This window comes from Amblyomma americanum, chromosome 8 (genome assembly GCF_052857255.1).
Source record: "Amblyomma americanum isolate KBUSLIRL-KWMA chromosome 8, ASM5285725v1, whole genome shotgun sequence".
Classification (NCBI taxonomy): Eukaryota; Metazoa; Arthropoda; class Arachnida; order Ixodida; family Ixodidae; genus Amblyomma; species Amblyomma americanum.
Window position 1 is genome coordinate 127399244 of NC_135504.1, and position 288358 is coordinate 127687601.

The 288358-nt window shown below is 48.3% G+C and overlaps 2 protein-coding genes and 1 long non-coding RNA gene across 11 annotated transcripts; 2 read left to right on the top strand and 1 right to left on the bottom strand.

Annotated features, from left to right (window-relative positions):
* Positions 1-16990: 16990 nt before the first annotated feature.
* On the top strand, positions 16991-18292 carry LOC144100694 (uncharacterized). Its single transcript, XR_013307805.1, has 4 exons — positions 16991-17063; positions 17135-17305; positions 17389-17579; positions 18206-18292. It is a non-coding gene; the product is annotated as an uncharacterized LOC144100694 (long non-coding RNA).
* Positions 18293-47951: 29659 nt separating this feature from the next.
* On the top strand, positions 47952-128553 carry defl (Integrator complex subunit 7). Of its 3 annotated transcripts, none has more exons than XM_077635353.1 (18): positions 47952-48163; positions 48375-48504; positions 48571-48901; positions 51713-51916; positions 54410-54755; positions 58125-58231; positions 63256-63352; positions 70677-70813; positions 71425-71601; positions 83811-83948; positions 93806-94000; positions 107420-107523; positions 108579-108647; positions 111533-111683; positions 113464-113559; positions 118952-119146; positions 120433-120612; positions 127808-128553. In XM_077635353.1, the coding sequence occupies exons 1-18, from the start codon at positions 48067-48069 to the stop codon at positions 127955-127957; spliced, it is 2904 nt and encodes a 967-aa protein (XP_077491479.1). In that variant the 5' UTR covers positions 47952-48066; the 3' UTR covers positions 127958-128553. The 3 variants fall into 3 exon arrangements, with proteins under 3 accessions (XP_077491479.1, XP_077491480.1, XP_077491478.1); XM_077635352.1 differs by having other exon boundaries at positions 47954-48163; positions 113461-113559; XM_077635354.1 differs by lacking the exons at positions 58125-58231; positions 63256-63352 and having other exon boundaries at positions 47953-48163; positions 113461-113559.
* A 20819-nt stretch (positions 128554-149372) lies between these two features.
* Positions 149373-240774, bottom strand: LOC144102076 (uncharacterized). Of its 7 annotated transcripts, none has more exons than XM_077635358.1 (11): positions 240379-240709; positions 240196-240255; positions 239716-240106; positions 238003-239637; positions 232528-233663; positions 213945-214091; positions 202923-203083; positions 192531-192782; positions 174291-174384; positions 170701-170840; positions 149373-150562 (listed from the first exon to the last, which is right to left on the bottom strand). In XM_077635358.1, the coding sequence occupies exons 1-11, from the start codon at positions 240439-240441 to the stop codon at positions 150358-150360; spliced, it is 4284 nt and encodes a 1427-aa protein (XP_077491484.1). In that variant the 5' UTR covers positions 240442-240709; the 3' UTR covers positions 149373-150357. The 7 variants fall into 7 exon arrangements, 6 of the variants coding, with proteins under 6 accessions (XP_077491484.1, XP_077491482.1, XP_077491481.1 ...); XR_013308167.1 differs by adding an exon at positions 154559-154704 and having other exon boundaries at positions 150428-150562; positions 238003-240106; positions 240379-240710; XM_077635356.1 differs by having other exon boundaries at positions 238003-240106; positions 240383-240774.
* Positions 240775-288358: the final 47584 nt, after the last annotated feature.

A 288358-nucleotide genomic window follows, 5' to 3' on the forward strand; every position in this document is an offset into this window, starting at 1 on the left:
GTGCCTACTCCATTACCAACTGGAGTGCGTTCAGGCGGGCGGTCGACGAGGCGGCGGCCACTGGCGCAGATTTCTTTTCAAGTCTAGTCCGAAGCGCTCTCACTGCCACCCAACGAGCAGAGGTAAGGGCAGGGCAGCCCACACCTGATATGATGCTGCTCAATCTGCGCGAGAAGAGAGATCGCGCAGAGCGACGGGCGCGACGGACTGACAGAGCCGCCGACTGGACTGTCTACAACCGCTGGGACGCAGCAGCGCGCCGCCACGCCAACAAGCTATAACGCCGGCAGTGGGCTTCACTATGCCAAAAGATGGAGGAAGATGTCAGCTCGCGGAGGCTGTTTGACTCCCTGCGGCGCATCACCGAACCACAGGCAAACCGTCAACCGCTGGCCGCCCTCGCAATCTCCAGCGGGCTCAGCTTTGTAGAATTGGCAGAGCGGTTTGCCGATCGATTCGCGCCGCCCAGCCCCGCAAACGCCGCTAACATAGCTGATCCTGAGAGCACCAGAAGCGACGCCAGTCACTCGCCCGTCGCCTCGGAAGGTCCATGTGATGCGCCGTTCACCGCGGCGGAATTGAACAATGCGCTGCAACGCTGCCGCCGCCGCTCGGCGCCCGGACCGGACGGGGTGACATACCAGATGCTGCGAAACCTGGATGCGCAGCAACGACAGATCCTCCTGCAGCAGATCAACCTGGTGTGGGAACGCGGGGAGCTACCGGAGGATTGGCGAACCGCTGTCGTTTGTCCCATCCGAAAGGCAGGGCGCCCACCTACGGATCTGAGCGGATACCGGCCAGTGGCATTAACATCGGCGGCAGGTAAGCTCATGGAGCATATGGCGTTGCAGCGTCTGAACGAGCGGGCTGCAGAGGCTGATTTGTTTGACGAGCGGCAGACGGGTTTCCGTGGGATGCGGTGCATGGCTGATTCTATATCGGACGTTGTTACAGCGCTGGAGCATGCCAGGGCGGCAGGCCAGGTTGCGCTACTGCTGCTACTCGACGTCTCGGGCGCTTTCGACAACGTTCATCGCGCACCAATTCTCGCGGTGCATGAGAGGGCCGGTGGGAGTGAGCGCCTTTTGCGATACGTTCACGGCTTCCTGAGCGGGCGCACCATGCGCGTACGAGTAGGGGGTAAGCTCTCCAAGCCTCGCCCGGTGGACATGGTTGTGCCGCAGGGCTCTGTCCTATCACCATTTCTGTTTAATGTGGCCATGTCGGTGGTGTCAGCCTCCCTCCCCACGAGCGGCCGACACCATGAGTACATGTCCATATATGCAGACGACATAGCCCTGTGGTGCCGGGGACCACCGGACGAGGTGCTCCTCGTGCGGGGTGCCTTGAGGGAGCCCTGACCGCAATCGATGCCAGCTTGCGCGGCCTTGGTTTGTCGCTGAGCGCGGACAAATCGGTGGCCATGGCCTGCGTTTCGCGCTCGCGCGCGCACCTTGCGCCACTGTTACTGGACGGCACTCTGATTCCTTGTCGTAAATCGGTGCGGTACCTTGGCCTGGACATCGACTGGCGCCTTCCCTTCCGCCCCGCGGCGACCAAGGCTTGTCTGCAGATGAAGAGGATCACCGCCGCCGTGCATAAGCTCACCGCTCGAGGCCAGGGCATCTCCCAGCAAGCCGCGCTACGGCTATACAATGCCGCAGCTTTTGGGGTGGTGCTCTATGTGCTGCCGCTCGTCACGGTGCGCAAGCCATGCTGGAAGAAACTCGAGCTCCAGCACCGCAAGTCCCTGCGCGTGTGCCTAGGCCTGCCCGGAAACTCGCAGTGCGCCGCAACGTTGGCCGAGGCAGGAGCGTGGCCCCTTGAGCTCCAAGCAGCGCGCAGGGCATTGAATCACATCGACCGGCTTCACCGCGCACCGGAAGGTGGCTCGCTGCTGCAGCGTATGCGCTCCCACCCGCGCTCACGAATGGGCGCGGCGCTGCTCGAGTATGAGCAATTGACCCAAGGCCCACCCCCCTACGGCTCCTGCGCTCCCTGGCCTGCTGCCTCGGAGGTACAGCGAGAGATCGTCGGTATTGCGGGAAAGCGGAGCACACCCCTCTGTGCTGTGCAGCAGCTGGCCAGAGCCGTCATACACGAGGAGCTCCAGGACCATCTCCTCGTGTACACCGCGGCTCAGTGGCCCGCGACAGCTGCTCTCTTGCTGCGACGGCCACCATCCCCGCCCTGCGACTGCACAGCCAGCAACACGCAGCCTTCCTGGGCTCCTCCACCACGGCGGAGTTGATGGGGATCCGGCTCGGGCTGGACCTGCTGCTCACCCTCGGCCCTCCGCCGCCCAGGAGTGCTCTGCGGTGCGACTCCCGCGCCGCCCTCAGCCGCCTACAATCTAACGGCCGCGGTACCCCACTAGTGCGGGAAATTCGCCCGCGCATCGGGCGCCTCGCGCAGAGAGGTTGTGCCGTGCGTGCACAGTGGGTGCCCGGTCACTGCGGCATCGCCGGCAACGAAGAAGCTGACGACCTCGCGACCGCTGCACACCAACTACCTGCCAGCGATCTGCCCCTTGCGCTGGAGGACGTGCGTGCGGCCATCCACGACCATCTCCGAAAGCAGCACCCCGACCCACGCATCGCGGGAGGTGAGCGCATCGACAGTGTCACCGGCTGTCGCGCACTTACACGGTCACAACGTGCAATGATCCTCCGCGCGCGCATTGGCTGCGTGTGGCCCGGGGAACGACGGGTGCGTCACGGAGTCGCGACGAGTGATGTGTGTGACGGATGCGGTGCAGTGGAAACACTAGAACACCTGCTCCTTCGCTGTTCAGCGTTCGCCGATGCTCGTCGCGATATGCTCGCGGCCTATAGGGCGCAGGGCATACCACCAGACTCCATCAAGACGCTATTGTGGCCGCAGGGCAGTGCGCGCACTCGTGAGCGAATTTTGGTAAGCCTCTGTGCATTCCTCGAACACACGGGCTTGACGTCCCGTCTGTTCTCCGTCAGGTAGTTACACGCAGTGACCGAACGCACCGCGAGTTCTACTTTGAACGATTAATAACTGGACGCCCCACTCCAGTTGTAACTAACACAGGGCTGTGCGCGTGTGTGATTTAATTCCTCTAAATGAACTAATTACGCGCACAACCTGGACACATTTCTTATTGTTTAAATAGTTTGTACATATTACTTCTCCCCCTATCCTCTATTCCTGTCCCCTCACCTCTTTCATTTCATTTCTCCATTCTGCCTGCTGTCCTTTATTTCCACTGCCCCAGCTCAGGTGCTTCAGTATCGATGGCAGATGCCGGGGCTAGCAAAAATCTTTTCCTTCCTTTTTAATATTATTTTAAATAAAACCACTACCACCACCACGTGTGCTGTGCGGTGTCAGTGCACGTTAAAGATCCCCAGGTGGTCCAAATTATTCCGGAGCCCTCCACTACGGCACCTCTTTCTTCTTGCACTCCCTTCTTTATCCCTTCCCTTACGGCGCGGTTCGGGTGTCCAACGATATATGAGACAGATACTGCGTCATTTCCTTTCCCCAAAAAACCAATTATTAATTATTAAACCAAAACGCCACGATTCATGAAATCCCTACGGACCAAGGAACCATTTTATTTTTCGAAGATGCTCAAATATTACATCACTACGCATTATAGAAACTCCCGCCAAATCTACCCACTCCTCACCCTTCTCTGACCCAAACCGAGAAGGTGGTTTGGGGTCGACTACAAAATGACACCGTTCTATCGCCTTTCCTCCTCTTCCTCATATATTCAGGGGAGAAATCTCCAACTTGTTACTGCGGATTCTAAACACACCTATCAAATTTGCCAAACAAACCGAAACCACCCTTCCAAGGGATGGAATCAAAGGAGCGATAGGAGGCTGCTCTGCGCAGTTCACAGGCTTCGCATCGTGGGCTGGGCTTTGAAGGCCGCCGCGGCCCAACAGTGCCGGACCATCTAGAGTGGCCCTAGGGCCCGTTGCCACTTGCTCAACACCCCTCCCACTTCCCATACTCACCTTATCCACTGAAGTGGGCCTAAATAAAGTTATTACTATCCAACCACATGAGGCTTGAAATCCAGAAAAAAATGGCTAGCGGTTTAGTATTGGTTAGCATGACATGAAAAAAAATTAATGTGGATTAGCTCAGCTAATCCAGGATATACAAAGCGAATGATGTCGGCGTTCACTGTGGTCGTTGATGTTGCCAACGTTCTAGACGGCGATGGTTTTGAGCAAATGAAGGGCGCATAACTGGCTGTCTGGATATGCGGACGCCTTATTCGTGCCTTGATGCATGTGGCGGCGGTGAGAGAGATGTGACCTGAATGCATTAGCGCTGACAGCGTTGTGGCTGACATGTGGCACTGCAGCAGTAGCTAGGTCGCGCCGTTTGTTTGGTGGTCAATCTCTCGCGATCAACCATTAACTGCACGCCATCTCCCAGGGTGGCAGGGAGGGCGCGCTGCCTATCCAGTGTGAGGAACGCAATCAAACCAGGCTTTTGCAGTTGGACACAAACGCCACGGCACGTACATGAAAGCGAGATTGAGGTCTCCACTGACCCACGGATACAGTTGAGCGCCTTTCCTTTGTGAAAATGAACGACCTTTGCAAAGTTGCCAACGCCAATGAACTCTATGAACGCCGTCGGCTCAATTTTGTTTGGTTTTTGACGAAAGGAAATGGCACAGTAACCATCTCACATATCTCGTTGGACACCCGAACCACGCCGTAAAGGAAGGAATAAAGTAAGGAGGAAAAGTAGAAAGAGGAAACTGAAAATTTAAAGTTGTGTTTTGAGGAAAGGCGCGGCGCTGCGCTGCGGCGGAACAGCTGTGGCTCGGTGCCACTAGTGGCGCATGCGCAGTAGTGACTAGGGAGCGAGCGAGAGAGAAATATCCGCAGCGAGGCCCGCGTTCTGAAGTCATGTGCCTCCTCGGAGCACCGCCACGGCGACCAGTTCGCGGCCAGTAAAGCTTTCGCTATAAAAGCACACACCTGATAGCGGGGTTAAGCTGTCCACTGTCCCAGGGAGCCTGTTAGGCGCGTTTCCTTTCCTCAAAATCAACACCCGTGTTCTGTGGGATATCAGTGCACGTTAAAGATCCCCAAGTGGTGAAATTATTCTGGCGACCTCTACTACGGAATCTCTTTCTTCTTCTCCCAGTCCCTGCTTTATTCCTTCCCTTACGGTGCGGTTCAGGTGTCCGCGGAGATGTGAGACAGGTACTGCGCCATTTCCTTTCCTCGACAACCAATTTAAATTCCACTACAACATCTTTTTCCTCCTTTCTTATTTCACTCCCTCCCTTATCTCTTCCCTTACGATGCAGTTCAGGTGCCCGTCATGTGCGCTCCATCCTCCTGCCGCAGATAGTGTATAGCGCCCAATTTCATCGCCTCACTCGTTGACAGTGGGACTCCCTTGATGCAATCAATCGGGAGGCTATGCGCGCCATAACTTATCTCCCTCGTATTGCACCCATATCCATTCTGCAAGACCAAGTCACACCAGCGCGACCGCCTCGCCCACCTCCTGCACACCACCACACAACAACAAGGAAAAGACGCCGTTATCAAGAGCCTGGAAGCCAAGTATCTGCCGGACACGCCAACGGAAATCCACCCGCCGTACGGGGGGCTGCCCAACGCGTGGCTCGACCGAGACATTACCGTGTCAGAGGTACGAGTAGCGCTGCACGAGCTCAACACCCGCTCAGCAGCCGGCCCCGATCTCGTTACCAACAAGATGCTACGAAACCTCGACAATGCATCGATCGAGGCACTAACCCGTTACTTCAACGAATGCTGGCGTTCGGGCAAGCTCCCCGGACAGTGGAAAACGGCAAGAACAATCCTGATCCCCAAACCGGGCAAACCACCGGACATCGGCAACCTGCGCCCCATCTCGCTTACATCCTGCGTGGGCAAGGTGCTGGAGCACGTGGTGGCCAACCGGTGGCAGGAATACCTGGAGAAGGAAGGCCTCTATCCGGACACGATGATCGGCTTCCGACACAGACTCAGCACACAAGACGCCATGCTACAACTAAAACAAGAAATCATCGACAACAAGGCACAAGACAGCAAAGTAATTCTGGGGCTCGATCTACAAAGCGCATTCGACAAAGTCAAACACTCAGCCATATTAGCACAAGTATCACGACTCAACATGGGGGTAACGAGCTACAATTACATCCAAGACTTCTTGACCAACCGCACGGTGGAACTGCACGCCGGAGACCTCAGACTCCCCGAACGCAAGCTCGGTAGCACGGGTACCCCGCAGGGTTCGGTCATCTCGCCGTTGCTCTTCAACCTCGTTATGATCTGGGTAGCGAGGGCAGTAGCGGGGACCGGCGTCCGGCATACGATCTACGCCGACGACATTACCCTGTGGGCGGCCGGCGGCACCGACGCCAGCATCGAGCAACAGCTACAAGCCGCGGTTACCGCCATCGAGCAGCACCTTGAAGGCACCGGCCTAGTGTGCTCGCCCGCCAAATCCGAGCTGTTCGTCCTCACACCATTACGACCGGGACGGAAACGCGCTCCCCCTCGGGAGTGCGATCACATCAAGATCATGACCGCATCGGGGCAACGCATCCCCGAAGTTCCCAAGATCAGAGTCCTGGGCCTGCTGCTAAACAAGAGCGGCCGCAACGACGAGACCATCAACAAACTTACCACCAAGGCAATGGACGCCATCCGGCTCATACACCGAGTCTCGACACGACGGGCGGGCATGCGTGAAGACAGTCTCGTGCGCCTCGTCCAGTCGTTCGTGATCAGTCACATCGCCTACGTTGCGGCCTACCTCAACTGGCAGGTCACTGACAGGAACAAGATCAACACGCTGATCAGACGGGCTTACAAGACGGCGCTGGGATTAACGGAGACCACGAGTACGGCTCGGCTCCTGCAGCTCGGCGTCCATAACACCCTAGAAGAAATAGCCGAGGCGCAGCTCACCGCGCAAATGGAGCGCCTCTCTACCACCAAGACGGGGCGCAGTATACTGACATCCCTGGGTTACAACCCCCGAACCCCCAGCCGGCAACCATGCGAGATCAGCGAGGAGGCGCGGGCTCACATCCATGTGGACCCCATCCCGAAGAACGTGCACCCCGAATACAACCAAGAACGGCGGCAGGCACGGGCCCAGGCCCTCATCGAGAAACACGCCCAAGACCCGCACGCCCGGTACGTGGACGCAGCGGAATACAAACGAGAAGGCTTCGCGGCAGTGGTCGTTGCGGCGGCTACCGGCACCACGACAACGGCAGCGAGCGTGCGGTGCACGGACGCCACAGACGCCGAGGAGGTTGCCATCGCTCTGGCGATCTCCGAGGCCGAGTGTCACACCGTGCTCAGTGACTCGAGGAACGCCGGGCGCAACTTTGCCAAGGGGCGAGTGAGCGCGCCGGCGGCCGCCATCATCGGCAAGCTCCAGCCCCAAGACCGCCGCAGCACCATCCGTATCAAGTGGTTCCCGGCGCACGCGGACGAGTGTGCATCCTCGCCGAACCACAACGAGACGGCCCATTCGGCGGCGTGAGCGCTTACCCTCCGCGCCCCCGAGAGTGACCGTTCCGTGTGGTGGTTCGAAACCAAGGACCGCGTAACCAGTTATGGCGAAGTTACCATGTGTTACCGCCTAGCTCGACGGACAATGCCGCCTCCCCACCCGGCACTCAGTCGGGAGGAGGCCGTCATCCTAAGACAGATACAGACCGGGTCACTCCTCGCCCCGGCAGTGCTGCACGTACTTCACCCAGAACTCTATCCGAGCGATGTGTGCAATGTTTGTGCAGCTGGTCCGGCGGACCAATGGCACATCATGTGGGACTGTGCCAGGTTCCCGACCGAGGCTACCTCCAGGATATACCCGCCCGAACTTCAAAGTGCAGTGCAGTCTGCAGACAAGGACATTAAACTATGGGCCGTCCAGCAGGCCCGGGGTGCGCTCGAAAAGCACAAGCCTCACGACCCACCACAAACGGGCCGAACGGGGGTAGTGCAGAGGAGGGCATAACCCCGGGTCGACGCTTGGCCAACGTCACGACGCGCCAAACCGTCGGTTGCCGGCATTTTCAATAAAGTTTTTCCTACCTATGCTCAACGTAATGCATTCAGTGAACTCATCGACCAGCATGAGGCAAGCAGAGCACGCAAGATGTCGCTTCCACTTCATCGTTTGCAGACTCTTCCTCCATCGTCATACTGTCAACTCACAGACAATCGCTCCTCTGCTCCGCAGCCGATATCATCCGCGCGTCTACCTCAAGGGTGCATAATATACACGGATGCATCACACACAGCACAGCAGGGAGTTGCCGCAGTTTACAGTCCTCCCATCCTCAACTCCCGCTCTACATATCGCGCGGGTACTTGAACCCCCCTTGCCTTGTATCTTCAAGCGATACACAATTCAGTGGCTTCCTTTCAACTCGTACCCACTTTCAATATTGTTAATATTTACACTGACTCCCTTGCCGCCCTTAAGCAGCTTAAGGGTGTTCAACGCACATTCCAAATCACACAATTGATTCACCAACTCTGCACAAAATATCCCTGTCCTGTGCGTATACACTGGATTCGCGGCCATGCTCACTAACCTCATAATATTCATGTCGATGCAATGGCACACCTTGACACATCAGACATCCCACCACCTTCCCCTCTTCCGCCCTTCCCCTACCCCTTTCCGAGAGGCATGGGAGGCTGCCCTCATCAACTGCTCCTCGCTTCAGCCCCAAGCGCCCAGGAGAAATGGACGCGAGACGGGGCCTCGTCATGAGGTGTCCCGGACTAGGGAGGCAGACCATTTAGCGGGGCCGCTCAGGAGCACATTTGGTGGAGCGAGTGGCGACGGCGGCGCCATTTGATGGAGCACGGCTGCGGCGTTGCTAGGCCGCGGCGGCTCAAGGTCGTTCGTCGGCCACAGCACGCGGCATACGGCCTACGGCTGAAGTGCGCGACGAGCCGAAATGGCTCGCCGGCTGGCGTACTTTAAAAAAACCCTTTTGCGCTGTGCATTATTACACATCGTCATCTTCCTCAACTTCCATCTGCGGCGCAAACAGGTCAGAGCATATCCTGAGCCGAATATTGTCACCGGACGTGTAGAGAACCGAGCAAAGCAAAACCATGAGCAAACCAGGCTAAACACTTGGTTTCGCACGTCTGATGGGTTTAACTACGTTGAAACCCTACCTCTTTTTTGTTATTCTGGTTAGCTTCCCTTACATTTGCTTTGAATACGGCACTCTTATGAAAAAAAAGCTCTTAATACAAATCCTGGACCACTACTGAAAACGTCCCCAACCAAGATCCTCAAGACATCCTGAGCATGCGCTTCGGACGGAAAAAGAGATCCCTGTTGGACTGCTTGTGGGCCAATTAGGGAGAACCCGGTGACATCCGAACATCCTGACATGAAAATCCTGCGGCCATACTCAGGAGACGTCTTTGCGTCTTCTGGGTCGTGAAGGAAAGCTGAATCAAAGAAAAGCGGCTGATGTGGAATGCTCCCCGAAACTCGAGTACGAACATCAGTATATATGTTACGCCTTACATGCAGTGCATTTCATTCTTACCTCTACTCTCGAGGAACAGATAGCCTGATGATGATGAAATAACTTTATTTCGCACCCGTCAGAGAATCAAAGGGTGATGAAGACTTCAGTCTTGACCGCCGTCATCTTTTCCCCTTTCAGCAGGCTGCTGGGATTCCTTGGGATTCAGCGCTGTCCAGGGCCAGATGGATGACTTTCTTTATATTCCTGTTTGTTTATACCTATGACATGTCCACACCATGTGGATCATGTCTGCAATTTCGTTTAAGCGAAACGGGCCTTGATTCGCGTTTGTGATGTTAGAAAGTGTGCCTCGTCTTTTTGTCTTTTTTTCATCTGCCTCCTCCCGTCATCACCAACCCCCATCGTGACACTATTTTGTCTCCTCTACTTGTTCCCCACTGCAGAGTAGCAGGCCATATATTCATTTTTCCGGCCAACCTGTCTGCCTTTCCCGTCAATAAGCCATCCGTCTCTTCCGTTAGTGTTTAGACCTCGGGTCATGGATCACCAGACGCTATCTGCTTAGTGATAGTGGGTTGGGAAAAACCCCCGCCTGTAACTTTCTCCATATGACCTCTTCCTTTTTGCTGAGGCCCGTTGCATGCATGCTCCAGATAGTGTCGGTCTTCCTAACCTGCAATAACTAAGAATATCTTTGTACATGTTCAGCTCCTCGTCCGTCTGAAAGGGCTTTATGTTTTAGGAGGAGGCGAATTTTTTTTTTAAACGCGGTACATAAAGCAGGTGGTGGTGTTGAATGCATAAGGAGTCAGATATTTAGACAACAGACTTCCATAGAACGCCATAAAAAGTCCTGCTTGTAATTCAATGTGAACTTGTGCAATGCAATTCGTTGCGAACAAATAAATAGCAATGGCTAATCATTACCCAAAACAATTAAAACTTCGCAAAAGGCTGCTTGTATGCACAGCGCTGCTTACTGTGGGCTTCATGCTCTGATAACAGAGCTGACAATGACGCTTAGCTCCACCTGCTGGTCATACGGGCCTAAAGAAAAAGAATGCGACATCGAACAGCAGAGAGCGTACTTATAAATCCACATGCTAATCGCTTGGGTGCTAACTGTAATATCTGCAATGTTACCAATCGTATCAACAGACACTACATCGCACTTGAGTTGCATTTGTGTATTGCGCATCATCTTACGCGTAAGCAGCAGTGAATAAAGACAGGAAATCAATTGACGAGCCTGAAGTGTCTTTTCCAGGCAGCAGGCCTAACTCGGGCGGAGGCAGTATTACATGATTCATGTACAACTTCTTTACATCATACGGTAGAAGGATATAAAAAGACAAGAGGTTGCTTCTGATCTAACTTATTGGTGCCCGGCAACTTCGGCCCTGTCAAGGGAAAGAGTTTTTTCTGACGAGCTCTATCCTGGAAAAGTGCACACCTCCAGTGCAACATAATCGCCTCTAGACTTCCTGACGGAGTTCCCCTTTTGCTCAAAAATATCTGCTACCAGACACACAAAATGATACGTCGGCTTCGGGGAGACGTGGGAGGAACGGACCCGTTGTCTACTGTATAGCACTGCGCATCACTCCGTGATCGTGCGATCGTCTTGCACGCACGGGCACAACATTATCAAGACAGCAGCGCGCGGAGTACCGGGAATGGATCCCCGCACTCTCCAACAGGGTCGTCGAAGTCACCGTCCGAGTAGATGGCGCACATGGGGTCCGCCTGCAGGTCCAGGCCCAGCCATATCGTGGTGTAGTTGTGCACGTTCTGCGCCACCTTCTCCAGAGCTCGATACCGGAAGACTAGTCCGCCGCCGCTGCCCTGGTTCTGAGGGAGCGGTAGCTCGCCCACACGGCACTCCTGGAAGTTGCCGCTGGACTCGAGCTGGCAGAACGGGCGTCGTTGCGCCAGGCCCACAAAGCTGCGAGAACGGAAAGTACTGCCATGTTTGTCGAATACTGTGAGAGAACTGCATATGGACAGTGGAGACGCGCTATTGCTTACAAGGAAAGACAAAATGATCTGTCATGCGTGCCCAGCTACTCCCTACATGGGGAAAGGATGGCACAACTGAGCAGTATTTATCGCACGTGATACGCCATACATTAAAGATTTGGAGTGGGTTGTGTTGGGCTTTATGGCATATAGGCAACTAAGATCACCATGCGCCAGTACAGGATTGAAATTCACGCCAGGTTAAGCTAGTACAAAGCCAAGCATATTGCTCCGCCGCTGCTTGCAAGGTTGACTCATTGGAAGCCCAGGATATTACTCTAACACCAAAGGACAAAAGAAACGGTGAAGTAGCAGAAACAGGGAATGATGTTATCTTACAGCCAGCGCTGGTTTCAGCAGGTCGCGTTATTCGCACTGTGTAATTTCATCATAGAACGAAAGCGAACTTATTGCCAGCGGCTTGTCCAGCATTGAAAATCTTAACGACCTCTTAGAAAGATTTGCTGGAGCTGTGGTTATGAAAGCTCTCTAGGAGTTATTAAAGCGAAAGCTTTACTAGGCTATGTCGGCGGTTTCGGTTCATCAGAGCGTGTCCGCATCCATTGTGGCGAACTAGAAAGAGAGAACGTCTAAAAAGTGGTTATACTCGAAGTAGGATGATGTGACGATGCGGCGCAAAAGATTTCGTGACGATCGGATGAACAGTTAATTAATTAGAGCCAGAAATGTGCAAAAAGTGGCCGTGGCCAGGGCGCAAAATTTAAAACGCCGTAAATGCTCTGAAAGTCGTTTCCACTCTAGCCCAGCAGCAAGTTGCTGTTAAGCATTACCTCAGTCGGGTCCCCTTGGCTGCGACGACCCTGGCGAACGTCTCGACGGCGGCCGACACGGGATGCAAATGGAGAACCTGACGGATGCGTCTGACTCGCGAAGCCTGCGGAAGAGCGCGTCGAAGCCCGTGTCCTCGAGGCGTCCGCAGTGGTCGCCCTCGAGCAGATAGAAGTCTACCAGGTCCGCCGGCTGCGGCGGGGTTGCGGACAAGCCGACCACCAAGGGGACGTGGTTGAGTGCGGCCAGGTCGCGAAGGTGCCGCACAATCGTTCCCAGTGCGGCGTCATTTAGGGTCGGCTGCACAGGTGGGAGTCGAACCCTCGCCAGTCCCGGTGGACGCCTGAGAAGCCGTGCTCCAGCGCCCACTCCAGCAGGTTTGCCGCGAAGTACCTGGACCACGCAAGTCCAGCACAGCACGTGCCGCATAGTCCACTTCTACAAGGTGAATAAGTATGCTCTATGTTTCGGACTTGCGAACTAACCAGAGGAATGTTTCCGCGCTTTTTTTTTTGCGCACAAGGTGCTCATCACTCGCGTGTGATATTCTGCAGGGCTGTGGTTTGACTTTTATCGCTCCCTACTATGCTCACGTAGTCCTTGGGAAGTAATATACGTAAAGTGCAAATTCCTCGCTTTACCGTCTATTTTGATTGTGCGTTCGGTAACGTACCCAATATTGTACATCTCTTTCGTGTTAAGGAACTCACAAATGGGGCAAGCTTATCCTGAGGGGCGCACATAGGTCGAATACACGCAAAACAAGAAAATGAATAGTTATTTAAACAAACACATGATTGGAATTTTAGGTGTATACTGGGGGTGCCTTGGCCACGCAAGGTAATATGTGCAAAGTTGGATTCTATCCGTGCGAGTATTTTCCATCTGTTAGTGGCACTTAAATACCCGCGGTATCCACGGCAGTGTGGTGCGAAATTTCGCTTCACGCTGTTGCTGACGGCATCATCATTAGAGACATTAAACGACAGGTCTACACACCAGTTTTACCGCATCAAGAATGTCTGGTGAAAGCATCGTAACTTCGTAGAGTCCGTGTGCGCAACGCAAGAGGCTTGTAAACGAACTGAGGGAGCTCAATGTGTAGGTTCTGTCCATACCCAGAAATTCTGGACAATTGTCCATAATTAACTTCCCGTTGAAAAAAACGCACTTAAGCACCTTTCTCCAACGCGAAGTTGTTTATGAACGCTACTTTTTCGCATATTGCAAGATGACACCATAACTAAAAGTCATATGCGCAGATCCCTCCTCGGGATGCTTGTAGTTTTTTCGTATTTAGTGTCAAAAATGTACCCCATTCGTTTCCTATGGTGATCTTAGCGAGCAAGATACTGTCATGCATCGGAATGCGAGACCGTTCCCATAAAAATGTTCATAACAGTATTTTACAATATACCACAGTTGCCTCAAGTAAAACAGACTTCAAAGAGAGCTGGCCTTGATGTGTCACGAATACTGCACAGTAACTCGAGAATCAGAGGGGTGGAAACAGCATACCGTTATTTATTGTGCATATGTTCCTTGCCTGTGATGTCCATCGGATGTGGTGGCAGCGTACAGGACAATAATGAAAGCATTGCATATTTTAGCAATAAAGAAACCACGATGCACCATAGTTTCCGCCTTCACAAAAGTTGAAATTTCTGAAAATTCTCAATGATTATTTTGTGCGTGATTAAAATGAAAGCGTCACGTGACTCGCGGCCCATCACCTGACGTTCCCCGCCGATCGGCGGAGGTCCGTGAACTCGCCGCGGCCTCTGACGGAGACCAGAAGGGACGACGACGCGTTCTTGCCACCGGAACCGGATGTGACGGCCGACCTGAGTTGTTCGATCAGGATGACGTCGCGAGCCGTGGTCTTTATACTGGCGGTCCAGCCGTCCAGCCTCATCGGTCCGTAGATGACGTAGCGGCAGAAGGAGAACGGCACAGACGCTACGCCGAACCTGAAGCACACGAGTGCGCCAACGGCAATTCGTTAGCCGCTTCACTCGCCTAGAAAAATAATTGGTTTTTGGTGGAAAGGAAATGGCGCAGTATCTGTCTCATATATCGTTGGACACCTGAACCGCGCCGTAAGGGAAGGGATAAAGGAGGGAGTGAAAGAAGAGAGGAACAAATAGGTCCGTAGTGGAGGGCTCCAGAATAATTTCGACCACCTGGGGATCTTTAACGTGCACTGACATCGCACAGCACACGGGCGCCTTAGCGTTTTTCCTCCATAAAAACGCAGCCGCCGCGGTCGGGTTCGAACGGAACTTAGCCACCCGCAACGGTGGCTCAGTGGTTAGGGCGCTCGGCTACTGATCAGGAGTTCCCGGGTTCGAACCCGACCGCGGCGGCTGCGTTTTTATGGGGGAAAAACGCTAAGGCGCCCCTGAGCTGTGCGATGTCAGTGCACGTTAAAGATCCCCAGGTGGTCGAAATTATTCCGGAGCCCTCCACTACGGCACCTTTTCCTTCCTTTCTTCTTTCACTCCCTACTTTCTCCCTTCCCTTACGGCGGGGTTCAGGTGTCCAACGATGTATGAGACAGATACTGCGCCATTTCCTTTCCCCCAAAACAAATTATTATAAAGGAAAATTGCCCAGTAACTGCCTTACTTCTAGATGGACACCTCAACCGCGCCGTTAGAGTGAATACAGCGGGACGCTGAACATGAAAACGCTAGATGATTCATGTGACATCGAAGCTACCGAAGCCAGGAGCTTGGTTTCAACTGAAACTACCCTTTGGATGTAATACATAGCAGTAGTAATAGTGTTACTCGTTGTTGAGCACCTACCAGTAAAACCAGCAAATGATGATAATCGCACAGCAGGTAACAATTATTAATTTTCGTGGAACAAAAGAGGCGGAATTTCCCTTTGTTACAGAACACACGCCATTGACTCGCTCACGACGGTCGGTGTGATGGCCGTACATCAGCTAAAGCAGAGGTCAGCTACCCAGTTGCCTATAGACTGTTCTTTTGTCTATATAGAGAGTCTATAATCTTCATAGACAGAAGACTATGGACAGTCTATAGACTGTGCAAAGAAATTTTTGCAAGGGTTTTTCGCCATGTGTAGCATTCCACCAGCGTAAAAGATGATACGTGAAGAACAGGGAAAATGCTGGTCTATTGCCGCTTTACGCCGCTTCATACAATGGTGCAACGGTACAATGGTGCAATGTTCTATAAGCTGAGCCGACTACCGTTCAGTTCGCTTCAAGATACAGCTTCCCACCGTGCACTTACCACGAATGGCCTCCCTGTAGCCAGGTGGCGCGACTCTTGTTATAGTAACAGAACACTTGCAGAGCCTTTTTCGAGCCCTTCACCGCAGGTGCGGCTTCTAGGCCAGCGAGTTTAGGGGCGTACTGCTTGGCAAGGTTGAAGGTCAGGTTAGTGGGCTCCTCGGGTAGCAGGCAGCGCGGCGGAGCCCGAACCGCAGTCCGCTCGGGGGCCACGTATTGGTCGCGGAAAGGCAGAGCCGCGACCATGGCGCCCCCTGAGCGCGGGCCCACGTCGGCGCGAAGACTGCGCATTAGGAGCAGGCCTCCCGGAACGACCAGAATGGCGAACGTCGCAGAGCACACGGACCAGCAAACGAAGAACTCGTTGTGCACGGGAGGCGCGACTCGGCGGACATCGTCACTGAGTAGGTCCGAATGCGAGTCGGCCATCTTCTTCTTCCTCTTGTATACGCATATGGCCAGTCCCCCCTCGTGAGTATGCGGCGTGTATTTCCATTCCGTCAACGATACGGCTTTTATCCATTCCCTTACGGCGTGGTTCAGGTGTCCAACGATATATGAAACAGATACTGCCCCAGTTACTTTCCCCAAAGAACCAATTATTATTATAACGGTACGGCCCGCCAGATCCTGGTCTTCTCTCCTGGCTGGCCTGAAATCTTTTTGAGCGGCGATTTTTGTTCCAATCCCATCATAATAGAACATGTATACAAGGTAACCCACACCGCGACGGAAAATGGCAAATTATTTGCGGGGCGCGGTAATTACGTCTTCTAATGAAGGAAAGGGCCAGCAAAACTGCTTTGAACTGAGTGGCTTTAAGAGCTATTTACGCTCGCATCTCAGAGTCCGAACTAAAAGGCAACACACACGCCGAAGGTAAAATGACAAATGATTTGTGTGGTGTGAGTACTGAAAAGAAGAAAGAAATCATTAAAAATATTAGAGTAAAAATGGGATACGAACTCTAATCCATTGCGCCACAGAAGCAACGATGATGTGCGGTGTTAACTGTTCACTTACCCGTTCACATAAATCTTCTATACTCCGCTAGGTGGCGCAGCTAAGTTGGTGCGCTAGGTGCGCTTTCCGGAGAAGCGTTTGCGGGTCGGTGGGCTGGAAACGCCGATTGGTCGGTGGGATGCGTGTCTGCGTGACGTTTTTTCGCTTCGCCCTCGTTCTCATCCGGATGTGGGGTCGCCGCGCATCTCTCGGCCTGTCCCTAGAGTGCCTAGGGAATCGCTACGGCCGGCCGCCGGGCGTGGGTGGTCTGCGGGCATTCTCTTCGTGAGGGTAGGCGGCCGCGCGCGCGTTTCGGAAGCTGTCCAGGTATGCTTTTTTTTTTTGCGTGGTGCGCTCGTCGGCGCAGCCAGCTGAAATTTCTGTACAGTTCTTGCTTCCACAACATTGCGACGACCCCCAAAAGGCGCTGACCCGCGAGAAATCGCCAGCGACATAAAGGTACGCATTTTATCTCAAATTTCGCTTCATGAAGTGCTGTACCGCTTACCTACATGCCTTGCGCATTCCAGGACCTCGTTTTCCTGCTGCAGGAGCACGTCGTGCTGGTGTTCAAAATTTTGCAACTCCATTACGACGACCCACATAAGGTGCGGTTTGAGGACCGCCGGCGTCGCCATCTGAACCGCCGTTTGACAGCCACGATGAAGCGCTTGTCGGGCGTGCACGTTCTCAATCACGAGGTAAGGGTTGAACAACGTTTTCGCAAGTTTTCTCGTGCAGAACTCGCCAAATTGCGGCGCTTGTAACGTAACTTTTTTTGCAGCATCGTTTCCTGGATGCTTCTGGCGAGCCGATGCTGTCCTTATTTGCCGCGGACCGATACCACGTGGCGAGACGCCAGGGCATCGACCCCAGTGCGCCTTTGTTCCTTTGCAGTGGCAAGTCCAGGGTAAAAGTGGCCACGATAATTCTGCCACTACAATCTGCCCTTTAGGATCGCTATCAGCTGTAACGGTAAGTCCAGAAGTTCCGACTCGCGCATTGTGGAAATCGCGCCTGGCCTAAGTGTCCAGCATTCACCCAGTGCAGTGCAGCTTTGTTTAATTCCTTAGAGACTTCTCGCGCTTTGTCGAAATCGACGGCAGCCGTGAAAATTTACATATTAGACCCCGCTACAGCATTATCCCAGCGCAGCGCGCCTTTGTTTCTTTGCGTCGGCAAGCGTTAGCAGCGCGCGCCGTCTCGCGCTTTGTCCAAGTCGGCTCTAAAACTCGCGCTAGGCCTCGTTGCCTGGTTGACAAAGTGCACGGCTTTGTTCCTTTCAATGGCAAGCCTCTGTCACTACAGTCGGCGGCCTTAATTTTTATGATCGCTGTCAGCTTCAACAGCAAGTCCAAGAAAAGTTATGACGATCGCGCGGTGTGGAAATCGGCGGTAGAGACAAAAATCTCGTGCTTGTAGCTGCAGACTTACCCAGCTCCAGTGCGCCTTTGTTTATTTCCGTAGCGACTACCCGCGCTTTGTAGAAATCGACGCCAGCCGTGAAATTTTACATATTAGACCTCGCTACAGCATTAGCGCAGGGCGCCTTCGTTTCTTAGCGTTCTAACTTGTTTGCTCGTTACTTTTGTTCTTTTCAGTCGTTTCCTGAATCTGTCCAAAGAGCCGGGGTAGGTGGATGATTGTTCGCCGTCAGTGGAACCACATGGCGATTGCACTGCATACAGGACGACTTTGGTCCATGTGTTTTTTAAATAAAAACATCAGATGTCGAATGTCGTGCCCGAGGATTGCTTCGACAGCTGGGGCAAAACCATGGGGACCGCACACGCTGTGTCGTCGCTGCCAAGTGAAGAGGCACAAAACGGCTGTCAACCTTAATAAAGGCCCTTCTCCGGCCGCCCCAGTGTTTCCTGGCAGATCACACGCTTTCCACCCTGTGCACGTGTTCTCATTTCCAATTAAATAGGTCCTTCAAACCCTGCAGAAGGCTTGAATTAGAAACTGCTAATATCAAGATGGTACTTGAGAAACAATAGCGGCTACGATAACAAAGATGAAGCGGGGCTGGAGTTACACGCAAATAAAAAAGGTTGGAGGTACCCAGATAAGCTGAAATGGTTTTGGGCGGGAGTCCTAGTTATTCTATATAGGACTCACATAGTGCATATTCAGCGTTTATCAAGGTTTTTGTAGAAATATACAAAGAACATTAAGCAGTCTAAACGAATAAGAGAACCATGGATCACGCCAGAGCTCAGAAGAATGATAAAGAGCAAAAACAAGTACCATGCCTTTTTAAATAATCGCTCTCTTGAAACTCTTATTAAAAAAAAAACAAGAAATAATCTAAATGCTGAGCTTAAGCGTGCTAAGACTGTGTATCATCAAAAACTGTTCTCTGATGTTAGAATGAAAAATTCAGACACTGTGTGGAAAGTTGTAGATAACTTGTTGCGTCGCAATACGAAAAATGCGCCAGCTCAACGAATAATCTATAGAGGCTCTGAATTATCCGGTCAGGCTCTTGCTGGCCATTTAAACAGCAATTTTTAACCACCCATTTACCTATGATGCATCTACCTGAAGTTCCTTCATCTTGTAGCCCTTTCGAAAGCCTTTTCCTTGAGCCCACCAATGAGACCTTTATGAATTTGAATAATAGCAAAGCCTTAGATGTTGACAATATTCAGATAAAACCAGTCAAATATGTACTATCATATATTGCACCTGTGCTTGCATACATCTTCAATTTGTTAATTGAAACGGGAGTTTACCCGGAATAAATGAAGACAGCAAGAGTGACAGTTGTGCTTAAAGGGGGAGACAAAGATGTAGTGTCCAATTATAGACCAATATCTGTGATTCCAGTCTTTTCAAAGGGCTTGGAAAAAGTAATCTTTTCCCGTGTAGTGAACTTTTTTAATGCAGAACAAATCCTGTCTGATGCTCAATTTGGCTTCCGAAGGGGAAAGTCGACGGAAACGGCTTTGTTATAACTTAAGGAATGTATCCTGCAAAACACTGAAGCAGGTATTCTCACTGTCGGACTCTTCATTGATTTTAGTAAGGCTTTCCATTCCCTAAACCATCAAATTTTAACTCAAACTTTCTCAAAACGGAGTTCGTGGAACACCTTTAGACCTCATGAAATCATACCTGCAAAATCGAAAACAATCTGTCTATATCCACGACCATCAGTCTTTTTTTCTGGCGGTACGAAATGGTGTGCCTCAAGGCAGCATTCTGGGCCCGATGCTTTTTAACATCTATATAAATGACATTGTGCATATTTATGACAAAGCGAAATTTATTATATACGCCGATGATAGCAGTTTACTAATCCCTGGTCACGACACAAACAAGTTAATTGAAGAGTGCAACGTAATCCTTAAGAAACTAGAGAACTGGTCCTCTTCTAATTGCCTACAAATAAACCCTACAAAGACTAAGGTAATGATTTTCCGTGCAAGGAACAAGCCAGTCGAACTACAACGCGCTCCTAAATACGCAGGTCAAGAAATTCAAATTGTAGACCGCCACAAAATCCTTGAAGTTACTTTCTCGTCGCATCTCAGGTGGGATCGACATGTGGAAAATATTTGCAAAAAGCTCTCTTCAGTAGCAGGTGTTCTAACACGATGTCGATGGCTCCTTCCCACTCACGTGAAAATTCAAATTTATCATGCTATTTTCGGTTCCGTAACTCTGTTTGGGCAACACCACAAAAACAAATGTGATAAAAATACAGGTTCTGCAGAAGAAAATGATCCGCTACATTGCAAACCTTCCTTATCTGTCTCTCCAACGCAAGCTGCTTTTAGAAATTATAACATCATTCCTTTTGAACATATATATATTTTTCGCATTTTGAGGTTCTTTTACCATTCTTCTCCTGCTTATAGAGATTTCTTAATACGTACTACACATTTAAGGACCGCTTCGAATCGACTCTACACTTGAAATACCGATCTCTGGTATAATCCATATTTTCGAATTAATTATAAACTACCAACGCTTGAACACAATTTACCGACCACTCTTAATAAGTACAAAGATTTGGATAGTGTTAAACCAAGCGAGTTAAAAATGTATTTTGTTAATATATAGCCAGGTTGCATTTAATGTTTGTTGTCTGCCGGTGCCATGTATGCCTATTGAGTGTTTCTTTTTTCTTTATTTTTCTCGGGTCTTCTCTTTGTTTTCATGCGTCTGTAAACTATTGTTAGTGAACATACATGCTCATTGTTTTCATTGCAGTTCAAAAAATTGAACAAAAGAGTAAAAAAAATAAAGATAGGGGTGTGGGGAGCAGACAGGGACAAGATTGGGGGAGGAAGCAAAAAATAGAAAGAAAAGACGAAAAAAAGGGGGGGGGGACTATTCTAGTAAGGAAGGACGGGGTAAAAAAAGGAGATGGCGAAACGAGAGGAAGGGAGAGGAAGACGGTGCCCGCGATATGGGCAGCGCGGCAACGACAGGCGTACGAAAGCAAAACGTGCAAACAAGACACAAACAAAATTCACAAACACAAAGATTGGCGCCGCTGCAGATGCGTGACCAAAGAGGGGCCGCTGCGCAAATGACACTGGCAGCGACGAACAGGCCAAACCAGGCGCCTTTTGGGGGGTCTCACTAATTTCCGGTGAGCCGAAGGCTAGAACGTTAAGGAAGGAGTGGGCTACGTTAACGAGCACATGTGTAAGAACTTACTCAGGGTGTCTGGGTTTCACTGAACGGTGCACCCCTCTCCCTGGGCGGGTCGTTGAACCGACTTCGTCGGGAATACTTGGTTGTAGTGGAGGAGGGCTGGGCTAGCTGTGTACAAAGATTTCTAAATTGTCGGAAAAAAGTAAGGAAAGAACGTCAAAGCTTATTAATACTGCACGAGGCAGGATAGTGTAAGTAAGGAGGGGTATGATTGCCTGGGATATACACTAGGAGTTATAAAGGGTATATCTGAGTTAGCCTATTAACGAGAGGTGCAGTATTATTTTGTTTGGAGGTCGTGAATAAAAGAAAGGATACCAGGCTTTTCGTTAAGACATTCTTGAATAGTATTAAACTTGTGGATAAAATAGGATTCACGTTGTTCACGTTCTCGCCTGTTTTTGAAGCCCCCTTGAATAATTGTTACTTTTAGTTGGTCAAATGGGTGTCCTGAGTTTACATGCTTGGATAGGGGAAGATTGGGGAGAGACTTGGTGTGTGCTCGGTGGTTGTTAAATCGAATGCGGAATGCAGTGTTTGTCTCTCCTATGTATTGCTGGTTACACACAGTGCATTCAAGAAGGTAAATAATGTTTGATGAGTCGCAGTCAAACTTGCCGTTGATTGAATGCTGGAAAACTGACCTCGTACTAGTTGCGGAACACGTAGTCTTCATGTGCTTGCAAACTTTGCAGCGATCTTTACTACAGGGCTGGCATCCATATTTGGGGTATTGTGTTCCTTGGAGTGGACTAGATAGTTCTGAATGTTTTTGGCACGCCTGTAAATCACGCGGGGTGCGCATGTAAATATTTTCGATAGTCGTTGACTTTGCTGGGGAATATTAAAGTGCTTATTAAGAATTCTGTTTATGTTAGGTGCGTTACTGTTAAATGTGAGAATAAGGTTTGTAGTGTAATCATTTCGGTTATCTCTTCGGTGCCCCTGGAGTATTAGACTACGGTTCAGATTTGAAGCTCTGCTTATGGCGTCATCAACAAAAGAACGTGGATAGCGCTGCGTTAAGAGCACGTAAACATTTTTTAATGCTTTTTATACGTATATGTAAACATCTTTTTTTGCTTGAAGTGCGTTTGTCGTGTACTGCCATTTCAGAGGCGCTTGGGCCCAGTGAAGCTGCTTTTTAGCAGCTTTTAGCCCTTGCATCTCTGTAGTATGTAACTTGCATTTTGTAAAAATGAAATGAAATTGCATTTGGAAGAGAAAGACAAGGTTTCATTTTGCAGTGTAAGCTTGCGTCTCTAGAATGAACAGACAACGTTGCCTCACACTGCTTGGGCCTGTCGTTTGACCCCTCGTTCACCGCAGGGAAAAAAAGGACCTCTCTAGGAAACTATTTGCGGGATCTTTCCTCTGCTTCAGGAGGGGAGGGGGAGGGGTTGATGGCCTCCCCTTTGTCGGGTTTGCCGCGACACGCGACTCACGACGGACAAGACGACGAAAGGAAGCGGGGAAAGCTGCCTTTCCGAAATTAACCGTGACTTGCAGGTGCCTATAGCTGTGTTTGGATTCCAGGGAAGTAGCAGCCGACCTCTGAATCCTCCTCGCCCATTCCCACGGGGCTCCGCGTGCCATGTCGCCATGTGCGGTGAAAAGAGCAGTGTGCAGAGTTTAAATTAAACAAGTATGAAGCTATACAATGAAGCCAATTACAGACAGCTAGAGGAATTTCAAGAGCATGCTGTGTGATGCTAGTTATCTCAGTGAAAACTAATGCAGCCAACTATTATTTCGTTTTTTTTTTACCCAACAGACATGAAAGGTCTGAAGATGAATTAGTACCAAACACATCGGTACATCAGTTGTAATGCCTGAAAAAAGTTGTACCAACATATAGATGCCCATGTCGTGATAATCAGGAATACTGAAGAATTAAGGAAAATTAAAACATTTATTTTTGTTCGGGCTCACACACCTGCTACGAACATCTTTATACGTAGCAATTTAAATGACTCTGTGGGAAGCTTTTTGGGTAAAATGTGCAGTATGGCAGAAAGGAGTCTTTAGGAAATGCACTGTGTAGAAATAGCCATACCAATTCCATCTCATCGTTCGATAAATATAACAAATACCGTGCAAAGAAGCTTGCTGCATAGTATAGTTGCAGGTTACTGGTTGCAGACCGCTCTGCAGTCACTGAACTGTGATTGTGTATGTACTGCATGACAGTGCGTGAATAGCAAAGCAGTTAACCAACAAAGAGATGCTTGTTCATATCGTTTACCACACATATAAACAACATCAATGAAACAGGATGCTATGTGTAACTTTTTGACATGTTCCTTTTTGGCAGCCTCTAAAAATGTTTCCGCATAAATGAGCTGGCTTGTTTTGCAACAATATAACCACGGGACTGCTGTAAATTGCCACATTTTCAAATTGTATGAAAATCATTGCATGTGACTGGTCACAACCCTATCCCGTTTCTTGAAGGTCCCGTTGCTTTGTTGGCAATGCTTGGACAACCATGGCCAGCTTTCCGCATTCATGTGCACAGGGTATGTCCATTACGTGCATGCCTTTCCACCTAGTAATGGCTTACATTGCAAACTGACAAAAAAAAAGCACATAGAGCACAAGTACAGATAGTATTTGTAGTCCACACTCTTCTTCTTCACCTCAGTAAATATGGCACATACCCACGCGGGGGGATTGGCCAAGGTACAGTGGAGATTTGCCAATGAAGTATTTGCACGGGAAAAAAGATGTGAGGCGGTGGCGTAGAAGACTGAATCAAGATAAAGATAGGAAAATTCAATTAAAATTAAGAAATATGAATTACCAGGAATAGAACCAAGCATTTCGGACATGAGACAGAATTTTGTATACAGCTAACAAGGTAACCGATCAGTTGCACTTATGTAATCATGAAGGTAGCCACAAACACTGCTTAACGGGAATTCCTTGGCGCTCGCACCGAACGAGAGAAGAACTGGAAGAGACTGGATGAAGGACCTCCATACTGATTTCCTTGAACAACCGCCGGCAAGAGAGAAGAAAATGGTCTAATGTTTCAACTTGCCCACATGAGACACAATGGTTTGTCGCAGGGAACCCGTATCTGCGTAAGTACAAATTTAAGTGAGGGATTCTGCATCGCAGAAGCGTCATTGACACCTCAAAACGCCTTGATTTACACCACCGGACATCCCATGGGTACTTTAAGTGGTGAAAATCCACGGTATTGAGCAACGGATCACTCAAGCTGGCTGAAATATGTTGGAACCACTGGAAACGTGAAGTTTCCAACAGAATGAGGTGAGGGACGGAATAGATTAAGATTACAGGAGCGCTGAGAGCTGACCTTGCCAATAAATCAGCCACCTCGTTAAAATAGACACCCGAATGCCTGCAGGTACCCGGACAAAGCGGATCTCACGCACTGTGCACGGAACAAAAAACCTAAGCGGCCGATTCAATAAAGATTTTCCGGAGTTTTGGAGAGAGCCTAAAACTGAAAGGCAGTCTGCAAGAACCCGTGCTACATGTCTGGGAATTTTGAGAAGAACCAAACCAATAGCCAAAAACTCTACGAGGAATTTAGAAGTATAATCAGGGATACGAACGGAATAGCTCCAAGCCAGATCCTGCGAATATATCCCAATCGCCGCCTTCTGACAGCTGCCGGAGGCATCAGTGGAGAGAACAGTATGATGAGGAAAATTGTGTAGGTGTTCAGAAAGAAGACCACTTAGGATAATTGCGGGCATATGTTTCGCATGGAACGGGTAAATATGGTCGTAATAGAAGACGGGGTCAGCCTGCGTATCAGCAACTCGTTGCAAGGAGATCAGATCAACGTGAAGCGGAGCTTGCGTGAACCTAACTTGCGGAAGCTGATAGCCTGGCCAATGTTGCTGTTGTTGTTAGCCTATCAAAAGATCGCACATACCCACACTGGGCGATCGGCGAAGAATCCGGTGGCTATTCATCTGTACTCAATTAACAAAAAAGAAAACCACGCGGGAAGGCTACACTGGCGGATGTGCAGAATTTCAGGAACAAACCATGCAACAAGTAACAAAATATTCCTAAATCAGATTTTAAATTGCATAATGAACCATGACTGTACCAAAGCAATGAGACATAAGTGAAGCATTTCATTCCTTTCGTGACGTAAATGAGTTATGAGGTTTGTTGAACAATTAAAAAAGTGATTTTTCATGGCAGCTAGCATGGGTCATTTCAAGTTATGGCTCAAGATTACAATCACATCTGATATAGATGACACGCATGCTGTGATGAACCAGTTTCTTAAAATGGCCCTGGGTCCACACTGGGCATGAGGAGATTGATGCACAGACTCCAAAATGATTTTGAAGTGATTTAATTAAAGCATCTGGGTCGATGCCGCTTACGGGACAGAAGCTGGGCTCGTCGTCGCCGGGGCTGAGTCAGCGTGGTGTGGCACGGGCTCGATGAATGGCTGGTTGTCTGCAGCGGCCGGGCTGGGAGTTCCTCGTGGCTGTGCTGCCCTCGTTCTCGGCTGGTCGTTGGATGAGCTGCCAGGCGTGGAGGCGCGTTGGCGAAGGTCGAACGTTAGCGACGGCTAGACCCCGGGCTCAGGTCAATGCGCAGCCCCAGTCTTCTGCCTCGGTCCGTCTCCGGCCCTCTCGTCCACTCGCCCCGATCGCTCTCCCCCTTCCCCCGTCGGCTTCCGCTTTTAAAGCCTTTGCTTCTTTCTTCAGCCGTGGCCGCGCCTTTGTCCACTCCCCCGTGGCTCTCGAGGGGTGCATAATGACGGGGACACTCAAGCGTCGTTCGACAGGGCCGTCGACGGTTACCATATATGGTCATGTTTCTCCGCCACAACCAAATATGGTCATGTCTCCGCTGCACCGGTGCATGTGCACGAATCGTCACATCCGCTCCTTCTTAAAAGGAATGTTCATTGAACATTAGGACTTCGTCATACACACACACGCGCACACACACACGCCGCGCTGTTCGGGCCAGTATCCCGCACAAGTCGCTCCTTTCTTCCCCACGAGCACCGAGCCAGAGCGGAGTTTCAGAACAATTCTTCACCGTAGATACCACTCGAGTGCACAATATAAGACCATAATTAACAGTATGTACAACATCTCAAACAAGAGAACGAACAAAAAATGAAACTAAACGAAGCGCACTTGTAATGTACAAAACAAGGAAAAGTAGTCTTAGCGAGGTACCTCCCTGCCCACTACTCGGTTACGGAGGTAGTACCTAGCGGCTGGAATACGTCTGCCAGATTGGAATGCCTCCTCCTCGAGAAGGGCGCCTCCGAGCTGCGACTGCATGAAGTGTTCCAGTTCATCACATGGACTGAAATTTTTGTGCCGGCCGCTCTGACCGCTTTTCTGCAATGCAGGGTTATTTACAATGGCGGGCTCCGTGCGAAGGTTATCCTCCCCCTCCTGTTCCCTTGAGGCAGCCGTTTCAGAAAGAGGCGAACATGTTGGTGCTTGCTTTAACCGGTTAGCATGGACCACAGCGGTTGAGGCCCCTGCGATCTCCCGAATCCGAAAATTAACCGGCGATAGCCAGTGTTCACTTTTAATGTTTTTATGCAGTGTATATCTATTTTATGTAGTGTACTATTTACCTCCCCCCATGTCTTTCTTCTGTCCCCTCACCTCTTTTATTTCATTTCTCCCACCTGCCTGCTATCCTTCTTTCCGCTGCCCCAGCTCAGGTGCCGCCGCACGTGATGGCAGATGCCGGGGCTAGCAAAATCTTTTACCTTCCTTTTATGGTATTTAAATAAACCACTACCACCACCACCACCGGCGATAGCTGCTCTACTATGCGGTAAGGTCCTTTCCATTTGGGCGTTAACTTACGGGCAAGCCCTGCCTTGACCTGCACACACTCAAGGTATACGCGGTCACCCACCCTGAAAGGAACCGCCCTAGCCCTAGTGTCGAACCGCCTTTTTCTTTTGTCGGCTGCTTCCCGTAATGCTTCGGCTGTTGCGTCATGGGCCACTTGCAATCGAGACGTCAGTTCGGCTCGATAATCATCTAGTGACCCGTATGGCACCCGTCTCTGTCCATCAACCACCGCATTCGGTGTGTCTGGGTCGCGACCGTACAAGAGGTAGAAAGGGGAGTCACCGGAGCTCTCGTGCACCGCCGTGTTGTAAGAAAAAACAGCAAACGGTATCCAGAGGTCCCAATCCTGTTCGTCTCGCGAAACATAATGGGATAACAGTGTGCTTGCTGTTTGATTAAGCCTCTCCACAGCACCGTTACAAGCCGGGTGGTAAGGGGTGGTCTGTCTTTTGTCAATTCCCAGAAGGTTATACACATCTTTCATCAACCTCGACACAAAGTTTGACCCTTGATCCGTTAACAACTGCCGCGGAACGCCGTGCCGCAGAACCACTGTTTCTACAAAGGCACGTGCCACAGTTTCTGCTTTTTGGTCGGGCAGTGCTGTTATCTCAGCATACTTCGTTAGGTGGTCAACGCACACCAGTACATATTTGTTTCCTGTTGTCGTAGTCGGAAGTGGGCCTAGGATATCCATGCCAACCCTCTCAAAAGGCGTCGAGACTTCCTCGAATTCCTGAAGGGGGGCCGGCCTGCGGTTTTTCGGAGTTTTTCTTTCCAGGCAAGAACGGCAGTTAGCGCAGTACTCTTTAACATCTGAACGCATGCCCTGCCAATAGTAGTAGCGCTCCAACCTCCTTTGCGTCTTCATTACTCCAAAATGGCCCGCGTATGGGGCATCGTGAAAAACCCTCAAGACGTGCGGCACCATTGACTTTGGTACCACCACTCTTTCCCACACCTGGCTAGCCTTCCTTCCTGACCGCCTAGGCCGGGTGCGCTTTCGTAGGGTTCCTTCGTTGTCAACAAAGTAACAATTGTCGGGATCCCGGGCGATCCCCCCAGAAATGGCATGAAATGTTTTCTCTAGCCCTTTGTCCTTTCGCTGCTCGGTGCGGAGATCGTTTGTATCTATGGCCGGACAAAACTCATTCACGGTGCGTACCAGGTTAGCTCGACTTAATGCGTCCGCGTTAGTGTGCACCTTGCCTGGCTTGTGTTCTATCTCGAAATCGTATTCCTGAAGTTGCAGATTCCAGCGCGCGAGGCGCGAGCTCAGATCCTTCACGTTTAGAAGCCACTTAAGGGGTTGGCAGTCGGTCACTAGCCTGAATCTGTGGCCATAGAGGTAGCACCGAAAGTGCCGCACGGCCCAAACCACTGCAAGACACTCCCGCTCAGTGGCACTGTACCTCTGCTCGACTGGACTGAATTGCCGGCTCGCGAACGCGATAGGGTGCTCCTTGCCGTCAAAATTATGAGACAGCACTGCACCCGCTGCAAACTTGAGGCGTCAGTCACTACAATAAAAGGCTGGCTGAAGTTTGGATATCCTAGCAAGGGAGCGGTTATTAATTTTTCCTTTAGTTCTTCGAACGCCACCTCTGCCTCCTCCGACCATACGAACTCTGTTTTTTGCTGTTAGTGCAGTCAGTGGCTTTGCGATTCGGGCGAAATCTCGCACATGCCTTCGGTAGTATCCGACTAAGCCAAGAAACTCGCGAACGCCTCGAACTCCAGTTGGTCTAGGGAAGTCGCGGACGCTACTTAACTTTCCCGCTTCAGGTTCTACGCCGTCTGCGGAAACGATATGTCCAAGGTATTTGACCTGCCGCTGTAGAAGTTGGCACTTTGAAGGTTTCAATTTTAAGCCAGCAGCTCGCAATCTGACCAGCACTTCCTCAATGGCCTCCAAGTGTTCGGCAAAGGTGCTGCTGTAAATTATTATATCGTCCATGTAGACGAAGCACCTCTTTCCCAGCAAACCGGCCAAGATTACGTCCGCAGTTCTCTGCCAGACTGCAGGGCTGTTAACAAGTCCCATCGGCATGCGTCTCCACTGAAAGTGGCCAGACGGGGTGTTAAATGCGGTTTTGTCGACATCGTTTGGATCCATTTCGATCTGCCAGAACCCCGATGCGAGGTCTACAACTGTAAAATACTTGGCTGACCCAAGCTGCGCGAGGGTTTCCTGCACCTGTGGCAGCGGGTAGGGATCTATCCTTGTAATGGAATTCAATCGCCGGTAGTCTATTACCAGTCGAAATGAACCATCGGGTTTCTCAACTAGAAGTGCCGGTGCCCCCCACGGCGACTTGGAATGCTCAACAATGCCTTTGTCGATTAGCTCTTGGACCTGCCTATCCATTTCCTCTCTTTGTGAGTAGGGAATTCTATAGGCCCGTTGGTACACTGGTGGCGAGTCGCCAGTCGTAATGCGGTGTTTAATCACTCCGCACTTTCCCAGGTCTAGCTTCGATGCAGCGAACACATCCGAGTAGCGCTGTAGGAGACCCTCAACTCTTCCTCGCTCTTTGCAGTCGATGTGAGAGAGGTCAAACTGCAGGTTCCCTTCTTTTCCTTTCCTTTCATTGACGAGGCCCGTAGTGCAAATCGGGGTACCCTGCTCATCTACCTCAGCCGTGGAGAATGTAGCTATGTTTTTGTTTTTCGGCAGGTGAAGCTCTTGTTGCGAGTAGTTACATAAGCGGACGGGAACCCTTTTCTTTGAGTCAACCGTGACCAAACAGCCCGCCACACTCAGTCCTATTGCGAGCCCCTCTATAGGTTCAACGACTCCTATGTGTCCCTCATCAATCTGAGCCGACATCGCTCCCACACAGATTATCTCTGACCGAGGCGGCACCACTGTTTCTCTCGTTGTCCTAACACTAACGCCCGCGTGTGTTAGCGAGCCCTGTTTCGCGCTCTGTTCCCCATAGTCAACTCGTGCAACGTACTCGGCCTCTCGATTTGCTAATGGGACCAAAGCCCCGCGACAGGAAAGGCAGTTCTGGCTTAATATGAGATCGATGCCATGCTGCCGTAACAGGTCCTGACCTACGAGGCCCGATATACCATCCGGCAACGACACAGCATCGGAACAAATGTAGCTGGGATGGTCAAAACTTTCGTTCCCGATTGTGAAGCGCAAAAGGTACAGTCCTCCCGAGCCGAGGTCAGCTCCTGTGATGCCCACGAATCTTACTTTCGGAGATTCTCGGGCCTCATGCACCTGCCTGTCTCCCTTCCTTGTCAGCAGATCAAAAAACTTTTGCTTAGGAGCGTTATCCGGGAGCCAGTGTCAACCAACAGATCGCAAGTGACCCCGTTTACCACGAATTTGGCAATCGGGCAGGATTCTCCAAAAACGCTTACAATAGCACAGCTATTACTGCTCTCCCCCCCAACCGGCTCGGCTGCGGGGGACTCTACGCGTTTTTTGGCACAATATATCTTTGTTCCATCCCCGTGTTGGTCGGCGCGCGCTGCTGCCCATTTGGCGTACCAGATTTGCGGTTTAGCTCGGGACAGTATCTGACAGTATCCGTACCCTCTGCAAGCATAACAGCGAACCTGCCTCCTTTCACGGTTCCGGAAATTGCCCCTGTTATTTAACTGTAGGCCTTCCGCGAGGAGCGCCTCCAGCCGGTCTAGCCTATCGGTCAACTGAGTAACATTCGCGTCGGCGCTTGCACTTTTTGGCTCTGTTACAAGCCGCACCTTCTCCTCACTGGAGACAAGCAACTCATTACGCTCCTCGTCTACAGCTGCCTCTACCGCTCCTTCAAAAGTGGACGGCGCCTTAGAACAAACCTGCGCATCGGATCCCTCAAGCCAGTGATGAACAGGGACGTCATCTGCTCTAGAAGCAGCTCTCTGGCGTGCTTTTGCTTCGAACTATCAGGCCCCGGTTCTCGCGCTAGGGTTTCGTTCCCAAGGAAGCGAAGGCGGGAGGCAAACGCGCGTGCGTCTTCCCCCGGCTTCTGCCGAGCGTCGAGGAACCGCCTGAGCTTTACGCTAGAAGTTTCCCTGTCAAAATATTTAAACGCTAGCTTTTTAAATTCAGCCAACGTGCCCGCCTTCCTGACTCCCTCATCTCTCCAGGCAAAATCATGTGCTGCCCCTGACATGCGACATTTCGCCATTCCCAGCTGTTGTGCATCCGTTAACCCGCCCATTTTGCACACCTGCTCCAACATGTCAAAAAATTCAACAATAGACGGCCCCTGACCGTCGCCAGTGAATCTCTCTACCATGTTTGCTAATGCAAGTACGCTTGCCCCAAAGGGCTGTGCACTCGAGTGGGCTTCTTCCATATTAGACCAAATATAGTCAGTGCCTCAAGCTCCTCTCGCCGGGGGTGCAGTCCAGCTTTTGCCCAATGATTTAAGTGTGGACCCCACTTCTGACACCAATGTGATGAACCAGTTTCTTAAAATGGCCCTGGGTCCACACTGGGCATGAGGAGATTGATGCACAGACTCCAAAATGATTTTGAAGTGATTTAATTAAAGCATCTGGCTCGATGCCGCTTACGGGACAGAAGCTGGGCTCGTCGTCGCCGGGGCTGAGTCAGCGCGGTGTGGCACGGGCTCGATGAATGGCTGGTTGTCTGCAGCGGCCGGGCTGGGAGTTCCTCGTGGCTGTGCTGCCCTCGTTCTCGGCTGGTCGTTGGATGAACTACCAGGCGTGGAGGCGCGTTGGCGAAGGTCGAACGTTAGCGACGGCTAGACCCCGGGCTCAGGTCAATGCGCAGCCCCAGTCTTCTGCCTCGCTCCGTCTCCGGCCCTCTCGTCCACTCGCCCCGATCGCTCTCCCCTTCCTCCCGTCGGCTTCCCCTTTTAAAGCCTTTGCTTCTTTCTTCAGCCGTGGCCGCGCCTTTGTCCACTCCCCCGTGGCTCTCGAGGGGTGCATAATGACGGGGACACTCAAGCGTCGTTCGACAGCGCCGTCGACGGTTACCATATATGGTCATGTTTCTCCGCCACAACCAAATATGGTCATGTCTCTCCGCTGCGACCCGACGCCAGGACGGCGCGGCCAACCGTCTCCAGGAAAAGTCACTGACCGGCTCGCCGTGGCACCGGTGCATGTGCACGAATCGTCACAATGCTATGAAAGCAAGATAATTTTTTTTCCTTTTTTATGAGAAATGCACAGGCAGTTTCAAGGCTTGCTTCACAATTTAATTTCTGGCGTATACACAAATGCATGTCTATAAATTATTCGTGCGTTACACCAGAACCAACACTACTTAAGTTGGTAAATCATGTTCATTACCTGGGTGTCATTAATAGCAAACATATGCTACTGCTGCTAATGTTATAGACGAACAAACAGTGGTTTTATGAAGACGTTAAGCAATACGTGATACTGTTGTGTCCATCAGGTAATGAACTGTGCGGCAGTTTCAGTTTCTCTTCTCTTATTTTCAAATTCAATTCTCTTACTTTCAGTTTCTCTTCTTCAGAGTTTCAGTTTCAGTCACATGCATGTTGCTTGACACCGCGTATACGTGACGCAGGAAAAGTAGAGGGGGGGGGGGGGGTCGGAGGAAACTTGGCGTCAGCATGACATCGCTCGCTCCGGTGTGTCGTTCGACCTTGCATCTACAATACAACAACGTGCCGACGAGGTAAATCTTTACTATGAGTTTCACGGGATCCTACGCCCCCTCGTACATTCCTGAAAACCCCGGATCAGCCACCAATACCATGGAACCAGTGGAAGCAACTGTTTTCTACCTACTTAGAGGCGTATGGCGCCTGAGTTTCCTGCATCCCGGCGCAAAGCTATAGATGCTTCTGCAATCGCGCGGCGTCGGAGGTCAGCGTCGTTCCAGAACGCCTCCCACCACGAGCGCAATTTTAAAACGAAGGAGACCTCATTTAAGTGAGGTTACGAAACGCGAAGATGCATCGAAGGAGCCTCCGCCCGCCTTCCGTCGCGGAGACAAAAAGAGGGCTCCTTCCTAAAAACTGAGAGAGAGGGGAGAGTAACAGAAAGAAAATGGGGGACGAAGGCGCGAAATCGCCCAAGTGTGCGTTATTGCAATGGGTTACTGCCCTATATGGAGCATCACGCTCTATTATCTGCAAAGCAGGAAAAAAGAAATAAATAAAAAATATAAAAAATATAAAAAGTTGAGGGAGGGAATAGGCAATATGCTTTGCTCTCATAACTGTTTTCTCTGGTCATGAGCAAGAAAGACTGGCAGGGGGAGGAGAAGGGCGGTATGTGGAAGCAAGCACGCAAATTGGCATGACCTCAGGCGATGCAGTCCGGGTGCTGTGAATTTCAGTAGGGCTAGGACTATGATCTCTGAAGTGTGGAGAGAGTACCAGGGTTTTCATTCATACCGGCCTGCACAGTATTAAACTGATATATAAAGTATGACTCTCGTTGCTCACGCTCACGGGCATTTTGGAAGCCGCTCTGTAGCAGCGTAACTTTTAGTTTGTGAAACTCGTGACCTTCCTGGGAAAGATGTTTCGACAGGGGGAGGAGAGAAAGAGATCTGGTGTGCGCGCGGTGGTTGTTGAATCTAATTCGGAAGGGATTCTCTGTTTGCCCAATGTATTGCATCTGACAATCGCCACACTCGAGCATGCATACTACGTTACTACTGTCACAGTTCAAGTTTTCACGGATGGAGTGTTTGAAGTTAGAGTGTGTGCTTTGAGCTTGTTGTCCGCATGTGCTGGCAAACTTGACAGCGATTCTTCCTGCATGTTTTTTTGGTAGTCTGTAGGTAACCTGTAGAACTGTTTGAAAAATTTTTGACAGTCGATCGTTTTGTTCGATTATGTTGAAATGTTTTTTTTAGAGTTTTGTTGACATTAGGGAGGTTGTTTGCGAAGGTTAAGACGAGATTAGAGCGGTGTTCATTTGCGGTTGCTAATGGGGGATCCCCAAACATTTCATTACGATCTGTTGCTTCCGCTTTCGTAACGGCATCAACAATAATGGAGGCCGGATAGCATTGGTCCCTCAGAACCTCCCGCATACGGCTAGAATTTTTTTCGAAGACTTCTGGTCGCGAGCAGATCCGTTTGAATCTGATGGCTTGAGAATATGGAATTGAAGTTTTGCAGTAGGTGGCAGCTCTTCTAATGAAGGTACTGTTGCCCATCCGTGGGCTTTCTATAGACACTGGTGATTAAGGTACCCTTCACCATTCGAATTGAGACGTCCAAGAAATTAATTTGACTGGTGGAGTAAGGGTGTGTGAAACAGATGTTTGGATATACGTTGTTAAATGCTGAAATAAACTGGATGAATTGGTCCTCTGTTTTCGTCCATACCATGAATATGTTGTCTAGGAAGCGTTTGTAAAAAGCCGTTTTTGTTGGGTATGAGCGGATAAACTCCGATTCAATGCTACGCATATATATGTTGGCATAGTTTGGGGCCATTTTCGTTCCCATAGCGGTATCATTCGTTTGTAGGTAAAAGGAGTTGTTGAATTCAAAAGAGTGGAGCTTGAAGACCAGATCATTAAGTGCAGCGATGGTACTTAATTTGGCTAGGAGCATCATCGTTTTTGTGTTTTCCATAGGATGCGACCAGAATCGGATGCCATCATCATGCGGTATGTTTGTGTACAGAGACACTACATCAAGGGTAACTATATATATATATATATATATATATATATATATATATATATATATATATATATATATATATATATATATGCAAAGTTGAGAGACGCTTCATTTAGACAGATTTATTTTGAGTCGACGTTTCGGACAGAGCCTGTCCTTTCTCAAGACTGAAGTTACAGCGATCTTCCTCCCGTTCTTGAGGAGTTGTAATTGGCACACATGTCCGCCACATGAAAACAGCAACAAGCAATCGGGTGCTGGAAAGAAGATGGACCGAAAAGAAAAATACTAGAAAAGGGAGAAAGAGTAATAAATAGAAAAAGAATACGCGCTGTCGCACCCTGTCCACCGAAAAGCCGCTGGGAGCAACACCCTCTCAATGCTAAGGCCTCTCCACCGGCCGCGTGACGTCACGCCAAGGGACCGTGCAGGCCCCGCGCTCCGCGATTTCAGCGCGCCGCGCCCGTCTGCACTATTCGGGTACTGCCGTACGTAGCTGCCTTATAAGTGATTCCTTCATTTTCATTTTTGTCGTTGCTGCAGAAAAGAAATTCGCTAGTTTGTGCGCGCCTTAGGCTATCATTTTATCTGCTTTATATATTTTTTTTATTGCAGAACACCTTATTGTCAAGAAAGTTCGAGCTGCTAATACAGTTTTTTATAATAAACAATTTAGCATACGGCCGCCAATTTCGCATTATTGGTCATTATAATAAAAAATTGATTAGTTAATTTCAATTAATCATCTAATTATTAGGTTCTATCACGTACATGATGTCTGCCGTGCGGTAAAATCCATCCGCACAGACCGCACATGCGTATATCTAGTTGTTAAAGTAGAAGTTCGTGAACATTGAAAAAAAAAACACCGTCTACTGCGCATTGTGTTAGTTTTATTCTGTATTGTGTTTTGCTTAAAGCTTTCACACACAGCAATAATGACACTCACAATAATGTTGCGCTGTTGAGTATTTGTACAGCTAATCTGACCCTTACAATAAAAAACGACGAGACACCAGCAATGAAGTGTGCGCAAAGCATTTTTATTGCTTGGGAATAAAACTTACTTCTTCTTAAGCGTTGCTGCTTTCCGGGCTGCGGCCTTCTGCTGCGCATTGTCTTGTATGGCATCATTTCTTAGTTTGCAAAAGTTGTTTAGAACAACGTTGGTTGCAACGCGTACTACCAAGCGCAGGAGAGTTTGTGCAGTGTGGCCATTTTCACATGTCTCAATGTCGTGTTCGTCCAGGAGGGAAATCGTCTGTGAAATCACGACACCACGTTGATTTCTACAGGAGAGAAAATCTTCCGCGGTTGCTCCAAAAGACAACTTCTCTGCAACTAGTTTAGTCATCAGTACCATGTGAACTGTGCATGGCTGGGGAAACTTCAGCCCTCCTCTCGACAGGTTAGCTATCATGGCAGTATTTTCCGCTTCGATCTCTCGATTTTCAATCACCAATGTGCTGAAGCAAGCAGAACATGAAAGCTTCTTTAAAGCAGCATGAGCAGCGTATCCTGCAATGTAGACAATAGCATCCATGTCAGAGTGGGCGTGTGTAATATCGTCGTCGCTGACAGCCACAGAAAAGTTGCATGGGACAAGATCCTCACTTACGTCTTCAAACTCTGTTTCCTCGCGTGGAAATGTCAAAAGTTTTTGAAGACGAAGCTTCTTCTCACATTCGTAGAGCTGACGCACGGAAATGTGGTACTGTGATCCTGCCAGCTGGCGGTAACGGCCGAACCGGTCTTCTAGCGCATCCGTCTGAAATTTGCCCAGCAGTACGTACTTGAAGTGAAGTTCTTCTAAGCAGTAGCGCGAGAGTTCTACCAGAGAATAGCATGTCAGTCGCAAAGCACTGTGAGTCTCTTTCGTCAGCGAGCCACTGGTGATGTTTATTCTTGCCCAAGCGTCCAACCAGTCCACAACGCCGCTCAGGAAAGCTAACTGTGTGTCATCAACAGACCTTACAGGGTCTTGCATGCTGTCCCTTAGCCTCTGGCCTTTGCAAGGGGTCTTAACATTGACTATTTGCCACCATGTGAGGATAACGTCAATGAAAAGAGCAGTCGACTCAGCTTGAGGAATCTTGAACGCGGAACCATGTGTCCTGAGGGCATTTGAAACAAACTGATTAATGACGTCGAGAGCGAGCTTTACATTTTGCCGCTCCATTGAGGTTGGATTCACGGCTTTTGCGTTCAGTCTGTAAGCAGCCTTCACAAGCGACGTCTTCTCTGAAGAATAAAGCTGCCGCACAGCTGCGAAAGAAGCAGCTTTCATACGAGGAGGCCCTTCGGGCATTGCTCCACTCAAGTCCATTTCAGGGAAATAGAGGCATGTTCCAGGGTTTTTCTGGTTAATCCAATTGTTCCTAATGCACTTCAAGAGATGCACAGGATCGACCACGTAGAAAAGAGGGCGAGCGTTATCGGCTGGATGGGGATAGACAATGCTCACCTGAGGACTTGTAGCAAATAACGACATCATCTTGCGGTTCAGAGCATTGTTGTCCGTTATCACAGCGATAATTTTGAGCCCCATTTTCTCAACATTAATGATTATGTTCTTAGCATGCTCGTGCAAAATTTCTGCGCTCAGTTTGCTCACAGGTAATATGTGAATGACGTCCTTGTTTGCAGAAAGGAGTGATTGTACCATGAACACATGGGCTGTTGTTGCTGGTTCCGTTGAATGAACCGACGATCCTACTATTGTGCCCCCTTTGTAGTCGAAGTATGGTTTTATGTGGATCTCATCGATCATCAGGGTCACTGTCTTCTCGTGGTCTTTCATTGATTTGACTCGTTCTCGGATGTAGGAGAGACAGTGCGGTTGATTTTGCTCCACAAGAGGGTCAGCTTTGTAATTTGAGCAAACACGGCGCAGTGTGGAAGGATGGGGCAGAATGATTCTTGATGCAGCTCTTGTGAAGTGATATGCGTGAGGAGAAATTGAATTCAAAATACTGGCGAATACCAGCAGCTCTGCGCTATACACATGCTGTTTCGCGAGGAGAAGCTCTATCTGCTCAACCAGAAATTTCAGCAAAGAAGACTGTTCTTTCGTCGTATCACTGTCCTCAATGAGGTCTGCAAGCAGTGAACCGACAAACTGCAATACTTTAGTATGTTTCGACTCTTTCGTCACCTCAGGTATATTATGCAAGCCTATCTCGAGTTCTTCTAGCAGCAAGGACAGGCTGGAGGTGTCGCATACTTGAGCTGGCAGAATCCTGCCTGAAGGAAGCGACAGAAGCTTCACTCCATTCAAGAAAACAGAAAGTGACAGATCAGGGAGAACTACCAAGGCGCATTTCACATTAGGTGAAGGATCATTCTCGATGAGAAGGAACCTAACGCACTGCTCATCGACAGAAACGGTCCAGAATTTCGTGTTGCAGATTCCAGGCAACTTAGATTTGAACTCCTCGTAAGATGAAACTTTGTTTCTTTTCTGTTCAAGCTCATTAGACTGAAGTGACTTCCTCATAGCCTCCTGCAAAGCAGCGTTTTCCCTTCTTGCTTTTTTCGTCTCTGGCGATTCACTCCGTCCAGGCGTTGAGGACAAGTATTTTGGGCAGTTTGGAAAAACAGAAGGCGCAGCATCAATCTTCAACTGTAGCCTGTCACGCTTCACCTCTATTATTTTCCCTGTCAGTTCATCTTGGTGTGACAACGTCGTAATGAAGTCGCCTGCGTGGAAGTGCAGTTCACACACCTGCACGAGAAAATGAAGCAAGGCCATTCGCCATGACTCTCCATTGCCTAAAACACTAAGTAAAAAGAGTCTGAATAGTGAACAGCTTTTACATATTTACACAGCTTTTACACAAGCCTTATGCACATCCACAGAACTAAATGCTTCCTGGACAATTCATACATAAGTGTAAGAAGTGATATCATTGCCTACAAAGACAGCATGCCTTTCCGGGAGCGACAGCTCACAACTAAGATAATTACCAGCGCCTATTAAGCAATATTTCAGAGTCTTACCCTCGAATGCTCTGTAGGTGTGAAATCCTTCCGTGGAATGGCTCGCAACCAGGCTTTTCTTCGTACTTCGTCTCTTGGGAAGCAATAAACACGTACTTTGGGACCATTCTGGTAGTTCCCGCGGCACCCGGGAACACAGCACCGGCCCATGTTTCACGAAGTTGCACTCGCTACACGGCAGGCAATCAGTTTCCCATTCGTGCGCTAGCACAGGTACGCACGCCACACAAGAAACGGCCACACGAAACAGACACAGCCGTGCGAGGAGCGAACGGAAATGCACCCAACGCCAGGCTGAAAGACTCAAGCAGCAGCTAGACGCTCACTGCAAGACTGCGTTCGTGTCTGTGCTTGCCCGGGCAAGCGCGAGCACATCGAGGGAGACAACCGAGCGGAGCGGAGCCGCGCTTGGTGAGCAGCCTGACCGGACACTTGGCGTGACGTAGCGCGTGTGGAAAGGAGGGCCTGGAGAGGCCTGAAGAAAGTATTTAGAGGGTGTTGCTGGGAGCGTGCAGAAAAAAAGAGAAAGAATTAAAGGAAAACGAGGAGCGGGAGGAGAGAATGGTCGCCCCTCAAGGCAGAGCGGCGGCGAGTACAGAAGAAGACGGTGGCGGATTCGCGGAGATGCGTGTACTCTCGTGCGCAGACATGGCAGGACACTTCCCTGGAGCCTCTTCGGCAGGAATAGTCAATGTGGAATCAGCGGCGCAGTTTGCTTAAGTAGAGACATGTGCACTGTGCATGCAAACACAAAAAATAAAAATAAACAAGGCGACAAAACATCCGAGTTCGGGAAAGTGTCGTGGGGGGGGGGGGGGGGGGGGGGAGGCGGGGGGTAAACGTGAATGGCGGGAGCATTTAGGCAAGGGTTCTTCAACTGCACCCCGCTCGGCAAAGTGGTCGAACTGGGTGGGGTGGAGGTAAAGATGCGCTTCTTTATCCCGCGCACGCTGTCACAAACGTGGGGAATTCTGAGAAAACTCTAGGGAAAATGTGTCTGTCACCAACCGGACATGACGTCATTAAAAATTACGTGACCATGACGTTAGAGGCGTGACGTCACTTTTTTTGGGCCAATCAGCGTTTCCAGCCTACCGACCCGCAATCGCTTGTCATAATTCGACTATGTCGTGACACACCACAAGCAGGCATTCGGGTGTCTATTTTAACGAGGTGGCTGATTTATTGGCAAGGTCAGCTCTCAGCGCTCCTGTAATCTTAATCTATTCCGTCCCTCACCTCATTCTGTTGGAAACTTCACGTTTCCAGTGGTTCCAACATATTTCAGCCATCTTGAGTGATCCGTTGCTCAGTACCGTGGATTTTCACCACTTAAAGTACCCATGGGATGTCCGGTGGTGTAAATCAAGGCGTTTTGAGGTGTCAATGACGCTTCTGCGATGCAGAATCCCTCACTTAAATTTGTACTTACGCAGATACGGGTTCCCTGCGACAAACCATTGTGTCTCATGTGGGCAAGTTGAAACATTAGACCATTTTCTCCTCTCTTGCCGGCGGTTGTTCAAGGAAATCAGTATTTGGAGGTCCCTCATCCAGTCTCTTCCAGTTCTTCTCTCGTTCGGTGCGAGCGCCAAGGAATTCCCGTTAAGCAGTGTTTGTGGCTACCTTCATGATTACATAAGTGCAACTGATTGGTTACCTTGTTAGCTGTATACAAAATTGTGTCTCCTGTCCGAAATGCTTGGTTCTATTCCTGGTAATTCATATTTCTTAAATTTAATTGAATTTTCCTGTCTTTATCTTGATTCAGTCTTCTACGCCGCCGCCTCACGTCTTTTTTTCCGTGCAAATACTTCATTGGCAAATCTCCACTGTACCTTGGCCAATCCCCCCGCGTGGGTATGTGCCATATTTACTGAGGTGAAGAAGAAGAGTGTGGACTACAAATACTATCTGTACTTGTGCTCTATGTGTTTTTTTGTCTGTTTGCAATGTAAGCCATTACTACGTGGAAAGGCATGCACGTAATGGGCATACCCTGTGCACATGAATGCGGAAAGCTGGCCATGGTTGTCCAAGCATTGCCAACAAAGCAACGGGACCTTCAAGAAACGGGATAGGGTTGTGACCAGTCACATGTAATTATTTTCATACAATTTGAAAATGTGGCAATTTACAGCAGTCCCGTGGTTATATTGTTGCAAAACAAGCCAGCTCATTTAGCGGGAACATTTTTAGAGGCTGCCAAAAAGGAACATGTCAAAAAGTTACACATAGCATCCTGTTTCATTGATGTTGTTTATATGTGTGGTAAACGATTTGAACAAGCATCTCTTTGTTGGTTAACTGCATGCTTTGCTATCCACGCACTGTCATGCAGTACATACACAATCACAGTCCAGTGACTGCGGAGCGGTCTGCAACCAGTAACTTGCAACTATACTATGCAGCAAGCTTCTTTGCACGGTATTTGTTACATTTACCGAACGATGAGATGGAATTGGTATAGCTATTTCTACACAGTGCATTTCCTAAAGACTCCCTTCTGCCATACTGTACTTTTTATCCAAAAAGCTTCCTACAGAGTCATTTAAATTGCTACGTATAAAGATGTTTGTAGCAGGTGTGTGAGCCCGAACAAAAAAATGTTTTAATTTTCCTTAATTCTTCAGTATTCCTGATTATCACGACATGGGCATCTATATGTTGGTACAACTTTTTTCAGGCATTACAACTGATGTACCGATGTGTTTGGTACTAATTCATCTTCAGACCTTTTTTGTCTGTTGGGTAAAAAAAAATACGAAATAATAGTTGGCTGCATTAGTTTTCACTGAGATAACTAGCATCACACAGCATGCTCTTGAAATTCCTCTAGCTGTCTGTAATTGGCTTCATTGTATATCTTCATACTTGTTTAATTTAAACTCTGCACACTGCTCTTTTCACCGCACATGGCGACATGGCACGCGGAGCCCCGTGGGAATGGGCGAGAAGGATTCAGAGGTCGGCTGCTACTTCCCTGGAATCCAAACACAGCTATAGGCACCTGCAAGTCACGGTTAATTTCGGAAAGACAGCTTTCCCCGCTTCCTTTCGTCGTCTTGTCCGTCGTGCGTCGCGTGTCGCGGCAAACCCGACAAAGGGGAGGCCATCAACCCCCTTCCCCTCCCCCTCCCCTCCTGAAGCAGAGGAAAGATCCCGCAAATAGTTTCCTAGAGAGGTCCTTTTTTTTCCCCTGCGGTGAACGAGGGGTCAAACGACAGGCCCAAGCAGTGTGAGGCAACGTTCTCTGTTCATTCTAGAGACACAAGCTTACACTGCAAAATGAAACCTTGTCTTTCTCTTCCAAATGCAATTTCATTTCATTTTTACAAAATGCAAGTTACATACTACAGAGATGCAAGGGCTAAAAGCTGCTAAAAAGCAGCTTGACTGGGCCCAAGCGCCTCTGAAATGGCAGTACACGACAAACGCACTTCAAGCAAAAAAAAATGTTTACATATACGTATAAAAAGCATTAAAAAATGTTTACGTGCTCTTAACGCAGCGCTATCCACGTTCTTTTATTGATGACGCCATAAGCAGAGCTTCAAATCTGAACCGTAGTCTAATACTCCAGGGGCACCGAAGAGATAACCGAAATGATTACACTACAAACCTTATTCTCACATTTAACAGTAACGCACCGAACATAAACAGAATTCTTAATAAGCACTTTAATATTCTCCAGCAAAGTCAACGACTATCGAAAATATTTACATGCGCACCCCGCGTGATTTACAGGCGTGCCAAAAACATTCAGAACCATCTAGTCCACTCCAAGGAACACAAAACCCCAAAATATGGATGCCAGCCCTGTAGTAAAGGTCGCTGCAAAGTTTGCAAGCACATGCAGACCACGTGTTCCGCAACTAGTACGAGGTCAGTTTTCCAGCATTCAATCAACGGCAAGTTTGACTGCGACTCATCAAACATTATTTACCTACTTGAATGCACTGTGTGTAACCAGCAATACATAGGAGAGACAAACACTGCATTCCGCATTCGATTTAACAACCACCGAGCACACACCAAGTCTCTCCCCAATCTTCCCCTATCCAAGCATGTAAACTCAGGACAGCCATTTGACCAACTAAAAGTAACAATTATTCAAGGGGGCTTCAAGAACAGGCGAGAACGTGAACAACGTGAATTCTATTTTAACCTCAAGTTTAATACTATTCAAGAATGTCTTAACGAAAAGCCTGGTATCCTTTCTTTTATTCACGACCTCCAAACAAAATAATACTGCACCTCTCGTTAATTGGCGAACTCAGATGTACCCTTTATAACTCCTAGTGTATATCCCAGGCAATCATACCCCTCCTTACTTACACTATCCTGCCTCGTGCAGTATTAATAAGCTTTGACGTTCTTTCCTTACTTTTTTCCGACAATTTGAAATCTTTGTACACAGCTAGCCCAGCCCTCCTCCACTACAACCAAGTATTCCCGACGAAGTCGGTTCAACGACCCGCCCAGGGAGAGGGGTGCACCGTTCAGTGACACCCAGACACCCTGAGTAAGTTCTTACACATGTGCTCGTTAACGTAGCCCACTCCTTCCTTAACGTTCTAGCCCTCTGCTCACCGGAAATTAGTGAGACCCCCCAAAAGGCGCCTGGTTTGGCCTGTTCGTCGCTGCCAGTGTCATTTGCGCAGCGGCCCCTCTTTGGTCACGCATCTGCAGCGGCGCCAATCTTTGTGTTTGTGAATTTTGTTTGTGTCTTGTTTGCACGTTTTGCTTTCGTACGCCTGTCGTTGCCCCGCTGCCCATGTCCCCCGCACCGTCTTCCTCTCCCTTTCTCTCGTTTCGCCATCTCCTTTTTTTACCCCGTCCTTCCTGACTATAATAGTCCCCCCCCCCTTTTTTTCGTCTTTTCTTTCTATTTTTTGCTTCCTCCCCCAATCTTGTCCCTGTCTGCTCCCCACACCCCTACCTTTATTTTTTTTTACTTTTTTTGTTCAATTTTTTGAACTGCAATGAAAACAATGAGCATGTATGTTCACTAACAATAGTTTACAGACGCATGAAAACAAAGAGAGGACCCGAGAAAAATAAAGAAAAAAGAAGCACTCAATAGGCATACATGGCACCGGCAGACAACAAAGGAACATTAATTGCAACCTGGCTATATATTAACAAAATACATTTTTAACTCGCTTGGTTTAACACTATCCAAATCTTTGTGCTTATTAAGAGTGGTCGGTAAATTGTGTTCAAGCGTTTGTAGTTTATAATTAATTCGAAAATATGGATTATACCAGAGATCGGTATTTCAGGTGTAGAGTCGATTCGAAGCGGTCCTTAAATGTGTAGTACGTATTAAGAAATCTCTATAAGCAGGAGAAGAATGGTAAAAGAACCTCAAAATGCGAAAAATATATATATGTTCAAAACGAATGATGTTATAATTTCTAAAAGCAGCTTGCGTTGGAGAGACAGATAAGGAAGGTTTGCAATGTAGCGGATCATTTTCTTCTGCAGAACCTGTATTTTTATCACATTTGTTTTTGTGGTGTTGCCCAAACAGAGTTACGGAACCGAAAATAGCATGATAAATTTGAATTTTCACGTGAGTGGGAAGGAGCCATCGACATCGTGTTAGAACACCTGCTACTGAAGAGAGCTTTTTGCAAATATTTTCCACATGTCGATCCCACATGAGATGCGACGAGAAAGTAACTTCAAAGGATTTTGTGGCTGTCTACAATTTGAATTTCTTGACCTGCGTATTTAGGAGCGCGTTGTAGTTCGACTGGCTTGTTCCTTGCACGGAAAATCATTACCTTAGTCTTTGTAGGGTTTATTTGTAGGCAATTAGAAGAGGACCAGTTCTCTAGTTTCTTAAGGATTACGTTGCACTCTTCAATTAACTTGTTTGTGTCGTGACCAGGGATTAGTAAACTGCTATCATCGGCGTATATAATAAATTTCGCTTTGTCATAAATATGCACAATGTCATTAATATAGATGTTAAAAAGCATCGGGCCCAGAATGCTGGTTTGAGGCACACCATTTCGTACCGCCAGAAAAAAAAGACTGATGGTCGTGGATATAGACAGATTGTTTTCGATTTTGCAGGTATGATTTCATGAGGTCTAAAGGTGTTCCACGAACTCCGTTTTGAGAAAGTTTGAGTTAAAATTTGATGGTTTAGGGAATGGAAAGCCTTACTAAAATCAATGAAGAGTCCGACAGTGAGAATACCTGCTTCAGTGTTTTGCAGGATACATTCCTTAAGTTATAACAAAGCCGTTTCCGTCGACTTTCCCCTTCGGAAGCCAAATTCAGCATCAGACAGGATTTGTTCTGCATTAAAAAAGTTCACTACACGGGAAAAGATTACTTTTTCCAAGCCCTTTGAAAAGACTGGAATCACAGATATTGGTCTATAATTGGACACTACATCTTTGTCTCCCCCTTTAAACACAACTGTCACTCTTGCTGTCTTCATTTATTCCGGGTAAACTCCCGTTTCAATTAACAAATTGAAGATGTATGCAAGCACAGGTGCAATATATGATAGTACATATTTGACTGGTTTTATCTGAATATTGTCAACATCTAAGGCTTTGCTATTATTCAAATTCATAAAGGTCTCATTGGTGGGCTCAAGGAAAAGGCTTTCGAAAGGGCTACAAGATGAAGGAACTTCAGGTAGATGCATCATAGGTAAATGGGTGGTTAAAAAATTGCTGTTTAAATGGCCAGCAAGAGCCTGACCGGATAATTCAGAGCCCCTATAGATTATTCGTTGAGCTGGCGCATTTTTCGTATTGCGACGCAACAAGTTATCTACAACTTTCCACACAGTGTCTGAATTTTTCATTCTAACATCAGAGAACAGTTTTTGATGATACACAGTCTTAGCACGCTTAAGCTCAGCATTTAGATTATTTCTTGTTTTTTTTTTAATAAGAGTTTCAAGAGAGCGATTATTTAAAAAGGCATGGTACTTGTTTTTGCTCTTTATCATTCTTCTGAGCTCTGGCGTGACCCATGGTTCTCTTATTCGTTTAGACTGCTTAATGTTCTTTGTATATTTCTACAAAAACCTTGATAAACGCTGAATATGCACTATGTGAGTCCTATATAGAATAACTAGGACTCCCGCCCAAAACCATTTCAGCTTATCTGGGTACCTCCAACCTTTTTTATTTGCGTGTAACTCCAGCCCCTCTTCATCTTTGTTATCGAAGCCGCTATTGTCTCTCAAGTACCATTTTGATATTAGCAGTTCCTAATTCAAGCCTTCTGCAGGGTTTGAAGGACCTATTTAATTGGAAATGAGAACACGTGCACAGGGTGGAAAGCGTGTGATCTGCCAGGAAACACTGAGGCGGCCCCGAGAAGGGCCTTTATTAAGGTTGACAGCCGTTTTGTGCCTCTTCACTTGGCAGCGACGACACAGCGTGTGCGGTCCCCATGGTTTTGCCCCAGCTGTCGAAGCAATCCTCGGGCACGACCTTCGACATCTGATGTTTTTATTTAAAAAACACATGGACCAAAGTCATGCTGTATGCAGTGCGATCGCTATGTGGTTCCACTGACGGCGAACAATCATCCACCTACCCCGGCTCTTTGGACAGATTCAGGAAACGACTGAAAAGAACAAAAGTAACTAGCAAACAAGTTAGAATGCTAAGAAACGAAGGCGCCCTGCGCTAATGCTGTAGCGAGGTCTAATATGTAAAATTTCACGGCTGGCGTTGATTTCTACAAAGCGCGGGTAGTCGCTACGGAAATAAACAAAGGCGCACTGGAGCTGGGTAAGTCTGCAGCTACAAGCACGAGATTTTTGTCTCTACCGCCGATTTCCACACCGCGCGATCGTCATAACTTTTCTTGGACTTGCTGTTGAAGCTGACAGCGATCATAAAAATTAAGGCCGCCGACTGTAGTGACAGAGGCTTGCCATTGAAAGGAACAAAGCCGTGCACTTTGTCAACCAGGCAACGAGGCCTAGCGCGAGTTTTAGAGCCGACTTGGACAAAGCGCGAGACGGCGCGCGCTGCTAACGCTTGCCGACGCAAAGAAACAAAGGCGCGCTGCGCTGGGATAATGCTGTAGCGAGGTCTAATATGTAAATTTTCACGGCTGCCGTCGATTTCGACAAAGCGCGAGAAGTCTAAGGAATTAAACAAAGCTGCACTGCACTGGGTGAATGCTGGACACTTAGGCCAGGCGCGATTTCCACAATGCGCGAGTCGGAGCTTCTGGACTTACCGTTACAGCTGATAGCGATCCTAAAGGGCAGATTGTAGTGGCAGAATTATCGTGGCCACTTTTACCCTGGACTTGCCACTGCAAAGGAACAAAGGCGCACTGGGGTCGATGCCCTGGCGTCTCGCCACGTGGTATCATTCCGCGGCAAATAAGGACAGCATCGGCTCGCCAGAAGCATGCAGGAAACGTTGCTGCAAAAAAAGTTACGTTACAAGCGCCGCAATTTGGCGAGTTCTGCACGAGAAAACTTGCGAAAACGTTTTTCAACCCTTACCTCGTGATTGAGAACGTGCACGCCCGACAAGCGCTTCATCGTGGCTGTCAGACGGCGGTTCAGATGGCGACGCCGGCGGTCCTCAAACCGCACCTTATGTGGGTCGTCGTAATGGAGTTGCAAAATTTTGAACACCAGCACGACGTGCTCCTGCAGCAGGAAAACGAGGTCCTGGAATGCGCAAGGCATGTAGGTAAGCGGTACAGCACTTCATGAAGCGAAATTTGAGATAAAATGCGTACCTTTATGTCGCTGGCGATTTCTCGCGGGTCAGCGCCTTTTGGGGGTCGTCGCAATGTTGTGGAAGCAAGAACTGTACAGAAATTTCAGCTGGCTGCGCCGACGAGCGCACCACGCAAAAAAAAAAAAAAAAGCATACCTGTACAGCTTTCGAAACGCGCGCGCGGCCGCCTACCCTCACGAAGAGAATGCCCGCAGACCACCCACGCCCGGCGGCCGGCCGTAGCGATTCCCTAGGCACTCTAGGGACAGGCCGAGAGATGCGCGGCGACCCCACATCCGGTTGAGAACGAGGGCGAAGCGAAAAAACGTCACGCAGACACGCATCCCACCGACCAATCGGCGTTTCCAGCCCACCGACCCGCAAACGCTTCTCTTTGGAAACACGCTCCGTAGCTCGGTGGTGGCACGCGATACCAAAATAACCAAAAATCGGTCTGCCGGCGTGCGTGTCACCGGTTCTGCCTTAAATGTTTGGTTTTTTTTGTCTTGGTAGTTGCCGTAATATTTAACGTACTAAAATTCACTTTCACACATCTACTAAGCTATATAGGCCATGTGTGCACAGTTGCTTGGGCAACGCTGGTAACCCGCCCGGCGTCATGGCGTCGGTCGGTCAGCGTTTGCTGGGCTTTGGCGACGCTTCTTTTTCGGAAACGGATCAGGATGCGAATTCGGCGTTGACGGAGCTGGACAAAGGTTGGCACATTGTCACACATAGTACGGAGCAGCTGTGCGCCAAGTGCCACTGCTTTTGTGGTGCGAGGTGCTCGCCTGTAGTGCACTGCGCACCGCGGTTTCTCAATCGGGTTGTGTGCGGGGCCGAATAGCTTCGGTGTTTTTGATTGCTCTGGCATGGAAAATTCAGGTGTAGGGACGGAGTGCACCGACTGAACCCCCGTGTGTGCAGGCCTGCGTTCGGGCCGGCTCGGGGAGCAATGCGAGACGATCGTGCGGTTTCCGCGCCTCTTCGAGAAGTACCCGTTCCCGATTCTCATCAACTCGGCGTGCCTGAAGCTGGCCGAGGTGTTCCGGGTCGGGTGAGTAGTGGACGCCGCGGCCTCTGCACGGCGCCTGCTATAGTTTCTTCTTTTGTGGGGGCGCAGGAGCAACTTCCTTCGGATGCTGGTGCTGAAGGTGGTGCAGCAGAGTGAGCGGCACCTGGACAAGGTGCTCAACATCGACGAGTTCGTGCGCCGCATCTTCTCCGTCATGTACAGCAACGACCCGGTGGCCCGGGCGCTCACTCTCCGGACGCTGGGCAGCATCGCCGCCATCGTGGCCGAGCGCAAGGATCTGCACCATAGCATCCGCAGCAGCCTCGAGTCGCACGACGCCGTCGAGCAGGAGGCGGCCATCTTTGCGGCGGCCCGCTTCGCCGCACAGTCCAAGGCCTTTGCGGCCAACATGTGCGCCCGCATCGGGCAGATGATCCAGGTGAGGCGCTGCCCGCTTGCCGGTGCCTTCCTTGTCCAGAGGGCGTACAGAGAAAAGTGGCAAATACCCGTCGGTAATACTTGGGTTTCATTATTGTGCTTCATTTCTACTGTGCAGGGAAGGAGAAGCATATCGCACGAACAAGTGCAGAACTACGCTAGTCTTATCTGGTGCTATGACATGCTCATTAGATTGTTAGTGTACTGACGAGAACACTGACCCTGTTTTCCTTCATGGAATGAAGTTGAAAGTACTGCACTTGTACAGCCGCCCACAAACTTAACACCAATGGCGGAATGTGTGGCCGCCACCAAGGGGTAGTCATTGGTGCGAGATAATACTCTCGGTATGTTTACAGTGGCTGATGATAGCTTGTGCACAGCATGCTTTGAGTGCAATTTGTGATTCCTACGATAAGAAAACTGCAAAGAGCGTTGCCGGGGCCATGGAGGCCGCATCGGCGAGCAAAAAATGCAGAAACGCCCCCGTGACGAGCGCAGTGTCCATGCGGCGATCAGGCACAAGTGAAAAAGCAGTCAAAGCTAGCTGCGCACCAGCTATCGCCAGCCACCATGAACTTGCCGAGAGCATAATCTCACACCCGATGACTATCACTTCGTGGCACTGACGGCAGTCATTCGTGTTAAAGGGGCTGCGAAACCCTGCTTGAACGGATGCCAGCTATACCGCAGATGAATTCTTTGTCACACAGATGCTGACTCAAAAAGAATTACAGGAATCCATACATAGGAACGTGAGTTATTCAGTGAAGAAATTTCAAAATGCAAGCAAACAAAATGCTGCCCTCAACGCGATTTTCGCGCAAATCCCCATTCCTATTTCACTCTCCCAACGACGACATGGGGCGGGACCAATCAAAACAGCCTATCTGAGCACGTGACGGAAGTTTGCACACCATGGTTGCCTAATCACTGTAACTCGTTCTTGCCAAGGCTGGTAGCATCGTTTTCATGGTTACAACAACCACGTGAATGCCCAGCTGACCCAGCAATGCATCTTCGTCATGTCAACGGCACAGAAGGGAATACTGATCAGTGATGTTCCCTGACTTATGGATTCGAACGTGATCCAAATTGGATTTTACACTCGAGTGCGAGATACTGTAACGGATTGACGGCCTGCGCAAGATGGTAAATACATTTAGCACGCCGCAACAGCTACTGATGGCCCGCACCTGTGTACTTGCGCCAGTAGTTCTCTCATATTTCTGTATGTCCTTTTCACATTTGCTGTTTTCACATTCGTGCCACGGGTTGGGGTGGTCTTAGTTGTTTTTTTTCAGTTTTTATTTCTTCTTAGTTTTAGTGATTTTATGTGAATTATCTGTTTTACCCTGGCCTGCCTATATACAGATCAGTTTTAGCCTTTATGTTGCCTTTTGCAAGTTTCATTCACTATCACCGTTGCGTTTTCATTGTTTGTGCCCACCTTTTAGATATTTCTTCGGGTTTACATCATATATACATCATTCTTGAATCTTCACTACTGCACCCCAGCCTTGTCGCTTTAATAACGCTATGCCTTGTTGTAACATGTGGCTTTTTTAAGTGTTTCATTATCACACTTTGATGCGACTGCAACTGTAGGCGGCACCAGCGGCGCAAGTCAATGAGAATGGAAGATAAAATCTTGTATAAATACGTCCTTTCTGAAGTAAAATTCAGTTGCAAGTCTAGCGTTTGTCCTCTCTAGATTCTTTTTGTGTACGTCTACCTTGTGCGCTAGCCACTACGTTAATTACCTTTTGGGTGTCGGCGGGTTGTCATGACGATGAGCCATCTAATGCTTTCGCATTAATTACAAAAGTAAAGGAACGTTATTTAACGGAAATCTGTGTTGCCAGGGGGATTGTGGAGCATACTTCGTTCATTTTCTTTGTGGAAAATAAGTGTACTCTGCCTGCTGCAAGAAAATCTGTGCTTGTAACTATGCAATTCTTGCCATTGTCAACCCAAATTGTGAAGTAGTATCGGGAAAGGCCCACTTTCTGAGTTGAGGATATAGTGCCCAATTTTTATTCGTGCATAAATTTATAAAGAACCCCCCCCCCCCCCCCCCCCCCCCCGCCGCCTCAAAGGAATAAAGAGCACTGATTACTGTGTGGGATAATTTTGCTGGGACCTGAACTGATGGCATGGCTTTGCTTACCATGTCAGAGAGCCTCCAGTGTGTTACAGAGCAGTGCATTTCAAGCAAACACCTGCTTTAGTCTGGTGTGCCTTGTGGAGGTTTTCTCTTATTGAGGTTTGATTTGAGCCTGAATGTCTTCGGCAATTTGTTGTGAATGTATTGGCATTTTATTTATTCAATTATGAATACTGAAATTTTGATATAAGATCATAGCAGGTGGGAATGTACTTCTGCCAAAGTACAAAAATACAGGCGCATAAAAAACAAAACAGATGCATATGTACAGGCTCAGCGAAGAGAATGCCGTAGCAACCTAATTAACTATAGTCAGTTTAAATGCTTTTCAAATAAATAAAATGACTTCTGCATCGCCACTTCATCAGTGAGACTGTTCTAGTTAGTGATGGTCCTTGGAAAATTAGGGCACTTAAAGCAATTAACCCACGAGTATAATGGTGTCGTTGGAAGAGAGTGGCGATTTCTAGTATGATGCCCCGTGGAATAAGGAAAGATAATGGAGGTGTGCACATTATAATGACGATAGTTAGCTGAAAGAAAAATTTCAACTGACGTCTGATTTGTATTGGAGACAGACGGTCAGTGATGTGTTGCATTGTTTCTGGAAGTGAGAGAGAGAGCATGGTGCCCTCCGTGATGCAGGGCTTGGCCACCCCGGTGGACACCAAGCTGCGGCTGCTGGGTGTGCTGGAGGGACTGCACCAGGACGCCCCCACGGCCGCCCTGGTGCGGGACGAGTGCCTGCACCGGCTGCTGCCCCGCTACCCGTCCCAGCGGCTGGTGCAGGCCACCCTGCGGGTGCTCACCCGACTGGCCGCCGCCACTGTCACCCACATCCCCAGTCAGGTGAGCAGGCCTCCTGGGGGTTGCTCCTGCATTCCATTTTTTTTAAATTTTGTGTTTACAGTACCACACTGCATGGTTACAGGGTAGCTTTGCAGCAGGGGGCCCAAAAATTGAAGCTCCTGTTAGGTCACTCTGTGACCAAATAAATGGCGTGTACGTCCTATCATATGTTCGAAAGATTTACCGTATTTCTTCGATTCTAAACATCCCCTGTTTTCATGATCGTGATGCACAAAGTGAGGGGGGGTGCTTAGGTTCGAACAATCTAAAATGACTCCCCTCCCCCTCCTTCTTTTCGCAGCGATATCTCAATGAGACGGGCACGAGAAATAACATTTTATTTGGCAAACATTCAAAACAAAAATAGGTGCATACAGTGAATTCACTGCTTTTGTCTGATACTCAGTCACTCTTACTGCCACTCGAGTCCGTTGCAAGGCTGGAGCCACTGGTCTTAGTATCCCATAGCAGGTCGTCTTCTGTTCCATCGAAGTGGTTTGTAATCAAACACTTCTTAAACGACTTGGCCACAACGTTGACTTGGACCCGCTTCAATGTGTGAGAAATCCCTCTTGCAATGATTGGTGGGGAGGGACTCTTTCTGCAGTTTTCCCGTAGGGGCTCCACACCCACTCTTCATACTCCTGTTGAAGATCAGCTTTATAAGGTTTGTTGACTGAAATGTCGAGGCATTGCAGCGCTAGCATCATGCCACCTGGAATCACAACCAAGTCACAATTGCTGTTCTGAGGCTTGGTCTTTACCTTCAGAGTAAGACGGCCACAAAGCATGTCCAGCAGAAGCATCGACAGTGTGCCTGCAGGTCCGCCGAGCAATGCTCCCAGCCGCTGCTGCCACACAACTTGAAACCAGTGGGACATCAGCTCTGCTGTCATCCACCCTCTTTTCTGGACTCTTATGATGACATCTTTACGGAAACATTCATTTTTTGGCTTTTTTTTTCCTTCTGAGGATGATGTATGGTGGAAGCTTTTGGACATAAGCTGTTATACAGGACATCACTGGGGCACGCTGCTTCTCGTGCTCGGTCGTCTTCACCTTCAGTTCTCGGGCTCCTACTTCATTAACTGTGCGTGCGCTCGGCATGTCATAATGCACTGACGTTTTAGGCAGCATTTCCAATCTGGCCAAACTCGAACCTGTGTTCCGTGTGGAGCTTTATCACATACCGCTGGAAGTGATGAGTTTTTCTTCGTAATTGGCTGGCAGCTTCTGGCATGTTGTTGTTGAACCGCCTGTTCAATTTCATTGAAACTTGTGGGGCAAGTTTACATCGTTGCTGGAACCATCTCTGCCAAATTTTATTATTCCAGAATAAGTACTGTAAAACCTTGTTAATTCAAAGTCGTTCGGACTGCAAAAATTATTCGAATTAACCGGGTTATTGAATTAACCGACCAGAGCAAAAAAATGGACCCAGCCAAAAAATTGAATTGCGTAAACGCGCTTACTGTTACTGGACGGGCTTTGCAATTACTGCCGCCGCATTTTATTTTGGAGTTTTCTGCAGGACGGCATTGCAGTGTGCGTGCAACTCAAAGCAACAAACGTGTAATCACAAGGACAGCAGTCTGAAGCCAATGAAAATAAAAAGCGAAAAAGCGGCATTCCACCCTGCCTCCACATGCATGCTGCCCAATTGCAAGCAGCAAACTGAACTGCAAACGGGCCTGTAGTTTCGGTTTTTGGCGCGATGCACAACCTGGATATTATCAGAATAAAAAGTTAGCCCTCTCACTACCTCCCACTTGTCTGAGGAAGTGACCGCCAGCACGAATGAGCTGGGTAAACGGTGAGCAATTCGAATTTTTTTCTGCGGAACCGATTAGCATACGAATGGATGACATTTTTTGACACAATTGGAGCCCCATGCGTCCTGCCGGGTACAGGCACGGGGCGGGTAGTACTACCTAGCGCTAGTCGAAAGCTGCCTTAGGTCGCAAATAGGTCAGTGCTGCTGTGTTAGGTCAACCGAACCCTCTTGTCACTCAACACTACTCAAAGATCGGTTTTTGTGCTGAGAGTACTGGGGCTGGGGTGCTTCACATATCGAGCATTGACTGGCATTGCTCTGCAGCGCCGCCTCGTGGCTCTTTTTTTTTTTTTCAGGAAAGGAAATGGTGCAGTAACTGTCTCACATATCTCGGCAGTCACCTGAACTGGGCTGTAAGGAAAGGGAGGAAGGAGGGTGTGAAAGAAGAAAGGATGAAAGAGGTGCTGTAGTGGAAGTCTCTGGGATAATTTCGACCACCTGGTGATCTTTAACGTGCACTGACATGGAACAGGGGTGCCTTTTTTGTGTTTCGCCTCGTGCGTCCATGGTCAAGGATGGGTTTGAAGCCAGGTACACCCGCCAGGGGTGAAGCTGGTGAATGTAACTTTCAGTGTGTCACAGAATGAAATCAAGCGTGAAATACAGCCTCCTTGTTAAGCATGTGGCCAATGTTGTGCCTCCTTCCTTGACCCTCCCAGATTGGGACCCTGGTGGAGTACCTGCGGGACGACCCCCGGGAGGGAGTGAAGGCCCAGGCCCTGGACGACCTCTGCCTGCTGGCCACCGAGCAGCCCCACCTGTGGGACACAGACAGTGTGCATGCGCTGGTCCAGTACGCGCTCAGCACGCCCTACCTCAACCTCAAGTGTGGCGCCCTGTCCGTGCTGGTGCTGCTGGCCCAGTCGGTGGCCGTGGACAAGTTTGACCTGCTGCCCGAGGGGCCCGTGCTGCAGCTGTGCCGCGAGGGAATCTTCCACCATCAGGTGCGGTTGGCCTCGGCCTCCATCCGGCTGCTCACCCACCTGGCCATCCACGCTGCCCGCGGTGAGTGTTGGGTCCTGCCTAATGCAGCACTGTCGCATTTAGGTCGTCGTCTCACAAAAGATTTCTTTGTCACAAGATATCGTGATTTGTGTAGAGGGTCGTGGCGTCATTGACATGGCGTGACCACCTATAGACCATTCATAGGGTGCTGCAATATTTAAAAATCTGAGGACCCCCAAAATTTGAAAGTTCGCCCACCCCCAAAAATTGGTTAAGGTGGATTAATGGCTCTGGTTAGTAAATCCCTATATGATAATCCAATGGATGGTACTCAAACATTCCAGATGATGATTATTCATGCATACCTTGTAAGGGCAACGGAACCAGTTCCTACGTTAGTTTTGGCGGCAAAATCGCAAGAAGAACATTAGACATTGTGCACACTGTAGCAGGCAACCTAAAGGCAAATTTTTTAACCCTTTCCCTCCTGCTGACAGGCATAGTCGTCACAAGATTTTGTACCGTTGTAACCAGTGACGACTACAGCTGTCATGAGCAAATATTTCTGACACTAGATGGCCACACTTGTCCATGTCGTGCCATCTGTGTCTCGCCTTTTGTTATATCCCTTCCTCTGACATCCGCCTGGGACACATGGCTGCCTTCTGCCGCATGAGGATGAAAGTGTGTGCAAAAGAAAGTATCTTGACGACTTCTCTTCAGACGACAGCTTTGTAGGGTTTTGCACAGAAGCAGAAAGTAACGCTGCTGCGGGGTTACAGTGCGTTGTCGACCAGTGGATTCCCTCACTTCGCAAACAACCACAGCATGCCATCACGTGGCACAGCTGAAAATTTTGCCTTGCTGCAGCAGTCCACACCTGTTCCAAGGCATTGAACTTGCAGTCCGGCTTGCAGCTGTTTCTTTCTTTGGCGTAATGCATGACAGACATCTTGAATGTAGCTGTGAACGAGTGCCGGATGCTTACCGGACCCAGAGCACAAATGACAATTGACGAAGCACTGCATTAAAAAATTGGCGGTGGTTTAGCTTTGGTTAAACCTGGAGTGACGCGATAGCTACAGCTGGCCGAGTGGAACTTGCTCAGTCGAGTTGCAAAGTCAGTGTTTTGCCGCTCCGTTTTGCTGGCCGTTCCTTCTTCATCTTCGTCTCACTTGACCTGCCGCATGCGCACAGCTGTGGCAGCTCGGTTTCGCCGGCGCGCCGCGCCGCCGGCAGCTGCTCTGCACCACGTGTCCAACCACGTGACAGCGTGGCGGCGCCGTGGCAGCAGGCTCGATATGCTACCGCAATGTAGCTATTGCTACAAAACTAGTAAAACATGCTTGGCAGTTGTCAAATGCGTCAAACAGAGCCAAATAGCAAGCTATGTATAAGCGATGTTGGCTCTTCTATTGGCTACTGACACTCCCTGGAAGCGCTGCCATTCCAAGTGGCAAAGCTGTCACGATAGAAACAGCTTCGATTCCATCAACTGTCGACACTCCCTGAGTGCCAAGTGCGCAGTTGAAAGTAAAAAAGAAAAATTCTTCCAAAAAAGCATGCAGAATGGCTGAATACTGCTAAGCAGAACTATAGAGCAAGCAGAACTGCAACCATGCTGTAGTATCCCCGATATCTCATTTGTTTTGCCTTTATTGTGGTGCTACGCTTTAGTTTTGATTGTAAGTTGACCCCCTACTTCGGATTTTCAAATTAAAAAAATAGGTTGACTTACAGTCGTGTAAATATCGTACGCGCCCTTAAAATGAGCCAGATTCTCGCTGAAATTTTTTTTCCTTAGTGAATCCAAGTCTGGTTGTATTTGCAACATCATTCTTTGCCCGTGTGGGCAAAGGCTCAGTGCCGCCAGACTAGGAAACGGCTGTGGCCATGACATTGATGGAGCTGTTTTTCAACCTGGGCAGTGGACAACTACTGCAACTATCTAGAGTTAGCAGATTCACTGATCAAGCGGAAAACAGATGTTTACGGCACAGCCCGGCCCATGCAGAAGGGTATATCTCCATTCAAGAAACAAAAGCTCCTAAAGAGTGAAATCGTTGCTTACCAGCGTGGTAAGTGTCTTGCAATGCAACGGTAAGACAAGAAGGCAGTGACATTTCTGAGTAACTGTTCATGCTGTGACAATGGAGCAAGTTGTCAACAGAAGCAGTGAAGTTATGTCGAAACCTACAATTGCTTTGTCAGCGGCATGGGTGGTGTGGACAAATGCGATCAGAATTTTTTATATTACCCTTGACACGAGTTGGGATTACAAGAAAATTTTTCGACACCTCATGGATATGGATATTTTCAGTGCCTTTTTTCTGTACCAGAAGTCTGAAGGCAAAGACACTAATCTATTTATGTGTGAAACTTGTGGAAGAATTGTTCCTGTAAAATGGAGGTGAAGAGAAGATGCCAAAGCGAGAAAAACGCTCACGAAGCAACTTGCTGAGATTCCAAGGAAAGCGTTTCCCCAGAAGAATCCCCACCGCCACATGGAAGGAAGCTACAGCCATGGAGAGGCGCATAGGTGCTACGAGTCTGGCAGCAAAGAAGCTTCACAGAAGAAAAATAGTCTTTTTAATGCGCTTGCTTTTAATGCGTCATAATGTCCATTATGGCCAAAGGTGTCCGGCGTTGGTGTGTGAAGTCTCTGTTGGCAGATTGGAGAGAGGGCATCCACTTTTAGGGGAGAGGAGGAAGAGAAGAGAGGGTGGGAAAGAGCGGAGAGGGTACTCACTGCGACTGCTGGACTGGATCCGGAGGGATACGGCTTGTTGCATGGTGGTTGAAGGGGTGGATCACACCACTTGTCTGCTCGCCATATCTGACCAAACCACTTGTTCCTCCACCTGGCAATCAGTAAGGCAGCTGCGAGTCTGCCACAGAGTTGTATCTGGAGACAGATGCATTTCGCTGCTTTTAATGTGATATCATATAGGTTGTCGTCTCACAAGAACCTTCCGGCTTCTTTGCCACGAAATTTTCTGATTGGTCGAGAGAGTTACGGCGTCATCAACACCATGTGACCACAAGCCAACCAACCATAGGGCGGCGCCAAATTTGAAAATCTGAGGACCCCCGAAATTTGCAAGTTGGACCACCCCAGAAGATGGATTAAGGTGGATTATATTGGGTCGGGATGATATAATCCCATACGATAATCCAATGGAAGGTGCTCGAACATTGTTGTAGAAGGTAATGACTCATGCATGCCATATAAAGGCGATGGAACCAGTTCCTACCAGAGTATTGGCATGCAAATGGCATGAACAACTTTAGACACTAATTTAGGCACCACAGTAGGCAACCTAAAGGCTGTTGCATTTTCTTCTTTAGGAATGTGGTTGAGTGAAAAGGCTTGCGCCCCTCCTCCTGCTTAGTGATCACCCGAGGCTGACTGTTTGGGCCTGTGCGCAGAGGACATGCTGGACCTGATGCCAGAGGTGTCGAGTGCCATCGAGACCCTGCTCCTGATCCTGTGCACCCAGGAGGGGGACAGTGATGATGCTAGCCACGCACTCAGGGTGAGCATGACTGGGGGAGACGGAAGTGTGTGCAGCTGCAGACATTGCTCGTCCCTCCTCGGCCACAAACCTATCTGGTATTTACTGCTGGACATGGCAGAGTGGGTGAGGGAACAAACGAGAATTAATGAAATCAGGAAGGAGAAACGTGCATGGTCCAATGGAGGTGATCCTGCGCGAAGGCAGGCACACCAAGTCAGGGGGGTGGATGAGCCGAATCGATCGAGCGAGCGATGAGTGCCTCATTTTTGGTCAGAAAAATGAGCAAGCAAGGGCAGGAAGGCACCAATGCTGTGAGCGCGCAGTTGTGGCCAAACTTCCCTGCAAGTTACCAGCGGACTGCAGCCGGTAACCACGTACAGGGCCTTCCTTTCAGGCAGGGCAGATTACAAGCAGTACCTCTTAATCCTTGGAGCAGTATTACATCAATCTTGTGGAGGACTTTTTTTGCTAGCAACTTATGTTTCTGCTTATGTTTCTACACTGGCAAAAAAAATTTGAGCCATGCAACACTGTCTACACCAGTTTAAGCAGTGTAGGTAAAAAAAAATGGCCCTAATACAATAATAAATTATTTACTGCGCATATATGAATCGTGGAGCACGTATCATGCATCCTGGGGCGTTTTACAACGTTTGAAACAAAGAATATGCCAGCGAAAAATTTGGTGTCTCCACCCCTTTAAACGCAGATGACACAGTTCAAAAACTGCCGACCCCACCCCAAGATTGCGTACGCTACCGAGCGCACGCTGACCACAGTGGGCCTTGCTCTGAGAGAGCGAAGGAATGACACTCTGGATGACACAAACAAGGCATTTATTGCTGCAACAAAAGACGCTAAGGAATCGAGGTCGTCTGACTCACCAGCAACGTTACGAGAGAATGGGCTGGGAAGGGAGTAGCTTTGTGGCTGGACGGTACAAGTTCAAGGGCAAAATGTCCCCTGCCCCCACGAGGCCTTGCCCTGCTGGCGGAGAGCGGAGCACTAGAACATCAATGCGCTTCGAGTTCCCGAGCTGGAGAGAGAGCTGTCTCTCGTGCAATAATTATGCCATCTGTGGCGTTCGTGTCGCTGCGACACCGGTGCCTTCCCTTGTTACTTAAAGTAACTAGAAAGGACACCGTGGGGAAACAAACCCTAAAGGGAACAAAGTGGGCTAGTCCCCACCTCACCTTGTCCATCGACTATTTTTGTAGAGTGCATGCTGGCGCAACACTTCTCGCTTGTTTCCTTGCATGCACTGTGTTATTTTTCAGGGGTTGTGTTCTTTTGCTTGCAATCTCTTTCTGTACCTGTTTCCATTGATTGTCTTGATTTTGAACGTATGTTGCTTTGTTACCCTGTTTTTCAGTCCCTTTCCTCTTCACTGATCTATGAGCTTAGAGGTTATAAGTGTCTTGTGTGAAGTGTGAATATATTTGAGATACATTTGGCACATAGGAAAGGTGAATAATGTAACAGGCATTTTCAAAATAATCTATTTCTTTTAGCACAGAAGGCCATTATATGAAAAAAAAGAGACTGCATGGAAGCTTTGTCGCACTCATAGAAGCTGCATCAACCTTTTGCAAAAAACTGCCATCGGTGACTCATGGCCGCCTGTGAGGTGTACACACCTGCGTGCCCAGTGCCACCTCGCGTCGGGCGTCGGAAAGGGGCAGCCATCTCCATGTGCCTCGTGCTCACGCTGTCGTGCTTGGCAGCTGTGGTCAGCTCAAACTCTTCCTGCGGAAGTCGAGGCAGCCGCGCATCCTCCGATTTGTGTGCACCGCCGTGCCAGTTCCGATGTGTGCCATCACATGGCAGGTACAGATCTGGGAAGCGCAGTCGCACCTGCTTTTATCATCTCCCGCGCACATGTGTAGACTGGCTGCGGAATACATGTGGGGGCTTGGGGCACATGCTTAGGAAGTACAGTCAAACCTGGATATAGCAAACACGGATATTACGAATTATTGGCTATATTGCGCTCTTTGTGAATGTTTTTAACAAATGCATGCAATTTCTACTTTATATATCGTTCGCGGTTGGCTGTGAACCGGATATATCAAACTCCCCAGCGCCAAACTGTGCCCGTTCGGATGGCAGGTGGCAGGCTTCGCCGCATCACACAAGTGACTGATAGTGATACGGCAAGCGTTCGCGCCAAGGTTTGCACTTTTATCTCACACTCCCCAGCTGCGGCATGTAGGGTTGCAGTCCGGCAGTAAGCACACATTCATGCCTCTGGAATTCGTTGACAGCGCCCTGTAAGCAGCAGCGCAGGTGGTTATAAACTTGCAGTAATAATCCTGCGCTCATGTAGGCTGTCGCAGAGGTGGTGAAAACAGCGATAGCTTTCGCTGCGACGTATCGCTTTCCTCCACCCGACAGGACTGTGATGCCGGGAAGAACCTTTCACCAGTGCTCAACCTGCGCTTGTGCTGTGCTGGGAAGCCAACCTAACTGGCGCTCGTTTTTTTTTTTTTTAGGCTTTCGCAATAGCCGCGAGCATCTTCGAAATGCCGTCAAAACCACGGAAAACGTCTCTCCGTTTCTCTAGTAAGGATTACCAGAATTGCTGTCCCTTCAATGACTAAATTATGCCGCTGTTGTGCGTGTTTCTGACAAAATTTTGTTACAAATTTTGGCTATAGCGAACTACAGTAATCCCTCCTCATAACGAAGTCAGCGGGACGGCGAAAAAATTCGTTATAAGCGGTAATTCGATATAAGCGACAACCCGAGAAAAGCTAAAGCAGTCTAGCACCGCACCTGCGAGGAAGTCAAAATACAATGTATTCAGTGAAGCAAAACTTTATTCGGGTGCAAAAAAGGCAATGAGCTTTGGCAGTTTCAAGCTCTTGCCTGACGCGTGCAACCCCTGCTCTAACCTGATCAAGCATTGCACGAGGCCGTGGTCGCTGCCCATGCATTCAACCTTCGGGGTATTTTGAATCGCAAAAGCAGTGGCCGCTTTTATGAAGGGGGGGTGTCACAGAAGACTACTAGAGAATCGCGCTGGAAAGCACCGCAAATGCCGTGGCTCGAGTCTGAGGTTGTGTTTGTTGTGCTTCAAAAAACGATTAGCCGCTCATTGTGGGTATGCAGCGCGATCGTGAAAACTGAACGGTTTTGCAGTAGGTGCTTTGCTTGGCTACTGGGAAATTTTTTCCCGAGGTATGCATCAGTGAAGTTTGCAAAAGAGTTTTTTGGCGCATCATAATCGATGACCCTGTGCTAATGCTACAGTTCGAGTGTCGGTGTTCGCACAGTGTCACATTCGCGCCATTGACAAATGTCTAGGAACAAAATTCAGCAATCGTACCACGCATTTAGACCATTTGTCTAGTCGGATGGCGCGAATCGAGTGTGACCGGCTCGACAAAATCGCCGGGGAAACACCATGGTTGCGTTGACCTGCCATGTTGACAGCCTTACTCGCCGCTGGCGACGCTCAGATTTTTCGTGTTTTCGGCAAGTAATCAGTCGATTTGCACCGTCAAAAGTGCAATGAAGCTAGGGGCAGTGTTTTATTGCGATGCAGGCCGATTATGGCGAGCGGCAAGCAAATTTCTAGACTGGATTCCCCAAAGTTGTCTTCCCAGTTTGTTAGCGTAGCTCATCGCATCGAACATGGCAAAGGGCATGCGACCAGCAGTCGCTTGCGACCAGGCAGCAGCTCGACAACACCGTTGTTCATACTTGTAAGTGTGACCTGTGGGTCGCCTTCTCGTTTGAAGTAAAAACTATCGGGAATTATGTTGTTCGCGCACTTTCGAGAGTTTCATCTGCTTTGAGCGATGTGAAACAGTTAGGCTTAGTGACGACTATGGCAGCCAGGGGGCAGCTCAAATCATTGGCCGGCGTGTCCGTGGTTGGCATCGTTGCCGAAAGCTCAGCTCGCTCGCTGGTTGGCTCTTCATTTTGCGACTCGCAGTCGCAATTCTGGAAAAGCGATCAGCGAGTGACTGGCCTGCGGCTGTCGCTTTTCGACCAATGAGACCGTTTGTGACTGTCGCTTTTTGACCAAAACAGTCGCACAATTTCTGCGACTCACAAGTGTGAATGGGCCCATAATCAGAGGGACACTTGTTTTGTGCTTTTTGGCAGCCAGAAGTGCTCTTTAGAGCGGTAAAACTTTGTTCATCGAGCGCACCTCATGGAATGCTACAGCACAAGTCTGCCCACGATCTTTTGGCCACTTTTCGACATTCAAGAGACCACGGTTTCCTGCCATCGCAAAGCGTCAGGTATTTTCATGTAGATTTTATCATGGGGGACACCAGCGATGCGAATGCGACCGAGATTAACTGTACGGGTGCGCTGCACCATGGAATTTGACAGCTTCCGTTCGCTCTGCTGTAAACAGCTGGGGGCACTCGGCACTCGCTTGGTTACTAGGCAGGTCATCGGTCGTAGGTTTGGTACTTTTGTGGCCTGTTCTGTGCCTTCATGAGACTAAGTCGTCGGCGGTATTAATTTGACACTGCATGCGCAAAAGGGTCGCCAGCACACGGTTGCAGCGATCTGCTTGCCACTGCAGCGATCTGCTTGCAGGTCAAGCTTTTCGTGCGCTTCGAGTAATGCAGCTTAAAGTGCATGCGTTTGGGTCAGGAGCGGAAGAAATTTCGAATAAAGCTGTATTTCGAGTAAAGCAATTTCGTTACAATGGGGGATTACTGTATTTTACGATTTTTTAGTTGTTCGCTATAATGCGGTTTCACTGTAAACATGGAGCCAGGGCTTGGGCTGCATGTGCACCACAATGCCATCCTGCTGGAGGTATGTTGAACTGAAACCACACATAGCTAGTACTCCAGAAATGTTATTCGCTCGAGGCGAATGTTTCGAGATTTCGGATACTAATTGGTTGGCTGGATATTTGAAAATATTGAATGTTCCCACAAATGCAGTTAAAAGTGAACACTACAAATCAAATGAGTGAGTGGAGGTCAGACTGGTGGCTACATGGAGAGATGATGATGTCGTGTATTGCAAGGAGTGTTTGCCTATTCCCCCCCCCTTTTTGATGTGTGCAGGGCTGCCTGCGATGCATTGTGCTGCTGTGTGACGCAGACCCAGACCTGTGCAGTCAGTTTGTAGACGTGCTGGGCTCATTCCTCTCTTACTGGTCAGGTGGGTTGAAACACTGTGCAGCACACTCCATCTATTGGGGGTGGAAATGGTTGTGCATCCCTTCTCTGTGAAGACCATGGCCTTCCCTTGGAAAAGATCCTTCCCTTTGCTGGACAGGGTGTCAGCTGGCTTCCGCCTGTTGTCCTGTGCAGTGCATCAGCTAGACACTGGACTCAGCATAGCATGGTCTGTTGCAGAAGCTAGTGTGCAGCATAAAACTGAAATTGCATGAGGCTCTCATGGAAAGGCATCTGTGTGGTATGTCTCCTGGACTCATTGTACAGTGGCATGTATGCATTGCCTGAATTCTCAACAGGATGCATCTCTCTGGGCCGTTCCAAACTCAACTTTTCAGTGCAATCAAGTCTCAAAAGTGTGGCAGTGGGGGGAGTCATGTATTCAAATGCCTTCTCTGCCACCCATTGCCACGTCCTCCTGAGGGTCTTCCCTTTTCCCAGAAATAAAATGATTTGCAGGGTAGCAAGATAATGAAGCAAGCCCCAAGCTGATTTTTTTTCGGTGGCTAGAGCCTAAGGCCAGACAGGTACTTTTTGACTGAAGAGGTGTGTTGTCACTCGCAGATTTTGTCTGCTGAATTTTCGTCATAAGCTGCACTGGAATATCTGACTGCCATTGAAGATTGGTGTGATTGCACAACACTTGATATTGGTGCCTTGAAGTGAGACTCGGCATATCTGTGTTGCTAGCTCAGCAGTGGTAATGTCTGCGTGAATATTTGAAAGTTTCGAATATCAAGTCAGAAATCCTCCCATTTGATTGACTGAATGAATAGACGATATGCGAAACTGCTTGGCAACACCGCGCCCACAGCTTCCGGTTTCCATCTTGGTTCAGTCGAGCTCGTCGAGCTGGTGCGTCATTTACTATGCGTACTTTCTGATACTTGTGTAGCTGTCATGAATCTCATGAGTGGAATTTCCAAAGCCAATGCTTCAGTAGCTGTGCTGCTTGCTCTGGCGACCTTTTACCAAGTGTAGGTCATTTTACTCAGTGCCAGCACACTCCTACCGCGTCCTCATCTTCGCTTGAAATTTGGCGCTGATGAGGGCAAGAATCGGCACGGGAAAGTGGTTTTGAAATTCGAACGCTGTGCCATTGTCGCTTTAATACGCGCATTTAAGCACCGGTTCAAGTGTTGTGCATTATCATCGCTATTTTATTTTCAAGTGGAAGCAAATTCATCCGGTGGGGTAGCGAGTGGTTATTTTGCAAGCGACCGCAGCGGTGGCCAAGTGGTTGAGCATCCGCCTCGCATGCGGGAGGTGCGGGGTTCGATCCCCAGTGCCGCCGGGTACCCACCGGTGATACAATGGGTACAAGCTTTCCCCTCGTCTGGTGCTCGGCTTATTTAGGGTGAAATGCTTGGAAAACGGGTCTTTGACCCCACCTTGTGTCATGGCGCTCTTTGGCCTTAGATGCCTTTGCGCCATAAAAATCCATAATCATCATCATATTTTGCAAGCGCAACTGTGTTGACCAACTTCTGTGGCACTGAACTATCGTGAGCGCTGACGCTAGCAGCTGTGTGCACTGCAATACAATCACACAAAACCGTCGGCCAGCTGCGTACTGCCATTCCCTTAACTGCAATGTGCAATGCATATCCGAGATTTTCAACGTCAGCATTTCAAAGCCGTTGCTAGTGTTCATTCAATCAGGCGTACGCCTCGCTGAAACTGCATCATGGAGTTAATATTGCGCTTTTAGCAGTCCATATTAGCAAGTGTATATCCTGAAAAAATAACACATTCACACCTCAGTTTTTATACATAGTGGGTATCACAGCACATAGGCGCATTAATGCGCATAACGTGCCGGGGCGATCGCACGACATTAAAGGAAAACAGTGCTTGCGACCTTGCAACTGCTCCACGGCTGAGAGAGCTTTCTAGCCCTTCTAAAAGCAACTGAACTCGAGAAAACTCAAGCGAATACTTCTAAGACTAAACAGTATTGGCGTATGGTTCTTTGAATGCACTAAGTTCGCCACGGCACGAGCGATCAAGGTTCGTAGATGGAGCGCAATCAGTGCCCATGGCCACGATTTGCTGGCAAATTAATGAACGCGCTTCTTCACAACTGGACTACATGATTGAGCAACATAGGCCTCGGCCAGCTGATAAAATTTGTCTCCTCCATTACATTGTTGACATATGTGTCGATATGTTCACGTCCGACTGACTATGCGCTGTTGGAGAGTTAGTAAATGCATAAGGTCGACTACTAATTTTGATCAGAGAGAACAGACTCTGATCCATAACCTAATCGGAACGCAAATCATCTGTAAAGCTTTGTGAAAAATCAGCGCAGAAAGCGAAAGATGTGTACTGGTCAGCGTGCTGACACATAATACCTCTCATTACATTTAGTGTTATTAAAACCTTGCCACAGAGTTAAAAAAAATTTTAAAGCGAGATGCTGAAACTTACTTGGTTCCCGCACGCGTCATTCTATCCTCGCAGAGTGCACAACGTAGTGCAACAGTGCATCGACATTTGACGTTTCAAACGAAGCGCAGCCGTTTTAACCCAACGCTGTAGGCAGTGGTTTCGTTTTCTCTACCGAACCAACATGGCAGACCTAGTTCTCGGAGCGCTGCACATTTTGCTTATCGTCTATTGAATAGCACTCATTGAACAGCAGGCCTCTGTGAAGGATGGAGGGGAGATTGTGCTAGAAAAACTAGCCACCCTGTATACGCAATGCCTTATGAGCTAGACTATACCAGAAGCTTGGAAGAACGCTAATATTATTTTAAGCCATAAGAAAGGAGACACCAAGGACTTGAAAAATTACAGACTGATCAGCTCACTGTCCGTTGCCTACAAGTTATTTACAAAGGTAATCCCTAATAGAGTCAGGACAATAGATTTCAATCAGCCAAATGATCAGGCAGGCTTTCTTAAAGGATACTCGACAATAGACCATATTGCAGAATAGTGCATAGTGCAGAATATAACAAACCCCTATACAGTGGAACCCCGTTCATACGTTTTTCACCGGACTGCGAAAAAAAAAACGTAACAGCCGGGAAAACGCAACAGTGAGGAAAGGTCCGAAAATTAATGAAAACTGCAGCTTTGCCTTGAAACAATTTATTTCGACATCAAGTGAGCTTAGGTCTTAAAAAAATCGAGAATGGTCGATTGCCGTTTTTTCCGCTCGCTGGAAAACACCATGCGTTTCTAGATGGCCTGGAAAGCCGCATTGCTCTCAGCGTCGCTTTGAGGTGCGACGTACCTGCGGAGGAGGTCCAGAGCCGCGACGGCTTCTCCAAAGCTCGGGTCCGCCAACTCCCCGGAATCATGCGGCTCGTGCTCCTCGTCGTCATCACAGTCTGAGGCTTCACTCGCGACCAAGTCTGCAACGATCTCGGCGATACTCTGACATTCGGACGTCACGACAGCAGCATCCACGGTGACGTAGTCGTCATACGTGACTCCCGTGGCACCCAGCGCATTCAAAGCTTCACTCAGCTCTTGATCATGAGAGGCTGCTTCCGTCTCTTCAGCTTCCGTGGCAGTTTCCTCTCCGCCGCCCATGCGAAAGCCACACCGCGCGAAGCAGTGCTGTGCAGTTGACGCGCTCACTGCAGTCCACGCTGGCTGCCTGTCGACTGCGTTGAGAACATCCAGCTTTTCCTCGAGGGAAAGCGCCTTGCCATCAAAGGACGACAAATCGCTCGCGGTGTTAGTGAGGCCCGACGAGGCGTAGGCAGCGTAGGTGTTGACGGGAGGACTCGGATGGGTTGAACCGCACAAACAAGAAAGACTGGATTAGCGAGGCCTGACGAGGCGTAGGCAGCGTAGCTGTTGACGGAAGGGCACGGACGACTCGGATGGGTCGAACCGCACCAACGCCTCCTCTATTTACAGTGCCCGGCAATTCACGCTCTCAGCGCCGTCGCGTCTCCGTTCACGTAGCGCGCTTGGCAGCCGCGAGGAGGCGCCACGTAAACAGGGTTTGTTTATCACCCGATGGCTCGCGTGATTTGGCCATTTGGGATTTGGCGACGTGCTTTGCTGCGTTGAAACATGTGCTTTTGCGACACGTCTCGCTTCGTCTGACATGGCGTACTGTTGCGTGCCTTTGTGCAAGTCGGATGAAAAAAAGAAGACTCCGGGGCTATCGTTTCATGAATTTCCATCAGACTTGGCATTGAGGGAGAAGTGGATTGCTGCAGTTCGATGCGATGGTTGGAAACTGAACGCAGGTCGTGCTACACAAAGGTTTGCAGCCGGCACTTCAAGAAGGAAGATTTCATTGAAGGCAAAAGACGTCGACTGAAGAAAGGTAGTGTACCTTCCGTTTTTGATGACTTCCCTCATCATTTGCAATCGAAGGCAACACGAGACAGGAGCACAGCAAGCATAGAGAAACGAGCCCAGTTTACGTTTTCGCTGTCGACGAACGCTTCGGCCGCCACCGCATCAACCTCTGCCTTGCTACCGTCCGTAACTTCGGCCGAACCACCTACTGAGGAAGGTGCTCTAATGGACACAACACCTGTCAGTGAACCCGCGGACCACTCTTATGTGAAGAGTAATATGAGCAATCGAGGCGTCCAGGTCGACTGCAGAGCACCAACAAGTCTACTGACAACAGAAAGAGCGAAGAGCGATGTATTTCATTAAACTTGAAGCACTTCTGATTGGATTTATTCTGCAGATTTGAATAAGTGTCGCACTTTTCATTGTTTTTCAGGTATGCCACTGACGAAGTCGGAAAAGCTCTTTCTTAACACACTATATGTTGCATGGTGGACTTTTTCATATTGACTTGATTCTAGAAGGTCCTTGCATGGCGTTCGGATTCTGTAAACTTGACACTTCACTGAATAGAGTCTGTTGAGGTGATTTAAAGCATGGTGTGTGCATTCTTCCAACCCAACATCGCTTATTGAATTGAGTATTCTTAGTTTGTTCTGCTGCTGTGCGCGTTGCGCTATCCTAAGGTGCTAGAAATGCAGTAAAGCTAAATTCTCAATGGATTCAACTGGCGCCAGAAAAAGACAAGTGAATTTCACATCCATTCACATTCTGTAATATCTGCTTCGGATGTCTTTCGGTTGTTTTTCTTTGATATCTTTGCTCAGTGCTCCTCGTGGGGCAAGATATGTTGAAATCGTCACATATCCAGACCTGTGGAAAACAAAGCGGGAGAACACGTCTTGCTGTGTTTTTATCCGCTGCGTTGCCACTTGCCACCACGCGCACCACCTCTGATCTCCGCTGCCCTGGTAGACCAGCGTAGGGGAACCCTGTTTAGGTGGAGGCACCTGGCGGCAATGCGTTGTACTATCGCCGACGGCGGCGGGCTATTGTCCTGCGCTCTTTCGCCGGGCACTGAAAGTATAGAGGAGGCGCTGACCGCACAAACAAAAAAGACTGGATTGCTGCGGGCCCGCGGGTTTTACTCGCTTTGGCTGACGAGGCAGTGGCCATCTAGTGGCAATCTCTCCAACTCGCGTGCGGCTTTTTATGGCCTCCGAGATTGCCCACGCGCGTGCAAGGGGGTGATCTCTGAGGCCATGGCCTTGTAACCAATTCCGTAGCCAAGCCTGGCCAAGACTCGTCAAAATGGCGGTTGGCGCGCGTTGCCCGGTCGGGTTTGGTGTGCCAGGTTGCGATGTATCATGCGGGAACGTTTTCACAGCTACAACGTAACAGCGGGGTACCCAATACATTGGATCCCATGCGAGCTATGCCAGGACCGGACGAAAACGACGTAGCAGTCGGGAAAACGCAGCAGTGAGGAACGTAACAGCGGGGTCCTACTGTATATAGCCTTCATTGACTACAACAAAGCATTTGACTCAGTGGAAGCCTCAGCAGCCATGCATTGCGCAGTCATGGTGTAGAAGAGTCTTATGTCAAAATACTGGAAGATATCTATAACAACTGCACAGCTACTGTGGTCCTTCATAAAGTCAGCAATAAAATTCCAATAAGGAGGGGCGTCAGGTAGGGAGACACGATCTAACCAATGCTTTTCACCGCTTGTTTACAGGAGGTGTTCTGAGGGCTGGATTGGGAGCAGTTGGGGATAAGAGTTAATGGAGAATATCTAAGTAATCTGCTATTCGCTGATGACATTGCCTCGCTGAGTCACTCAGGAGATGAACTGCAAAGCATTATCAATGAGTTAGCCAGAGCAGAACAGGATTCAAATTGATCAATATCTCAGATAAATTGTGACTACAAGGTTGCAGTGTGACTCAAACGCCATTATGACATTTAAGAAGGTAGAGCAAGTTAAATGCTTTGAAAAGAAAATTGGGGTGAGTTGGGAATCGAACCCTCATAGCGGAACCCTTAACGCTGCCGCGTCATACCATTAAAGTGGAGTATAAATATCCCCCCAATTTTTGTCTCCCACAGTTAAGGGAATTTTGAATTTTTCGCTGCAGAAACTTTGGGGCCTTATTTATAAGCAATGTACACTCACTTTGCCGGAATTGCAACATCTCTCGCAAAATACTGAGCGCTCTTTTCTTATGCTTGATTCACCTGTTTCGCTGTTTCGATTTTGCTAGCATTGGATTTGTTAGCAAAGCTGCTGCAAACAAGGTTTTGTTTGGAACAAACATTATTCGGACATCCTTGGTCGTGACAGAGAAGCAGGACGTGTCCTATCTGGTGTGCTGCTGATATGCTGGCTGCCACAGGTAACAGCAGTGGCCCCTCTGTCCTGGCAGGCAGTTTGGTAAGCTGCACTATTGTAAACTGCAGTGGCAGTGAGGGAGGGATGCCGGGTCTCACGTGGGCTCCAGGTTAAGCTTCTTAGGGGACCTGTCGGCTCACTCAGAGTTCCTTTCAGAGAAGCTCTTTGCCTGCCAGGTAAAGAGTAAGGAAGTTCGATGTTCAACACTGCATGAGTTTGCTGTTCATTGACCGCTCACCTCCTGAGGACCCCGGGTGCACGTGCATTGGCATTTCCTGTAGCTGTTTGCCAAGGTGGCACACTGTGAGGTGATGGATGCTCTAGGTGCCCTTGGGATGCTGTATGGAGGTTGGTGGACATTGGGAGCGAGCATGTAGGCAAGCCTTGTGCCATGCCCACGGTCTGACATGCCATGGCATAATGTGTAGGTGCTGCAGAACAGAGCCGTCATTTGAGGCACTGCATATTCAGACTAGGACAAAAAGAGCAACCAGGCACTGGTGCTGTTTGCTGGTTCCTTCGCTGTGTTTGCATCTTCAGTACCTCAAGAGATAAAAGCCTGCTGGGGAATGGGAGGACGGGCTTACGCTGTGCAGTGTTTGTCTCTCTGCTGCTCTGACATTGTGGGGTTGTGTTGCAGGGGCAGCCATGCTGTCTGTGTGTGAGGGCCTATGTGCCCTGGGAAGCCGACGGTGTGGGGTGCTGAGCCGCATTGAGCCTCGTGTCCGACAGTTGCTGAGCGGCCCTGGCCACACCGCCATCCCTCCCAGGGCCCTGGTGAGAGAACACACCTGTGATATCTGTACCCGGGGCAGAGGCCTTTGTCCAAAGACATTTCGGCAACCTTGAGCATTTACAAGCGTCTCAAACCTCACTACAACGAACATTGCTACTGCAAAGTCTTTCTAATTCTCTGTCAGCAGGCCATGTAAAGTAGTGCAATTGTTCTCCCCCACATCAAACTTTTTCAGAGTGGCATTCCGCTCCAACAAAGTTTTTACTAAGGTAAAGTAAACATGAAAATGTTTTTTTAGCGCTAGAAACCTAAAAGCCCTCTGATGTGCATTTCAAATGGCGCCGCCAAAATTCCCCATGGCTCGGCACACGGCATGCGCGCATTGATCGTAGCATTGCTTGCGGTGGGAATTGTGCCACTTTCTTTGCTCAGAGGTGCGAATGGCGCAAGTTCCAGTTCGTGCCATTGTGCGTGCCATGGATCCATGATGCGGCTTTTGTCACAGAGCCACACTGTCTGCCTTCTTTCTTTCCTCTTCGCACTTCGTGTTACGCCACAGGACAGGGAAATGTGTTCCTCACTGCTGTCACAGTCAAATGCTCGATTTCTTTTTGTGAAGCTGCCCGTTGTCTTCCCTTCCCATGTGGTGCAGGTGCTGCTGTGGACGCTGGTGCTGCAGGCAGGCGTAGAGCGCGCTTCGCTCCCCGTGTCCCTGGACGACGGGCTGGCAGCCATGGATGCGTGGAGCGTGTACCGGGTGGCCCGCCAGGCCACCCGCTATGGACACTTTGCATCCGCCGCACCCCTCTTTGCCAGCCTGGCCAACAAGGTGGGGCGTCGTGAGAAATTCTTGCAAATACTACCATATAGTGCTGTATATAATTAAAAAGAAAAAACAATGCAGAAACATGGGATGAGAAAGAACGTGATGGCACAGCGCGTTGACTAGCAACTCGTTTTTATTCCACCAGTTGCGAAAAAGTGTAAAGAAGACTTGCCACAGTCGCAATGGCACAGCAGAGAAGACTGCACTCTGACAAGATGGCTGACTCACCTACAGGCACACTTTGCCCTTGCTGTCTTCTCTCCCATGAGCACGCGGCAATATATATATGGCTGGAAAAACATGTTAACAACAAAAACACAAAACATTATAGACAACCTCAATACAGACTATGCAATCATTGCAGGTGCTTTGCACAAGTCAAAAGAAGAGATACCATATTTACATGACTTTAAGTCGACTCGAATGTTAGTCGAATCCCCCATATCACATTGCAGAAAAAAAAAACCTGGAGGTCGTTTAAGCTTGGCCTTTAATAATAGAATGTTATCCTGCAGCCGCCGGTTATCGCCAGCCGCTATCGGCTGCCGCACGCAGGCATGCCGTAGGCACATTCCGAAATGACAATGTATTAGTCGCTGGACTACTCATCCACACTAGCGCTGCCGTCCTGATTGCGCGCAGCGAAATCCCGGCCTTTGCAAACAGCAACATGACGACATTGCATGGAACAGCTGAAAATTTTGCCTCGCTGCAGCTGCTACACCTGTATCACCCATTGCAAATGTCGAACTTGTGGCCTGGCACGCAGCTGTTCATTTCTTCGGCGTAAAGAATGACAGCCATCTTGAATGTAGCCGTGAACGAGTGCCGGTCGCTTACCTGACCCAGAGCACAAATGATGACTGATGAAGCAGTACATTAAAAAGTTGTGAAAGGCGGCTGGCAGTAGTCAAATGCGTCAGAGCCAAAGAGAACCACGCGTGAGCGCCGTTGGCTCTTCCGATGGCTGCCGGCTCTCCCCTGCACTGCTGCCGTTCCAAGTGGCGGTGCCACCGCGATTGGAACAGCGACTCTTCCATCAACTATCGACGTTCCTCTGGGCGCCGAGTGCGCAGTTGAAAGTAAAAAAATGAAAAAGAAACTTGGAGGATGCCTATTAAAAGTACAGTGGACTCTCGTTAAACGGAACCTCAAGGGACCGGGAAAATATGTTCCGTTTACAGGAGTTTCGTTTAGAGAGAGAAGGTTCAGGATTTCGCAATCCATTCCGCGCTTCTTGGTCCCGACGAGGCAGGCATGCGTGCAGTTGTCAGTCTTTGCGGAAGCGGATCTCAAATGCAAAATCTAGATAATAAAGAGAACGGTACACTATGGGCACAAACTTTATTGCACTAAAGCAGTGAACTTTTTTTTTTCAAAGCACTACTGAAATTTTAAAAAAATGTCAATAGTCGACTTATTCCGCGGAAATCAGTGGGAACTGTGATTTATTGGCTTGTGAAAAAGGACTTTATGTTTGCTTGTTTTAGCTCTCGCAACCATTTTCTTTGGATGGCGACACCCATACTAGACAGGCTGCTCAAAAACAGCTCAGAACCTTCTTCTGATTGGAAGAAACTCTTCAGCATTTGGACTGTCGATTCTGCCTGCGCTGGTGTCACCACAGGATCAGAGTCGGCAGTCTCATTTTTGGCTTCTTCCTCCTCGTCTTTGCTTTCATCGGGGGGCCAGACATCGGCTATAATGCTCTCCACGGTGTTTTCCAGGCATGTTGCCACGTCACTGTCGATTTGAACATACTCATCAAATTGTACGCCCATCGCAGCATAATTCGCCAGTAGCAGCTCTTCTTTGGCTGCATCTTGGACATCAAGCTCATCCTGTGTGCAGTGTTTTTTTGTAGCTGAGGCAAACCCTGCATGTCTGAAGCAGCTGGCAATGGTCGTTGCACTCACCTGCTGCCAAGCATCATCAAGGAGGTAAACGGCGCGCAGTACATAGACCCTGTAGTCCTTCCCCTTGCCCATGCATAACAGCATCCTCCAGAGAAGCTTTTTGTGGAAGCGCAACTTGAGCGCTTGGATCACACCCTGATCCATAGGCTGCAGCAGAGCTATGGTGTTTGCTGGCAGAAATTCCAACTGTATGGACTTCAGACCTGGCACAGTTCCATGTCCAGGGCAGTTATCGACAAGGAACAAAACTTTCCTGTTCTCTCGTGAGAAGCGTGCGTCCTCGCGATAAGTCCATTCCTTGAAAATGGACTGCGTCATCCACGCCTTGCCGTTAGCCTGATAAGAAACAGGGAAGGTTGCGACATTTTTAAAGCAGCGAGGGTGCTTCGATTTCCCGGTCACTAGCGGTTTCAATTTGTCACTTCCCGTCATGTTGGCCCCGATCAGGAGAGTCAACCTGTCCTTACTCAGCTTCTCCCCGGTGCATTTCTCTCCTTTGAATGACAAAGGATTTTGAGGGTAGTAATTTGATGAACAGTGCTGTCTCATCTACATTGTAGATGTTCTCTTAGTCGTACTCCTGCAGAATTTTTGGGAGCCGTCTTGCTCGCCAGTCCCCACATGCCGTCGTGTCTGCAGCAGCAGCCTCCCCTGTAACGGCACGACACACTATGCCATTCCAATCTTTAAACCTCGTCAACCGCCCTTCGCTGCTCGAGAAACCTGCGATGTCGAGCTGCAGAACAAATTCTTCTGCTTTCGCGCGAAATAGTGGCCCGCTGATCAAAATGTTTTCACTGCGGGCTCTTCGCAGCCAAACCACTAGGCACTTCTCCAGATCTTCGTGGTTGGACACCCGCATTCGTTTTCTTTGAGGGCCAAAGCGTGACGTCTCGAAAGCCTGCCGCAGCTTATCCTCGTCCTGAAGTATCCTCGTGAGGCCGCTCTTGGGGACAGCGTACTTCGTCGCAAGTGCTGTTTTTGTGAAGCGACCACTCTCGAAGTCGTTGATTATCTCCATCTACCTTTACAACGTAAGGGCATTGTGAGGCCGCTTCTGCGCTGCCATCAGATGCTGACCTCGCGACGAAATGTCGCAGACGACGCTCAACAGCGGATGTAAGGTGTAAGCCTAGCTAAACACAACTGCAAGCACACCTTGACAGAAAGCAAGCGATGCAGTTGCAGTGCGCGAGAAAACTGGAAACGTCCAAAGATGCAAACCGGGAGGAAAGGGGGCGGGACAGTGATGTGTACTGTGATGGGGCTGTGCGTGCATGTCAAGTTTCGATTTCGAGTCTATTTTCGGTTCCATTTATACGTTGGTCGGAAAATTTGAGTTCCGATTAACGAGATTTTTTTTACATTGCCTTAATACAAAACCAACCAACTACGAGGCATTTGTTCCAATTAAGTGTAGATTCCGTTTAACCGATTTCCGTTTATCGAGATTCTGCTGTATAATGCATCGGGCCACTGCTGCATCAGCAGCTGCAATTTGATCCGTTGGGGAGTGGGGGGGGTTTACTACTTATCAACAGCCGCCATCGGATGCCGTGCGCAGGGAGGGGATGCCGGTTCTGCGCATTGACGTAGCAGCTGCTCAAGGCCAACACCAAGAGCGATGCAACAGAGCCGTGCAGAAAAAATGCAACCGCGCTGTAGCATGCCTGATATCTCGTTTATCTCACCTTTATTTATGGTGCCGTGCTTTGGTTTCGGTTGTAAGTCGAACCCCCCACTTCGGATTTTCAAATTTTGAAAAATGAGTCGAATTACAATCGTGTAAATACGGTAACTTATGTCTTTGTCAAGCAGTCTAACGAATGGCTTGCTGGCGCAGCTCTGGCCTCTCCGTTGAATGATTACAGTCGAGCTCACTTATAAAGGTGTATCCAGACGGCGGACCAGTCACGTGGGGTCGACCGCAAGTGGCCCAGCCGGGCCTGGCCGGCTACAGCATCCACTCGACAGACCAAAAGAACAGGCGACAAGGCGGGCCAAAGCTCTGTGATCCACTTGCAGCAATGCTCTTCTCTCGCTTTGGCATTCAGCAGTGAGAGCAAGAAGAGTCCGCCTAAATACTCTGCGGAAAGCTCGATCGATCCGGAACAGATTTCTGTCATGGCGAGGCGGAAGTTGCATTCCCACAGTGACATGCTTCCCACGGTGGCATGCTTCGAAGCAGGGCCAATCACTGCGGACTCAATTCGTTGTTGTTACTGCCTTTTTTGTTGCGTTCACTGGCCATAAATGAGGCACCCACCTTTCGCTTGGTCTCACCTCGCCTATAAGAAGAACATATGAGTGCAAGATTTGCTTTATTTTTATTTAGAGTGAAGATTCTGCCCTTTCTAGGTTTAAGGGGAGTGTAGGTTTGTTGACCGAAATAGCTCCCGTCCTAACAACCAGAAGCGCAACTAAGGTGAGCTTATCGTCGCGTCTGTATTTGCATACGCTGAGCTAAATGTAAGAAATATGAGAAATACTGTAAAGTCCCCCCCAAAAAAGAACGTCTAGTGTGCATAACCGTGCATACGCTTATGCACACTAAAATGTGCATACGTTCTCGCCGCCAAATGCCTAAGTGTGAATGAGCCGTATAGCTGTACTATGGCTAAAAAGTAAAACGTAGCGTCATCCGACCGCGTTGACATGTTAACAGTGGACGCAAAGCTACTTTCGCTGGTGTCGCCTTGACTGCCGGGAGCACTGTAGCCGGAAAGACCAGTGTGTTGCAGTTGCCAGGCTGGATGTGTGCAAATAGGCTAGAAAGTCCGTGACCCCCCGCCAGAAAAAAATGTTCTTGCATTTCTCACCCGATTCGGTCCATGGACCTCGTAGACCGGAAGTGAAACCTCACGTGACCGCTAGTTCGCAGACCAAAACAGGTCCATGGGCCATCGTCTGGATACACCATAATGAACCACACAGTCAAGGGAATTGCATTCGTTGTATCCGAAGTTTGTAGCTATGGGACTTGTCCTACTCAGGCAAAAGTGGCATTGAATTCGTTAAAAAGTCTGTTGTGCACATCTTTTTCTTTAAACCAGACGCTATCAAGAAGTTCTAAGTTCTCCATCGCAGTCATACTCTCCTGTCTCAGACCCTCAATGCTTACGAGCGGCTTTCGGGGCGCAATAATACTGATAGCGATTGAGGCTTTCAGGCACCTGGTGATAGGTCGGCATACTTGCCTTAGATCCTCGACAAAGTTGTAAGAATGCAGTGACGGAGCTACTGCTGCGCATGTGTGAGCAGAACGTACTGTTTGCACCCCCTTATGCAAATCGCTCGAGCAGAACATTCGATTTGAAATCACCTTGCAGCAGCTGGTCGCTTTTTGAAGCAACCTTTACATGGAAGTAGAGGTGTACCGTATAAACGCGTATATGGGCTGCACCCTGTTTTCCTGAAGGAAATATTTTTAGAAAATAATATCCGTAAAAGGACTGCACCCAGACTTTCCACGACCCACTTGGGAATAGCCCTCAGAATGCATGCACCATGGCCTCCGCAATCAGATCCGGCTACGCACGAGCAACGGTTCGTGGAGGCAACGCTTGCGCCGGAGCCTCCGCGATAGAGTGCGAAAGGTGCGCCGCCGGAGCCGATCGCATAGGCCACGCATGTGCACATGAGATTCTAGGTGCCGCCCACGGATGGCGCCCGAGGCCACGGCTCATCATCATAAACTTTTCCTCCGCTGCAAGCTCCCGCTATCTGTATCGGCATCAGTATCACCAGCTCCAGCCTTTTGTGGCTGTCAAAGGTACAGGAGTTGTGGTAGCGGGTTAGTTCACCATAGTTGTGGCTTTCGCGTGCTGCTGCCGAGCGTTGCTGTTTTAGCACAATGGGCAAGCACCTTAATAGCTACACCGCTGGGAGTTTGCTGTCGAAGATGGCAAGCGTGCGGCGGGCACGAAATTCGACGCGGCCGAGAAGTGCGTCCGACGATGGTGCAACCAAAAGGATGCTTTGAGGAACACAAGCTGCAAAAAGCGGGATTTCCGAGGCAAGCCGTGCAAGTTTCTCGAACTAAAAGAAGCACTGCTCTGCTAAGCGGTGGGAGTGTGGAACAACGGCTACGCGTTGACAGCGGACATGCTGCATCACTTGTTGTGGGATGAGTGTGCACCAGAGCAGAGCACCAGCTCGGAGTCGAAATACTCCACGACTGACGATTGAACGCAGAATAAATGCCGCTCATTCCCTGGGGCCATATTCCGAGTTTTTGTCATAGTAAAAAGCATCATAATCTGCTGCAGCGGCTGCACCTGATGGGTCAAAACGCCGGAAGCAGATGTCGGCTCGGTTAAGACTGTGAGCGGATGTTACTGCGTTGCGGTTGCCGCAGGGAAACGTCCAGCGTCGCTTTTGCTCTTTGCTGACAAATGAAACGCGACCAACGCTAGAGAAGGAATATTCAGCCACAAGTTTGATTACGCCTCGAATTCCACTGTAAAGGAGTAATAGCAAAGCTGCTTTATTTACCCAATGGACTTTAACAAATAGAAACTGTTGTTCAGATATTCTTTTCTGTACCGTAAAGGCCGGAGGCATACTTAAAGAAGAAAATACTGTATGCAATATGCATGGCTTTTCACTGACTGAAGGCGGCCGCTACAGCCGTTGATCACCTATACAGTGAAAGCTCGTTAATTCACCACTCGTTAATTCGAAATTTTGGATAATTCGAAATAGTCATCGTGGTCCGGTCCGCAGTGCATAGAAGTCTATGCGCGTAACAGCTCGTTAATTCACTCAAAAATTGGCGCCGCCACCCATAATTCGAACTGCGCGCCGCCAAGCGCCGCTGTTGAAAACCATCGTTGGAAGCTTTCACGGCAGAACGATAGATGGCACAACCATTGGGGCGCCGCTAGGGTGCTGGAACAAGTAGTACTAACCAGTCTTTCCTGCTGCGACTGCTTTGAGGAACGACGTTTTAGTGTTTTAGCCCTCGTTTTGCACGCCGCTTGCTGTGAGCTTGTGTCTGCGAGATGTGTTCGCGTGGGAAATACTGCGCCAAGACAGTGATGGAGAAAGTGGCGATTTTACGCAAGGTAGACGAATGGAAGGCCAGCAAAGTGGAAATCGCGAAAAAGCACGGGATTCCGCCAAGCACGTTGTCGACCTACGTCCGAAATAGGAAGGCCATCGAGGATGCCTACGAAGCCGAAGATTTCGCCAGCAACAGAAAAAGGCTCCGATTAGCCAAGTATCTGGAAATTGAGACCGCTGTGATCACGTGGGTGAAGGAAATGAGAAGCGCAGACATTCCACTGAGCGGCCCAATTATGATGGCGAAGGCGCCGATTTCGCCCTGCGCATGAATGTGGAAGATTTTGTCACCTCCGAAGGATAGTTTCGCCACTTTCGAGACAGACATAATCTTGTCTTCCGGGTGTTGTCCGGAGAAGCCAAAGAAGTGGACGCAGAAACTTGTGCCACATGGCGAAGCGGTGCTCTGCAGCAGTACTTAGCTACTCGGCACTAGATATATTCAATGCTGATCAGACGGCTTTGTTTTATAAGCTCCAGCCCGACAGAACAGTAACATTTAAAGGGGACAGCTGCGCTGGCGGCAAGCGAAGCAAAGAGCAGATTACTGTTCTGGTCGCCGCTAATATGACCGGGACGGAGAAGGTCCCTCTTTTTGTTGTCGGAAAGGCACAGAAGCCTCGGTGTTTCAAGAACATCAGGACACTGCCGACAGATTACGCCGCCAACAGCAAGGCGGGGATGACGGGCGAATTGTTTAAAAAATGGCTCCTGAAATTCGATCGGAGGATGGAGCTAGGGAAGCGTCAAGTTCTCCTCATTGTGGATAACTGCTCGGCACACAAAGTCGACGCCGAGCTGAAAGCCACAAGGCTAGTATTTTTGCCCGCCAACACGACTGCAGTCTTGCAGCCAATGGATCAGGGGGTGATAAGAAACATTAAATGTTTCTATAGGCGCCACATGATCGAGCGCAAGATTTTGTGCACTGGAAACCAGAAGACCAGCACCATCACATTGCTCACAGCAATGCACATGTTGGTGCGTGCATGGGAGCAGGTCACGCCGTCCACAATTGCAAACTGCTTCCACCACTGTGGCTTTGCTGCCGGAAGTATGGAAGAAAGTGGCGACGATGGGAGTCCAGAGCTTCTGCCTGCGGCTGTGCGTGCTGTGCTGCAGGACGTTTGTTTTGATGATTACGTTGAAGTAGACAGCGATGCAGCAGTGTGCAGTGCCCGAAGTGATGAGAACATTGTCGCTGAAATTGTTGGAGAGCAATCTGTCCCAGAAGAGGCAGAAGACGAGGACAACGACGAGGAGCAAGAGCCCGTGCGTCCGTCCGTGGCAGAAGTTCTGGGAGCGCTGAATGTCGCGCACCTTTTCTTCAGCTTTGAAGAACGGGACGAAGACTCCCTGCGTCGCATTCGTGCGCTAGAAGACCGAGTGACTACGGTAGCCCTCAGAGAGAAGAAGCAGAAGATGATAACAGATTGTTTTGCTACATAAATGTTTTTCGTGTCCTCCGGGCATCAAACGCGTCCATTTTGGCTCACTTTCATTAGTTCGAATTTTGGTTAATTCGAACTGGCCTGGCGGCCCCGTGGAATTCGAATTCACGAGCTTTTACTGTAGTAAATAAAAGACCACTAGCTTGTTCGCATAACACGGCATTTTACATTTATCTTGAGGGTAAAAGGGAACAGAGAGGAAAATTTATAGCATGACTCACGTGCCGCATAATGCGTGCTCCGTGCCGTGCTGAACCAAGACGCCTTCACGAATTGCCGACTTCAACATCGTTGAACATAAGTTGGCACTGTTATCGGACGCTTGTGCATACAGTAATTTGCGTTTTTAATTCCTTTTATATGGGCACTGCAACAGCCGCGAAATTCCACTGATAGGTTTTGAATTTTTCTGCCACCAGTAAATATTGTTACGTGGTGGCAAGCCAAGGAAAGCACGACATGATGACAGAATGAAGATATGATTTAATGGCTCAAGGGCCTAGCGCGAGCACTCCGTCCCGCGCCACTGCACTCTTCTTCGTCTTCATAACAATATAATGGAGGAGCTAAAGAAATCTTCTTGCTGTTTTTCTCTTCATAGATGTGTTGGGAGACTTCGCAGATTTAAGTTTTCACAAGTTTGCCATGGTACGAAGCGAAGGCATGCCCACACTTACGCCTGAAAACTAACTTGCAAGCTAACTCGCGAGCTCAGTGATGCAGAGCCACACCACCGTGGTTATCGAGAACCGTAAGGGGTGCCGAAAAGCTCCATATGGCATGTCAAATGCATCGGTGTAGCGTCGCTGCTTTTCACGCTGGCAGACATTACACACGATCATGATGCAGGATGCTTCAACAGCTAATAGATAGTTATAATAATAGTTATATTAGTTATAATAATAATAATTGGTTTTTGGGGAAGGGAAACTATTATAACTATCTCTCTGGTATCAATTGTTTTATAATCAAGTACGTGGTTTACGTACGATTTTCATTGCAAAATAAAGTTAGATGGGATAATGAAATTTTCACACTGCATAGTCAGTGCTATAAAAATCACAATATTTTATTTATCTCGAAGCTTCATTTCTATCAAGAATTTAGTTGAATTTCCCCCTTCAGGTGGTGATGAGAGGAAACACCTTGTTGATGATGAAATCGGGGTTTCTTGATGACCCGGTGGTTCTAACTCGCAAACATTCACGTTACTCGAAGAAAGGAGAAGGTTAACTACTTATTTACCACATAAATAAAACAAGAAGAAACAAAGCAAAGAGAAAACTATTTACATGACTAAAACGTTGATCACTATTTACATGACTAAACCGTTGATCAGACGAATTCAGCCCTTGTTCAACCCATCGCGCTTGTTTTTAAACCCTCTGTCTCCGCCCTTAGCGGGGACAGCCACCAATAAGATTACAAGCGACACACCTCCCCAATCAGTGGTCAGGGAAAGGAAAATAAGGTTTCCGCCAACTAATCACAGATTGGGGAAAGAGTGCTCATTAAACATTTGGGAAAGGAGAGGTTGCAATCAAATACACAAACAGCACAAACGCGACCACCCTCCCCCACGGTATACCCACGGCACAGCCGTTACCACTTTCCTCTCTCTGTCGCACACGCGACAAAAATATGTCGACTAAACGATCCCTAAGTGTTTACAGAACACACCGCACGAGACGAACACAGTCGTTACGGGAATAGTGGGTTTCCAGTCACTCGGCTAATACTCAGCCGTATCTCGTGCGCCCCCGAAACCTCGTCAACCCCTTAACAACCACATGTCGACAGCTGTACATGGTTAGCGTTTTTCCTGGCGGGTCATCCCCGTGACGGCGCGGCGTAAACGAGGACGTCCGCTGCACGAAGGGGAGGCAGGGACGGGACGGGCTCCTTTGTTGGGGACTTCCGACCCCACTGGAGCGGCCTTCCTTGCGGACACAAGATCAACGAGTTCGCGGAAAGGTCAGCGAACTCCGCAAATTTTATCTTTTTTTTTTCGGTGTGAGTTGATGATGACTTACTGTGCTTTCTGATACCAAACCAGTTTGCGCTTGTATGATAGGACATCTTAACCCTCTCGTTTGCAAGGCTGTCACGGGTCAACTACATTGAACATTCCTAACTACTGAGTTTCTGCACACGAGGCTGAGTGGAACAAAAATTTTGGCAAGGCATTTTGGTTCCATTACGGAACAAGGGGAAAAAAAACTAGGCCAAACAATGAAGGAGATGCCACCAGGACTGACTTTCACCTGAGGTTTCATTAAAGGCATGCATATTTATCCCTATTTTTGCCAGAGAACTGAAAAGAAGCATCAACGTACCTACCACCACTTTTTTTTTTTTTTATATCACACTCCTTGAAGTACGCATATTCATGGCTGTCGAGAATTACCCTTACCTGTGGTAATAGGCTTCAGCCAGCTTCCTTACTGTCTCTTGTATGCAGTAAGGGAGTACTTGCACATGATAAGCATCCATTACAAAAAGGAAAGCTATCAGCTTCCACAGAAATCTCGTTGCTGAAGAACAATTCCTCCCTGTCTGAGGTCCAAGCCTGGAACCTCCACCTGTCCAAGGCAGTCGCTGTACCAACGGAGCTAATCGGGATACCTAGCAGGTGCTAGGGAAAGGGCAAATTGAAGCAGAATTGACATCTGAGCTAGTTGGTTTTTCATTTCAAAAATTATATAGTAGTAGTAGAAAGTTAGTAGTGTTTGTGCGAAGGTTGCTGCGCGCTCTAGCAGCGGTGTATGTGATAAACGAAGGCGGTGCTGCACTGTGAATCACAAGAACCGCTATGTCAGATGTTCAAAAGGAGTGGTGTATCACATTCCCCTTTCTTGTGGCCGGACCTATATCGGTCAAACGGGCCGCTGCCTTAATGTGCGCTTGCAAGAGCATTTTTTGTCCCATGTGCTGTGCGATGTCAGTGCACGTTAAAGATCCCCAGGAGGTCGAAATTATGCCGGAGCCCTCCACTACGGCACCTATTCTTCCTTTCTTCTTTCACTCCCTCCTTTATCCCATCCCTTACAGCGCGGTTCAGGTGTCCAAAGATATATGAGACAGATACTGCGCCATTTCCTTTCCCCAAAAAACCAATTATATTGAATAAGTCGCCTTCATCTAATCTCGCTAAGCGCTGTTCAAAATGCAGCGGCTGCAAGCCTTTGCTTGACCAAACTAAAATCTTGTTCCGACACCCTAATCAGCTAACCAGAGAGATTTCAGAGGCCTATCACATCCGTAAGAATCAGCACACGTGTGTTGCCGACCCTATGGTGGTTTTGCATGAAAGAGAGTTTTGTTATCTTGACGCACCTGTATGAGCACTTTTCCTGTCACGCCTGCGCGATGGCTTTTGTTTTGTTTGTGATTGTTCTTCCTTTTGTGTGTTTCTCGAATAAACGCGCAGTTGCGAGAAAAGCGCTTGTGTTGTTTGGTCTCCCTTGTCTGTTGTCCTAAGTGCGCTTTATATAATTATTGAAAAGGGCAAATTGATCAGCAAATTGAAGTTACAAATCTACTCCACTTTGGGGGATCCCCGTAAACATTGCATTAAGTTTGTTTATAATATGTGTGTTATAACAAAACTGGCATGTTTCTAGTAAAACCTGAGCTGAAAGTCAGTGCTAGTAGTGTCCGCCGTATGGTTCTTTCGTGCCATTTTGTGATGAGAGTGAGCAGCTCAGCGCATGGTTCAGCACCCCACTGCCAGTAAGTACTGCCAGTGGTGCTGTGATCGGAACTGCCGTTGTGTTTGCAGGTGAGCTCGGAACAGCTGCACTTCTGGCTGGTGAGCCTGGCTGAGCTATGCCGTGCCGAGGAGAGCCTGCTGACATCCCGGACAAGCCAGCTTACCACTGCCCTCACCCACTACGTGCGCGCCATCTCCGCACTCAAGGTGAGTTGAGACTTGGGGTGGGGGATTGAGGTGCTACAAACAAGCTCAGCTGTTGAACAGGAGAGGTCTTATTTGAAGGCACAGCATATTGTCACGGTTTGCTTGACGTAGAGGCCAGCGGCGAGCACAGCTGGTGATAGCCGGAGCACAGGAACACACGAACCAGAACACAGGTCCGCAAGCAGCAGCGTCGTCTTCAGCACGCGCCAATCGCACTTCCACTTTCTCTTCGCTACATTATTACAGTAAAACTTCGTTAATTCGAACTCGAGGGGGACCGGAAAATTGTTCGAATTAAGCGGAGTTTGAATTAACGAGCGGGCACTAAAAAAAGCGGCCATCACGGCGTGGCAGCACGGGCCGAAGCTAAAACAGGCATATCTGAGATCGTTATCTCTTACTACGCGCTACTACACATTTGCGGCGGGCGATTGCGCGAATTAAAATCATAGAGCCCGAATGTCGAAGGAAATAAAGTTAATTTGTTTATGCGGTTGGAGCTAACATCAAAATGCATTCGCGTAAGCAGCAAGCTTAATGATTAAATATGACACTGTGCTTCAAAAACATGTTTATTAACAGCAGATTGGCAAAGCATATCAAAGAGAAAAATAATCGGTGATGCGCATTTGTTTTCGTTTTCTTTGCCGTGACTCGACAAGCATCGTCTGCAACTTGCCCAACAGCTCCAACGCAGCGTCCGAATTATCATCGGCGGAGAAGTAGCGCGCAGCCAAATCGAGTGCTGACGCTGTTTCACATGCACTCGGGGGTGGCAATGGATCGTTGCCTCCGTCGGACTCGTCGTCGCTGTCAGCTGTGCTCGCCGCGCCCGAGTTGTGCGGCATCTGGTCACCGCAGGCCGCTTCAATAATCTCGGCATCGCTTAACGGCCCCGATGTCTCCACGCCACTGTCAATGTCTACGAAGCTCTGGAAGTCAACACCCTCCGATAAAGCAGCGTAGGCAGGGTGCAGCGCGACGGAGTCATCACACTGAGCATCCAGCTCTGCCGTGCTGCAGGCTTCTGGGCCTTCAATGAAGCCGCACTTTCGGTAACAGTTCGCGACTGTGTCCGCCTTGACAGCATTCCACGATGTTGCCAGCATGTGGCAGGCTCCGAGGAGATTGACGTCGTACGATTTTCCGCTGTCCATACACACAAGAATCCGCTCTAGGAGGTGGCGCCTGTACAGTGTTTTGAGGTTTTTAATAACCCCAAGGTCCATAGGCTGCAGCACAGCCGTAGTGTTTTTCGGCAGAAATGCCAGACGGATCGCCTTCAGTCCGCTGATGTCGCAATGGGCTGAACAGTTGTCGACGAACAACAGAACATTCCTGTTCTGTGCCGCGAACTTCCTGTCGAGTGTGCACAGCCAATCCGTGAAAATTGCTCGCGTCATCCACGGCTTTCTGTTGAAAGTATAATCAACAGGGAGAGTTTTTAGCCCTTTAAAGCAGCGAGGCTTCGCTGCTTTGCCTATAACTAGCAAGCGGCACCGTTCCGTGCCAGTCGCGTTTGCGCACACCAACACCGTCACTCTTTCCTTGCTTCTCTTCCCGCCTGAACACGTGTCGCCTTTGTCACTGACAGTCTTGTTCGGCAGCAACTTAAAATAAAGCGCGGTTTCATCTGCATTGAACACATCGCTGAGCGAGTAATCGGCAAGGTAGTCCTTTAGTTGACCTGAGATCCAATTTTGACACGTTTCTTCATCGACTGTGGCTGCCTCTCCACAAACGCTTTTAAACGTAAGTCCGTGACGGGCCTTGAAACGCGACAACCAGCCTTCCGACGCGCTGAAGTCACTTATGCCCATCTGGCTGGCGAAGTCCACTGCCTTTGCGGCAATTATTGGTCCACTTAGCGGAATGTTCCTGCTGCAAACGTCCTTAATCCATGCCATTACAGCATCCTCCATCTCTGGATGAGCCGATGTTCTCAGTCGTTTCCGCGAGGGCTCCATCTCCTTTTGATACGCATTGAAGATCGAGTCCTTGTTCTTGAGGTATGTGGACAGCGTGCTTTTCTTGACTGCAAACTTCTCTGCGATCGCTGTCTTTGTTAGGAGACCACGTTCGACCTCCTGTAATATCTCCACCTTCGTCTTCAAATCCTTTGCGGAGTACTTTCCTCGGTTTGCCATGATTGCCACAGTCGATGAGACGTCACCAGCGAGATACCAAACAAACGAGGAATATCACGCAACACAAACTTCGCTAGACACCGCGGCAACAAAGACTAGGCGCAAGAGGGGCCGGGTGCTGCGTGCAGGATGAAGGAAAGGAAAGAGTCTTCAGGTCTCCTCGATTTGGCTGCACTTTCTGCACCAGTTCAGGAAGTGCGGCACTCTCGCACTCGATTTGACAGTGCAGCCAGTGCCACCTGCACTTCGGCACTCGATTTGGCCTCGTGCTGCACGAGTTCTTCTGCACTGCTGCACTAGCCTCCCGGCGAGTTCTCTTCTCGTGCAAGTAGTGCAAGGTGCTTGGCGCGCGCCGTAGCAGACGGCTCCGCGGCCGCTTGTTTTGTGAGCGGCGTTGAGACCATGTTTGAGACGGCCGCGCACCCGTGAAAGACGCGGCATCTGCGCCGGGCCCTCACCAAACAGCTGAAATAACAGTGCGCGTATACGTGTGTGCATGCGCGCGCGTGTGCGCGTGTCTGTGTACGCGCGTAAGCGACTGGCTGGCATGGCGCACGTACGGAAGTACGTACTGCGCATGGGTACGCATCTTTCTGTCCAGCCTCGCACGTTGCTTACACCATTTCTCTTTTGTGTGCAATTATTATTATAAATGCAGCACTTCCATAAGAGGCAGATTATGAGATGTTTTATAATACGTGGGCGATCGCAACGTTTGTGGCTCGCTGCGACATCAGTACCTCCGCTTACGACAGCGACTGGGCTTGAGGTCGCTGTCAGCCCACACCTTCACCTGCCACTTAGCCTCTGACAGTCACGTCGCCGTCACCGTCCGCCGAAAGTGAACGCGATTGAGTTCAAATATAGATCAGGCAACTCTTGGCGGACAATGAACGGTGTGAAATTCTTCACCACTTTTGGAATTAACAAAGTTCATAGCCGCTCCATGAGATGTGCCACTGGGAGTAAATACACAGCGTGCAATGCAGCTAGCACCATCTCGCGCATATGTGAAAACACGCGACAAACGCCAACACGTACATGGCAGCAGCAGACGAAAGTTTCTGCACTCTTGCACTCGATTTGGCCGCTGCACCGACAGCACTAGTGTCGGGCTACACTCGCGCCACAAGAACTGGCACTACACTGACACGGCACTTTTGTGAACTAGTGCGGAAAGTGCAGCCAAATCGAGGAGACCTTTCGCTTCCCGAGCTGCACAATAAAAGGGTACCGGAAGTCACGCGTTCTCGCAAGGGCAGCCAATAGAACGCTGGGCGCAGCGGCGTCGTCTGCTGCATGGGCAGGCGCGCTGGGACGGCGCCCAAGTAGAGGGAAGCGGGGGAGCGGGGAGGGGAGGCCCGCTTGATTGAAACGTTTATTTCCATCAGAAAAAAAGCGCGGCTTCAAAAAAATGTGACGTAACCGCCTCTCCCGAGTACTTCCTTCCTCCATGGTCGCGTGCGTCTCCAATGGTCACGACCGCCTCGGCGCAGCGGAAACCTGCAACGGCTTGCGCCGGAGCCACCGTTGCCGAAGCATAGGCGGCGCCCGCGGTAGGGTGGCTACCCGCGTGACCGCGCGTCAGCCAAAAATAGACAAGCCAATGCTTCGACGCTCCGGCAGCGAAAACCTGCTACGGCATGCACCGGAGGGTTGGTTCGGGCAACGAAATTCACGTCTCACCTCGTGCGTGCTGGCTTATTTTTTTTCTCATCATTCTGCATTTTTTTAAAATTTTCAGCGCATTGTATTTGCTACGAGGTGACTTCTATATGCGAGGAGCAATGCCAGCCATCGGCGCCTAGTTCGAATTAACCGACGTGGATACCGGCATATTCGAATTATCGGGAGTTTTGACCCCCCATTGAAATACACAGGGCTTTTCCGGGACCCGGCCGTCAGTTCGAATTAACCGGAAGTTCGAATTAAGCGATTTCGAATTAACGAGGTTTTACTGTACCAACAAAGTGAGAGGCAGGTGCTGAACCCACTCCGTTAGTGTGGCATGGGCGGTGAGCGTGACTTTAAAATTGCGGTGGAAAAGTTCCACTAGGCCATTCGTCTCCAGGTGGTGCTCAGGTGGGTCAATGTCAGAAGGCAAAGGAGCTCAGCGAACATCGACAGAGGCCGTACCCAGCCGTCTGCTGGACTTAGGCAGGTTTATTCTAATGTCCACGAGCTGACCCGGAGCCCGAGCTCTTCTGCCACACGGCTCCTGTATTTTCATCTTCGTGCAGTCCACTGTAAAGAGGTGGCACTGCTACAGTGGACTGCATCACGCCACCCACCACTGTGGGGGGGCTAATGCTAATGCTGATTCGTACTCTGCTGCATGGATAGCGTCGATTGTGTGACTTTTTGACGCTCATGTATTATCGGGGACAAAGTGTTGAGACCGGTGCAGTGCACTGGTCTCCAGGAGAGCATCGTCGTGCGGCATAGTTCGTAACGGGGGGAGGTTAGTTACTTTCGTCTTAAATAGTACTTTCGAGACATGGACAGCGGTTGTGTGGCACGTATACCAAATACAATAAAATGGCACTTCTTGAGGTGGCTTCACCACCAAGCTCGAGAGCCGCGCGGAGAAGCCAACTTTTTGAAGACTTTGAGGCCGTGAGGCAAAGCCCGCGGCGCGCACGGAAAAAGTAAAGGTGGCTATGGTCGTAGAAAGAAGGCGGCGTGAGTCGCTAAGAAAGGAAAGCCAGTAAAAGTGCAGTGAAGACTAGAAAAGGGCGTGCGTTCGTAGCACGGTAGCACGAAGCACAGGGAAGTGGCGGCAAGGGCAAGAAGCGGAACCGCGGTGGCACTGCGTAGGCGGTTTTGCCGCGCTTCACAGCGTCGCGCGCGTTTCTTGAACACTACCCCTTAAGTGATGCTGAGGCCACGGAAGACGACGCCTTGATCATGCAAAGGTTTGGTTTTCATATGGAATCAGACTGGTGTTACATTCGTAGCTGCCTTGTATTCGTGCAAATGCAGTACTTCCACAAGACGTAAACAGAGTCGGAAACATGATAACATGCGATAACTGAAAATAAATTATTATCACAGAAAGGGGCAATAAGAGCAGGATGTAAGGTATTTCTAAGTGTTTCTTTTATAAACTTTGTGCTTAGTAAGCAGCCAGACAGTATAGTCAGAGCCATGCCATGACCAACAACTGATATAATAAAGACCCTGATATGGTAAAGATTTTTGCTGGTTCGAGCTACTTTACTATAGAGAGGTTCTACTGTATATCGGGTTTCTGCATTTGTATTTTGCAGTACTTTTCAGTTGTGCAACATGGTGACCCCCTCTTCTCCGCCATTCATTCAAAAAAGGGGTTGCTATAAACATGCAGGATTAGTGCAGGCTGTGTGTGAACTCGTGGCAGAATTGCCGAAGATTATGCTTCAACCAGCCCAGGGACGGATCAGGACAGGCCTGGCTCACTAGGATGTGGAGGCAACTGAGTCTCATTAATTTCTTCTTAATGAGGCCTGCACAATTTTGCAGAAAAGAGGGGCAGAACTTGCTGATATAAATGAAAAACCGGAGAGTGGAAGAGATCTAACAAAGCCTTTTAAGCTTTTTAAAGAAAATTGCAGAGGTACACATAAACACATTAGAGCTACTATGCCTTCAAGTATATGCAAAGAATGTGCTTTTCAGGCAAACATTTTGTTTCATATTTTTGCTTCAAGTATATGCAACGAATGTGCTTTTCAGGCAAACATTCTGTTTCATATTTTGCAAAGATGCCTCCCCTTCAACTTTGTGCCATTAACAACAAGCCTAATGGAGCAGTAAACGTTTACTTCACACTCAGAGGTTTCAAGCATTGTTTTCCAACCCAAAAAGTCTGGAAACTAAAAGCTATTTACTCGATAGTGCTTCTAAATCAATACTTTATTCCTCCAAAGTGCTCCAGAATCAAGATTTTAGTGCTGCAAAAATTGTTCAGAATTGTATTGTGCAAGTAGCATCACTGTTATACACAATCGACAACACTGAAACCGCTTTCATGCGCTCGACGGCTGCACAGTTGTTGGCGAGTGCATGTGATTGGACAGTTTGGAAAGTGAACATGCCACAGCGTAAAGTGCAGAACAGCTGCCATACGGAGGACCCGAAATGGGAAGGCAGAGAGGGTGAGCAAGATGGGAGCCAGATCTAACAGTGCACCTTCGCCAGCATTTAACCTTGTAATTGGGCTTTGGAGCATTGAGCACAGCCCTAAACCTGGAGATCCATTGTTGCTTATACAGCTCAGACCATTTATAACGTAACTGCTTATAATGCGGGACCAGAGAATATGCTGCTTTATGTGAAAACTGCTTTGCTTCCCATAGAGTTCAGCGTATTGGCTTACCGCTTAATACGTGGCAGCGCGTAACCAGACACCGCATATAGTGCAGTTTCTAAAAAGCCTGGCGGCCCGTGTACCTGCGTGGGCCCGTGAGTATTGGCGGGCACGACAAGCGTGCTTCCCAGATTGCACAAGACGGAGGCAACAGGCAGGGTGGGAGAGCATTGTCAGCGTAGTTCAAGGCAAAACTGAAGGCAGGAAAGGATGGAAAAAAAAGAAGTCTCAAAGCAGGCGTTTTTCCTCTCACTCTCTGATGCGTTGGGCACACTGATTGGACAAAACTTGAAGGCACGTGATGGCATGGCCAGACGAGCATGCTGGAGCGGCGGCGGCAGTGGCGGCGGCGAGCACATGACATGACGCTGCAAGTGCTACTCGTACCACGCATGCGTGTGGCAGCATCTTGTCATGCCTGAGAGAGATATGTGCCGTCACATGTAGCGAAAAGTTGATAACGTAGTCAAGTCAGCTGACAACGTGAGCAAGTCTACCAGCCTTGGCTGTCTTCAGTTCCGATGGCGTCTGCTCCTCCGAAAGCCAGGAAGTGGCAAGGTCTCGAAACCAAGCAGAGCATTGGACGTCGAGAGTGGTTTGAAAAAGGCTACGGTGGCAAAAAAGTATGGTGTCGCCAACGCTACTGTGTTTGCCACTTGGAAGAACAGCGACAAGTTGCGACAACAGCTGCAGGAAGACTCCACGTCGCTTGCAAGGAAGCGGATTCGTGCGTCAAAGTACAAAGGTGTCACCGCTTTGTTCGAACGGTTTCGCGAGGTCCGGGCCCAGAGCGTTCACCTGTGTGGATCGTTTCACCCGCTGGCCCGAGGCGTTGCCCATTGCTGACACTACAGCCGAGGCTGTTGCTTCGGCCTTCATGGCCGGCTGGATCTCTCGTTTCGGCTGCCCGTCTGTCGTCGCCACTGACCGCGGCCGCCAGTTTCAATCGGCCCTGTTTACTGCTCTTGCCAATATTCTGGGCGTTCGCCGCATCCATACGACTGCCTACCATCCTTCGGCCAGTGGCGTGGTGGAACGTCTGCATCGACAACTGAGGGCTGCCCTTACCTATATTGTAGAAGAACTTCTATTTGGGCTAGATGGTTCATTGTACCCGAGGAAGGACAACAGTAGCGCCGAAAAAACACACACACAGCAGGAGAACGACGGAGGACAAGCGCTAAACCTACGTCGTTCTTCTACTGCGTGTTTTGTCAGTGCTACTGTTTTCTTTTCTGCCCTTACCACTTATCAGCCAAGGGCACGCTGGTCCCACCACCTTTCCCTCGTCCTCTTGGGCATTCGCTCGGCACTGAAGGCTGACCTCGGCAGCTCTTCTGCTGAGCTAGTCTACGGCGTTCCCCTGCGTCTCCCTGGGGAATCCTTCTCTCCTTCCTCCCCTCCGTTAATCCATGATGCTCCCACCTGCATCCGAGACTTACGCAACACATTACGCCACATTACTCCTGTCACCCCTGCAGCCCGTCACCCTCAGTCCGTGTTCGTCAGCCAGGACCTGGCCTCCTGCTCACATGTCTTCATCCGCCGTGACCACGTCCGTCCACCCCTCATGCCGGCCTATGATGGACTGTTCCGCGTCCTCCATCGTGCGCAGAAGACCTTCACTTTAGACGTCAACGGCCGTGAAGACATCGTGGCTGCTGACTGCCTCAAACCATCCTACGTTGCCACTCCTATGCCTGTCGGCCATGCACTCGCTCTCGCTTCGACTGCGCCACCATTGTGAGCAGCTTCCTCCAAGCGCATCCGCTGGGCGAATCTTGTGGCTTCGATCTACGCGAGGGGGGGGCACAGGCAGGGGACCTAGGGGCACAGCGGCCGGGCTCGAGGAGAGCATGCGTGGTCACGTTGCCGCCGTAGACTGGCTGTGAAGGCACATGCTTCTTTCCACATGTTTCCTCTCTCACCCGCCGCTTTTGCGCCTGGAAACGGACTCTTCGCTTTGCGTCACCGACGCTCTCCGCCACCCCCTCTTGATGCGCGAGAGCAATTGGCTCTGGAATCATGCGAGCTACCGCGCGGCGGCGATGGGTGCACACAGCTCGCGCAGTGTCTTTATTGCGGTGGTCGGTTGTTTTTCTCTGTTTTTGAGCATGATCTGTTTGGTGCCACGTGGTATGACGTTCCAAAAGCGAAAGCAGCAGAGATGTGTGACGGCATTGGAGCACGGCGCGTTGTGTCAACTGCGGTCCCTCGCTGCGATTGCAGACTTCTTTTCGTGCCTTATCGTCATGAATTTTGCCTGCCAAATTTTGTAACTCAGCACAAGCTAACAGGTAGTAGGTGTAGCGAGTTCGTAATATCAAGTTCAACCGCCGCAACACATGTCTCAAATACATGCGCTTCAGTGTGGGCGGCGTAGGGGAATTGGGAAACTTCGTATTATTGAGGAATTCGCCACATGGAGGCTTGTTACATCCAGGTTTAACAGTAGTCCTTTAAACTTTAACATGAACTGCCACGTGAGTGACAAAGAATGCATCGCGATGAGCTGACACAATAGGAAAGGCTTTCACATGCATCAGTCACTCAGCAAGGCATGAAATGAGAGTCATTGAGAGCACTACAACAGTGCTGTGCCTCACTGGTCGTACCAATCGACCAGCCATTGCCTCTGCACTTTGTATTAGTACCCATGACACGACTGCTTTGGCTTCTTGTGGGTGCTGGTTTTGGTACCTGCTTCTAGCTTTGTTTTACGGCCTGCTTCGCTGACCGCTCATCTACTGAGTGTTGCGTCATGCAGAAATGTGGCATTTTTTGCAAGGAGGTGGCAATTGGTGGTAAGGTGAGAATATATTGGAAGTCCACATCATATGTGCCGTTCCTTGACTAAAAAGGGCACTTCCGCAAAACTTACCAGGGGCACTTACGTGCGAGTAATGCGAAAGCATTGCAGTCGTTTCCAAGTCCACTCAATTTCATTCTAATTTTACTATACTCTATTCCTTTGCAATTCTAATTTTGTTCTTTTTTTGTAGTTTTCCGCAAGTTTTATAAGTACTAGTACTCACTACTACTGGTTAACAGTTTGTATTCCCGCCTTGAATGATATCGCACAGTTTTGAACAATCACGAGTTTTGTTATGCCGCCACTTTTTCTGGTATTCTGGTCACTCTTTCTGATGTTCGCCAGTCCTGATGGTAAATTGCTTACCAAGAAAATGTAGGCCATCATATGTTACATTGTGGTCAGTGTTTGAGCCTAAATAAGGCAGCAGTTTGAGCAGGACAATTTTTTTACAACCCAGACTGATGAGTATCCCCTTCTCTCCACATACCTTTGCATGGGATCTTTATGGATGCTCATAGAAGGCCCTGACGGCTGCGTTTCTGTGCAGGCGGCCACGACACCTGCGCACGCACTTCAGTTCCAGGCGGAGTATGTGCGGCTGCGCTGCGAGGGAGTGCGGGCGCATGCACAGTTGTTGCAGGCGTGCGGCTGCCTGCGGACGGCACCCCCGCCGGCCATTGCAGCATCAGTCGCCTCGGCCACCCGCGACGAGCTGCAGAAATGCGGACGCGTCGTTGCGCAGGTACAGTCCTCAGGTCGTCCTCCTTTGGAGCTCCTTTGTGGGAGGGAACGGGGTGCGGCAAAACAGCACATCGGAGTATTTTTCCTTTATTTTGTTTAGTACATATACTATACCACAGACTAACCACATGAGCATGTTTTTGCATACAGATTCAGGTGAATGAAAAAACAATTCATGAGCTCTCACGCTAATCATATGCTGCAAGAATGGAAACAAAAATGGAATGGGAAGAAGTTGAGTTTTACTCATTATGCCCTTCATGTAGCACTGTGAAAAAAAAAAAGAAAAATGTGCTTGTGTAGGCAACTTCAGGGAGTGAAGCGTAGCAATAGCAAAGGAAGGAGAAAAAGGACAGAACAGAAAATAAATTATGATTGGAAATGTGTGAGTAACACCTGCTCAATGGTTTTTCTGGTGCGCTGCATGCTTTGCTTACTTTTCTTTAGAGGCGTTATCTCTTTAGGTAGTAAAAGCTCATTAATTTTAATTTCAAGGGGATGCCAGTGCAGTTCGAATTAGCCAAATTTTCAGCTAACAAAAGTGAGCACAAAATGTGGTACACTGGGATTGGCGAGCATTCAGGAGGCGAGATTACCGTATTTACACGAATCTAACGCGCCCTCGATTGTAACGCGCACCCGTTTTTTGTGACCCCCCCCCCCCCCCCCCCCCCCTGAAAAAAAAAAGCTCCTTGATTGTAACGCACACCCGTTTTCCTTCGCAAAAAAAAAAAAAGTACCACACACCTCACGCTTTCATACACTAATACAACTTTGTCTCGTTTGGAAAAACAAAGGTTTAATCTCGATGCGCTAAAGTTGCGATAATAAAACACACACACACACAAAAGGAAACGGCTTATCTTGCCAAGATTGTTTTCACTCGTCGTCGCTGTCAGGCAACTCCTTATCACTGTCGACGGACCAAAACATTTCATCCTCGGTGCCGTCCATGGCATTCGATATACCACATTTTTTAAAGGCCTTGCTGACCATGGCAGACGGTATCGTGCACCACGCATCTTTCGCCCATTCAGTGAAGTCTTGCAGCGAGGGATGCTTAATTCTGTTGCTGGGAGTGAATTCATGCCTGCCATTCACAAGCCATTCGGTGTAGAGCGCCCGAATCCTGTCTTTAACCGACTTGTTTAAACAAACATCGAGCGGCTGGATCTGCGATGTCATGCCGCCGGGTATCACGACAAGGTCGGTGTTGCATGCAGCGAGCTTGTCCTTGATGCGTTCGTCGAGATGGTACCTGAACGCGTCAAGCACAAGCATCGCACGCAGGCCCAAACTGCCGCCGGGTCTCTTGCGCCAGACGTGATCGATCCAGTCGGCGACCAAGTCCGTCGTCATGCAACCTTTTTCATTTGCGCGCACAATCACGCCACTCGGAAACACGATTCCTTTCGGACTATATATATGGGACAAAGACTATATATGGGAAGGCTTAAACCGCCTAGATGGAGAAAGGAGGGGGGGTGGCCTAGGCTTTGTATACAGGGTTGGTTCCAATTGGGAGAGGATTCCAGTGACATGTCAGGAACACATGTGGCTGACAGGAAATTTGGGCGCCCGCAGGACAGCACTGGGCCTGGTTTACTTGTGGACAGGAAAGGGGGCGTATCAGAAAAACACTGATACTCTGAAGTGCCTAGAGACGGATATAGCTGCCATGAGCAATATGCCAGTTATTATTGTAGGGGACTTCAATGCCCACATCGAGGATCTAGATGGTGTGACGGACAGAATGGGCAGACTGCTCCTGGACTGGTCCCAATGACACGACTTAGTGGTTGTCAATACCACAGACAAGTGTAGGGGGAAGGCAACGTGGACTATGCACAAGAAGACCAGTAGCATAGACTACTGCTTAATAACACAGGCCTTTCTACCTCAGCTTCAAGAGATGGTGATAGATGAAGAAGGCTCCCAAAGCATTGGAAGCGACCACAACAGCTTTGTGCTATCATTTGGAAGGGAGGGTCATACACATGTTGACAGGGCACACCCAGAACATCGAAATGATTTTACAACGACAGAAATTGATGACATTTTGGCACTGCTGGAGAGCGAGGCGGAGGGTGTAGATGTGCAATCATATGAAGACTTTGAACTCTGGGTAAAAAAGGCAATAACTGCAGTAAAAGCTAGCCGGCCAATCCAGAAGTACTCCAGAAGGCATAGACCTAAAGCATGGTGGGACAAAAAGGTGTCCAATGCCCTAAAGCAACGTAAAGTCGCATGTAGAGAGCTTCGACATGCCACACCGCGGGGCACACCTGAAATAATAAATAGGCTGTGGGAGGCATACATTGAAGCGAAAAAGCATATGGCCGCTTTGGTACAACAGAAGATGCTGGCAGTTAACAGAAAGCTCCTCCATGAAATCAAATCAGCTGGTAGAGATGGCCCAGTGAAATTCTGGCGATATATCCAGACACTTCAGCCAGTGGCTAAAGCTGACTTGGTGACCCTGCGAGAACCAACCACAGGGGAGGAGTACGTGGAAGCAGCCTGCCTGGGCTACATTGAAACACATATGGCCCACCAGTTCCAATCCCTGATAGGCCAGGATAGTGCAGCACTACCACCCGCAAGCCCACCTGTCGGATCGGGATGTGACACAGTCACAGAGGGGGAGCTGAAGCGAGCACTGCGACACATGGCGGGAAACTCGGCAGCAGGGCTGGATGGCATACCTCCATTACTAATAAAAAAGATGGAGAAAAGAACACGGGAACAACGCCAGGGTGGCGGTGCTCAAGGATACGATTGGTACTAAAGAGAGGAGGAGACAAGACCCTCTTGAAAAGCTATAGACCCATTGCGGTAACATCTGCTTTGTATCGCTTGTTTTGCCACATTCTACGAGCTCGCATACAGAGATGGGTGGAAGGTGCTCAAATTCTGGGCGAGCTGCAAAATGGCTTTCGACCCAATCGCCGACTGGAAGACAACCTTTTCGTTGTGACATCTTCAATTGAGATCGCCGACAAAGAGAAGCGAGAGCTGGTACTGAGCTTTCTGGATATAGCCCAGGCATATGACTCAGTGAAGCACAATCGACTGTGGGAGGTCCTGGAGGCACAGGCTATCCCGGAACCGCTACTACACTTGGTGAAGGCTTTATACACTGAAACCCAGGCTGTGATCCACTGGAGGGCCTCAACCACCAGGCCAATCAGCGTGTCTAGGGGATTGCGTCAGGGCTGCCTTATGTCGCCGATCCTGTTCATGTTTATCTCGGGGATGGAGCAGTGCCTTGTGGAGAACGGAGTTGGGTTCAGCCTCACCTACATGGAGGATGGCGCCACTTGTACTCGCAGGCTGCCAGCCCTCCTGTATGCAGACGATATAGTACTGCTTGCGGACAACACGGGAGATCTCCAGAGCCTCCTAGACATATGCTCATCTGAGGGCGATGGCCTCGGGCTCCGTTTCAACGCCAAGAAGTCTGCAGCAGTCAGGTTCCCGCCGGAGGCGTCCGAGGACAGTGGGCAAGAGACCCCACCCCTGCATCTTCAGAACAACAGTGTCCTTTGGTTGCCGTCCTACAGATACCTGGGAATAGAAATCTTGGCGGGCCGCAACTATGTACAGGATTTCGAGAAGCAACTCCGGACGAAGGCCATCAGACGACGGGCTTTCCTGAGCTCACGCGCCTTATGGGCTTTCAACCGTTTTGAAGTCACCCGATCGTTATGGAAGGCAGTGGCGGTGCCAGGCCTTACCTTCGGCAACGCGGTCATCTGTTTATCCTCCGTGACTCGACAAGGTTTGGAGACGCGGCAGAGAGAGGTGGGACGAATGGGCATGGGAGCTCACGGCAGTGTGCCGAACGAGGCGGTACAGGGTGATCTGGGGTGGTCCTCCTTTGAGGCACGGGAAGCCGTAGCCAAACTGAGCTACGAGCGCCGTCTTAGCGAAATGCAGGACGGCCGCTGGGCGCGGGAGGTGTTCAAGTATGTCCACCTGAGGTGTGTCAACACCAAGTGGGCCCGTCGCACCAAGAGTCTGGCGGGTAAATACAGAGTGGTACCCCCCCCACTTACTTCAAGTTTCCAACCCAATGGACGGCAAAAGATCCGAGAACAAGTGCGATGCGAGGAGCAGCGTCGTTGGCAGCAGACGGCCCGTGAGAAGCCAGCCCTGGCCGTTTACCAACAAGGGAGATCGAAGGTCGAAAAAGAGCCCCTATATGACAACGCTAGGGGCAGTAGACTGTTGTGCGAAGCTAGGAGCGGTGTGCTTCGCACCCGAGGTCTTCGAGCAAAGTACACGGAGGGTATGAGCACGATGTGTGAACTTTGCGGAGGCGCTGATGAGACCATCGAGCACATCGTGTTGGAATGTGCAGGCCTACACCCGTCGGCTTCGGATGCACAGGACAATTCCTCAGTAGGCCCCATGCCACCAGACGCGATCAGCGGATCCAACAGCCTCGGGGCACTAGCGATGGCACTCGGTTTTCGCCGACCTGACGGGCCACCGCAATGGAAGCTGGTTGAGCGAACCAAGTGACGTTTGGAACATTGGTGGCGCACACGACACGGTCACGCTCCTTGAAGGCTCAGGGGACCAAAACGTGCCATGAGCGTGTGTTAGGTGTTTTTTATTCTTTAATTTTTATTTTTTTACCTTCTTGGCTTGATCCGGTTTTTAGTACCGTTGATCTCCCGATACAAAGGAATAGCCAGTATCATCATCATCATCATCCGGAGCGTCTTGCGTCTGAATATAAGATACAGGGGCAGCGTGTGTCCATCCGCGGTGCAACAAAGCATTGCGGTGACGCGTATTTTTTCGTGGCCGGAAGAAAACACGCACTTGCTTCGCCCCCTTCTTTTCAACAGTTGTGGTGGCAGGCATGTCGAAGTAGAGCGGTATCTGATCGGCATTTCCAATCTGGCCGAGATGGTAGCCGTTCCTGCGGCGCAAATTCAAAACGTACCGCTGAAAACTGTGCAGCTTTTCTTCATACTCCTCGGGCAACTTCTGGCATATCCCCGTCCTCCTTCGAAGAGAAAACCCTTTTCTCTTCATAAAATTTGACAGCCAGCACCTGCTCGCTTTGAAGTCGCTCCGCGTGAGCCCCGTATGTAGGGCTAACTGCATCGCCCGGACTTTGAGCAGATCAGTCGTCACTGGCCGCTCGCTGCTCTTGCACGTATTCTGCGAGCCGCTCTTCTATTTCGGCGAACCGGCCCTGCTTCGGTCCACTGAAACCCTTTCGTGTAGCCTTGCTGGCGAAAATCTTTTCCTTCTGCTTGCGCCAGTCCCGCACGCATGTTTCTGGAACTCCAAATGCGCGTGATGCGGCGGCCCGATTTCCATCCCTCCGTCTCTGCACGCATGATGACTTTCCTTTTAAATGCGGCATCATGATGAACTTGACGTATCTTCGCTGTCCGCACGTCCATGCTCGTAGATCAAACGCAGAAAACGGGTAGACTAAGCACGAGGAGGACGTTACTGCAGCTAGGCTGGCTAGGCATAGACAGCTAGGCTCGAAGTGCGTACGAGGCGGCCATTTTGAAATGCCGATGGCGATATGATATCGGAGATTTAGTGTCGTACTCGATTCTAACGCGCACCCAATTTTTGGACCCGATATATCGGAAAAAAGGTGCGCGTTAGATTCGAGTAAATACGGTACCTTATTTTATTGTTCTAAAAAGTTTCGTGATCACCTTCGGCTTTTTTTCCCAGAAGGCAATGGACCAGCACCTGTTCTAAAGCCCAAACAGCAGAAGGCCTCCTCGGCCTCCTCTTTGCTTTCAAAACTGAAAAAGAGGCGGGTGGCCTTCAGCACATTCGAACTTGCGCAGGAGAAGACCGAAGTGAAATTGCGAAAGGCAGTAAAGGCTGGAAAATTGAGCATGCGGCCATCCTGCAACTGGCGCTTTTTAACCAAAAAGGTCGCGCACCCTTCACAACTCACAAATTCACACTTGCGAGTTACATTTGCGAGTCACGGAGGTTGCATGACCGGTCGGAGGGCTGACATTGATTGAAATTTCTGGCAAAGCTCAACGTTGGTGAGTTTTAAAGCATGTGAAATGTAGCCGCTCGTTTCACTTTTACCCAAAGTGGGTGACGAAAATTGCAGCTTTTTAGGCCTTCACCTCATCAGGCCTGGAGTTTGCATTCGGCTCCTGATCTGCACAAGACAGACTGGGCGACTGTCCGCTGATTGATTTGGTCAGCGTTACTGGCCTGAAAACCTGTCAAACTACGATGATAGGCGATTGTTGGTAGTGCTGCCGATGTCATGGGTATAATGTGACAGACCGATGCATCAGCTGAGGCATCTGCCGACCAGCCCACCGACCGCCCATCTGTCTACTGTGGCTGAGGCTTAACTGTGCCGACGATAACGTACATTTCTGAATCACTTTTGCACTGTAGCGTGTCCATCAGTTACTCATATATAAGTGACGACCGCTACTTCGATCATGCAAGCATTTCAATATGGTAGTTGCTGTCAGTAGAAGTATCCTGATCCCGATTTTGAACGCATTTTTGGAATATACAGCGCATCCAGGGCACTGAAACTTTGTGAGTCGCATCACAGGCTTTTGTATTATTCACTGAAATACCAAACTGCTTTACACTGAACAACCATTGCATGGCCCCTTTAAAACCAGTGCAGTGCTCAGGCTTCTCCTTGCTGCATCAGAGGAGTGTGGAGAAAATCATGTTGACATGCACTGCCTTTGCCCACTTGCTGCTGTGTGTTGTCCGATGCCGGAAAACAATGCTTTGTGGGCTTTACTTTCAATGGCATTGGTCGTCTTCCTTCAAGCAACCACTCTTCATCATTTCAAATGCTAGCACAAAAATATTTTGCATGCTTTACCTGCAAGACCTCTTCAGTGGCCCTTTAAAGCTGCTGATACTAATAGTTTAGTGTAGCCAGTAACAAGCTCAACTCAGCATGGATGTTCAAACATCCCTCAGGAGCCAGTGATAAGCTATGTTGGACGTGTGGGTTGCAGTCACTGTTCTTGACACTGCTTGGTGATGGTGCCCTCTGGCTTTGTGCTTGCGTCTTTGTTGTTGGCCGTAGTGATAGGGGTGCAAGAAAAATGGCCACCTACCTGGTGGAAATATGTGGGAATGATAGCTTGAAGAAGAGCAGGGTCGAGCTCTGTTCATAAGCAAGAGTGGCACTGCTTCAAGAGTAATTAGCCAGAACAGCAGCTTGGGCTGGTTGGTTATTCATCTTCAAGTAACAGCGCAAAAAACACAGACATAGAGCAAGAACACACGACGAGCGCTGACTTTCAACAAGTCTATTTCGAGGCATATGGATTGCTTTATACACTGTTGCGAACCACACGACACACAGCCACATGACTTCTGCCACATGTATCTTCACTTTCACGAGAATCAATATACATCCAACAGCTCCAGTTCTTTTTTGTCAAAAGTACAGATGGTTTGCTGATACAATCATCTCCAAGCTTTGCTATCTCGGCTGCCTCTTGGAGACAACCAGCCTGTTCCTTGCTGCGCTAAGCATGCAGGCAGATGCTGCTGATTCGCCGCTGCCTGGCCATTCTGCTGTGGCTACAGGGTTGCCGGGGCTAGCGTTAAGCAGCGGGGAAGCCCTCTGGTGCTGCCGAAGCACTTTTTTTTTTTAGTCACTGCTTTTAAAGAGTTAAATGAGTGAGCTGGGTTCTCGGTGGTGATTTCCGGGCGCCCTCCCCTAGGCGCCAGAAAATATGCAGGGGCCTTGAACCGCGCTGAAAGTTCTTGGAACGTTTCTCCGAGTGTCGGAAGAGCCTCGTGAGTTCGTATTTGAAATAGCTTGCAGCCACGCTTTTATAGCACTTCCGAATTCGACTGCCATAGGTCCAAGCAAGTGAGTTGCGGCAAAAGACAGCACGGACTTGGTTTCCTCGTATTCACTGTGAGAAGAGTAGAACTACTCCATAACAACGAACTATGCGCTGTAGTCGTTGTCGACCATGGCCAACTCCATGGCCGACTCGAGTCTCGTCAGGCGCGAAAATGACTGCACACAGAAAATACAAGCGAGAACTCAACGCACCCCCCGGCGAGCAGACGACAAAACCTGCCAGCACGCGCTCGATTGAAAATTGTCGCACCTATGAGGTGTGGTGCTGCTGATGTGCTGCACCTGCACCACGGAACTGGCTCTGCACTGCTCTGGCACCAGCGGCACTTTTTCAGAATTGGTGCCGTGAACCAGCATTGATTCGAATGCAGCTGTTGTTGTGTTGGTGAACACTGGAGCCAATTTTTCAATTTTAAGCAGCCAATTGGCATCTCTTTTAAGAAAAGTTACGACACTGTAGTCTGGCACACAGATCTGCACGGCTGGCGGCCACATCGTCACTCTGCTTGGTCAGTGTACAGCTCGGGTTCAGATCCGCAACTCTACGTTTGTTGTCAGCTGCCTGGTTCTCTGTGACTGTTCACATGACCTCATTCTCGGTGTTGACTTCCTCCATGAGAATGGGGCCATGATCGATCTTTGGCAGCGCTCAGTTACTTTTTCTGTGATGGGACAGCAGTCGCCGAGGGCAATCTTTCACTGTTGCTGACGCGTGGCATTTGTTCGGCCCAAAGCCTCATCCACCTACATAATGGTAGGTGCCAACTACTGGCTACAAATTTTACAAACGAACCTCGGCACCTCTTCCGCGCCACAGCGATCGCGTTCGTCAACCAATTAGCCAATGTTTCTGAATGCTTTACGTGCGAAGCCGTGGGACCTCAGAACATGGCTATTGACATCAGCTCTCACAGGTTCAACACCATGCTCTGCGTGCCCTAATACGCCAATACACAGCCTGCTTCACGTCTTCTTCGAAAGTTCAACACACTGCATCATCACATCTGACGATGCCCGCCTCATGTGACAACAGCTGTACCGTATAACGAAAGTGAAGGAGATGCTTAATGATGGCATTATTCAACCATCTCGGAGTCTGTGGTCGTCGCCTGCCGTTCTGGTTAAGGGGGGAAGCTGGTCCTAGAAAAAAAATTTTTATTAATGAAGTCACAATTATGAAATCTCCAGGGAACATGTATTTTGGCGTGCTGATTCCAAATATGGAATTTAATTTCATTTACAACAAGTCCTTGTGGACTTGATGTAACATGTTAGGTAACATTTTGTGGAGAGCTTTAAAGAAATTTTGCTGCAGGGAACTTGCTAGAATGTATGCCGTCCGCTTGTCTTGACAACAAGCTATGCAATAAGGGTAAAATTATCCTGCCTATCACAGAAGTTGAGTTACAGGGTTTTGAACTTTATACTTCACAAACAGGACGAAAAATTTGTCTTCCTGTTTCTGAAGTGACAACTTCAAAATTCTGTAACTCAACTTCTATGACAGGCAGGATGATAATTTTAGTTTTATTGCATAGCCTAATGTCAAGAGAAACCAATGGCATGCATTCTAGTAAGTTCCCTGCAGCACGATTCATTGAAAGCTCTCCACAAATAGTTACGTGACATATTGCATAAATGCTCAAGAAATTGTTGCACATGAAATTAAATTCAATATTTGGAATCAGCACGCAAAAATACATGTTCCCTGAAGATTTCATAATTGTGACTTCATTAATAAAATTTTTTTTCTAAGACCCTCTTCCCCCCTTAAGAAAAAGGATGGAACACTGCGCTTTTGCGTTGATTACCGAAAGTTGAACACCATAACTACCCGCCGCGGTGGCTCAGTGGTTAGGGCGCTCGACTACTGATCCGGAGTACCCGGGTTCGAACCCGACCGCGGCCGCTGCGTTTTTATGGAGGAAAAACGCTAAGGTGCCCGTGTGCTGTGCGATGTGATGTCAGTGCACGTTAAAGACCCCAGGTGGTCAAAATTATTCCGGAGCCCTCCACTACAGCACCTCTTTCTTCCTTTCTTCTTTCACTCCCTCATTTATCCCTTCCCTTACCGGGCTCAGGTGTCCAATGATACAGGTGTTCAATGATATATGAGACAGATACTGCGCCATTTCCTTTCCCCAAAAACCAATTTTTATTATTATGAACACCATAACTAAAAAGTACGTATACCAACTGCCCCACATAGACGACTTGCTCCACACAGACTTCGCTGTGCCAAATAATTTTCTTTGATTGATTTAAAGAGCGGTTACTGGCAGATTGAGGTTGATCAACGGGATCGGGAAAAAGCTGCCTTCATTACTCCTGATGGCCTGTGTGAATTTAAGGTGTTGCCCTTCGGTCTCTGTTTAGCGCTGGCGACATTTCAGCGAATGATGGATACTGTCCTTGCTGGCCTCAAATGACAAACCTGTTTAGCTTACGTGGATGGTAAAGTTGGGCTCTCTGAAGCCTTTGACGAGCATCTTGAACGCCTGCGAACTGTATTAGATGCTCTGCGGTCGGCCAATTTAACTCTCAAGCCTGAAAAATGCCACTTCGGCTACGAACAACTCAAGTTTCTCAGCCACATTGCGAGCGCCGACGGTGTCCACCTCCAATCGCAACAAAACTGCCGCCGTAGCCAAATTTCCGGTTCCTACTACAAAGAAAACGCTCTAACACTTCCTCGGTCTGTGCGCCTACTTCCGCCGCTTCATCGCCGACTTCTCCCGGATTGCCGAACCCCTGACCCGTCTAACGCGTGACGGTACCCCGTTCATCTGGACTACCGAGCAACAGGAGGCTTTCACAGAGCTCCACCGACGCCTGCACACAAGCCTTGTTCTTGCTCACTTTGAGGAGGACTCTGCCACCGAGATCCACACCAATGCCAGCAACATCGGCCTGGGTGCTGTTCTAGTGCAACACCAAGATGGCGTGGAACGAGTGATTGCGTATGCGAGTCACATTCTGTCTAGCGCTGAAATCAACTACTCTACTTCTTAAATGGATAGCCTCGCGGTTGTGTGGGCCATGCCATGATGAAGTTTCAACCTTACGTCTACGGCTGCCATTTCAAGGTCATGACAGACCACCATTCTTTGTGCTTGCTGGCCAGTCTACCGTATCCATCAGGCCGCCTAGCAAGGTGGAGCCTCCGCCTCCAGCGATTTGTTTACACATTTGTGTACAAATGTGGACACAAGCACGAAGATGCCGACACACTCTCCTGCGCACTGGTCGAGCTAACTGATGACAACACGGAGGACGACAGTCGTTTCATTGGAGTGGTTAGCGATTCCGACGTAATGGCGAAGCAGCGAGCTGACACAAACTTACGATCTGTCATTGACCATTTGGAGGGCCGCACTGCTACCGTACCGTGAGAGTTTTCCCGAAACCTTTCCTCCTTCTGCATGCGCAATGGCATCCTGTTCAAGAAAAATTCAAGCCACAGTGACCGCGCCTACCTCCTCGTCATGCCGTCAGACCTCCGTGCCGACATCTTTTTTGCCTTTCTTGACGAGCCCACCTCTGGTCACATGGGACTTACACGCACCCTCGCTCGAGTGCGTCAGGCCTGTTATTGGCCAAAACGTGCGGCCACCATCCGCTGCTACGTCCAAGGTTGCCGTGAATGCCAGCGCTGCAAGTCATTTCTCCTAAAGCCCGCGGACTTGCTCCAACCAGTCACACTGCCGCACACACCCTTTGACCAAGTCGGCATGGGCCGGCAATAAGTGGATCATTGTTGCGACAGACTATCTGACAAACTATGCGGAAACCAAGGCGGTGCCGCTTGACACGTCTTCTGAAATTGCGCCGTTTTTCATGCACCGCATTGTTGTACGAAGCGGTGCCCCGTCCTACGTAATCACCGATCGAGGAGTGGCTTTCACAGCGCGGCTCATGCACAAGGTATTCAAGTCGAGTCACAGGAGCCATAACAAGACTACTGCCTACCATCCACAGTCAAATGGGCTCACCGAGCAACTCAACAAAACCATAGCGGACATGCTCGCAATGTACGCATAAAATTTGGGACAAGATCCTCCCATACGGGACTTTTGCATACAATACGGCCAATGCAATAAACAATGCATTTTACGCCATTTCACCTCGTTTATGGGCGTGATGTGTTCACAGTGCTGGATGCCATGTTTCCTTGCGCTACCGACCACTGGGCGCTCACGCCACATGCCGAGGAATTTGTCCAAAACGCGGAGGAAGCTTGTCAACTCGCCCGCATGCCCATCAGGCGGCAACAGGGAACAGATGCACGTCGCTACAACCAGCGACACCGACACGTCGAGTACCAACCCAACGATCAAGTGTGGGTGTGGAGCCCTGTCCGACACCCAGGCTTGTCGGAGAAACTGCTATGCCGCTACTTTGGCCCGTACGGATGTGACTTATGAAGTTCTGCAGAGTACACGCCGTCGACCCCAGCCTGAGGTAGTGCACATACTCCATATGAAGCCCTATTTCATGCACTAACTGACCGCACTTCCGCAGTTTGCTGTTTTTTGTTGCACAGAGCCCGTTTGCCTCCTGTCATTTTGCCCCTTCGTTTGTTGTTTCTCCGTTACCTTGTCCAGTTAGCTCGGAGCACCCTGATGGTTTTCAGTTCTTTTTTTTAGGGAGAGGGATTATGCCACCAGGTGGCCCCAGGTAGCACCAAAAAAGAAGGAGGTGAAGGTTTTGCTCGCGTACCTTGAGGGATTTTCTGGGAATGCTGCCGGTGAACGGTGACTCAGTCCTCGGTTCCGTGACAGTATGAACTCAAGAAAGTCTTAAGATGTGAGGGGCTCGTATATTTGATTTTCGATATCTCATTTGTCTCTCCTTTATTTATGGTGCCATTCTTTGGTTTCGATTGTAAGTCGACCCCCCCAGTTCGGATTTTCAAATAAGAAAACAGGTCGACTTCCAGTCGTGTAAATACGGTATGTGCTTAACCTCATGAAAGGACATTAACATGCCTGACCAAGCGTGAGCTTTGTATGACAAGTGGCAGATTGTGCACAACATGGCAGAAAACAAAAACGACAGATTCAAGAGAACTACAGCCAACAAATAGATGCCTCACAGGGAAGAACACATGTACATGAGATTCATGTACATGTGTTCTTCCCTGTGTGGCATCATTTGTTGGCTGCAATTCTCTTGAATCATGCAGGGACTAGCTCTACACATACAAGTGCTGTATATGGGACATAAACAATGCATCCACTGCATAAATTTAAATAAATGTAAGTAAATACAAATCACATAATTGCAAGTGGTCTGAACTGGAAACAGTCATTCACCAAAGAGACTACATATTGAGGCTCTTGAAGATTTTAGCAGATTTAATTTCAGCTGTAGTAGCTATAATTGTGTGATGGTGGTTAAGTGGGTCATCTGTCTGCAGTCCGATTGGTTTGCTTTTGTGTGCCATAATCTTCTTCATATAGTGTGCAGAATCCCCATGATCTGTTTTGCCTTTGTTCACTGTGCTGACCCCCCCCTCCCCCCTTCCTTTGTGTGTGTGTGTGTGTGCAGCTGCGCAAGTGTTCCCGTGACTTCAAGGCCCTGGCAGACCAGTATGGGGTGCTGTACCAGACCCTGTTCGATGCAGACCCTGGCACCCTGCGCAATGTGCAGCTGTATCCTTGGCCGTGCATTGCCGTGCTGCTAGGCGTGGCGCTAAGGAGACGGGAAGAGAGCAGGGCAAAGAGCATGCCTGGATCTTGTGAGAGAAACATGGTTTCCAGTTGCTGTATAGCTGGAGGGCATTCTGTGTGTGCATGCGCTGTGAGCAGAAGAGATGGGCTGGGCAGTTGTACGCAGGACAGAAGATTTTATGGGGCACACAAGCAAACACAGAGACATATCAGAAAACTCGCAGAATTAAATTTCTAATGGTAACAGCCAATTAATTCTGGCATCTTAAAGACTTCCTTACTTGGGACGATGAGGACGAGGTGTTGAGGTGGTCGTTATAAGGTCTAGGGAGGTCCCTTGTGCTGCTGGCAAAGACATGGCCAGAAGTAGCGCTGGATTAGGGTCATGTCATCAGGGGGAGGGGGCCAGTGGGCAGGAGTAGCTAGCCTCGTCAGTGTCCCAGAGGCCTTGACCCTCGTTCCATGGGAGGGGGGGTGCTGTGAAGGTCTGGAGTTGGAGCCAGCGGGGTCCATGCCTGGTCAGTAGGCCTCAGGAACGAAGATGAGGCCTGCCATCTGCTGTACAACACTGTTGACGCCTGGAACATTCTGCCCCCAGGCCATGTCACTTGTCCTTTTCTTAAACCCCTGACTTCGTTTTTCTCTTTTTGTGTCCTGTTTTCCACTTCATCTTCCGATTCTGATAAAGCAGGCTTGGGAACTGTGGCATGCACACTTGGCATTATTGGAGTGAGTGTTGCTGCTATGTTTCACCACAAATGGGGCAGCACATACGCCTTGCAGAGTTGGCTGTGCCTGGCGCATTGCACATCTGGTGTGTTGACGCCTCGACATGGGATGTTACTGGGAACGTCGGGGTGTGTGTGTTTTCATGAGGCTGTTGGGATCGTGCAAGCTAAAACAGACAGCCAGAAATAGAAGTATAAGCCCTGTGTTGGAGTCATAGACCAGCCCTGGCCCCTCTGTCTCGTGTGACAGGGGGACTCGTTTGGTGTCTAGTGCTGCTACTTACTCTCCTTGACTGCTCGACCGGTCAGGCTGCAGCAGAATGCGCTGCTGGTGATGCAGGCCATTGACCGCATTTCCCAGTACAACCAAGGCATCAAGTGAGTCCCCACCCCATCTAATGGATGGCTACTGCCTTATTGCAGTAAGCCAAGTATGATCTGAAATGGGCTCAGGCAGCCTGTTGCACTTTGTATTATCCCCAGCCTACAATATGTTAAGAGAGCTCAGCGTTGGTCTTTGGGACCAAAAAATGTCCCAAAAATCAGTTTTTTTAAAAATCACATTTTTGGAACCTAGAGCTATTATTCTCCAACCTTACGAATTTTTTCCTTCCGGAAATCAGTATTTTGACCGTAATATTAAATTTAGATCATTGTGTAAACTGAATTTGCTGATGAACGGGCAGTTTAATGGCGTGAAAATTTTGAACACCTAGATGTCTTAGTATGTCAATATCTAAGCATTTGGGACAGATAGAGATGTCAATTTGTTTGCTAAGGGAAGCATAAGATGCAGTGTTTGTGATAGTTAAACTGCAATTGTTCAATCATGCTTTGCAGATTTATCATTTTGCTAACTTTATCAGTGCATTATATCCTCACCTTGAATATTACTATTCCAAGTGCTGTAAAATGGCTAATAAGGATAAAATGAAGAAAAATAGCTGTGTATATTGTACTTATTACTTATTGGAGTATGTAGGCATGCATTAAAAGTGATTTTTTATTGAGCCATTTTCTTGTGCTGAGATGCTAATCATTGACTAACTAAAAAGTTATCATAGAAATCAAATAATTTATGAAAGAAAGCATTTTAAGGTTTGGAATCGTCATAAAAACTGAGCAAGGTGAATTAGTTTCGTTAGTCTTTGACTGAAAATGAGTAAAGTAGGTGTGAGATTAGTGTCTCCCTTTAACATTCGTAGCGCAACAAACACATGGGAACATGGCAGAGAACAACAGTACTACCTCGATGGAAAGAAACGCGAACCCGGCGCCAACATGCCCCACTGTTGGAATTTATTTTCATCGTGCTTTTAACTGGGTGGTACAAAATAGACGTTAGGGTCATCCTAGAATGTATCATGGACGAGTCTAGGATCTTTTTGTTATCACCGAAGTAAAATAGTGGTGAAAAGAAATTTAAACAGCGGACCGTGTTGGCGCCGGGTTGTTCGCGTTTCTTTCCATCGAGGTAATACACAAGTGCTTCTTGCACTTGTGTACTGTTGTTCTCTGCCATGTCCCCTTGTGTTTGTTGTGCTATGAATGTTAACATTGAGTACCTGCTGACCTAAACCCTGACAGTGCTACGATAGGTGGTGTGAGTTTAGACCGTGAAGCAGTGCAGTTCCCTGCTGTGCTCCACAGTGCTGTGCTGCTCTGTGCTGGATTGCAGCCAGTGGTCGTAAAGCAGTGGAGTGCATCGTGTGCAGGACACTGAACACCACTCCAGTTACATTTTGTCCTCAGTAATAAATCGGTTACTTGGCCCTCTGTGGCTGTGTTGGTGTTTGGCTGGCAGCAAAAGATGTGCTCAGAAATTTGGATTTAGAAATCTCCCCCCCCCCCCCCCCCCCCCCCCCCCACACACACACACACACACACTCAATGTAAACTTGTGCCGGCAACAAAACGGAGCCCATGCAATCAATGCTACACTCCATCTCATAAGTTCCTTGCAGTACTATGGAAGCTAGAGACTTCCTCAGCCAGTCAGGAGTGTGCATCAAACGTGTTCCTCTGCACATCAACATCTGTTTGTCATCTACTTGCAGCATATGCAGATATGGCTGGAAAAAAATATAAATAGACTGTCTACATACCAAACACTGAAGGAAGTGTTTTAGAATAGCTTTAGAATAGTGTGCGCACTCTCTTGTACGCTAAATGCAAGCATTATGCAAGACACTACGCTGTTTGTCACATGTGAAACTGAAGAGACAACGATAACTTAGGCTAGTGGCGCTAATCTGGTTCTTAGAACAGAAGCCATTTGTTTGTTTTTCAACAAAATGACGCTCCTCTTTTTACATTTTGGAGTGGCAGAATCATCACCTTAACTAAATAAAAAATAAAGTAGATTTATCGTTCATGGATTTCGCTGTAGGTGAGATGAGACAAAACAAAAGCCCAATGCCCCATTTATGACCATTGAACATACTGAAAAATCCAGTAACAGAGATGAATTCACTCCAAAGCAAGAGGTTGTGGTTTGGAATGCGCTGCCTTGTTGGAAATGCTGTTTTAGCATACTCAAGGGTCACACATGCCAAACTCGGGAAATCGCTTACGTAACATGAGCCTGCATTATGGCCCTACTTTAAATAGCACCTGGCACATGCGCACTTAAAAGCGCACTGTCTCATATGCCCATTTTATACTGGCACATCACTCTGCAACATGAGAATGTTGCCTGTGCACTCGTCGCTACCTTGGTAGTGCTGCAAGGAACTGCAGAGATGTAGTACAGGAACTGAATGGCAGATGCTGCCTTTCCTCAACGGTCGGTGCACAGAAACTGTCTTGCAAAAGCCGCCAGAGGTGGTGATAGTACCTGCGTTTAATTTCTTTACCTTTTCTAGCTCGTAAATGCACTGTTCTCATTGAAAGCAGCAACTTTGTCAGTAGAAAATGACATCCTATTGACAGAGGCCAACTTGAACGTGCCTTCAGCATCCCCCTTTAAGTGTGATGGCGTCTGGATGTCTGTGTCTGAGGCGCCACAAATGCCACAGTTCCACTCAAGTGTTGTTGGTCTGCAGTGCTCTCTGCCACTCACAGTGGTCGTCCCAATCTGAAATGGCGTGCTTTCGAACAGCGGCGCATGGAGACGAATTTCCCTTTTGGACACTAAGTTTAAGGCTACCGAATAATGCTTGCATATCCAACCTGCTCCAACTGGCTTCACTTTGGCAGCGAGTGATAAAGAGGTGACCAGATGTGTGGCACTTGGCACACTGCTGCTGGTGTGACACATGCAGCTCGAGTGAGGAAGGCTGTGGGCTGGTGTGGATGGACCAGCAGTCGGGCAGTGCCTCCTCCTCACTCAGTGAACACCGCCTTCTGGAGGCTGCTCACCGAGGCCTGCTGTGGCTGCGTGACCTGCGACACCAGAACAGCCTCACCCCGCAGGTGCGTGTGCCTCTAGGGCTCTAGGGAGGTGGTTTTCTCAGCTTAGAGAAAGATATGCAGTGGGGCCTGTCATGAGTCAGCCTGGCCAGATGTGGGCCATCATGCTTTGTTTAGCGCAAGCACTGTGTGCGTGTGGCAAGGTGTGCACATTCACAGCCCCCCCCCCCCCCCCCCCCCCCCCCCCCCCCCCCGTTTGTCGCGATTATATGGTGGTCAGCTGACTGGTAGCATGATGGGAGTGATAGCGCAAAGCAGAGGAAATGGTAACACAAGCACTTGTGCCGTGTTTATTTTTTTACCCATTGTGCTCAGTGTATTCCCACTGTGCTGCCTCACTGACTCGGCCAGTGGACAATACTATGGCTAAGGCCCTGAACTTTCTCCAGCTTAGAATTTTAAACACCGCTAATTGAAAACAAAGAATCTGCAATATTCCGCAGGAAATATCAGATAATGTTTTAGAACCACGTAATTCGGAACCACGGTTCCAAAATTCAACAAATATACACCCCGGGACTATTTAACAATTTTATCTCTGTTATCGAAGACATTGCGAGATGATGGCTGAAATAGCAAACTTGGAGCAGTCTGAACCTACACGACTAACTCATCTTACAGAAAAAGCTCCCAGATCCCGTACTGGTTATGGCCTAGCCAAACTTCTAAACAGTTTTCATGACAGAGGTACAGAAATCTGCAGCCTAACTTCATCAGCATTCAAATTGGTCGTGATCAGTCACCCCTAATAGTACATATATTCCACCACTCACCGAGACATTTTAATGCTGCATTGTTTGGTTTTGAAGCTGTTGTAACATTTGACCTTTGCGTTATAATCGTTAGTAGCCTTTGTGATCTGCTGCCCTCTGAAATTGCTCCAAAGTGATGTGCGTGTGCCTCCCATTGCTGTTGCTTGTACGTGGGTCGAGGGCTCCTCAGGCTGCTTGCATGCAGCTTTTACCTCGACCTCCTCCATCCTAGAGAATGGGAAATAAAATGAATTATTATAGCGTAAATTTTTTTTGTTTTTCTAAGCTCTTCGGGGTAGCTGAAGGGACCTTTGCCACCAGGAACTCTAGCCGGTACGAGGAGCCAGTTTTTCAGTGATCTTGGGGCAGAGCACGCGGCATGTGGATGTGAAAAGAAGGCAGTTAAGAAAGAGTTGAGTGGAGCAGCGGAAGGAAAGGAGACGCATCACTGGGCAGCCCAAAACACTGGGTAGTGACAGCATAGTGGTGATGGCAGCTGCTGCTATGTCGGAGCCTGTGTGCATTCGAGCACTGGGGGGTTTTCTTCGCCCAGTTGTCGAGCTCGCATATGAAGCATTGCATGCTAGTAATGTTGACGTGTCTGTTGCTTGCATATTTGAGCGTGCCATCTGCTTTTCTTTTCTTTGGGGGTAGGTGGTTTGAGATTAAGTTATAATCGTAATAATGCCTGTTTTAAATTTCTCCTGAGGTCTCGTACTGATCTCGCTCATGTTATATTTGCGCAAATAAGGGAAATTAGTCATTTTTCCATCATGCTGTCGTTCCTGCTGATGTGCGCTTCAACAGTGTGGTATCAAAAAATGAGAATATGGCTGCTAAATCAAATTTCCATGAAAAATGCATAAATCTATGATTTTTCACAGAATCGGAGGAGACCTGGGGCTTTAGCTATGGCAGTCAATGCTGGCACGGGTGGTATGAGGCAGAAGAAATGGTGTGGTGTCTTTAGTGGTGCCCTGACACTGTGCTGCTGTGGAAGGAGTGAGCCAACCCCTGTTGTTCTGCAGCAGGTGCAGCTGGTTGAGCGGCTGAGCCAGGAGCTGGTGCTGGTGCCCCCGTGCCTGCCACGCTTCTTCTTCCAGGCTCTGCAGTCCACCACCATTAAGGTGAGGGGGTGGTCACACGGCATTTTCACCAAAGTGAGGTATTCTATTGAATGTTCATTGAGCTGAGACAATTTTCTATCCTTGTTGCTTCCTTAAAAGAACTGCAGCAGCTACCCTCGTCAGCAGCAGCAGCTGGTTTTGTGTATGCCCATGGCAACACCAGCGTTGCTGTAACAATTTTACTGTCTTGAGTGAGATAAATATAAAGACCCATCCAAAAAACAAACCCAGACAGACCTTTTTAAAGTTGTTTTCAAACACTCTTGGCTGCATATATTTTTTTGTTTGCGCTTACTTTTTGACGTCAAACAGCACTACGACCGCAGGTTCTCAAAGGCCGTGCCTTTGGGCTGCAAAGGTGTCGAACAGGCACCTTAACCTCTGAGGTCCTTAGCGGCAAAGACGCAACAGCCGTGTTATGTAGCTGCACTCCTTATGCCATTGAACTAAAGGACCTCAAAGTCCTTTGCGGTGCCCGTGTGACAAGAGTATTCATTCTTAAAGGAAAAATGCAACGGCATTTAGGTTGCCTCCTGTGGTGTCTACAGCAAGTGTCTAATGCTGTTCGTGCAATTTTTCTGCCAAAACTTCGGTTGAAGCCGGTTCCATTGCCCTTAAATGGTATATGTGAGTCATCACCTCCTAGAAGGTTTGAGTGCCTCCAGGCGGGTTGCTTCCAATCCAGTAGCCAGGTTGCCACCTGCCACGGAGGGCAGGTTGTGGTCACAAGGCAATGCGACCTCTCTTGACCAGGCAGTGAATTTTGTGGCAGTGAAGCCAGAACTATTCTGTCGCATTAATTATTTCGCTACCAGGTCAATTTCTCATTATTTGGCTTTGGTAAAGTTGCTTGCAGGCCTGGGTCCGTATTCCGAGTTTGTGTCATAATAAAAAGCGTCATAATCTGTTGTAGCGGCGACACCTGATTGCTTGAAACGCCGGAAACAGACGTCGGTTTGGTTGCAACTGTGAGTGGTGGCAGGATGTCACTGCATTGTGGTTGCTGCAGTGAAACGTGCAGCAGCTCTATTGCTCTTTTACAAGATATGGAACTCTACCAACGCAAGAGAAGAAGAATTTAGCCACAAGTTTAGTTGCACATTGGATTCCACTTTAAAAGGGTAATGAAAAGCTGTCTTGTTTGCGCAGCGGACTTAGCAGTGCTTTTGCTCTTTGCCCACAAATGGAACGAGACCAATGGGACAGAAGAAACATTCAGCCACAAGTTAAATGGCTGTAAATGGGTAATATGAAAGCTGCTTTATTTGCGCAATGGACTCCTACAAATAGAAGCAATAGTTCAGATACTCTTTTCTCTACCATAAAGGCCGGAGGTGTATTTAAAGAAGAGAATATTGTACGCAACTACCCATGGCTTTGCAGTGACAGAAGGTGGCCGCTACAGCTGTCGATCGCCGGTGGTAAATAAAAGGTAGCTAGCTTGTTCGGACAACCCGGCATTTTACGTTTATCTCGAGGGGGAAATGGAGCAGAGAAAAAAATTTGTGGCATGCACTCACTCGCTGCACATTGCGCACTCAGTGCTGTGCTGCGCCATCAAGACGCCGTGAAGATTTGCTGTCTGCAACGTCGCTGAACGTAAGCTGCTGCTGTGATCAGACAGTTGTGCAGACGGTAATTTACGTTTTTCATTCCTTTTATGCTGGCACTGCAAGAACCGCGAGATGCCGCTGATAGGTTTTTAATTTTTGTGCAACAAATAAAAGGGATGAGCTAGAAAAATCTTGCCATGTTTCTCTTCGGGAGACTTCACAGACAAAAGTTTTCATAGGTTCGTCATGGTACGAAGCCCACGCATGCCCACACTGACGCCTGAAAACTAACTTTCAAGCTAACTCGCGAGCTCAATGTAGAGCCAAACCACTGCAGCTATCGAAAACTGTAAGGGACGCCAAAAAACCACCTCTGGCATGTCAGACGCATCGGCGTAGTAGCTTGATGCTGGCGACTGACCATCCATGCACATGAGCGGTTTCACGCTGCCAGACATTTCACACGAACATGATGCAGGACCCAGCTGCTCCATTTGCGCCATTCTGATACATTGACATTTTGCTGCTCTTGTCTGCTCCAAAAGCGGCAAATTGATCAATATTGCACCTTAGCTACGTCAAAAGAAAGATATGGTCATGGGAAAACGACTATTTTTGCAACCGTTCAGGCTTTCAGTTCGCATCCTACTAAAACGTTTCCGCAGTTGGCAATCCAGGGTGGGCTGGCTTATGGTAGAATTTAGCAGCCAGTGCAGCCAGCTCGGATACCGAGGACCTCTCCCAAGTTATCCTTCCTCTATGTTCGCGCATCATGTCGGTTGCATCATGTCGGTCATCCCTGAAGCGGGCTGAAGAAGTCGTCTCTTCTGGGTTGAAGAACAAAAGCTTGGAGCAGGTCCAACGAGGTCAAGCTTTGTTGGAACAAGGGAATTTCAGCCTTGCTGATTCACTTTGCTACGAGTTTGGTGAATTTGTAAAAAATTCCAAGAAGCGTTGAGATATTGCCAACAGGAAAAAAAAGAATGGTTCAAATGAACGTGTCCTTTGGACATTTAGTCAGGCGACGTTGGTGCAGATCTCTAGGTGGTCGAGATTATTCCAGAGTTCTCCACTGCGGCACCTCTTTCTTCCTTTCTTCTTTCACTTCCTCCTCTATCCCTTCCCTTATGGTGTGGTTTGGCGGACAGGCATGAGACTGATACTGAGCCATTTCCTTTCCTCAAAACCAATTTTCACTGGGTAATCGATCTTTAGCTTACATGTGTTTGGCTGCATGTTCTGAGTTTACATGTACTCAAACACATGTAAACTCACAATACTGTTCGGACAAGTAGCCAATGGCAAGTTTTAGAAGTATTTCCAAAGCAAGCACTATGTATCACTCTATCAGTAAAACAGTTAGCGGGGCATCTTGGTGTGAATGCATCACGATACATAGTGGGAGCTCACTGGTAGACGCGAGACCAGAGGCGCAGGAGAAGCATTGACTGTCTGCACATGCAAGACATCTAACCACCTTGCACCTTTTTTGCTCTATCTCTTCTGCTTTTGGCATGACTGTCTTCAGCCAAGCAGTGCTATTTGTGCGACAGTGTTAACGGTCCCGCTCAGTGTAAAACCCGGCGTTGTTAGTGAAAAAAAAAGGCCGCCACCGCCTGGAAGACGTCGAAGTAACGAGCATTAGCTCTTTGGTTAACTAGAATTGATATTAACGAGATTAGAGGGAGGTTTCGGCCGCCCGGCGTTCTCGGAAGTATCCAAGTATGTCTGATCTCTTGGACTTACTTCCTAGATCTTCTTCGACCACGGCATAAGATGTCGATGATTTGGGATCATCCATGTCCTTCTTCAAACACACTGTCGAAATGAACGGCTCATTACGGATGGATGGATGGGTGGATGGAACATAAGGGCGTCCCTTTTGAAAGGGGTGGATTGCCACCATGCTCGGCTACACGTGCACGCACGCCACCTAGCGGAGCGATCGATGACTAGCGCCATCTATCAGAGGAATTACGATGCATGCCTAGCTGTTGTCGAGTTACACCCCCTCAAGATACGTACCAAACGGAATTTGCTTCGTTTGTGGGGTCAAGGTGAGCCTAGAATTCGGCTTGCGGTGCAATATGGTAGCGGTTCAACTAGTAATTGCGTGTATACAATCTTTACCCATTATTTAATTGTGGTTTTATTTCTATGCCACAACCCATAGGGTTTTATTTGCCAAAGGGTTTATTTGCATAAGGTTTTATTTGCCGTCTTTTGCACTGGTTTTCTTTCTGCAATTATGTACCGACTCACCCAGCTCACCACTCTACTGAATTTGCTTGTTTATCATTTTCAGAATTTTTTTTGTTCTGACCAGATATTCGATGTTCGAAGCCATTTTTTTTTATATTCATTTTCGATTCATATTCAAAAATTTTAATATTCACAAACCCCTAGCATTAACCTATTGCAGTAAACTCTCACTTGAGTGAACTTAAAAGACCCACGGAAATAGTTCACTTACCTGAAAGTTCACTAAACTGAACAGTCACTAGTAGTGCAACGGCACAAAGCACAGCATACAGAGAGTCAAAATTGCGAAATGCAATTTATGCAATTCTGTACATCGGTATATACAAAGTGCATAACAGTTATCAAACAGCCTTTCTCGTTTTGAAAAAAATCCGTTATTTTCATTTGCACTTGTGCTCTTAAAGCGCAAGAGGTAACAAAGCTGTCCTCAGGCACAGCTTGCTGCTGAGTGAGACTCTCTGCTTTACTATTGTTGACAGGTTCCACGGTGCAATACCATAGTCCTGCGCAACATCCACTTGCTTTCGACCTTTTTCAGCTGCTGAAGAATGTCTAGCTTGTCTGATATAGACAACCCCTTCCATTTCATCGCACTCATTATGAATGTGGCTGCACAAACTGCCGTTGTTACTCAAAACGCTGAGAACTACGGTGGCTGAACTGAACCGTTGAGAACATGGGAGAAAAAGAGAAAGGCACATGGTTCGTCATCTCCCACGCTGGTACTTTACCTCCACGCCGCTGTAAACGCCAGCGATGTTTTCGTCTCCCGCTCCACCGCCTTGCTTTGCCAACGCTGCAAGCACCAACGATGTTAAGGTGCTGTGGGAGGGGTGGTTTGTAGGGAGATGCCATGGGCTGCGTCAGCGCTGCAAAGTTCAAAAATTCGTTGAACTGATAGAAAAATAAGGCTGGGTCCACTGATCAAGTTCGTTAAACTAAAATATTCCACTATTCCGAAATTCGTTTAAATGAAACATTTTTCCATAGAACGCATATGAAAACTGCCGGGGATTTTTGAAAAGTTCGTTTTTCTGAAATATTTGTTAAACCGACGTTCGTACAACTGAGAGTTTACCATAATGCTGTTGCATCATATGCTTAAGGCATAGCTTAAGGGTCCCCTTCAGTTCTTTTCGTCAGTAACTGAAGTATTACTCACATAATGGTCCCCTCTTTTTTTTTTTTTTCTCTATGGAAGGCCTGTGTAGTGTGTCCCACATGTCCTCGCTGCTGCTGGCCCTGCACTGTCAACGTGCTCCCCCAACTGTTGTCTCAAACGTGGAGACATGATTGTGCAGGGGATTGTTTAAGCCTTGTGTCCCCTCTAATTGATTAGAAATTTGGTTTGCACTTGTAGATTATGCTTAGCGGAGGGAGGCGCCACGATCAGATGATGAAAAACCGGTCAGCGACTAGCAGGGTGGGCACTGGCAGTTTCATCGCCTGCCTTGTTTCTGTTTGTCCTTGTGTCCTGGCACTGCCCTGTGCGTATGTCTCCTAGTGTGCTGTTCTTCACTAACAAGCTGAAGTTGTGCTGACCAGTGTGGGGTCCTCCTTACTGTGCCCTTGTGCAGCTGGCCGTGTCCCCCCAGCAGAAGAGCACAGGCGAGCCCCTCTTCCTGGCCCAGCAAGCGCAACTGGCCCTCAGGGTGGAAGGGGTGGTGCAGCACCGGTCCCCTCCGTGCCACATGTCCGCCCCCCGCACCGTGCATAAGGTGCTCGTCACCCTCACCACCACCCCGCCTGGGCGACAGCAGGCCGACACCAAGGTGAGTGCCACCAATGGGCTTGTTCGCATGGCTTTGTATAGAACACTGAAAGCAGTATGCTTCCCATTTACCATTAAGGGTAGCCACAGCGGCAGAAGGACAACATGGGTCTGCATAAGAGATTAGCAGTTTACTCACCAAATTAATTGCAATAGATGAGAAAAAAATACAATTTTGTATTCTGTGCAATGGGTCATTTCCATGTTGTTTGTGAAAATACAGTAGAATCTCGGTGATACGAACCCGGTTGATACAAATTCGCAAAATTCTCCAGCCAGAGTGCATTGTGTATGATGTGCGGAATTTCGGATGTTCCGAACTCTCCCTTGCCTCTACGGATTGCTGATCGTGCAGCCCGCACATTGCCAAAGTCGCGATCAGTAATCACGCGTCCCGCATATCACCAAAGTCTCATGCGGCCCGCACATCGGATAAGTTGCAGTCCCTAATTGCGCCACCGTGGTGGCTCAGTAGTTACGGCACTCAGCTGCTGGCCCGAAAGACGCGGGTTTGATCCCGGCCGCGGCGGCGGAATTTCTATGAATGCAAAATTCTAGAGGCCCTTGTATTGTGCGATGTCAGTGCACGTTAAAGAACCCCAGGTGGTCGAAATTTCTGGACCCCTTCACTGTGGCGTCCCTCATAGCCTTAGTCGCTTTGGGACGCTAAACCCTAGTAAACCAAAATAAACCAAGACCTAATCGCACGGTACGCACCGCGAATAGCGAGGTGTGGCCGCACAGCAGTGAATAAATCTCGTCAGCCGCAAACAGATCTATGTGAATGCATTTTTCATGCTTTTGCGTACAAATTTTGTTTGTTTGGATGATACCAAATTTCGGGTGATACGAATTTTATTGCGACCCTGTGAGATTCGTATCACCGAGATTCTATTGTATTCAGCAGAAAAATGGGGCATTTTGTGTCTGCACAAAAACAAGCACTTATAGTAAATTGTCTCTTGCTACAAAAATAGACCCAAAAAACCCGCGTTATGGCAATTTTGCTCAGCACATAACCCGATTTTAATCCCCTCAAATTGCGGCAAAAATAAAACCAGAAAACAAACGGCCCTACTTATATGGTAGACCCGTAGTGTGCTGCTGTTGTTGGTGCTGGCTCCCCGCGATGAACAGGCTGGAGCCACGAGCAGGAGTGAACATGTGTTAACTGCCTCAGCAACTGGCCAAGCAGCACACTGTCGTTCTGCTCTGGCGGCCCACCAGCCGCGGCTGTTGAACCCCTTCTATCCCACAGCCCACTCACGGTCCTTCCCACCTGTGCAGCCCCCTTCTGCAGGTGTGGGAGCAGGGGACGTGGTGCAGCTGAGCGAGGTGGTGCAGCCGCACAATGACTACTTCCAGGCACAGTTCCTGCTCGCCTTGGTGGGGCAGGGTCTGCACACGGTCACCATCGACACGGCCGTGCTGGATGCTCAGCACACCCTCTGGAAGACCGGGCCACAGGTGGGGGAGCCTCTGGCAACAGTCAGGAGGCACATGCCTCTCGAGGATATCCCTCCCCATGCCATGCACTCAACGTGCAACCGAGGCCCTTTTTCCTTAACCAAAAGTGCAAACATGGACATGTGTGCAGCATATACTTTGTGCATTCAGAGTTTGAAATCAAGGCATTTTAGCGGGGCAACAGCAGGGACTCCGTCACCTGGTTTAAGGAGGGATGCTGCAAAGTGATGGAAATGTGATTTTTCTTGTATAATTTTAGCATATTCATATTCACAAAACACTTTTCATCCTGCAGGCCACGTTAAGGGGGGAAGCGGGGATCAGATCGCGATTTTCGCGAAAAAAATCGATTTTTGAAAAGTACACTTTTCAGAAACTACAGCATCATTTCTATCTTGTACTGAAATATTTCACCGAAAAACAAACTCTAAGCACTAAAAATAAATATATTTGTCGGTGCCGGTGTCCACACATCCGCCCGAAATCGCGAAAAAGCCGCGAAGTTCAAGGCGCGACCGCTCGAATTTCCCGCCACGGAGCGCCGCCATTTTGGTATCATTGGAAAGCCCGACTCTTTGACTCTTTGTCCCAGCCCTTCCCTTCCTCCCCTGCCAGCCAGCAAGCGCACAAAAAAATAAAAACCGGAGGGTGGGAGCACGGAGCAGCCAATGGCTGCCGCGCCCCGATTGGCTCTGCGCTGCGGCGCGTTGTAAGGCGTCTCCTCATTGGCCGACGCTGCGGCATAATGGCGGCTGAGGCAAGGAGCGTCTGCTTTCGTCCGTTGCTGGGAAGCCTTTCTGGCCTTTCCTTCTCTTGTGTTTCGAAGACTTCGACCACGTGCAATGGATCCGCGCACGTTCGAAAAGAAGTACCGGACGAAGCATGCCTACGTGAAGCGGAAATGCAAGCCCGTCACAGCATGGAAGAAGCGGCGATGTCAGCAGGTGGTTCGGCCGAGCCGAGCGTCCGTTCAGAATCTGCGGAGTACGCGCCCAACGTGCTGTGCGATCTCTCGCCCAACGTGCTGTGGGATCTTGCGCCGAGTCGAGCACCAGCCAGCGATAGTGAGACGAACCATGATCTTTCGCCGTTGAAGCGCGGGCGCAGTGTTACTTCACCGGTGACGATCGACATGCCAGTGAGTCTCGCCGTACGCGAGCGTCCCGCCATACGCGAGCGTCCCGTCGCAAGTTCGTCCCGCACAGATCACGGAGTGGGCTTGCAGCCTGCAGAGCATCAGAGACGCGCTTCCACGGTGAGTCGTTCAACGCCGAGATGTCTCCGCAGCCAACAACCGCCAGTAAAGGCAGTCCCATGCCATTGACGAGTTCCGGCGCTTCGACGGAGCTGCAACGTGGGCGCACGCTCGCTGCCGCGGATGCACCGGCGGCCGTCCTTGCCGCTCATCGCAGTGTTGACTGTTCACCCAGTGAACGTCACACTATTCAAGCTCACCTGAAAACACGATTTGTGTTCGCGGAAACTGCAGAACTGCAGAACTGCAAGCGTCGAGAGTTCGCAAATCGCTTCGCGCGGTTTCAGCAATGGAGCGCAAGCTCGGGCTGACTGGCTCACAGGAAAATGCCATTCCCGCACCTCCAGAAGAGGAGTTTATGCTTGTTCAAGTTGCCCTCTGTTGCTAAGAGGGCTAAGAAGTCACCTGCTGCCAAGGACACCAAATTTTACAATGCAGGAGCATTCTAGACAGTGTGTGCCAGTATGGAACTTTGAGGCTTGTTTTCTCAAAAGTTTGTTTTGGGCTTATCGCCTCACTCATGGAAAGCATAGCACGGCAATGGGAGCACGGATTTTAATCCTGTTTGTTTTGTTGCAATTGCTGAAGTGTGCCTTATGTCAAGACAGTCTCAGATTTACCATTTAGGCTCACCATTTTTTATTACACAATAATTGGAGCATGATACATTCTAAACATAAAGGGAAGGTGCATACTATGTTGTTTAGAAGAAGAGCAGAGAAATTTAAAAAGAAATCAAGAGAATCTTGACTTAGACTATACTTCTTAGTAACTATTAAAAACATTTACAGACCCATAACCCATTTTACTGTCACGCTAGGCTTTCCACGAGCAAGCAACATGTGAGCAATATATAAATAATGATAAAATAAAAACTACTGATGATATTATTGTGAAACTTTGTAGCTGTCTGTTTGATGCTATTTCAAACCTGTCTGCCAAATTTCATCACTCTAAGTTAAAAAATGAAAAAGTTTGTTCCGATCCCCACATCCCCCCTTAAGAAGCCAATTATTACATTACGAGAAATAACCAAGTGTGCCTGCAGTCTCGGCACAGTAAGTCATAAAAATGCGTCGAAATGTACCCATTTTGTGTACCTGCATTCTTGAAAACCAGACACCATAGCATGTTGTTTGTTCTCATTTGAAGTGCAACTGTAGCTTTCCTCCCCTCTATAAATGCAGTCGTTTGTGTTGCTTCAGGGCTGCAGCAGAAGCCAAAAGTACAAAGTCTTTGGAATTTCTAGCTATATCACTTTTCATGTACGTCCAGAAAAAGACTAAACCTCATCCAGCTGTAAGTGTTGCAGCAACAGCGTGAGATGTTTGCATGGATGCCTCAGCAGGTTAATGCTCCAGTATAGAAGCTACAGTTTTTTTTTTTTTCCTTCGCAGGGTGGCTGCAAAGCTACGGGAAGACTAAAGCCCCTTGATTTTAAATGTAGTGCATTTCTGTGAACTTTGCCGCCGCGCTGCGGACTCTCACACATCCTCCTTGCCCGACTCTCTGCTTGTTGCTTTTGTGAGCAATGATTGGCCCCTCCGTACGTCGCCCGGGATACGCGCACGAAAGGATCGTTTTCTTGTGTTTTCGTTTTTCGTCGGTGCCATGCACAGGCCATATGCCTCTGCTTCTGGTCAAGCTCCGTTGAGTTACGCGCTGACAATTCGAACTGTACTTTTAGTGTCGCGTTATGCTCGGTTGTGGTGCATTTCAGTGCACAAGCCAAACGGGAAATGTCGTCGTGCTGTCCGCAATTGTTTGAAGAAAAAATGACATCAGCAGTAGAAAAAAGTGGATCCACAACATCTCCCGTAAGGACTTTCTTCCGACAAAGCACACCGTCCTCGGCAAAGCACTGTGCATTTCGTGGTACCGAAACCAGTGTGCATACTTAACACTTCTTGCGAGATCATCACGAAGCTGATAATCTTGCTTAATTCGCTGATCATTGTGCGTCGTTTCACGTGCTAATCTTTACATTTGATGGCATTGCTCTGTGTGTTCTATTCACGTCTGTTGGCATACGGATTGCGCCTATTATAGCCACCTTAATTTCTGAATCTCAGTGTGGGCTTCTGCGAAATACGTTTGCATTGCAGACATTATTTTTTTTTCTGTTAATAAATACAAAATAGAAAGCATGTTGATTTTCATAGTGTATACAGCAGTCTCTCTCCTGTGTGCCCCAGAGGTCTAGTGTGGTAGCTTTAACGCTGTTATACCATCGTCTGTCTCGGGATGATACGAGATGTTAATCTTTAGAGCGATTAAGGCGTTCGTTCGACCGTCGCGACTGCGCGTAACTCTACTGCGATTCCAAGATCTACTGCCACTTGACGAGCGATTCACAGAAAAGGTGCCTTTTAGAGCAAGCTTTGACTTGTTGCAGGCGAAACTGTTATGATATACTGCATTGAATGATGTTTTCAAAATAACATCAGATTCTTTAATTCCATAGTTTATATGATATGAATCGTTTCTGTGAGGCTCACTCAGTCAATGGAATGACTACATCATTTCTGATTCCACTTTACAGTGCTGGATATTGATTCAGGCACGGGCATCTGAAGCAGTCCTTAAATGCATTCGAGCGATTCGCGTAGATGAGTCATCAAGAGAATATCATCTCTCTGCCACTTAATCAAGTCTTCTGTTGATGCCATCAGTCAACCCAAAATTTTAAGCCAAACACTTGGCCAGGCTCACTCTGCAGTAGTCAATGAAGTTAATGAAAAAAACTAGAAAATAAAATTTTCTTTCAAGTAGCCATGCAATTTGTGTTGACCCGGCAATAAAGCCACAGCATGTGCATCTCTCCAAGGCGCCAAGTTTAAGATTTTTGGTCTCAAACTTGCTAAAAAAAATCCATAACGCCCATTAAAGCAAATTTCCCAGCATATTCGCGGCCACTACCAAGTTTTTGCAACTTCACTCGTAAAACGACATCTTTACCTAAATTACCACAGTCCTTACCTCGCTCAATTGCACAAGAACAGTGTTTCGGCGAAAATGCAGCACTAGGTCAAATGTACATTTAGCGGAGCGTCAGTGTGCCGAAAAATGTTGAAGAATATACAGAAGTAACGCAAATCTTAGGCTAAGGAAAAAACTGCCATATTGAGGAAGATGGAGTTTGCTTTGATTGCTGATATCACAAGCGCTCACGCTGAGTGCCTTCATTTCTCGAACAAGGAGGTGTTAAAACTGTGGCTCGTGGTACAGTCAGACATGCTGCATCTCTTTCTAGTGGTTGTGTTTAATTTATAGAGCGTCAAAAAAGTGCAAACTTTGGCACGCTCACGTGTGCCTGCGAACACATCAGGCCGGCGAGCGCAGCACACAGCCGGCGGTCGAGGATAATCGAGGAGAAAAGTGCGGGAGTGGACGAAAGTGTCGCTACTTTCAATATCAAGGGGCTTTAGGGAAAACCACATTGCAGCGCCATCTTCCGGCCGCATCCAGGGTCGATTTTATTTTTGTAGGCACATCGGTTTATCGTTTCGGTGCATCACATTCCTGCTTGTCAAAATGCTGAATGGCACCACAGTTGGTCAGCCCTTCGCACTTTTTTTTCACCACTTGTTCTTGTTGCTCATGCCGTTGTGATATGGTGAGGAGCAATACTGCTGCGATAACAGCCCTGCACGCATAGCATGTGATGCTGTTCAGCATTCCACTGAGCAGGAGTGCGATGTGTCAGAACAAGTGAACAGACATGCCTGCACAGACATACATAAGGGTAATTTACAGTAAGGCCTCATTGATTCGAAGTCATGGAGACCGCGACAAATATTTGAATTAACCGAGAAAGCAATAAAAGACCTAGGCAAAAAATTTCGTTGCGGGAATGCACTACCTTTATTGAATGAAATTTGAGATTACCGTGTATTTCTGCATAAAAGTTGACCCCCAACTCGTAGCCGTTGCTGGCCAAAAAAAACTTGACTCCATATATAAGTCAACACATTAATATAAGTCCGCGCATTCCCTTGTAGCATCTCGATCTTTGAATTAACTGGGCTGGTGCAGGCCACTGCTTCGAATTATCTGCTGAAATTTACATTATAAATTACGGGACAACAAAAATTCTGCGAATTATGCGGAATTTCGGATTGACCGAGTTTGAATCATCAAGGTTTTACTGTGTAGTCTATCTCAACCCCCAATGCAGCCTGTAGGTAGTGCTGCAGTGCAATTTTTTCGGAGGTAACATGGTGTCCACCACTTTTCCTCCCGACAGTAGATCTGCAGCAGAAAACCACTTGAAGGTCTGCACTTGAGCAACACTGCCTGCTATTTCAAGGCATCGTTGTCAGGATGCTGATGTGTTTTCACCAGCTCGAAGTCTTCCGGCCCAGTTTTTAAATTGAACTAAGCTTATACCCCGGTCAAGTGCTCAAGATAGGTTCACTTATGAGAAGTGCACCTGAAGTGGCACTTTAGGTTACACGGTGCTAAACAGAGAAGCAGAGTGCCACTCATAGGAAGGGCTGTGCTCATAGCAACGGAAAAGGCGACAGACAGCTAGCAGAATTTTGGAAAAAGTACACGAGAAAGCTAACGCTTGTGAAAAAAGATTGTTTGGCCTGGCAACACAGGTAAAAACACAATTTTTAACAGCAAGAAAGAAAAAAAACTAAGAAATCTTTTTATTATTTAATGTATGCCTCTGAACTTGTTTCTTTGTTGTGTTGTTTCAGTTATTTCTCCGACAAAGAATTGTTTCTTTAAGACAGCGTTACAACGAGCAAGCAAATTTGTAGGGCTAGGCTTACTGCCTTAGCGCATGAATCAGCGGTCTGTTATAGCTTTGATTTAGCCATACAGCCCTGCATTCTGGCATGGAACAGCCCTCAGGTTGTCCATTCCTCCGCCTTCATCATAGCCACTTGGCCGTCCCTCTCTTCCCTCTCGCACTTCCCATTTAGGGGGACTCCTCCCCTCTCTCCACTTTGCCACCTGCCCGCCGTGGTAGGCGGCAGTTGAATTTAATTACTTAGGTTGAATTAATTGACTAAGTAATTAAGGCCTTGCGGCTGACGCAGTAGATTCCATGCAGAATGCAGGACTGTCTAACAGCTTTCACCGTGATAAACTCTCGGGTGTTTTTTCTTAATATGTATATATATACTTGTGAAGGGAGCCAACAGTCACGAAAACCAAGGGGCATAGGGGAATGTTTTTTTTTTGTGTCGTGCTGAACAGTGGGATAATAATACTTAGATTATTATATTGCTTAAAGAAAATTACTTATAAGGCAGCAGAAAAAATGCAGAAAAAAGGCAGCAAAAAAACTGAGCTACAGCCGTCGGCGTCGTCGGCGTAGCTCAGTTGGTAGAGCACTGGACGCGATATTCGGAGGTCGTGGGTTTGGATCCCACCGGCGGCATGGTTGTTTTTTCTGCTGCCTTAAAAGTAATTTTCTTTAAGCGATAGAATAATCTAAGTATTATTATCCCACTGTTAAGCACAACACATAAAAAAATAAAAATAATAAACATTCCTTATGCACCTTGGTTTCGGTGATTGTTGGCTCCCTTCATAAGTTTGTCAAACGAGCTTTCCTTTACCTTGTCTGATATATATATATATATACACACACACACATTACATTTTGTGCCTTTGAAATTGCTGCCAGCAAGGCTAAATAAACACTCAGGAGCCAAAATGATTCCATGAACGCACTGCTATGTGAGTGACACTCCCAATGAGCAAACTTCACGAGGATATTAGACTCAAGGTGTGTGTGTGTGTGTGTTTTTTAATGACAGTCATAAAATGATAGAAGATGCTGACATATTGGCCATAAAATGTTTTGCCCATACGTAAATCTTGGAAATGAGACTTTGAGATGTGCAGTGAATGGTGAAGTGGCAGCTTGGCAGTGTTGTGGACCCTGTCGCACCACCTGTTCTGGGATTGGCATGCATGCAGGTGTCACTGACGGTCAAGTGCCACGATGACGTCAAGCCATCCACATCAATGGCGTCCAGCCTGCCATCGGCCCTCAAGCCTCCGCTGGGCACAGCACCTCCTCCTCCTCCTCCTCAGGCATTCCCAATGCCACCGCCGCGCTTGCCCTGAGTGTGCGTATGCCACCAAGTGGACTCAAGTACGCCAGTTGTCGACATTGGCCTGAGGCAGTCACCGCACAGAGTTCGGAGAGTTGGTGGTCGTTCAGCGACAATGTTTCAGTGCGATGTTGTGCACGGGACGTGCCAGCGTTTCTTTGCTCATCCCTTCTGGAACATCATGTTTATTGCACATTGCTCCCTTCTGATGTGGGATGGCATCATGCCCATCAACTTGCATTGTTCTTTTGAGCCTTCCGTGCTGCCAAGTGGAGCATTTTGATGCGATGCATAAGTGAACTTTTGTGGGAGAAGTGTCATCTGTGACATTACTCTTTTGGGTAGTTTCACTTTATATTTGTTGACCAGACTCTTTTGGAAAGTGCAAGCTTCATTTGAAGCAGCCCTTTTCCTCCAAGTGTCTTGGCATGCAAGAGGTGTGCACACAGCCCAGAAGGGCAGCTTTGCCTATTGTGGTCCATGTGGTCAGTGCAGAGACGTTTTCTTGAGACCCGTGGCTGTGAACAAACTGATATGACCACAGATAGCAGATGAAGGGCTTTCACTCAAAAAATCACGGCAAATAAAACAGTGCGGCTGCAAACAGGAGCTCAAGTGTCTTCTCTTTAAACCTTCATAAGGTGCAAGCTGTGTGCATGTCTCACATGCTTCAGTTGCACTCTCTAGAAATTGAATGACATCACTTTCAAGCCGCTTTGTCAAAAAAAAAAGGGTACATGTTTGAACCAGCAACGTCTTAGAAATACCTAAAATGTGGTATGTATCCATACCTGAGACTTTTCAAGGCATATGAAGATTGCTGCAGTAAGCATTACGAAGCATATGTGTGAAGGAAAAGGTTCAAAAGCTCTACAGATTTTGAGCACTTATTTTTGCGCCAAAACTGCACACTTGCAGTTGTAAAAACACACAGAACACCTCCGAGTGGTTTGTTTGATAGTTCGGTAGTATTCAGCATGCAGAAATATATGTGGTTGGCTGTTTGTTGGCACTTGAAGCAAGTGGTGCCGCATGTGCCCCGCTGTCCTGAAAAGGGTTGAAATAGCCGGTGTTACTCTTCCCCTGTCCCTTCAGCTCTGGCAAGCCTTGACACATACCTGGAGAGATGAAGTTGGACAACAGTGTCGTAAAAGCCACGTGAGGGAACAGTGTTCACGACTACTAAATTGAAGGGCTAACTGGATGCAGGTGGCATTTTCAACAACCTGATACCCCACATTCAGTGGCGCCTCTTCTTATTAGTGAGCCTGTGGTCTCGCATGTGGCTCAACACGCATGATTTTCATTTTGGTGTCCCAGTTCATGGTGCTGGTGCTACATGCATGTGTGCTTGTACCCAGTGATGCTTTGAACACGCAGTACTGGCCACTTGCAATCACATTCTTTCCTGTAATTTGCTCCCTCCATTTTCAAAGTGGCAGGCTAGGCTGGGACGTTCTCAGGGCTGGATGCTATTTAGTCCGTGCCCACCCAAAGAAAAAGATGCAGTGGCATGGCATTCCAAAAGTGACAATAATCTACTATGTCCTTAGGACCCATTCACCGTACTTGAGGGAAGGGACAGATGTAAGGTCATTGTCGTCAGCAGCAGCCGTGGACAGAGACAGCACAAGTGTGTATTCCTTTTTCACTGGATTGCTCCGTGATTGTTGTCGTTTTGCACGCACCACTGACAAAGTGAAGGATCCATATGTATCAGCAGCGCAAACACAAACGGGAAGAAGATGCAGATAGAACAGAGCGCTGAACTTCAAACTTGATTTGAAGAATACTGAACCCGCACTTATATACACACACTTGGTAAATGCTCACCAGGGGGAATAATGTGCTCAGCATGTCGAACAGTTTACAGATGCTGCAGTGAAATCCACCTCGCACTCAAGAAGGCATGCCGCAGGTCCTAGCAATCACAATTCACGCCAGACCTAGCACATATCAAGTCCGAAAAAAGCGTTCCTCGAACAGAGGCGCCAGATGGGGGGCTGTAAGCGGGGGATAAATGAAGTTCTCCCTTCTTAACCGTGGCTGACACAGTTCTAAACCCCCCACCCCACCCCATGATCGCGAGCGCTACCGGGAGCGCGGAAACCGCGGTGGGCCTTGATATGAGGGGGAAGAAAGGAACGATGACACTGGCTGACACAAACAAGGCGTTTATTGCAGCAACAATAACGTGAGCTATCAACAAGGTACGTCGAAGAGTCTATCGATGTCGTTCGACTCGCCAACAAGGTTAAGAGCGAATGTTCGCCCAAGCTGGGGTGGGGGAGAAGCTCCAAGGCCGGACGGGATGAGCTTGTGGGAAAGTCCTCATGAGGCCTCGCCTTGCTGGCGGAGCGCCGACATGCCTACACGGGACAAGTTCCGCAGCCGAAGAGTGTCAGCTCTCTTGCATATGCGCAGCAATCACGCTGTGCGTGGCGCTCGTGTTGCTGCGACGCCAGCACCCCTTCTTGTTAGTTGAGGTAACAAGGGGGGAGCGGAGAGAGTCCCCACAGAGGAGAGGCACGCAGAACGGCCCGTGTGAAAAAGGGGGATTGCATAGCAAAGGCCGCTCTGGTTGGCCTCCATCTGACCCTTCCGTGTGCCAGCTGTGGCCACACAGACTTACCAATCTCATCTGCCCACCCAACCCCCAGTTATGCTTGCCCTCCTGCAAACCTATCTACCCAACAGCACCATTGGTAACTAGGAATGCACGGTGTTGGATTTTGAGAACTGTGACTGCCCCTTGGCGACAGGGATTCTTGCTTAATGACAGTCTAGACACGAAACTAGGGCGGCTGAAGAGCATGCACAAGTGCCTCCCGCTGTGACGACTTACAGCATGACTTCCTGGCACCTAGCAAGCAGTCATTTAGCAAAATCGACTACGTATATATTTTTACTTCCAAAGAAGCTGCTGGGATAATTAACCAGTAAAATTTAGTTAACCAGCCTACTAACATGCCCGTAGCTGCACATGAGCCATGATACTCCACAGTGGAGGATTCCGGGTCAATTTGTACCGCCCAGGGTTCTCAGACACACACTGACATTGCGCCGCACACCAGTGTGTGCATTTCGGCTCTCCAGAATTGTGGCTTCCGTGGCTGGGATTCAATCCTACGTCCTTGAGCTCAGCAGATGGAATGCCACGGCCGCTAAGGATGAGTGCTGGTTGTTGCTTAGCTGCGCAGTTTAGAAACATCAAGCAGGTGGCTGCGTGTGTCACCAATGCAGTGGATGCGAGACACATAGGTGCCCAAACACCAAATATTTCTGTGCTCCTGTAGTGTGTTGTACTCATGGCAGCAAAGCAGTGGTGGTCAAAGTGATTTTGTAATACGAGGGCGCTATCGTCCTGTGGTGTTCTGTCAAGCTGTGTTCTTTGCTTTAGGGCTTCAGCCGATGCCATTGATGCACGCTTCTTTCACTCGCCAATCCATTTCAGTTCATCATCATCATCATCATTTATTGTCCCTTAAAGGCCCCTGTCGGGGTATTACATAAGGGGGGAACGTATACAAGGTTGATGTGGAAAAACAAAGGTCACAAAAATATAACAATGCAATATATTCCAATTCCTGCTATGCAACTACGCAAATTGTGTCAGGCCACTTTGAATCTTCATACCACTCCTGGCGCAGTGGTTAAGCAAGATGCGCCACTGCTGTTGTCTTAGTCATTTTCTTCTTAGTTATTTTCATTCTTGCCGAGTCATTCTTCATCGGGCATCTCCCTCATTTCTCCTACAAGTGGACAGGTGCATAGGGAAAGGGGGACGGTTGACAGTTGGAGAGAGGAAAATGCCCCTACACGCCATCTAGCAAGTGGAGGCGTCACACCAACACCAATGCACAGTTTTCGCTCTCATGACCCTCCTAATACTGTCACATTAACAGTTACTGTTGGATGGAAAGCCTACTTTGGTGCCTTGAACAGAACCCCCAATTCTCTTCAGTGGAAAACTTCAAATTCCATCAACCCTGAATAAAGAGTCCGCAATTTTCTGCAGGGTGCATAGCACAACTAAAAAATGAGCATGCTACCTTACAATAAATATATGCCAAACCAAAGGCGGCTGTTGCAATTCAGCATCAGCTAGTGCTTCGTGTTCTCTCCACTTGAACGATGGCGCTTGTTTGACACAATGTTGCCCCATAGAGACTGAATGACCTCTCTGATGAAGCCCTGGTGTGTAATTCTGCACCTGCTATCGTGACTGTGGCCATAAATTATCTCTCCGCATAAACCACCAATTCGCCATTATACCATATAGACCTACAGTTGACCCCTTCAAATACGCGTTCCTCCCGAAAACCGTTGTTGAATTTATCTGGATCTGCAAATCTTTTATGCCACCAATTCAGCTGAGAATTTTGAGCAAAAACTAGAATTGTGCTTCTTGTTGCAATGCACCTTTTTTCTGTGTAAGGTGCCTTTCATCTGTTTTTTTTTTCCCGTCCTGTAGCTGCCCGCAAAGGGCTTGCAGTGTTATAAGTAAATTTTTTTATAAATTGAGGTAGCTCTACAGAAGATTGGCACTCCTTTGTTCGCAGATAATGCAACAAGGGGAGGCACCCAGAATAGGTGCTGGGCGTTACTCCAAACTAAAAGCATTTTAGCCACTCCTATCAATATCGCTTTCAGAAAGCACCTCTATTGTGACTCTTTCCAGAAAGTGGATAGGGGAGCAAGCATGTGAAAGCATCAGCAAAACTTGTTCACCATCAGATTCTAGCTTTCAAGACAATTGAGACGATTCAAATTGATTGTCTTCTCACCGTTCTGTTGCTCCTACAGATGTCCACATTCCATGCTAATGCACAATGTCACGGAAATTGCTGAAATCCAAGATTTTTCGAAGAATTGTGGAAAACTGCTCAAAGCTCCCTTCTTCACCTTGCGAATTTCTGCACAGCCAATTTGCACACACAACACTTTTGTACGCTGTGAGTGAAAATGCCCAGCTGTTAGATCATGCTGAACGTAAAAGCGCAAAAAGCAAGGACGTAGAATAAGACACACAACACGAGCGCTCACTTCCAACTGATCTTTATTACATGCAAGAAACAGAATTTTATACTCTCGATAATGCCTGCAAGGCAGTACCACGGAGTAGTGAAAGATAGTTTACAGTCATCGCGCGTCACACTTGAACGATAAAAGAGGGCATCTCTTTTTGTGAGAGCAGAATTGACGGAGCACTTACGCAGTCATCGCCAGCTCGCGCTATCTCCAACGCCTCTACAATTTAGCACGTATTCGACATTTGTTCCCGTAAAGGATTTTGCACTTGCGAAAAAGAGGACGACAACCCTCTTTGCATTTTAGACAATGAATGCTATATACCCCCCTTTTTTATTGTTCACAACATAGTCATGCTCACCTAATCGCTCATTTAGGCATCTTCCCGTTTGGCCTATATAATATTTACCACAGGATAAAGGCACTTTGTAAACAACACCTTTCGTGCATCTCGCGAACGGCTTTTGATGCCTGATCGTACAACCAGTTATTGCTGGGCTTTCTGATGTGCTAAGCTTGCATAGTGAACTCAGTTTATTTGGGGCAGAGAACAACACGTCAACGTTTACCCTGTTGCCAATTTTTTTAAGACTGTGCGAAAGCTTATGTTTATAAGGAATGACTGCAAATTTCTTATCAACTTTTGTCTTTTCCGGCTCTTCCCGAGACTTTGCTTCCCATTTTTTCTTTTTGATAAGTCCTTCCGCCACAGAAACCAGCACGCGCAACGGATAACCCACTTCTTGCAACTTGTTGGACTGCAGGAAAAGGCTTTCTTCAATTGCATGTTCGCATGACTTTTTTATGCAGTTGATAAACCCTAAACGAGCTATGTTTCTTTTTACGAGCTTTGAATGCGCGGAACTGAAAGGTAAGGGCATTTTTCCATCCCGGGGATGATAAATCCAGCAAGTGTGGTCTTCTAAAAAAGTTAACTTGATGTCAAGAAAGCGTATGCTACCGTTCTCAGGAAGTTCATGCGTGATGACAAGTGGAGATAAGCTACGCTTAAAATGATCTAAAACGCTTCCTACCGCTTCATCGAGGGCGATTGCAGTGGTGTCCAAAAAGATTAAAAAATCATCCACGAAACGAAAAACTTTTAACACCCCTTCGTCTTCAAGGCAGGCAAAAAGCCTTCTGTCCCGTTCAGCTAAAAATAGGTCTAAAAAAGGAGCAACGCTGGACCCTATACATATTCCTTATTTCTGCAATAACAGGTCATCGCCGCACATTACAAAAGTGGAATTAAGGTAAGTACTTAAGAGCTCTAAATATCCCCCAACACTCACTCCCACTGAATTCTTGAAAGCAATAGGGCCAGCGTTCTCAATACATCTTTCAACGCACTGCAACAATCTGTTTTGCGGCAACGAGTAGTAAAGGTCTTTTACATCAATTGAGAATGCAACCATGTTCTTTCCTTCATTTTGCTTTAGAAATCAATTACACATCCGGAATTTTTTATCATGAAAGGATCATCAACAACTAGCTGTTTTAGACTTTTCTGTAGGAAGTCAGAGACTGATTTTTGCCAAGTGTGCGCCTCCGAAACGATAATTCTTAAAGGACATTCCATTTTGTGTGTTTTAGCGGAGAAGAACATGTTAAGACTTAGACCACTGGCCTTTTCTACAGACTGAGCTAAGCAGGTGAGATTCAAGGAGATACACAACTTTTTTGCTTTCAATCTTACTTTTGACAGATTTACACCTTGTTCCCTATCAAACACTTTCCCGACAGCATGACGGACTTTTTCATGAAAAAGGCTCTTAGGCATCACGGCAAAATCACCTTATCACAAGGAAGAAGACATAAATCGTCTTGCTTCAGGACTCTCAAAACACTTAAAGGGGAAACTTGAGGCTTTGTCGTCGAACACTTCTTTAAAACGTCGATGGCCTGCGACACGCAGCTCCCTTGATCACTCCTAGGTGCAAGTTTCGAGACTGTTCGGACCATGGCCAAGAGCTCCGGCTTTGACTTCTTTTGTTCCACAGCGAACTTGGGCCCCAGTTGAAGTGTACGGCGCACCTCTTCAGGAAGTGTTACCAGCCCAAACGTTCAGACGTAGTTGTGCGACCTAGACTGCCGTGGAGGGACCAGTTTGCGTAGCCCTGGCAGGACAGTACTCCACAAAAACTCAGAGGCCTGGTCGAGCGTTCGAGCGAATTGCTGCCATTTTCTCTTGGCACTCGGCAGGCTCTCACCTGTGAAAGGCTTGCTTGCAGGCAGTCCTTGCACAGTCTTGCTTGCCTTCTCCACTCCGCTTGAAGTGTCTTGAGAATCCTTTTGCCATGGCTGACCGAAGGTGGGAGGGTTCCAAACAGGGCTGTGACGGCCGGAGGTAGCACGTTGCAGCGAATGCAGAAGGAGATAGCACGAGCTTGGCAGATAGTGTTTGTGGTGAGAGAGACCAGAAAATACGGATTCATATTCGCAAATGAAAAAAAGCCCATTGTACTAGAAATAAAATTCAATAAAGGCCGAGTTGGTTTTCCATGCTGAACGTAAAAGCGCAAAAAACAAGGACGTAGAATAAGACACACAACACGAGCGCTTACTTCCAACTGGTCTTTAATACATGCAAGAAACAGAATTTTATACTCTCGATAATGCCTGCAAGGCATTACCACAGAGTAGCGAAAAATAGATGACGGTCATCAAACGTCACACTTGAACGATGAAAGATAGGACATCTCTTTTTGTGAGAGCAGAATTGACGGAGCACTTACACAGTCATCGCCAGCTAGCGCTATCTCCAACGCCTCAACAATTTTCGAGCGTAATTTGACATTTGTTCCCGTAAAGGATTTTGTACTTGTGAAAAAGAGGACGACAACCCTCTTTGCCTTCTTTTCCTTTGCTTTTCCATTTTGGACAAATTAGAATTTTTGTTCCTTTACGGGAACAAATGTCAAATTACGCGCGAAATTGTTAAGGCGTTGGAGATAGCGCGAGCTGGCGATGACTGCGTAAGTGCTCCCGTCAATTCTGCACTCACAAAAAGAGATGACCTATCTTTTTATCGTTTAAGTGTGACGCTCGATGACTGTCATCTATTTTTCACTACTCTGTGGTAATGCCTTGCAGGCATTATCAAGAGTATAAAATTCTGTTTGTTGCATGTAATAAAGATCAGTTGGAAGTGAGCGCTTGTGTTGTGTCTTATTCTACGTCCTTGTTTTTTGTGCTTTTACGTTCAGCATGGAAAACCAACTCGACCTTTATTGTTAGATCACACAGTGACGGCAGCCCTACATGTGATGGCACTGAAAAAGGTTGCTGCTACTTTGTGCACTTGTATGAAATCCCCTAAATGGCAGGAGCAAGTGGCAGACATAAGACAACTGAATTCATCACTCCTAGCGAACTTGCAGATGCAGACATTACACAAAAGCCAACTAAACTGCGCAATTGCCGGCAGGCCAGAGTAATACACACGACTTACACGACTATAAGTCGACCTATTTAATTTAAATTTGAAAATTCGAAGTGGGGGTCGACTTACAGTCGAAACGAAAACATCGCACTAAGTAAAGGCGAGATATCTGGCATGCTACAGCGTGGTTGCATTTTTGCTGTGTGGCTCCGTTGCATCGCTCTTGGTGCTGGCCTTGAGCAGCTGCTATGTCAACGCGCAAAACTGGCGTCCCCTCCCCGCTCGCGCGGGCGGCGGCCGATGGCGACTATCGATAAGCAGCAAACTGGCACCCCACAAGTGGCTGCTGATAAGCGGGGGCGGCCCGATAACGCAATCGCGTTCTAGGGGAAGCTCACGCGTCCAAAAAGTTTTCCTTTTACTTTAAAATGCGCGCTCGACACTCAAGGGAGCGTTGATAGTTGATAGAAGGGCCGCTGTTCCGCACTCTAAGGCGAGACAAACGAGATATCGGACATGCTACAGCGTGGTTGAATTTTTGCTGTGCGCCTCCCTCGCATCGCTCTTGGCGCTGGCCTGGAGCAGCTGCTATCTCAACGCGCAGAAATGACGTACCCTCCCCGTGAACGCGGGCGGCGGCCGATGGCGGCTATCGATAAGCAGCAAACTGGCACCTCACAAGTGGCTGCTGATAAGCGGGGGTGGCCCGATAACGCAATCGCGTTCTAGGGGAACCTCACGCGTCCAAAAAGTTTTCCTTTTACTTTAAAACGCGTGCTCGACGCTCAAGGGAGCGTTGATAGTTGATAGAAGGGCCGCTGTTCCGCACTCTAAGGCGAGACAAACGAGATATCGGACATGCTACAGCGTGGTCGCATTTTTGCTGTGCGCCTCCCTCGCATCGCTCTTGGCGCTGGCCTTGAGCAGCTGCTATGTCAACGCGCAGAAATGGCGTACCCTCCCCGTGAACGCGGGCGGCGGCCGATGGCGACTATCGATAAGCAGCAAACTGGCACCCCACAAGTGGCTGCTGATAAGCGGGGGCGGCACGATAACGCAATCGCGTTCTAGGGGAAGCTCACGCATCCAAAAAGTTTTCCTTTTACTTTAAAATGAGCGCTCGACACTCAAGGGAGCGTTGATAGTTGATAGAAGGGCCGCTGTTCCGCACTCTAAGGCGAGACAAACGAGATATCGGACATGCTACAGCGTGGTTGAATTTTTGCTGTGCGCCTCCCTCGCATCGCTCTTGGCGCTGGCCTGGAGCAGCTGCTATCTCAACGCGCAGAAATGACGTACCCTCCCCGTGAACGCGGGCGGCGGCCGATGGCGGCTATCGATAAGCAGCAAACTGGCACCTCACAAGTGGCTGCTGATAAGCGGGGGTGGCCCGATAACGCAATCGCGTTCTAGGGGAACCTCACGCGTCCAAAAAGTTTTCCTTTTACTTTAAAACGCGTGCTCGACGCTCAAGGGAGCGTTGATAGTTGATAGAAGGGCCGCTGTTCCGCACTCTAAGGCGAGACAAACGAGATATCGGACATGCTACAGCGTGGTCGCATTTTTGCTGTGCGCCTCCCTCGCATCGCTCTTGGCGCTGGCCTTGAGCAGCTGCTATGTCAACGCGCAGAAATGGCGTACCCTCCCCGTGAACGCGGGCGGCGGCCGATGGCGACTATCGATAAGCAGCAAACTGGCACCCCACAAGTGGCTGCTGATAAGCGGGGGCGGCACGATAACGTAATCGCGTTCTAGGGGAAGCTCACGCATCCAAAAAGTTTTCCTTTTACTTTAAAATGAGCGCTCGACACTCAAGGGAGCGTTGATAGTTGATAGAAGGGCCGCTGTTCCGCACTCTAAGGCGAGACAAACGAGATATCGGACATGCTACAGCGTGGTTGAATTTTTGCTGTGCGCCTCCCTCGCATCGCTCTTGGCGCTGGCCTGGAGCAGCTGCTATCTCAACGCGCAGAATTGACGTACCCTGCCCGTGAACGCGGGCGGCGGCCGATGGCGGCTATCGATAAGCAGCAAACTGGCACCTCACAAGTGGCTGCTGATAAGCGGGGGCGGCCCGATAATGCAATCGCGTTCTAGGGGAAGCCCACGCGTCCAAAAAGTTTTCCTTTTACTTTAAAATGCGCGCTCGACACTCAAGGGAGCGTTGATAGTTGATAGAAGGGCCGCTGTTCCGCACTCTAAGGCGAGACAAACGAGATATCGGACATGCTACAGCGTGGTTGAATTTTTGCTGTGCGCCTCCCTCGCATCGCTCTTGGCGCTGGCCTGGAGCAGCTGCTATCTCAACGCGCAGAAATGACGTACCCTGCCCGTGAACGCGGGCGGCGGCCGATGGCGGCTATCGATAAGCAGCAAACTGGCACCTCACAAGTGGCTGCTGATAAGCGGGGGCGGCCCGATAATGCAATCGCGTTCTAGGGGAAGCCCACGCGTCCAAAAAGTTTTCCTTTTACTTTAAAATGAGCGCTCGACGCTCAAGGGAGCGTTGATAGTTTATGGAAGGGCCTCTGTTCCAATCGAGACGGCACCTTCACTCCGAACGGCAGCGGTGCCGGGGAGTGTCGGTAGCCGACGGAAGAGCCGACGCCATTCACGCGTAGTTTCTCTTTGGCCTGCGGCATTTGACTACAGCCGGCTGCGTTTCACAAGTTTTTAATGTAGTGCTTCGTCAGCCATCATTCGTGCTCCAGGTCCGGCAAGCTAACGGCGCTCGTTCACGGCTACATTCAAGACGGCTGCCATTTTTTACGCCGAAAAAATGAACAGCCGCGCGCCAGGCCGCAAGTTCGACGTTCGCAACGGGTGAAACAGGTGTGGCAGCTGCAGCGAGGAAAATTTTCAGCTGTTCCACGCGATGTCGTGATGTGGCTATTTGCGAAGCGCGGGATTTCGCTGGAAGACGACGCTAGAAGGACGTGCTGTGGGATCGCAGCAGCGATCGCGACGGCAACGCTAGTGAGGATGATGGCGCAAGTGTCGACGAGTAGTTCAGTGACTAATACATTTTCGTTTTGGAATCTGCCCACTGCCACGCCCGCGCGCGGCAGCCGCCACTGTATAATGCTATTGCGTTCAACTATTCAAAGCCAAGCTTAAACAACCTCAGAAGTTTTTTTTTATTTTTCGGGAATGTGATTTGGGGGGTCGACTTACAATCGTGTAAATACTGTGTACATTTGCACCACCACCATCACGAAAAACGTGAATCACAGTAAGCAAAACGGCAGAGCCATATCTGATCAACTCAAATGGCAATCTGTACAGGAGCAAAAGAGAATTAAGTTCAGCACAATCATGTGTCACGGGGTGGAATATCACCAGCACTTGTGGACAACTGCAGCACAGTGCTCTAGAAATAATGAGCGGAGAATGGAAGCCCCATGGGCAGCACAAGATGTGCACAAGATATCCCGGAGCTTCGTTCAAAAGCATTGCATGCAGTTTTGCAGTGACCATAGCACCCGTGACTATGATGCCCATGCTACAGTTGCTGATGCCACCTCAGCTTTTTTGGTTCCATCAGCATCAAGCGTATTCTAAAGACTGACACAAATTCAAACTTTATGTCCAATGAAAAAATTTTTGATCCCCTTCAGCGTTTCAGTTAGTATTGACAGCTGACTGTATATGCACAGAACTAACGGGGAATTGGGTCTACTGATTAGTGCCCTCTCTGATTGTCATAATCCTTTATATGAAAGGAATTCTGCACTTTACCAAGCTGCGATCACTGCACTCTGGACGATTCTGGGCAAGTGCCACATGGAGTATTCCTGCCACTTGTGCCATTGCGAAGAGGCTGCCCAGAACACTCAGCCAAACTCTTCCACAGGCACAGACCCATCGCAGGCATCAGAGACACGGTAACTGTCGCTCGTTCAGCCCTCAACTTTCCCAGTGTTACGTTTCGCCTACGACGCGCGGTATAGCCGGCGCGGATGCAACGGACGCCGGGGCTTCGTTCAAAGTGGCGGTCATTTTGGGCCCGTTCAGTGCTGCCGTAACGCCTCCCGCCAAGCGCGTCCAGGCAGGTTTCAATGCCACGTGTCGTCGTGTGTGTGTGTGTGCATGTTGGTGCCCACGCTTGTCAAAGCGCGGTAGCCGGGGAGAGGAGCTCCCCAACTGGGAGGCGAGGAGGTCTGACCGGCGCCGGCCCGGCGGACGCGTCACTTCGCGTCTCAACATGTCCGTGCGTCGCCGTCTCGTGCGACTCATCCCCAGCTGTTCCTTCTTGCCCTCGACTCCGAGGGTATAAAAAGCAGCTGCCCCGGACGCCAGAGAGACTTCGATTTCTTCCTTCGAGTAACGTGGTCGCCCTGACCGGCTGCTCTTTTGCGATGCCACAATAAACAAGTTGTTCTGTTGCCAGTCGAATCATCCTTTGCCGGGACCTTCGGATGTTTCCAGCTGTGCCCCAGGCCGCCAGGCCAACGCTACTCTTAGGGCTTGCAACCCATTTGCAACACCAGTCACTGTTCTGGCACAAAACCAAGCCATGAACCAGCAAAGCTGGTCTGACATCAGGCACACACGCAAGCTTTGCACGAGCAGTAATAATCTTTTTGGCTGCAATGACTTTCAGAAAAACTTGGGGGCCTTCTTAACCACATTCTTAAAGAAAATGCAATTGTATTTAGGTTGCCTACTGTGGTATCTACAACTGTGTCTGATTTTCTTGCGATTTTCCCATTAAAACTGGTTTGAACTGGTTCCACTGCTCTTCTCATGGTATGCATCAGTCATCCCTTCCTAATCCAAGTACTAATTAATCCACCTTAATCCATTTCCAGGAGGTATTTGGAGGCCTGAATTGGGAACAGTTGGGAATAAGAATAAATGGAGAATACCTAAATAATCTGAGATTTGCTGATGACATTGCCTTGCTGAGTCACTCAGGAGGTGAACTGCAAATCATGATCAACGAGTTAGACAGGCAGAGCAGATCGATGGGTCTAAAAATTAACATGCAGAAAACCAAGGTAATGTTCAACAGCCTAGCAAGGGAACAACAGTTCACAATTGGCAGCGAGAGCCTAGAAATTGTGCCGGAATACGTCTACTTAGGGCAGGTAGTGAAAGCTGATCCGGATCATGAGAGGGAGATAACTAGAAGGATAAGAATGGGGTGGAGCGCATATGGCAAATTCTCGCAGATCATGAGTGGCAGTTTACCAATTTCCCTCAAGAGGAAAGTGTACAACAGCATAATCTTACCGGTACTCACCTACGGGGCAGAAACGTGGAGGCTAACGAAAAGAGTTCAGCTTAAGTTAAGGACAACGCAGCGAGCCATGGAAAGAAAAATGATAGGTGTAACGTTAAGAGATCGGAAGCGGGCAGAGTGGGTGAGGGAACAAACACGGGTTAATGACATCCTAGTCGAAATCAAGAGAAAGAAATGGGCTTGGGCAGGGCATGTAATGCGAAGGCAAGATAACCGCTGGTCTTTAAGGGTAACGGAGTGGGTTCCAAGAGAAAGTAAGCGTAGCAGGGGGCGGCAGAAGGTTAGATGGGCGGATGAGATTAAGAAGTTTGCAGGCAAAGGGTGGATGCAGCTGGCAAAGGATAGGGTTAATTGGAGAGACATGGGAGAGGCCTTTGCCCTGCAGTGGGAGTAGTAGGGCTGATGATGATGATGATGAATCCATTTCCTGGGGTGGGCCTACTTTCAAAGTTTTGGGGGAGATCATAATTTCAAATCTGGCGGTGCCCTACTGATTTTAAATTTGGCGGTGCCTTACTGATTTCAAATTCGACGGTGCTCTACTGATTTCAAATTTGGTTGTGCCCTCCTGATTTCAGATTTGGCAGTCAACTGATCCCCGCCGCGGTGGCTCAGTGGTTAGGGCGCTCGACTACTGATCCGGAGTTCCCGGGTTCGAACCCGACCGCGGCGGCTGCGTTTTTATGGAGGAAAAACGCTAAGGCGCCTGTGTGCTGTGCGATTTCAGTGCACGTTAAAGATCCCCAGGTGGTCGAAATTATTCCGGAGCCCTCCACTACGGCACCTATTCTTCCTCTCTTCTTTCACTCCCTCCTTTATCCCTTCCCTTACGGCGCGGTTCAGGTGTCCAAAGATACGGCGCGGTTCAGGTGTCCAAAGATATATGAGACAGATACTGCGCCATTTCCTTTCCTCAAAAAAACAATTATTATTAGTCCACTGATGACTCACCGCGGTAGCTCGGTGGTTAGGGCGCTTGGCTACTGATCTGGAGTAGCCGAGTGAACTCGATCGTGGCAGCGTTTCAATGGAGGCGAAAAGCAAAGGCACCCGTGTGCTGCGATGTCAGTGCACATTAAAGATCCCCAGGTGGTCGAAATTATTCCAGAGCCCTCCACTACGCCACTTTTCTTCTCTTCTTTTTTCACTCCCTCCTTTATCCTTTCCCTTACGGCAAGGTTCAGGTGTCCCCCGAGGCGTGAGACAGATACTGCGCCATTTCCTTGCCCCAAAAACCAATTTTAATTTTTTTTCCCACTGATAATGGTGTCACGGCTCTCTCAACCGCATTCTTAGATTGCAGGGAGTCCTCATACCACTACTGGTGCAATGGTGCAGTGGTTAAGTGATGTGCCCCGGCAGGTGGCTGTTTCAAGCACAGCAAGCGGTGGGTCTTGCGAGTCCCAGCTTGCTCTTCCCAAACTCCTGTAAGGCTCATGTGCAGCAGCACGGTGCACAGGGGGCAACTGCATTGAATTTGGCAGCAATGGGCAGTTGGCTCGCATTCCGGTGGGCAGGATGTGATGTCACAAGGTCACATAACCTTTCAAATTTGGCGCTGCTGTCTGATTGGTTGGCCCCAACTGACCATTCAGGGAATTTCATTATGGAGAAACTGTCAGCTGCATGAAAACCGCTTAAACGCTATTGCATAATAGCTTCCTAGGAATTCTGTGTGTCTTACTGCCCAACATATCAGCAAAAAAGACCATGCAGATGCACGCCTCCTCAAAAAATGCTCAAATTCAGTAAATATTGACTGGCTGCTGTATAGAGGAACAGTTCGCTTCGAGCAGTCACATTACAACCTGTCCTAAGGTGGACAAAAGTAAGGGTAGGGGTTGAGGCATGCATGGATTTAGATGCTTGGGGAACCCGGAAAGCACTCCAAAAGAGATTGAGTTGAGTTTAATGGCGCATAAGCGACTAAGGCTAGCATGCGCCAAGCTCAAGGTATAAGAAATTGTTTTCTGTAGATTTTTACAAAGGTATAAAAAATATGGCGGTGTAGAATGCCTAAAAGGTTATACCCTTCTGCCCAGTATTGAGAGCAAAACAAGATATTAAATTGAAAGGAGGCTGGGTACCCTTATCAGCCGTCCTTGGCTGGGCAAGGACTGGATGCCCCCAACCAATCAAAATAAAAAACCTCAGCCCTTTTCTCAGGAATGAGAAAGTGGATGAGGTGCATCAAGCAAAACACTGGGTCATGTTTTACAAATTTTTAAGAACACCAGCTTCTGTTAAAAATCTAAAAACGCAGGACATGTCCACTATTGCATTTTCACCTAAGAGCAGTGATGGATGAAAAAGGATGCATTGGTTATAAAACAGACAGAATCACTTTTTCCGTAGCTTTTCCAGTTTCGATCATGAAATTAAAATGTGATTGACTGTAAGTTCATCTCTACATGCACAAACTGGTTTGTCTTCTTTTGTTAGCAGGATGTTGCGAGTAATGTGTGTGCGGCCTATACGGAGGCGGGAGATAATGACTTCGTCGAAATGTTTCTGATGCACGCATGACTTCCATTCACTGAGCACTGGTTTTATTAAGTGTAGCTTGTTATTTACTTCGCTGTCCCAAGTGGACTGGCAAATTTTCCTTGCCTTACATTGTAGTAATTTCATGCAATCTTTATAGGGCACATTTGCATTCTTTATTTGCCTGCCACAAGCTTGAGCAGCATACAAATCTGCTCTTTCATTGCCCTTTATGCCGACGTGACTTGGTACCCAGCAGAGTCTTATGTTTTGTCCTTGAGCTATGGCTCTTGTAATGTGTATGAGGTCGCCAAGCAGCGGGGTTATTGCATTTCTAGAATGAACGGCTGTGAGCACACTTAGCGAGTCTGTGTAAATAATACTGTTGGTGAGGTTCTCATTTACTATTTTTTCTATGGCTACACAGATAGCGTAACATTCCGCAGTGAAGATTGAAGCACAATGTAGAAGTCTTACTATCTTATACCAATTCCCGTGTACCGCTGCACTTCCAACGTAAGCATCTGTTTTTGAGCCGTCTGTATAAAAAGCTGCGTAATTACTGTATTTTTGTTCAAGTGTGAGGAATTCTTGTATCATATGTTCTTGTGGAATTTGTTTTTTACGGAAGTCTGTCAGAGTGAGATCACAAATTTCCGGAAAGTTGTACCATGGCAGAAGGGGACCTCGTCTTCGAGAAATGCTTGGCAATATGTCTAGTACGCCAAGGTTTTGGTATGTCTTCGAATCGTAAGAGCAGTGGACGGGTAGCTTGCGGTTTATTGTTAAAGAGTACTCTAGATGGGCACTCTGTAGCGATGGGGTAACAAATATGTTTGTGCAGTGAACGAATTTTTAGAATGTACGAGCATGTGAGCATGGCTCTTCTGTCTGTAAGTGACAGCTCGTTGGTTTCAACATAAAGACTGTTTATAGGTGACGTCCTGTAAGCACCAGTTGAAAGGCGTAAATCTAAATTGTGCACTGGGTCAAGTCGTTTCAAATACGATAGCCTTGCTGAACCATATAATATACTGCCAGTCTAAGCAGGATCGTACCACACAGCGGTAGATTTTTAGAAGGCTTGCCCTGTCAGAACCCCAGTTTTTATGTGAAAGGACTTTGAGTATATTCAGTGATCGGGAAGTTTTCTTTTTTAATGCATTATTATGAGGCAGGAAAGTGAGTTTTGTCAAATGTTATACCTAAAAATTTGTGCTCATTTTTTACGGGCAACTCGGTGTCGTTCAGATGTAGGGTCGGATCTGCCTGTAATCATCGTTTTAATGAGAACAGAATTGCCACTGATTTCTGTGGGGAAAACCGGAAACCATTCTTATCCGCCCATGCTGCTAGTTTATTTATTGTCAATTGTATTTGTCTTTCACATGTTGATACATTGGAGGATGTACAAGCTATCTGAAGGTCGTCTACATAGACTGAGTACATAACGGACCTCGTGATTATTTTACTAAGAGAGTTCATTTTTGCACCAAAGAGGGTAGTGCTTAAAATACAGCCTTGAGGTGCTCCATTTTCTTGAATAAAATTTCTCGAAAGCGTTGAGCCCAGGCGGACATTAAATGAACGGTTAGACAAAAAGTCTTTAAGGGAGTTCAGCATTCTGCCATAGATGCCGAGCTCAGCTAAGTCCTGGAGAATCCCGAACCTCTATGTTGTATCATAAGCTTTTTCTAAATCGAAAAAGACCGCAGGACAGCACTGTTTGTGGATAAAAGCTTCTCTGACAGTATTTTCTAGACGGACTAGGTGATCTGTTGTGGAGCATCCCTTTTTAAAACCGCATTGAAGGATATCTAGAAGATCGCAGGATTGAAGGACAAAAGTTAATCTTATATTCAGGACACATTCAAAGGATTTGGCGAGGCAACTGGTAAGGGCTATGGGTCTATAACTGCTAGGAGATGTTGGAGTTTTATTAGGTTTGAGAAATGGTACAATAATAGCTTTTTTCCAGGCTTCAGGTATTTTCCTCGAAACCCATACTTTGTTAAAGAATCTTAAAAGTGCTTCTACGGCAGGCTCAGAAAGGTGGACGAGCATTTCATAGTGTATTTGGTCGGCTCTTGGAGCAGTTTTCTTTCCGGCAGACAGTACAGCATTGATTTCTTGGAGAGTAATTAAATTGTTGTATTCTTCTTTTTCACCTCCATTTATTGGAAGTCTTCATTTTTCGGTTACATTTTTGTGTTTTATAAATGACTGCGTATATCGCAATGAACTGGAAACTGCAGCAAAGTGTTCAACCAAAATGTCTGCCTGTTCCCTTATGCTTGTTTCTGTGCCAGGTGTTGTCAGAAGAGGAATTGTGAACAGTGAGAAGTTGTTTAATTTTCGAACCTGCTCCCATGATGCGATTTGACTGTTTATAGATAAAACATAACTCTGCCACGAAGCTTTCTCGGCACTGCGACAGATGTACCGAGCTTTAGCTCTTGCCTTTTTAAAATATACGAGATTTTCATGTGTCGGATACCTGCAAAATTTACCTCAAACTCTATTTTGCTGTTTTTTTGCTTCCTTGCAGTCTTTTGTCCACCACACTTTGTGGTTTTGTCGCACTACTCCAGAAGACTGTGGAATAGCTAATTCTGCAGCCGTTACGATACAATTGGTGAACTTTTCGTTTATCTGATCGGTGGTCAGGTTTTCTAAATCTATATTTTGTAAAGTGGCTTTTGCTCTAAATAGTTCCCAGTCTGCTAGATGCAGCTTCCAGTGTCGCGGTTTTGTGGGGATTATTTCCGGTGGAGATATTAAACTGATTAGTATAGGGAGGTGATCGCTACTGTATGGGTTGTCAATGACATCCCATTTAAAATCGTTAAAAACAGAAGGTGAAGTAAACGACAAATCTAAATAGGTCATTTTTCCTGAGGTAGGGGAGCAGTGTGTGGCCTTTTCCACATTTAAAAGACATACATTACTTGTAAGGATAAAATCTTCGATTATTTGTCCCCTAGTCACAGCGCTCGCTTCACCAAAAAGGGGAGTTAGCGTTAAAATCCCCAACTACTAAATATGATTGTGGAAGCTCACGAATGAGTTCTTGTAGATCATGAACCGTTAATGTAAAATGTGGAGGAATATATACAGAACAGATAGTACTTGTTTTATAGCTGATGATCCTGACCGTAACAGCTTCAAGTTTTGTACTGATTTTGATTTCTCGAGCAGGGACGCCACTTCGAACCACAATCGCAACGCCCCCTGAGAGTCTATTAGCCTGCTAGCGATCGCGTCTAAAAGTTTTGTAATGTTTCAGGATATTCATATGTCGTGGACCTAGATTGGTTTCCTGAAGACATAAGGCTACGGGCAACATTGAACTTAAAATATCTGTTATGTCACTGTAATTCCTCAACAGGCCTCTACAGTTCCACTGAACTAAAAAAGCCATGTTTACCTTTTGGAGTGGAACGATACGAGGTTTACTTATGTTCTGGGCCCGTTATGAGAGGCCTGTCTTTTTTTCACTCGAGAGAGCTGTTCCGCTTCTGTAGAAGAGGCGGAGTGGGAGCTGTATCCATCACCTCAACAGAGGTGCTGGAGGGCCGCGGAGAAGCCGCGGTTGTGTTAGTTTCAAGCCTCCCCCGACAGGTGGAAGTCCTGCGGGATGCCGACCCATGGACCGGCGCTCCCTGCTTTGATGGTGGCAGAGCAGCCTTCGCTGTCGCTGCCTGAGGCTTGGAGGGCCCTGCCATCGGCTCAGTGGAAGTGGTCTTGGCAGGTGCCGGAGTGCTTTGTAGTACTATGCACCTGCGCACCACATCAACGAAGTTTGGTTTTGCTGTGAAAGAGAATTTGTTGGTAAGTGCAAAACGCCTCCTCGCCTCTTTAAATGAAATGTTTTCTTTGGTCTTTATGGTGATGATTTCTTTTTCCTTTTTCCAGGACGGACACACCCTGGAGTACGCAGCGTGGTCTCCTTCGCAGTTTGCGCAGCGCAGTGCTGCGTCACATTCCTCAGAATGGCGGTCCTTCGAGGCGCATTTCGCGCAGGTTTTGCGGCCGCGGCAGGTCTGTGAGCCGTGGCCAAACTTTTGACAGTTGAAGCATCGGCGGGGATTGGGTATATAATGTCTGACATTGACTTTCAAATATCCAACTTCGATCGTTTCGGGCAAAGTGCTGGTGTTAAATGTGAGGACCATGTGTTTGGTGTCTATTTCTTTATTATCCTTGCGGATTTTGATTCGGTGAATGTCAATCACATTCTGGTCGGTGAGCCCTTGAAGCATTTCGGCTTCTGTTAAATGGATGAAGTCACTTTCTGAGATAACGCCTCTGACTGTGGTAAGGGATCGGTGGGGAGTCACGGAGACAGGGATGTCCCCTATGAAAGCAATGCTTGAGAGTTTCGAAAACACTGGATGTTCTCGCGCCGTTCAAGGAGTAGGTCGCCGCTGGCCATTTTTGATACCTTGTAACCAGGGCCCAAGGCATCTATTAAGCATTTGGACACAAGAAATGGTGATATTATTCAGGCTTGCTCTTGTTCGCATTCACTGTGGATAACATGAAACTTTGAAAATGTTTGTTTCTTTTCAGAGAAAAAATCTGCTTCGTTCCACCCTCTTTTTAGAGAGCAATCAGGTTTGGAAAAGGGGGGAGAAATAAAAAATTCAGTTTTCGGTCATGGTGCCAGCCACCCACCATGGAGCCCAACTAGGGGACGGGACACGAGCTTGCTAGCAATCCCTGCCCACGCCAGCTTTACACCCTAACTATAACCAAATATGACACAACACAGGGCAGTTGGCCACACAAGGTTAACCCTCGCCGTCTATGAAAACTGAAAAAACCGAGAAGAGAGGAGGAGACAGGAGAGTTATGAAAAAGAATAGGAACAAGAAAGATGGAGGGAAGGACAGGAAAAGGCAACTGCCGATTTCCCCCGGTCGGGTCAGGCCGGAGGTGCCATCTACATGAAGCTGGGGCCAAAGTGGTGAGTTGGCTCCGCCGAGGGGCCTTAAAGGTCCAAACGCCCGGCAACGGCTCAACCACCAGGATTCCCTTTTCCCCGCACACGGCGATGCCACGCACGGCTAGGCGCAGGTGCTCGGGTCCGTGGTGATGCACTGTTCATCATCATCCCCCTGCGGGGATGTCCCTGCGGATGCTCGGGAACCCATGGTGTTGCCACTCACCAACGCCTGCAAGCTGCAGACGCCCCTTTGCGGGGAAAAGAGCTTGAGGGTTTTGCAAAGTCTGGTTTCAGGAGCCCTGCTTTGCATGCCCCAGTTTTACAGGAAAAGACCAGTCTGTGGTAATGGTAAGTGTGTTCTGCTGTTTATTTCCCGAGACTCCAGTTAGGCAGGTTCGATGTGACCCTGTGGTAATTACGCTTATATATACTGTAACAACTCTTGGAAAACTGGTTCACATGAAGACCTGCCATAGACTTGTGCCTGCCAAGCCCATAAAAACAACCGCTAGAATGCAGTTCCCATGTATAAAACAGATGATACGCACTAGATATAAAGAAAAACTCTAAACACACATAACAGCAGTTCACACTGACAACAATGAAACATCACAGATCATTCACTTGCACTTGCAAGCTTACTAACGGAGTAAAGAGAACAATCAGTCAGTCCAGATGCAACTCTGTCAGCTTGTGCAGCCTGTCCATGTGCTGACTGCACTCACACTTGCTGTGAGTAAAAGTCAAACAAGCAGTCACATCATGCCCATAACAGAATAAGAGAGCACCCATTAAAGAACACTCTGCACTGAAGACGCACGATGAACACAAGGAAATCTCGTTCAGTTATACCACAAGCTGCCCTTGCATAAGGAAGAATGACAGCCACAGGTGGCCTGCCTTTTGAAGATGACTTTGAAGAGGAATGCAGAGATGAAGGCCACTACACTTGACGCATCCAAATTCACTTGGTCTGATGCTGAGAACTCGCTGTGTTTTTGGACCCTGTGAGCAACTTTCCTGCTGCTGAAGAGTGACAGATTCTGACTGCACCAATATTAAACTCTCACTCACACTGCGTGGGATACCCTGTACATATGCACATGCACTCGGCAGATGCCACAACACATGGTTTCAGCGCAGTTTGCATTTGCTGTTACCGTAAAGGCAAATGCGATTTCACATGCTGCTGCAGTGTACTTTGCAGGCGCCCATTCCCTCGAAGAAAGATGCATGATGCCTCTTTTGATCTGCGCATGCACATTTACGCACACGCACACACTCGTTGGTCGAGCAAGAAGTGCAGGCACAGACGCTCCACCGTTAGGAGGTGAACACAAGCACACGGCCGTCTGCCGACCCAATGGCAACGAAGGTTGTGCCCGAGACGTCCGCCATGGTGACGCTTGTCGAACTGTGGTACCACATGTCGGCCACGGGGTTACCAGTGAAGAGATTCCAGATCCGCACGCCATAGCCAGGGCCAACGCAAGCTACATAGCGGCCTTCAACGTGCACACCGCATGGCCTGCGGAAGAGAGAGGATTCACATAATCATCATCGCCAGCCTGACTATGGCCACTGCAGGGCAAAGGCCTCTCCCATGTCTCTCCAATTAACCCTGTCCTTTGCCAGCTGTGCACACCATATGCCCGCAACGCAAACTTCTTAATCTCATCTGCCCACCTAACTTTCTGCTGCCCCCTGCTACACTTGCCTTCTCTTAGAATCCACTCCGTTACACTTAAAGTCCAGCGGTTATCTTGCCTTCACATTACATGCCCTGCCTAAGCCCATTTCTTCCTCTTGATTTCGACTAGGATGTCATTAACCCGTGTTTGTTCCCTCACCCACTCTGCCCACTTTCGGTCTCTTAACGTTACACCTATCATTTTTCTTTCCATAGCTTGCTGTGTTCTCACTTAACTCTTGCTACAGCAGAATCTCAATCATGGCTTAAATAAATTTCAGCATGATATAAATTCATAAAATCCCGTCGGCTAACTGCACTGTGTACAATGTGTAGAATTTTGGGTGTTAAAAATACTTTCACATGCCACTACGAATGACACAAACGCAGCAGCTGCCACCCTACCTATGAGCACTAAACGCTGCCCTCATATCGCTGGCACCACACATGCTAGCAACATATAGTACACACTGCAAGGGTAGGGTGGTTGCACGCATACAGCCCGCCACTGTTGGCACTGTGATTGTCAGTTTTGCAGTATATGCACCGTGAGCACTGACCAGTGGAGTGCGGCTGTAAATAAATCTTATCAGCCATAACAGATATGCACAGATGGATTTCCAATGCATGAGCGTGCAGATTTTTATGGTATTATTTCTAGGTGCACAAAGCATTTTTCGTCAACCTCTGATATTCGTATAATCTAGATTCTGCTATATTCCATTGGAACTCTCCAGCAGGGACACACAATATGGGGTACATAATGAGGGCAAGCTAAGTGTTACTAGCTGCAGAAAACAACTTTCCTTGTTGAGACATTGCAGAATGCAGAGCACCGCACTGCATAAAATTGTATGTAAATAAAACTGGAATCTCAGGCCTACAATGTTACCGGGGCTCTGAAAGGGGCTGTCAGTAAAGGTGCGATGTGCATGGGATGTTAAAGGATGCTGCTTCACAATATCATCCAGCAAGAATTCTTTCAATGCATTTTGTAGAAGCTGTTATCTGGCACATTTGAATTTCTGTATCTATGCGCTTTTCCCCCTCCTCTCGTCACTTTTTGCACGCTTAAAGGTTGACGCCCCTCTGCCTGCCCACCACCAACGTGTGTGGGAATGCTCCAGGGGGGCAGAGTTTCCCGACTCGCCAGCGCGAAACAAGTGGCTGGCCTCCTAAACAGTGTATGCAGGAGTGTGAGACAGAGGAGAGCACGAGCACGAAAAGATCGCCAGAAAGGGCTCGCCAACTTCGGCGTGCGAATGCGGATTCTCTGCTGCGTGTAGAAGTGTATTATTTGGCTCCAGTGTTCATGCTGGTTCATGTACTCTCCTCAGAAGGTGTTTCAGAGCCCCTTTAATACTGCCTGCGGCAGTAAACATTATGTGCCACAGAAACTGTCCATATGCACTTATATGCTCCTGCAAGTGTGATGTGGACTGAAAACTAAACATTCGACAGAACTGCCTATCTGGCTGGGCTTGACAACTTATAGTAAACTGTGACATATCTCCAACCAAAACTTTTCAACTTAAAATCCTAACGTTTTGGAGCTGGCTTGACAACTTATAGTAAACTGTGAAATATCTCCAACCAAAACTTTTCAACTTAAAATCCTAACGTTTCGGAGCTGGCTCGACTCCTTCTTCAGGGATGATAGGGGCTGTGGGCTTGCATCTTTAAGTACATGGTGGGGAGGAAAGAAGGAGTGAGGTGTTGTGAAGGGTGCGGGAGATGCCGAGGACGTTGACACTGGGGTCTACAGCTGTGAGTCACGGTGCTGGGCTGGGCAGGGATGGCCACTTGCATCTTTTCTCCTTCTCTGAGCTACGGAGCGAAGTCCCTGCACGTACAAAGGGGGCAGGTTGCCCCTTTTGTGGTTGACATTATTTGGGACAGTTTGAATATACAGTTAAACATGGATGTAACGAAGCTCCATATAACGAATTTCTCGATATTACAAAGTTTCTCAATACCTCAGCACCGCCCCCATTGAAGCGCATATATTTGAGTCCTGCATGTAACAAAGGTGTTGCGGCGGCTGACCTTGATATAATGAACTCGCTACGCCTACTACCTCTTAGCTTGTGCTGAGTTACAAATTTTGGCAGAAAACTTTCATGGCGATAAGGCACGAAGTGGTATGAAAGGAAGGTCTGCGATCGCAGCGAGGGAACGCAGTTGACATAACGCGTCGTGCTCCAGCGCTGTCGCACGTCTCTGCTGCTTTCGCTTTTGGAACGTCATACCACGTGGCACCAAACAGTTCATGCTCAAAAGCAGGGAAAAACAATAGACCATAGCAATAAAGACACGGCGCGAGCTGTGTGCAGCCATCGCCGCCATGCAGTTGCTCGCGTGATTCCGGAGCCAATTGCCCCTGCGCGTCAAGAGGGGGATGGCAGACAGCGCCGGCGACGCAAAGCGAAGAGTCCGTTTCCAGGGACAACAGCGGCGGGCGAGAGAGGAAACATGTGGAAAGAAGCATGTGCCTCCACGGCCAGTCTACGGCGGCAACGTGACCACGCACGCTCTCCTCTAGCTCGGCCCACCTCTCATTCTCCCCATCCCACTCGTAGTGGCAGAGGTGGTGGTGGCTGCTGCCGCAGTCGCGCTATCAGCTCAATTGCAAAATGTTTATCCGCTTTTATGACTTTGAGCAACAGGGATTTGCTGTAAACATTGGCAAGGTGATTTCACCTATTTAGTTCATATTTTTTTTCCCGTTCTGCACTGCCCTTTCGAGTCTTCTTGTGAAAACTGCATGTAACGAAAACCCGGATCTAACAAAAAAATCCTGGTCTCTTTTCAACTTCGTTATATCCAGGTTTAAGTGTACCAAGATTCAAGAAAGAGCTTTTTTCGGTAATTTGTTTTGGAGCTGAGGACTGTGGTTTCTTCGGAATGCTTGGCTACTGGGTTGCACTCTCTTGCGAAGTTGCGAACATTGTTTTTGTGTTGTTGGATTCTTCTTTTAGGTCGCAGTCGGCATAAGGAATTTTGTAAACAATGCCTTGGGCTCTTTTTTTCCTCCTCATCAGGTACTTCAAGGCGCAAGCCTGTAGCCCCTGTCACCCCTGAAGAAGAAACAGAGCAGACTCTGAAACGTTTTAAATGAAATAAGTGTTGGTTGGAGATGTGTCATTGTGGACTAAGAAAGTGCTATGTGTGCTCCAGTAACTTTGAATCAAGCAACTGCCACTTTGTGATAGAATTCAACAAAGCCACGATTAATGACAGATGAACAAAATAGAAGGACACTGAAGGTGAACAACTTGCAAAATACAATTACGATATCTGAAAGCCAGCATTTTTTGAGATCAATAGTTGCATGTAAGGAATCTAAAGGGGGCATTGAGCAGTCAACTAGCACAAAAATTCTTCGCTGCTCGCAAGTTTTGTCAAAATCATTTGTATTAAAAGTTCTTCTAAAGGCTGCTTTTTCTTGAAAAAAATTTAAAAACATCTGCTTGAAATGTTCGTTGAAAATACTTGTATGCTGTTTGAAAATGTGCAAGTAACTTTTAATTAGGCACCTGCAAATATTTGATATTTCAAATATGTCTGTTATTTGGTTCATATTCGATTCAAGAAATAGATATTTGAGAATTTCTGAATATTTGACAGCAATTGAATATTGCGCAGACTTTCAGAAATTCGATCCTGGCAAGACCACAATATTGTTACAGGAGAAAACGATGAAGCGGGCAGTGGTGCAGGATGCAGCACACGCGTTAGGCCCACTGGCCATTAAATCATTTCCTTCACCTTCAGCTACGTCATGTTCTTTGGCTTGCCACCCTGTTACATTTTGATGGAGGTGCTGAGTACCACCTTCATCTTTCCCTGTAGCTCCAGAGTCTGATGTTCGCTGAGGTGTCAGGTAGAGTGCTCCTGGTATGCGATGCCGTGCTCAGAGCCAGCCACAGTTCCGACCCACCTCGCCGCTCAACCCCGCCTTGGCCAATGACAATGATGACCTGCCAACAAACAGATGCTGACAATGACTCAATGACGACCAGATGCTGCCCAGAAGAGAAGAACACCAGACTACACGATGACGACCCCCGCCCTGCCGCTCGGCACGTCCAAGGATCTCCCCCGTTGGCTGTTTGGCACAGGTGGGCCTGAAGCTCTGTAGGCCTGTACTCACCTAGGCCGCCTCATCATCTATCACAGCAACAAGCCTTTCAGCCCCTTCCATCCTTTCCTGCTCATGCGCATCACTGCTTCATCGTTTCTATTGCTGCCCTTTGGTTGGGACAATCTCCTTCTGCCCCGGGGTAATGTGACAGGAGAAGACAAAGCGAGCAGTGGCGTAGGGTGGAAATGTGACAGGGTGGCAAGCCGAGGAATATAAAAATATGGCTGAAGGTGAAGGAACAACTTAATAATGGCCGCACCACTGCCCACTCCATCTTCTCCTGTGACAATATCTGAAAAATTATCCGAAGATTGAGTCTGAAGCAACCAGGTGTACTCTTCGCTTTCCTTGCATTTATCATATAGAGTGATCACATTCTGTTGCGGCTAGGCTTGGACTTTGTGCAAAATTTCGCAAGTGGTCTTTCCCACATATCACACGTGATGAGAACATGATGGCCGACCAGCCGCTTCAAACAATTGCAATGCGAAGGTGCATGGTATTTTGTTTGATCCTTACATAATGTGTTGCATATACTTAACGCCCACACCCATGGCACTCATCGTGTCGCCTTCAAAACTTTTCTGATGTGAGCTGTGCCACCTTGTTTCGGTGAAATGTGATATGCAGGAAAGCCCACTTTCTGAATTTCGCATGCCGTTCCCGGGTGCCATTGGCAGGGCAAGCAATCGTTTAAAAGTTCTGACTATTTCATGGAGCATTCTGACCCACACACCACTGACAAGCAAGCAATAACAGTTGTGACGATAACAGAAGAGGTCCCATGCAGCCGGGCCACACAGTTTCGATCTCTTAGTTTCGCCGTCAGCCCATGTCGACAGCGGCTATTAGCTAGAGTCACTTCCAGTGGCTACTATTGGCCGTACATTTGCCAGCCGTCCGAATCCAGGCGCACACTGCTTTCAGTTGCCAACTGGCACATTGCTGGTCATTTCTTTTTGGAAGCAGTCTTGCTGTTCTTACGTCCGCATTGCTCTTCCGGCAAGCTGAAACTACAAGCTCGTAGTCGTCTTTTTGCTTTTTGGACGATGGCGTCTCCTCACAAGGCTTCATTGCATTTTTGGCAGTTATTTTTCTTGAGAGGGGAGAAGGGTGCGCATTTTACATCTCGACCTTTGGGCAATCCGTGCATTTCTTCCAGTCCCTTGAAGTTCGCATTTAATGAGATTTTACTGCCCATCATGGATTTCATTTTGCTACTCAATTTGCAGGACCAGATTAACAGGTTACATACTGTTATGCTGTCTAATCAAGCAGTGCACATTTCTGAGTATGTCACAGTTATTTTGCATGGTGCTGAGTCAGCCTAGCTTTATTTATTTTGGTTGCAAAGGCCACACACTATTCTGAAAAAAGTAAGGACAATGACACTTGGCAACTTATCTTTTTTTTAAAACTTTCAATATTTGAAGGCAGTTCTTCTTCGCACTTGTAACCAGTTCGTATTAAAAAATTTCAACATTTGTGCACCCCTACTTTTAATGAATTCCTTTGAAAGAATTTCGAGATCATGTAGACATCAAAAAGGCAAGCAGCATGAAATTTGTTTGCATAACGACTATGTTCTGAAGAAATTGTTCTAAATGGCAAATTATTGCATCCCATGAGCCTTTTCATGGATGTGCAAATGTGGCTGCACTCTGGCTACATCTCTCTCTTAGTGGTTGCCTATATTTACGGGCTGACAACTTTGATTCTTATTTGTTGAAAATTTGAAAGACTTCAGGTGCTTATTTCAGTATGGAGTTGGAGTTTCTTTTTTGCTAATAATATTTTCCACGGGTGAATTACACTCCTTTTTTTAGGTGGTATAGCGTGGCATTCCAACGCGGTCAAAACTCACTTGAGTTTATCTTGGCCGTCTGGTGAACTCCAGCTGTCGATTTTAACGCAACTAATGCACGATTCTTCATACATGGAGCTGTATGTGTAGAGTGAAATGTTATAATCATTAAAAAATTAACTAAACTTCGAATATGAAGCTGTCAGACAAAACAAAAGTGAAACTTTACCTCTAAAAGCTCAGATGTCATGTTATTGTTTAGCGAGAGGCTGATGCATCACGAGTGTTGCTTGCAGCGATGGAACTGAACTGTGTGGGGATTGGGGTGTAAATCACCCCCCCTTCCGTTCTTCCCGCTTCGACCTCGCATCCCCACTGAGACACTCGAAGTGACATTTTGGGGCATTGTTTAGGCGAGAGGCCACGAGCGGCATGAACGGGGAGACTGCCACCGAATCGAGCAGCAGAAAGGTGCATAGTGCTCGCCTCCCGGTGCCATGGCTCTGCTGAGGGACCAAGAACGTGGGTGGTTTAACGTGTGCACCTAGTATGTATGCTTGAGTCCAAGCCCCAGTGAAGTCTGGTCGCCCGCCGGGGCAGCGCTGATGCTCCATATTTGGAAGGGCCTGATTTGGTTGGTTCCCCGTCATTGCTGGCCATTACCGGTGGCAACGTGTGGCCTGCTTCATGAAGATGTGCTCCACACATTCCCCATCCTCCCTCATATTATGTTTGGCTGTGTGGCATGCAATCACCCTTAGCTGTGCCGTGACGCGTATATAGTCGCATGTTTTGTGCATGCAGTGCCACGGGCCTGCTTTTGGGTGCTATGGCCAGGCTATGGGTAGTACTGCGGTCTGGAGATAAATACAGCGTCTTGTAATGCAGCTTAGTGTGTAATAGCACTTGTGCTCTTGATTAAATGCACCTCCCTTCCTTTGGAGCAAGAGCGAAGGCACGCGGCAAACGCTGACTGTGCCCTCAGTTTGCTCTGGCCTGAACCTCCATGTGGGCGAAGTGCCACTTAACACACCGTCATAGGTGGGTCATCATCAGTTAGGACACGACCACTGCAAGACAACGGCCTCTCCTATATCTCTCCAATTAACCATATCAATTTACAATACAATATCATTAACCATATCGGCCACTCTATCTCCACAAACTTCTTAATCTCATCGGCCCACCTAACTTACTGCCGCCCCCTGCTACGCTTCCCTTGCTAGACTGTTCAACATTACGCTGGTTTTCGGCATAATTTTTACACCCACAGTGTCTGTCTAACTCATTCATCATGTTTTGCAGTTCATCTCCCGAGTGACTCAGCAAGGCAATGTCAACAGCGAATCACAGATTATTAAGGTATTCTCCATTAACCCTTATCCCCAACTGTTCCCAATCCAGGCCTCCGAATACCTGCTGTAAACAGGCAGTGAATAGCATTGGCAAGATCGCGCCTCCTTGCCTGACATCCTCCCTTATTGGAATTTTATTGCTGGCTTTATAGAGGATTATGGTAGCTATGCAGTTGTAATTCACATCTTCCAGTATTTTTTTACATAAGGCGCTTCTACACCCTGATTCCGCAATGCCTGTATGACTGTTGAGGTCTCCACTGATCTAAATGCTTTCTCGTAATCTATAAAGGATATATATATAAGGGTTGGTTATACTCTGCGCAATTCTCTATCACCTGATTGATTGTGTGAATATGGTCTACTGTCGAGTATCCTCTATGAAAGCCTGCCTGATCGTTTGGTTGTCAGAAGTCCAAGATTGTCCTGACTCTATCAGTACCTTAGTAAATGCATTATAAGTAACGAAGAGTAAGGTGATCAGTCTGTAATTTTTTAATTTTTCAAGTCCTTGATGTCTCCTTTCTTATGGATTAAGACAATGCTAGCATTCTTCCAAACTTTTGGTATGTTCGAGGTCATAAGGCATTGCGTATACAGGATGGCTAGTTTTTCTAGCACAATCTCCCCTCCATCCTTCAAGAGATCACCTGTTACCCGATCCTCACCAGCAGCTTTCCCCCTTTGCATTGATCCTAACGCTTTATTTAATTTCTCTTTCCTTACTGGCGGGACGTGCCAGTGCTGTGCACTACTGTCTCTCATTAACGTCCTGATTACCTCGGCTACTGCACAGATCTGTGTAGAACTCTTTGGCTACTTTAACTATCTTAACCACATTGCTAATGACATTTCCCTCTGTCTCTTAATGAATACATATGGTTTTTGCCTATGCCTACTTTCTTCTTCACCATTTTTAGACCACCTCTCTTCTTTAGAGCATGCTCAATCCTCTCCACACTAAACTTCCTTATGTCAGCTACCTTGCGCTTATTGATTAATCTCCACACTAAACTTCCTTATGTCAGCTACCTAGCGATTATTGATTAACTTTAATAGCTCTGCAAGTTCTATTCTGTCTGTTGGGTAAGACACCTTCATGCTTCGCGTTTCTTAATCAGATGTTTTGTCTCCCGATATCAGGGTGTCAAGCTAGATTTTTTTCAGGCTTGGTTCGGGTTCGGCTCCGAAAAGCCATTCTGTTTTGGTTCAAACCGGCTCAGACTGCATTGAACCTGTTCAAACTGGTTCAGGACAAAAAAATATCCTGAACAAAGGTGAGTTTAAGCAACCTTGTTACGCTGTTTACTTTTCTGTGTGAGATTGGTATAGGCCTACTCGCTCTGACATTTGCCGGTGCCAACAAAGGGCGAAGGACAATAGCTCATCTCGCTGTCAAGAAAGCACCTTAGCCTTGCTAGCAACTCCTAATTCGAGTCAGGCCTAATGCTGCTCCAAATCCTGGCAGGCATTCCACGAACCGAACTGACTGTCGTCCCTCGTCCCAAGAGTTTGCCACAGGTTGGGCTGCCATTGTGGAAATATGGGGGGACAGCCTTCCACCCCCGCACTAGTACACCGCGGATGCAGCGTTCCCGTTCGCTAACCGCGGAGTGGAGGGGTTCGTGCTCGATGGAAACAAAGGTTAGTTAGTTAATTATATTGATTTTAATGGCGCAAATGCAACTATGGCTATGATGCGCCAAACACAAGCTTAGGTTTTTGTTAAATGTTACACTTTTTATAACTAGAGTTTGTTTAAAACATTGGCTTCATTAAGAAACTTAAAAATACTTGAAAGATCAACCAGTGCTTGATCACCTAAAAACAACTTGGGGTGCAATGGGATGTATTCATTGTAGAGTGTAGTAAAATATTTTTTCCTCAGTTGTTCCAGTTTTGTACATGAAATTAAAATGTGGTTTACAGTGAGTACATCGCCGCACATTTCGCAGAGAGGTTTGTCTTGTTTTGTCAGTAAGAAGTTGTGTGTAAGGTGTGTGTGCCCAATGCGTAGCCGACATAAAATAACTTCAGTGAAACGTTCTTGATGTCTACATGATCTAGTTAGTTAGTTATATTGATTTTAATGGCGCAAAAGCAACTATGGCTATGATGCGCCAAACACAAGCTTAGGTTTTTGTTAAATGTTACACTTTTTACAACTAGAGTTTGTTTAAAACATTGGCTTCATTAAGAAACTTAAAAATACTTGAAAGATCAACCAGTGCTTGATCACCTAAAAGCAACTTGGGGTGCAATGGGATGTATTCATTGTAGAGTGTTGTAAAATATTTTTTCCTCAGTTGTTCCAGTTTTGTACATGAAATTAAAATGTGGTTTACAGTGAGTACATCGCCGCACATTTCGCAGAGAGGTTTGTCTTGTTTTGTCAGTAAGAAGTTGTGTGTAAGGTGTGTGTGCCCAATGCGTAGCCGACATAAAATAACTTCAGTGAAACGTTCTTGATGTCTACATGATTTCCATTCTCCTAAAACGGGTTTTATAGAATGCAGTTTGTTGTTTGCCTGTTCTTCCCATGCAGCCTGCCACTTAATTCTGAGTTTACTGTGCACTAATTTAAAAAAATCCCTGCGTGGTATGTTATCTTGTTTTATTTGATCAATTCGAGCTTGTGCTACGCATGCATCTGCTCTCTCATTACCGACAATTCCAACATGGCTGGGCACCCAGCAGAATATAATGTTATGTTTTTGTTTTTTTATTTTAATTATGTTATGTATGATGTTTCCTATAATGGGTTCAGCAGCGTTTCTACAGTGCAGCGCTTTGAGCATACTCAGTGAATCGGTGTAAATGACGCTATTTTTAATGTTTTCTTTTACTATTTGGTCTACGGCTACAAAGACTGCATAACTCTCGGCAGTAAAAACCGATGCATACTGTGGCAGTCGTATCATTTTTTCATTTTTTCCTTGAATTACTGCACTTCCAACATGACTTTCTGTTTTTGACCCATCAGTGTAAAATTCTGTGAAGGTGTCATATTTTTCCTGCAGTTCAAAGAATTCTTGTGGTATGAGCTGATGTGGCATTTCCTTTTTATGTAAGTGTGTCAGTGTGAATTCGCACACTGAAGGCAGGCTGTACCATGGTGGTAAATTTTCATATTTTTGTGCAATATTCGGCAGGGCATCCAGTACTCCTAACTCTTCACATTTATCTTCAAAGCGCATTATTAGTGGCCGGATGGATTGTGGTTTATTGTTGAATAATCTTTTGGATGGGCACTTGGTAACAATGGGATGGCAGAGATGTTTAGGAAGAGAACGGGTTTTTAGGACGTATGCGCATGTCAGTGTGACTCTTCTATCCTCTAGTGCAGGCTCATTAGCTTCAATGTAAAGACTGTTTACCGGGGATGTTCTATATGCTCCAGCTGATAGTCGCAGACCAAGATTATGAACAGGGTCCAGTCGTTTCAAGTAGGATGCTCTTGCTGAACCGTATACTATGCACCCATAGTCCAGCTTGGAGCGTACCAGAGAGCGATAGATGTGTAATAGGCATGTTCTATCGGACCCCCACCGTTTTCGCGAGAGCACCTTTAATACAATGAGGGCTTGGGATGCTTTCTTTTTAAGGTTGTTAATGTGTGGTAGAAATGTGAGTTTCTTGTCAAAAGTGAGTCCTAAAAATTTATCTTCTGGTTTAATTGGTAGTGTGGCTTGATTCAAGTATAGGTTGGGATTGAATTGTAGGCCTCGTCGCAATGAGAACAGAACAGCTACTGTTTTTTGAGGAGAAAACTTGAACCCATTTATCTCTGCCCAAGCAGCCAGTTTATTTAGTGTGATTTGTATTTGTCTCTCGCAGGACGATATGCTGGAGGAAGTGCATGCTATCTGTAGGTCATCTACATAAACCGAATACATTATGGACTTGGGTATTACTTTGGCTAACGAATTCATTTTTACTACGAAGAGTGTCGTGCTTAGAATGCAACCTTGGGGTACGCCATTCTCTTGGGTGAAAGTCATGGAGAGAGTTGTTCCTAGGCGGACTCTAAATGTGCGGTTAGCCAGGAAGTCGTTCAAGCAGTTCAGCATCCTGCCTCGGATACCTAGCTCTGCTAGGTCGCGGAGGATGCCGAACTTCCACGTGGTATCGTATGCCTTCTCCATGTCGAAGAAGACCCCGATACACTGCTGCTTGTGGATGAACGCCTCCCGTATGGTGTTCTTAGGCGGAGAAGGTGATCGGTGGTTGAGCATGCTTTTCTGAATCCACATTGATGTACATCTAATAGTTGCCGAGATTCGAGTACAAAGGTGAGTCTAATGTTTATTACACTTTCAAAAGATTTAGCAATGCAGCTGGTGAGGGCTATTGGTCTGTAATTGTCAGGACTTGTTGGTGGTTTTCCGGGTTTCAGAAAAGGTACTATTACTGCTTTCTTCCACTCCTCAGGTATTCTGCCAGTCATCCATATTTTATTGAAGAATTTTAACAGTGCCTGTACGGCAGTATCAGAGAGATGGGCAAGCATATTGTAATGCACAATGTCTGGGCCTGGTGCTGTCTTTTTACCGAAAGATAATACCCTATTTAATTCCTGGAGCGTAATGGGCTGGTTGTAGTCTTCCTGCATGCCTGCTCCGAATGGAAGTTTTTGTTTTTCAGCTATAGCTTTGTGTTTCTGGAATGTGTTTGTGTAGTGGGATGACCTTGAGACTTCAGCAAAGTGCTCGCCCAATAAATTGGCCTGTTCTTCCAACGATGTTTGTGTACCGGGTGTTGTCAAAAGCGGAAGTGTGAAGGAACTATGGTCACCAGTGAATTTACGAACTTTGTCCCACATTTTCTTTGATGGTATTGAACTATTTATAGAGGACACATATTTCTGCCAGGAGGTTTTCTCAGCATTCCTGCGCACGTACCGCGCTCTCGCCTTGGCCCTCTTAAAAGTGAGTAAGTTCTCTGCAGTGGGGTACCGACGCAGGGTGCCCCATGCTTTATTTTGCTGTTTTTTTGCAAATGTACATTCTTGTGTCCATCATACTTTGTGTTTCTTCTGTACGAGTCCTGTTGTTTGTGGTATAGCGAGTGTTGCAGCAGATATTATGCATGTAGTAAACCTTTCATTAATTTCATCTATGCTGAGGTCTTCAGAAAATTCTTTATCTAGAGTGGCACTTTCTGTAAAAAGTGACCAGTCAGCGAGGTGAAATTTCCAGCGCCGTGGTCTTGTGGGGATGACTGGAGTGGAAGACGAGAGCCTGATGACAGTGGGTAGGTGATCACTTTCCAGAGGATCATTTAAAACATCCCATTTAAAATCGTTAAAAAGAGACGGTGATGTGAAAGCTAAATCAAGGAAGCTCATTTTTGCTGAGCTTGGGCAACAATATGTGGCCTTTCCTGTGTTTAAAAGACAGACATTATTTGAGAGGAGAAAATCTTCGATTATTTTGCCCCTAGAGTCACAGCGTTCGCTTCCCCAAAACGGGGAGTGAGCGTTAAAATCGCCGACTACCAGATATGGCTCCGAGAATGTGTTGGTTAGTGCAAAACGCCTCCTGGCTTCTTTAAATGAAATGTTTTCTTTGGTCTTTATGGTGATAATTTCTTTCTCCTTTTTCCAGGACGGACACGCCCTGGAGTACGCAGCGTGGTCTCCTTCGCAATTTGCTCAGCGCAGTGCTGCGTCACATTCCTCTGAATTGTGGTCCTTAGAAGCGCATTTCGCACAGGTTTTGCGGCCGCGGCAACTCTGAGAGCCGTGCCCGAATCTCTGACAGTTGAAGCATCTGCGTGGGTTCGGAATGTAGTGTCTGACATTAACTTTAAGGTATCAGACTTCGATGGTTTCAGGTAATGTGCTTGTGCTGAATGTGAGTACCAGGTGTTTAGTATCTATTTCTTTGTTGTCTTTGCGGATTTTAATTCGATAGACATCTGTGACATTTTGGTCGCTGAGACCTTCTAGCATTTCTTTTTCTGTTAGATGGATGAAATCGTTTTCTGAGATGACACCACGGACGGTATTGAGGGATCTGTGGGCTGTTATGGAAACTGGGATGTCTCCAATAGAGAGAATGTCTGAGATCTTGGAGTTTTGGGTATGGTCACGGATTTCTAGTAATAAGTCGCCACTGGCCATTTTCGATAGCTTATATCCGGGGCCCAGTGCATCTGTTAGGCACTTTGACACAAGAAAGGGGGATAGTATTCTTGCCTGCTTTCCTTCTACTGTACTATGTATGACATGGAACTTTGGGAAGGTTGTTTTCTTTTTCGGGAAAAAGTCTGTTGCTTCGTTCTGCCCTCTTTTCAGAGAGCGATCAGGTTTTGAAAGGGGGGGAGCCATAAAGAAAATTTAGTTATTCGGTCATGGTGCCAGCCACCCACCACGGAGTCCAACAAGGGGACGGGACAGGAACTTGAAAGCAAGTCCTGCCCACGCCAGCTGTACACCTCAACTATAACCAAATATGACTCAACTCAGGGTAGTTGGTCTCACAAGGTTAACCCTCGCCGCCAGGAAAACAGGAAAAACCAAGGAGTGAGTAGGATATAGGAGAGTTGTGAGACAGAGATAGGAAAGTGAAAGATGGAGAGGAGGATAGGAAAAGGCGACTGCGGATTCCCCCGGTCGGGTCAGGCCGGAGGTGCTGTCTGCAGGAAGCTGGGGCCAAAGTGGTGTGTTGCCTCCGCCAAGGGGCCTTAAGGGTCCAAACGCTCGGCATCGGCTCAACCACCAGGATCCCCTTTTCCCCTGACACGGCGATGCCACGCACGGCGAGGCGCGGGTGCTCGGGTCCGTGGTGATGCACAGTTCACAATCATCCTCTTGCGGGGATGTCCCTCATACGCTATTTACTACACTGGCAAATAATATACAGAGCGGGCCAGCTAGCTACAGAACATCAACTAGGCATTCCTTAGAAGTAGAAGGCTACATAAAAAGCGCTTCCAACTTACCAACTGGGCCAGGGGTGCGACTTCGAAGATATAGGTGATGAACATTTCTATACACTGGCAGTGGCGGCCGGGTGTTCCCGTGCGCGCCGCATTCTTGCGGCAAAGCCATCCCCGAGCATTTGCTGGGAAAGGTGCCGAGAGCACGCGTTTTCTGTGCTCAACCAGAAGTCCAGCGGCAAAGCACTATGGATCTCCGTGCGCCTCCCGCAGAAGGTGACGAGAGCATGCGGCTGCCACTGCTCGTGAGGCTGGTTATCCCGAAGAGCCTCTCGCTGGCTCCGCGGAGTTCCGCGTAACCTTCGAGGTGGCGCTCCCATCACTGCTTCCACTTCCCCCATGAGGGAGACTTCCCTTCTTGCCCAGCCGGTGCTGTCCTGACGCATGATGATGAAAACGGTCGGCCGTGTCGAAACGGAGGGGGGAACAGGTTTTCCACAAGGTCACGTGAGGCACAAAAAGCTTGCAATATAACAGTAGATACGTAATTTGTTATCATTCCAGCTCTTGAAGTAGGCTGGTTTAAGTGCTGTAGTGAATTGCAGCTGCGTATCAGTACTTACTTTGCAGTTTTTTTCGAGCCTCACATGACCTAAAGGCCAATCACACATCACAGCTATCGCTCGGTTGATGAAACCAAAACAGCATGAGAGAAAAAATTAAATTACAAATTATTTGGTGGCAATAGGCACAACCCACGGGGTGAGCCATGTATTCTAATGCCTAACAAAGCATTAAGAAGAGGAAAACATGCGACTTAAATTAGGTGAGTGCAGTCCTTTAACTCTTTCGCTATCGCGCCATAGGCGACCGGGCGCACATGACCGACGTTTTAAAAAAAGCCGCCGAAAATTTATTTCGCGCTTGCGGACATGCTGCACCATCTAGGTTCTTTCTATGGAACCAAGTTCATAATTGCAGCTTTTGTTTTCAGTTTAGAACGTGAGGGGGCGCCGTGAAAAATAAAACTTCGAACGGCCGCAGCAGCATCCGTTCATAGTGTCCGCATCGCATAGTGTCAGCATCGCCGCATGCTCCTCGAAATCGAAATCCGACACTGAGTGCTTCGGCCGGTTTCGGTTCCAGTTTTTGTGACAAAAGAAGCAGTGATAAGTCACACAACAATGTAAAAATGTCGGATTTCCGTTCCGGCAGCAAGACTTCGTCTCAGGGGCCTGGAACGTAAGCGTGTATTCGCATGTGAGTTTTGTTTTCGTTCGCTCTGTGTTTTCTGGGGTGCATGCGGTTTGTAATCGATGAGAGTGGTTTATTTTTGTTCTTCAGGGCCTTCACAACATATGGCCAAGATAGTTTGCCAAATGCTCAAGGTTGCACCGTGTTTTTCAACCGATATGACAGCAAGGCGTCCATGTCGGCACATCGCTGCGGAGCGGCGCTCGGAGATTTGCTCGACCTCTCGACTTCTTCTTGATGTTCCACACGGCGGAGATGAAGAAGACTGCGAAAACACTAAGAAGTACGCTTGGATGAAGATTTTGGACAGGCAAACATACGCTCGGCGTGACAGCTCATGGGAAGAGGTGAATCCGTTGGAGATGCTGAAGTTCATTGGAATGATCATATACAGGGAAATTGTTGACCTGCCGCGACTATATCTCTATTGGAATAGAGGAATCATCCATTCTGGCCTTCAGCCATCAAACAACATTTGCCGAAATCGGTTTTTCGCTTTGCTTGTTTTTCTGCACGCAGCGGACCCAGAGGATTCAGTGGCGGCTGCATCTATAAGAAACACTTGGAAAATGTCCTGGCTTTTGAACCACATCAATGAATGGTTATCGATCCTAATCAGGGTGTCTACCAAGTTGACGTTTCCAAATTCCCTGAGTTTTCCAGGTTTTCCCTGAATGCATTTGTAAAATTCCCTGAGTGACACAGTACTTTGTTTTATGCGAAAACAAGCTGACACAAAGCCGCCTGATGGTATCAGTCTCCAGTAAGCATGTTAAAAAATAAAAACAGCTATTTAATACTATTTGAACAGTAAGTAGTAGTGTTTATTTCATTTAAAAAAAAGGGTAGAGATTAGCAAAATGCATAGCAAATCGAATATCTTAGAAAAAATGCTAAAACGAACTGCGAAACGAATTGAACATTTTCAAATACGAACTAAAAAAAAAAATGCATGCGGAAACAAATATTTTCAAATGTGATATATTTTTATCTACTGATAGTAACCACAATGGTGTGGGACCTGAATTTTAGCGTCACAAGTGCGATTCTCTCTCAGCAAGTCTATTCAGACGAACTGTAGATTATAGAAACTTTAGTTTGTAGAAGTGAAAGAGCTATGAAGTGAGAAACTTCATAGGGTAAATGTTGCTCCCAGTTATGCGTGTTTATTCAGCATGTCGGGCAGGTACACATTTGAATAAGTTGTACAAAGCACGAAGAAATTCCATGAGTTGCCAACCTGTTGCCACATGTCCGGTTTTGAAAGCACCATTCACAACATGAAGGCCACAGCTACCAACTTAGAGAATACGATTGTCGCGGGATTCACAAAGTTCTTGTTTGATCTCACAGAGAAATTTTATATTTACATTTGGCCCATCCATTGAGATCTGAAGAATTTTTTATTGGGAGAGTCCGTCTGTGGAAGTTTTAAAAGCGGACACCAATTTTTCCGCCCGCGTGCGCCCCAGAAAGCATGACGTCAAGTAGCGCGTTTTCATGCTCTGCTCTGCATCCAACCAAAAGCGAACCAACATGTCAATTTGCTCTTTTTGTGCAACTTTGTTTAACGATTCGTCAAACGCCTCGACTAGGTGGGAGGCTTGGCTTACTTCCAACATGAGGTTCTCCTTGAAGAAAGGTGCGAGGCCATAGACAATAGTATATCCTACCTTGTCTTTGCCAAGCTGTATTTTCTTGGCTGTAGCTGATGATGGGAACATCAAAGGGAACAGAGAAGCCCATGCTGCAGCAGCATGGAGTGATGTGTGCGTGATGACCTCTAAGTCATGCTGAACGATATCCTTTTCTGTACGATCGGGTTGGACGTCCGTCACAGTACAGCCGACAACCAAAAATTCGGACGACTGATTATTCGGACTTTTTTGCGGCACCGTGACATGGCCCATAGAGCCAATGTATAAGAGAGTCTGAAATTACGGATGCTCCGCAACTGACTGCTCAATTTTCCGGATCTCATCTGCACTCGCCGCCAATACCCAAGCCACCGTATAAATGTGTGCAGTGGAACCTCATTAATTCAAACTGCAGGAGAGATTGAAAACTTGATCAAACAAAATGAAATTTAAGCTTAAAGGGCGCCTCTTAACTTGTGATGTTGAAATTCTGCACGAGTTGGCACATTGCGCCCGCGTGGTTTAGAATTTGTATTGTTCGTGAATGTCTTCTGTAGCATGAACTTGAACAGTAGTCAGAGTTCGCGGAACTCATCTGTGCCGATTCTTTCATCTTGAATATGGAAAGAGGTAGCAGCGAAGCGCGTGGGAGGCGTACGGCTTCACAGAGACGGCGAGCACGGGAGGAAATGGTGGTGCATTTCAAAGCAAGGGCGGTGTACCCGCGGCAAAATACACTGCACTCTCACTTTTCTATTGTAAAACCGTAAACAACTGGCGTTTCGATGATAGGCAAGACGCGTCTCATTATACGCAAGCCACCGCAGAGTGCATACCACCGGATACGATGCCGACTTTGGCTCTAGCCGCTAGGCATAATGACGAAGGCCAATGCCAACGGACCGCTTCCTTCGGCCATTTCTCGATTCTTATTGTTTCGTCATCTTCGCATTTTTGTTCCGGGCCCATTGTACTGCGGGCGCAGCAAGCACGGTTCCCGCAGCGGCGTGTTCGCTTTCCCGTTTAAATTTTGTCCCAGCCCATACGTTCATTGGCGACATCCTGAGGGCAGCACAGCCAGGCCGAGCTCGTGAAAGCGGTCGCCGCCCGTCATCCGTGCACATGTCGCGCGGCGAAATTTAGTCATGAGGAGCTTTAGAATGTGTGCAATACAACTGATGCCTTCTTCCGGCACCTTGGTAATAAGTTCATGAATTTTTTTCGGTCAAATTTGATTTTCTGGACTGCCTGATTTTTTGGTCGTTTTCGCGGTCCCTAGAGAGGCCAAAAAATCGGTAGTTGACTGTAGTTGAAGCACTTGAAGGATGCGCAGAAACTGACGGCACTGGCCTGGCATTAGTCACAACGGTGGCCGGCGATGTAAAAAATGAGGCTACAGAGGGTGTCCTGGCTCCGGTAATGGCCAGTCAGTGCTTCTTACTTTAAGTGTGACTTGTCACCGCTCTTCTTCCCATGTTGCTGAGCGAAAACTGTTTTCTGCATAGCGCATAGTACGCTGCGTTTGAGTGACTTTCGACGGGTCTAATCCAGGCTGCAAACTCACAATGTTTCGCATTCGTCCAGTCCTGGACCTGCGTCGGCAGGTCGCAAAAAGGCACGAAACTATTTACCTTTCCCCCAAAGCTGCGCCACCTGCATCGCGTGAATGCACCCCCTGTGGCAGAAATGGCCGCTTCCATCAAGGAGATGCTCAGGGAGGAGGAGTTCATTTGGGACGATTGCAAGTTCTCACTCGGTCTTGGTTCTCACTCGGTCTTGGTTCTCACAATGCTTTCTTCCGCCTTGTTGAAGCTGTTCACTCGGAAACACAGGAAAACAAGGGGAGGCCGCTGGGCGTCGAACAGCGCACATGCGAACCGTAGGAAGCACACGCTCTGCCGTCGGCCACAGCGCCAGGGAAACGCGGGAAAGTGTCCGCTTTCGACGTAGTACGCTTCGAAATTGGAAGCGTCGCTGGCGCTGCAAAGCTTTTTGCCGCCTTGCTGGGATGATCCACTTGACAGCACATCGTTGGAGGCCAGCGGTCGCTGAGGAGAGGGCGCGTAACGCCGCACTGAACAATCCGTGCAATGTTTACACAAGGCAGCATTATCGCGATTTTAGTTCCTTTTCCGTAGAACTGCAGCTAATTTTCTCTGATATATGCACAAATCCCCTGAGTTTTCCCCGAGTTTTACCAGATTATGTTCCAGAGCTTGTCAAAAATGCCAAATTTGATCAGATGGCTTTCAGGAAGCAGAGTACAAATCTTACAGTATGGATGAGGTAGAAGTTGACGCCCCCAATCCTCCCATAGATTCCATTCGTCACCAACCGAAAAAAAAAAAATTTAAAAAGTAGGAATTGCAAGCTCTGGTATTAGAGAACAAAACATGAACAAAAATCAAACGTTATGTGAAGCACCTGTCAAGTCTACCTCTGATTCACATCTTCACATGATTGCGTTTCACAGTGGCACCACAGTCATGACCGCTGACTTGACCGGCCATGGAAAGTGCAATAATTTTTCCTCAGAGCTGGAACTTGGAGGAATGACAGCTATAAACATGTCAAACAGTTTGCATATTCCAGCTTTTTTTCTAATCAAGTTCTCACTTAGTGCAGCCGGTAATTTTTGTTTTTTCTGCATACTATTTCCGTGTTTTTGCCACATTTGACAAATAAATGTTCAAGTACTTTTGCACACACGACTCTGCTGTTTGTTTCATTCAGAAGTGTAACTAATAAGCTACAATTTCATGTATTGCAATATGCGCTGGGTTTGTTACTACTTGTGAAAATCATTTTTTTTTCAGTACACTCCAAATCATCCATATTTCTGCGGTAGCGAAAGAGTTAAACAGTGCTAAGCTGACCAGAGCCTGCAGAGGCTGCTTTACCTCATGTCACTGGAACGTGCCTGGGTAGCCAGCTTCCAAGAGGAGCTGCTCACCACTTCCGCCTTGCAGCTGAAGGGATTCATGGCCACCAGCGTTGAGGTCGTATCATCCGACGACCGCATCAGCACAAAAAGCAGGCCCTGCAAAAGGTAAGGCTGGCACATGGAAAGGGTGCTCCAGCCCCGTCCCACGTTTGCTCTTTGCTACCGGCCCTAGCGCAGCTCATAGCGGGGGTGTGATGTTGCTTCTGCCCACAGTGAAGGGCAGGAAATACAGGACTGGAATGATACTGTTATGCTATACCAGCCCTGATTCCTCAGAAACAAGCTTCTCCTCAACTAAGGTGCAAGGCCAGTTGTTCTCAAAAGTGACTTGATGTGCCGCATATCAGTGAAGCAACCAATGCTACACATAGCAGGGCAAAATAAATGGCCAAATAACTTGCATACACAAAATTTAGATATGTGTAACAAGCAGGAGTACAACTTCAACTTCCATTCACTTGACTGCAAAGGGACAACAATAATAATGTATCAAATTGACCGGTGGGTCAGATTAGCAGACAGCATAAAAACTGGCACATTTACCTCGTAAATAAAAAGCAACATGATGCCACTATGCCTTGCGTACATGAATTCTATTCTTTAAAAGAAAGCGGGCACCAGATAGGAGCGGACTGCTTTTTCGGCTCCCATTTAGTTGCACAGCTTGTGCCAGTTTATTTACTTACTTAAGAGGAACATATGTAAAGGTGGCAAAATGTACTGCTCGTTATGTCAAATGTACTGCATGCCATTCTGTTGCTGTGTGGTTGCAGCTGTGTGAACTAAAAGTGATAGGGACATGAGTTATCAATCAACATGCCCCTGCCCCCATCCTCCTCCATGCTGTGTCACGTGCAGGCGTCTTCTGAGGCCCCCTGAAATACCCCACTGTTTAAGCACCATGACCAGACGATGTATCAAATGTGCAAAACGTATTACATTATGCAAAATTTGGGGGAAACTTAAGCTCCGCCTTTAGGAGTATGATGCAACAGCGTTAATGGGTTTGGTTCCTCTTTCACAATCACAACCATTGCGTGAAAGACCACACAGCACACATATTATAAAGTGGTGTCTGTGTGGCCTAGCAGTAATGTGTCTTAGCATGCATCCCAAGGGTCAGGGATTCAACTCCCAATTCTATTCCAGAGAGCGAGTCATTCGACCAGCCACGCTTCGTACCGCCACGTGTCATTTTTACCTCTCCGAGTATGCTTTCACTCACACAGCGTGAAGACGAACACAGACAAGAGAAGAGACAGCACAAAGCGCTGACTTCAACAACAGCTTTTGCTGCGCACAGCGTATACATAACAGTACAGCACACATGTGCAGCAACGAAAAGGAAACGCGAAAAGTCGCGCTAAGACTGGCAGCGGCACCGAATTGCACAAGCACACACCCTTCATCAGCACAAGAAAGCAAACACAAAGCTACAACCTAAAAAGCAAGATACCAGGATGCAAACAACAAAGCCACAACTGTCCAAAACTTCTAAGTTGGATTCCTAAGAAACGACGTTCTTTTTCACTCAAAACACCGATAGTGTGCTGACATAGTCGTCTGCTTTTTCCGCGATTTCACCAGCCTCAGCTACCTCTCTGGCTGATTTGTTGACATACTTAGAAGTATTTCGGTCCTTCCCAAAAAGAAACCACGTCACTGTTCGCAGTCATGGCAGTGTATGTCGAGATGACGAGATACCTTGATGATGTTGTTTATATGTCCCATGAGCCTCTCGTTGATACATTTGCACGTTTGGCTGAAGTAGGCTTGGCCATTGGGCAAAGGTATCAAGTAGACCTGGAGTAGCATGCTAGGCTAACAACCAGGCAGACCTCTCCTGGACACAGTAAAGTCTCTTCTCCTCCTCCTAGACCATGTTTTTTCCCCTTTCTACGCTGCCTAACAGTGCAGTCATTGCTCACAGTGACGGTGGAACTCACTTTTTTGCACAGTTTAGATAGTTTCTCTGGTGCAGAAAGAACCTCAAGTACACCTGCTCTTTTTCATATTTTTTTTCGACTGTGGCCAAGGCGAGCATGTAAGGTATTACCGTCACATTTTCTCTCCGATCTGTGTCAGCTTCACTGTTGTTTGACACCACACACCACATTCTTGCTTCCTCTGATCATGCTCTCACCAACAGATGACAGCGTAAATGGGTAGCCAGAACTGCTCAACCGAGTCACCTGGCTAGAGAACCCAGTTGACTTTCACATGACTTCGCGAGAGCACTGCAAAAGCAAGACTTTACAATTGCTCGTTTAACTAGTTTTGAGTGGGCTGAACGGGTTTGTTTCCTCGCGGTTCATAAGCCCAACATACATGGTCAGCACAAAACATAAATACCCTTCAGTGGTGTCCTTTCTTCGTTGTGTCCCGTTGTTTTATTGCGCTGTTCAAATATGAATAAATACCCTGGCCAAGAAATCTGATGTTGTTCACCTCAACTTCATTCATCAAGGTTAGTGGTTGAAGGCATTCTGAAAACACTGAGAAGATAATGAACATATCTGCCTGATCGGACAGATCTTGTGCGTTGGTTATAATGAGAAAATCATCTACATACTGGATATTGCTTGCAACACTCGACCCTTCACTTCTGCGTTTCAGTTCTCAGTCCTGCTCCGCCAGAAAAATGTCCCCCAAAACGGGAGCAATGCAAGAGCCACTGCATGTGTACTCTGCATGCAGCAGTAAACATTGTTGAAGTCAGCGCTTTGTGGTGTCTCCCATCTTGTCCGTGTTCGTCTTGGCGCTGTGTGAACAAAAGCATGCAGTACCAACTACTTCCCCAGCAACTGATTTTAAGCAAACTCTCAAAGTACTATCGATGAGTCGCAGAACAAAAATGTGGCAAGAGGCAAAACAAAGCGCAGGAGTTTGCCAGTTGCAGCAGAGATCTGTCACAACGGAACAGGCCTGTGTTCACTCTGGTTGTATGGCGAACTGCTTTTTAGGTGTGGACTTAGCCTGCACAGGCATGCTAGCTTTGGCAGCATTGACTGTGTGGAGTTGTACTAGGGAAGATAAATACGTTTCTCCTCTGCTTAATCATGGCTGACCGTTCAAACCCGCCGACCCCACCCCGTGGCTGCGAGCGCTACCGTATGCACGCTGACCATGGCGGGAAACACAGGAACGGCACTCTGGCTGACACAAGCAAGGCATTTATTGCTGCAATAACTGTAATGGCAACTAGCAACAAAATACTCTACAGAACCGATGTCGTCTGATATACCAGCAAGGTTACAAGTGAACATTCGTCCATGCTAGTGCATGGGAGAAGCCCTAAGGCTGGATGGGACGAGCTAGCAGGAAAAAGGTTCCCACGAGGCCTCACCTTGCTGGTGAGGAAGAGCTATCCCCCACGCGCCTTCCCTTGTTAGTTAAGGTAACTAGAAAGGGCACTGCAGAGAAGCAAACCAAAAGGGATGAAGTGGGGTGAGCCCACATAACTGCTGTGTATGAAACTGTGGAACAACAGAGGCAGAGAAGCTGATTGTTCAAGTCATCTTCCTCCTTCGTTCGTCCAAGTCTCACCCTGTCAGAACAGCACCAGGAAATGTGCTCCAGGTCTGCAAACATGTCCGGCTCGTGGATCATCTTCTTCACCAGCAGCCTGCTCTGGCAGTCCCTGCACAATGGCGTGGGAAGTCTCATGAGGTTCCCCCACAGCGGGGTGTCACAAGCAAGGCTGCAAAAGTGAAAGAATGGGGGGTGCCACCCTTTCTCACCATCAGAAATGGCACCTTTTAACTGCTGGGCCACCATGTTTCGACAGGCGCTCAGTGGTACTGCACTTGATAAAATTGCCCGGTGTTGATTGTTTCATTTATTAAACATCCATTACTAATTACTAGTGTCCATTACTCATTATTTACTGCTCATCTTGGAGCTCAAGTATTGTGTCACCATGCAATGTGAGCCTCTGGCTGCCTGTGCCACACACAAGCACTTTTGGTGCTTGAGTGACACAAGATTTTACTCCCAACATGAAGCTCAAAATAAACTGAGTTACTATCGCTACTAACTACAATGTAGCCGTGTTCCTGCTGCACCCTCACAGGATCAGAACTTTATATGTCATACTTGAGTGACAATAACAAAAAAGTGCCAGCTGATTTGCGCAGTTAGCCCAAATGTGAATTATATGCACTAGCACTGTGTGGCCATTGTTTTGCATTGTTTGTCTTGGTTTTGCATTATTTCTCGTGGTTATGCTTTGTCATTAATGATATTTCTATGTGCTTAATGCGGTACTCTATCAAGTGTGTTCTGTGTATTGAAGCACTGTAGAGACATGACACAGTGTTTATTACAGTCATTCTATGCATGCATATCAGTCACGGCTACACTTAACAAGAGACTACAAAGACCGTCTTGTGATCAGTAAAGCAGTTAGACACACATGAAACGCTGAAAGCAATCGAAGCAACTTTTCCACTGCGCAGTAACCATATTCTGGGGTGTAGCCAGACGCAAATTGCAAATGGCAGCCTATAAACCAGGCGTTTCAGGGAAGCCTGCCACTAATTCTTAAATACAGAGCTTTCAAGGTCAACAGAACCAGTTAGTATCATAGTAATACCAGTGTTGCTGGACGTCACAAAACAGGCAAATCATGTTAATTAGCAAAGTGATTAATTAAACTCTACCAACAACAACCTGATTAGCAACCTTTAGCCGGCCGTTAGCAATAGCCGTACCAGTTTTTAAAATTGCAATTGGCAATCACGAAAACGTGACTATCACCACCAATGTGGCTCTGAACCATTTCTCGTGCGATTAGGAAATTGCGCACCTGTGGAGAGTGCAAAGCAACGTCAAAGAAATTGTGACTCTCCACGACGCATGTGCCATGTGACATTCTCTGCCGAGCCTGTGCTGTTCCCTGCTCCTCGCCACTCCGCCGCGTCAGTGCGGGCGAGTAGTGTGCACCAAGAGTGAGACAGTTACTGCATCATTTTTTCAGTAAGAGAATGTCAAGTGGCATGTGTGCCACGAGGTGTCGTGATTTCATGGACGTCGCTTAGCGCTCCCCGCAGGTGCATGGTTTTCAAATGGTGCGAGAAATGGCTTAAATTTGATGGCCACAGCGGAGGCAACAATAGCGTTTTTGCTACTGCCAATTGCAATTTTAAAAACTGGTATAGCTATTACTAACTGCCTTCCTAATTGCAATCAGGTGTCTATTGGTAATAGTTAAAAAGTTAACAATTAGAATTAGTTAATCACTTTACTAAAGGGGCCATGACAGCCTATTTTCACGCATACCCGCTTATCGCCTTTAATTCCCAACAGGTTAAATTACAATTCCCCCAATTTTCAGTTGATTCTGTGCAGTAAATATTTTTAAAACAAATTTTTTTCGTTTCTTTTACGAACTGCTTGCTGGTCTGGCAAACTCTGATCGCTGACGTCACGAGCGCATACACGCGTCGTCTGCTGCGAGCTGTTGAGGTGCTTGCATGCGCACCATAGACAGCGGTCGCTTGAAAAGTTTTTTTCTTTTAGCATAGCGAACTAAAATGCATTTTCCGTGTTCTCTTTTGGGAAGCCTTCAACTTAATACGTGAGCTGAGTGACCCTTGGGAAAGTGGACTTGCTCATGGCGCCCGCTTTCAGATTGTTGAGGAAACAGAAATCGATGGACCCCTGCTTTATTATTTACGCTTAGAAGCATACTGTTCGTATGTTGTGAGTCTCTTTTGAGCAGTCAAATGCTCCCGTATGTGAAAAGCGGCACGTGCCGAGCATGCCTTCGGTGATGTGCGCCGTAAAAGCCGCGGTGTTTTGTAGGTAGCTAACAAGTTCTTGTCCGCTATTCATCGCTCGATAATTAAACTCAAATTATCAAAAGGTGCACTACAGTAACCTTGAGGCACGAAGAAGCAGAGAAAAGTGCCGAGTGCGACGACTTCCGCGCTGCATGTACGCGTTTGTAAGTCGAACATACATTTCCTTCGACTCTTAGAACCTTGTTGCAAGAACCAAGCCGCTTGCAAAACCCTACGTGACTCGAATGCTTTCACTGTCCGCACCGACGAATAGTCACCTCCGTCTAAATGAGTGCTTCGAAATAATAGCAGCATTCTGCTGTGCGTGCGCATTGTGCCCCAGGAGTGTGACGATTACGACAACTGCAGCCCCGCGCTGAGGTTGTTTACATGGCTGTGGGCAAACAGTACTGCTTGTTTGCGTGGCACAAAACGCCAGGTGGGTTATCCTTATCTTAAATATTACGTACTCTTGCTCACAAATTGCACTTTTACTCATTTACACACTATGATAACACTGCTATAAGCGCTGATCATGCTATATCGCCTGCTTGGGAAACGCTTCGTTTAGTATACCGGCGCTTTCCGCTAATTGTATCTGCTTTCTCTTATGTCACCAAAATTTAATTTAAATTGGCTTAGCTAAATATACGTTTGGACATCTTGAATTAATGAAAACAACCAGATTTCTTGACCACAGTCGACGCCGACGGCTGCTGCCGGCTGCCTTCAGCACATGCTGTGGAGACCGGGTCACATATATAGGCACTTCCCCCTTATTGTACTCGCGTCCTGCGATGTAGGCAGTCGTCGTTCTGAGGGCACTGTAGCCAAAACTACGCTCGACAGCTATTTGCAGGCGCTAAAACTTGCGAATTCGCTCTCCGCAATCGCCGAAATCGCACACACGAATCCTGCGCACTCGCTAGGCCTCGTCACGGAAGGGGCCGGTTGTCCACCGTCAACCGAAATTCAAGAATATGACAAGAGTTCCTCACTGATTAGTAACAAAGTGTGAAGATATGATATGTAGCCGCTTGTTTCACTTTTTTCGATACGGATGATGTACACAAGTGCAGTTTTTCCGGCCGTCGCCTCACCGGGCGTGAAGCTTTCGCTCGACCGCACAAGCCCAGGCGACGGCGGCGAGCGGCATTGTCGTGCGGCGTTTTCTGCCTGTGTCGCTTGCCTCTCCGATCGGTTCTAAGTGCAGGCACCGAATGAAAGCACATCTTCGCTGGTGCACGCGCATCGCGTATGTCGCCATGGCTAGCATGAGGTCCAATAAGTTTTAAAATTCTTAAGTTTATAGAATGCCATACGAACTAGTCCCCTACCACTCTCTTCTGGTTCCCAATAAGCTGACTCTAACATTACTATCATACGTGATTGTTGATCGTGCTGGCGTCGCCGTCGGTCTAGCGTGACAGACCAGTGCGTACCGATCAGGTTGCCGACCGTCGATTGCCGTTGCGTCAGCCTATAGTGTTACCGGACCCTACCTATACCGAAGAAAAACTGCGTTACTGTTATTATCGCTTTTGCGGTACCAGTCATTGATATACGGGGGACGACTGCTACTTCGATCACCCGCGAAAGTACAGGGGGGAATGAGACCTCGGTGTGCATATTGTAGCAACGAGAGCAGAGGACGTTGCTCCGTGCATGTGCTAGTGACGTCACGAGAGCTTTCAATATGGCAGTCGCTGCCGGTGAGAGGATTCTTCCGGTCTCAATTTCGATCGTATTTTTTGGAAAATACAGCGCGTCCAGGGCATCCAAATTTCGGAAATTGAATCATAAGCTCTTGCATTAGTTAGTGAAGCAGAAAACGGCAATATGAAGAACGACCATGTCATGGCCCCTTTAACAAGATTCATCTGTTTTTTGACGTCTGCCAACATTGGTATTACTGTACTGCAGAAAGCTTCTCTTTGCCCTAAAAATCTTATTTGGCAGACTTCCCTGAAGCACATGGTACAGTAGAATGCCGCTGTTACGGCCTTCACAAGACGGCAAAAAAAGAAAAAGCCATACAGCCAGGAAGTGCATGTCGTTCTCTGCCCCCACTCCCCCTCCCTCCTCTTCTTTACTTCTGGCAAGAGCAGCATTTGTGATCACTTGCATGCACAGAATGTCCTCAACGCCCTGCACTGGACAGCCATTGGTGGAAGGGAGGCAAGAGAAGTGAAGATGGAACATACAAATTGCATTTTTAAAGCTACAGGCGAATGGGAGTGCAAGAATGACAAGAAGCATGCCTGGGAGGCAACTCGCGTAACTGCACCTCGTACAGCACTGCCCATGCAATATCAGCTGAGGCGCAGTTCCGTTTCCGCCCCTTTTGTCATTCGCGCTCGCGGTGCAGCAGCGAATGAATTGCACCAACCACTACAACAAGATTCATGCCGCTGGTAAGTGTGCTCCGTGTTGGCACGGATACAACAGGTGCCAATGGTGTCTAGGATTCTGCTCTAGCCAGTCTGCTGTCGCCATTCCGCACACGTTAAACGTAGGCTGCCAAAATGCCACCGAATGGAGTAAAGCACTATCGCAACATAGCGTGCAGAAACGCTTCCACAGTTTCAACGTAAGAGCCGAGTCAGCATTGCAAGGAGTTCTATAGGAGCTTGGTCGGTGCTGGTTCAAGAAAACGTAACAGCCAGGAAAATGCAGCATCCAAGGATTCAACAGCGGGGTTCTACTGTATATATACACAAACCTAGGCAGGTTGCCCACTGGAGGATCAGAAGGACAAACGGATTTTTCTGTGAATGTGGGCTTGAGTGCTAACACACTAAAACTTCAAGCATAAGCACCATGTTGGCATGAGAGTCAGGTGGGCAGATGAGATTAGGAAGTGCACAGGGATGGGATAACATGGCCAGTGTTGAGTGCAGTGAGGATATGGGAGCAGAGGCCTCTGTCCCAGAGTGAGTGCAGTTAGGCCGATGATGATGACCAATGAGAGCACATTTTGTGAAGCCCTCTGCACAGTCAGAGAAAGGGCATTTTTTTCTAGTTACAGTCAAACCCATTTATAACCATACCGGCTATAATAATATATCGGATATAACAATGGTCAGTCCTGGCACCACCAGCTTTACCATGTGTTCTATGGTAGAATAAACCGCTTAGAGAAATGCTGTCACAGCACATTATCTGTTAATAACAATTAAATCTGTTCAGTGAGAGTCAACCTTGAAAGAAACAATAACATGGAGACCCTACAACTGCCCCAGCCAAACCACGCTTACAGTGCTCCACAGCGTGCGCATTTGGAGCCGACCGATGGACCTAGTTGGTGCAGAGATGCAGAGAAAGCGAGATAACCTGTGGCACGCACTCAAACAATCCGATTACATCGAGGATGCTTGCATGCCGCAGTGACGCAGGGAGGAGAAATGACGGATGTGCAACCAGGCAACCTTGCAACCAGGCAGAGAAGTAGGGAGCCTTGGTGGAGCAGTCCATTATTAACGTTTCTGAGGGGTGAGCCACTGGCAAAAAACAAGCTGGCGTGTTTTTTTCCCTTCTTTTTGCACTCTGTGCAACAGATAGCAGCAAGAGAGGTGAAAGCGGATGTGTTGTCCCATCTTCCCCTGTCCTTCATTAGCTTTGTGGATTGCACTTGCCCTAAGGGCAGGTGTTACTTTCTCAGGTGAGCTGCTGGGTTGCTGCACCGGCCATGAGTGCCATGTATACTCTCAATCAGTTGGTACGGTGCACGTGTCTTGACAGTGTGTTTTTTTTTTGTTTTCTGTTGCCATTCCCTCGGTTCTGTAAGCTGCTTGGATTTCCTGTGAAGAATTGCTTTTGGAAAGCAGGCGTGATGCCAGTGACGTGGAGGCATCACGTGCGAAGCTCCTGCCAGTGCAGTGATGACGGTGCTCTGGTCATTGGTGCACAGTGATGATTGTGGCGTGTTGAGTCAAAGAATCCTTTCATGCTGACAATGCAATCATGATAAACAAAGGCCTCAACGACGAGGCGATCATGGCAGCTGTCACCAACATGGACAACAACGAACAGGAACCTATGCAAGTTGTAAAAGCCTGTTAATTCAACCCTACATTAATTCAGAAATCCGGATAATTCAAACTGCCAGGCCAGCACTGTCGTGGCCAATGCCCATGTATATCTATGGCATCATATGCTTGCTAATTCGGACGCTACGGGTCTCGCACCGGTTAATTCGAACGGCTCCCGAAGGGAGGCTGCGTCCAGGTGTGACTGGTGTGGCAAGCGATCGTCCAAACAGCCTGGCACAAACCTGAGTTCTATGCTGCAGATTCACCCATGTACCTCAACATGCGTGCAACTGTAGACATGATGACAAATGTATGGCCACATCTCGAAGTCAGTCAGACTGCATAGTTTCGTTATCACTTTTCTGAGCTTCGGGCAAGCCAGCAGCAGCCAGTTAACTGAGCCCTGCTGCGCACTGTTTCGGGCAGTGATTGGTGCGATCGCATTCGTCCGCGTCGTTCTTTCTCCGGTTCTTCCAGCGCGCCGAAACTGCGTGCTCATCACTGTTCGCTGTTTGTGCAGTGAGGCCGCCTCACACGTGACGCAGCAGCGGTGGAGCTCTAGTACCGCTGCAACTGTATCAGCACCATGAAGGCTGCCGGGGAGGGCCTTACCACACCTGAGCAGTTCTGCTTCGACGCTCCCTTCAGTAGGCATGCAATAAAGCATTTGTGAAAATGAAAAATATTCATCGTCGCGCCGTTCTCATCTCAAAAGCAAGCAACCGTTGTCCAGTCTTTCACCAGGCAAATATAGCATGATGCAAGCGGTTCCTGTCATCTTTTCGGGATCATTTGATAATTTGAACATTTTTCCGGTCCCCTGAACTTGAACTTAAAAATAACCACCTTTTAGAGCATTAGAAGGATCAATCTTCTGCAGGCCTTTCCTATAATTAAATGCTTTAAAGTCTGTCATGTTTTCTTTTTATTGGCACAACCCTGTTATAACAATTATTGGTTACAACAATGGTATTTCCGTGGCACTTCAATATTGTTATAAGTGGGTTTGACTGTATTTGAAAAGTAATGCAATAAAAAGAACTCTCTTTCTGGGAACAGAAACGATTTTGCCAAACCTGCATGGAACACTCCTGTGGGGAGAAAACAGCCTTGATTCTGTTTTAGTCGCCAAGCAACTTGTGAGCGAACAAAAGTCTAAAGAGTGGGCTCACCAAACCAAGGCAGCCCCAGTGGTCAGAGTGTTCCTTTTAGTGCACACAGCACATTCCACCAGTTTTCACCCAAAGAAATCTCTCAGTGAAGCATGTGGCACACTCATTGTGCCTCTGAGCCTATGAAGTGACTGTTACTGTGTCACGACATTTGCATGCCTGAAATAATCATTAATGAAGCAGGTGTCCCAGCCCTATTAAACAATCTTAAAATTACTCATAGCTCAGATCATCTCGGGCTTAACAATATGATACTTAAGAATGCCCCACAAAGCATTTGCACTGCCTTGTCTTGTTTCTTCTTGCAACCATAATCAAACGAACTAGTTCCCAATGACTGGCAGATAGCCAAGGTAGTAATACCAATACTCAAATCAGGTAATCGTTCCTCCTCACTTAACTATCAACCCCATTTGCAAACCGCCATTTGTAAATTTCCAAATATAATAAGGAAGGGCATCAGGCAAGGAGACACGATCTCGCCAATGCTATTCACCGCCTATTTACAGGAGATATTCCGAGGCCTGAATTGGAAACAGTTGGTGTATCAGATATGGCTATCAAGCAAGCGGCCTGATAACGTGCCAACGCCCCTTCTTCCTTTCCCTTTCCCTCGCTGCGACTGCCTCGCTGCAGTCGCAGCTATAAATCTATGCGTAATAAAGGACCAGGCGTCTTTTCTGGCCTAGCTACTGATGTGTTGCGTCTCTGCATGAAGCGATCGATACATGGTGTCAGAAAAGGCCCGGTGTGCCCAGCTGGATTTTTCAAGCAGCCGAAGCAATGGACATCGTGAAACCGCCGGGACCGCTTCAGTTGACTGGGAATGTCAGAAGGAACTGGCTAATATTCAAGCAGAAGCTGCAACTGTTCCTGACAGCGACGTCGACCGCCACCCCAAGGTCAGCAGCGGTCAAAGCAGCGATCCTTCTAAGCGCTGCCGGCGACGAGGCACTGGACATCTACAACAACTTTAGCTACGCGAAAGATGAGTCCAAAGATGATTACGACATACTGCTCAAGAAATTTGAAACTTACTTCGATGAAAAAGAGAACGAAGTCTACGAGAGGCACGTATTTCGTATGCGGGTGCAAGGTGAGTCCGAGCCATTTGAGCCCTTTGCACGAGACCTCAGAACGCAAGCTAAGCTCTGCAATGTTGGTGGCCTTGAAGAATCCATGGTACGAGACCAGATTGTTTTCGGCACTAATAGTACCCTGCTCAGAGAAAAAATGCTACGAGATAAGAGTCTCACAATGCAGAAAGCAGAAGAGATGTGTAAGGCAGCGGAGATTGCCGCGCAGCAAAATGCTACCTGGTCCAAAGGCGACATCCACGTTGACTACGCCGTAAGAAACCAGCCTGGTAAAGAAAGGCGGATTCGATGCAAGCAGTGCAACCAGGCGCACGCGCCACGAAAATGTCCAGCTTACGGGAAGCGCTGCTACACTTGCAACAGAATGAATCATTTCTCATTGTGCTGCAGAAGTCGCCAAGTCAACCAAATACAGGAAGAGGTAGAAAGCGATGAAAACTTCCAAGTTTTGGACGTCAGCATATGTGGTGTCAACAGGCAAGCAGGGCTAGATTGGACAATGCAAGGCCAGATTTCCGGATGCGTCATCAGTTTCAAAGTTGACACGGGCTCCCAGGGAAACCTTCTTCCCCTCAGCATCTTACGACGCATCTGCAGTACAACGCCCCTGCGCAAGAGTACAGCGGTTCTTACTGCCTACAATGGCAGCGTTATCAAGCACAGGGGTGTCGCCACAGCATCACTGCTCCTGAACAAAGCCAAGCACGAGACGGATTTTTTTATTGTGAAAAAGGGCCGACAAGCAATCCTTGGCATTAACACGTGCCTGCAATTTAGCCTCATCCCAACAGTTGTCGATGCCGTTAACAAGCAAAATGGGCATGAAAGACCAGAGCAAACGGCCCCGCACCTTTTCAGTGGAACCGGCTGCGTCAAACGACACTACACGATGGTCCTGCGGCCCGGTGCGGTTCCAGTGGTACAACCAGCTAGGAGGGTACCCTTCTCACTAAGGGAACCACTACGTGAAGAGCTCAACCGCATGGAGAAGGCGTCTATCATCAAAAGGGTAGACGAGCCCACCGAATGGGTAAGTCCCTTGGTCATAGTTCGCAAAAAGAATGGAAGCCTCCGGGTGTGCATGGACTCAAGAGAAATTAACAAGCACATCATGCGTGAGCACTACCCTATGCCCGGACGTGAAGACATTGAGTGCGAATTGTCAGGGGTGCGACTGTTTTCCCGCCTTGACGCCAACTCCGGATTCCACCAGATACCGTTAGATGAAGCCACGTCGCGGATATGCACGTTTGCGACTCCGTTCGGCCGCTACCGATTCCTTCGGCTCCCTTTCGGTATTTCGTCTGCTAGTGAGGTCTTCCAGAAGACGCTCGCAGAGATCTTTGACGGCCTGCAAGGGGTTCATGTATATGTTGACGACGTGCTAATCTGTGGCAACAGCAAGCAGCAGCATGATGAGCGCTTGCGAGCAGCATTGAGAAGGGCAGATGAAGCTGGTCTTACGTTCGACCGTGAGAAGTGTGCCTTCTGTGTGAAGAAAATAACATTTCTTGGAGACGTCATCAGTGAACATGGCATACTGCCGAGTTCTGATCTAATTTCAAGCATTCAGGCTATGCCACACCCGAATGACAAAAATGCAGTACGCAGGATGCTTGGAGTCGTTAACTATTTCCGCAAGTACGTGTCTCGACTGGGCGATAAAACGTCCCTAGTTCGCAGCTTGGTGAAGGAGAATGTCGTTTTTGACTGGAGTTCAGCTCATGAGCGTGAGTGGAAAGAGGTCTGCGAAGTATTAACAACGCCTCCTGTGCTGGCCTTCTTCGACGCGAAGAAAGAAACCAAAATTTTGGCTGACGCATCCGGGCTAGGTTTGAAGACAATAGCGCCAGAGCATGCAAACCTCCTAGAGGGTGTGGACTGCTTAAAAAACAGTGCTTCTGACTGCGCTAGAGCACAGGGTGACAGAATGTTGTAGTGACCTTCTTTGGGCAGAACCGCCTTAAGCTGGCTCAAGCTGACAGGGAGACTGGTTTTGTTGTTCTGCCAGAGGATCTGTAAGATCAGAAGGCGCACGCGGCAATCAATAAGAACAGGTGGAAAAAAGTGCTGTCAGAGTTAAAACAAAATTCAGCAACTTCTGCAAGGATTTAAATTTAGATTCTCTCGCTAAAGATATAAAAAACTGCCGAGGTAATAGCCTAAATGCTTCCTTTACTGCCAAAACTCATAAACCCGATGTACCTTTCCGGACTATCGTGAGTGAAGAAGGTTCTTGGCAAAAGAACGTCAGTACTTTCTTGCGAAAGCAACTTAAATTACTACGGATGGACGATCCCTTCTTCACTAAAAATTCGACAGCTGTAGTTGAATACTTACAGAGTACCGAGGATATTGGTTTTGGTTTTTCCATAGACGTACAAGATTTGTTTTATTCGATTCCTCAAGACCAGCTCTTGGCGGCAGTAAAGGAATGCATAGAAGCAAACGGTGACGTTCCTTTCCAAAATTCTTCAGGTTTGTCGGTTGACAACTTTATCGCATTATTGCAGTTTTATCTTAGTTCTACTTTTATAAGTTTTTGACAACCTGCCTTTTTTGCAGCGCAAGGGTGTGTGCATATGTTCCTGTGTGGCCCCCATCCTTTGCGACATCTTCTTAGCGAAAGGTGACCAGTCTTTAGACATAGTTTTTAATGGGGGGGCGGTTTTAAAGGTTTTTAGGTACATGGACGATTTTTTAGTGCTTTTAAAAAAGCAGACTTCCTTCACCTACCCCTATACAGTAGGTGAAGCTTTAAATGCTTTTAATAAACATGGACTTGGGCTCACGTTCACCCATGAACTTCCTGACACTAACGTCTTACAATTTTTAGATCTAAAACTAACCTTTCTTGAGAGACATGTTTGCTGGGGCTATTACCCGCGCGCGAAAAAAGATCTTTTGCCGTATGATTCCATGCACTCAAAGACAGTGAAAAGAGCAATAGCGTCGCATTGCTTGGAGTCTTCTTTGAAAAAGTCGTGCCCGCATCAGTTGCAGGCTAGCTTCCAGAATCAGGTGAGCCGGCTTTCGGCGGCTGGGTTCCCCTGCTCAGTGTTGACTGCTGTCTGCGAGACCCTTCTAAAAACACTTAAGCAAGGAACACGAAGAAACTCCGGAGAGGTTCGTTGCAGGTCACAGAAGCCGTTGGTGGTGCCTTACTTGCACAAAACTGCTCACAACTTGAAGAAAGTGGCCAACAGGCATGGGGTGAGTGTCGTTTTTTCCGCCCCCAACAAGCTGAAAAAGCTGTGCCGCCGTATTTGCAGCCCAAGAAAGCGGGGTTGCCAGATAAGGCACGACTCTCCATTCATCATGTGTTCCACAGGAGTGGTCTATGCTATCCCCTTAACGTGTGGGAAGACCTATGTTGGCCAGACTGGGCGCTGCATCAACGAGCGCTTGGGGGAACATGCCCGAAATTTATCAGATTTAAAGGATAAATATGCACATTTGGTAGCGCATATTATTGGTTGCGACGGATGCGAGGCACAATTGACTCAGACTAAGATTCTTGGCAAAAGCACAGATAAGAAGGCACGTGAATGTCTGGAGGCTTTTTACATAAGGAAACTTGGCAATAGGTGTGTCAGCACCCCATCTGTTTCACTTTTTTCATCCGAGTTCGAATTTTTAGATGCCGCCCTTAAATAATCATTGTTAACTTTTTGTTTTCGTTTTGGTTACCACTTGCTCATGTATGTTCGCTGTGATGGTCGCTTAGATTTCTTTACCTTTCCTGCCCTCCTCCTTCTTTTTTCAGTGAAACGTCGCCATATAAAGGCGCTGCCTGGTTTCAATAAAATTAGTTGTGAGTTAGCGCTTTGTGTCTCGTCCTTGTCTTTTCGTGGTTTGCATGCTCTGGCGCTATTTTCTTCAAATCAAGTATGCACCAACTCGCCCAAAAAGAAGTGTTAATCCGGGCTAGGGTTAGGCGCAGCATTGTTGCAGAAGCATGGCAGTGAGTGGCGCCCAGTCATGTACGCTTCGCGAGCGCTCACCGATAGCGAAACACGGTACTCGCAAATCGAGAAAGAAACCCTGGGCATTGTTTTCGTATGCGAAAAGTTTCATCAGCTGGTATATGGCCGCAGGATTGTCATTGAAACGGATCACAGACCTTTGCTGGCAATCGCGAAAAAGGCAATCGGAGATATGCCACCAAGGCTGCAACGTTTCTTTATTCGTCTTCTTCGTTACGACTATGAACTGCAGTTTATCCCTGGCAAGGACCTGCTGTTGGCGGACATGCTGTCCCGTGCTCCTGCCCTTCGTGCCGTCCTGGAGTCAACCGAAGACGTCGACGTTCATGCTGTACAGGTCCTCTCAAGCATAGTAAGCACATCAACAAAACGGCGCCTGCAAAGTGAGACTTTAGCGGATCCATACTTGAGCAAAGTCTTAGAGCAGGTGGCACAAGGAACTAAGATTGAAGGAGAGTTAAAGCCATTTGCAGCAGAACTATCGGAAATTGACGGAATACTGCTGAAAGGATGCAAAATTGTCGTACCGAGGACAATGAGAGTGGAGATGCTGCAGAAGTTGCACGCGGGACATCTTGGGCTGAATAAAAGTAAAGCCAGAGCTCGGGGCCTGATCTTCTGGCCAGGAATGGGCAGTGCCATTGAAACGCTCATTCGCAAATGCAGCGCATGCCAAAAGTACGCCTACAAGCAAGCATCTGAGCCTTTTATTTTGTGGCCAACACCCAAGGTGCCATGGCACCGGGTGGGAATCGACCTTTTTCATTTCGCTGGTAACATGTACGTAGTGGTGTTTGATGCGCATTCAAACTTTCCAGACGTTGAGAAGCTCGCTGTCACCATGGCGCGTGAAGTCGTTACGAAGGTTGCGACTATTTTTGCGCGGTACGGAATTCCTGCCCAAGTGTGTACCGACAACGGACCTCAGTTTGCTTCCCAAGAGTTCGCGGAGTTTGCACGGCGCTATGACTTTGTCCATATTACTTCGAGCCCTAAATTTCCGCGGTCGAATGGTCTCGCCGAGAAAGGAGTGCAAATAGTGAAGCGCATTATGAAGAAAACTGCAGAGGCTCGTGACGACTTTTGGATGGGTCTTTTATCATATCGCGCGTCCCCATTAGAGGACGGACAATCACCGGGAGAACTGTTGCAGGGTCGTCGGCTGCGCACTACTCTGCCTGAATGCGGCGTCGAAAAGGAGCGCCCGGTAGTCAAGCACCGCCAGTCGTCCAAGGGCAAACTACTGCCTCCACTGCAGCAAGGAGACACGGTGCGGGTTCGTGACGGCCGCCAATGGTCGCGCAAAGCGATGGTTCTCCAGAAGGTGGCTCCACGATCGCACATCGTGAGAACGGACAACGACCGTCTTCTAAGGCAGAATAGGCAACATTTGCTGCGAACCCAAGAGCACTACAACGTCATCGATGACAGCGACGACGAGGCGGACATCCACACCGAGCGCAGCAGAACCTCAAGTCCTGGTACCGCCCTGCCGATGGTCAAACTGAGCCACGTGATGGACTTGCCACAAGCACTCAGCTCACAGCATCAGGTGCAGCTACTGGATCAAGCATGCCAGCCATTCCACGCAGGACAACCCGGCCACGCCTGGAACCTAAACGGCTGACTTATGATCACGAGTTTCGGCAAATTTTTTAGAGCATTGTCAAAACTGATCTTTTCACAGAGGAAGGAAGGTGTATCAGATATGGCTATCAAGCAAGCGGCCTGATAACGTGCCAACGCCCCTTCTTCCTTTCCCTTTCCCTCGCTGCAGTCGCAGCTATAAATCTATGTGTAATAAAGGACCAGGCGTCTTTTCTGGCCTAGCTACTGATGTGTCGCGTCTCTGCATGAAGCGATCGATACAGTTGGGGATAAGAGTTAATGGAGAATACCTCAATAATCTGCGATTCGCTGATGACATTGAACTGCTGAGTCACTCAGGACATGAACTGCAAAACCTGATCAATGAGTTAGACAGGCACTGTGGGTCTAAAAATTAATATGCAGAAAACCACAGTAATGCTCAAGAGTTTAGCAAAAGAACAGCTGTTCACAACTGGCAGCGAGGTGCTGAAAGTGGTAAAGGAATACTCAGGGCAGGTAGTGACAGCTGATCTGGATCATGAGAGGGAAGTAACTAGAAGGATAAGAAGGGGTGTAGCACATATGGCAAGTTCTCTCAGATCATGAATGGCAGTTTACCACTTTCCCTCAAGAGAAAAGTGTACAACAGCTGTATCTTGCCGGTACTCACCTACGGGGCAGAAACGTGGAGGCTAACGAAAAGGGTTCAGCTCAAGTTAAGGACAACGCAGCGAGCCACGGAAAGAAAAATGACAGGTGTAACGTTAAGAGACAGGAAGCGGGCAGAGTGGCTGAGGGAACAAACGCGGGTTAGTTACATCCTAGTCGAAATCAAGAGGAAGAAATGGGCTTGGGCAGGCCATGTAATACCCCTGTCACACGGTGAGTTTCAATCGCCATCGAACTCAAAGGAGTTGTGTCGCTGCTACATGGCAAATCTCGGTCAATGGCCACTGAAATGGTTCTCGTGTCTTACACCAAGCTTGTGTGGCGCCACAATCGCTACTTTGGTTTTTGCAAAAATAACAAAAATATTTGATAAATGTATACTAAATGCTGAAATACACGCATACGCGCATGTCGTTTAAAACCCTTTTAATTGCACGTACGCGTTTAAAACCCTTTTAATTGCACGTACGCGACGGACAGATGCAGACACTGCTGTAGCCGCTCTAATACAAGAGGAGCCAAAACCAAGCCAGTCCAACTGCGTCAGAGTGCTGCTTCTTCAGGCTTAAGACCCGGGAAATCGCCTTGATATCTGAAAAACAAAAGCTATTTGTCTCTTGAAACTTTATGCAAGGGTAAGAATGGGCAAATTGAAGGCGAGTGCAACAGCTTAGAACACGATATTGCTTTGAGGGATTAGCGACGAAGCTGTTATCGCTGTGAAGCGGGCGGGCAGGGTGCCGAAATGTTGTCAACGCTAAGTACACAAGCAACGCAAAGACCGCAACGCAAAACTAATGCGCTCAAAACCAGTCTGATACAATTTTAAAATTATTGTACAGACTGCTTGCATTAAATTTTAGGCGAATAATGTTTGTTCATGCTTTGGTACCGTGAATGTGTTGTGTACAAAAGCGCTCTTGACGCCGCTCGAAGCAACGCTAGCAACCTTGGGCAGCGCTCGAAGGCCCTCGAAATCTTGATGGAGTTCCGCGCTGCTCCGTTGACTTGACAGACTACTGACTCGATGGCCATTGAAACTGCCCGTGTAGCAGCGCTCGATCGCCTTTGAGTGGATAGGCTATTGGTTCGAGGGCCTTTGAAATGCCCGTGTGATAGGGGTATTATGCGAAGACAATATAGCCGCTGGTCCCTAAGGGTAACGGAGTGGATTCCAAGAGAAGGCGAGTGTAGCAGGGGGCAGAAGAAAGTTAGGTGGGCATAGGGTGGGCTCAGCTGGCAAAGGACAGGGTTAATTGGAAAGACATGGGAGAGGCCTTTGCCTAGCAGTGGGTGCAATCAGGCTGATGGTGATGATGATGATGGCAGGTGGTAAAGTGGAGAAAGGAAAATCTCCCTCTCCACTTATAGGGGAGAGGAGGGAGATGTAAAGTGTGAGAGGGTGGAAGATGAGGGGTGGCAGATGTGAGAAAATAGAGAGGGGGTGCGGCATGTTACACTGCAATCACCATCAACTCCACGGTCTGAACCCGTCAGCAGAAGCAGCTGCTTTATCTGGGGGGCGCACTAATGCTAACACATACTCTGCTACATCAATCGCACTGATCGTCTATAACTTTTTTCAAACATTACTGTGATCTGAGCACCTGCTCTGATTACTTGTTCGTGTCGCAGCAGCCTGTTTGCACACAGTGAGCAATTCATCTCTTGAGCTCCTGTGCAAAGAGGCCTGGGCTAGGCTGGGCCAGGCCTCATGCCGAGCTTGGCAGGCCCGGACTGGGCTCTGTAGAGTGATAATGTAGTGGGCTCGGGCTTGAAGCTGTGAGCCTGGGCTGGGCTCACACTGTGAGTCTCAGGCCTCAGAATATTGCCCGTGCAGTGCTTGGTTTGAAGTGTCAATGTATGTTTCCCCCAGGCTTCAAATCCAGTTTGACATGAATTTTATAAAACTTCATTTTGCATCAAGATTTTTGAAAACTAGGCTTCATCAGCATCCAAACAGCTGTCGCCACACTTGGGCATTGATACTTTCAGGAAAATAAGCCCACTTTGCTATGCTATACAGGCAGCGGCAAGGGGATCAGTTAGCTGCATTCCACCAATGATTATTGCATGAGTACATGAGTGAAAAGAAGACTTCTTCTGTTCTAGTATTTACACGACTGTAAGTCGCCCTATTTTTCAAATTTTGAAAATGCGAAGTGGGGAGGTCAACTTAAAATTGAAACCAAAGTATCGCACCATAAATAAAGGCGAGAAAAACGAGATCTCAGGCATGCTACAGCGTGGTTGCATTTTTGCTGCGCGGCTCCGTCGCATCACTCTTGGTGCTGGCCTTGAGCAGCTGCCTATGTCAACGCGTAGAACTGGCATCCGCACCACGCACGAGGCGGCCGATGGTAGCTGCCGATAAGCAGCAAACTGGCACCAGCCCACTCTCCACACGTGGCCGCAGATTGCGTCTGCTGATAAGCGGCGGCGGCCCGATAACGCATTCGCGTTCTACTCATATTAGGCGTCGTCCAAGTTCTTTTTTTTGATTACTTTCAACCGAGCACTTGGCGCTCAAGGGACCTTCGAAAGTTAATGGAAGCGCTGCTATTCCAATCATGGCGGCAACCCCACTCGGAACCGCAGCGGTGCCGAGGAGTGTCGGTAGCCAACGGAAGAACCGACGCCGCTCATGCATAGTTTCTCTTTGGCTCTGACGCATTTGATTACTGCCGGCCGCGTTTTACAAGTCTTTAATGTAGTGCTTTGTTATTTGTGCTCCGAATCCAGTAAGTGACTGGTGCTCGTTCACGGCTACATTCAAGATGGCTGTCATTCTTTACGCCGAAGAAACGAACTGCGCGCCGGGCCGCAAGTTCGATATTCGCAACGGGTGAAACAGGTGTGGCAGCTGCAGTGAGGAAAAATTTTCAGCTGTTCCATTAGATGTCGTGATGTGGCTGTTTGTGAACTGAGCATGATTTCGCTGTACGACGATGTTAGAATGACGATCTGTGGGACCACAGCAGCGATAACGACAGCAGCGCTAGTGAGGGTGATTGTGCAAGTGTGGCTGAGTAGTCCAGTGACTAATACACTTTCGTTTCGGAATGTGCCCATGGGCGCTCCCACGCGCGGTAGCTTATAGCGGCTGGCGATAAGCGGAGGCCGCAGGATAGTGCTATTTTGTTCTATTATTAAAGGCCAAGTGTAAACGACCTCAGTTTTTTTTTTTTTTTTCCAGAAATGTGATGTGGGAGGGTCGACTTACATTCGAGTCGACTAACAATCGTGTAAATACGTGTGTGTAGTCTTGCTCTGCAAAACAATGCCCCTGAGACATTTTCAATTTAAAGACAGAAAGAGCACAGTCTGTACCCTTTTGTACTGGAGCTTCACTGCATATAATGCAGATGTTTCCCACACTGATTATGTGGCAGAAAAGGTGTTGCCTTTGTGGACTAGCCTCCCCATGCCTCTGCATCCTCAGTGGTAAAGCAACTCACCAGACATAGAAGATGTTGCCGCTGTTCCCCAACAGTGCATCAGGGTGACTCTCGACCCCGACGAGTGAGTCGAGCAGGTTGGACGTGCGCCCCAGGGGCTCTGTCTCGTCGCCAAGTTCTCCATGCATGTAACGCAGTCGGTGGACACGCAGCAAAGTGGCTCCATGAGCAGTGCGCAGTGCAGTCACAAACCAGCCCTCGCGACCCAGCTTGGCCATGCGGTACAGACTCCTCCTCCTCTTCGAGAAGCCGCTGTTATATGTAAAAAAAATAAAAATAAATGACGATCAATTTATGCAGCAAGGCAAACAAAATGAGAATTAGGGGTGGTAGCACTGTGTGGCCATTGTTTTGCATTGTTAATCATGGTTATGCCTTGTTATGCGTGACACTGCAGTGTGATTAAGTGGTATATCAAGCATATCCTGTGTACCGTGTGCATTTGCATGGCATGGAAGAAGCATAGTGAAGAACAGTTGTTCTATGCATGCTTGTGAGTCACGGCTCCCGTTCCGCGAAAAATCTGGCATCATTGGCGTTGTCATTGGCACTGGCAGCGGCATTGTGTTCCACCTGCCCACTGGCTGGCAAAGAGCTGGCAAACACCTGTTAACTAAAGTATCGGAATGACAAACAGCTTTTTTTGTGAAGGTGGGCTTGAGTGCTAGTGCACTAAAAGAAACGAGCATTGCAAGACACAACACCAAAGACTTGCAACTTCCAGTCCATTCTACAGCACGGAATATTGGGCTAGTTGGTTAAAATACATCTTGCTGATTCAGCGCAACAAAGAAAAGGGCAGGAAAGAATAGACGACAAGGGCGGTGCCGGATAATTGATTTTTCATTGAAAAACATGTGATACATGTAGAAAAAATGTGCGAATACATGTCATAAGCAACAAAGGCAAAACAGCAAATATTACATTAACGTTACCTGGATCTTTTCTATTCCCTACCGCACGAGAATTTATTGAAGAGTGTCCAAAAATGCATCGTCGAAGATAACAATGAGCTCACCTTCAGAAACTCTTGCAGGATAACGGTGGAGAGTTTCCTCAAACTTCTTACATCCTATCTCGCTTTGACTTTCATCACCTGGGAAATGATCGGGCTGTGCATAGGCTCTTGGGTTGCCCCTGTGATATTTTTCTATCAAAGGTGGATAGGTCACCAGATGATGATTTGAGGGACATCCAAGTGAGGGTATTCAAGTATGTCGACGACTATACTGTCTTCATCAGAGGGGTCAGCAGTATCAGAGCAATGCCTCACATTCTAAAGATCTTCAAAGAATGAGGCCAGGGACTAAAGTTCTTTTGAACTGCTGAAAAACGGTTGTGTCCAGTTTTTGGACCTGGAGCTGAAGCCGACGGATCAACACATTTGCTGGGTGTGTATGCAGCAAAGACAGTAAGCCCCTTCCAAGTTGCAGATACCCACATTCAAGACTGGTGAAGGATGGGATAGCTACTTCGTGCATGTCGACAGCCCTCAAACAGTCATGCCCCCACAGGATTGAAGAAGGATTTCAGGGGCAAGTAGCCAGGCTTCGAGAAGCCGGATTGCTACAAGTGGATCTGGCAAGGTTGCCAGAGAGAGTTTTGGTGAAGCTGAAGTGAGAAGCTAACCCCGCAATTCGGGAGTTTACAGCCGAAACATGAACGAAGGTCGTGTGTATCCCATGCAAGCACGGCGCATAACATCGGCTCAGAGGGACAGCAGCAAAACAAAACGTGCACGTAATGTTCTCAGCTGAACACACAAGGTTGACAGAGTATGCACAGCATTAAAAAAGAGACCCAGTAAGCTTTCTTCCCAAGAAGACAAGGATTTTTCTCAGTCAATCATGCCGCCGAATTCACTGCTTGCAAAAAAAGAGTGGTGTAGAAAGTGTCTCTGTCTTGTGGAAAGATCTATTACGGCCAGACTGCAAAGTGCAGAAATGCATGGCTAAAACAAAAACAAAATTCGCTAGATGAAAAAAAACTGGTTTTTTCAAACCTGGTGCTACACTGCCAGCAGTGCAAGAACCACAAGAATCGCACGTGTTCGCTGGGCCTCAATAACACCACAATTGCACACAATCACAGCAACCACATCTGTAAGAAAATGTTTGAGGCGTATTGTATCGCCAAGACAATGGCCAAAAATCATCCAGCTTTAAAAGCAAGGAGATAACGTATCTGGACCGGTGCCTGTCGTTTTCAGAGTAACTGTTCCATCAATTGTTGTTTTTAACACGATAGTATTGGGGAGCTCAGTGCAAGAAATCGGGCGGTGGCGGCGGCATTGACCGTGAATGAACAATCCCCAAAAAATCCCCACAGATCCCCACGTGACCTAGCTCACGTGTCACAAAGACACGTGAGCTAGGTCACATGACTTTGTGGTGTCGTCACAACTTGCCTACCGGATTGTGAGCGAACTGCCCACCGTGACAGCTGCCAGTTAAATTAATAATGGGCCGCAGAAGGTTGCTGCGCAGAGCCACCTGGATTGCACAAGTCCCACCGGTGGCAGCACCTATCATCGCAGGGCGGTGGCGCATCGCTTAACCGCTGCACCACTGCGCCAGGAGTGGTATGAGGACTCCCAGGCATCTATGAATGTTAAGTAAAGAATGCCCAGTTCTGCATATATCGGCATTAACCCATCAGCTATCGTGTCATACCCTTAAGGCAGAGCTTAAGTGTCTCTTCTAACTTTTTTTGTTCATAACACGTATTCGTGCACTTTTTCTAGATATGTCAAGTGTTTTTCAATAAACAACCAGTTGTCAGACAGCACCCATGCTGTCTATTCTTTCCTGTCCTTTGTTTTTGTTGCGCTAAATCAGTAAGATGTCGCATCCTATTCGTGACATGGTAACCCCTTTTGTTCTTTTCACTCAGATGCCTGTCTGATTGCTGTAGTTGCCGATACACTATCAAGTGCGACTCCCTCAGCAAACTGCATGCCTTGCAGGGAGCAGCAATGCTTAATCTCCCCTATCTCTTCTCTCTTATCTATCTATTACTTGCTAAAGTGAGGGCATCAGGTGGCTCATCGACACTGTCGCATACTATGGGACCGGTGCACAACCCACAGCAGCATTCACGCAGACGAGCACACACCAGGAGTACGAAACCAAACTGTGTTCTTTATTGCCACACTTCCAACCATATATATATATATGTTAGCAGACAAAATTAAGGAAATGTGCGGCTCGTTTTATAAACTTATGAAGGGAGCCAACACACACACACACACACACACACGCACGCACGCACACACACACACACACGTGTGTGTGTGTGTTAGCAGGCAAAGTTAAGGAAATGAGGGGCTCATTTTATAAACTTATGAAGGGAGCCAACAGTCGCCGAAACCAAGGTGCATAGGGGAATGTTAAAATTTTTTTTTTAATGCGTAGTGTTGATCAGTTGGATAATAGTACTTCGATTAATCTACCGCTTAAAGAAAATTACTTATAAAGCAGCAGAAAAAACAACCATGCTGCCAGTGGGATACGAACCCACGACCTCCGAATATCGCGTCCGGTGCTCTACCAACTGAGCTGCGGCGACGGCTGTCCAATCTGCTGCTCTCGTGAGTATTTATGTTTATTGGGTGTAAGCGAACACTGAGAGTGTGGTCGAGGGTGGCGCTGGTGAACACTCTCAATGTTCGCTTACACCCAACACCCAGTTGCTGTACTCGGCGATGAAACTGCGCTGACTCGTAAACTTCATTGACGGGGAGAACGAACTGCGCCTTGAACTTATTGACCACGGCCGTGTAGTTGTTCAGAGCTCCAAAAACCTGGTGTCGCCCAAAAAGTGTTGTTACAGTATTCATCATGGTCAAGCGGTGTGATGTCATCAAGGACGGGAAAATCGAAAATGGTAATCAGCACTAGTCAGTACTAGTACTTACAATTGCACCAACTACAGAGGAATAGAACAGAATTGGAATAGAATGCATTTGAATGTCGTAAGACAACTCCAACCATGACTATAGCTTTTGCTGTCCAGACATTTAACAGCATTGCTTCCTATATATTTGCACCTTTAGAATGATGCACCAGCTTTCCCAGTGACATGGTTTCAGGTCAAAGAGTGACACGAGTACGAGGCTGGTTGCATTTGAATCTGTGCAAGATGTAGCCTAGAAGTGCTAGTTGTAACATGAATTCGCCATCAAACAGGAGTCAAATTGTTGACCAACAAAGGCGAGGGTGCTGAGACTAACAGAGTGCCTTCCGTACCAGAAAATCTGAGCGGGCTATGCTTGCGGATTGGGTAAAAGAAGAAACCTCAGTGTGAAAGGAGGCATGGCAAGCCTTTCATTCCCTGCACGGTTGGCATGGTGCATGAAATCCCACTGACGTGTGAAGGTGTCTACGTTGGCCAGACGAGCTGCTGTGTTAATGAGAAGGCATGGGAACACGAGAAATCACTAGAGAGAAGCGGCAGGTCCAATTTGCTGCTTCACTGCAAAAAATGCAAGAGAGAGCCAGTGCTAAGTGGCATTAAGAGCCTACGCAGGAGTTGCGATCAGGTAGTGCATGAAATACTGGAGGCCTTTATGATGAAACAGAAAAGCAGCACGTGTGTTAGCAAAACTTCTGCAACTCTTCAAAGGAACAAAATTACATTTCTCCAAACCTACCGATGACATGGTCCTGTTAAGAAACCCTCGTTTGTTGCTGTTAGGTTTATGCAGCTGGAAAAAATGGTATTGTTTGTTGTTGGTGTTGGCCTTGTTGTTAGTGGAATATTTGTTTTCTTCTTGACTTTTTAGTATTGTGGCTGCTTTTGCTCCACTTGTTTGACACTGCTTTTGCTACGAATGCTTGACAATGCTTCTGCTAAGAATTATCCTGTTTTTGTGAAGACAATGATTACAGTGGTTTATACGTAGGTAATTAGAATGGTTATTATGTTTGAAGCGATCATGCAATGTGTCATGTGCCTGAGTTCGGTGTTATAAATATGCCTCTTTTCTGTTAAATACACAATAGGTAGAGTGTGCATGTGTTGTTGTTCTATTCTGTGTTGTCTTAGTTGTGCCTTGCAAAATGCAAGGGTGTCCATGAGAGTGAATCCGCAATGACTCACAAGCTCGTTGGTGGATGCAAAGCGATGCTATCGCATTGTCATACACAATCAGAGGTTAAGTGCATCCCTAAACTTTTACTTAGTATACCCTGTGGGGCCAAACGGCCCATTTTAGCTGTTCAAACTGCACACGCTACCGTATTTACAAGATTGTAAGTCAACTCAAATGTAAGTCGACCCCCCCAAATCACATGTCCGAAAAAAAGAAAAAGTTGACGCGAATGTAAGTCGACCCCCCCAATCGCATGTCCGAAAAAAAATACACCGGTGGAGCGCTTCAAAAACGAAAATTTATTGCATAGATGGGCTATTCATCCTCACTTGAGTCATCTTGAGTGGTACTGCTGTCGTCGTCGTCGTCGTCGCTGCGATCCCACAGCACATCGTCCTCCATGGAAAGTCCGCAATTCCTAAATGACCGCACCACGACATCGCGTGGAACGGCCGCCCAAGCGGAAAGCACCCACCCGCACACAGCCGCCAGGGAGGCTCTCTTCACGCGCTCCGTTGGCGTAAGTTCCCGCCCTTCTGCCGCCAGCCACTCGTACTAACGCCGGAGCAAGTCCTTGAATGGCTTGTCAATGCCAACGTATAGCGGCTGCAGCTGCCCCGTCAGACTGCCGGGAATCACCAGCATATCTGTATCTTCTTTACGGAGCTCTGCCTTCACTTTCGCGGTAAGGTGGCCGCGAAATGAGTCCAGCACGAGGAGGTTCGGATTGTAATTTTTGAGGGATGCCCCTGGCCTCAAAAGCCACACCCGACGGTACCAATCAATAACTAAGTCATCTGTCATAAAGCCTTTTTCGTTCACTCGCACAATCACACCTTTCGGGAACATTTTCTTTGGCATAGTTTTTCTTTTGAAGACGATGTACGGTCGGAGCTTTGTGCCATCTGCCAAGCATGATAGCATAACAGTGAACCAAAGTTTCTTGTTTCCTGTTGTGAGAAGCTTAACCTCGTGAGCTCCCCTCACGCTCACTGTTGTGTTGCTCGTCATGTCGAAGTAGACGGGAATCTGGTCCGCATTGCCGATTTGGCCGAGCAGGTATCGCCACGAGTCGCGGAGCTTGAGGTAGTGCCTATGGAAGGCGAGACCTTTCTCCTCGAAAGCAGCAGGCAGCTTCTGGCATACACTAGTACGCCGACGAAGAGAGAAGCCAGCCCTCTTCATAAATTTCAAAGCCCAAGCCCTGCTGGCTTTGAAGTCTGTTCGGAGTATTCCAGCTTCCGCAAGAAAGACCCGGCCTTGTTGCGTGATCATTTCGCATGTCACTGGAAGGGACCGATCACTTATTTCGGTGACATACGCTGCAAGCTTGACCTCCAGCTCCAAAAAGCGTCCCGACTTCGGCCCGCGGAAACCTCTTCGCTTGGAGTCGCAATAGAAAATTTTGTCTCGCTGCTACCGCCACTCCCGCACCAACCGTTCAGAAACGTCGAACTTGCGGCCCGCCGCGCAGTTGTTGGTTTCTTCGCCGTAAATGATGGCCTCCCTCTTGAACACTGCAGTGCACGAGCGCCGAATGCTTTTCGAACCTGGAGAGCTCATGGCGAAGCACGCGGCCGGCAGTCGAGTCAAAACCACCAACTCCAAGCACCACCAAACAAAGAGTGATCGGTGTCGGCTCTTCCAGCAAACATCGGCATTACTCAGAAGCGTTGCTGTTACGTATTGCGCAACCAACTGAAATAGCGGCTCTTCCATCAGCTAGCGACACTCCCGGGCGCTGGCGCAGACTCCGCGATTGGAACAGCGGGACAGCGGCCCTTCCCACGAGTGAAATGAAATGAAATTGGTTTTGGGGGAAAGGAAGTGGCGCAGTATTTGTCTCAAATATCGGTGGAAACCCAGTAGTAAGGGAAGAGATAAAGGAGGGAGTGAAAGAAGACAGGAAGAACGAGGTGCCGTAGTGAAGGGCTCCTGAATGACCACCTGGGGATCTTTAACCTGCTGTACTGACATCGCACAGCACACGGGCGCCTTTGCGTTTCGCTTCCATCGAAACACTGCCGCCGCGGTCGGGTTCTAACCAGGGTATCCTGTTCAGTAGCACTGAACCATCGTGGTGGGTAACGGTGTGTGCAGTAAAAATAAAAAAATGAAAAATCCTGGCCAAAAAGCCCGCGGAATACCTGAATGCTACGCTTTGAGCCGTAGAGCAAACAAAAACTTCCAACATCGCAGTAGCGTCCCTGATAAACATCGCAGTAGCGTCCCTGATAGATTGTTTTTCTTGCTTTTATTGGCAGTTCAAGGTTTCGTTTCGATTGTAAGTTGACCCCCCCCCCCACTTCGGAACTTTAAATTTAAAAAAAAAGGGTCGACTTACAATCGTGTAAATACGCTATATTCCCGCCATCCAGGTGCGAGTGGGTGAAGCACAACTGTGCAAAGTCTGTTACTAGCGAAGTATGCAGCCTACATGTATGTGACCATGGGGGAGATGACAGATCTGATAACAGCAAGTGGGGGTTCCTGCAGGAATGCTGTGGGGCATAGTCATGATGTTGGCAGGCCGCTGAGATGTTCATGGGCAAAGAAGCAGTGACTTCCCTGATGGTGCAGCGATGGCAAATCCGTAATGAATCGTGGATGGAAGCAGAGTACTTGACCTGAGTGGCTGCAAGGCCTGCGGCCAGGTTTCTTGTACCATGTGGAATGCATGTACAGTACTCACGGATTGAAATAGGACATTCGGAGCGCTAACCTTGCAGTGCCACGCGGCATGTGGTAAACCACAGGCCGGCTCATTGGCTACTGGAATGAACAATTCTGCTTTGTAGATGTTCTCCCTCTCGCGCCATACCACAATGCACCACCTTGGTTTCATGAGCGTCTACGGGCGGCACTCCATGAAGCGACGGCACGCGCTCCGAATGTCCTATTTCAATCCGTGAGTACTGTATGTGCCAAGTCCTTCAGTTTGAGTTGCAGAGTGTTTTGTTGTTTTATAGCACTCAAATGCTTCCACCTCGTTCCCTGTTGTCTGCACAGAGTTGCATTCTCAAGAACCTTTGACCACATGCTGTGCGCCACCACTACATATGCTATGCATGTTGATGGCTACTGTATTCACTCATGCAGTGAGCCCACTTGCATAATGAACCAAACCCCCACTTTTTTCACTGAGAATTTACAATTTTGTAAAATCAAAACAGCATGAGAGAAAAGTTTGATTACAAGTTAACTAACATCAGTGAAACAGCAAGCTGAGCGAGTTGGTACATGCTTCAGGAACAAAAATAGCGCAGCAACAGGCACAAGACCCTGTTGCCGTGCTGCTTCTGTTCTTCAAGTTATTTAGCAGTCGCAGACGAACACCACAAGGCCATTCACGTATGCCAATGTCTTACGCATCATTGCAAGGACATGCAACCGAATAATAAAGTTGAATGGCGCAAGGAAACGAACACAGGAAGGCACAGAGACAGAAAGAGCGCCTGTGCCTCTGTGCCTTCCTGTGTTCATTCCCTTGTGCCATTCAACTTTATGATGAACCAACTAGCCCAACAGCAAGTACTTCTGCAATGCAACCGAAATTGGGCTTCCTTTAAAACACGCACCTGTATTAGAGCCAGTGTTCAGCATGTTCTCTATCTTGCTGCAAATGGCCAACACCGTCAACTATCACAAAATCGTTGCACTGCACCATGATACAGCAAACACCTTATGAAGCAAATGATTGTAAACACCGGCGACACAAACATGAGTGGTGCGAAGGCGTAAACTGTCGACTGCGCACTTTTGTTGATGACAGATGGATTGATGAGTGGATAGACGGGCATAGGATATAAAATTTTGACTCTTGCAAAAAAATCCGTCCAATCTTATTCATCGTGTAGTGATCCTTCCCCCAAAGTTTTTCTGGGAAAAAGTGGGTTCAATACATGAGTAAATACAGTATTTTTTTGATGCTACAGAATAAACTGGTGTTTCAAAGGAGTAAGGACATCTAATTTTTGAGTGCGTGTTTTCTTCTTCGCAATGATGTGTAAGGTATTGCTATACACGGACTACTATGTGACATTTGCCTACAACTACTAAATAATTTATAATTGAATTTTTCTCTCGCTCTTTCAGTTTAAATAGCACTGTGACGTCAAAAGTCCATACAGGTCACATCAGGCATAAAATGCTGCAATATAACTGCTTCTTCATAAGTAATCATTCCAGCTCTTGAGGAAGGTTGGCTTTAGCATTGTAGTGAATTAAAATGATGAAGAAAAGATTGTATCCCAGTTTTTTCATGCCTCTCCTAGCCTCTACAAACCTTACACGTCACAGCGATCATTTGGCTGTTGAAACCGAAACAAAATTAGCATGAGAAATTCAATTACAAATTATTTAGCCAGTGTAGGCAAATGCCACGTGGTGATCCATGTATACTTATGTCTTATGCATCATAACAGACGAAAACACACAACCAAAATTAGCCGTCTATACTCCTTCAATACTGCTTGTGGGTGAGCCACTTGTCGGGTGAGACCATGGCTTCTGGATGCGATTGCCTAATGTGATCTTCAATCCTCAGGCCCCACAGGCATTGTAGAGGGGAGTGGACACAAGCAAAACATCATCATCATCTTCCTTATCAGCTGGACTATGCATCATCATCACCATCATCCGCCTTAATATTCCCACTGCAGAACAAAGGCCTCTCCCAGATCTCTCCAATTAGTAACCCTGTTTCATGCCAGGTGCCACCAGCCCATCCCGGCAAACTTCCAAGCAAGGCATACCTAAGCGGCACCAACAGGCAAAAGAACACAGAAAATGGCTCCTAGTTATAAAACATAAGCTATGGTGTCCCTGAACATTTGATGACTGGTGCTGTTCTTCTCCATGCCTTTTCTGTCACTCCATACCTAGACATAATGAACATTTCTTTTTTTCTTTTCTCTCTATTTCTCTTTCACTCCCCTCATCCCCACGTGCAGGGCTGCAAATCAGCCCCTGTGCCCAGGTAACCTCCCTGCCCCTCTCCATTGTTCCCTCTCTGCCTCCCATCTGGAGGAGGTAAGGCAGCCTGTGCAAGAGGCCAACACACTGTTGCTGCAGCTTTCTTCGTGCAGCAATCGGCTCGTGTGTCTCTGTGTGACGCCAGTGTCCAAAAGTCTTGCGATGCCCACGACACAATTCTGCAGTGGCAGTGAGTGAAGATGCTTCCCTGCACACCAGAGGCAAATCGCACGAGTCCCCAATCTCCCTTGGACGCCCAAGAGAGTTCCAAAGCCCATTGCGTTCCACCTCGACCAGGGAGATCAAGTCAGAAGAAAACAACTCACTCGTTACTGCCCAGGGTGAGCATGAGCTGGACCCTGCCACCTCCGTCGGCCGTGCGCCACTGCACGCAGGGCACATGCGTGGGTACCAGGGGGCTCAGGTAGGCCAGCACACTCCACTCCCCGCAATGCAACAGGTAGCACTCCCTGCCTTCCACTGGGAACTGCAATGCACAACACTACATTGCTCCACCATTCCCTTCTCGCAGAGGCTAGGAACTACAACCAATGTGTCTGGAAAGACGAGACACAACTGCACTGCTTTTGGTGCCACTATGTGTAAAGGTAAACATCACCATCACCAGCAACAGCCAGGCTATGCCCACTGCCGAACAAAGGCCACTCCCATACCTCACCAATTAAGCTTGGCCTCTGCCAGCTGCAATCACCCTGTTCCCACAAACTTCTTAATATCCTCTGCAAACCAAAGTTACTGCCACCCCTGCTAAGCCTGCCTTCTCTTGACATCCAGACACTTACCCCAAAAGGGAGAGAACACTGAAATTTAAGGAGCCATTTTTTTCGGCACAACAGAAAGCTTCCTGTCTAAGGTGTTGCATTATGCAACGGCTTTGTTCGACACGTAGAAAATTTTTACCGAGAATTTTTAAACCAGTGCATACGCCCATTTTTATGTACCCCTTGATGGAAACCACGATCAGGAAGTGCAATGGCGATTGACTGCACGTCGACGAAAGTGATGTACCAAAAACTAATATAAATCTCGCCCACCAGAGAGTAATAAGATTTTTTTAGTACAGTTTCCACACCGAAAGCTTGTTACGGCACAGTGATTTACGCCTTGTTGACGAAACTTATAGTAGACCATATTGCCTCCCCATCCAAAAAAGTCAAAACACTGTGGCGCCATCTGGTTACAAAAGCTAAAAGTGCATGGCTAAAGAAGCGAAGGGAGCGCTGCTTTTCATCGAAGGGCACACTGGAGACAGTGAAAACTATAACAGAACACGACGAACACTCCTGAAACAAAAATCGCTGGGCACTTAAAACAAATAACTGACATTTTACCAAAATGTTATACCATGGTCGGCTACAGTGATAATGGCAGGTTTCACCGCAAGGGCTTTTTATGTGATTTTTAATGCCAAATTAAAATTATAAATCCTCGTTCCTTTGGCACTGCAGTCCTCAATTCTTACAATATCAGGCACAATCTTTTCGTTTCTGCCAAAATCTCATGACATGTTTTGGTCAGTGTTCGGTCCCTTTAAGGACCAGTGGTTATCTTGCCTTTGCATTACATGCCCTGCCCAAGTCCAGTTCTTCCACTTGACTTCGACTAGGATGCCATTAACCCGTGTTTCTACCCTAACCCACTTACCCTCTTCTTATCCATTAATGTTACACCAATCATTTTTCTTTCCATAGCTCGCTGTGCTGTCCTCAACTGAAGCTGAACCCTTTTCATTAGCCTCACATTTCTGGCCCATACGTGAGCACCAATAAGATACAGTTTTTACATGCTTTTCTTTTTAGGGGTACTGGTAAACTGCCATTCATGATCTGAGAGAACCTGCCTAATGCACTCCACCTCATTATTGTTCTTCTAGTTATTTCACTCTCGTGATCTGGATCTGCGGTCACTATCACTACCAGGTCCAAGTAAACGGCATGGCTTTAAAGGGACATTCCACTGTTTTTTCTACCTCCTCTGATTTTACTGAAACTTTCATGGTATGTTCTCCGAGTTTTGCAGTCTTTTGTGCTAAGCTTCACAGCGGAGTAGCGTTTAGTCACAGCGCAAATTAATTTAAAAATTTCTAATTTTGTGGCCTCAATCAGGGCAATCTCTAGGGCAACCTCCTGAGTGTAACGTCACTAGACGCATAGCCGTCGACATTCACTCTGCGTTTGCTGAAGGACAAAATTTTGAGCTTGCTTTTTGGTCATTTAAGAAAAACAATAACCCAAGCTGTCCCTTAGAATTGTCAGTTTAGCCAATCAAAGCACGTATGATAGGTTTTCTGACAGTATCCACGATGTCATACGTTGGTCTTTCATGATGTCATCATTTAACTGAAATCCAGAGTTTCCAGGTTTTTCCTCTTATGAAGTATTTCTACTCAATATTTTTGAAAAATGGTTCTTGAACTAGAAAAAAAGGACTAAAGGATGCGATATGAATGCCAACTCAAAATTTAAAAAAAAATTCCTAGAGTTGCCTTTTAACGACTGTGTTTACTCGCGTAATCTCTGCCCGCATCTAATTCGCGCAACCCCAACTTTTTACTCAGAATTAAAAAAAAAACCTTTACTCACATATTTTGCATTCCCTGCTGTGAAAGCACACCAGCATGCATTCGGGTGTGCACAGGGCAGGCTTGAGAAGAGTGGCGCAACCGCATCACCACGTGTGGCTTCAAAAGGCGAGTGAGTGGTGTCAAAAAGGCAGTCGATTCGTCTGTAAATTGCTTCCAGTAATAAAAAAATTAGTAGGGTTTTAACATAGTTCCACCCAGTAGCCGTGGGAAAGCATGTGTTTAGTTTGGCTGGCTCATGGCTTTGCTGATCTGATCTCTTCGTGCTGTAGAGGGAAGATGATGAAAATGTCAATGTGCAATGCACAGCGCAAGAGCATTTTGCAGTTTGACGCAACGCGCGGTTGGCTACAGCGATGGTATAGTGCTCTCATGCAGTGGCCAGTGAAGCTGATCTGTTCGCACAGCAACGGACTCGAAACGCAGTCGCGGCAATATTTAATTTCAGCACCCTCAAGGTCAGGGATGCCACCAGATTATTGGTTGCGTTTGACCCCGTTAAGTAGTGCTCTCTCTATAAAAGTGAAGCACACGCCGTTTACCTGGCTCACTCGTGTCGACGGTCACTTTCCTGCACAACGGCTGCGACAGCCAACTTCGGTAACCTTCAGAAGGTGTGCTGCGCCAAAATCCGAAACTACCGTACCATTGGCTATTCTGTTTGCCACTGCTCAGCCAGGTCGCATGGGCATGCGCCATTTTATTGCCCTGTATCTCCATTTTCCTCTAACTGCTGGCTTAGCACTTGTATCGTTCTATGCTTATTATGTAAGATGGCGGTTTGTTTAAAGGAACTGGGCCAATGGGAGCAGCAGCGAAAACAGTCTGAGATCATTCAGGTCGAGCACCGACACACGCGGTGATAGCGATGCTGCTGAAGCATACATTCATCTCTGTCTCTGTCACGGATATTCGTCGTTTTCTTTACAATCGCCCCCGAGGAGAAGGGGAGCCATCCTGGTGATTTACTACGACGGTAATATGGTGGTGTCATAGTAAGGCTTGAGGCACTGGACATGAACTGTCTCGGGTCCGCAGCGGCGGAGACCGTGGACGGCGTGAGGTGCTCGATGACGTAGTTAACAGGAGAGTTGCACTCCAGGACGCGGTAGGGGCCATGATACTTGGCGAGAAATTTAGAGGACAGTCCAGAAGGACTTGACAGTATCCACACAAGAGTGCCAAGAGAGAAGCGCAGTGTGGCTTGATCGATGTCGTGGCGGGATTTCTGGCAATACTGGGTATCGGCCATAAGTGAGCGGGCGATTTGGTGACAGTCTTTTGCATGTTGCAAGGCTTCAGAAACAGGGGTATATTCAGAGACGTCAGGTTGGTAAGGGAGGATGGTATCCATTGTAGCAGATGGATGATGGCCGTATAGAAAAAAAAGGAGATAAGCTGGTAGTGGATTCTGTAGCAGTATTTTAAGCAAAAGTCACATAAAGAAGAAAGAAATCGTAATTCGAGTATTCAGAAGCAATGCACATAAAAAACACGTCCCCGAGGGTGCAGTTGAATCACTCGGTGAGGCTGCTGGTCTGCGGATGATAGGCGGTGGTGGTTCGATCAATTATGTTGCACTGGGTGAGCAGGACTTTGACAAAATCAGACAAGAAGGCGCGCCCTCTGTCACTAAGCAGTTCCTGGGGTGCACTGTGACGAAGGATGAAGCGTTGCAAAAGGAAGGTGGCGACTTCTACCGCTGTGGCAGCCGGAAGGGCAGCGTTTTGGCATATCTTGTCAGATGATCATCCGCAACGATAGCCCAACGGTTCCCAGTTGCAGTGTACAGAAGTGGGCCGTAGAAATCAATGCCGATGCAGTCGAAAGGATATGGTGGGCAAGGTAGCAGTTGCAATTCTCCAACAGAACGATAAGGGCATGACTTGTGACACTGACAGGTGAGGCAGGAGCGCACGCATTAAGAAGGGAGCCTGGTCTTGAAAACAAAATTTTAATAATGTGGCCATAATTCTTAAATCTTCTGAGAACATGTATTTTTGTGTGCTGATTCTAAATATATCACTTCATTTTGTATAAAACAATTTCTTGAGCACTTGAGTAATTTTTATGCAAGTATTTTGTGAAGAGCTTTGAAGAAAATTTGCTGCGGGAAACTTCCTGAAATGTATGCCATTGTGTTTTCCCTTGATACCAAGGAATGCAATAAGGCTAAAATTATCATCCTGGCTATCATAGAGCTTGAGTATTAGGGTATTGAAGCTTCCACTTCAGAAACAGGAATACACACTTTTCTTCGCATTTCTGAAGCGACAACTTCAAAACTCTATAACATAAGTTATATAATAGGCAGAAAGACAACTTTACCCTTATTGCATTCCTTGATGTCAAGAGAACCCAATGGCATACATTTCAGCAAGTTTACCACAGCAAATTTTTCAAAGCTCTTCACAAAATACAACGAACTCAATCGTAGAGCAAGTACTCTATCACAACTCAAGCGGTACATGCTGCGGAAGGCTTGATGCGATGTGCGCTGGCTGTGTGCAGAATTGGAGTCTTTACCTTCCTTAATGAGCAACAAAGCCTTTCGTCCATTACTGAAATCGCAGCACCGGTGTCCATAAGCGTCATGACACAAACGCCCTCGACAAAATCTTCAATAGAATTAACAGGTGATATAGGAGGCCTTTGAAAGCCCGGTGGGGTCACAGTTCTTGCCTCAGGAACTGTGATGCCTCGTTTGTCTCTTGACTAGTGCTGGGGTATATGCCGCAAAGGAGAGACCCAGCAGTGTTGCGGCAAAGGCGAACGGCAGCTAGAGAGAGCGGAACAAAGTAAGCCTCTTATCTTGTTTGATGACTCTGGTTTTGTGCCCTGTTTACTGACTCGCGGTTTTGTAGCTGGTGCTCTTTTAGAAATTTTTTTAGTTGTATGCCCCTCCTGCTTGGGCCAACTCTGGCTTGCAGTATACTGAAATATAACGGTCACGGGAAAAAGGACGAGCTGACGGCGGCTCAGCAGGACCGGAGTACTGACTAGGGGAAGGCCAATACCCGGGAGCTTGAGTAGGTGGTGCTGAGGCTTGGAGACGATGATACCAAAGTCGTGTCACAAAGGCGGGCAATCCGCAAGTGTGCAAGTGTAGCAAATAGGCCGGTTGTCGGTAGTACGCTGGGGATCACTGACTCGTGCAGCCGGTCGAAAGTAAGGTGCTGGCGCTTGCAGAGGTGCTGGAGGCGAAGGAGAGGTCGGTGGCCAAGGTCTGGTGACAACGTCGGTGTATGTCATGGGCAGTGACTAAGCCGCTCCACTGACACTGACTGATTGAAAACTGACTGACTGAAAAGTAAAGAAAACAAAGTAAGCCTCTTCACCCTTCCAAAGCAAACAATGTGGATGGGTATCACTTAACCCCTTGGAACCGATAGCCAGCTCCAGTCCAGCACTGAAGAGCAGTGGTTGAGAAGCTACTTTTTGTCCAATAGGTTCACAACTTCCAGTTCTTTCTAGCATTTGTTTGTGATTCCAAATGTAGCACATCTCTTGAGGGCTCCTCCAACACAAATTTCGCAGTTTTCACCTCTGGAGGGAGGTACCACAGCCAGTCACAGCACTGTTTTTGACACTTGCATTCTAAGCAAGGGACTCGTGTGAAAGTGACAGCCAGGATGATTTTGGGGAGAACTACAGCTACGTTTCTTTGTCATGAGATGCGCCAAGTTGATTTTATGACTCTGGTGAATCTAAAGGTGGTGCACAGGATACGGTGCTTTGCTGCAAAGCAAGTAGTAGTAGCAGGCACTCCAGAGAGTACCCAAGGGAATGATTCAAGTTCATCTTCAAGTGCCCTGTGGACCGAAACACACAGTCATCAAGTCCAATTACAGTGTTCCAACCGGTAAAATCTCTCCCACTGGGCTTCCTTTAAAACAGTAAAGTCACTACAGGAGAGCATGTAGCCCAGTTAGCCCCATAGACAATACCATGGCTTTCATTAGCACCCCAGAGCACTCAACGTACTTAAAGAAGTAGAAGAAAGTGAGGTAAACTCGATAGTTTGTTACTTAGCATCGCCAAACTTTTAAATGAGCCACCTTATTACCTTGACTGGTATGACACACCATTTGTCCACACCAACTGAGCTTAAAGTTGACAACATTGGCCTGTCCAGGGAAGAGAAAATAATTGCAAAGTAAGCCTTGGTGAATGAGCAAGCGGTTGAAAAGGCACGAATTTCTATATGTCACATTTTCAAAACAACCGATCTGCTATCACCTAATCATCATCAGCCTGAATACGCCCATTGCATGGCAAAGGCCTCTTCCAAGTCTCTCCAATTAACCCTGTCTAGCTACAAGTGCGTTAATCTCATCCACCCACCTAACTTTCTGCCACTCCCTACTGCATTTGCCTTCTCTTGGAATCCACTCCATTGGCCTTAACGATCATTGGTTATCTTCCCTTTGCATTGCATGGCCTGCCTAGGACCATTTCTCCTTCTTGATTTCGACGAGAATATCATTAACTTGCGTTTGATCCCTGACTCACCTGCCCTCTTCCTGTCTCCTAACATTACACCTGTCATTTTCCTTTCCACAGCTCACTGTGTTGCTCTCAAACTAATGTAATCCAACCTAAGTGTTTAGTTATTACCGCTGGTTATTGGCCTTGTCATATGCAAAGCTCAAGAATTTATGTGCATCGGGATATTAAGAGAGAATTATTTTAGCAGGCTACACATGGGGCAAAGCATGACATTACGGTGTTCTACGTGGACTAAAGTTAAGATAATGGTTTTGCTGCATTCTCTAGAGTTCTACCCTTGTCCTTCCAATTTCCAGTATAGTAAGATTATGCACAAGTGAATTGCTGAATGCTGTCTGAGCAGAAGATATGAAGAAAGCTCTGGAGAGACTCAAGCACCGCCGGTGCCATCAAGCGTTTTGGTGCTTCCAAATGTGCTCACTAGGGAACAGTAAAGAAATTAGGAGATTATAAAAGGAAGGAAATGCATAAACGGTCTTGTGAATCTCAGCGTTGCATGCAATGTGGCAGGCAAGAACAGCCAATTCTACTTCCGAGTTATAGCACACAAAAGGACAAGGGACGACGAACATGGACTGACACACACAGTGGTCTTCTTGTTCACCGTACCTTCTCCTTTTATGCGCTACAACTCGGAAACATGAACCAACAAGCCCAGGTCTCTATGTTACTAAGCTAATTCCGCAACACATTGTGACAGTGAAGCAAGCTCTGCCTGGTCCGACCTACACTGAAAACCTCACATCCACGAGCTACGAATAAAACCAAATTGCATGTCCATTAAACAGGGCTGAGTGGAACAGAAACAGCTGCGACTCTAATGCCACGGAACAAAACAGTGCCAGGTTTGGTCTGGGTACAGTGTCTGCCATTTGTCTAGATGTCCATGGAGCCAACTTCGAAAGCATTCAATGCACGGATGAGTAGTTTCTTTATTTTGAAAGGGTCTTATTTTGCTTTGCAGGGTGGGGCAAAATGCAACACCTTTAAATTCTGAATTTAATTAAATATTGCTGTGTTCCCCTTCAGCTGGGCTTTTTTTCACATTTGGCGCACATGATGCCAGGACAGCAGGAAATAATTTGCCAATACCTGTTTTAATGTGTCAGCATTGGAGGGATCTGTGCAAGTGGAAATGGTAACCACCGTCCGTCAGTAGCCAGCGGCAAGCAGTAATGAACACAGTACACTGCACTGGATACAACAAACCTTAGTATGCTAACTTGAATATAACAACCTATCGTATGTTAACCTCAGATATCACGGACTTATGTGTGTTGATCTCGGATATAATGAACTTCCCTGTCTGGACCACAGATGTACTGAACTTGATATCGGATATAACAAACCTATGAGCACCACCTCGGTCATAACGAATGTTTGGCTGCAAGTGCATTCATAAGATCCACCGAGGATCGCCTAAGGATTTTTTCCCCCACTCTCCCCTAGTCAGGCACTGGGGTGTATGACCGAAATAAGAACTCATGCATCAGACAAAATCAGCCAGCCAACAAAATAACCTCGGTGCATCGCAAAAACCTAAGCATCACCAGAAGTGACTCAGAATGCGACACGGGAGAAACCCAGCAAATGGCTCTGTTCACGCTTGGTGAATCCTGGTGCCATCAGTTGCTAAGTACAACACACCTCCAAGACCTGTCAGATCCCCTGGCATATCATACGCAATAAGTTTCGGTTCCATGTGCCAAAAGCAGGACTGGCCTGTGAGGCCTGCCATACAAGAGGGCTAAGAGAGTGCACTGTTGGGCGAGTCGGTCAGACATTACGCTTGTTGTGTGAACTTTCTCGTCCTTGTCTGTGGTAACACATTTCAAGCATTGTTGAAATGTTACCATGCCACTTTGCATTGATCACCAGTGATCGACGAATTCGAAGCATGATTTCAGTGCAACTGGCGCTGCCGAGGATTTGTTGCAATATATCTAGTTTGTTGTTTAGACACTCTACTTTTGTTTCTTGCATAGTCTGTATTTTTCCCACAAGGCGGCAATTTCTGAAATGCCCTTGAAGTTGAGGTTCCGCCATAGTGCGCTAGCGGGACGTGTCGTCAGCCGCCGCGACAGCACCCCCCCCTGAAAAATCATGCTTTGCGCGACTTTGCTGCATCTGCAGCAGATTTTTTTCGGTGCTCAAGCAGCAGTGACTGATCTGGAATTTGATTCTGATGAATAAACTGTGCAACCTCAGCAGAAAATGTGGGCACCCGTCCACCCGTAGGCTTGTTTTCTCGTGGAGCTGTTTTACACATCACATTGATGTCATGAATGAAATGTCTGATTTCTGTAGTGTTTCGACACCATATAGGCAAGGTTTACTTTCACCTGCCTAAGAAAGAACTGACTTGAGGCCTGGTAGCAATCAAGGCACCGACCTCAGATTTACACTTTGTAATAGCCCGAAGTCAGTCGTGAAAGCTGTGGATATCTTCCAAAACCAGTTTCAAAACCATGGCTGTAAATTTGCAGTCAAGCCTTGTAATGCATGCGGATATTACGAATTATTGGCTACATCATACTGTCCCTAAATATTGTCAACCCATACATTAATTTCTAACTTTACATATCGGAAGCAGTTTCCCATAAAACGGATATATTGAACTGCCAAGTGCCAAACTGTGGCTGCTTGGATGGCAGGTGGTAGGCTTTGCCTCACTACATGGGTGGCTAATGGTGATGTAGCAAGTGTTAGCACCATGGTTCACGCTTTATCTTGCTTTTGCCGACAGCGCCACAGAAGATATAATAGTGAGAACACCTGGTAGTCAGGCGCTCATCACCCGTTTGCGCCTCTTGCAGCCTTAGATGGTGCCTCGGAACCAGTGATATGGTCGCTTTCCAGCAGCCATCCTCTGCTCACGTCAACTGTCACGGAGCGGAGGCGGAAACAACGGTGATAGCTTTCACCCTGGCATCAGACCTTTTACAACGCAGCTGTAATGTGGGGAAGCTGTGGGGAAGCCACCCAAGCTAGCGTTTGACCTGCCACCACCACGTGCTTCAGTGCTTTGCGGGGAAATCAACCTAGCTGACGTTTGACACCTGGTATTTTGAGGCCCCTGCAATCGCTACAAGCTGCTTCGAAACGGTGCTAAAACTACAGAAAGTATGGTCTCTTCCATTTGCTGGTATTTGGCTGATAAAATTTTGCTTCTCCAGCGTGAGGTTTTGGAGGAATTTCATAACGCAAATTTTAGATATATCGAACCATTTTGCAGGTTTTACCTTTTCCTTATAACAAGGTTTCGCTGCATTACCTTTATAATTTTCATGTAAAGTAGATTATCACAAATGGTACGTGGATAGACTTTTCGTGTTTCTGCAATTTTTTTTCAGCTACTTTAAAAACATTTTTAGCTCAAACTGACAATGTCAAAAAGGACGCTTATCAAGCTATACTTTGATACATTACATTGAACTGAAATTTTTTTGTTGATGTGAAAAATTTATTTCTGGGAGACTTTGAAAATGATGTTTTTCATGCAATGTCAGAAAAAATTTCTTGCTCGAAAAGTTTTTGAGTTATAAATTCAAAATTTTGGTTGCTAGTTGATAAACAAATTGGAATGTGTACATTCCAGAATGTTTTCAATATTTTTTTCTTCAAGAGATATTGTTTTGTGTTAAAATTTTTTCTTGATTTCAACTTTTTTGTGTGTTTGCTGAAGTTCACTGTTTCGAAGTTGCCGCTTCAGAAACAGGAAGAAAAGCTAGTATTTCTGTTTCTGAAGTGGCTACTTCAAAACCCTATTATTTAGCTCCTATGATTGGCAGGATGATAATTTTACCCTTACTGTATTCCTTGATGTCAACCCCACGTGGTCGAAATTTCCGGAGCCTCTCACTATGGTGTCCCTCATAGCCTGAGTCGCTTTGGGACGTTAAACCCCCATAAACCAAACCAACCAAGACAAGCCAACGGCATGCATTCCAGCAAGGTCCGGTCAGCAAAATTTGTTAAAAGCTCATAGCATAAAACTTAAATAACATATTACACGAATGTACAAGCACTTGTTTTACATGAAATGAAATAGAATATTTTGAATCAGCACACCGAAACATTTCCTGAAAATATCATAGTTATGACTGCATTAATGAATTTTTTTTTCTAAGACCGGCTTCCCCCTGAAGCATGCAGTGCACGCATTCAGAGTACCTGGCCAGCAGGCAACTACAGGCCTCTGTGGAACAGTGACCCCAGCTGAGGAGCACCTTCTCACCCTGAGCTTCCCCACTGCCATGCTGTGCCTCCAGGTGTTGTGCTCCAGGTGCCAGACGCTGATGGCTGATGCCTGCACTGACACCAGGAAAGGGCGCGGTTCTGCCTGCACCAGGTACGTGGCCATCACACCCTGTTCTTGCTCGCACTGGGAGAGAGAGAGAGAGGTTGTATTGAGGGGAGATCAGCACAAGCTGCAGCCTCATGTAAAACCCATGTCCAAGGGGAATTTGAGGAATAAATATATAAATAAATTAAATAAAAACAACATGGGGAATGCTCTGTCTGGAATGAAACAGAGTTGGACTGAAGAACCATTCTAAGCCCTTGTTCTCTTTTTCTTTCCCAAAGCAATACGCCTGTGACCATGCCATGCTAAGCTAAACATCTCTGGAGTAAAAGCATAACGCACTGACCTAATGAACTGCAGTTGCAGGATGTGAAATGCAAGAATGTAGCAACATGCCAGAAATGACACAGCTGAGTTCCTTTACACGGCAGTAAGCTACATGAAACAATCAGACACTGTGAGGGCACTGTGCTTGAGAGAGAAGCTGTGACAGTGTGCTCCCATTCATCACCTACATTACGTCATCCTTCTCTTTCTGCATCCATTCCTTCCCTTTGCTGTGCAGGGCAGCCCTCTACCAGTCAAACCTCACTGCTTCCTTTCATTTCTTCTCCCCCTCAACAGTGACAGCAGCAATGCGCACACTTAGCTGTGAACATGGCACACAACTTTCTAGGCAATCCACGCACAGCTCAGCAAGCAGTCACAAATGTCGTAGACCCTTTGCAAACATACTAGCAATGTTCTGTCGCCATACTCCGATCATTCATCCCATGTGGCAAAACAGAAAAATAGCACTGCAGCGCTGGCCTAGTCGTTTGAGCATCTGCCTGTTACAGGGTACCCACTGGCAGTGGCAGAATCAACAACACACATATAGTAGCAGCTTTTGCAGCAGAAGAAATTGCAATTTGTTGCAGGAAATTTAGCTTTTGTAGCAGAAAAGAACTGTGCTTTGAAACAAAATTTTGCCTCTTAGAGCACAAAGAAAGGTACTTGTGGCACAATTTCCCCCTTTGGAGCCAGTAAGCTCAGATTTTCACCGTGATCAGAGTAAAACAAAAAACCATAAACCTTACATTCAAATTTAGTCATTATAAAGCTCATAAAAAAAGAAGCAACAATGAGCCAATTAAAAAAAAAGATTTGCTGAAAACTGTATATTTTATGCAGAGTTAAAAATAAGTATATACATCGAAAAAGCTCATAAAAATGTAAGAATGATACATCATCATCAGCCTGACTATGCCCACTGCAGAGCAAAGGCCTCTCCCATGTCCTCAAAACCTTGCCCATGTCTTCCGTCTTGCCAGCTGCGCCCACTGTATGCTTGCAAAGTTCTTAATCTCATCCGCCTGCCTAACTTTCTGCCGCCCCCTGGTATGCCTGCCTTCTCTTGGAATCCACTCCGTTACCCTTAAGGAGTAGTGGCTATCTTGCCTTCGTATTACATGCCCTGCCCAAGCCCATTTCTTCCTTGATTTCGACTAGGATGTCATTGACCCGCGTTTGTTCCCTCAGCCACTCTGCCCATTCATGATCTGAGAGAACCTCCCATATGCGCTCCACCCCATTTCCCTCTCATGATCTGGACCCCTGAAACTGAAGCCATCAGTTAGTACTCCTTGCCTTCCTTTAATGACTCTGAAAGGGCCCGTAATGGTGCACTGTTGGCAAGACGCAAAAATAGGTGGCACCTTGTCCTACCATATGAGTGGCACCATCCCTTACCCGTTCCCACACAATGCCTGGAGAGCAGCACTGGCAGAGGAATTCCGCCAAAATGCTACTTTCTCGCCAAGATGTAGCGTGCTTAGTGTTCGCAAAACGGTTCTGCTTGGATTAATTGCTAGCGCTAAAGCAGTTCTATCGCTGCAGTGATGCGAGCACACACAGCCAAATGCAAGAAACAGAACTACAACGTGAGAGAGAGAGAGAGCGCATGGGATACGCTCTAGGGGGATGAACCCGTGCTCTGAGGCTTTTGTTTCAGAATTCTGCTTTTTCTTAGCCTATATGGCGTAAAGGGGCATTCCAATGGAGGAAAATTATGCTGAATGAAAGTGGTACCACGAATACACCACTGTAGTGCTCGCTTGCCCAGCTACACCCACTGATCCAAAAGCCATTTCCGTGCACGCTGCGCATTGTGAGATCGAAGAGGTCTTCATCAGCACATTCGATGCGTTCATGGCCAACTGTCAGCTGTGTCGTGGCACGAAACAACAGACTTTCAGCATACCGCTACCACGACCACTTACCGCGACCTGTCAGTGCGCAACCGCTGACTGGGCCCGCCACAGTAGGCATGCATGCACACCGCTGGCCAGCATATGGCTCCAAGTGGTGCCTTCAAGGCGATCTGCTCACGCATAGCAGCTTGCGACGCATGCTATGCGGTAAGCGGTACACACTATGCTAAAAGCTTCTAATGAGGCACTCAGCGGTTCTAAACTCCCATTTTGCCATCAACGAGCACAGAGCGGCTGCGGTTGCTATCGCAATGGTCGTCAAGGAATCTATTTCTTGCAAGGCCTACAGCATTGAGCGCGCGCTTCTGCTGCGTGCTGGCAATTAGCCGTACGATGAAAGCACAGGTTCAATTTATGTGACAAGTGTGCGATGGCATGTGTCAAGCTAGTCAGCGCCGTTTAGTAATGCCACAATTGCTGACTGCAAGTTCTGGGAAGCAGGAACATCCATGATTCTCGGATATTCGTTCAGCACCTCAAACAGAAACACGCTGTACAGATCAATTGAAAGGTAGATCCTATTCCACAAACTATTCAAAATTTCAAATATTTCCATACCAATACTTTCTCTGGCACAAACATGGAAGAAGCGTGAAGCCAACATTTAAAAACGGTCAATTTCAATTTTCCTCTCGCCACAACTTTTCAGTGACCTTTTGGCACAGGTGTGGTGCAAAAGTGAGCAAATACTTGACTTTGTGCCAGCATTTGCCATTTGGGACAGCTTGGCACAATTGCTGCAGTAATTCCTCCACTGCACCCATGACACAATGGGTGCAAGCTTTCCCCTGGCCTGGTGTTCAGCTTCTCTAGAATGAAATAGTTTAGAAAGGAGTCCCTAATCGTACCTTGTGCAGATGAAAAATACTTTTGCCATGGAGCTCTATGAAAAAATCTCCCCTTCTGCAATTAATCATCGTCACAACAGAAAAATCATCATCATCATCAGCCTGACTACACCCACTGCAGGGCAAAGGCCTCTCCCATGTCTCTCCAATTAACCCTGTCCTTTGCCAGCTGCATCCACCCTTTGCCTGCAATCTCATCCGCCTACCTGACCTTCTGCCGCCCCCTCCGCTATGGTTCCGTTCCCTTGGAATCCGCTCCGTTACCCTTAAGGACCAGCGGTTATCTTGTGTTCGCACTACATGCCCTGCCCAAGCCCATTTCTTCCTGGTTATTTCAACTAGGATGCCATTAAAATACATGTGTGCCCTTACCCACTCCGCCCGCTTTCGGTGTTTTAACGTTACACCTATCGTTTCTCTTTCCATAGCTCACTGCGTTGTCCTTAACTTAAGATGAACCTTTTTCGTTAGCTGTATCTTACTGGTACTCACCAATGGGGCTGAAACCAGGAGGCCTACATGAAGAGGAGACTTATGTGAAAATACTGAAAGATATCTATAACGACTGCATAGCTACCATAGTCCTCCATAGTCAGCAATAGCAGGTTCTCTCAGGTCATGAATGACAGTTTACCAATATTCGTGAAGAGAAAAGTATACAACAACTGTACCTTATCGGTACTCACCATGGGGCTGAAACGGACTCTTCTTCACATTAGCCTCCCTGTTTCAGCCCCACAGGTGTGTACCGGTAAGATACAGCGGTTGCATATGGATATTCGTAAACTGCCATTCATGATCTGAGAGAACCTGCCATATGCGCTCCACCCCATTCTATATTCTTCTAGTTATCTCCCTCTCATGATCCGCATCTGTGGTCAGTATACCTGCCCTGAGTAGACGTATTCCTTTTCCTTCACAACTTCCAGGCTCTCGCTACCAATTGTGCTCTACTGTTCCCTTGCTAGACTGTTTAACATTACTTTGGTTTTCTGCATGTTAATATTTAGACGCAGCGTTCTGCTATGCCTGTCTAACTCAATGATCATGATTCACAGTTCATCTTCTGAGTAACTCAGCAAGGCAATGTCAGCAGTGAACTACAAATTACTAAAGTATTCTTCATTAACTCTTATTCCCAACTGTTCCCAACCCAGGCCTCTGAGTACTCTTGCTCTGAGTACTCTGAGACTCTTGGTCAATGTGTCTGAAAAGTTGGAAAAGGTATGCATTTGGATGTGTTAGCCTCCCTCTTGTCTTACAGTTAACAAGGTCAGCTTCAGCTGCTTTTGAGATGCCTTTGTGTCCTTTATGTGCTTCTTTGCAAATAACGCATGATGTTTGATTGACTAGCTTCCTTGTTACGAATTCACTAACATAATAAATAATGCAGGCAGCAACAGCTGCATTGCAGTAATCATGCTCGAATACTTCTTTGCACTCTCAATTTCCTTTGCTAATCAGACCATCCAGCTTATGCCTCAGTTGTTCCAGTTTTTTTGGCCGTTCTACAGCTGAACTTTTGTATATAGTACCTCTAAGATCGGCCAAAGTCGCAAAAGCAGATCGGCTGCTTTCAGTAGCCATGTAGTTCGGTGGCTTCAGCAAAATATACCGTGAAAGCATTCGGCAAAGCTGCCAAAACGATAGAAATGTTGAGTGTTCATTCCGGCCTCCTGCTTGCCTTATTATTTCAGAAAAGCATTCCAAAGGGCCTTGATCTTAGCTCTGAAAACATGTTTGAACTTGCATTCCGTCACGAGGTAAGCGGACAGCTCTCGAACTGCCTTTAATGTCACTCGCAATCTCTCTGTAGTTGACTGGGCCAGGAGAAAATCTTTGGGAATGTCTCCATCAACAATTTCTTGTTCCCACATGTCGAGGCATCTGGAGGCACTCTCAATTACTACAAAGTCCTTGCATCCGAGAGTGAGGCCTTCCCCTGGGAAGCGGCGGTTGAGGGCATCAAATATGTTGTTAAGAAAAAGCATAAACTCAACAGTTGGCTCTGCATTATAAAGTCGAGGTGCACCTCTGCGTCAATAAAACTGTATGCCTTTTGCGACAGAATTGCTGAAGAGTTGAGAAGTTGAGTGGCTAGTTTCACCCTCATTTTCAACATATTCGACGGGTCAACAAGGTTGTATGTTAACCCCTGCAAAAGCGCAAGGCATGGAGTACAGCACGGTCGACATATGCTGCCTCTAGACGTCACCAATGGGCACTTATTGTGCCTGCACTTTCTTTGACAATCAACAAAGGCACACTCGCATAGCACAGAAGAAAAACTTTTCAAAATGGATCGCCCACAACAAACACTCAAGCTACTAACAGCAGTTAACACTGCGTCTACTTCGGAAACTGAACTGGCAAATGAGCTGATCCCAACAGTACCACATTCAATTGGCTTATCCAAAACATATACTCGAACTGACATGTCGCTTTTAATGTGCAGAGACTTCTTAATAAGCACGACACTGGACACATAACTGTGCTGAATGCAAGCATCGTTTAACAGAATGCCTATGATTTTCTCGGCGTCGATGCTCACAATGATCCAGGAAGGTACATGCATAGAGCAGAGTTGAATAATATTTCAAAAGGTGTCTTGTTTTGGCTCATGACTGACTGTGTTCTCTGCTTCACAGTCGCCTTCACCAACAATGCTTGTTGCAGTGCGGTCAGTCGTTGTCGCTCCGTCAGAGTGCACTGAACATCTGAAGAGCTGCTAGACTGCACAATAGCAGGGAGCAACAGAACGAGACTAACTTTATGTGCTCCTGAGGGCTCTTTACTTTCTTCAACAAGTACGTTGGTGCCTCTTTGAAAATACTTGGCACCGCACCTTTCGCGACGCCTGCCCTTCTCCTATATGACATGAGCACGTGGCAATCAATTTCAGCAGACCAAGTCTTTAAAATGAAATGTGCTGCAAAATTTCTCTCACACACTTGGTTAGTCCTCTGAAGCACTCTCTTTTTGCGCGGTATCACCCACCTCCACGCTTCCAGCCTCGCTTCATCATCCGTTGGCTTGAGAAGGAAATACTGCTCGCACGATTTATATCCACTGTTGCAGAATGGCACAAAGCACTTTCCCACCACACAGATGCATAAAGCTTTTTCCCGATCAAATTACTCGCAAAGAAAATAAGAGCGACACTTACGCAAAGGTGTCGCGCTCTCAGCAGAAAAAAGCAAGTGTGGGCGCCTGTGGGACGAGGGCAGGGCACTAGTTTCACGCACCCTCTCTCGTCGTGCCGAGTTACTAGAACGCTGTTGGTTTCTTTCCAAGAGCGCTGACTGTGTACTGTTCTCTCACCTAGCTTATCTTCCACCATGCTCTATTTGCGAGTGCCTTAGTAAATACCTTGTAGGCAAAAGACAGTAAGCTGACCAGTCTAATTTTTCAAGTGCTTGACGTCTCCTTTCGCATGAATTAAGACAATGCTGCAGTGCGCTACTGTCTCTATCATTAACATTCTGATTACATTGACTACTGTATAGATTTGTGTACAACTCTTCGGCTACTTTAGCTATCTTATCCACATTGCTAATGACATTGCCCTCCTTGTCTCTTAGTGCATTCATCTGGTTTGTACCTATGCCTCGTTTCCTCTTCACCGCTTTTAGGCTGTCTCCATTCTTTAGAGCATGCTCGATACAGCATAAAGAGGGGAAGCTGGCTGAAAGATTAAACACAACGTAAAAACACTGTGATCATCATCACTGGCAGCAATAGAGCAAGCAATGTCTGCTGCAATTAGTAATGGGAGGGCTTGGAACGAAACAGTTTAAAAAAAAAATTTTTTTTTTCAAAGGCTTGGAAAGCAAAATAAAAAACCATCGAGTGCCCCTTAAGCAGGCAGTGAACTATTAATTCGCCACACATTAAAACTACAATGGGTAGCTGCACAAAAAAAAAATGCGACAAAGTGTGCTTCATTTAGCATTGTTTCTGCCAAGTAATATAGTTGAGCCGCGACATCATGCTTACTCGTCAGTTATTGCGGAAGGCTTCAACGACTATTTCACCAACTGCCAACCTGCTGTATTCTTGCATTGTGCCTTTTTGCTTTCCATTTGAATTGAGCCAGAGCCAAGGCACTAAAGAAAGATTGTGCAGTTGTGTTCTGCATGATAACAACGTTACATGTGATGAAAATTCAAAAATTTTTAATCAGCGGCTATTCCCTTGCTACCGTCTACATATGCATAAAAAAAACCACCCACATGCATATTCACGGTTGCTCACATTGACTAACTATATGGCGAACACTCTCTCAATGCCAAGCTCTCTAATAACTTTTGAAGTCTATGTAGATTAACTCTTCTCTTTGCCTATGGTTATCATTTTCCATGGCAGTGTAGAGGAATGGCCATAGCATAGCCATACAAAAGTCCTTCACGCTCTCCCGGCTCATGTTGGCCCAGTTGGTCAGTAAGTGAAGTAAGCCAAGTTACCAAAAGTGCAGAAGCCGCTGCAGTGGTTGGTTCAAAGGTTATGGCGCCTTGCTGCTGACCCGAAAGATGCGGGTTCAATCTAAGCCACAGCAGTCGAATTTCGGTGGAGGCGAAATTCTAGAGGCCCCGTGTAATGTGCGATGTCAGTACAAGTTAAAGATCCCCAGGTGGACGAAATTTCCGGTGCCCTTCACTACGGCTTCCCTCATTGCCCGAGTCATTTTGGGACGTTAAACCTCCATAAACGAAAAGTTCACAGCACTTTTCACGTTTTAAAGCAATAGCGTCAAGGGTCCCGTGTTGCAAAGAAGCTGGTGTCGTCGTCGGCTTGAGCGTCGTTGGCCTTGAGCGAAAAACCCACGAAACGTTCCCAGAGAAGCAAGCTGGGTGGGCCGCCTAGGTCACATGACCTTGTGACATCATCACGACCTGCCCACTGAATTGTGAGCGAACTGCCCACCGTGGCAGTTAGATTAATGGTTGGTCAGGAGAGGTTGCTTGGGAACAACAGCATGGGTCTCACGAGCCACACCTGCTGGGGCAGTGGCACATCACTTAACTGCTGCACCACTGCGCCAGGAGTCATGTGAATATCTTAGTAGTAAGCCAGTATCTTAAGCAACAAAACTGCTCCAGTGGTACTACTATATATAATTTGTGGGAGATCCACATCAAGCATGTTGTGAAACTGTGATACAATTTGCTCATAAGGCATTTACGTAAAGTATATTGATCCCCTTGCTAGTTACAATTCGCTCAAAAGGTGTTTATGTAAAGCATACTGATCACCTTGCATGTGACCTTCCTTCCTATCCATGGTGCAGTCAGCTTTCAACAGTGTACTCCCAGTCCACACAACTTGACTGCATTGGCTGCTGTAAAGACTAGCCAGACGGGTTTCCCTAAACACCATCGTGTACTTACTGAGCAGGTAACCCTAATGCCTGACGGCCACTACTGGAACACCTTTCAGTATTACTCCGCATGTGCATAACTGGCCTCAGCGGGGCTGTGCGTGGTGGGAAATGTGCACCGATACCATACGCCAGCAAACGGCAGGTTTTTGGGAAACCAAAAGCACCAGGTAATGATAGGTATATATAAACAAGAATTAATAAAAAATCCTTTCTGGTGTCAGACCCCAACCACACCTAGATATAAATTACTTGCATATTCTTGTTCCAAATATTCTTTCCATATTTCCAATATTTCAACAAAAAGACTTTTTCTTCTTTTTTTGCGGCGATAATAAGTTTTGGAAATTTTGTCTCTAACTGCGATACAAAGGCACCTCTCCTGTGAGCCCAGCCCTACATCACTGGAAGTCAACGAAATGACCAACCAAAGAAGCTGCTGCAGTGAAATTACAAAAAATATATTTGAATTAATAGTACCTCACGCAGCAGCCAATCCAAAGCAAGCTTACCAATGCAAACAAGTCACTGGCGAATTATGTGCGTGATGTTTTTTTGTGCATCACATGTTCCTCTTTTGCCTGCCTTCAGGATATTTCCCTGCCTTCAGATAGATGCATGGGATGTTCCTCCGTTATGCAGCAAAGCAAAGGCTCTTCACTATCGCTTACGTTACTTCTCTTTTTTGCAATGGTTCATCGGGACTCATACCGTACTCCATTTCACAATTTGTTCACAGCAGAGTGGAGGCAACGAGTACAAGGCAGCGCATTCCGAATACAAGTGCACTGTTCTCAAGCGCTCGTGAGCCAGCCTGACAAGTCCGGAAGCTGCTGTCTTGCGCTCGTAGCTTCGACTCAACTGCGAACAAGCTGTGAGACGGGGCATAGACAACAAGTTGGGCAAGTGGTTCAATTTTCTAGCTTTATTTTTACTTCCTTTTCCTGCTCCACCAGAGCACTTGTCACAAAGAATGATGATTCACGGTGAAAACACAAAATATCCCAAATGGGCTGCAGAATCAAGAGGCTAGGCACAGGTCGCAAGAAATCAAGCAGTGTCCAGCTGCCAAGAGCACGCGCGACTCACTTCTTCTTTGTCCCCAAGGCGCCGCCCGGGGACACCTGGCGGCATTATTCCCCCTCCCCAACCAAAAAAAAAAAAGGAAGCAAATACGTGGGGGCACTTGGAGCGAATGAGGTGCCCGTTACTGCGTAAAGTACGGCTTCATACGCAGTACGTGCACGACCTCAGGCTGCGGTCGACGGCGTGAACTGGGCAGAGTGCCATCGGGGAGGACTTCATACGTCACATCAGTGATGCGTCGCAGCACTGTGTAGGGTCCAAAGTAGCGGCTCAGAAGCTTCTCTGACAGGCCGGGGCAACGTACCGGGGTCCATACCCACACTTTGTCGTCGGGGTGGTACTCGACGTGGCGATGTCGTTGGTTGTAGCGTTCTGCATCTGTTGCCTGCTGCCGGCGGATGTGCATACGGGCCAGTTGGCGGGCTTCCTCTGCGTGCCGGGTAAATTCCTCGGCGTCTGGCGTGAGCGTCTGGTCGTCAGGGGGGCGCGGAAGCATGGCGTCGAGCATCGATTGGACATCACGGCCGTAGACGAGGCGAAACGGCATAAAACGAGTCATTTCCTGAATCGCCGTGTTGTAGGCAAACGTCACATATGGGAGGATCTCGTCCCAAGTCTAGTGCTGTACGTCGACGTACATTGCGAGCATGTCTGCTAAGGTTTTGTTGAGGCGCTCCGTGAGCCCGTTTGACTGCGGGTGGTATGCAGTAGTCTTGCGGTGGTTCGTGTAGCTGGAACACCTCGTGCATGAGCTGCACTGTAAACGTGGTGCCCCTATCGGTGATGACGGAGGACGGGGCGCCATGTCGTAAAACAATGTGGTGTATGAAGAAGCGCACGATTTCAGAGGATGTACTGCGCGGCACCGCCTGGGTTTCCGCATAGCACGTCAAATAATCAGTCGCAACTATAATCCACTTATTGCCAGAAGACGACACAGGGAATGGGCCCAGAAGATCAATGCCGACTTGGTCAAAAGGTGTGCGAGGTGGCGCAATTGGTTGGAGTAAACCTGCGGGCTTGAGCGGTGGTGACTTACAATGCTGGCACTCACGGCAACCTCTGACGTAGCGGTGGATGGTCTTTGCAAGGTTAGGCCAATAATAGCCTTGAGGCACTCGAGCGGGCGTGCGTGCAAATCCCAAATGGCCAGAGGTGGGCTCATCATGACACGCCGAAAGGATGTCGTCGCGGAGGTCTGATGGCACGACTAGGAGGTAGGGCCGGTCACCGTTGCTGGAGTTTTTCTTGAACAGTACGCCATTGCGAATGCAAAAAGAGGACAAGTGGCGGGAAAAGTGTCGAGGTACGTTGGAAGCATGGCCCTCCAGGTGATCCATGACAGACCGCAGGTCGGCGTCAGCACGCTGCTTTGCCACTAAGTCCGAACTGCTGATCACACCCAGGAAATGACTGTCATCCTCTGCGCTGTCATCAGCTTGCTCGACAGGTGCGCGTGAGAGCGTGTCGGCGTCTTCGTGTTTACGTCCGGACTTATAGGCAATTGCGTAATCAAATTCTTGAAGGCGAAGGCTCCAGTGTGCTTGGCGGCCTGATGGGTCCCGGAGATTGGTAAGCCAGCACAAGAAATGGTGGTCGGTGACCACCTTAAAATGACGGCCACAGATATAAGGCCGAAATTTCATCGTGGCCCAGACGACAGCAAGCACTCCTTTTCCGAGGTGGAGTAGTTGATTTCGGTGCGTGAGAGTGTGCGACTGGCATACGCGATCACACGTTCCACGCCTTCTTGATGTTGAACGAGGACGGCACCAAGCCCGATGTTGCTAGCGTCGGTGTGTATCTCGGTAGCAGCCTCCTCATCGAAGTGAGCCAGCACAGGGGTAGTGTAGAGCCATTGGCGCAGCTCTGTGGAAGCAGCCTGTTGCTCGGCAGTCCAAATGAACGGTATATCGTCACGTGTTAAACGGGTGAGGGGTTCAGCGATCTTGGAGAAGTCGGCGATAAAACGACGGTAGTAGGCGCACAAACCCAAGAAGCTCTAGAGCGTTTTCTTTGTAGTAGGACAGGGAAACTTGGCTACGGCGGCAGTTTTCTCGGGATCGGGTCGTATGCCATCGGCGCTCACAACATGGCCGAGATACTTGAGCTCTTTGTAGCCAAAGTGGCATTTCTCGGGTTTAAGTGTCAAGTTGGCCACGCAGGGCATCCAACACGGTCCGCAGGCGTTCAAGGTGTTGGTCGAAGGTTTCTGAAAACACCACCACGTCATCTAGGTAAACAAAACAGGTTTGCCATTTGAGGCCAGCCAGAACAGTATCCATCATGCGCTGAAACGTTGCTGGCGCAGAGCAAAGGCCGAAGGGCAACACCTTAAATTTATATAGGCCGTCGGGTGTGATGAAGGCCGTTTTTTCGCGGTCACATTCATCAACCTCAATCTACCAATATCCGGTCTTTAGGTCGATCGACGAAAAATACTTGGCGCGGCGAAGTCTGTCGAGCGAGTCGTCGATGCGGGGCAGCGGGTAGACGCCCTTTTTCGTTATGGCGTTCAGCTTACGGTAATCCACGCAAAAGCGCAGTGTCCCATCCTTCTTCTTAACAAGCACGACGAGCGACGACCACGGGCTCTTAGAGGGCTGAATAATGCTGTCTGTAAGCATCTCCTTCACCTGCGTTTGGATAGCATCGCGTTCCTTCGGGGAAATGCGGTACGGCTGCTGTATGGGGCGAACGTCATCGGAAGTGATGATCCGATGCTTCGTGATCGTCGTTTGCCGCACTTTCGAGGAGGATGCGAAGCAGGTTTTGTACTGGAGCAGTAGGGCGCGAAGGTCACGCTGTTGAGTCGCAGAGAGTCCGGAGCTAATATCGACGCGATCCAGGGACGTGTCCGGATGGTCCATGGCCTCGGACGCAAAGCACTGAGCAACATCGGCGAATTGGTCGGCCCACGCGATGGCAGTAGCTCGGAAAAGGTGACGAGGCTCGCTCGTAAAATTAGTAATCAGGAGTTCCGACCGACCATCACGGAGGTGGACGACACTTTGGGCCGCGCAAATGCCATGTGTCAGCAGCAAGGAAAGGTTGCCCTCGGCGACTGCAGGTCCATCACGCAGCCCATCATCGCATTCGACGATTGCAAAAACACTGGAGCGCGGCGGGATCAAGACACTTTCAGTGAAAATACGAAGGGCGGAGCTGCGTTGCCGAACGTCGGAGGTGTCGTCGGCTTCCGCTGTCGAAAACGTAACGGTCCTGTACCTCAGGTCAATAACAGCACCATTCTCATGGAGAAAATCTACGCCCAAAATCAGGTCACGAGAACAGTCGCGGAGCACCAGGCAGCTAACTACGAACGTCGAGTCGCTGATCTGGACCCTAGCCGTGCACTGTCCAAGTGGAGTAATGATATGGCCCCCCCGCCGTCCGGATCTGCACGCCAGAGCAAGGGGTTGTAACTTTCTTTAGAAGCGCTGCCAATTTGCCACTGATAATTGAAAACTCCGCTCCTGTGTCCACCAACGCGCTAATGCTGTGACCATCGAGAAGCACGGGTATGTCGAGGGAGAAGCGGTCCTTTAGTTCAGCTGCTGTCGTCGACGTTGTCAAAGCTCTATCATCGGATGTCTGCGTCGTCTGCATCGTCAGGGGGTCTTTACAGCGTCGATATCCAGCGACCACGCCCCTGGAGGTCGCTGTCCTCAGTTTTCCCGGCAAGGGCTGGGCGAGCAGTCCGCCGTCGCTCGCGAGGAGTTCTGCACATTCGGTGAAAACGATGGACGGCGAGGTGACGGTGATCGGAACTGACGGCGCGCCATGGACCACTGAGGTTGATGGGTCAGGTACTCTTCAATCTCAAGGGGCCGTTGGCTAAACCGGGGCCTTGGCGCATCGGAGGGAAAACCCTGCAGGCCAAGCTCTCGATATGGGCACCGGCGGAACAGGTGACCGGGCACCTCACAGTGGAAGCACAAACGCCGGCGGCCAGGGCCACGCCAGACGTCCGCTCTGCGCAGGGATTCTCGATCACTCGGGATGCACTGCTGCCCTGGCTGCACAGAGTGTAGCAGGACGTCGTGATGGTTGGGAAAAACTGCCGCTGGGTTCGGGGCAGGGCGTCGCAGCGCGTCAGCGTAGGTCGGGCGGCAGTAGTCTGTCTGGTTGGGGGGTGGAAATGCCTGTAGATTTGGAGTGGGGCATCGCAGAGCTTCAGCATATGTCGGGCGGCAGTAGTCTGTCTGGGTAGGCTGTGGTTCGGCGTGTAGTAACGGAGGCCTGATAGCTTGCTGCACCTCTTCGCGGATAACGCTCATAAAGGAGCTGGCTGCTGGCTGCGACGTACCACAAATCTTCTCTAGCTCCTCATGGACAACAGCGCGGATCATGTCGCAGAGACAGTCGGTATTGCTGTTGAAAACCGGGAGGGACTCCGTAACAGAAGCAGCAAGGACTGGCCGGTCGTACGCGGTGGAACGCTGCCGGAGGACCTGCTCCATCGTGACTGCCTCCACTAGAAATTCGACAACAGTGCTAGGGGGGCTGCGCACGAGGCCGGCGAAAAGCTGTTCTTTAACACCACGCATTAGGTGGCGCAGCTTTTTGGCTTCTGACATAGCTGGGTCAGCCCGTCGGAAGAGCCGCGTCATGTCTTCGACGTACATGGTAACAGTTTCGTTGGGCATTTGCACACAGGACTGCAAGGCTCGTTCAGCTCGCTCCCGACGATCAGCGCTGACATACGCGGCGAGCAGTTGACGTCGGAACTCAGGCCATGATGAAAGAGTGTCCTCACGGTTTTCGTACCACGTACGAGCACTGTCCTCCAGGCTGAAGAAAACGTTCCTCAGCTTGGCGGCGTCATCCCATTGGTTAAACGCGGCGACACGTTCAAACTGGAGGAGCCAATCTTCCACGTCCTCCAGTTGAGTCCCGTGAAAGGACTTTGGCAGCCGTGGGTTCTGGAGGGTGTAGTACGCGGTGCCTTGTATGACCGGTTGAGGAGTAGGCGCCGAGGGAGAGTCGAATGGCCTGAGCACAGGAGGCAGTCGGCCAGGCGGCGAGGTTGTCTCCAATAGCCGATGCTCAGGGGGCAGTCCAAGATTTCTGCTGCTGACCCGGTGCACTGGCGGGTCGACAGGGAGAGGTCTGGGGTCCTCGGTGCTCGGAGGGGTGTGCGACATATTCCAGAGCGATTTACTCCGCACCTCCACCACAAAATGTCACAAATGGGCTGCAGAATCAAGAGGCTAGGCACAGGCCGCAAGAAATCAAGCAGTGTCCAGCTGCCAAGAGCACGCGCGACTCACTTCTTTGTCCTCAAGGCGCCGCCCGGGGACACCTGGCGGCAATATGCAAACCCCAGTTGAACACACGTAGTGCCAACATGTCTTTCCTTTTCCACTGGCCATGTTTTTGTGGGTGTGTTCTCTCACATGAGGTGTCTGTGGCACAATCATTTTCTGACATGCAAGCATGCAGCCTCAAAGTCAAGGCATGCAACGACATGACAAAAAGGAAGAAAAAAAGACAGCACAAAAGACTGTTACACTGAGAGTGACTGCTTCACAAAACACATGAGTACAACTGCATGAACAACACTGAGATGACAATAAAAACAATGACAAACGATTTTTGCAAGTGACACCTCTGTTGACACATGTCCTGTTCTGGTGTTCAGCTGAGAATCAGAACTTGCGTCATCCTTTTCTAGTAGATGACCACAGGAAAAAAAATGACATGACAAATACGTCACTGTCATTGTCACTGTTGCATGTCAGCAAGTGTTGCTAAGCAGGCCAGGATCTAGATTTGAAGGCTCCTTAAGGTACATGCGTTAAAAAAGGCCAACAGCCACTGAAACCTGGGGTAGCATAGGGAACTGTGTATTGTCTTGTTTTATGGAGGAGCAAACTCGCAAATTAACAGCATAATCATTTCTGATAGAAGATGGGTATCCCCGATCTTATCCTTATCTTCCACTTAAAATTATTTAAACTTATCTAAGAAAAATGATAGGTCTAACAGAAAGGGACCAGAAGCGGGCAGAGTGGGTGAGAGAACAAATGTGTTAATGACATCCTAGTCGAAATCAAGAGGAAGAAATGGGCTGGGCCAGGGCATGTAATGCGAAGGCAAGATAACCGATGGTCCTTAAGGTTAACGGAGTGGATTCCAAGAGAAGGCAACCGCAGCAGGGAACGGCAGAAAGTTGGGTGGGCAGATGAGATTAAGAAGTTAGAGGCGATGAGGAGGCCTCCGCTGGCACAGGACAGGGTTAACTGGAGAGACATGGGAGTGGCCTTTGTCCTGCAGTGGGCGTAGTCAGGCTGCTGATGATAATGATTAAACTGTCCACCTAAGCTTATCTTCTAGATGTAATTAATGTGCAATTAACTTCATGCTCGAATTTGCACCTCGATTGAATGAAATAACACAGTAGTTATAAAATATTAAAACAATATTATAACATAAGTCTCCAACCACAAATTTCTAGGTGTTTGGTTCAATGAAAACCTCTCATGGAATATGCATGCATTAAATTTAGTGAAAGATCTTAGTAAAACTGTAGGATGTCTTTATAAAATTACTAAGTTAATGCCCACTTGGCTAAAGATTTCATATTAGTATGCTCTTTTTATTTCAAAATGTCATACTGTATTCTTGTTTCGGGAACCACTGGATTTGGTAACATTAATTAAAGTTGCCTGTTCTCCAAAAAAAAAAAAAAGCCCTTAGAGCCATTGAAGGCTATTATGGGACACCGCGAGATTTGCCTACAGAACTCTTATACTGAAAATATGCTATTCTACCAGCACAACAAATTTATTACTTTCGTTTACTGCAGTATATTCACTGTAACAGATTGTATGCCACTCTACCTGACAGGCCTGCCGTAAAACAGTAAAACCTCGTTGATACATCTTTATTTTTAACTGCGGGAAAAAATGTATTATTCGGGAAAACGTACGATCAAAACCGCCTTATTCTGAGAAATGTAACTGCTGAATGAAGTAAAAAGACATTTATTGACAATGCCTATTGGCATTTCTGGGCGCAAGAGCTGAACAGATCCTGTTCCAGTGCTCGCTGAATTCAGTCCGCGTTCGCGCTGTTTTTAGCGCGGAAGGAAATTTGTAACACATCCGGTCCGTCGACGGCAGTGACGAAAGTAACCAATATCGTTCTCGCCATTTTCGAATGCTTCGCCCGATCACACCAAGCATTGTGGGAAAACCACCGCGGCGGGCGGCTGATTGTCGCAGTGTGCTTTTTAAGCCGCGTTTCCCATCCCGGGCCCGGCCGTATATAAGCGCATCGCTGTGGTTCGTGTAATCTTCGCCTCCTTTCCCTTATGCACCGTGAAGAAACCTCAGCGTTCCTCCTCTTCATATCGCGTCCCCGCAGAAACGGCCGTCGCTAATGCTAGCGCAGTTTTTTTTTTTGTTCTTAATGATGGTGCTTCGCCTCGTTGCATCGAGGCACTGCAGAGAAGCTACCACAGCGGGTAACTGCCGCAAAAAAAAAATGTCGCGTGCCCTCTCGTTCGGCCCACTTGTATGTTTGCACATGTGCGGTTTGTCAATAAACGTATTATACGACCACAATATGTCGAAATTTTGAACGTAGGAGCCGGGAAATCATGTCTTCTGGGAACGTATTAACCGGGAAAAATATAGTGTAACTCTATGGGAAATTTTTAATGTCTGCGATTTTGAGCGTACGAACCGGGAAATCGTATGAACCGGGAACGTATCAACGAGGTTATACCATCGGAGAACACGAAGAAAACTTGTACCCATCCCTCAGACTAACTACGGGAAACAGAAATTAATTTTCCAGGTGCCATTTGTCAATCAAACTTTAATAGAAGGGGAATTCTTGATATCAACAAAAGTATGCAAAAAAATATACAAAACATATTTGAATGAGCATCCTGTATAGTTTCGTGGCCTATACTCGCTGTAATATATGCTTCTGACTAGTGGTCTTGCTTCTGCATAAATATCCTGTGGCATAAAATTTGTCACTGATTCATATGCATTATTGTCTTCTCTGTAGCAACAAGTATATGTGCTGCTACTTTATTTGTACTTTCTAATTGGCTTGTATAGATATCATGCGATGTGTTCAATTCATGCTTGTTTGTGTTATATTGTTTGATGATGATTATGGATTTTTATGGCGCAAGGGCATCTATGGCCACTGAGTGCCATGGCACCGGGTATTTTCAACTACTCAAGGCGGGGTCAAAGACCCATTTCCCAAGCATTTCACCCCTTATAAACCGAGCACCAGGCCAGGGGAAAGCTTGTACCCATTGTGCCACCGGTGGGTGCCCGGCAGCACTGGGGATCGAACCCTGCACCTCCCGCATGTGAGGCTGATGCCTGTTATATTGTTTCGTGCCATTTTTTGTCTCCTATTTGTGCTAAAGGTGTGTACTGCCGCCACTATCAGGGAGCCAAGGCCTAGTCAGGGCTACCACCTTTTGCTTTGGCTTCCCCTTTCATTTTAAAAGGAATAAACACAAAACCAAACCAAAAACACGCTCTCTCATGCGTTCTTTGGTTTCAATGGTTGCTGCCCTTTCTTTTTTTTTTTTTACATACAGGTGTTACTGTGTGCCATACCGTATTTTTGTCCTTCTGCGGTATTTTGCTTCAAAAGTCTGAACAATTCAGGCACTTCAAAAACTTGGGGGCTTCCTTCACCACATACTTACAGAAAATGCGACAGCATTTAGATTGCTTGTTATAGTTTCCACAACTAGAATCTAATGTTGTTCTTGAGATTTTTCCACCAAATTGCCGCTCACAATGCGGTGGCCAGGTTACCCCTTCCACAGTGGGCAGGTTGTGATGACGGCACAAGGTCATTTGACCTCTCTCGACCAAGCACAGAATTTCGTAACAAGTCAGAAATTTTTTGAGATCATAACCTAAACGCTGCGGCATTTAAAGAAATGGCCAAGACAAAGTGCATACCTTTAAAGCACAGAAGAAGAACAGGGGGTTCCGTGTGCCCAACAATGACCCTCGGTGGCAGGCAGCAGCATTACACGCATTCCGCTTGTCCACACAGCTTTGCTCGGTTCCATCACAGTCTTCGTCGCACCAGCTGCTGACGCACTCGCCACCACGGTGCGTGGCTGAGACAAGGTCTTTGGAGTTGAGCTGCCTCTCCTCGGCATGATGCATTGTGTCGCCCCCACATACCTCATCGGAGAACTGGGAGAGCGCTTCCAGAGAGGCTGGTGGCCACGGAGAACACTGGTGTGTGGGGGGTGAATTTCTTCCCGCCTCAGTGTCACCCCTACCCAAGGAGTGTGTCAGGATGCATTCCAGCTTGCGTGAATCCGGTACCACATGCCCTTGATTCAAGAGGCCGGGACTGCCACATTCAGCCCCATCCTCTTCCTTGCAAGCCCGGTCTTCTTCGGAGGAGCTCACCAAGTAAGTGGCTGGGGCTTGCTGTTCAGCAAATATGCTTTGCACTGCCTCCCGAGTTGAAGAATGAGGTCTGTCGAATGTTCTACACCTGCCAACAGTTGCAGTCCTACAGTCCACAGCGTTCCCTGCAGCGGCTGGTTTGGCAGTGCCGTTGATGGCGCACTCTTCTGACCACTCATCAAACATGCCTTCCAGCTCCGTAGGATCCAGTAGCTCTGCCGCTTCAGAGTTGACAGTCGGTGTTTCGTCGGTGCCCGAGGGATCGGCAAAGAGCTTCTTTGCAATACTTCTTGAAGAAGGGTAAGGCGCACCAGCGACGATCCCTTCTTGTGCATCCTCTTGGGCAACAGGCAAAGATGCTGGGCAACCAGAAGAGGGACCCTCTTCCCTGGTGCCCTCAGCAAAGGGATGGAATGATGGCGAAGCGGGCCTTGAAGCAGAGTTTGCACTGCCTTCCGAGGAACCCTGTTGAGCGTTGCAGTGGGCCCGCAGGGAAGACAATAAATCAGTGCTGTCCCCAGGGCAGCTAGCACTCTCTGCATCTCTTTCCAACTGTGAGCCCTGTGCCTCAGTGAGCCCATTCTCTTGTCCACAGCAGAGAGCCAAGGGCACTGGAGCTCCAGGTGCAGGGGCCAGTACAGAATCTTGCACTTCCGGAATGTCAAGGTCATCTGCAGCAAGAAGGCAATACACACAGAAACCAATCCCCATTAGTCCGTGTTTTTAGTATGCTAGTACTACATGGGTCACTAGCAAAAGAGATATGTCCAGGTGAAGCTCGAAGTAACTTGGGTAAGCTCGGCTAATCTTGGAGGAGCGTTGCGCCAGCTACAGTAAATGGTAGGAGGATGTCACGCTAGAAGCAGAAGAAGAAGAGAAGATGAAGAGCGAGAAATGCAGTTGTGTGCACAAGCAGATGCCAGAAAGAGGAGGCGAAGGATGCAGTAACCAGAGGAACATGCAGTGAAGAAAACGGCAAATCATGGATGAAGCCAGTCATTTGACAGATCCCAAATTCAGGCGACGTGCATGGTAAGCTAAACAGCAATGCAAAAGAAGAGAGTGCCAATGTGAGTCAACCGGTCCAGTGGATATCATGAGGCGGCAAGCTGAAGCAGAGCGGCGAAGACAGTACAACCTTCCTAAACAGGATGCAGAAACAAAGAGTGAGGCAGAAGAGGCGTACGACATGAAGTCGCCGGCAGAATAGGCGGCAGCGAGGTGTGTAAAGGTAACTCCAGAAAATGCCGAACATAGTGAATGGCGACTTGAATCACAACAAGCCGAGGAACGACTGCAAGAACATTTCGGTGTAACTAAAAAAATTTCAAGGTTATAAAAACCCAAATAAAGATAAACAAAGTTGCACAAATGCAAATGTGCTAGCACATCTAAGTTACATTTAGGTTAAAAAGTTAAATTTTTTATTTTGCTGATTACCTGGGTCAACAATTTCCATAGTTTCAGGGCTAAGAGTTGCATTTTTATTCCTTCACTAGTTATAACCACTGCAACTGATAAGCAGCGTTACCCACACGCACCATTTTTTAAGTATCAACACAAGCTCTGCAAGACGGTAGTGCATTTTACACTTGCGACAGCTCTGACAACTTTGCATGCATTCAATAGGTCAGTAATGGAGGAAGAAATGAACTTTTAAATGTGCAAAGCTGACTGACATATAGCTGTTAGTTTTTAGCATGCATGTGGAGGGTAACAGTGTGGGCTAGTTGGTGATCTATGATAAAGAATTTCCCTGCATTTCTTTGGCATGTAGAGGTTAGGAGACCAACCCACATGAAGGTTGCCATAGAGACTTGCTGACAAAACCACTGCCTTCGACTCACACATACTTTGAAACAGCATTACATGTTAGGCATAGTCATCAACAAAAGAAGGCAAGTGTACCAAGAGAAGGCAATCATAGCAGAGTAAAACAAAGTAAAATCATAGTACACTGTACTGATGGGCGACTTCAGTGTGAAGCTGAGCAAGAAGGCTAGCGACCAGGCGGTAGGCAACTATGGGATAGGTTCTAGGAATAGCAGAGGAGAGTTATTAGTAGAGTTCGCAGAAAGCAATAATTTACGGATCATGAATACCTTCTCCCGCAAACGAGAGAACAGAAAGTGGACCTGAAAAAGCCCCAATGATGAGAATAAAAATGAGAATAAAATTCATATTATGCGCTCAACCTGGCATCGTTCAGGATGTGGACATTCTCGGAAATGTGCGTGGTAGAGACCACAGAATGGTAAGATCTCGAATTAGCTTAGACTTGAAGAGGGAACGGAAAAAGCTAGTGAAGAGGAAGTCCATTAACAAGTTAGCGGTAAGAGCGAAAATAGAGGAGTTCAGGATATCGCTCCAAAACAGATATTCAGCTTTAACTGAGGAAGACGATCTTAATGTTCATACAGTGAACGATAATCTGACAGCTACCATTATGGAGCTTGCAGTAGAAGTAGGCGGTAGGACAGTTCGTCAGGATACCAGCGAGCTTTCTCGGGAGACGAAAGATCTGATTAAGAAACGCCAAAGCGTGAGGGCGTCTAACCCTACCGACAGAATATAACTAGCAGAGCTATCAAAGTTAATGAATAAGCGCAAAGCAGCTGACATAAGAAAGTTTATTATGGAGAGAATCGAGCATGCTCTAAAGAACAGAGGTAGCCTAAAAGCGGCGAAGAGGAAACTAGGCATAGGTAAAACCCAGATGTATGCGTTACGAGACAAGGAGGGAAATGTCATTAACAATATGGATAAAATAGTTAAAAGTAGCCGAAAAGTTCTACACAAATCTCTACAATAGCCAATGTAATTAGAATGTTAATGAGAGAGACAGTACCACACAGCAATGGGACATCCCACCAGTAACGAAAGAGAAAGTAAAGAAAGCCTTAAGACCAATGCAAAGGGAGCAGCAAGCAGCTGGTCAGGATCAGGTAACAGCAGATGTCTTAAGGACAGAGGAAAGATTGTGCTACAAAAACTAGCCACCCAGTATACGCAATACCTTATGACCTCGATCATAGCAGAAGCTTGGAAGAACGCTAATATAATCTTAAGCCATAAGAAAGTAGACGTCAAGGACTAGAAACATTGCAGACCAATCAGCTTATTGTTCGTTGCCTACAAGCTAAGGTAAACGCCTAAGGTTGCCTAAGGTAAACGCAAACAGAAGAGGGACAACCTTAGACTTCAATCAAACGAATGATTAGGCAGGTTTTCATAAAGGATAGTCGACAATACAGTATATTCACACTAACAATCAGGTGACAGAGAAATGTGCAGAATATAACCAACCCCTATATACAGCCTCCATTGATTACGAGAAAGCATTTGACTCAGTGGAAACCCCAGCAGTCATGCAGGCATTGCGATATCAGGGTGTAGAAGAGTCTTATGTGAAAATACTGGAAGATAACTGTAATGACTGCATAGCTACCATAGTCCTCCATAAAGTCATCAATAAAATTCCAATAAGGAACGGTGTCAGGCAGGAAGACATGACCTCGCCAATGCTATTCACCGCCTGTTTACTGGAGGTGCTCCAAGGTTTGCATTGGGTACAGTTAGGGATAAGAGTTAATAGAGAATACCTAAGTAATTTGCAATTTGCTAATGACATTGCATTGCTGAGTCACTCAGGAGATGAGCTGCAAAGCATGAACAATGAGTTTTACAGGCAGAACACAATCGCAGGTCTTATTATTAGCATGTAGAAAACGAAAGTAATGTTCAACAGTCTTAAGTAATGTCCGAAACAGTAGGTGACATTTCCAAGTTGAAAGAAGCTAGAAAAATACATATTCACACAACTTAGCTAGCCTTAGCCTTAGCTTAGTTATCCACAATGCCTGATAATGCGGAGTAAACCTTGCATTAGTTCAGGCCTCTGTCTTTCATATGTAGTGCAAGACAAGGGTCTGACAAAAATTTTATGTCCAAACCATCATCTATCAAGTTTGCAATTTTTCCCTCTTCGATAAAACTCGCAGTGTAAGATAATTAATGCCCCCATGGCACATAAATTCAGGAACAGCAGTCCCCGAAAGAACAAAGTTAGCACGTGCCAAAACAATAACAATGCCCAGCCAGGGTTCGTGACAGGACAAGGAGCCCGTGGAGGCGTTTGTCATCATATCCGCTTGGTGCTTCCAGTTTGGCAACGTCGCATGGCATGTGAGGTCACAGGACATGACATGCTTGTCAAGACCACGCATCACGTCATGTTTAGTCATGAATTCCATCATGCACACCAGACGTGTGATCGCATGACCTGACACTTCGCATTGACCCAGGTGTGACATTGGACACTGTCAAATGAGCCGACGAGCTTCTTGTGCTGTCACATAAAAGAAGGCCCCATACGCTGGTCATTATTCAAAAGCCTCACCAGATGGATCAGTCCTGAGCAACTCCAAGACATTTTACCACCCTCGGGGGCAAAGAAGTGGACTTGGCAGCTTGACCCCAGAGTGGTTGATGCACCAGCTGACGAGTGTGGCTTTACAGGTAGTGATCATCATAATCAGCCCTTACTGCAGGAGAAAGGTCTCCCTCATATAAATAATTAAATTAATTCCATCCGCTGCCAGCTGCGACCACCTTATCCTCACAAACTTCCTAATTACATCACCCACCAAGCTCTTCAACATCACATGCTATGCTTGCCCTCTCAAGCGAATCCACTCCGTTACCCTTAAAGAGACCACCGCTGATCTTTCCTTCGCATTACGTGCCCTGCCCTGGCCTATTTCTTCTTCTTGGTTCCGAGTAGGATATAACTAATGTTCCTTGACCCACTGTGCCATATTCCCGTCTCATAACATTACAACTATCGCCTTCCTTTCCAAGGGTAGTAATTCTGTGTCAAGCAGCATGACATACCAAGACATGTAAGACGTGTAGACATATGGACATACAGAGATGACATATAAGGGCCTAACCAGGCCCTTTTCTTGTGTGCCCCACTCGCACGCTCTTTAAAAAAAAGCTGCCGCTTACCAGGAGTGGCACTATCACTCAGAATGGTCACACCGTCGCCATGCTGGCCCACAGCTGGGCAATTCCCCATGCCGTCCTCCTGAGATCCAAGCTGTTCCACAACATTAGTGACAAGGTCAGTCATGGCACGTTCAGTGTCGTCGCTCTCTTCACTCTGAGTGAACAGGGCACTGCGTGTGGGACTGTGCACAGCCACCTCTCCACCAGGTACCGCTGCACTGCCAATTTCGCCATTTTTCAAGGATTGCCCATTGACAACGCTTTGGGGAGATGAGAGTTCGTCACTATGGTTCTCCACTGTCTGAACACGAATGGTGTTACTTTTTGGCACAGAAATTTCGCTATGACTGTACGCTGCAGAGAGCGAATGGGGTAGCATTTCCGTGGTGCCATTACTTGCAATTTTTGCCTCCGCAGAGCTCTTAGTTTTAATCGTCGGTGTGCCGAGTGGGTGTTTACTTGCACATTCAAGTGCAGAACTAATGTTCTGTGATGGCGCTTCTACAGTTGTATCATTCTGACCTTCAGGTGCAATGATCTTGCAGGAACCTGAAGCAAAGAGTGTTTTTCTGCTCAACCCTTCATGCAAAGACGTGAAGTTTCTGCGTTCAATCTGCTGACAAGAATCCCCAGCTTTGTAAACACCCCTCTGCAACAGCAGCGAAGCCTCCACTTCACTACACTGTTTCATGGGATGTGCAGAAGCAGCCCAGTCGACATCTGCCACATCTTGGAGCCGGGTTGCAGACAACAGCTCAGTTTCTGGCGACACAGAAGATGGCACCGCTGTCGTCTGGCCGCTCCTGTTGTGCTCCACCGTCAAGGCACTCATGGTGCGATGTGCTGTCCTGGTAGTTCTCTTGTGTTGTCGGCCAGCAGAAAGCGTGGCAGTTGTGAGAGAATCCTCAACAACATTGTTCGCAAGTAATCGGCGGTGACTGGGTCGCGTTACTTTTGTTTCAGAAATTGGAGTGCTTGACTGGACTTGAATATTTATGCTCTTCAAAGGAAGCACGGCTATGCCAGCAGGCTCCAAGTTGCCAGAGACTTGCGGTTTTAGCACTTTCGGAAGGGTGTTGCCACTGATAGACATGTTTGGCTCTACTGACAGAGAGCCACTTGTTTTGTCAGAACCATACGACAGCTCGCTATTACCAGCAGTGGACTCAGACTTTTGGCCGGACAGACCTTTTGCATCAAGATATTGCAGCAAGCCTAGCTTCTCAAAGTGAAGTTGAAACATGGAGACAGGTAGTTCGAGTGCTTGCTTGACAAGCTTGTGGAATGCACCGAGGACAGTCTTGGCTTCTCTGCCCACCCGTCGCCGCTCCAGGGGAGGGCTGACGGAGGAAAGCCTGCGCTTCCTGAAGTTGTAGTTCAGTGGACTTGCACTGTCTGCAGTTTGCTCGCATATGGTCCGGCGCCTCTTGCGTGCAGGAGACCACGGCTTTGAGCAGAGATGCTCCAACGCCTCCGTGGACTGGCATGGTGGCTCTGTGCCTTCAGTGTTCTGCGTTGCACTCAGGTGGATGACACTCGTGCTGTCTTGACTCCTCCAACTAGAATGGGTGCCCTGGCTGGCCCAACAAACCTCGCTGTCCTCGAACATCTCCTTCTGGGAGCTCTCCAGTAGGTCTGCATTGTGTGTGCTGTTCTCTTCACTAGAAACTGAAAGCAGGGGACCGCCATTATTGGTACGAAATTTACTCCCACCTTTTCGTCTGTCACTCAGTGTTGCGTGAACTGCGACCTCATTGCAAATTCCTCCTTCAACAATGCTGACAGCATCTCCGTCATCTTTTGAGTCCTCTTTCAACACGACCGCGGCAGTCAGCTCGACTTCACCACGCCCCGGCGATGACGGGTCACTGCCTTCCGCCAGATCAGCCTGCCCGAAAGAGCCAGCGCGTCCCCGCGCAAGGAGGCTGTCATCATCGGGCCGATCCGTCCGGATCAACTTCGGCCGGCAGATCTCTCTCTGGGACAGCGTCGCTTCGATAGGAGGTGAACAGACGCCTGCAGACGAGCGAGTATCCTCCGGGCCGATCGAACTACTGTCGCCACTCTCAAGGCTCCTCTTGTGAGCTGACAGCCGCTTTAGTTTCTGATGAAAGAAAGAACAGAGCCACTGAGTTTTGACATCCGACTTGGAAACAAATGCGAACGATCTGAAAGGCGAGTGAGCAAACCAACCTGCAGCTTGCGTTCCTTTTTGGCGAGCTCTCTTCGAATTTGTTGCAACTTTTGAAGGATCTAAGAGGAAGGAACAAAAAAAAAAAGGGGGAGGGGGGGTTAATTTAGACTAAGCTTCGCGCCGAGAAAAGCCGTAACAACTCCGCGCGAAAAATGCAAAACCGGCAGAGCAAAAAGATTTACGTGCATCTGATTGTCGACTAGACGACTCCATGGCCAGGTGCTGGCTAAACTGCGAACTGTCATCCCAAAATTTACGTGCCCGCACAAGGTGACACAATGGCTAGCACCAGCCTGCGAGTCCGTCCAAGGTACTAGATGTCCTTGGTCCGTCTGCGACTAACACTGGCGCGCGTCGCCATGTTCTGCTGCATCCGCCACCTGTCGATCACGATCACTCGACAGGTACATCGGCGCGTACATCGTCTTGCTCTTAGACATCATCATAAAAAAACTTAAAAGGAGGACGCCGACCAAAAGTAAAAAACAAAAAAACAACAAAATGACGTTTCGGCTCCCGTACGGGAGCCTTGTTCACAATGTGCACAAGGCTCCCGTACACTGTGAACAAGGCTCCCGTACGGGAGCCGAAACGTCATTTTGTTATTTTTTGTTTTTTACTTTTGGTCGGCGTCCTCCTTTTAAGTTTTATTATGATCGTCCCCGACCAGACGAGTTTTCGTCCAACTCTCGACTTCATCATCATAAAGCAATGAAAATGTTTTTTGCATTGTTTTCCAATTTTTTGAGTTACTGATCAGTTAAAATATCTTTTTTTGTCAGTTAATATACCCAATGCCTCCTGAAGAACAAGCCTGAAGCGCCTCCTCGATTTCAATGGGCCCCGAGATCGGCTAAGATTGCGCAGACTGGCCGCTAGGCGAAGCTAAAAGATGATCCTCAATTTCGGTTTCAAAGGCTGGGAGATTGTGATGCGCGGCGTTCGAATATTCTGTTTCATCCTTATTTTCGGGCTTTGAGCAACAACATTTAGTTCGTTATCGACAAAAAACTTGTATTTGGATATCTCAGAGTGCAGAAAATGCTTAAAAAGTCTACGCTGACTTCCACATATTACTGAAGAGGATCATAAGTTTCGATTTCGAAATCTAAACGCGTGCTGTGCACCCCGTTTTATTATGCCGTTAGGATTTGTCTGCTGCATAACCAGTAACTTTTGGACGATTTACAACAAAAGGAGCTTGTTCGAAACATCCATACTGCAGCAAGCAAACGCTGGCAGCAAGTGCATGAAGTGGCTAGAGAAGCCGCATAATAAGTATTTACACTGCATGATGCATGGTTGTATATATTGAACTGTTGCCAATGGCAAGAAATAAACTACTTCGGACAAACAAAAAGAGAAAATAATCCATGAGATAGAATAAGGACAGGAGGATGTCAGGAATTACCTGAGCTCTCAAATGTAGCCAGCTAGGTGACCAGTGGCAAAGGAGGACTGCATATGGCTCACAACGGATGGAAGCCGGAGACGTCGACCCTAATATCTGGTGTTCTTAGAACTTTGCGAAGCACGCGTCTGTTACAATCTTGCTGCGGAGCATTGCGAGAGATGTTTCGATCGGGTGAAGCAGATCTTGGAAGGCAGCCTATAGCTGCGCTGTTTCTGATTATTTAATTTTTCCGACGAGCTTTCGCCGAACGGTACCCCCTTGAATAAGGTTGACAAATTTCAAATAAACCCATGTCCCTCTTCTCTATTCTTTTCGCTAGAAACCCAGCTCACTAAGTTCCTGTGTGATGCACACGCGCACAGTGACGTCGGGAGTAACACAGCAGGCCTGACTGACCGGATTTCTCCAAATGACAAGCACGTGCGTTGATGAAATCACAACTGGAACAAGAGGAGTATCAGACATGGCGAGCGACTTGTGAATATTAAATAAACTGCGCTTCAAGGCACATAGTCGTCCGCATTTACAAGGAAAAATGGCATGCGTCGGCGCGATGAAGGCGGCTGAATTCCCTTCTTACTGCAGTTTCAAGAATTTTCGGGAAAGAGGTCTCTTGTTGTACATCTTCGCAACTGCGTTATTGTCTGTTATATGTCAAGTGCATGATTTGTTAGCAACAGTTTGATCAACTTCTTGCATACAATATGCCGCTATCCTTGTTCTCAAAGGTCAGGACAGAGAAACCCGCGATTTTATTCACACTGTCGAGCGAGCTGTGTCCAGTGACCTTTGAAGATGCGTTCGGTTTTTTAGCATGATATTGCCACACTGCTCATATTCTGCGAGCGCCGCCATGCGGCCGAGCGGCATTACTGGGCTCGTGTGGGAGCGAAGAAGAGGACGTGCCCGTTCGAACGCGCGCTGCTGGGTTTCTGGCCTTCGGATTAAAAAAAAGCCCTTTTTTCGTGGCGCCCTACGTTTGTCGGCGACATTTTGGTGGAGGTGCTGGGTATCGTTCCATGAACGCTCACCCCGAGGGCAACTCTGGCGCTGATCAGCGACGCTTGGACACAACACCCGTCCACAAAGCGAGCCGCCGCCTGCGAGGCCTACAACCCGAGTTCGGCCAACTGACAGCGCCGGTAAGGGCCATGACATCCACCGCGGCTAGCCAGACAAGTCAGCACTCCGGGAGTGCCCCGCCATTTGTCCTTCACGCACCTCGATCGCCGCCACCGTTCCACGGGGACAGGTTCGAGGACGTCGAAGACTGGTTGGCCAGCTTTGACCGAGTGGCGGGTTTCAATGAGTGGGACGGCGAGCGCAAGCTGCGCAACGTCTACTTTGCGCTGCAGGACTCGGCCAAAACGTGGTTTGAGAACCACGAAGCTTCCTTTACCACCTGGGAGGCTTTTCGTCGAGAGCTGCTAGCGACATTTACCAGCAGCGAAAGAAAAGAGCAAGCGGAAATCGCCCTGCGCTCGAGATCACAGCAGCCGAACGAGGGCGTCGCGATGTTCATCGAGGACATGGCGCGACTGTTCAACCGGGCCGACTCTGCTATGCCCGAAGCCCAGAAGGTACGACACTTAATGCGTGGCGTAAAAGAGCAGCTGTTTGCCGGACTGGTCCGTGACCCGCCACGAACAGTGTCCGACTTCACCAAGGAGGCAATGGGTATCGAGCGCTCTTTACAGGAACGGGGCGCCCACTACGGACGTCAGGCTATTGTAGCAGCCTCTTCCCAGTCCCAGTACACGCCTACGTCGCTGCCCGCCGAGGACCTTCGGGAACTTGTAAGAAGCCTGGTGCGCGAGGAACTGGCGAAACTTCGCTTTGAAGCTCCACAGGTCAGCGTCGCTGCCTTTACGGACGTGGTCCGCGAAGAAATCCGACGAGTTGTGCAGCCACCCCCAGCTCCACACCCGGCGCCCTCCGTTATGACGTACAGCGAGGCGCTACGAAGTCCCGGGCCAGCGATGCGAGCCTTTTCCCCCATCGCTCCTGTGCAATACCTGCAGGAGCCAATCGCAACAGCGCCCTCCGTGCCGCAGGAGTTCAGGCCCCCCGTGAGCAAAGCGCACGTTTGGCGTACGCCAAACAATCGGCCGCTCTGTTACCACTGTGGAGAGCCTGGCCATATCCTCCGCCACTGCCCCTACCGCAGGATGGGTTTAAGGGGGTTTTCACCTGACTCACCTCGACCACGCTACGGTGAAAGACCACGGGATATCGAACAGTACTTGGCTGAAAACGTGCAATCTTCGAACTCGCAGCGACGTCAGTCCCGATCGCCATTCCCAAGGCGGTTCTCTTCGCCCGGCCGCCCGTCATCCTCTGGCCAGTTCAGAGGTACGTCCCCACGTCGGGAAAACTGAAGACGGCGTCCTCTGGGGGTAGGACCGCCGCTGCCGCAGACAGTGAACAGCCTCCATCCGACGATTTTATGCGACGACCCCACCCGCCGACCTTAAAGACGATCCCACCGCCGACCTCACCGACGACCTCAGCGACGACCCCATCGACGACGGCACCAAAAACCTCGCCGACAAATTGTCAAACAATTGTTTCCGCCGCCGAAATTCTTGTTGCCGCCGATGGCTATGACGTATCTGCACTCGTCGATACCGGAGCCGACTTTTCTGTCATGAGTAGTAACCTAGCCGCAACCCTCAGAAAGGTTCTAACACCTTGGCATGGGCCGCAGATACGCACAGCTGGTTGCCATGTGGTAACGCCGGTTGGCGTCTGCACCAGCCGTATAAAGATCCGCGGTGCAACTTTCACTGGCTCCTTCGCCGTACTACGAGAGTGCTCTAAAGAACTGATTCTCGGCATGGACTTCCTTAAAGAGTATGGGGCGGTCATCAATCTGCACGAGCAATTGGTATCGTTTTCGACACAGCGAGCCGTTGATACCGACCCCGAGCCGCACAGAGCACCATTACGCATCTCTGATGACCACACAACGATACCGCCGAGAGCAAGCAAGTTTGTCACAGTCCAGTGTGATACCAGCTCCGGTACTCGGGGCATTGCCGAAGCGAATATGTCGCTGCTACTGTCTCGGCAAGTTTGCGTTGCTCGCGCCCTTGTCGACCTTGTTCACGCGCGTACCACGCTCTTAGTGGCCAACTTTAGTTGTGAACCTCAACATCTGACGAAAAACACGGTGATTGCCCATTTTGAAGAACTTGGCGAACATGCCGGCCAATGTGCCTTATCAACAACGGCTCCCGAAATAGCTGAACAGGACACTGCAACAGCCATTAGGACCGACGTGAACCCTGACCTTCTGACCAATCAGAAACGCCGCGTGGAAAGCCTTATTGACTCTTTCCGCGACTGTTTTGCATCAACATCCAAGGTTCGCCAGACGCCAATAACTAAGCACCGTATTATCGTCGACAGTGACCAGAGACCACTATGTCAGCGTCCTTATCGTGTTTCGTCGAAGGAGCGCGATGCTATCCGCCGCCAAGTTGCCGAAATGCTCCACGACGACGTCATACAACCATCGACGAGCCCCTGGGCGTCACCTGTTGTTCTCGTCGCAAAGAAGGACGGCAGCCTACGGTTCTGTGTAGATTATAGACGCCTCAATAACGTTGCCAAAAAAGATGTCTATCCACTGCCGCGCATTGATGACTCATTAGACCGCCTCCGCCATGCTACCTACTTTTCGTCACTCGACCTTCGTAGCGGTTATTGGCAAATCGAGGTCGACGAACGTGACCGAGAAAAGACCGCCTTCGTTACTCCTGACGGACTGTACGAATTTAAGGTGCTTCCTTTCGGCTTGTGTTCAGCCCCTGCGACGTTCCAACGTATGATGGACACCGTACTAACTGACCTGAAGTGGCAGTCCTGCCTTGTCTATCTCGACGACGTCGTGATTTTCTCCGACACGTTCGAGGAGCACCTGAAACGTTTGCGTGCCGTCTTCGAAGCAATTCGTTCTGCGGGTCTGTCTCTCAAGCCTGAAAAATCCCACTTCGCATTTCGGGAGCTCAAGTTTCTTGGCCACATTGTGAGCGCTCAGGGCGTTAGCCCCGACCCAGAAAAGACCGCCGCCGTTGCTGCATTTCCCCAGCCAACAGATAAACGAAGCTTGCGGCGTTTCCTGGGGCTTTGCGCCTATTATCGGAGGTTCGTTCAAAACTTCTCCAAGCTCGCAGAGCCGCTGACTCACCTGACAAAAGACTCCGAACCCTTTGTCTGGGGCCAAGTTCAGGAAAAAGCTTTCAGAGAGCTTAAGGCCCGCCTCCAATCTACGCCTATCCTTGCCCACTTCGACGAGCAGGCCGACACGGAACTGCACACAGATGCCAGCAATGTGGGCCTCGGTGCGGTGATTGTGCAGTGGCAAGACGGTGTGGAACGCGTGATCGCATACGCAAGTCGCACTTTGTCCCGTTCTGAAGTGAATTATTCCACAACGGAAAAGGAGTGTCTCGCTGTTGTGTGGGCAATCACAAAATTTCGTCCATACCTGTACGGCCGCCCGTTTCGAGTCGTCAGGGATCATCACTCCTTGTGCTGGCTTGCGAACCTCAAAGATCCATCGGGGCGACTTGCACGGTGGAGCCTTCGGTTGCAAGAGTTCGACGTCATCATCGTGTATAAGTCGGGTCGGCAACATAGCGAGGCAGACTGTCTCTCCCGAGCTCCTCTTCCGTGCCCACCAGATGAGTCCGACGACGATTCTGCTTTCCTCGGCGCTGTCACCACATCCGACCTTGCCCACCACCAGAGGGCCGACTGTGAACTGCTGCCTCTAATCGAGTACCTCGAAGGAACCGCTCCGTCTCCGCCCAGACTCTTCTCGCGCGGACTTTCGTCGTTTTGCTTAATAGATGGAGTCCTCTACAAGAAAAACTACGGTCCGACCGACACTGCGTATCTCCTCGTTGCCCCACCATGCTTCGTAAAGAAGTTCTCGCTGCATGCCACGACGACCTTTCTTCTGGCCACCTTGGTTTTTCCAGAACATTGGGACGCCTCCGCCACAAGTACTACTGGCCACGGCTTGCTGCGGTCGTCCAACGCTACGTTCGAACCTGCCGTGAGTGTCAACGACGGAAGGTACCACCGACAAAACCGGCCGGCCTTCTGAAGCCAATTGATCCACCGCAAATCCCATTCCAACAAGTCGGCATGGACTTACTGGGCCCATTCCCGGTGTCCTCCATGGGAAACAGGTATATATTGTTGTTGCCACGGACTACCTAAGCCGCTATTGTGAAACCAAGGCTCTTCCCCGTGGCACCGCGGCTGAAATTGCACAGTTCTTTGTTCACCACATCGTGCTTCGCCACGGCGCCCCCGTGGTTGTATTAACTGACCGGGGAACCGCGTTTACGTCGGCTCTTACACACGAGGTCCTCCGTCTTAGTGGCACCAGTCATAGAAAAACGACTGCTTACCATCCTCAAACGAATGGACTTACTGAGAGGCTGAACAAGACCATCACAGATATTGCCGCGAATATTTGCAGTGTTTATTCGTTTTTCAAATCTGCCGCGACACCACCTTATCGCTTTGTTTGCGACGCAAGACGCGACTAGATTTATCTCGATTGATCGCAGCCAGGCAAAGCTGATTCTACGTTGTTCCGGAATGTTCTAGTAACTTTGCGCCCTTTATCTCGAATGTTCGCTATCAGCTTTAAATTGAGCACGGCCGACAGCGGCGGGCATTCTGTTCGACGACCGCCGAGCACGCTTGTCGCTTCGCCGCCGCCGAGTGATTCAGTCCATTTTGGGTGCAAGTCAGCCCAATAAACAGTTCTTTTAGAAGATCCTTTCGTCCGTCTTCATCGCTGCTTCGACTGCCGTCACCACTACGTGACATCTGGTGGAGGTGCGGGGTAGCCTTCCATGTTCCGGACGCCCCCTTCAAGTCGTGAAGCCAGCCCTGAGCGCTTCGCACCCGAGGACGAGCCAGCAGCTCAGCGAGCCAGCCGACGTCTCCAGGGAGAGGAGCCTGAGTTCGGGAAACTGCCGGACCGCACAAGACAGCGAAAAGACGCGGCTACGAGCACCGCAATCTCGCCGAAGATGTCGACACCAATCATACTGCAGCAGCCGCGGGTGCCGCCAACTTTCAATGGATCCCTAGGCGAAGACCCTGAAGAATGGTTGGATCAATTTGAACGCGTGGCGTCATTCAACAAGTGGGATGATGCGGCAAAGATTGGACACGTTTTTTTCTCATTGGATGGCTCCGCACGCACGTGGTACGAAAACTACGAGTCGTCCCTTACGACATGGGAGCTATTCAAGAGAGAATTATTGAAGGTATTTACCAGTGTCGTGAGGAAAGAAAGAGCCGAACGACTCCTCGAGTCCAGGATCCAGCTTCCGAATGAGCCCGTCCGCAGTTACGTCGAGGAGATGAAGCGCCTATTTCGCCGCGCCGATCCCGGGATGACCGAGGAAAAGAAAGTTCAGTTCTTAATGCGCGGCGTAAAAGAACAACTCTTTGGCAGCCTCGTCCGTCAGCCGCCAAAAACGGTCGAGGAATTCATGCAGGAAGCCTGCACGATTGAGAAGACCCTCGACGTCCGAGCTCGGCAGTACAACCGCCCTTCCTCTGCCTATGCAATCCGTTCGGACACGCCGGCGACCACCAGCGACAGCTTGCGGGACGTTATCCGCGAAATCGTCCGAGAGGAGCTACGCCGATTACTGCCATCCTCCCCACAGCCACAAGCACCGACTCTGATGGACGTGGTACGGGAAGAAGTGCAACAGGCACTTGGCATCCCGACGGCCACAGAACCCCAGGCCATGACCTACGCCGCTGCAGTAAGGACTGCTCAGCCCCAACGACAACCCCCACGTCCTCCCCGAGATGAGCCACTTGGTCCACAACGCCGCCTCCCAGCCCCCGCCCGCCCAGCCTATGACCGACCCTCAAGCCCCAGGAAATGCGACGCCTGGAGGACTTCCGACAACCGGCCGTTGTGCTTCCATTGCGGTGAGGCCGGCCATATTCTTCGTCACTGCCCGTACCGACGTATCGGTCTTCGAGGATTTGCCGTTAACGCCCCACGACCACGAGCACGCAGTGAGTGCTTTTCGACATCGCCGAAGGTGCGACAGACGCCAATTGCCAAGCATCGCATTATAACGGATCAACACGTCCGACCTCTCCGTCAAAGCCCCTACCGTGTGTCTCCGCGAGAACGACAAGCCATCCGGGACCAAGTCGAAGAAATGCTTCGCGACGACGTCATCCAGCCTTCAAACAGCCCATGGGCGGCACCGGTTGTTCTAGTGAGAAAGAAAGACGGCGCACTTCGATTCTGCGTGGATTACCGCCGCTTGAACAACATAACAAAGAAGGACGTCTACCCCCTCCCCCGCATCGACGACACACTGGACCGCCTCTGCAACGCCAAATATTTCTCATCGATGGACCTCAAGAGCGGCTACTGGCAAATTGAGGTCGACGAAAGAGATCGCGAGAAGACAGCATTCATAACTCCGGATGGGCTGTTTGAGTTCAAGGTGATGCCATTTGGTCTCTGTTCCGCACCAGCGACGTTTCAGCGAGTAATGGATACAGTGCTGGCAGGCCTGAAGTGGAAAATATGTCTGGTATATTTAGATGACGTCGTTGTCTTCGCCTCGAACTTTGAAGAGCACCTCAAAAGACTTCGAACAGTACTAGACGCAATTAAGTCGTCTGGCCTAACCTTGAAAGCAGAGAAATGCCACTTTGCCTACGAAGAGCTGCTGTTTCTAGGCCACATCGTTAGCAAGGAAGGAGTACGCCCAGACCCGCAGAAAACAGCCGCTATTGAGCAGTTTCAACCGCCGGCCGATAAGAAAGCAGTGCGCAGATTTCTCGGACTATGCGCATATTACCGACGATTTGTGAAAAACTTTTCGCGCATCGCCGAGCCCCTGACCCAACTGACGAAGGCAGACGTGCCGTTTAATTGGGAAGCGCCGCAAGCAGAAACCTTCAAAGAACTTCAGCGTCGTTTACAGTCCCCACCGATCCTTGCGCATTTTGATGAAAACGCCGATACTGAAGTTCATACCGACGCAAGCTGCGTGGGACTAGGCGCCGTTCTCGTTCAAAAAAGTGACGGGCTGGAGAAGGTCATCGCATACGCTAGCCGTTCCCTTTCTAAGGCCGAGGCTAACTATTCGACCACTGAGAAGGAGTGCCTTGCCATCATCTGGGCTACGTCGAAATTCCGCCCCTACCTCTACGGACGGCCGTTCAAGGTGGTCAGCGACCACCACGCGCTCTGCTGGCTTGCCAATTTGAAGGATCCCTCTGGCCGACTCGCTCGATGGTGTCTGCGTCTCCAGGAGTTTGACGTCACCGTCGTTTACAAGTCCGGACGCAAGCACACTGACGCCGATTGCCTCTCACGAGCCCCTGTAGATGGACCGCCGCTGGACGACGATGAGGACGCCTTCCTGGGACCCATCAGCGCAAGCTCTTTTGCTCAGCAGCAACGCTCGGACCCCAACCTAAAAGGCCTCATCGAGTACCTGGAAGGCAAGGTTTCTTCACCCCCCGCTTCATTCAAGCGAGGACTGTCTTCTTTCTGTGTGCAGAATGAGGTCCTTGTGAAGAAGAACTTTACAGCGAACAAAACAGCCTACCTCCTTGTTGTACCTACTTGTCTCCGCGAAGAAGTTCTACAGGCTTCACACGACGAGCCGACAGCTGGACATCTCGGGTTTACTCGCACCCTCCGCCGCATTCAAGACAAGTATTACTGGCCCCGACTGTCTGCCGATGTCGCACACTATGTGAAAACATGCCGAGATTGTCAGCGACGAAAGACTCCTCCCACACGACCAGCAGGATTTCTGAACCCCATTGAACCTCCCTCAAGACCCTTTCAGCAGATTGGCATGGACTTGCTTGGCCCTTTTCAAACGTCAACATCTGGAAATAAGTGGATCATCATAGCGACCGACTACCTGACCCGCTACGCCGAGGCGAAAGCCCTACCGAACGGAACAGCAGCAGAAGTGGCCAAATTTTTCGTGGAGTGCATTCTTCTTCGACACGGCGCCCCCGATGTGCTCATCACGGACAGAGGAACAGCATTTACGGCGGAACTCACGCAAGCCATCCTGCGCTACAGCCAAACCAGCCACCGGAGGACAACTGCATACCATCCGCAGACCAACGGACTGACCGAGCGCCTGAACAAAACCATCGCCGATATGCTCGCTATGTATGTCGATGCCGAACATAAAACCTGGGATGTCATCCTGCCTTACGTCGTCTTCGCCTACAACACCGCAGTGCAGGAGACCACCCAGATGACGCCTTTTAGGCTCGTCCATGGCAGGGATGCCACGACCACGCTAGACGCCATGCTGCCCAACGTTACAGAAGAAGAGAACGTCGACGTTGCCGCCTACCTTCAACGCGCAGAAGAAGCTCGAAGGCTTGCCCGATTACGGATCAAAGATCAGCAGCGGTCCGACGCCAGACGCTACAACCTACGAAGACGCAACGCGGAATACAAGCCAGGAGACCAAGTCTGGGTGTGGACGCCCATTCGCCGCCGTGGATTGAGTGAAAAGCTTTTGCGCCGCTATTTCGGCCCGTACAAGGTTCTTCGTCGGCTGGGTGAACTGGATTATGAAGTCATCCCTGACGCAATGACTGCATCCCAGCGACGCCGCGTACGACCAGAAGTTGTCCATGTAGTCCGTCTGAAGCCGTATTATGCGCGCTAAAGGCCGCTGCATTTCCATGCTCTATTTTCGCAAGATCCGTTTTTTTCCCTTACTAGTCGCATTATTTGTTTTGATGCATCGGGTCGATGCTTCTTTGAGAGGGGAGTAATGCCGCGAATATTTGCAGTGTTTATTCGTTTTTCAAATCTGCCGCGACACCACCTTATCGCTTTGTTTGCGACGCAAGACGCGACTAGATTTATCTCGATTGATCGCAGCCAGGCAAAGCTGATTCTACGTTGTTCCGGAATGTTCTAGTAACTTTGCGCCCTTTATCTCGAATGTTCGCTATCAGCTTTAAATTGAGCACGGCCGACAGCGGCGGGCATTCTGTTCGACGACCGCCGAGCACGCTTGTCGCTTCGCCGCCGCCGAGTGATTCAGTCCATTTTGGGTGCAAGTCAGCCCAATAAACAGTTCTTTTAGAAGATCCTTTCGTCCGTCTTCATCGCTGCTTCGACTGCCGTCACCACTACGTGACAATATGATGTCTATGTATGTCGACGCTGACCATCGCAACTGGGACGAAATACTTCCCTACATCACGTTTGCGTACAACACCGCCCTCCAAGAAACGACGCGCTTCACCCCCTTCCGTTTGGTGTATAGCCGAGATGCCCTGACCATGTTTGACGCCATGCTGCTCCCGGATTGTACCCCCTCGTCTGTCCCAGGTGCTGACCAATTCGTTCGCGATGCAGAAGCCGCTCGCCACCTTGCTCGACAACGCATTCGCCACCAGCAGACAACTGACGCCCGTCGTTACAACCTCCGCCACAGGGAGGTGATTTACCAACCCGGCGAGCACGTCTGGGTATGGAGCCCTATACGTGTGCTCGGTCGCTCTGAAAAGCTTCTGCGGCGCTACTTCGGTCCCTACGAGGTGCTACGTCAACTCAGCGATGTGAACTATGAAGTGTACCCGCAAGGAGTTGTCCGGTCTTCTCGCCCGCCCAAGTCTGAAGTCGTCCACGTGTCCCGCATGAAACCGTATTACGCCCGTTAGCCCCCCGGAGTTCACATTCAGTGCTGCCACCACACGCCATCGCACTTGTTGTTGTTGTTGTTGTTGTTGTTGTTGTTGTTAGCCTATCAAAAGATGGCACATACCCACACTGGGGGATCGGCCAAGAATCGGGTGGCTATTCACCTGAACGCAGTTAACAAAAAGGAAAAGCACGTGGGAGCATAACACCGGTGAATTTTTCGTCATGAACAGAAAAGGGATGAGTGTTTTGATTTTAAAATTTTAAGAATAATAATAAAGAGAGTGATTAAACTTTAATGATTTAGTCAAAATGTAATAATTGATAGAAAAGAAAAGGTTGAAACACTTAGCAAGGCAGTCGGTGAGATTCTATCAGGAAATTTTGAACAGCGGTGCAAACAGATCTGTGGCTGAACCCAAATGTGGTGGCGCCAAATGATAGCAAGAGCGGGCTGCTCAAACTAAGGCCAAGATGCTGCAAGGGCTCCTCCAGCAACCTATTTCTCAGTGAGTTGAATCGGCGACAATACAGCCAAAAATGTTCAATAGATTCTGGCTCACGGCAAAATGCACTAGGGGGGGAAAGAGCCAAACCCGACTTGTGTAAATAGAAATTTAGAGGGGGGATGCGGCAGCGTAGCCTCGTCAGTGATACTTCAAGCTGCCGAGAGCAACAAATTTTCCTGTTCCAATAATGTTTAAGGTGCTCATAATCCGCCGATGTTAAAAGTGATGTGTCTTGCGTGCTTAAAAACGCACGTCGCCGAAATCTAGATGCTGTAATGTAGGCTGTAGCCGGGATGATTGGCAACACGGGGCCGCTGAGGGAAGCCTTTGCGAGATTATCAGCAATCTCATTTACTGTCACACTGCTGTGGCCGGGAACCCATACTAAATGAACAAGGCTCAAATGCGGAGGAAGTAGGGATAAGAAAGTTGATAAAATGGGACCGTCAACCTGTGCAGCGAGGGACGAACACAAAGATAAAGAATCAGTAATTACTGCAACTGCTGTAATAGAGGGGTCTAGCTTGCGTAGAGCAAGTACAACTGCTAGAAACTCCGCTTGAAAAATAGGGGTGAAATCTGGAAGGCGCAGAGAAAAGGACCAGTCTAAATGGGAGCAAAATATTCCCACACCTGCTTTTTCATTGCATTGCGATGCATCAGTGGCTATTGCTATATCGGTTGGTAGGGTCCTCAGATGATCTTCTAGAAGGCCATTTAGAATACTCGGTGGCAAATGTTTTGCATTTTTTGGGAATATGTCGTCGAAAACAATGTGTATTGTGGGCCCATTCCGAAGCGCAGGAAGGATATCATAAATGTTTACATCTAAAGGCTGAAGTAATCTTTGCACAAACACTGCCTGAGGGGAATTGAAACGAGACCAGGGGACACCAAAAAAGGAGGTCGGCTGAGAACAGAAAATGCTTTGGGAACGGTGGAAATGGGATTCATAGATCCTGAGGTAAGTTTGCACAGTTAAAAATTGAAGTCGTGATAAGAGAGACGGAATGCGGGCTTCAAGGTACAGCACATTGATAGCCACAAATTTTGGAAGGCCGAGGCACATGCGAAGTGCTTCCCTCTCTAAAAGGACGAGAGGGCGAAGTTTATATGTAGCCGAGCCTGAAAACAACACTGATCCAAATTCTAAAATTGGCCTGACATACATTATGTAGATCATTAATAGCGCATCTCTGCGCATGCCGTACCGGTGATGACATAATCTCCGTAACATGCCCAGGGCACGAGCCCCTTTCGCCGCGACATGGTTAGGTCGCCAGGTGAGTTTGTTGTCATAAATGACCCCTAGGTATTTTAGGGATTGAACCTGCGGTATTATTTTTAACTGGCGAGCGAGAGAGACCACTACAGGAGTGAATAGAGGGAAAACAAGAGTAGCGCACTTGCCAACATTTAACTTCAGGTGTAATGCGCTCAACCAGGGCTCAAGTGTATTCAAATATGACTGCAACAGACCATACAGAGAATGTATATCCGGCGCAGCAGCAAAAAACGCAATGTCGTCCGCATAAACGTAAGTGCGTACATGGCGGTGGAGAGGAATTGAGCTTAACAGAATATTAAAGAGCACAGGAGAAAGAACAGCTCCTTGCGGTACACCTCGCGTTTGTCTATACCTCTCTGAATGAACACCATTATGGACGCAAAAGAATTCCCTGTTATGAAGAAATGCAGATATCCATGCAACTATATAATCTGGAAATTGAAGAGACTGTAGCCTATGTATCAGGATGGAGTGTTCTACACTGTCGTAAGCTTTGGCGACATCTAACGTAACCAAAGCCGCGACCAGGCGTTGACGACGAGCAAGGAGAATTCTGCTCTCAAGATCAGCATGTACATTCCATATCGAACACCGTGGCCGGAAACCGAGTTGGCACGGGCTGAGTATACTTTTGCGGTCCACAATGGCTGACACCCGAATTAGTAACAACCTTTCTATCAACTTTACCACGTTTGATGTTAAAGAAATTGGCCTAATATTATCCAATTCATAGCCTCCACCCTGATTTTTAAGTAAAGGGATCACCTTGGACAGCTTCCACTCAGAAGGTATCCAAGCGTGTTTGAGAGAGTAGTTTATTAGGTGCAATAAGGAGTTGGGAGACTCTTCAAATAGAATCTTGAGCATCTTGGTGGTAACACCATCAGGGCCAGGAGCAGCAGCTGGCAATCTCTGGACAACTTGTGAAAACTCTGATAGATTTACTTGTGAGGCATTATCATTTGGTACGACTGGTGCAAACAACAATGGTCGCATAGGTAGTAAAGACGAGAACCGCTTTTGCAGGCCTGTGGCTATTCAACCGCCTGGATAGCTTCTACAGGTGACATAACTAATGACTGAAAATTATGAGAGGACATGAGCTGTTTCCTAGACCGTAGAAAACCGAATAGTGCACGTCGGTTGCCCGCCTTTGAAAGATAATCGAAGTGTTCTGAGTCATATTTTTCCTTTGCGCGAGAAACTGTGCGTTTAAAGGTGGCTGCAATAAATTTATAATCACTCCAGTTATTCGGACATTGGTTATGAAGAAGCTTTTTCCATGCGGCCGAGCGGCATTACTGGGCTCGTGTGGGAGCGAAGAAGAGGACGTGCCCGTTCGAACGCGCGCTGCTGGGTTTCTGGCCTTCGGATTAAAAAAAAGCCCTTTTTTCGTGCCGCCCTACGTTTGTCGGCGACAATATCGACGAACTTCTTGAGGCCCTGTAACACTCTTAGGAGCGCTGACGTCGGTTAAAAGAGTCCACCCCTGCCTTGGTGGGCAGTCAAACTGTCTAGAGTAGCATTACCTTGGCTGGAAATGCAAGCTACAAACAGCAGAATAATTCGATGTTGTGTTTGGCTGCCAGTTTTTTCTTCGAATTACCTTTAGCCGTCTTTCCCGGAGTTCTAAGTCGCCAGGAATTTCATCGAACGAAACGCCAGGCTTCTCGTTTCGCTGACTGGACAATCAAAACGGAACGCAACAGCAATGCAGTTTCACTCGCTACTCCCTCCAGCAACTGCAGTCATTGACGCGTCACTTGTCAACGGTAACACTAAAGGCACCACGCAAATGATATAAGAAACAGCGTACCAGAAGGCATAGTTTTTGCTGTGCTGCCTGCGTGTCGTCTTCTAGAGGGTTAGGGTGCCTCGATCAATAACACCTAGATAACTTTAAGTCTAGGCGGTATTGCCTCGATTCGCGCGTCCCCGTTTAGGGTGAAGTCACCCTTTGAACCACTCGACGCTGCCTAAACTTGTCTTCGCGCGCTTCCTCCGTCATTGCGTTCCCCGCGTCGACCTCGCCGCTCTGCTATAGCTCTGCTGTCGTGCGGGCGCCACTGCTGCGTGCCTGCGTTCGCGCGCCTTTCATAGCCGTGCAGTGCTTGGATGTTGTGTTCCTCAGTGCTCCAACAATTCGAGAAATGGTTGGAGGATGTTCCATTTTCCAAGAGACCCGAGAATGAGGCTTCTGTGGCTGGTCCGGATCAAGCGTGACAAGTGGCACTGCGTACCACCAGTACCACTCGAAGTGTGCACTTCGACTCGTCAGCGTCAGCCACTTTCTTCATAGTCCCAGGTCGACAAGTTACGAACTTGACGACCGTGAATACGTTGTCGATCTGCTTGCACACACCAAGAAGAAAAGTACAGAACAAAGGTACTGCGCAAAATAATACAAACACTGACGAGAAGGGAACAAGGGCAGGCACAGACTAGCGACTGGGTTTATTCAGAAGAGCAACGCGTACTTACACCTTCCACACAGCCATGTCAATCACTATAAGCGCAAGCCAGAAATCTGGTTTCTGTCTGATACAGTCTTATCGAGGTATCACTCACGCAATCTTCTCTTTTGTTCCTTATGAAAAAAGCCTCGGCAAGTTCACGCGCCATCTGGTCACGGCTACGCCTCAAAATCCTCGTTCCCGGCAGCAAAGACAGACATGGGTTATCACGCTTAGCCGAAGGGCATGCGCTACAGTGTAAGTGCAGATTAGACCCTTTTCCGATCTCAATTTAAAGCTGGTGTTCCCTCAGCCAGTCGTTTACACATCGGCCTGTTTGATCGATGTAAGCTTTTCTACAGGTTAGGGAGATTTCGTAAACAATCCCCTCCGAGCACCTGACGAACTCAGTGGCGTGGCGCTTCTTGCATTCTCGCACGCTCCTTTCTCTGGAAGCAATCCGGACGCCACTCCCTGGCCTTTTGGCTACCGCGAGCCCGCTAGTGACTGCAGCGCCACCTCGTTTGTTTACAAACATGCAGGAGGTCTATAGGATGGATGGATGGATGGATGGATACGGCTGAACCCTTTAAATCGGGGGGTGGCTCAAGCCACCTAGCCATGACTTATGAAATTTTACTCTTGTCTTGATTTTAGCCACCAATCAGATAACCTTCGCTTGGTTACTTCTACCCGCTTAAAATCTGCTTTCCCTTCACTGTCCTTAAACCCCAATGCCTTGGACAAATCAGCCCCGCTGCTTTCCACTGTAGGGTGAAGCCCTTTACATAAAAGTATGAAGTGTTCAGCCGTGTCCTCCTCTCCGCACGCAACGCACAACTTGTCAATCTCGTGGTACCTGACTCTATATGTCTTAGTCCGCAAAACTCCCGTCCTGGCCTCAAACAACAAAGAGCTTCCCCTACAATTATCATAGATAGAGGGTCATCTGAAAGGACCGCCATACGACGGACGCGCGCTCTATGACGTGCAGAAAAACCCCTGACGCTTCAGGCATGTTCTTCACGAGGCGGTGAACCATACAGTTTCTCACTGCGTAGAGTTTCGCTATTAACTAGAGGGAAAGCTGGCGGCGCGGCACCTGAACGTCCATGGGCGCGCAAGCATCATGGGGCGATGAGCTACTTGGTGCGGGACAGTAGGTTTTTTTTAAAGCGAAAGCTTTATTGGCCGCAAACTCGCGATTTCGCCGTGGCGGTACTTCATCGAGGCACGTGACGTCACAACGCGCGCCTCGCCGCGCCATCTGGCATGACGTCACACCGCGCCGCTCGCCGCCGCGTTTGGTAGGACGTGACACCGCGTTCCTCGTCGTCGCGCTCGCCTCCGCTCGCTTCTACAGCTGCGTCGCATGCGTAATAAGATGTCACAGGATTGAAAAGGAGAGCTGGGGCCAGATTACACAACTGCGACAAATTCTGTCAAAAGTTATTGACAGTGATGTCAAAATGACGAAACGATAAGACGTCACCTCGTAACGCAACGAGGAATCAGCCAATTACAGCAGGGCGGCGCCGCGAGAGCATTCGAGGGGCCGTCTGCTAATTTTTTTTGTAAAAAGAAATAAGAAATAAGCAACGATGGAAATAACTAATATTTTATTTTGCCAAAACATTGTATTTGAAGTCCGAAAATAATAAGCAAAACAAAAAGTGTTAGAAGTTGTGTTAATTGGCTGGTGGGTAACTTTTGCTGCCGCGGGGATGCGCTGACGGCGGTAAAATGTCAAGCCGCTTTGCACGAAAGCAGCCGATTCTACGCCATGTTTATTGTTTGTTACGCGGCGTCTGAAGTCAAGCTACTGTGCGGTTGACCTAAGTGCGCAGAAAAATTTGAACGAATGCAGTGAACAAACAAACACGTCCTGTCAAACGGCGGCGGCGAGCGGCGCGGTGTGACGTCATGCCAGATGGCGCGGCGAGCGCGCGAAGCACAGTAACCTTCCGCGGCGAGGCGCACGTTGTGACGTCACGTGCCTCGATGGAGTACCGCCATGGCGAAATCGCGAGTTTGCGGTCAATAAAGCTTTCGCGTTAAAATTAGCCTGTTAAGCACGAAATATGGACTTTTGTTGTGGTCTGCAATGCTTGGCCAATTGGAGATCAAGCCATCGCTTATTTTGAGCAAAATTTTCATTTACAGGCTTTTTTGCTCGTTTGTTGCGATTTGTAGAGAGGATATTGAATGCTAGGACATTCTTGATTGTGGAACAACGTTCGTTTTTTCATTATTTTCGGCCAAAAGTTGTAGTTCTGCAGTCGGTAGCTCTCCGCCCCATGTAGGATGCCTCGATGCCCGCTCGCCTCGCCTCCGCATTCAGGGTGAGGACACCCTTTGTAGCACCCCGCGCCGCTGTTTCCCCCCTCGCAGCGGCATGTTGGGTCACACTCGCCGGTCGCGTATGGGCACCGTGCAGGAACCCAGGGGGCAGCTCTTTCGGCGAACAGGCAGCGCCGCCGGTGGCCGCGGAGCAGTTGCGTTGGGAGAGTCGCGGCCGCCCGGGTCGGGCGCGCGCCCAGTTTGGGGCAGCCGTCGGAAAGTTTTGGGGATTGTTACAGCGAAGTGGTGGCAATTTGGCCCAGTTGGAGTGGCACAGTGATAAATAAACAGTGCGGAAACATGAAGACATCACACAGAGAGATATGGACGAGCCCTGGCTTTATGCTGGGCGTCTGTTTCCAAGTAGCAAAGCACGAGAAACAGAGCAGACGACACAAGAAGGGTGCCGAAGGGCAAGAAGCAAAACACAGCAACGAACTGAAGGGGATGAGATAAAAATGCGGTGAAGAAAGAAGTATAAAAGTACAGAACAAGATTTATGGCACCCCCAAATGTGGTACAACGCGACACAAAGCCAGCCACGAGCAAGTCGATCAAGCGGGACGGCCGGAGTGTTGTGAGAGGTGGGGATGTACTTAGGCAAAAGCTGCGAGAATGAAAAGAAAAATAACGCTGCGAGGGAAGTGGCAGTGGAGAAGGAAGGAAAGGGTAGGGAAAAAAAAGAGGAATGAACTGAGGGGGAGCTGAAACGGAGAAAAAACGCGAGAAGCTGACGAATTAGGCCTGAAAATTCGCGTACGTCGGCCAGCTAGGCTCATAGAAAGCGACATCTCCCTTCCTGTGAGAATAAGTAAGATAAATGACGTAGTAGATTGGCATAATTTTTTTCAAAGGCTTCAATTATCTCTCCGCTGGGTCAGATTCCTCTTCTCCTGATGACAGAATAGTTTTTAAAGGACGTACAGCATGTAGCGGTGGTCTCCGCAGCGAATCTCAATAAGACGTCCTTTGATAATTCTCTCCACACTGCACTGGTATGCGCACAGGAAGTGACTGACCCAGTATACTACTAGGTTGACCCTTTAATTACAAATGTTCCGATTGGAACATACAAATTTTTTATTTGCCTTCAAGATACACCTTTAAAATTTTTGCTTTCGAATCTGTATGATGACTGAGGAAATCGTTGTAACTATAAAATTTCGTATCGTTTTATTTAAAGACTGTATTATTATTGAAAAATGGACACATTTTATTCAGCCTGTGTCGGAGCCGAGTGTTTGTGGGGCCCTTCCCGGAAAAAAAGTTACAATCAACAAAAGGAAAAAAAAAGCACTGACAAACACTTGCTGATATCGTGACCAAACCACAGGTTTATTGAGCGTTATGTAAAAACTACCTACGTCGGCGCGCGCCACCAGACGCGTTCTGTGGTTCCTAGAGCACGCCCTTTCGTTCTGTCGGCTAGCCTAAATGGGAACAGAAAACACAAGGGGCACATTGCCAAATAGCTCTATTTTTTCAGATGGTGAGAAAAATTACGAATGGAGGGGTTTGTGAGTGCCTTCTTTTTTTCTTTTGGGAACGTCATGCGGCGAATCCTGGCATGATTGCCGCCTCACTGTCCGTCGGGACGAGAGCCATTCACTGTTCCCGTCGCTTCGGATCATAGAACTTGTTTGGGGACGTGAAAAACATTGTCCCCGGGGAGTTCAAGTATGTGCTATTGTAGACTGCCGCGCAGCAATTGATCTGTCACCACAGAATATCCCAAAAGCAACGAGCGAAGGAAGAATACAACGCGCTTCCGAGCAGTTTTGCAGCATCTGAGCGGCGCGGGCCGGTGCGCGTCTCCCACTAACACCCCCTGGACAAGTTTTTCCAGGGGGTGTTGCTCCCCCCCCCCCCCCCCCGGTCTGCCCTTTCCGCCGCGAGGGGCGCGCGCATCGCGCCAGAGTTACTCCTGCACGCGTGAGTGGCGCCACCTGGTTAACAGCGGTGGCGAAAGGCGGACGCAGACAACGCAGGTCTCTGGGTCAGTTTGCAGTGAGCGAGGCGAGCGGTCAGGTGTTTCGTCCGAAGGCGAAAACAAACTTGGATAATTATGGGTGCTCTACCTACTGCTGTGTTTACCTAATGTCATAACAGCTATAAAAACACTGCAGTCAAGGTACCGAATATATTTAAACGCTTTTCTTGGACATCGTGCATGCTAGCTCATGCACAGAGGGTATGCTGGAAATGAGTGCACTGTGAAATTAAATTCATGAGAGTGAACTGGGAAAGGGTTTACATTGACTGCGGTGTTTCGAACCTGGCATCATTGGTAGGAGCTGCTTTATGTCTTTATGTAGAGTGAAGGAATGCGTTCAGTCAGTCACAGGAAATGGCCTACGGTGAAGTTCTTGGAGCTAGCATCTGAAGTTTAAGTCTTCGTTTGTTATGCTCATCTGTGGTTCAGCGTGTCAATTTTGTTTCTAGTTTTTTTTTTCGTGTGTGTGTGTATGCAGTGGGAGCGACGTCGTACTTTTGAGAGTGCCTATGTCGTTTTTCACATTGTTTCACCTAAGCTTTTGTGTATTTATTTGCATTATTTTATTTCCTTCAGTGGTTTAAAATTTTGTATCTTTATTTGTTGCATTTATGAGATCTCAAATCCTGCTTTAGACGAATAAAAAGAAAAATAGAGAGTGGTTCAAATTTCTCTATATATTTCTTGGATTGCACAACATCACTAAACCCTTAATTTCGAGAATTAATCTTGATTTTAATTAGGTTTATCGTCCCAATGCAACGAAGACTATAAGGGGCGCCATAGTAGGAGGTTCCAGATAATTGCAACCACTTGGAGTTCTTTAACGTGCACTGACATCGCGCAGTACGCGGGCCTCTAGAATTTTGCCTTCACCGAAATGCGACCGCCGTAACCAGGATTGAACACGAGTCATTTGGGTCAGCAGCTGAGCACCATAACCACTGAGCCACCGCGGCGGCCTTTCTATAGTTAAGTATTTACCAAAAGAGCAATACGACCAAAATAATTCATGTAATTGGTGTCTTCATGAAAGTCCTGTGGAAGGTACTTAGCAAGAAACCCATCGTCTTTTCGTATGCTTAGAGCTATGCTTCTCTGAGAGGAATACACAAAGTAAAGAAGTGTCGATCCTGCAGGATGTAGAGCACTATCATCTGATATATGTGTAGTAAGTTTGCGTTTTTCGCATTTCTAGCCGACCATTCACATAGTCGATGTCACAGTGGATGTAAATTACATAGCTGATTTCATTATTTGGGTCAGAGCCTTGTTTCTCAAACTGTAATGGTATTTAATCTCAATAAGCTCAACTGCGCTGCCAGATATTGCAGTGCCGTCGGGACTGCAACACAATCATGGTTGCTCGGAATCGGCGATCAGCCCAACCTGAAAGCAATTGAAACGAAATGCAGCAGTGGTGGCGTCAAAGCTTTCAATGCGTTGAAATCCGCAGAGAAGAAGGCGTTGACTTAGAATGGCATCGCGGTCAGTGCGCGTCTGCTATGCGGCCGGGCTGGCGCGAACGCATCGGGCATGGAGGAAGGCGCAGGGCCAGTCTCGAGCGGGGCGCGCGCGCTCTCCCTTCGAGAGACCGGCCGTGACTGAGCGTCCGGTTAACGCGGCGAGCGCCACGAGGCGGCGCTGGCGATGTGGTCGCTGCTGGCGCCACCATACCAGCGCACGGAGCCCATACTGCGCGCTATGAATGTGGCGTCGTTTTTGTGCGGTTGCGTGGAGACTGCAATGATGCGAATAAAACTGGAAATTGACGCTACATGGTTGTTTCGCTTGTGGCAGCAATGTTCTGCCACTTTTGAATTTTTTTTACATGATGCAGTCGCTGCGAATGCACGCCGATCGAAAAGTTATGACCGGCCGCTGCGTTCCCCGCTCACGGGCTACACTGAAAAAGAGAGTGCGGTTATTGGCGCCTCCTTCGTAGTCATAGTTTACAGAGTCAGGGTCGCCGAATGCTGTTGGATTATGCTACAATTGCTGTTCTAACGTAAAAACTGTTTACTAGATCCCAAGTTTCTCACGTATGCCAGCCGCGCGGAGGATGATCTGCCGAACATAACAATTTTTTTGCGTGGTTAACACCCGCTTGTCCAACATTTACTGGGATGACTTTGTTTTATTACTCCACCATATGTAAAGGATTCCAAGCAGTAAAAGGAAATTTCTTTTCCAAACGATCCGTCGCCACATTCTTCTGGGGCGGACAAACTGAGGACATGTAAAAAAAAAATACGTTCGTATTTTCTCGTTTCCTAAATGCTTGTTTCGCAAAAAATTATGCACATGGTCAGAGTTTCCCTCTGAATAGTGTTGAATAGCCGTTGATTGATAGTACGATGCACCACCTTGCTGATTATTCAGCAAGACATATCTGTCGTTTTTATTGGTTTTTCTTGGAAAGAATTAAAAATAAACGGTTCAGTGAAATTTGTAATTGAATAAGGCAACGTAGCAACCACAAATTTCAGTTGCTAAGTATACAAAAACGTTAGTTTTTTCTGCTGTTCAAAGCATGAAGGAAAAGCAATAAAAGCGACGGATTCACAAAAAAAACCTGAAAAATTTAACTCTAGATTACGGCTTCACTTCAATGCCACTATTCACGCCAAACTCAACTAAGGGGAGTCGGAGCAACACAGGCCGCCTTTCTCGCTTCAGCGGAATTGTCTGCTCCAGTTGCCAAAAGACGCTGGCTTGCCGTCTTACTCCATACTCGCTGGCCAAGGCAGTAGACCTCTCATTAGGTATTGGTCCGGGCGAGTTGTAGTAAGTGGTTTTATTAAAATAATAAAAAGGAAGGAATAGATTTCTGCTAGCCCCGGCATCTGCGATCGATACGGAAGCACCTGAGCTGGGGCAGCGGAAATAAAGGATAGCAGACAGAATGGAGAAATGAAATGAAAGAGGTTAAGGGACAGGAGGAGAGGATTTGACTAATGTTGAGCAGAAAGACGCGCGGCAGGCAAGTTCTCATCCCCGCTGCTGTCATCAAGAAAGAGAAAAAAAAAGTACGTTCCAGGACATGCCTGCCCAGAAGCACGCGTGACGAATTTTACTTATCTCGTGGCTATATGTGACGGCAACCAAAGTAGCATATTTTCCTCAGTAGGGATTTACTGAAAAGCGATATCAAAAATAAGGCGCCTCTTCCCAAAACTGAAGTCAAAATTTCACGGCGAATAAGCAGTGGTTATGGCTATCACGCTCTTGTGCAAGGTGAATCATACACACGCACAAGTTAATTGTAGACAACGAAAGAAAACCACACAGTAGCCGATTCAACAAAAGTGACAGTTTCACACATTTCTTGAAAGCAAGACAAATTGTAAAATAATGTGAGTCAGTTTTGTGCTACCATTAAACAGTGAGACTCCTACACAGTTCACTGGTCTGTTTCAACAACGCCCCAAACACGAGGTGAGCAGTGTATGTCAAAATCTTCTGACAGTTGTTATGCTTTCATACATTGATCTCTTATATACTGCCACTGCTTTGTCGCAGTAGCAACAAAGGAGCAAGTTAATGCTCAAACATCCTCGAAACTGCCGGTGACAGGAAAGCTTGATATTCTCATTAGAACTGCCCGAGTGGCAGTGTTTGGCGATTATGAAACTCCAGCTCTAAATAAGCAATTCTGACTGTTGGAAAAGCAATCGAGATGGAGAGTATCTGGCTGTACAGATAGCGCTGGAAATGTTACAACCGCTGTGAGAATGTAACGAATGTAAGGCGCCGAATTTCTCAGCAGATGAGCTGCGAAACATGACATATTTTAGCTTAACTAACTCCGATTCACTGTTTGAAACATCTCTGGTACCACCCTTTCTTGTTAGAACACCAGGTTTGCGGATTTTCACGCGGTAGTGGCAGTTTTGTCTTGCGAACGGCCCGCCGCCGCATTGCGCTCTATGCAGCCGAACGGGAGAGTGTGACCCAACATGTTGCCGTCGCGGGCAGTGTCCTCACCCTGAAAGCGGAGGCGAGCAGGCATCGAGGCACCCTAGCCCCATGATGCTTAGAGCGCCCATGGTGGTACAGGTGGTCTAGGGGAAGCTCCATACAAACTTCCATAGGTGGGGCACCAGCTTTCCCTCTAGTCAATAGTAAGAAACTCTATGTCTCACTGTTAACTAGAGGGGAAGCTGGCGGCGTTGCACGTCAGACACCATGGGCGCTGGAAGCACCTTGGGGCGATGTGCTGCTTGGTGCGGGACAGTCGGTATTTTTCAGGAACACAGAGTGGCGTTACTGAGATGTTCCGTTCCGTCCACGGCGCAGACGACTCTGGCGCAAACGCGCGCCAGTGCGCAAACGCCATAGTAGAGTGCTTAGGATATACTGGCTAGTGTGCCGAGCGCCATCGCGGGGAAATGGGAGATGGTGGCGCCGTTTGAAATGAAAGACCACCGATGGCGACAGAAGGCGCTGCTTGTCGGGAGGGTGTAAAGCCCCTTGATAATCAAGAAGCTTTAGGAGGGTGTCGTGTTTCTTTGTATGCTCCCTGTGGGAGCATATATAAGAACACTGGGAGGGTGTTGCCGCAGCAGGCGGCGCGGTTCGGAAGGCAGCAGCCTGGTCGTGTGCGTGTGTGATTAACCCGCTTGTGCACGTATTTTTTGTTGAGCGAAGTGTGGTGTTCGTTGTCCTGTGTGGCTGCTTGCACATGCAAGTCATCGCTTCCGCTCCTCCGAGTAGTTCTGTGGTGATTTCGTCGGTTTTGAACGCGCATTATGTGCGTGCGTGTAGCCGTTCTGCGTGCTTTCACCGTGTAGTCAAATCACATGGACTGAGCTCTCGATTGTTCTTTTCCCGTGCCCATCACTAAACGAGCTACTTGTGACTGCACAAGAAGGTGTCAAAGTCAAAGCGACAGTAAAACGAGAAAGCTTGCTTTGTGCCACGTACAGTGTAAAAGCGGTATACCGCTCGAACAAGGTGCGCGATTCCATGTTTACTACACCATCTGATGCTACTTGCAGAATGGGAACGAAACTTCAGAAGAGAAGACGGAAGGCTGACACCAGATACTGTCCTTTGGGAGAAACATTTTGAGAGCACTTTTATCGAGCGCATATGTTCAGTATCACCGTAGTAAAACCAGCGATCGCTTCCCCTGCGATAAACCGCGTCTGAAACCCGACACCATGCCTACGATATTCACGCATTATCTAAAACACATTGTGCTTAAAATATCAGCAAAGAGGAACACGACATCTGTGCGAGCAAAAGCCTCCAGCAAAGCGTCACAGGCGACCTGCATCGGAAGCCTCCGAGTTGTGCTCAGCCATTGAGAGTGCCGAATCTGTGATCCTGGAACGATCTGGTGCCGACAACGGAGCTTTAGTAATTAAAAAGTGCACCACACGCTGTTCTACTAAAAAGGAGCAAGCGCTCGTGAATTGGTGAATCGCAAAATGATTGTGAACATATCTGCCATCCACAGAGAGAGCTAGATATTCTACAACGTCTCTATTACAGTGACATGGATGGAAGTGCCATCTGTGCCAGTGGATTAATTATTTTACGCCTATTGTGAAGCTCAACAAAACAACTTTGCTTGATGGGCAATCAGCAGCAGCCGCGGTGTATCTGAGGGGAAGAGAGAAGTCAAAACATATTCCATCACATTCAGCTTGCAAGGAGGTCGAATCCTTGATCAAGAAGGTTTCCTTGACAAATTTTTGTGGTTGATGCGGCATAAAGCTGGTCTCAGGAAAGCACACTTCCGACAAAGGCATGTTTTTTTTTTTTTTTGCTGAGAAGTGTGTTTATTACGTAGGCGGTCCGATGGAGAGTCCTGTGCTTTCTGTAATTACCAAAGAATTCTGGCTAAACCGAACACGCAGAACATCAAAATAAAAGCCAATAAAATTAACCGACGTGTTTCACATCCCTTGTTAGAGAAAATGCTGCCGAAAAAGTACTCTAGATAAAAAGCTTATGCTGTATCGGCTCTACAGCACATCATCCCTGTTCCATTCGTAAGCACCGGATGTTCGAAGCCCGAAGATGTGCTGAACTTCATTGAAGCTTTCGTGCATGCGATAAGCCCTAAAAATGAAGCTTCTAGTCGGAGACTGCAAAGAAACATTGTAACCAGCCTAAGTGACAGCAATGGTCGCTTACAGCTTAAAGGGGCCATGACATGGTCGTTCTCCATATTACAGTTTTCTGCTTCAGTCACTAATGCAAGAGCTTATGATTCAATTTCCGAAATTTGGATGCCCTGGACGCGCTGTATTTTCCAAAAAATACGATCGAAATTGAGACCGGAAGAATCCTCTCACCAGCAGCGACCGCCATATTGAAAGCTCTCGTGACGTCACTAGCACACGCACGGAGGAACGTCCTCTGCTCTCGTTGCTGCAATATGCGGAGCGAGGTCTCATTCCCCCCAGTACTTTCGCGGGTGATCGAAGTAGCAGTCGTCCCCCGTATATCAATCACTGGTACCGAAAAAGCGATAATAACAGTAACGCAGTTTTTCTTCGGTATAGGTAGGGTCCGGTAACACTATAGGCTGACGCAACGGCAATCGACGGTCGGCAAGCTGATCGGTACGCACTGGTCTGTCACGCTAGACCGACGGCGACGCCAGCACGATCAACAATCGCGTATGATAGTAATGTTAGAGTCAGCTTATTGGGAACCAGAAGAGAGTGGTAGGGGACTAGTTCGTATGACATTCTATAAACTTAAGAATTTTAAAACTTATTGGACCTCATGCTAGCCATGGCGACATACGCGATGCGCGTGCACCAGCGAAGATGTGCTTTCATTCGGAACCTGCGTATAAAACCTATCGGCAAGACAAGCGACACGGGCAGACAACGCCGCGCGACGGTGCCGCTCGCTGCCGTCGCCTGGGCTTGTGCGGCCGAGCGAAAGCTTTACGCCCGGTGACGCGACGGCCGGAAAAACTGCGCTTGTGTACCTTATCCGTATCGGAAAAAGTGAAACAAGCGGCTACATATCATATCTTCACACTTTGTTTCTAATAAGTGAGGAACTTTTGCCATATTCTTGAATTTCGGTTGACGGTGGACCACCGGCCCCTTTCGTAACGAGGCCTAGCGAGTACGCAGGATTCGTGTGTGCGATTTCGGCGATTGCGGAGAGCGAATTCGCAAGTTTTAGCGCCTGCAAATAGCTGTCGAGCGTAGTTTTGGATACAGTGCCCTCAAAGCGATGACTGCCTACATCGCAGAACGCGAGTACAATAAGGGGGAAGTGCCGATATGTGACCCGGTCTGCATATTGTTACGGTGTGGGATGCCACGGGGTGGCCACGGGCCCGCCCAGAGAAATATAGCAGCAGTACGGAGGAGAGCCGGCGAAGCACGACCGGCGGCGGCCAAGCTTTCTCGTTCTATCTCCCTCGTGCTAGAGCCGCGCGCTCGCCGCTCGCGCTCGCTCTCCGCCTCTTCTTTTATTCCCGTATCACCTTTCCACCGGGGGGGGGGGGGGGGGGGCGGGAGAAGTCAGGCCGTGCTTTGATGGAGGGTTTCCTGGGGCGATGCAATGTGGGCGCGCAGATAGGAAACGGTCACACTCTTCGTTGAATTCGAAGTGTGTGAGCTGGGCGAAGGTGTCTGCAGTCGCCGAAGAAGGTCCCACACCGGTTAGGCTAACTTCAGGGAGTTTTATGCATATTGAGCGGCGATCCGTTTATGGGACTGCATTGCGTGGGGAAGGCATGGAGCCAGCAGGCGACGACGGCACTGATGAGGACCCGGTAGCTAAGTCGGAGTCACCGCAGGCGCCGTAGACATATCGCTTCATGTTTGAAACATGCTCTGGGAAAATGTGGTGCACACCGCATGGTCGATGCTCTGGCAGGTCTTCGAGGCGGTATGTCACGGGGCCGAGTCGGGCAACGACACGGTAAGGGCCGCGGTATCGGGGCAAGAGCTTTGCGGCACGGCCAGTCGCACGGATGGTGCGGCGAACGAGGACCAAGTCACCGGGCCGGAAGGGGGGATGAGGTGGTGCTGCCGCGTTGGCCGCTTGCACACGCGCGTGAGCCGTGAGGAGGTTGCGCTGGGCGTCGAGGCGGGCGGAATGAAGTCGTTGAGCAGATTCAGTTGGTGACGCAGTAGGATGGGGAAGGCCCAACTGCGCGTCGAGAGGGATGGAGGGCGTTCTGCCATAGACGACTGAGAACGGCGTCACATGCGTTGTTTCGTGCGCTGCAGTGTTGACTGCAAAAGCTGCAGCAGAAACAAAACGATCCCAGTTTGTGTGGGACGGAGCGACGTAGGATGCGAGTATATCCGTGAGGGTACGGTTAACACGCTCCACGAGGCCATTGCACTGCGGATGATTGACGGATGTAATGGAATGCGCAATGCCGAAGGAGCGGAGGGCTCGCTCGAATTCATGGGACATAAAGCAGCTCCCACGGTCCGTGATGAGGCGCCGGGGAACACCGTGCCGAAGAACGAGATGCTGTTCCACAAACGCGACGGCATGAGCGGACGACGTGTCTGGAACGGGCAGTGCTTCGACCCACTTGGAGAAGTAGTCGATCGCAACCAGAACATACCGGTTGCCGGCACGCGTCTTCGGAAACGGGCCCAAATGATCCAGTCCAACCAGCTCGAAAGGTGAACTTGGTGGCGAAAAAGCCTGCGGGGGTGGCTTGGTTACACCTGTGGACGGTTTTCTGTACTGGCATGTCTGGCAGGACGCCACGTGTTCCTTGACATCTCTGGACATATTAGGCCACCAAAACCGCTCCGACACTCGTGCGTAGGTCTTGCCGCGACCAAGGTGACCAGCCGTGGGAGCGTCGTGTAAGCCGCGCAAGATTTGCGACCGCAGTGTTGCCGGCACAACTGGCAACCAGACGGGTGGTCGACCACGGAGCCGCTTCACATGACACAAGAGAGTCCTCAGGTCCGTCAAAGCCGTCACGGAACAAGGGTGGCGAGAAAGGAAATCGGCATCTTGATGGGCAGAGCCGCGCCGATGCACTATTGTGAAATTGTACTCTTGGAGTTGCAGGGACCAGCGTGCAATCTTGGCATTCAAATGTTTGGCGGACTGCAGCCAAGTGAGAGCGCTATTGTCCGTTACTATGGTGAAGTGACGGCCGTACAGGTAGGGACGGAACTTCTCGACGGCCCAGACAACGGCGAGGCACTCGAGTTCTGAAGAGTGGCGGCGGCGCTCAACGTCGGAAAGCTGGCGGCTGGCATAAGCTAGGACTTTGTGGTCACCAGACTCGTCTTCTTGCAGGAGGACAGCGCCGAGCCCATCTTGGCTGGCATCCGTGTGGAGGACGATGGGGGCCGATTCGTCGTAATGGGCCAATGTAGGAGGCTCGAGGAGGGCGTGCTTGACGTCAAGAAACGCGAGCTGTTGGGCCTGCGTCCAACACCACGGTGCATTCTTCTTCAGCAGGGCGGTCAATGGAGCGCTGCGCTTGGCAAAGTCCGGAATGAAACGACGGAAATACGAAGCAAATCCAAGGAAACTTTTGAGCTCCTTGGCGGTGGTGGGAGCTTCGTAAGCTGTAAGCGCTTTTAGCTTTTCAGGGTCGGGAAGGATGCCATGCCGGCTCACAACGTGACCCAAGTACGTCACCTCCGCGAAACCGAAGAAACATTTTTTTGGTTTTAAGCGAAGCCCAGCAGAGGTAAGGGCTTCGAGGACGAGTTTGAGGCGTCTCTGGTGTTCTTCAAATGTAGCCGCGTAGACAATTACGTCATCCAGGTAGACCAACGCCATAGTCCACTTCAAATGGCCTAAGACTCGGTCCATGAGACGCTGGAAGGTGGCTGGAGCGTTCGAGAGACCGAAGGGCATACGGTTGAACTGGTAAAGGCCGTCGGGAGTCACGAAAGCCGTCTTTTCCGCATCATCGGGGTGAACAGGCACCTGCCAGTAGCCCGAGAGCAGATCTAGCGTGGAAAAATAACGGGCCCCCTTCAGGCGGTCAAGCGCATCGTCGAGGCGAGGCAGCGGGTACACGTCGCCATTAGTAATAGCATTTAGCTTCCGATAGTCAACGCAGAAGCGGAGTGTTCCATCCTTCTTGCGCACAAGGACGACAGGGGAGGACCAAGGGCTACAAGAAGGGGCAATGATTCCCTGGTCAAGCATGTCGCACACGTGCTGCTGGATGACTCTCCGTTCGGCTGGCGCTACACGGCGAGGTTGGTGATGAACGGGCCCGCGGTTTTCGGTGTTGATCCGGTGTTGAGCCCAGGAAGTGCACCCGAGTTCACCGGCGCTGAGAGCAAGGCAACTGCGATGCTCGAGCAGCAAGGTCTTCAGAGAGGCGAGCTCCGCGCAGGTCAGGCTGGGTTCAAAGTTAAATTCTTCCCATGATAGGATCGCCGGCGCTGGAGGGTGGCGAGGCGGGGCTTCAGGTTGCAGAGACGCCACTGGTGACCCGGGGTCCAAAACTGAGGCTGTAACTAATTGCGTGCCGCGAGTCAGCGCGAGAGGTACGCTGCTGATGTTGAGTATAAATACGTGGGCCTCTCCTTTGAGCACAGGCAGAAGGCTTCGAGGGGAGGTCATCTGACGGGCTGGAGCTGAACACCGGATGGGTTCGAACAGCACGTCTGCTGTGACCGGACTGTCAAGCTTGGCATACACCCACGTTGCCGCACCCGGTGGCAGGGTCACGGCGGACGCCACAGTCACGGTAGTGACGTCGAACGGCTTGACTCGACACGGCCACTTCGTCGCGAGGTCACGCAGAGATGCTGAGGCACGCTTGGTCGCCGACACCAGGGACTGCCACAGGGCGACATCGAGGCTGGAAACCCGGCTAAGCCAGCCCGGCCCACAGAGAGTTCGGCTCGCCCGTGGTTTGGTTCTAGTAAAATTAAGGACGACTCCGGCTTGCTGGCACCACCCGCACCCGAGGACCACTGGCCAAATAGGGCTGTCTGCGACAACAAACTCGGCGGAGATGGTATTTCCGATTGCTGTCAGGTTGACGACGACACGTCCGACTTGCTCCACAGGGATGCCGTTAAAAGTTAAGAGCCGAGTTTTGGCGGCTGGCAGAAGCAGGTGGGGCGCGTTAGCAACAAACGATTTGTGCAGTACATTGACAGCCGCTCCAGTGTCAACCAAGGCCTTTACGTGCCGGTCAAGCAGGGCGACGTCGACGAGCACGTAAGGAGCATCAGTGGTAATCGGAGCCGACGAAAGGAGGGGACGCGGAGAACGAAGGAGTGTGGGGACGGACTTCCGGAGTTCCGCCAAATCGTTTCCCGACGTTGGAGGGCCGGCACAGTCCCTCGCGTAGTGTCCCCGCAGGCCGCAGCGGAAGCAGGTCATGCGGACGTCGTTACGCAGGCGTCGGATAGAGGCCGCAGTTGGGGCTGCGGACCGAGGAGCCTGCACCCGGACGCTGCGCTCGGCAGACGGTGGCGACCCCCGCGTGGCCAGCAAAGTCAATTCCGCCTCGATGGCGAGCGCCATGGCGGCGCGGACGGAATCAGGACGGCCAGAGCGGACCAAGCGCTGCACCTCGGGGAGTCGGATGGCGTCGACAAACGCCTCGGTGCCGACCAGGGCCACGGTGTTCTGAGGCGCTCCCGGCAGCGACTGCAGAGCCAGGCGCTCAATGGCGGCGGCGAGGTCCTGGTACGTCTCCCCGGGCTCTTGACGGCGGGCTCGCAGGCGGTGGTACTGCACACGGGGTTGACCTGAGGCACCATAGTGGTCGGCGAGGAGGCCCGCCAGAACAGTGTAAGAGCCCAGCTGGTCGGGCGGCACGTTCTGCAGCAGCTCAGTGGCGCGGCCCCTCAGTTTTGCAACGAGCATCCATGCCTTCATTTGCTCGTCCCAGCCTCTCGCCGCCGCAATACCGTCCAGCTGGATGCGGTAAGCATCCCACGAGATGGTGCCGTCAAATGTGGGCAATTCCACAACGTCCAACGAACACTGCGGCGAGGACGCACCCGCGCCGAGCACGCCATTGGCGGCCACGACCGCAGGCCCAGCGACGGCAGAGCCGTAAACAGCGGCGGCGGGGACGCCCAAAGGCACCTGACCTGTGCTCGGCTCGGCTGGCACCAGGCGACGGAGTTCGCGCCGGAGAGCTTCCATCTCCCCAGCCTGGGCAGTCAGACGGGCCTCCCATGCGTCCATCCGTTGGGTGACTGTATCCAGGAGGCGCTCAACACCGGCGTCCGGCAGCTGCGAAGAGCCGAGCCTCTCCGAGCGCCTAGGTCTAGCGGCGCCGGCCGCCGCGTCGTCGGCGCTATCGGCTGGTGGTGGACTCCTGTCGTCTGGCACGTCGGGTGCTTGATTCCGGGAGCGGGTGAGCGGCATGATCCCACCGCTGCCACCAAAATGTTACGGTGTGGGATGCCACGGGGTGGCCACGGGCCCGCCCAGAGAAATATAGCAGCAGTACGGAGGAGAGCCGGCGAAGCACGACCGGCGGCGGCCAAGCTTTCTCGTTCTATCTCCCTCGTGCTAGAGCCGCGCGCTCGCCGCTCGCGCTCGCTCTCCGCCTCTTCTTTTATTCCCGTATCAATATATATAGCATGTGCAGAAGGTAGCCGGCAGCAGCCGTCGGCGTCGACTGTGGACAACAAATCGGGTCGTTTTCATTAATTCAAGTAATGTCCGAACGTATCTTTAGCGAAACCGATTGAAAATTAAATTTTGGTGACGTAACAGAAAGCAGATACAAATAGCGGAAAGCCCCGGTATCCTACGCGAAGCGTTTCCCAATTAAGCAGGCGATATAGCATCATCGGCGCTTATTGCAGTGTTATCATGGTGTGTAAATGAGTAAAAGTGCAATTTGTGAGCAAGAACACGTAATATTTAAGATAAGGATAGCCCACCTGGCGTTTTATGCCCCGCAAACGAGCAGTACTGTTTGCGCACAGCCATGTAAACAACCTGAGCGCGGGGCTGCAGTTTTCGTAATCATCGCACTCCTGGGGCACAATGCGCACGCACAGCAAAATGGTGTACTATTATTTCGTGGCACTCATTTAGACGGCGGCGACTATTCATCGGTGCGGACAGTGAAAGCATTCGAGTCACGTAGGGTTTTTCAAGCGGCTTGGTTCCTGCAAAAAGGTTCTATGAGTCCAAGGAAATGTTTGTTCGACTTACAAACGCGCACATGCAGCGCGGAAGTCGTCACACTCGGCACTTTTCTGTGCTCCTTTCGTGCTTCAAGGTTACTGTAGTGCACCTTTTGATAATTTGTGTTTACTTATCGAGCGATGAATAGCGGACAAGAAATTGGTGGCCAGCTACAAAACGCCGCTGCTTTCACGGCGCACATCGGCGAAGGCATGCACGGCACGTGCCGCTTTTCACATACGGGAGCACTTGACTGCCCAAAAGAGACCACACTCATTTACATAATAACAGCATGCTTCTAAGTGTAAATAATAAAGCAGGGGTCCATCGAATTCTGTTTCCTCAACAATCGGAAAGTCGGCGCCACGAGCAAGTCCGCTTTCCCAAGGATCACTCAGCTCGCGTACTAAGTTGAAGGCTTCCCAACAGAGAACACGGAAAATGCATTTTATTTCGCTAGGCTAAAAGAAAAAAAACTTTTCGAGCGGCTGCTGTCTATGGTGGGAATGCAAGCACCTCATCAGCACGCTGCGGACGACGCGTGGCGTGTATGCGCTCGTGACGTCAGCAATCAGAGGTTGCCAGACCATCAAGCTGTTCGCAAAAGAAACGAAAAAAAAATCGTTTTGAAAATATTTACCGCACAGAATCAACTGAAAATTGGGTGAACTGTAATTTAACCTGTGGGGAATTAAAGGCGATAAGCAGGGTATGCGTGAAAAGAGGCTGTCATGGCCCCTTTAACTAAAGCAATAGATGCAGCACATGCAGTTGAGTTGAGTTGAGGTGATGAATGCTAGAGGCGGGGTTAGCCTTGATTTATCTGCCGGCAATTGCTCCACCGTAGCGTCCCTTCTATAATAACAATGCCGCATCTACCCCGCTAAGCGCACAGTCTCTTACAATAGCACACATTCTCTCCCGCAGTCACCATCTATGCACACAATCAATCCACACAGTTCACATCACAGTCCACTCCAGAAGTCACCATCTATGCACATATTCAGTCACAGTAGAACATAGGCCATTGTAGTGCCACACTTCATACACACATTCACTCACAGTATAAAGTAGTCCACTCCGGAAGACACCATCTACGCACACATTCAATCACACTAGGCCATAGCCCGTTCCTGCTGTCACCATTTAAAAACAAGATCCGTGTTTTCCAGAAATGTTGAAAGAAGGCGTGCAGCCGCCCTTCTGCATGTCTGGTTTCCACTCGGGTAGACAATGTCCTGCACTGTGCTGTGACGGGTTCCTGTCTTCTTGAAGGAAGCGAACATCACATGCCTTTCCGCGTTGTACTCTGGGCAGTACATAATATAATGTTCGATATCCCCGCACACACCACAAAGAGCAGAGCGGAGACGATGCTATGCCGGTCTTATGCATCCATGCAGGAGTGCGAGCAGAGGCCGTGCGAATTCGATGTAGAAGGGTCGCCTGAGATCTTCTCAGTCCCTTGGTCACACATGGCTTGTGGGGCGCACTCCACAGGGTACTGAAGTGATCGAGTACCGTTTTCCTGCAGAGACGTTTCCCATCTTGAGGTACTTTTTTTGATGGAATCCTCACTAGCCAGGATATTCTAGGCACTATAGCCATAGTAGCGAAAACGCAACAGCACACGACGGCAATAAAATGTTTCTGTTTTCCGAAGTGCCATTAAAAAACCTCTTAAAGTGTTCAAAGAACAACATTTGTTCTAAAAACATATTTATTTTTAAAAGTGCGTCTGTTAAGCACGAAGCTAAGGCTGAAACACTATGGCTGAGGCCATAGCGCGTCAGAGCTCTCTGAGCGGCCGTGACTCTGAAGCGAGCACTCAGAAAGAACCAGCCGAATGTGCGCTCGCCTCTCAGAGCGCTGTAGAGCGATCTAAAGCGACCAGTCGAAGACGCCATTACTAACTAGAGGGAAAACTGGAGTTTGCATGGAGCTCCCTCGAGACCACTTGTACCGCCATGGGCGCTCTAAGCATCATGGGGCGGAGAGCTATCATCTGCAGAACCGCAACTTTTGGCCAAAAATAATGAAAAAAAAAACAAACATTGCTCGACAAGGTAAGTTGTTGGGCGAGTTGGTTTCTATATTCCATAACTACTACAGCGCAACGAACGGGACGAGAAGATGCTTTTCACAGCAGAAACCCACAAGCCGGAGTGGCCGCTTCGTGTATTAATTTCTGAAACTGGAACATGGCAGAAAGATGTCGCGAAATTTTTGCAAGAAAAACTAAAGCCTTTAACATTTGACGACCCTTTCAGGGTGAAAAGTTCAGACGAAGTAATAGCGCTTCTAAAATGCAATTACAATAAGAATCTTTGCGGATTTTCTATTAATCTGAAAGACATTTCCCAGACAACACTGAGGCATCCTGGAAATGTCCCCAGGATGCCACCACTGGGATGTTTGGTTGTCCTTAGGATGTCCTTCAGTGATCCTCAAAAAGGTCTCAACAAGTCATTTTGTCCGGCCTCAGTATGTTTTGAGAACATCATCAAAAGTGCACCCCAGGCCTTTTATAGTGCATTTTCTGGAAGTTTGTATGACCTGATCAGGACATACTCAGGACATCCTGACAAGTGCAGAAGCGACCTTTTTGTACATTTTTGGGGCATTATATTGCTGATCTTAATTGCTTCATTCGAAGCTCAGTGGTGTGTGTAGTTCATATCTGTAAGCCTTTTGAGGTGTACCAAACTGCACGTGCTGCTGGATGCGCTCGATGTTGCTTAACAGCTGTTATACTCGAGGACAAGATTGTGCAACACTTCAGTGGAAACTGCACCCAGAGGGCACACGCACGTTTCCACGTCAGTGCCAGAAAGTTGTCCTCAAGTATAGCAGCTCTGAAAAACAGTAACTGGCGTAATGTACACCAGTTCAGCATGAGCATAAAAACAGGAAGGGAGAAGAGCGAACAAAAGTACAGAGCTGAACTAATTTATTGCCACACTCTTTACACTCGTTCAGTGCAGTCGGAGACTCCTTTTCTTGAGACTATTCATAGAAGTCAAACTCTTGGTCTGGGCTTCAAAAAATAAATTCCGGTAAAAACAGCCCACCTTCAAACCAACATAAGTATACACTGAAACCTTATGCTTTATTCGGACAATTTGGGCGCATTCATCCAAGCAGTTGTTTTTTCTAACAAGAACTATATAGTGCTCTGAATAGTTTGCTGCATGTGGAACAAAAGGTTAGGTCAAAGTGCTGGAAATTCTCTCCAGTAGTCAATGCTTTCATTTGAAATGCATCACATGGCATTTGAGGTTCCATTGTACAGTACAGTGGAAGCTCAAATGTAAACTATAGCAAGAAGAATAAAAATGAGGTGGAGCGCATTTGGCCGGTTCTCTCAGATCATGAACAGCAGTTTAGCAATATCCCTCAAGCTGTATCTTACCAGTGCTCACCTATGGGGCAGAAATGTGGTGCTATGGAAAAAGGGCTCAGCTTAAGTTAAGGACAACACAGCTAGCTATGAAAGGAAAATTATAAGTGTAATGTTAAGGGACGTACAGGAAGAAGGTGAATTTGTCGGGAAGCGAACACGGTTAATGACATCCTAGTAGAAAACAGACAAAATGGCTTGGGCAGGGCATGTAAATCAAAGGCAAGATAAGTGATGGTGGTTGAGGGTAATACACTGGATAAGGAGAGAAGGCAAGCGTGGCAGGGAATTGCAGAAAGTTAGGTTGGCGGATGAGATGAAGTTTGCCGAAATAAGGTGGCCGCATCTGTCACAGGGCAGGGTCAATTGGAGAGACATGGAGAGGCCTTTGTCCTGCAGTTGGTGTAGATAGGCTGATGATGATGATGTCATTAACCCGTTTGTTCTTTCACCCACTCCTACTCCGGTGGCGGCGCGTGGCGGCGAAAGGCCGTACTAGCCCCGACGGCCGGTTCCCATTGCTCACCTCTCCTTTTCCCAGGCACAGAAAGTATAGAGGAGGCACTGGGTGGACTTGCACTCTGCGCTGTAAAACATCCTTCAAAATGCTGGGCTTGAACTTTATTAGCATCGTCATCAAGAGCAGCGGTTGGATATGCGAATGGGGCAAATTTGTTACCCTGGGCCAGTGCCTCCTCTACTTTCTGTGCCTGGGAAAAGGAGAGGCGAACAATGGGAGCCGGCCGTCGGGGCTAGTACGGCCTTTCGCCGTCACGCGCCGCCACCGGAGTAGGGCGCCCGTCGCATCACCCGCATCACCGTCGCTCATAGAAACGCACACCGTTTGCAGCTATTCTGTCGTTGACTTTTCGACTGCGTTCATGTTGTTTCGAGTACAATCAAGCCCTTTTAAAAGGGAGCGGTGGCGGCGGCGGCGGCGACAGAGGCTGTTGGCTCATACGCATCTTCTGCTATTCACAGGAATCGTCGATCACTGCATGCTGTGCGCCTTATCACCTGTCCCACCGACCGACCAACTGCTTTGGCATCGCTGAAGAAACTGCCATGCGCAAGACTGACGCTTCCAAGCTTCACCGCCAGGCCCCAGAAAAGATATAAAAGCCCCGCAACAAGCCCCAGCCAGCACTTGGTAGCGGCGGCGGCGACAGAGGCTGTTGGCTCATACGCATCTTCTGCTATTCACAGGTCTGATTTATTGCTGTTTATTAGCCCGAATAATCTTGCTTGTTGCTGTTGCCGCTGCCAAGTGCATTTGAGTCAAGTGTGTTTGATAATATGCCGCGGGAACTTGAAAAGTTGCGGGATGAACTGAGAGATGAATTTCAGAAGGGCATTGCTGCATTGCGAAGCGCAATCGAAAGAGACTTCCGCAAAGACCATCGAGAACTGACTACAAGCGTCGAATATTGTAGCTCCCAGTTTGATGATCTGAAGGCTGAATACTCTGCTCTAAAAGAGGAAAACAAGGCGTTGAAAGCTGAAAATGCAGCACTGTCCACTGAGCAGGTTTCTTTGAAAAAACTGCTAACTAGCTATGAGCAGCGCCTAACTGAGCTTGAACAATATTCAAGGCAAAAAAATGTGGAAATCAAGGGTCTTCCTTTTGATCAGAACGAACATCTGCCAGAGATACTTCTGAAAGTTGGCGAAGCTATCAAGGAGCCGATAACAATGCAGGATATAGAAATTTGTCATCGAGTCCCGACAAAGAATAACCCATGCCCAAACATTATCGTACAATTCCGAAATCGGTCAAAGCGTGATGCTGTACTTGATAAAGCCCGACAATCAAAGATTACCACTGACAGTCTTCACCTTGAAACAGTTGCACAGGCAAGCGCTGCCGATGGCAATTCTAACTCCGAAGGTGGTTCAAACGGCAGCCCGTCCCGGACTCGTGCAGCAATTTATGTTAACGAGCACCTTTGCCCCACATTGAAAAAACTGCTGGGAATGACTGTCACTCGAAAAAAGGAAAAAAAATGGAAATTCGTCTGGACGAGAAATGGACGCATTTTCGCGAGAAAGGATGAATTGTCCGATGCGATCCGCATTGCCTGTGTAGGTGACCTAGATAAAATAGTTTAAGGAGAGCTCGTTTCCCGTTGATTTTGTTCCACTTCACCATGGCCAAGCAGCTCTTCTTGCCCGCTGATGTTTCTAATTTACATTCGAAAAACAAAAATGTCACTTCTTTCTTTCATTTGAATTCTCAGTCATTACGCAACAAAGAAGATGAGGTCTTTACTTTTCTCAAGTCGCTAAAATTCTCATTTGATGTAATTATGATAACAGAAACTTGGTATCGAGACGATGAAGAAGTTCTAACCCTCGAAGATCACAATACATTTTCCCAGCATCGAGTTAATAAGAAAGGAGGTGGTGTGATGTTAATGTTAAAGAAATCTTTTAATGGCTGTGTTATTCCTCGTTTCTCCATGGTAGTCGACGACTATGAAATACTTTCTTATCGCTGTGGCTCAGATGTGTTTTCAGTGGTTTATCGTCCTCCCGGTACCGCTATATCATGAAACCGCTATATCATGAAACCAAGGTCATTGCCAAAAATCGGGAAAAAACTGCGAGGGAAATTATCGAGGCATACAACATATTCAAGCAGGGAAATGCATGTATAAGTACCCCTTCGCTAACACTTCTGCAAAAAGAGCTGTCACTCCTGGGGGTTGATAATCTCTGCTGATTTCTAGCGTGCTTATGTTGCTGTTGTCACATTTACGTTTTGTTTTTGGTTTTTTGCACTTTGTAAACCTTTCCCTCATTGCCGACATCCATGTATTTATACTTGTGTGATCAGCAATAAACCCTCAGTTGTTAGTCAGCGCCGTGTCGTTCGCTTTCTTGTCTTTTGTGCTCGTCTTTGTTCGCGCTGTTTGTTCAAGATGCTTAACCAACTAGCCCGCCAAAACGTGTTAACGCAACTTATTTCTTGACGATTTTTTGTCCTGGATAACTGACAATGGGCTGAACCTGATATTAGGGGGCGACATCAATATAGATTCTTTAACTTCATCTCATGAACAGCGTGAATTAAATATGGTTTTGGATTGTAACGGTTTTCGAAACGTCATCTTGGAGCCAACAAGAATGCATACAGGCTCATCTATCGATGTTTTTATCACCAATGTTCAGTGTACATTCACACAATCTGGTGTAATCTGGGCTCAACTGAGTGATCACTTACCAATTTTTCTCTTTGCTGATCGTGCAAACAAGCGTCAACGAAAGAAGCAAATAGTTCAAACATACCAAACGATAAACCCAGATACCTTAGAACTATTCAGAGCCAAACTTAGGGAAGTGTCCTGGAAGTGCGTGTACGAAATTAATGATCCAGATCTAGCGTATGATACTTTCATAAAGATAATTACAAGCATATATTTAGAGTGCTTTTCTGAAAGAACTTGCAAAAAGTCAAGGAAAGCTCGTAAACCGTGGATCAACAGAGACTGCCTCGAAATGATAACAAAGAAAAACAAACTCTACAGCCGTTTCCTTTCTTCAAGAGCTCCCGATGACCTTAAAGCTTTTAAAAATTTCAGAAACCAGGTAACATCATTTCTTCGCCAAGCAAAGAAAGATTACATGAATAAGCTATTCAACTCCAATACAGTAAGACGAAGCGATCTTGTTTGGAAGGAAATTAACAATATCTTAAACCCTCAAAGAGACCCCCAAACTTGTACATCGATCAAAATAGGCGACTGCGCGTTATCCGGAAGGCAGCTAGCCAATCGCTTCAACGATCACTTTATTTCAGTTGTGAGGAGTGCTCATGATCAACGCTCTGCAGAATATCTAAAATTTCGTACCACTGAAACTGCGTGTCTGTCGCCGACAGATAAGCATGAGATTCAAAGTCACTTCGCAACCCTCCGTAATAGCAGGTCTCGTGATATAGATGGCTTCCAGGTGCAACCCTTTAAATATGTCATTGATATTATCAGCCAAGTTTTAGAGTACATATTCAATATCTGCCTAGAAAACGGAGTATTCCCAAAGCGGATGCAAATGGCTAGGGTTTCTGTTATCTATAAAAGCGGTGACAGAAACGACCTCTCTAACTATCGTCCAATATCGATACTTCCCGTCTTCTTAAAATGTCTAGAAAAGGTGATGTTTAAACGTATTGCTAGCTTTAGTAAAAAACACAACGTAATAACTACATGTCAGCATGGTTTCAGAGAAGGCAGGTCAACAGAGAGCGCCCTTCTTGTGCAGAAAGAATTAATACTGGAATCATTTGAAAAGAGGGAGCTTGTTCTGGGCATATTCGTTGATTTTTCAAAAGCGTTCGACCGGATCAACTATGAGACTTTAATAGCCAAGCTAGACATATACGGTTTTCGGGGCGTCTTTCTTCAGTTAATCCGATCTTACTTAACCTTCCGTTGTCAGCAGGTCAAGATTGACAATCAGCTTTCCGATATACAGGCTCTACGAGCTGGTGTTCCTCAAGGCAGCATATTGGGTCCACTGCTATTTAATCTTTACATAAATGATGTTACTAGTCTAGATAACAAATGCACATTTTTAATGTATGCTGATGACACCAGCCTATTTTTTAAATCAACTAATGTATATGATCTCTTTGGGCAGGCGAATCAGTGTTTGCTTTCCCTCCATGAATGGACAGCCATTAACTCCTTGGAAATTAATACCAAAAAAACCAAAGCAATGCTTTTCCGTCCCAAAAATAGGATCATTGATTTCCTGGGATTATCGCTGTGGCTAGGTTCGGTAAAAATTGAGCTCGTCCCGGAATTTAAAAGCCTTGGAGTGTATTTTAATGAACATTTATCATGGAATAAACATGTAGATACTACGATTATCAAAATAGCTAAGGTAGTGGGTATTCTTTCCAGGCTTCGGTATTGCTTACCGCAATCTGTAAAAAAAATTATCTTTCAGTCCCTATTTTCTTCTGTTATAGGATACTGCTTTTTGGTTTGGGGGACCACCACCTTTTCGAATGTTAGCAAGCTTCATAGATTACAAAAACGAGCCCTTAGAATCATCGTCAACGTTTCTCGAGACGCACCAACAGAAGCGATTTTTTGTAAATTGAATATAATTCCTATCCCGCAGCAATATGAACAAACTTTATTAAGGCGCTACAGGACTACAGCCATAAACACAGCTATCTTCTTCAAGGAACTCTACAGACTTGAACGCAAGTCTCACAATTACAGCACTCGTACAAAAAATCATTTCGTCATTCCAGAAACCCGAACAAATTACGGACGGCAGAGCATTAGTTACACCTTGCCTCTTCTTCTAAACACAATTCAATAGTTACAGTGTGCAGATAACGCTATTATTTTTATTACCTCACTGAAAGTGTGCATTTCTGTAAATATGTTTTCCACACTGCGTGTATGTTTTTTCTTCCTTGCCGCAATCGTATGTCACCTTTTCTACAGTATTTAGTTAAACATTATATGAAAGTGCCATTTCGCCCTGTTGTTTCTGTTAAAATTATATTTCATTGCATAGTCAACTCATACGCCGAAGTTACCAAGTTTTTGTAAGGGGCGCAGCCCCTCGTCAAGCCGTTAATAGGCTTTTTGGCTGCGCCCCAAGCATCCTTGTGATGTTGAAATAAAGATGACTTGACTTGACTTCTTGTCGCTAAGGGTAACCGGCCCATTTAAGTCGTGTCGTTTGCGGGTATTGCTGTGCAATGCGCTTGCGCGTCGTCTGCTGCGCTGATATGACAGCGCGCCCCTGCTTGTCTGAGTGTCGTTGTTTGAAAGCAGTGTTTGGCAGCAGCTAATACTGAAAGACTGGGCGCTCAAAAAGCTCTGTTGTGTGCTGTTTACTCATGTGACAGACGACGCAAGACGGAAGGGCATGCGCTAAGTAGCACGTAAAGCCGTTAGATTGGTTCCAAAGCGATACCTGATCCCGCGTTTCCTTCGTGAAATTTTTGAGAGCTACCATTGTTGCCACCGAAGCCACAGTTGGCGGCAGAAAATGTGGAGCTCTGCCATGTGGTATCATCATTTGATAGGTCGCGCACTTTCCTGCAGCACTGTTTCTCGAGTCGCAGTTCTGAAGCTCAATTTTTGAGCAGTACTTGCGAAAAATGCGCCCTGCTGTCAGTGCAATGAGTTATGTAACGTGGCGCTGCACCAACTGTTTGAAGATAACACTGCGCGGACTACGTACCTCAGTGCTACGGGTCTTCAATCCTTCTTTTGACTGTCTTCCGAATTCCTTCCCCTTTTTTCGACTTATGCCTCATGGAACACATTTGGAATAATTAAAAAAAGATATAGAGGTTCATGTATTCAATAACGGTGCGTTGTGACTCAAAACTTACTCCAAATCGAAAAAAAAACATCGTGGTGTCCAACCCCTATATGGCCGGTTCGCGTACTTTCGCGTTTCAGTTTCGCGTACTTTCGCGAAAGTGGCTTTTTTGCAGAATGTTTAACTACGTCATGCTTGTCAGTAACATTGAATGCGTAGTTGCAGAGGAGCGCCCTCAGGAAACGAACCGGTTCATGAGCTTTATTAAGCCTGTGCTCGTTGCTGCCATCGCTCTTGCACTTAACAACTCTGAGGCACAAAGAGCTGACACAGCGTGCTCTACTAATGTAGCGAGAGGCTTTTGCAAGGTCTGATCTTCCTGCAGGGCGCGGTCTGCAAAAGCTCTTATTGTGTCGAGAACGAAGAGAAGTTGATCTGACGGGTAGAGCAGCCCATCTAGGTCTTAATTGGCAGCGGGTGATCAAACTGAAGGAGTGGCTGGTTGCTAACCGTCTTCGTACACAAAATAAGGTTCTCGCATTCTATATGCTCGCCGACAACTCGTGCAATGTAACCGCTCACATAAGCGGTAGCCGAGTTCTGAAGCGATGGCAGGTGCTGTGACAAAATTGTGATAGTAAGCCTCTGAAGCACCAATCTTTCTCTCAATAGCCTCGGCGCTGCTTGCACAGTCGACGTCAGGGTAGGCTTTGGAGCTGAAGTAGGAGTTGGTTGCGCAGAAGAGAGGTGATCAGCGGGTATGAGCCTTGACATCGAAGCACGTTATTTGTGGGCAATATTGGATGCTGAATTAGACGCAGCGATCATGGTCTTCAGTAGCTTTCCGAGTCCTGACAGTGCAGCCCGAACATTCAACATATTTCGTTACTCCCGGATGACATTCGCAAACTGCCAAACAGGGATTCAATTGGATTGCTGTTGAATTTTCGGGTGGGGATGAAAAAGAACTTCTCTTCTGTCAGCCGATATTTGACACACGCCACTGTAGAATAGGTAGTGAGCAGAATCGCCTGATATACGTCTCGTCTGTGAGAAATTCGCGGGTATATCGACATCTTTTTATTTTTAGCGCTTCTAAATACATAGGAACAGATTGCATGCGGAATACGAACTTGAAAAAGCTTAAGGAAAGCATGAATGCAATTCAACAGGAATACAAACGCGAACGCAAGAATCGTACTGCGTGCGGCCGATCAGCGCCTGCCCAGCTTCTCGTATTCTCGAAGAGAGCGGAGGCACCCGACGCGCCAGACGTATTCTACCGATGGATGGATGGATGGATGGATGGATGGATGGATACGGCTGAACCATTTAAATCGGGCGGTGGCTCCAGCCACCTAGCCATGGCTTATGAAATTTTACTCTTCTCTTGATTTTAGCCGCCAATCAGATAACCTTCGCTTGGTTACTTCTACCCGCTTAAAATCTACTTTTTCTTCACTGCCCTCAAACCCCAGTGCCTTGGATAAATCAGCCCCGCTGCTTTGCACTGTAGGGTGAAGCCCTTTACAGAAAAGTATCAAGTGTTCAGCCGTTTCCTCCTCCTCTCCGCACACAACGCACAACGTGTCTATCTCGTGGTACCTGACTCTATATGTCTTAGTCCGCAAAACTCCCGTCCTGGCCTCAAACAACAAAGAGCTTCGCCTACAATTATCATATATATTTTCTTTGGCATCCTTGAGCGATGGCGTAGAGGTAGAACATCCGCCTCGCGTGCAAGAGGACCGGGGTTCAAATCCTGGTGCCGCGCAATTCTCCACCGGGCTTAAAAAAAAAAAAATCTGCGTGTCGATGGAATTGCATAAACAGGCCTGGAGTGCGGCCTTATCTCGGTGACCAGAACCGACAACGCACTCTCTCACGAGAGCAGGATTTGGCCACCCTGGTGTAGTACTTGGCCACATCCTTCTATGATCAAACTAATTAACCCTCGGCCCTCAGTCCCCAGCGGCTGCAGAGCAACTGACCACGGCGGCGGTCAGACCTGTGACGCAGCGGAGGGTGCTAAGAATCTCTGGCTCCGGACAAGCCGTCATTGGAATCTGAACCTGGCAACGTTTAACGCTAGAACTTTAGTTAGTGAGGCTAGCCTAGCAGTGCTGTTTGAGGAACAAGCGGGAATTAAACGGGATGTGATAGGGCTTAGCGAAGTTAGGAGGACAGGTGAGGCGTATACAGTACTAAAGGGCGGACACATACTGTGCTATCGCGGGTGAGAGGATAGACGAGAACTAGGTGTGGGTTTCCTCATTAATGAGGGTATAGCTGGCAACGTAGAGGAGCTCTACAGTATTAACGAGAGGGTAGCAGCTATAGTAATTAGGCTGAATAGGAGGTACAAGCTGAAAGTGGTGCAGGCCTACGCACCCACATCCAGCCATGATGACCAGACCGTTGAAAGCTTCTATGAGGACGTAGAATCAGCAATGAATAAAGTAAAATCGCAGTACACTGTACTGATGGGCGACTTCAATGCGAAGGTGGGCAAGAAGCAGGCTGACGACCACGCGGTAGGTGACTATGGGATAGGCTCTAGAAATAGCAGGGGAGAGTTATTAGTCGAATTCGCGGATAGAAATAATTAACGGATCATAAATACCTTCTTCCGCAGACGAGAAAACAGGAAGTGGACCTGGAAGGGCCCCAATGGTGAGATTAAAAATGAAATCGACTTCATACTATGCGCTAAACCTGGCATCATTCAGGATGTGGCCATCCTCGGAAGGGTGCGTTGCAGCGACCATAGAATGGTAAGGTCTAGAATTAGCTTAGACTTGAAGAGGGAACGGAAGAAGCTAGCAAAGAAGAAGACTATTGACGAGTTAGCCGTAAGAGGGAAAGCACAGGAGTTTAGGATAGCGCTGCAAAACAGATATTCGGCTTTAACTGAGGAAGATGATCTTGATGTTCATTCAATGCACGATAACCTGACATCAATAATTACGGAGTGCGCAGCGATACCGGGAAGCTATCTCAGGTGACGAAAGATCTGATTAAGAAGCGCCAAAACATGAAGGCATCTAACACTACCGATAGAATAGAACTAACGGAGCTATCAAAGTTAATAAATAAGCGCAAGGTAGCCGACATAAGTAAGTTTAATATAGAGAGAATAGAGCATGCTATAAAGAACGGAGGTAGCCTAAAAACAGTGAAGAGGAAACTAGGCATAGGTAAAAACCAGATGTATGCATTAAGAGACAAGCAGGGCAATGTCATTAGCATTATGGATAAGATAGTTAACGTAGCCGAAGAGTTCTACACAGACCTGTACAGTAGCCAATGTAATCAGAGCGCTAATGAGAAAGACAGCAGTGCACAGCAATGCGTCATCCCGCCAGTAACGAAAGATGAAGTAAAGAAAGCCTTAGAAGCAATGAAAAGGGGAAAAGCAGCTGGGGAGGATCAGGTAACAGCAGATCTGTTGAAGGATGGAGGGGACATCGTGCTAGAAAAACTAGCCACCCTGTATACGCAATGCCTTATGACCTCGACTGTACCAGAAGCTTGGAAGAATGCAAACATTATCTTAATTCATAAGAAGGGAGACGCCAAGGACTTGAAAAATTACAGGCCGATCAGCTTACTATCCGTTGCCTACAAAGTATTTACTAAGGTAATCGCTAATAGAGTCAGGGCAACGTTAGAATTTAATCAACCAAATGATCAGGCATTCTTTCGTAAAGGATATTCCACAATAGATCATATTCACACTATCAATCAGGTGATAGAGAAATGCCCAGAATATAACCAACCTCTCTATATAGCCTTCATTGATTACGAGAAAGCATTCGACTCAGTGGAAACCTCAGCAGTCATACAGGCATTGCGTAATCAGGGGGTAGAAGAGCCTTATGTCAAAATACTGGAAGATATATATAGCAACTGCACAGCTACTATAGTCCTCCATAAAGTCAGCAATAAAATTCCAATAAGGAAGGGCGTCAGGCAAGGAGACACGATCTCGCCAATGCTGTTCACCGCATGTTTGCAGGAGGTATTTCGAGGCCTGAATTGGGAACAGTTGGGAATAAGAATAAATGGAGAACACCTAAATAATCTGCGATTTGCTGATGACATTGCCTTGCTGAGTCACTCAGGAGGTGAACTGCAAATCATGATCAACGAGTTAGACAGGCAGAGCAGATCGATGGGTCTAAAAATTAACATGCAGAAAACCAAGGCAATGTTCAACAGCCTAGCAAGGGAACAACAGTTCACAATTGGCAGCGAGATCCTAGAAATTGTGCCGGAATACGTCTACTTAGGGCAGGTAGTGACAGCTGATCCGGATCATGAGAGGGAGATAACTAGAAGGATAAAAATGGGGTGGAGCGCATATGGCAAATTCTCGCAGATCATGAGTGGCAGTTTACCAATTTCTCTCAAGAGGAAAGTGTACAAGAGCATAATCTTACCGGTACTCACCTACGGGGCAGAAACGTGGAGGCTAACGAAAAGACTTCAGCTTAAGTTAAGGACAGCGCAGCGAGCCATGGAAAGGAAAATGATAGGTGTAACGTTAAGAGGTCGGAAGCGGGCAGAGTGGGTGAGGGAACAAACACGGGTTAATGACATCCTAGTCGAAATCAAGAGAAAGAAATGGGCTTGGGCAGGGCATGTAATGCGAAGGAAAGATAA

Coding starts and splice junctions, on each gene's coding strand:
- LOC144102076 (XM_077635355.1), bottom strand. CDS start 240,441: ATGACAGTTCGCAGTTTAGCCAGCACCTGGCCATGGAGTCGTCTAGTC. Junction 240,256..240,378: donor TAGTCGACAATCAGATGCAC/GTAAATCTTTTT, acceptor CCTTCCTCTTAG/ATCCTTCAAAAGTTGCAACA. Junction 170,841..174,290: donor CCTGGTGCTGTTCTGACAGG/GTGAGACTTGGA, acceptor TACCTTTTGCAG/GGCCTGCTTTTTGTGCTGAT.
- defl (XM_077635352.1), top strand. CDS start 48,067: ATGGCGTCGGTCGGTCAGCGTTTGCTGGGCTTTGGCGACGCTTCTTTT. Junction 108,648..111,532: donor CAGTACAACCAAGGCATCAA/GTGAGTCCCCAC, acceptor TGACACATGCAG/CTCGAGTGAGGAAGGCTGTG. Junction 111,684..113,460: donor AGAACAGCCTCACCCCGCAG/GTGCGTGTGCCT, acceptor GTTGTTCTGCAG/CAGGTGCAGCTGGTTGAGCG.